The sequence below is a fragment of the Urocitellus parryii genome, chromosome 11 (assembly GCF_045843805.1).
Source record: "Urocitellus parryii isolate mUroPar1 chromosome 11, mUroPar1.hap1, whole genome shotgun sequence".
NCBI lineage: Eukaryota > Metazoa > Chordata > Mammalia > Rodentia > Sciuridae > Urocitellus > Urocitellus parryii.
The window spans coordinates 99,914,585-100,202,942 of record NC_135541.1 but is presented as its reverse complement, the minus strand read 5'-3'; the positions used below and the strand labels follow the sequence as shown (position 1 = coordinate 100,202,942).

General features: G+C 37.6%; 2 protein-coding genes and 2 pseudogenes across 13 annotated transcripts; 3 read left to right on the top strand and 1 right to left on the bottom strand.

Moving 5' to 3' along the window:
• Positions 1–24,811: 24,811 nt before the first annotated feature.
• On the bottom strand, positions 24,812–44,953 carry LOC113176027 (vesicle-trafficking protein SEC22b). The gene is made up of 5 exons (XM_077791039.1): positions 44,736–44,953; positions 38,354–38,463; positions 35,344–35,504; positions 32,612–32,758; positions 24,812–27,303 (listed from the first exon to the last, which is right to left on the bottom strand). Exons 1-5 carry the CDS (start codon positions 44,808–44,810, stop codon positions 27,149–27,151), a joined length of 648 nt encoding a protein of 215 aa, XP_077647165.1. The 5' UTR covers positions 44,811–44,953; the 3' UTR covers positions 24,812–27,148.
• An 8,336-nt stretch (positions 44,954–53,289) lies between these two features.
• On the top strand, positions 53,290–53,866 carry LOC113176030 (ADP-ribosylation factor-like protein 4A; annotated as a pseudogene).
• A 32,145-nt stretch (positions 53,867–86,011) lies between these two features.
• Positions 86,012–271,996, top strand: Pde4dip (phosphodiesterase 4D interacting protein). Of its 12 annotated transcripts, XM_077791185.1 has the most exons (49): positions 86,012–86,280; positions 105,567–105,622; positions 110,940–111,091; positions 130,874–130,984; positions 165,438–165,514; positions 167,748–167,871; positions 174,269–174,444; positions 174,737–174,854; positions 201,937–202,071; positions 202,806–202,925; positions 203,156–203,248; positions 203,378–203,590; positions 204,814–204,972; positions 206,196–206,309; positions 206,501–206,638; positions 207,764–207,943; positions 208,841–209,035; positions 211,046–211,213; positions 211,386–211,467; positions 214,155–214,246; positions 218,383–218,499; positions 218,730–218,867; positions 219,854–219,966; positions 221,565–221,692; positions 232,676–232,764; positions 238,629–238,861; positions 241,547–241,979; positions 242,805–242,997; positions 243,929–244,045; positions 245,120–245,639; positions 247,217–247,452; positions 248,513–248,564; positions 251,281–251,504; positions 252,141–252,293; positions 254,158–254,343; positions 256,291–256,542; positions 257,919–258,050; positions 258,537–258,656; positions 260,021–260,210; positions 260,801–260,925; positions 263,100–263,339; positions 265,639–265,755; positions 266,299–266,525; positions 267,508–267,651; positions 268,695–268,833; positions 269,131–269,177; positions 270,267–270,317; position 270,896; positions 270,943–271,996. In XM_077791185.1, exons 1-49 carry the CDS (start codon positions 86,261–86,263, stop codon positions 271,086–271,088), a joined length of 7,386 nt encoding a protein of 2,461 aa, XP_077647311.1. In that variant the 5' UTR covers positions 86,012–86,260; the 3' UTR covers positions 271,089–271,996. The 12 variants fall into 12 exon arrangements, with proteins under 12 accessions (XP_077647311.1, XP_077647308.1, XP_077647302.1 ...); XM_077791176.1 differs by lacking the exon at position 270,896 and having other exon boundaries at positions 86,013–86,280; positions 270,943–271,181; XM_077791177.1 differs by lacking the exon at position 270,896 and having other exon boundaries at positions 86,013–86,280; positions 221,565–221,707; positions 270,297–270,317; positions 270,943–271,181.
• Positions 271,997–276,293: 4,297 nt separating this feature from the next.
• Positions 276,294–278,393, top strand: LOC144249352 (plakophilin-4 pseudogene; annotated as a pseudogene).
• Positions 278,394–288,358: the final 9,965 nt, after the last annotated feature.

Genomic DNA, 288,358 nt, shown 5'->3' with positions numbered 1-288,358 from the left:
TATAAATAATTTGAAGAAAACAAACTATTTCTAAAATAGAAAAACAGAGAAACTGATTTAGTTTGGTGGGAGGGGATTGAGACGGCCCTTAGGGAGGGCCACTCTGAGGAACTGATATGAAACTGAGACCTGAAAGCTGAGCTGGAAATAGCCAGTTGAAGTGCTTTTGCGGGGTTGGCAGAGGAAGTGTTCCAGGTAGAGGGAACAAGTCCTAAGACAGTATAGAACATAGTGGATTAGAGGAACTGAAACATCGGTGTAACTGGAGTATAGAGCTAGGGGGAACAGGGTCCACATGAGGTCGGAGACATAGGCAGATACCAGATCTTTCAAGGGGTCACAGGACCCCAGTAGATGCCTATTCTTTAGAGAGTAGAAGAAGAAAGGGAAGCCAAAAAGAAAGAATAATAAAAGAAGAATGAAAATGGGGGGGGGGGAGAGTGATACAGAAGGGAGGGAGATGCTGGGAGTGGTGAACAGTGGAGAGGAGAGAGAGGGAGAACTAAAAGAGCTTTAAAAGTCAAAGGCGAAGAGAAGTTGAGGAGGACAAAGACTCAGCAGAACCAAGCAATTTAGCAAGTAAGAAGCCTTTGAGACCTCTGAGCCAGCAGGTTCAGAGCAATAGCCAAAGCGAAAGCTAGACTGCAAGGGGTTCAGAAGTAGTGTGTGGTGAGGAAGGAAAAGAAGAGAGGAAGTTAGCAAATGTGCTTTTTAGAACTACTGCATTGTGATGAAGGAAAAGAGAAAGTTTGAGTGGTATCTAAAGGAAAAATTTCTTCTTTATTTCTATTCATATTGGTATTTTTGAGCATTTTTCTAAGATAAGGAGAAGGATTCAGGATAGAGATTGAAATCAGAAAGTAAGACTGTTTGTGTCTTCAGCAGGCTGCATTCCTGTGGGTATTTTGCCTGCAATTAGAAAGTGGTAGGTTCTGTTGTTGAGGGCTGCAGATCTCAACAATGCTTGTAGTTGTAGATACGGTTAGTCAAGACTGTACAAAGCATTTTCCTGTTTTTTAAAATTAAAACTATACATCAAATAGTCATAATGTTAACTCTTTAATAACAATAGGTATTATAAATTTTAAAGTAAAATTTCAAAACACTCATATCCAGACACAATTAAGAATCTATTGCACTGGCATTTAAGTACTGTTAGTAGATTCCTTAATGTAAACCTGGTTTTATTTTTCATTTGATAGAATCCTTTCATTGTGCCTTTGAATCATTTCTTTGGTTCAAAAACCTATTAGGGCAGGTCCATATTTCAGGTCAGTTTTATATCAATAGCTCTTTAAAATATTTCTAAATCTAAATTTCACATTTGCTCATAATTTTTCTTCTGCTTCAACAAGACATGGAAGGACAATGACCCTGCTGGGTGATGGACGCATGGAATGACAAAGTTTAATTTTACTTATCCCATTCCCTTATCATCTAGAGACAACACACATTTTCCATCTCACCACCTCCCTGTTTTTGAAAAGGAAAAAAAAGACAGATTTCTGATTTTTATTTATGTATATCAAAGCTAAATATGTACATAGTTTAAATAACTAAATAGTTCTTTTATGTTACTAATTACAAAAAACTAATTCTCCACCCTCTACCCACTTCTCAAGCATCAGAAGAAATCACATTCAATGTATTAACTAATTCTTTTTTGATAAACAACATATCTCTAAATGACTATTTTATTTCATTTTTTTAAACTTTTTTTTTTAAGAGAGAGAGAGAGAGAGAGAATTTTTTTAATATTTATTTTTTAGTTTTCGGCAGACACAACATCTTTGTTTGCATGTGGTGCTGAGGATTGAACCCGGGCCGCACGCATGCCAGGCGAGCGTGCTACCGCTTGAGCCACATCCCCAGCCCTAAATGACTATTTTATATATTGGCTTTCCACTATAGAAAGTAGGGATTTATCCTTTACCCCTTCTCATGCCCCACCCAAACATATTTCCTTGGCTCATCTATCCACATTATTAGATTGATACTCAATGTTTATATTATTATGGCTAAATAAATACTATCTATACCTGTATTGTATTGTTATAAAATAATTTATGAATTATGATTTTTCTTTCCTCAAAAGCATTTTGCTTTTTCTAGAGTTAATAATTGTCTCCTTTTTCATTTGCCTATCTCTTTCTGTGCATATGTCACTAATTTAATTCATGCTCGCCATCAGTTGTTTAGTCTTCTCTTAATATTTTCAAACAAATTTGGTACTGTCCCAATTCTATCTTGAAAAACAGTTCTTCCAGAGCCTCTCATCTGCTCCTATCTGGGCTGATTGTTCTCCAGGCCTGCTGGACAGCTGTCCTCTTAGGATCTCCATTCACCACATCCTGGGGATTCCCTTCACCTCTGTATTGAGCACCCTGGTTCCTGGATTCCACCTCTTCCTCTTTCTTGATTTACTCCTTTGTTTTGGCAGAGCACATTTTCTAGTAGTTTTCTAAGAGAGAGTGCAGGGGAGATACAAATCGCTACAGGGCCCTGCCCATGTTCTTTGGCACTTAGGACATCCGTGCCTTCTAAACTGCCAGCACATATCTGTTTGCCTGAGTGCTTTTTCAGGCCACTGAAGGTTTGTTCAGGAAGTGTTGGGGATTAACCCCCTCCTCCCTGGAGCAGCCCTTAACCAATGACTGATGGGTTAACAGATAATTACCCCAGCTTCTGTTTTCTGCATAAATCTCCCAGAGTGCTCCAACAAAATCAAGTTTCAGTTGTTCACAGAAACTAAAGGGATATATCAGCTTCCTTGTCTCACTTCTCCACTCCCCAGCAGATATTTCTTGGGATTATCTCTCAAAAAAACTACTTTTGTTCTTATATTTTCTATTTTTTCCACCTTTTTTTTTTTTGGCTTTCTTTTTACAAAAGTTCTACTGAGTTTTTAAATGTCTACTGCCATATTTAAATTTATAAGATCTTTTTCTTTTGTTCTCTAACTATTCCTTATAAAATTGCTTTCTGTTCTTATTTCATATATGCACTTATCCTTCTTATCTTTTTGAGGCTATAATAGTTTTTTGTTTTATTTTCCTTCCAGAGATGTGTTGTTTTCAAATTACCTTAAGGGCATTTGTCTCCAATATGTCAGGGTCCCAGAGAAAGATTTCCTAATGTCCAAGCTGGCTGATGGGTTCTCAACTAAGAAAGGGAAGAAGGCAGAGACCGAGTATCTCCAATGACTCTAGGTAATTTTTATATAATCTCCTTCTCCCCCTCCCCAGGATGTCCTTTTACACAACAGTGCCTGATTTCCCCTTGGTTTTACCATCCTGCCAGAAAAAACAAAACAAAAATCAAAACTTCCATTCCTTGGCTATAGTGAGGAAGGGACAGTTCACCTGACACAAGCAAGCGGCTGGGGAATCTGGAGTTCTAGTTGTTTCCTGAACTGACTTTCAACTCATCCTGTTGCTTACATCCTTAATATCACTCACATTTCCAAATGATGAGCATCTGGGAGATTCTGAAATATCAAAGCAGGCTGCTTTAGCTTTCTTATCTACTGGCCTGGTATTCAGCTTGCACTAATCTCTTGATCCAGTTACCACATCCACATAAATCCAACTTTTAAGTTAACCTTGTTGTCCCTTGTGTATTCTTTTTTCTTTAGGCTTATTCTTTAGGAAAATTCATTTACCTAAATTCTTATTTGCTTCATATGGATGAAGAAACTCTGTAAACTCATAGAAGAAACTAATGCTTGCCCATGGACAGGAAGAAAGTGGAACTGGGCCAATGGAAGACATGGATGAAAGAAACTTTGGTTTGCGCTTCTTCCTTTTTTTTTTTTTTTGGCTTTTACATCACGTGAATATGTTAATTAATCAAAACATTAAATTTGGGTTGAGTTTGAGGAGGGAGTGGAGTGCAACGCATGTGTTGAATCTATTGTCAACAGAAGTCTCAAGTGTTGGTTTTCTAGATTAGCAGCTTCAACACTGAGATCATGAGAAATTTCCCAACCAAAAACCATTGTAAGCAAATAGAGAGCAATAAGCCAAAACACAGACTGATTTGCTTCCTTGAAATTAAAGATTTATGCAAAACAAAGAACAAAAAACAAATAAAATAAAACAAACAAGACTGGAAGACCAAACCTAACTAGAGAAAAAATATTTGCCCCTAATATGACAAAGGGTAGTTTCCTTAAATTATGGAGTTCTTACAAAGCAATTATAAACCAGGTCAAAATCCAATAGAAAACAACAAAAGACATAAGTAGAATATACAGGTAAGTAAATACAAATGGCTTTTTAAAAAATATATTTATTTATTTTTAGTTGTAGTTGGAAACAATACCTTTATTTTTTTTATATGTGGTGCTGAGGATTGAACCCAGGGCCTCGCACGTGCTAGGCGAGCACTCTACCACTGAGCTACAACCCCAGCCTCACAAATGGCTTTTAAGATTGTGAAAAATGCTCAATCTTACTAATAATTTAAAGAATGAAAATCAAAACAATACAAAATTACTAAAATCTGATAATATAATTGATGAAGTGAGGATTTGGAGATATAGGGAGTCTAAAACATTTTTAGGGGGATAAAAATTGAAGTGCAATTTGGTAATATCTATTAAAATTAAAAAGTTACATTCTTTGACCCAGCAGCTTCACTACCAGAAATTTATCCTATGAATCTGCTTGCACTGGTCATTAAGACATGTTTATAAGAACACTCACTGCAACATTATTTGTAGTCACAGAAGCTGTAAGCAACACAACTCTTCATAGTAGTAGTCTACATATATAATAATATATTAATTCAAAGAGATATTAAGCAGCATTTAAAAAGAATGGGGCAGGGCTGTGGTTGTGTAGCTCAGTGGTAGAGTGCTTCCCTAGCATGTGTGAGGCACTGCACTCAATCCTCAGCACCACATAAAAATAAGATAAAGGTATTGTGTAAAAAAAATTTAAAAAATTTTTTAAAGAATGGGGAAGCTTTATATTCAGGAAATTATTTCTAACATCTATTTTTAAGTTTAAAAGCAAGGTATGAAACAACGAACGTATGGAATGACCCTGTTTGTGTATATGGTGAATTTCAATGTTTTTTCCTCAATATATAGATATGCCAGTGTACAGAGAACATCTCTGGAGGAATACATAAAAAAAATCAGTAATAATGGCTATCTCTAGAGAAGGGAATGGGAAAATTGGCGAGGAGGGTTGAGAAAGGGAAGGAAAAAAACCCATTTCTTCTTAAATATATTTCATCTTTTTGTTAAAACCAAGTACGTATTTTTAAAAAAATGGGAGTATTAATCAGGGATTTTGGCTGCAGCAACAGAATAAAACTCCAGTTAATTTAAGCAGAAAATGAATATATTAAAGGATATTGATCATCTTCCAGGCCTAGAGACTCAGGTGTAGAAGTGATAGCTAGAACAATTTCATGAAGACACCAATGCCTTCGTTGTAGACAATACTGCTGGGACCATGGACACCTCAACTCTGGATGCTGTTCCTTGCTGATAGAACTACCACCACTGCAGCATCTGGAAACCAAATGTGGTTATTGCAATTAATGCTGCTATCTGTAGAACAAATTCAGCAGTCTTTGAGGTCACTCATTCCAAAGTCAAAATCTAGTACAAATCCTAATGCTTATGCATAACTGCAAGGGAGACTGGGAAATGAGGATCTGACATTTTCTGTTTCAAAAGTGGAAATTTTATCAGGGCCCATAAAAGGGAGAATGCCCTAAATACAGAAAGGTTAATTAACTGGGGTGGTGTGGGGTAGGGGAAAAAAAAAAGGATTTTACATGGATTTCATTTTGTTTTGGAGGAAAGTATGAAACTCTGTCCTGGCTCGAATATGACATATTTGCTTTCCTACATGGGCCTACTGCATGTACTATATTATTCAGAATCATAGCATTTCAGAGTAGAAAGTTCCCTATAGTTCCTTTAGTTAAAAAGCCTTATAGGAAAAAAAAAAAAAACTCAAGTTAAATTGAGGAAAACACAAGTGGTCTGAGGTAACTTTGTGAATTTCTGGTGCTGACTAGAGCCTCCCCATTTGGGGCCCTATCCTGCAGAATCCTTGAGTCCCACCCATACTTTGGCAAAGTCTCTACTACAGTGTCAACAGACAGATATGCTTCTAGTAGAGCCTCTTCCTGAAGAAGCTCGTGGCATTTATTACAAGTATTATTAAATTTGTACATAAGATTTAATGTGTATTTAAAAATAATCTTATTTTTATTACTAAAATAGTTTATTAAAAACAAGAAAAAATATGGAAGAATTTAAAGTAAATGGTAAAATCTCTATCCTCCACTTTTCTACTCTCTAAGAATAATCAGTGTTAAAAGCGTGGTGGGTGCCTTTCAGGTCTTTTTCCATATATGAGTATACATTTACATTTTTTATAGATTCAAACATATACATAGGTACTGTTTAATTACTTCCTTTGCATTCCACATATATCATGGACATGACTGACATTTGGTGCTGACTAAATCTGACCAAATTTTAAAAATCCATGATTGAAAAGAAACAAGTATATAAGTATGTTATTGGCAGATCAGTGGGTACCACATGAAGATTTAGTGCATAAGAAGAGGATGTGATGAATCATGGAAGACTTGGTGGTCAGGTGATTTTTTTTTTGGTTCATTACCCTTGTGGTGCCAAAGTATAAGTTGTTTCATATAGATAATTACCAACTTCATCTATATTCAGGGCTGATTCAGAACATGACTGGACATCCATAACTACTACACCATTCCTCGTTTTTTAGGTGAGGAACTATTTTCCTGGTGGTGGGGTTGAGAAGGTGGGCATGGTTAGGAGTTTTGCCCAAGATCATCCAGCCTGGAAAATGGTATAGTTGGGACTTTTCTCCAAGACCCTCGCTCACTGCATTGAGTTGCCTTGTTTTCGGCAGCATTTAAGAGAGAGAAGGAGGGCAATGCTTTGGAAAACATTTATGTGAACTACCACATTTGATTTCTTAGACAGTAGTGCTCCATGCTGCCTTTGTGTCTGTGAGTCCTTCCATGAAGTATTGCTTTTGACTTTTCTTTTGCCTAGTATGTGCCTTACTAACTGCCAATAACTATCTTTGGGTACTACAAGCTTTGTACTTCAATCTTCTCATGGGAATTTCAACTTTTTGTTTCTTTTCAATCATGGATTTTTTAAATTTGGTTAGATTTTGGCAGAATATTGAACATGATATATAATATCAGATGGATGACAAATGGTGGGGGGGAAACAAAGAAAGCCAATCATGTTCACATAGATGCCAAATTCACTGCATTAGGGAATGGTCATTTAGTTCTAGATAATGAGGATGGGATGGGATACAAATTAGGACAAAACACATTCCAGCTCATGGCAGCTTATTTTCTCAAACATTTATCCCAGACATCATGACACTCTATCAAAAAACAAAACAAGACAAAAAACTGTACATTCCCAATCACTTAATATAAGTTGTATAAATTTTCAAATATGGATAAAACTGAATTTTCTTAGTATTTTAGATTTTAAAATAAATAAAAACAAGTGTTCATATATTTTCTTCACATACTTCAGTATATCATTTTGAGCACTCCACTTTGGATCCCTCTGTTCCAATCAGAGAATTGAATATACACCAAAAAATATTGTGACACAAGAAAGCATAAAGGGAGCTGGGGTTGCGACTCAGCAGTAGAGCGCTTACCTATCACGTGCGAGGCCCTGGGTTAGATCCTCAGCATCACATAAAAATAAATAAATAAAATAAAGTTTATTGTGTCCAACTACGACTAAAAAATAAATGTTAAAAAAAAAGAGAGAGAGAGAAAGCATGAAGAAGACTCTAATATGAGCAAAGCATTCTTTAGACCATCAAAAAAGCATCCCTGGAAGAAAGGAAGGCTGAATATTTGCGGACCTCATATCTACTCCTGGGTCTAACTCCCAGTCTTAGGCCAGAGATTAATACCAGTCTTGGTTTCTTTGATTGATGCCTGTACAAAGGCTACCTAATAAAAAGGCTGCTGCACATGAAGAGGCTACCTCACCCCTAAGGCATCTGTTTCCTGGTACTTTGAGCGGATGAAGGCTTAATAAATAACATGCTATTCCATGATGATATGGATAGACACTTTTGACCCAGGACCCAGAGTTATCCTTCACTTTCTACACTCAGTGGTAGGGCAGCAAGTGCCTTGGATATGGAATCAGGAGGCTGAGCTGCATTGTATCCTTTTTGTATGACTGTAACCCTTACTCTCTCTGAGCCTTAATTTTCTCATCTGTAAGTCTTAGAGTGGATAATTTGCTTATACAAGTTCACACAGTTAAGATGTACAGAGACAGGATTCCGAGGCTTGTTGGACCCTAAAGCCTGTGTTCTATTCACTACACTTGGATGCTGATCTCATGGGGCTCTGGAGAAGTGAATAGGTAACATGAGCATATCTCATCAACTTTGAAGAACAAGGTTACACAGAGTGTTAAGATTAAGTCCTCAAACTCAAGTCTAAATTCAAAATATGTTTTTCTACACAGCCCTAAAAGTCAACAGAGTATGATTTGGTTGGAATGAAAAGGTGGAAAAAGAAAATTTCAAAGTTAACTTCCTTATTTTTAGTCCCTTATGACAAGGTATGATAATCTGAAAATAGTTAGGTTAGGAATAATGTGACCAGTTCTACCCCAACCTTGCTCTTAATTTTGGGCATATCCTTTAGGCTGAGTTTATTCATCTATTAGGGAATTCTAATCAGTGATCTCTAAAGGGTCTTCCTGCTTGATAATCTTCAAATTCCTATGTTAAAATGCTCTGCAATTTGGAGTCTCCCTGAACTCTGGGAAGAGGGAAGAGAGGCATGTGGACAAAGAAGCAATCCCCAGGTCTGTTAGGGCTTACTCCAACAAGGCTGTATGGGGGCAACAGAGAGAGTGGATGGGGACTCAAGCCAGAGCCCTGGTGGGTTGGGCTGGTAATTATAAAGAAACATTGTGGAGAAAGTTTCTGTTGTGGTTGTTCCCTGTGTTTACTTTGGGCAGTTCTGTCATTTTTTAACTGACCCTTCCCAGATGAGATCGTCAGTTTTCAGCTGGGTAAAGTCAGGGCCTTGCAACTGATGGAGTATTTGAATCCTCTGTGGCTCAGTTGCTGGAGAGAGGCCAGGGCAGCTGACACTCCCCCTGCCCCCGCCCCCTTTCAGGGAAGTGAAGCCAGGGCTGCAAATTTGCTGACACTGGCCATCGGCCTGTAAACCCAAACATCCTCTTCTCCTCTGCTTCGGTGTAACAACGTGAAGAAAAGAAAGTCATGGAGATTTCCAGAGCTTGGAAAGGCTCTAGTTGTATTCCTTTCCAGCCATTCACTCCTGCACATCGGCTCATAGCCATGTAGGTACAAGGTTATAGTTACAGTTGAGAACTGCTGACACTGCTTAAAAACAAAACAAAACAAAACAAAACAAAAAAAAAAGAAAGAAAGAAAAAGAAGACATACTTTTTTTTCATGGCTAAACATTCTCATAATTGATTTAAACCCAAAGGTGCATAGTACTTGTTTTTATTTTCATATTTTATTAAGTTTGAACAAGCTATTTGAGAATCAGAGAGAAGGAAAGTTTATCTGCTTTTTCTAAATTCTCCAGTTTCTTTTGGCCTGTGAGTACCAAAGAATAGAGTCTTTTATGCCTAAGATGAAAAACATCTGGCTGGCACATCTGAGTAAGGTTGGGCTAAAGTAGGGCAAAACCAGGTGGAATGGCCTGCCTTTTTGAATTATGGAATTTTAAGCATTTATGTTAATAAAAGTTGCTAAATTCAACCTCTTCATTGAACTAATAAGGAAAGAGTCCAGAGAGGTTAGGACACAGCCTGCAAAAGATGAGCTCAGAACCCAAGTCTTCTCAGTTCCAGCCTTGCACATTTTACATTATCTATCCATTCTCAGGGAGGACTTGCATATGAAAAAATAAATTACAAAAAATACATAACTCTCATATTTTAAACATCCATTTATTCCCATTTTTGCAGTTTTCTAAAAAAAATTTTAGTTGTAGATGGACACAATACCTTTATTTTGTTTTTATGTGGTGCTGAGGATCGAACCCAGTGCCTCACATGTGCTAGGCAAGCACTCTACCATTGAGCTACAACCCCAGCCCCAATATTTACAGTTTTTAAAAAAAATACTTTGTTTTTAGTTGTAGTTGGACACAATAGCTTTAATTAATTAATTAATTTATTTTTATGTGGTGCTGAGGCTCCACAGCTCACACATGCTAGGTGAGCGCTCTACTGTTGAACTGCAACCCCAGCCCCCACTTTTACAGTTTTTATCCACTGAATATATATTCTTTCAGAGAAGAGAGATTTAATATTCATAGAGCAACTACTATGTGCCAGGTGTTCAAATGCATTTCTCATTTAACTTTACAATACTTTGACAGAGGCATTATTATGCCTGTTTCATAGATGATGAAACTGAAAGGTCAGGTACACTTGCCCAAATTCACCCAACTAGAAAGTGGTGGAGTCACTAATTTGAATCCAGATCTCTTCCATTCTACAGCTCCCAGCGTGCACTATATCACATCCACTGTGCTCATCTCATCACAGTTTATATTTATTTATTTTTCCACTTTCAAAAGTATGACCTAGTTTTCATAATTGTTACATTTATGGGTGTATTCATTCATTCAATGAATATTTATTAAAAGGCTCTCTATTTCAGGCACAGTTGAGACACTGAGGATAGAGTAGCAAGCAACATACCCAAATCTCTGCTCTCCTAGAACACATGGGGAGAGATAGAAAATAATCCAAATAAATAAATCAAATGAAGTGATAGGTGCAATTCGGAAATAAAGCAAGGAAAAGGAGTAGGAAATGCTGGGGACTTGGGAAAGATAGCAATTTTAAATAGGAGGATTAGGGGAAAGTAATTCTCATCTATTACACTGGAACAAAGATCTGAAGGTGGTGAGGGAACAAACTCATGGATGTCTGGGAGAAAAGAGTTCGAGAAAGAATAGTGAGTCCAAAGTCTCTGGGGTAGGAGGAGGCCTGTGCATCCATAGTAGAGTGTGCAAGATGAGAAATAGTATCAGATAAGGTTAGAGAAATAATAGAGGCCAGATGAGATAGGGCTTGGGAAGAATAAAATGTTGATTTTTATACTAAATGAGAGGGCAGACATGGGAGCTTTTGAGAAAAGACTGAAAGGTTTTCTAAAGGATTACTAAGTGTGCTGAGAGCAGATTGGGGGTGGGTAACATTGTGAAAGCAGAAACACCAGATGGGAGCTACTGTAATACTTCAGGTGAGAGATGATGGTGATTTGAACCTAGGGTAGTAGTGACAGTGAAAAATGATGCAATTCAAAATATATTTTTACACGGAAGCCAGTATAATAGTCTACCATATTTATACATCATGGTGTCACAAAACATGTTCCTGTTTTGGAGATTTCATTTGCTTCAGCTTGTGTTATTACAGATAATAATACTCTCATTGACATTCCCACTTATACTTTTTACATATCTTATTTCCTTAGGATAAATAGATACTGAGTCAAAGTATGTGGTTGCCCTTGGGACTTTTGCTATATATTGCTGTATTACCAAGTAGCTCTACTAGCAGTACTTTAGGGATTTTTAATTTTAAATGCTCTGGAATCCTTTTCCTCTCCCCAGCAAATAACTCATCTCCCACCTTGGTTTTCTTCTTTCTCTCTCTCTCCTCTCTCTTATTTTGGGGAACTTATAAAGGGGAAGGGTAACAAAAGATGGGCAAAGGTTAGGCTGGCCACAGAGAGAGGTAAGAAAAGACTGAGGAATTTCTTCTTCTTCTTTTTATTTCCCCCCTTGCCTTAACAGCAATGAGCTCTGATAAAGGGCCAGCTGTTTCCCTTGGTTGAATGAGAATCTCCTTCTGTAAGAATCAACAAACCAACAATACTGCTTACTTAGAGACCCTTTTTTCCCCCTTCTGGGAAGATCAATGGACTTTAAAATTTCAATTATCTTTCACAATATTCCCTGGTGCTAGATCAAACTGCCTCCTCTGAACAAACATTCCTCTCCACAGGGTGGGAAGTTTACCAATTTTTTTGATTCCTTTATTCCCATTCCCCATTGGTTTGGTCCCCTTTTCAAAGGACCTGTCTCCTCTTCAACTCTAAAGTGTACCTGCTCAGGCTTCCTTATTCAATTTTACCCTTGGTATGAAAGAAAATGTTTTAATTGTTTATTAGGAGTAGGGGCTTTCTTATGAATTTTAGTTATCTGGCTGTCAATTTCTGCTGATCCCCAAACTCATATGGAAATGCAAGGGACTCAGAATAGCTAAACAATTTTGAAAAAGAAGAACAAAGTTGATGAGCTCGTGCTTCCTGATTTCAAAACATGCTATAAAACTACAGTAGTCAAGACAGTTTGAGGCTGAAATAGATGAACATACAGATCAATGGAAAAGAATGGAGAATCACAAATAAACAATTATGGTCAAGTGATTATTGACAAAGGAGCCAAGACAATTCAACTGGAGTAAATGATCTTTTCAAAAAATGGTACTGGAAAAGTAGACATCCACAGACAAAATAATAGGCTTATATCTTTGCTTAACATAATACATAATAATTAACTCAAGTGGATCATAGGCCTCAATGTACAAGTTACAACTATGAAACTTTTAGAAGAATATGAAATCTTTGTGACTTTGGGTTATGTAGTAAATCTTTGTGACCTTAGGTTAAGCAATGATTTCTTAGATGCACCAAAAAGCACAGGTGATAAAAGAGAGGCAGAGAAGGAAAAAAAAAGCAGCTAATAAGTTATACTTCATTAATATTTAAAACTTTTGTGCTTTAAAAGACACCATCAAGAAACTGAAAGGACTACCTCAAGAACAGAAAAAAAATATATTGCAAATCATATGTTTGAGAAGAGACTTGCATTTAGAATATAAAAAAACTCCTCCATAATAAGAAGACAAATGATCCAATTTAAAATGAACAGTGGGCTGAGGATGCAGCTCAGTGATAAAGCACTCAGCCTAACATGCTTGAGACTTTGGGTTTAATCCCTAGTACAGAATAAGGGATGGAAAATGGAAAAAGGAACAGATCAGTCATAAGTTATTTCAAATTCGAAAATCATGTGTGAAAGGGAGAGGAATTGGGGGAGTGGAATCTTGTGTATTTTTTATCTCTGTGTAGGAATGGGAGTAAAGGGGTTCAAAGCAAAGTTAATATGCAAAAAATTGAGAGGAGAAAGACTTCACTGAATTATTTAATGCTGTGTACAGCTAACAGGAATTAATTGATAAAAGTATGTAAGCATTACAGCCAACTGGAAAAAGGAACTTTGATTGCTGTTGCCAAATTTACATCAAAGAAAAATGATACTGGAATTCAGGAAATAGTCAGAAAAAAGATTAACCCTTTCTACAAGATTGTGAATCAACATTAGGTTATTTTATTTTCTAAAAAAAAGACTTTTTTGTATTTTTAGTGGTCGATGGACCTTTATTTATTTATATGTGATGCTGAGACTTGAACCCAGGGCTTCACACATGCCAGGCAAATGCTCTACCACTGAGCCACAACCCCAGTCCCAAATGTTATTTTCTAAGAAATTGCTTCTTTGCCAAGTAGAAGTTTGTGTATATAATTTTATTTGCAGCCCCTTGCATTTCAAGATGGGTATTTTTCACCATAGTAACTTTTTAATTTCTAAAAATGTGCTCCATAAATTACAGCTTTGAAGAGACATTTTGGATCTAAACTGCGTCTCTTTTTAAAATAATAATTTTAAAATAAGAATACAAGGCAAGTTAAAATAAATGCAATGGTAACTCATTGCATGTAGTAATGATAGACACACACACACACACACACACACACACACACACCTCCTAAAAGTTCAAAGTATGTCATGATACAAATTGCACTACTATTGACCTCTTTCTTACATGTCTTAGTCCCTCCCACTCATGAGCCTGTCTCTTCCTGACAGCCCTGTCACATAGGGTAGAAGAGACAGGGACAGAACAGCTGTGACTAGAGCTTATTCATCTGGACAATGGATGATGACAGTTACAAATTTTAACATGTTTTATAGAGTTTGCAATATATGAGCCTGTACTGTCACTGTCATATGATTTTGATTTAATTTTAATCTTCATAGAAATTCCCCTCCCCCAGATGAGGGTATCAAAGCTCAGGTATAAAGTGATTTGTTGAGATCTCTCTATGCTCTCTTCAAGTATATAAATATCCAAACCTCCCTTGATTTTTAAAAATGAAACCCATTCTTTATTGCAACATTTTCTTTAGCCAACCTCTCTCTTCTTTCAAAACTAAGATTTTTCAAAAAAGTAGCTTATACTGCCTACCTCTCTCTTTTTGTACTCATATTGCTAATTTTTCTTGTCTAAGAAATTTAATGTACTCATGTCACAAGCTGGAAGATGACGCATGGAAAGTGCAGTCACCCAACTCCTGCAGGTTTAGATCATGCATAATTATACACATAACTTGAGAAATGTTCTTGATCATTGAGGAAAGTGGGCACACTCTGGGTTGGAACCCAGACTTGGGAAACTTGTAGCATTTCTCTGAGTTTCAGGGAGCTTCCCTGTCCCACTCCCTTCTTCTCTAAAGTAAAGGCAGGTGGAAAAGGAGGAGGGAGGGTAGTTTCAAAACAAAGTTATTTGACTACAAATTCCATTCTTTCTCATTTATTAGATTCTTTCCAACTTACCACTGTTGGGGTTGCTAAAACTGAGAACATTTTTACTACTTACAGAGGCTTTGGGAGAAAAGGTCTCTTTAAGATTTGTTTCTCTCACCTCCTGTTTTAATGCTTAAAATTCTTCCATTTAAGCTTCAATAATGATCTAGATCTCGGAAGATTTGCATTGACAAGATTACAGGAGCTGAACATGACAGGAGGTGAGAATGCTGTTAAGAGGAGGCAGGCTTGAAAGCATGCTTCATCTATTTCTCAATGTTCCTCAGTCAGTCCTGGTCACTTACAGGGCAGAAAATATTATGCACAGAGGTGAGTGAGGAACTTACAGACTTGGGTACACAGTAAGTTCTTTCTCCCCTCCCAGTTGCACTCACAGTATTTCCTGTTCTGTTATCTAAAGTGTGAGGTTGGCAGTCTCTAAATGCAAGTGCCCAATTCCAGTCAAGCCAAGCAACCTTTCCCCCAGACTAAGATGGATGCTTCTATTCTCTATGACTGACTCTCCAACTGCAAAAGCAGAGCTCAGATCTCATTTCTCCAGATTGTGGGCAGTGAGCCTGGGAAGGTAAATTAAGGAGTCACTGTGAGACTCTATATTGCATCTGTATTCAGGCTGCTGAAGAATAAGTATCTCCTTTAACAGTGAAGGGAAAAAATGTAAGTTGAGTAGGCCATGGGCAAAATAATAAATAGATGTTATTTATCTTTGATTCTCCTGTCTTTTTCCTTTCTCCTTCCTCCTTCATTGAAGGCAGGAATCTGAAGGTAGTCATTTACACTTTAGTGTACATTTAAAGTTCTCAATTATATCAAAGGGGAGTTGTCATTAGTTATAAAGTAACTACTTCTACTATTTGAAGCAGCTTTTCAGGCAGATAGCAAAAGTATTTGGGGGGAACATGGGAACTTTCATCTGGGAATCACCTCTGTCAGAGAATTGCTAAGAAATACTCTACCTTGGACCTTTGTGCTTAGAGTTAGACTATGGAGGAGGTTTGAGGCAAATGGTCCATTCACTTCAGGGACCTTCCCCGAGCCTCTATATTTCTTATTACCATCCACCTTCTTAGGCCAGTACCTGGTAGTGACACTCATGGTGACCCAGGAAAATTGGATCAGGGGAAGTGGAAGGCTGTGCTAATGATTTATTAAACTCTGTGGCTTCTTACTCCTCCACCAGATTCCCCACCAGAGGGTGCGGCTTGGGTCATGCTGGGCACACAGCAGCTTTGTGGTGGGTATCGGTTTGTGCTTCCTCTCCTTTGCTTTCGATTCAATGCCTTCCTGTTGCAGTTTGAAAAGTTCTAATTAACCATTGCCTCACAGCAGCTACCCCACAAGCAACCTGGATCCATGTAGGGGCAAATGTAGAGTAACCAAAGGGTAAGGGTTAAGAGGTAAGAAAGGAGAGTGGTAGAAGCCACATGGAAATTTTAAAAAATCAATCAATCAATCAAAAAACAGTATGGCAGAATGAATAACAATCAAGAAACCATTCTAATACAATTAAAAAATGTTCCAATTTACATTCAGCTATGGTAAAAATCAATCATAAGTTAATAAATTCAAATATATTTCCATGTGAATTTTGGCTTTAATTGCAGAATCAGTTAAGCATCTAAGTTCAGTTCTGATTCAGGAATTAAAGCCAATGACAATTTGAGAGTAAAAATTCATCTGAATACACTTAAGTCCCTGTAGTAAAGCACTCAAGGCAAAGGAAGTAGTATTTGTGAAGGCCCAGAAGCAAAAGGAAGGAAGGTGTATTCAAACCCTGAAGTCCAGCATGAGTGGAGGTCAGGCTGCTGGCAGGCTGATCATGACGGGCTTATGAGCTGTGTTAAGAAGTTTGTACTCTATCCTCAGGACAGTAGGAAGCAACTAAAGGGTTTTAAACAAAAGTTATTAATTCATCAGAACTGCATTTATATAAAGAACATCCTGATGGCTGGTGGAAAATGATCCAAGGGGAGAAAAACTGGGTGTTTTTCCTAGGCAGGAAACAAGCAAGAGGAAGTGTAACACTTACACAGATGGTACTCACTTAGGTCAGGTGGTAGCAGTGGGAAAGGGGAGAAGTGGATAGAGTCAAGGGGATTTTACTGGACTTGGTTATTGATTGAATATGGGGGAGGTAAGCAAACAGTACCAAGGATAAATCCTACGTTTCTGGCTATAGTAAGTAACTGGGTGGATGGTACAGCATATATTTGGATAAGGAGCAACATAGGAGGAACAGATTTGAGGGAATGAATTGGTGGTTATGGTTTTAGGAATTCCCAATTGGAAAAGTTCCAGGAGGCAGTTGGTTACAATGAATTTAGAGTTCAGGGGAGACAGAAATTTAAATGCCATTTGCATGTGGTCTAATAATGCCATGGAAGGAAATAAGATTTCTTATTTCTCTCACACAGAGACTATGAGAAAAAAGAGGTTGATGTAGAAGAGGGTCCTTAGAAATACCAACAACATTGAGTCTTTGGAGAAAGAGGAGCTTGCAAAGGATATTTTAAGATCCATATCTAAGGTAGGAATGAAAGAATAGCATATGGAAAACAAAGGAAGACAGTGAGTCTTATCAGGGAGGATATGGTCAGTAGCATCAGGTGCTCAGAGGTCAAGTAAGATAAAGACTGATGTGTTGAATGAATTTAGTAATACAGAGGTTGTGGGACACATCAGTGTCCTTAATAAAAGGCTCTTTCAATACAGTGGGAGCCAATACCAGATTACTTTGTTGAAAAATAAATGAGCATTAGAAGCAGCAAGGTAGACAGCTCATTCAGCAATGTGTACCCAAAATGTTCTTTCATACTTTGATATAGCCTGCTCATTCCAGGACAGGCTGGAGTGAAGAATTTCTAAATAAACAAAAATCTGAGGAATATGTATATATTTTTTGAAGGGCAAGGCTAGAAGTCAGGAAGTGAGTGACTTATTTCCTGCTCACCAGACAAGAACTATCAACCAATAAAAAAAAGTCTATGTGCTCCCAGGTGCCAGTATGGGGGTGTTGGTCTACAATAAGCCAAGAATGTGATGCAATTCTCAAGAACAGGAAGAGGTTTAGCTGGAATGGAAAAGACTGACTTGGGGGCGGTGGGAGAAGAGGAAGAGTGGGAAACAGGATAGTTTTTTTTTTTTCCCTCTCCAAAAAAAGCAAAGCCAGAAATGAACTGGCCAAAGCAGAGGGAATTGGAAAATTATCTGAAAGCCTTCCAATCCCATCTCATTGTAATAGGGCAGACCAAAAAAAAAAAAAAACAAAAAAAAAAAACAAAAAAACGCATCACATTCAGAATTGGCTTTTATAAAGCACTTATCAAGAGAGAGAAATTACTCATCCTGTGGGGCCCTCAACATATGGGACATCCCCCTGAAATTTTCTCTTCAAGCAAAGAACAGCTATTATGATTACAGATGAGAAAATTTATCCATAAAATGAGGAGAGTGGCTATCAACCGCACAGGGATACAGTGAGGATGAAAGAAAATCATGTCTGTGAAAGTACCTCATATACTGTTACAAATGGCTCAAATGTTAGCTGCTATCATTACAAGAAGATTCACTGATTAAAGGTATAAAAGCACTAGGAAACTTTTAAACAAATTTGAAAAATGAATGAGAAAGATCAGATATAAACTTCTCTTTGTATGACACAGATACTCTATGACAGGCATATGTAGACACTATTGGGAATCATTCTTTGAATTTAGGTAGGCATATTAAATTGGAAAGATTGGGCCTGAGCCCCTTACCTCCTCTTAAAAAAAGAATGTATTTATTTAAAAACTAATGCCATATCCATGTTCATAGCAGCACAATTCACAATCATTACATTATGAAACCAGGTATCCATCAATGAATGAATAGGTGAAGAAAATGTGGTATATATACATAATGAAGTTTTATTTAGCTATAAGGAGAAATGAAATTATATCATTTGCAGGAAAATGGATGGAATTTGAGCCAAACTCCAGAGTCAAGGGTTGTTTGTTTTCTCTCATATATATGGAAGGGGGTGGGGGCGGGGGGGGGGAGGTAGGGAATCTCACTAAAATTGAAGGCAGACTAGTAGAGTAAAGGAAGGGGACCCAGGGAAGAAGGAGAATAGGCAAAAGGGAGGTACTGGAGGATGAAATTGACCAAAGTATGTTATGTGCATGTATAAATACGTCACAATGAATCCCATTATTATGTAAAAAATTTTTAAAAAACAAAAACTGATGTTAAGTGATGTTCAAAAATTTGGGGTTAAGTGGGAAAACATGACTAGAGGGTTCTAGATATGTTACAGAGTTAAAATGAGATTAAAGAAATAATTATTTTATTCAGAGGACACATAAAAGGTAAAATGTTTTTTGAAATGAGTAAAATGGTTGCTATAGTGTTTATTGTAATGAGATCAGCTTTGTCACCTAAAGATATATATATATATATATTTGTGTGTGTGTGTGTGTGTGTGTGTTGGGGGGGTTCTGGAGATGGAACTGGGTCCATCTAGAGTGCTAGGAAAGCATTCTACCATTAAGCTACAGTCTCAACCAAGACCACCATTTCTCTTTACAGTATAGTTGTTTTCCTCTCAAGGAAAAACTAGACATTTTGAGGAAGAGGCAGAACCTTTGGATTGGAGTTTTGCTGCCCTCTTCTGGGAACATCAAGTTATGGCCTGAGAAAGGGACCTTGCTAAAGGATCCTCAATAACTTCAGTATACCAGAACAGGGAGACTGCCCTATCAAGACTGAGATAAATATGAAACTGGGTGGTAAGATTCCAGAGGGACAGGCATGACTGCACTGGTCACAAATGTCTATATTTAACAATTATGTCATAATAATAACAGTGATCTAATATGGCATACTTATTGGTCATTTTGAGGTTTAGAAAATCCTTAAAACCATTACTGCTTTTTAAACCTCCTTTATCTCAAATAATCTACCAGTAGGTAGAACAGATATCATTTGCTTTTTCCACACAGAGAAACCGAGGCACACAGTACCTAAATAACTTATCTAAAGTACTACTGCTAGAGTGGTGAGCTGGGTCTAAGAGTTGTGTATAATGCTTTCTACCAAGTACAATGCTTTCTACTATTTTTTGCCTGCTGCATGCATGTGATACAAGCAAATTGTCTCTGTTGCAGTTTCATGTAAATCTCTAATCCTCTTCAGTATTGTCCATTTTACACTGCAGGGTTCAATTGATAAAAATAAATATGCTGTTTTGAATATGATTCTAACAAAAATATGCTATAATGAAAGCAAATATAAAATTTATATAAATTCCTTCAACAAAGTGGATGAGTCTATAGCAGGTCTTACACTGTTTTGGAAGCTCTTTTGTGTCTTTTTTTTTTTTTTAAAGAATCTTTGAAAAGTAGAATTTTTAGTTTTATTTTATTATTATTATTTTCTTTGGTGGTGTTGGGGATTGAACCTAGGTCCTTGTGCATGTGAGGCAAGCACTCTACCAACTGAGCTATATCCCCAGCCCCAGAATTTTTATAACATACTTAAATCCCAACTCTACACTGGTAAAAAACTGAGAAAACTGAAGATTAAAACAAAACAAAAATAACAAAGAAAAACCAATTTGAAAGTCAAAGTACTTTTATTTTAAAGTTCTGAGTGCATAAGTAAACATACTGCATTATAATGCAAGTGGGCTAAATAAGAGAAACACAAAGAAATATAATTTCCAGTACTTCTTTTGTCCCTGCATGCTCAGTCTAACATACCTCACTGCTTACCTACACAAACTCCTTGGAAAAAATTGGGAGTTCAGCAGGTGCACACTCCCATCAGTGGGTGAAAATTAAGCCTTAAACCAGTTTCTTAACAGTAGCATGGTAAAAAATTTACCTCATATGGCATATTGATTAAGGTATTTATCACTGAACTAAAATCACTTTTTCAGATGAAAAATTGTAAAGTAATTAATAGATAATTAAAAGTTCACTAGATACTATTTTTACAACATAAAAGCAACTAACTATAGGCATGTTGGTCAACTAGAAATATTCTCAGACTGAGATCTGCTGGTCTCATTGATTTTTGTGCTTTTTCTCTTATTCTAATGTGTCTATTTCCTTTCCTTCTTTACCTCCTTGCCTTTCAATTGTTTCTGCTACAATCAATTTTACCCACTTTCTCCAAAGTGTTCACAATATATTATTGATCCTCTTTTTTGTTCTGACTTTTTTAGCATGCTTCTTTTATCTTCATTCCTTTACTAGGCTATACCATTTTTCACCATGTTTTTTTCCTTTCAAATTATTCTTTTTTTTAAAAAAAGAGCATTAATTTTTGTAAGTCAACATATTTATTCTGCAAATATTTGCTGAGTACCTCCCATGTGTCAGTCACTGTACTAAGTACAAGGATTCAAAGACATGAATAATAATTGGTCTCTATCTCAAAAACACAAACACATACCAACTGGTATTTTTAAAGTGGTAATTTTGTGCTAGAAATATGAACATGATAATGTGGGAGGATGGAAATGAATTTCTCCCAGGTCATGAGAATGTTAAAAAGGCTTTATAAAGGAGATAAATTTGAGCTGGGTCTTGGAAACTTATCAAACTTATAGGAAAAAGAACAGGAGGAAAATATTCTAGAGAAAAGGTACAGAACAAATCACAGCACAAGGTAAGTATTTGACAGTGTAGAAGAGCTCAGATTATTTGATGCGACTAAAGCAAACTACAGGTGGTGGAAAGTGGTAAGATATGGGTTTGAAATGGTACAATGGGGCCAGATTGTGGACTGGAGTACATGATCTCTTTCTACAGGAAATGAGGTATGATTAGCTCTTTTGGAAAATTTGGTAGTATTGAGGTGAAAGAGGAAGACACAAGGAAGATAGTAAGGAGACTACTGAAAAAGTCCATGTTAAAGTTAGTAAGTGCTTGCTCCCAAGAAGGTGAAGAGAAAGAGGTGGGTGAGAAATATTTTGGAGGTTGTGACAAACAGATTCTGGTCAACAGTTGAGTTAGAAGTAGGAGGAAAAGAAGGAGTTAAATTCAAGTTATGACTTTTAGCTCAGGTAAGGGGATGGCAGATGATGAGTAAAAATTTGAAATATAGTACTGATTAATAAAAGCACAGGTTAGGTTTTATCTTTGAGAATAATGAAGTGGAGGTGATAACGTGTTTTAGATGTAATGAATAAAGTATTTATGGGATATTAAAAAACAGATATTCAATAAGCAGCAAAAAATTTGGGTCCAGAACTCAAGTTAAAGATGGGTATATTTGGAATTAATCACTAATATAAGAGAAGCCCTAGATTAAAAAAAAAAAAAACAAACTTTTCTTTGAATTCTTGCATTGTTTGAAATGTTTTACAAAAGGAGTCCTTAAAGCAGGGGTACATATATATATATACATATCTCTGCTGACTTAATATGTGCTGAATAAAGAAAGAACAGAATATATTACAAAACCAGTCAAAAGTAAGATTAAATAAGGCCTAAAAATAAACAGTAATACTCAGTTGATTTTGAAGCTCTGATTTATAGAAGCAAAGTTGCAGCATTATGTTAACTTGGAAATGAAAACCACATGGGAAATGAAAAAGAAAAGAAAATGGGAGAGAATTAAAAATGTAACAGCAAGTGAGGGAAACAGAAGAGAATGGGTAAAAGGACACAGGTAAAAAAAAGTAAAGTAAAATTTTTTTTTTTTAATGAGTGGAGTTTTTACTTTGCTAAACTGAGATTAAGTGAAAAAGGAAGCAAATATGGGAAAATATACATATAAGCCAAGTGTGAAAAAGGGCAAACAAAATCATAAGAGCAAAAGTTATTTACAAAGAATAAAGGGAAAATGATAAAATAAATTAAAAAGGACAGAAAAATGAAATGATAAGAAAATATACAAAAATAAGCATACTACTAATAATAGGACAGAGTAAAATGCTTAAGACAAACGTGTCTATGTTATTATTTAGGAGTAGTAAACAGTGTAGTGTAGTGATTATGTGTGTTGCTGCCTTGGATTTGAATTTCTGTATCTCAACTTGCTAGCTATGTGGCCTTGAGCAAAGAAAATGGCTACAAAGATTATAATACCCATAAGTTGTCTAATACTTAATACTCAACAAATGAAGATTATGAGAGAAAAATTAGTCCAGTGTATATTACTATATGAAAGTCCAACCTCCAGTGATTTTTCTAATTTAAAACATGGATTGTTACAGCACTTGAAATAAGCTTTTTAAGAACTAAATGATTAAATTGCCTGAGACAGTTTAACCTGAAGTGTCAATCCTGCCCGACAATAATGAGTAATAGGATGTGAAATTCAATGTGCTCATTGTATCTCAAACTATGTCATTCATAGTAAAATATTTTCTTGGTGGGGGAGTCATCTTTACAATACCAGTTATTTGGTCCAGTTAGTTAATATGCAATCACAAAAACAACATCTACATAACTGTGTTTGTTGCCTTCCTTTTGAACTGCCTGAAAAATACCCTACCAGATGGGGTTTAGTTAATTGTGCTAAACACACTAAAAGCCTTTACAGTGTGTTCAACAACACTCAAGCTTAGAATAGAAGTGAAAACTGAGGTGGGAGTTTTCACTACCATAAGTAATAGTGAACTATCAATAAGGCAGAATTTAAATTATGAGATATTTTACTATACATGTTTTATGAAATCCTATGTGTACAGAAGTGACTTCTTTTTAACTTGCCTTTGTAAGAAGACATCTTACTAGTAAAAGCAGAAAATAAAAATTTCAAAATCCTTAATTTTGATATAGAGAAACTAGAACAACAACAACAACAAAAAATCAGCAGAATCAGATCTCTGATTGTAGTAATATTATTTGATATAAACGTATTTGTACACATAGTTTTTCAAGAATACATCTCATCTAAAAAGTTTGTTCAAACTGTAGAATTTTTCAGACTCACCACAACTAGACAGTGTCCAAAGCTTCTGGGTTCTTAACCTTTGAGTCCCACATCCTATATAATGGAGTTCTTAACTGAGGGACCATCGACCACTAGGTCATGAAAAAGCTTTAGGGTCCTTGAATACCCTGAAATGGTTTGTGACACTTGATATGCATGTACATAAGAATATTTTCTGGGGTAAAGGCACATACATTTCATCAGATTTTCAAAGATTTCTCACAAAGCTTAATGATCACTGTTAAAGACATTTAAATAACCAGATGTGTGTACAATGTGCCAATCCTCAACTCACTGTGATCTGACTTTGTCCCCAGCTCTCTGGAATCATTTTAGCCTACAGGATTAAGTTCCTGGTTGTTAAATTCAAAATACATTTTTTTGGGGTACTTAGTTTATTTGACTGTTTGGTAGTTCCGTATTTTGTTTAAAAGCACTGATTCTAAAAATCCAGCTGCCTATGTTCAAATCTTGGCTCCATCAATTTTTAGCTTTGTGACTGGGCAATTTACTTAATGTGCCTCTGAGTAGCATCCTTTGTAAAGTTTCTTTATTCATAGAATGCTGTGACCATCAAAGGGTTGAGTCAATGTAAGAATAATTTAAAAACCTTCTAAAAAACAAAGTGTTATGTTATCTAGTATCTCTAATTACTTTTTTCTTGAAAATCATTTGAAACTGGCCTAATTCTGACTTGTCTGACAAGTCCTTGGTTTTAACACCCTATTTCAGGTTTTCCCTCTCCAATGTATCTTTTACACAATGGCCAAAATGATCATTTGAAACTATAACTAGCTATCCTGTGCTATGGCCATTAATAAAGTCTAAACTCCTTAGCATTATAGACAAGACCCTTTATTATATCATTCTAGTTCTTCCTTATATCTCAACTGTCTCTACTTGAGTTAAGCTAAACCAAGTTGTTACATTCCCAAAATATGCCTCTCTCTACATATGACTTGAACATGCTATTAACTCTACATGCCCCATTCTCCTTCTCTTGAAATAAATTAACTCTCCTTTCTTAATGTGCCTGCAACAACTTCACACAGTATTTATCACATTCTATTTTAGATGCCTGTTTGATTCCTGATACAATTCATCTAGTTAGATCTTCCCACTAGCTCCTATTAAGAACAAAAGGGGCTGGGCAATGGTACAGGCCTGTAATCCCAGCTACCTGAAAGGCTGAGGCAGAAGGACTATGTCAAAATGTGAGGGCCAGCCTGGGCAACTTAGTGAGACCCTGTTACAGAATCAAAAATTTAAAAAAAAGACTAGGATTGTAGTTCAGTAGTAGAGAGCCCTTGAGTTCAATTTCCAGTATGGGGAAAAACCAAAAACCCAAATGGGGCTGTATTTATGAATCTTATTCTGTTATTTTTTCACTACCCTGATCTTAAACCACTTTCCTATTCCTTTATTCTTCATTATCATATCCTTTCTTTTTAATTAGTGCAATGAGGTTAGGTGGAAATGTACCTAGAAAGGATATGTGTAGGGCTGGGGATGTGGCTCAAGCGGTAGCGCGCTCGCCCGGCATGCGTGCGGCCCGGGTTCGATCCTCAGCACCACATACCAACAAAGATGTTGTGTCCGCCGAGAACTAAAAAATAAATATTAAAAATTCTCTCTCTCTCCTCTCTCACTCTCTTAAAAAAAAAAAAGAAAGGATATGTGTACATAAATTAACTAGATAACAAAACTTCACACTGAAGGGAACATTCTAGAAGGATTTATTTCATTGCTGACCATTAGGTTGCAGCATGCAACTTCTCAACAATAAGGTGCCACTCTCCACTCCTACAAAAGCACCAAATGCTATGGTACTACCACTTAGGTTTTCAGTTTTATTACCAATTGTCATATGCCTTTTAGGGACTTAAAAGCACTTATTCTCTATAAAAGAAACCTCATATTTCATGCATAAAATTCTAATTGGCAGATATAGATCTATAATAGAAAGAAGAAAAAAATCCTAGTTCTGTTAAGTTATCAGAAATAAAATAAGCATTTCTACTTGCCTTGTTTTAAGGAAATGAGATTATTTTTTTCCTACCAGGAATCAGAACAGTGGTTCTGATGATCCCTTAAGGTTATAAAACTGCTTACTAGTTAAAAGTTCCCTCTAAAGATGTTAAGAAGTTGGCTTAGTTTCCTGTATAGTTTAAAGAAATATTTGCAGTATATGTAGGAGTTATAGGTTATATTGTAGACACTGGCATTAATATTCAAAAGGCCTATTATCCCCTTTTAAAAAATTCCATGTCAGAAGGTAAAAGGAAATCCCCAATTATCCCTGAGTGAAAAAGGAAAAAAAAATTATAGTTACTTTTATTGGTTAACAGAAGTCATTATAAATGAATTTTCTATCTTTAGAACATTCTTGAATACTTTGCATAAACTGAAACAGGAATGAGGTGCTCTCAGATTTGCTTAGATAAATGTAGCAGTATGATTAGTTCATCTGCAGAGATTTCAAATTTAATTAACTATATAGCTGAACAGTTTCCATTTTGAAATGTGACAATATCCTGAAAGGATGTTCATGGGACATGAAACTAATGGATAAAGGGGAATTTTTAAAATGTTAGCAGGAAAAAAAAAACAGAGTAGGGAAAACTATAATGTAAGTAAGGGGCAAGACAAAGCTGTAGTACTGAGCTGGGCCTTCTCTTTAAGCCAGGGGCCTCTAGCAATCCTATGCTATACCTGCTTTTATAATAATATAAACAAAAAGCTGAGAAATAAAATTAATAATGTCCCAAACTAAGTCTTTTGTTTAAAGAGTAAATAAGAGAAAAATTTTAGCTTCTTAATCAAGGAGTGCTTTATAATTTCAAGGCATCTTAATATAATTCATTTAACCCTACAGCAATTGTGCAACAAGCAAAATATCATAAAAGGAAAACAACAAAGGTTAATTCCTATAGGGGCCAACAGACAGGATTGGTGCAGCACAGTAATTAACCTTCACATACTTGGAGTCTTGTTTGAAAGGCAGAAAAAACTCAGATTACTGAAAATCACAAATGTCACCAACAAAAGGAATGTTGATTAAAGTCAAAAGAACTTCCCAAAGGGTTGCCTTCTTTGAAGGAATTTCAGAATATTGCTAGCACAGATTGGCTACCTTAAATCTCACTAATGGCTCCATTGAGAATGAGAATGCCCAGTCAGTGCTGTTAAAAATGTACTAGGAGGGGAAAAACAAAATAAAACAATCTACTGTTCCCTAACATATATGGCTTAGCACCCAGAGAAAGCCTCTGCCCCCAAAAGAGACTTTCCACAAAGGGTTAAGCTTCATTAAATGAGGCGTACTCTTTCATTTTCAGGATGTCTTTTCTTGCAAGGTCTTTAGAGGCAGAAGTTCCACTTGGATTCTAATACACATTTCTGTGAGCTCAGCTTCCTGAAAACTTACACCTGCCAGGTTCTAGGTTTTCCCTTATCAATGACTGGATTCACTACTTCACAGCCACCAGAATCGCACATACACTATTAACATGATGAAAAATACAGCTACTGCTGCAAGTTTGGCATAAGTGGAACGCATGTTCAAGTACTTCGCATCCTGGCGGTATTTCTTGGACAGACTGGACAAATTGTTGGCCTTTGAATCCAATGCTGTCAAAGAGGAAAAAGGAAACCATTAATTAGTCCTAGGAAGTATTTCATCAATAATATTAAGGCATAAAAATAACCAAAATGAGAGGCATGATATTAACAATGAAACTTAAATTTTCATTTTTATTTTAAGGGTAAGGTTACATATATTAACTCAAAACTGCAGTGCTATAAAATTTATAATATATTTTAAAATCATCTGACCAAATTATGTGCAAAATTATTGAGGCTGTATAGTGTGGTGGTCGGGAGCATAAATTTTGGCCTTAGACTCTCTGGTTCAAATATCAGCTGCACCAACCATGTAATTAATGTTCATCAAGTCCCTTAGCCTTTCCCAGTCTCTTTCTTTCTTTTAATATTTTTGTAGTTGTCAATGGACCAATATTTTATTTATTTATACACAGTGCTGAGAATCAAACCCAGTGTATCACACATGCTAGACAAGCACTCTTACCACTGTACTACGACCCCCCAGCCCTCTCTGTTTCTTTATCTATAAAATATAAGGTACATAAGATTGCTTGTAAAGTGAGAACAATGCCTGCACATATGGTAAATACTTAATAAATATTATCTGACATTTTCTAATAATTATAATCTTTATAATATTTTAATCATTATCATTTTTATAATCTTTTAATGGGTTTAAGTCACATTATATCATATTTTTAAAAATTATAATCCATGTAAGATAAGAATTAGATAACTAACTAGAAAATTCAGTTAATCAGACACAGTATTAAACTACACTTCAGTGGTATAGTTTAAAATTTCTGAGATTTTCCACATAGAAAAGACAATTATGAAGTTAAAACTGTAAGAAATTATATTTCAATAGGCATAGGAATGTAAAATTGTAATTAAAATGTAGTAACACGTCCTCAAACAAACAAACACCAAAATGTAGTAAATTAAGTTTTTAGCATTTTCTGAGAAGTTTGCCTTCCCCCAACCTAGAACATTGATAATACTATTATCTTCTTTTAATTGTTATTGAGTACTTAGATATAGCCAGATACAAACTAGGTCAGATTAAAACATAGGACATATTTAAATAATGAAAAGCTTTGACATAAATTAATTCTGATCAAACTTTTCATTTACTTAAATTTTTACAAAACATTTTGCAATCTCAATTTGTTTATTCACTCTTGAGATAATACAACTGGAATATTTGGAATTGCTTAATAGAGACTGGTTTTGATTGAGAAATGTGGCATTACTTAATAACACAAGTATGATAGTCACATCTGAATTTACAAACTGGTCATACGAGTAAGAAAAAAACCTAGTCATGAAAAAAATCAATTAGGGGATGAGAAATAACCATGACAATGATCAAGAAATCTTTCTATCTAGTCTACTAGAAATGTACCTTCCATTGGACAACAGAATTTTATTGTTTTTACTGCTATATCCCAGGCACCCAGAATGACATATAATTAATGCTGAATAAACATTTGCCAAATAACTCTAAATCTGCTGAGCATAACTGGGCAGAGGAACAAGTATTAGGTCATATGAAACAAGTGATAAGAGAATTCCTCAATAAAGAAACATTTTGAACCACATAATATCATAAAGATAAAGTTACTGCTTGGAGAAGTCATTTAGCAAATATTTATGCTATATAGTAGGACTATATGAAGTGACAGAAGATTCAATGGTGATCAAAACATACATAATCCCTGCCTCTGAGGAATTTATAGTCTCGTAGAGGTAATATCATGAATGAAAAAACACAATTCAGAGCTTAAAAGATAGTTGTACTAGACATTAAAAAAGGCATAATTTAAATTTGCTGAAAGAATCCACAGGAACTACTCTTAGTCTTAAATGCAAAGCAGACTACCTATTAAACTAAAATTAGAAAGAGAAGAAGGTATAAAATATTTATTCTTAAGAAGCTTAAAGAGGAGAAAATATTCTTTGAAGTAGGCTAATCTCTTTACTGTCCTTTAAATATGCTCTGTTCTGATGTTTTTTTCTTCTACTTAAGATACTTCCTTGTCTATGTAAATTCAAAAGGCTTTCCTTGCTCACTTTACACTTTTCTATACCCTTCTATATTAATATAGCTCTTGTTATCTACATATCCATTTAAAGTTACTGTACACTGAAAAAGGACAAGGACTCTAGAGGCCAATGAATCCTGCTAAGTATCAGCAGTGATTTTTAGTAGGCCACATAACTTTTCAAGATTTTTGCTTCTTTATTTGTAAGACTGGTTTGATATCACCTATTACACATGAAATAATTATGAAGATTAAATAAGATACATATAAAACTTCCCCAGCAGATTAGAATAAGTATCCAATAGATGTTTATTCCCTTATACTGCCTATTAATTACTCTTTGAGACGGTTTCTTATCTCCCAAACAAGATGGAGCTACTTAAGGTAGACAAGTACTTCTTTTTAAATCAGCATATCAGCTTTTTAACACAAAACACTAGAGGAGAATCCTTTACATTGTTGGTAGACTGACAGATGTATAAATTTTGGATTTAAGAAAAGCGTCTATGCTACTCTATCTATTATGAAAAAAGTGGCATGGTATTGGCACCAAAACAGACTTGTAGACCAATGGTACACAATAGAGGACACAGAGACAAACCAACGTAAATACGGTTATCTCATACTAGACAAGGGTGCCAAAAACATTCACTGGAGATAGCCTATTCAACAAATGGTGTTGGCAAAACTGGAAATTCATATGAAGCAAAATGAAATTAAATCTCTATCTCTCACCCTGCACAAAAACCAACTCAAAGTGGATCAAAGACTTAGGTACTAGAACAGAGACCCTGCCGCTAATAGAAGAAAAAACAGGCCCAAATCTACACCATGTTGGCCTAGGATCTGACTTCCTTAAGAAGACTCCTAAAGCGCAAGTAAAATCAAGAATCAATAAATGGGATGGATTCAAATTTAAAAAGCTTCTTCTCAGCAAAGGAAACAATAATGTGAAGAGAAAGCCTACAGATTGGGAGAAAATCTTTACCACATACACCTCTGATAAAGCATTAATCTCTAGGATATATAAAGAACTCAAAAAACTTAACACCAAAAAACCAAATAACCCAATCAATAATAGAAGAAATACAACTGATCAACAAACATATGAAGAAGTGTTTAACATCTCTAGCAATTAGTGAAATACAAATCAAAACCACTCTAAGATTTCATCTCATTTCTGTTAGAATAGCAATAATCAAGAATATAGGCAACAATAAATGTTGGTGAGGATGTGGTAAAAAAGGTACACTCATACATTGCTAGTGGGACTGCAAATTGGTGCAACCACTATGGAAAGCAGTATGAAGATTCCACAGAAAACTGGGAATGAAACCACCATTTGATCCAGCTATCCCACTCCTTGGTTTAAAATCAGCATGCTATAGTGATGCAGCCACATTAATGTTTATAGCGGCTCAATTCACAATAGCTAGACCAACCTAGGTGTCCCTCAATAGATGAATGGATAAAGAAAATATGGTACATATACTCAATGGAATATTACTCAGCTTTAAAGAAGAGTGAAATTATGGCACTTGCCTGTAAATAGATGGAGTTGGAGAATATCGTGCTAAGCAAAATAAGTCAATCCCACAAACCAAAGGCCAAATGTTTTGTATAATATGTGGACACTAATTCATAATAAGGTGGGGGGCACTAGGGAAGAATAGCGTTACCTTGGATTAAGTAGAGGGAAGTTATGGGAGGGGAGAGGAAGGGATGTGGGGATAGAAAAGATAATAGAATGAAACAGACATTATTACTGTATGTGTGTGTGTGTGTGTGTGTGTGTGTGTGTATATATGTATGTGTGTGTACATGAATAGCCAAACAGGCTATTCATGGAACCCACTGCAATAAGTCTTCTAACATTTTCCTCTTATTTTTCTTTTTATTTTCCTTAACTTGTACAAATGTTTCTGTACATAATTTTGTAAATTTTTGTAGAGTAATTGCTTCAAAGAAACATATATATGTAGTCATATATATATATATATATATATATATATATATGACTACATGACCATGATTCTGCAACATGTACACTCAGAAAAATGAGAAATTATATCAAATATGTACAATATATCAAAGTGTATAAATGCATTCTACTGTCATATATAACTAATTAAATTAAAAAACTAATAAATAAATAGCTTATTTGCTAAAAAAAAACTTTATAGACTCATCCTCAAAATTTGATGTTTAGGGTATAAGCTATATGCTAGGATAACTGCTACTACTAACACAAAGAGTAAAGTTTTGGTTCATACTAAAGGATAACTATTTACTAATATGTAGCAAGGCTGAATTTTAGAAATATTTATTAATGAGTGTATAGTGAGGGATAAAAGTAGCATGTGAAACAGATATAAAAATTCATAAAATACTGCCTTTAAAGAGTTTACATGTCTGCCTCTAATACTTGGGTAACATTTAAACATCAGATAAATACATACACTTTAATTATTTACAATTTAAAATTACTATAGGTAATTCAATCTCAAGCACTACACACATACACAAAAATCACTATAGGTAAAAAATGACTAATTTTACATATATATGTAACCAATTTAAGTATCTATATTAAATACATATTGAACATATATTAATAATATATTTAATGCAAATATTTGAGGTGAATTGGGTAAATAAACATATATAACACAATCATCCGCAAAAAAAGCCATGTAACTAAATGTTTTAAGAGTTTAAAAAGTACAGACGAGATTATGTGATGTGGGCTATAAGGATCAAGGAGGATTTCTTTGAAGGAGCAATTCTTGTCTACATCTTAAAGATTAGATCCATACAGTGAGAATGGACCATTAAGAATGGTGAGTAAGCTCACCTAGCTGATAGACAGAATATTTGTGAACTAGGGAGAATGATAGATATTTTGCAATCTCCTTCTTTTCCATTGGTTTGGTGGTAGTAAAATCTCCCAAACAGGCTATTCATGGAACCCACTGCAAAAAGTCTTTTGACATTTTCCTCTTATTTTTCTTTTTATTTCCCTTAACTTGTACAAATGTTTCTATACATAATTTTGTAAATTTTTGTAAAGAGTAATTGCTTCAAATACATATGAATCCTTTACACTCTTCTAACCCAACAAAAACTAATCACGTTAGGGAAAAAAAATGTATCATACTGGAATCCTTGTAATGTAATCTATTTCTGAAACATGAATTCTTAACAGTCCTGGCAAGAATCTGACTGCAATAAAAATAAGCTATCCTTGCCTATGGTATTGCTTTATTAAGTCTCATATTGTGTTCAGATACCTGAGAGTGCTTCTCCTCGTTGTAACACTTCTTCAATATTGGCCACCATGATTCTCTGCACATCTTGCAATTCAGTGTTGATAGAGCCTAGGTTTCTCCGAGCACGACTGTCAATGTACAGCTTCTTAGTTTTCTGAATGAAGGTATCTACAACAATGAAGAAAAGTGACCATTAACAACTCCTTTCAAGTCCATCGAAGTATTCAAGTAGGGAATTAGAAATTTTGAGCTTATTGGATTTGCCACTGTCCCTGGTTTAATCAAGCACATGGGGTGAGTATCAAAATCTAGGTTTTGATTTCTTTTTTTAAAATATTTTATTTTTTAGTTGTAGATGGATACAATATTTTATTTTTATTGGTGCTGAGGATCGAACCCAGGGCCTTGCACGTGCTAGACAAGCGCTCTACCGCTGAGCCACAATACCAGCCCTAGCCTTTGATTTCTTCATTTGTAAAATGTGAAGCTGTAACTAGGTGACCATTCAGGGGATATGAGCTTTAGAGAATTCTGAATAAAAAGTATTTGCTATTAGACATTTTACAGAAATAAAGACCACTATCATAAGCCTTTCCTAAAAGCAGAAAATTTCAAACTATATTTGGTTTTAATACTTATTCTATACATTCCCAAAAGTATGCAGGTAATACCCTACCATCATTATAGACTAACAAGGCAAAAGAGTTAATGATTACTAAAAAGTTATCATTACAAATGTTGCCTTAAAGTATTTTCTTTAATATATTTTTCTAATGTCATGACATTCTTAAACTTTGGGTAAAGTAAGCATGTGACTGGGAATTTCCTAAAATACCAATGTAAAGCTGCAGTCTCATTCATCTTTAGCCAACGTTGGTGTAGAATGATTTATTATTAAAGAAACTTTTAATTTTTGGCAAAAATCTGAAGTTATATGTGCTAGACACCTTTCACTTGGCCTCTTTGGATCCCTTCCACCTTTTTGCACCTTGCTTTCTATCTTGGGAACCTGACCTGTATGGTGTACCTCAATGGGCTCCTTACCCTCTGGCTTCCAGCAAAGATCAGGCAATGAAGGAGGCCCCAAGAGTAGAAAAGGTTTGGAACAGACCGGTGATATCAGGGTACTTATTCCCAATAACTTCCTAAGAAGTCACTTTCAGCTGGAAGTACCTCTCTTGCAAAAGTTAGTGCTCCTAACTTTTGGTTTCTCCTATAAATTTCTTCTTTTCAATTCTAAAAACTGCTCCTTCCTTTTATGCCTTCAAGCCTAGGGATGGTAAAACTACTTTATTACTGATTGCAGATTACTATGCCTTATGGTTCTCTTATAGCCCATTCATATATATCTTCAGGTATAGCCAGTTAAGCTTGTTTGAGCGTACCATCTATTTCCTGTGTGACCTTGACACATGTGTCTTAGTTTTTCTTTAGGTTTACTAAATTGTTATTATCTACAAAAATAAAATCTAAACAACTGGACATTATATGAATTAGCTTTTGGAGAGTTTATAGTTATGAAACACTATTTTGCCAAATTTTTAATTTCTATAAGGCATCACTCACTTATCAGGCAAACTTGAAACACTCCAGAAATTCTAAGATAGTAAAATTACTTACTTTTTTAACTAAAAATTTCAGCAATGTAGCATGATCCTACTTATTCTCACCCTATATTTGATGTTCTTAGGATATTTCTTTTGATATATTGCCATTAGATACTTTACGAGGTCTGACTAGTATTGAATCTTTTCATAATTCCTATACAAGTACAGATACCCACGCTCACTACTTCTGAATATAGTAAATATTAGTCTCCAATCAATAACACATCTTCTTGTATTTTTTTAATTAGGATATTTTTCTACTAAAAGAAACAAGATACCATTTTTTTCTCATTTCCAAATTCTTATCTCCAAAAAATGAATCTTAATATTAGCATGTGTCTAGAGGTTGGAAGAAAGAAGACTCAGCTGTTATAAGCCCATTAAGTAGAGCTTTATGCATAGCTCTGGTCACAAATGCAACTAATTGGTGGTGGTGCATGCCTGTAATCTCATAGGCTCTGGAGGCTGAGGCAGGAGGACTGTGAATTCAAAGCCAGCCTCAGCAACTTAGCAAGCCCCTAAGCAACTCAGTGAGACCCTGAGTCTAAATAAAATACAAAAAAGGGAGGAGGACGCAGCTTGATGGTTAAGCACCCCTGGGTTCAATCCCCTAGAACACACACACAAAAAGCCCCTAATGAAGAATCAAGCCAAAGAACAAAAAGGCAACAAGATCAAACGGGAAAAGATAATTATAACTAGAGAATATTGTTTCTAAGAAGGGAGCCTCATTCATTCAAAGAGACAAAAAGAGGGCCAGGTATGGTGGCACATGCCTATAACTCCAGCAATTCAGAAGATTGAGGCAAGAGGATCTCAAGTTTGAGGACAACCTTGGCAATGCGCTTAGTAAATCCCTGTCTCTTTTATTTTATTTTTATTTTTAAAAACCAAAAGTACTGGGGGTGTGTAGCTTACTGGTAAGGTATCCAGGGTTAAATCCCAGGACCACCAAGAAATAAAACAAAAAAACAACCAAAGAAGAAAAGGGACAAAAAGATGTAGAATGGGAGAAGAGGCTAAAGCCAAAATTCCAGTAAGGTAAACATCAGGGAAAAAACGTGTCCAAATTTTATCAGTGTAACAAATAGCTTTTCCTCTATAATGTTTGTTCCCCTAATAAAGAAGTGAGGGGCATAAACTTACCAAACTCAATAAAGGAGTAAGGTCTAGACACAGTAGGCACCTTTTTCCCATGCTGTTCATCAAATTCTGAGTGCAAATCTTCTAGGTAGGCAAAAGCCAACTTCTTAGGGAAGGCAGCTTCACACAAAACCAGATAACACACTCCCTGCTCAATAATATAGCTGAAAAGACAAAAAAGCAAGACAAAGTTGTTTATAAAGTTAACAGTACTTCAAACTTATTGAAGCAGACTCTGAGGACCCTATAAACTTGTGAAAATGTCTAGTTTAATCTCTCTGAGGCTGGCCAAGAGAAGATCAATTTCAAACCACAAATTCTCAGAATCAGAAAACAAACATCTTCTCATTAAGAGACATATATCCCAAAAGGAGTATAACTGTTTTATTCATTACACAATTCTTCAACTAACATACATCAATACCTAAAATTTCTTCTTAGAAATAGATTTTTCACTATATCTACCCTTTGATTTTGTAAGTGAACTAGTATACATATATTAAATTTCTTCTAGTCACAAAGTAAAACTGGAAATTTTTGTGAATACTTAAAAGCTGAAAATAAACAGCATATTATTTACTGGGTACAGACAAATGTGGCCTTGGAACTAATAATGCTATCTGATTTCCAGGCTAGGAAAACTATAATCAATTGGAAACTATTGAACAACAGAATTGGCTTCCATTTGTGATAGGGAGTTCTCTGGATTATACAACTACATGTATGAGATATTCTTGGGAAAAGTTTAGGCTATAACTTATAAGCTTTCAAACTTCTTTTTTAGCTATAGTATTCTTTTTTTAAAAAAAATATTTTTAGCTGTAGATGGACATAGTAACTTTATTTATTTATTTTTATGTGGTGCTGAGGATTGATCCCAGCGCCTCACACATGCTAGCCAAGCACTCTATTACTGAGTCATAATTTCAGTCAGCTATAGTATTCTTTACTTCAGCAAAAATTATACCTAAAAGACCTATGTGTACAGATTATTTTAGAAGTTATTTAGTTTAAATAGGAGTTTAAAGGCCAAAAGCATTATATAAACTCCCATCCCTGTCCTATGTAACACCTGAGGTATCCTATGGCTTCACAAAAGACAATTTAAAGACTATTACAGTATCTTAGGCTCCTAAATATCATACTAATTACTTGCTTAGAAATCTGAAATAACAGTTCTCCCTGCCTTCAAGCTATATCATCTTCTATACCACATGTTTTATTCCTCTCAAATTGACAGTATCACATTGCCTTGTGTACAAACTCTAGAGGTTCTCCAACACCTATGCAATAAAATCATACTTCTTGAAGTATTTATAGCCCTTCAAATTGCTAGGCTACTTTCTATCACATATTCTAATATACCAAATGGCAAGCTGTTTCCTAACAAGCTAGGTTTTAAATTTTAAAATATTTTTGTGAACTTCTACTTATGCTGTCATTTCTAATTAAAATGCTCTTTTATATACTTGGAGAAATCCTGTTCATTTTATATGCTCAATTGTATTATAATTTTTTTCTGTGAAATTTCTCTGCATTTTCTCTTCCTCTATCCCTTTCTTCATATTAACCCCCACAAATGGGAATTTACTGCTTCCTTCTCTCTCCCCCAAAGCATTCAGATTGCATTACAGCATTTCTTGCCCTGAAATATTATGATATACTTGTTTTAATATATGTTTCTCTCAGCTAGTAAAAAGATAAGCTCATTAAAGGTAATGATATTAAAAGGAAGACTTAATACAGGGCCTGGCAAGTAAATCTTTAATAAATAGCTCTCTGGTAGAAATAAAAGATATGAGATTATGAACATCCTAAAGGAACCAGACAGAAGAAAATCCTTTAATTCTATAAGAACTTTCCTAAGTCTTTTGTTTCCTCACCCATGGTAGACATATACAGTCCCTCAGTAGTTACAAGAGGTTGCTTCCTGGACCCTTGTGGATATGGAAATCCAAGTATGCTCAAATCTCTTATATACCAATAGATCTGGAAGACTAATTGTATTATATAATTAATAGCATAATTACATAATTATATTGCTATGTTGCCCAGGCTGGGGTCAAGCAAGCTTCCTGCCTCAATGTCATAAGCAGTTGTGACTACGGGTATATACAATCTTAAATGACTGCCTAAATGACTATTTTTTGGTGTTGAAAATTAGATTTATATAAAATGTTTCAGATACTATATAAATTGATACCTTACAAAATGCAATGTCTACCATTTTCTTAATCAACGGGCCAAGGTTTTGTTTTTATTTGGATATATTTAATTATTCGTCTTTGATAAATGGTGGTATTTTGTATTTTTTATTTTTAGTTAAACTCAAAATGTTCCTCTTGGGTCTAAATTACTGAGTCCCGAAAATGGCAAAGATTATTTAGCTGATCCCTTTTATTTTTCTGTGATCTTGTAATTTTCCTGCTATATCAGATTCAAATTTGACATGTACTGAACATTTAATACCAGTTGCTTGTAAATCATTTAAAATGCAATAAAGTTCTTTTGATCCCTCTCTCAGGTGTATGTATTGTCTTTACCAATGACGGAGATGCTTTTAAACTTTTATAGTTTTTTTCCTAAATAATAACTCATATTTATTGATTATTCCCTTTGTGTCAGGCAAGTAATATATATGATTTCCTTTAAAATCCTTATGGAACTTCTATAATCATTTGCCCTATTTTATAGAGAAAACTGAGGTTTGAAAAGGTTATGTGAATTGCTCAAAGTTACATTCTAGTAAACGTCTAAGCAAGAGTACTAACCTACCTATGTCTGGCTCCAAGACATTCCTAAAGAGGTTATCTGTTATTGCATGATGGGTACATAGTTTTTTTAGACACAAGTTATGAGGCTAAATTACTGTAAGCATGTCAAGAGGAGTTGCTTCCAGGAAGAGACTCTATTTTTCAAGTTATCTTTAAAAGACTGTCACAATTCTCATAAGGTGTCACATTTACTGTATTTCATTCATAAATGATCATAAAAAAATCAGGACTATACTCACTGAAAAGTCATTGCTCCTGCTTCCAAGGTACACCTGGTAGGGGAGTGTTCATTCAACTTTCGAAAGAGTTGCTTAGCCTGGCTCTGATACTGTTGAAGGTCCCGGCCAGACTGAAAGAAGACACCTTCATTTAAGAATTTTCCACACAAAAAGCTGTGTCAATTAGTGAGAAGCATTATGATATTAGGAGGACACTATGTGAATAAGATCCTTAATTTACAGCTTAATAAAATTCATTTTAATGAGAGAAAAATGATCCTACTTTTACGACAAAAAAGACCTAATCCCTACTTCAAAATCATATTGGTTATTTGCTACGAAGCAAAAGTATGTATCTTCACTACATTTCTGACACTCTCAGTGTTCTTTCCACTATTAGGTCAGTATCTTCTTCCTAACTCATTTCACTTTTACAGTTACTGGCACAGAATGGCACAAGCATGTGTTATAATCATGAGAAATTTGTGACTTGCGAATCTTATTTTTATGCAGGCATATCAAGCAAAACCTTCCACAAAGCCTTACATGATTGAGAATTTAAGCAAAACTAAATGTACACACTATTAACTTCAGATTATACGAACACCATGAGTGAAACTAATAAAAAATGAGTAGGGGTATAATAAGGATTGGAAAGTCAAATATCCTTTATGTATAAATCTATTTGGTTCTCTGGATAGCAAAGTTTGAATTCTGAGGAACATGTGCAACAAAATGAAAATAATAACATGTGAGTAATGTAATCATAGGTCATATTTACCTAAAGGATTTCTGGATAATACTATAATTAGTTAAAAAGGGGGAGCGAGGGTGAGAGAAATAGTGGAGAAACTACTGGAGAAATAGTGTCATTACTTTCTTTCTGCAGTGCTGGGCCCTCATGCATACTAGGCAAGTGCTCTAGCATTGTAGTAATATCTTTTTGAAAGGAGAGAATGAAGAATAGGAAGCAAACACATTATTTATTCATTTGCATACTAATTGGGGAAAGGAAGACTTTCTGTTGGCTATGATCTGAATGTCTGCATCTCCTCAAAATTAACGTTGAAAAAAATTTTTTAAACCAGGAATTGAACCATTTAACCACTGAGGTGCATATCTAGTCCTTTTAATTTTTTATTTTGATATGTGGTCTCGCTAAGAGATTAGAACCTCGATAAATTGCTGAAGCTGGCTTTGAATTTGTAATCCTCCTGCCTCAGCCTCCTGAACTCCTGGGATTATAGGCATGTACCACTTAACCTCAAGGTGATATACCATTCCTGAGAAATACAATGCTGACACAATCCTTTTGGCTAAATAATAACCTTTTTGGTATACTTACATGACCAAATACTATGTATCCACCCAAACAATGTCATGTAATATTTAATGATATCAGACAATGTTTATCAGATACTGGTAAGTGGAAAATTGAGGTAAAACAGTCTTACAGTATTGTCCGTTATTTAATCATACACAAACATGAGCATACACACACATTTAAGGTCACTCACCAAAAATATATAATGAGTAGAGATTATAGGTAATAATCACCACTGACATTTTGGTCTTTTTCCTTGCATATATTCACTAAACTTTCTAAACAAGCATGAATTAATTTTGCAATGGGAAAAATTAGTCATTTACTCATTAACTCATTCCTGTTTACTGAATATTTGCATCCAGTGTATGATGAGCAAGTCTGGTTTATGAATTTTTTAAAAAAATGTGGCATATATACAATATGAAACATTACTCAGCAATAAAAGAGAACAAAATCATGGCATTTGCAGGTAAATGGATGCAATTGGAGAAGATAATGCTAAGTGAAGTTAGCCAATCCCAAAAAACCAAATGGTGAATGTTTTCTCTGATATAAGGTGACTGTCTCATAGTGGAGTAGGGAGAGGGAGTATGGGAGGAATAGATGAACTCTAGATAGTGCAGAGGAGTGGGAGGGGGCAGGGGCTTAGCCATGATGGGGAATGTGATGGACATCGTTATCCAAAGTACATGTATGAAGACATGAATTGGTGTGAACATACTTTATATACAAACAAAGACATGAAAAATTGTGTTCTATATGTGTAATAAGAATTGTGATGTATTCCGCTGTCATGTATTTAAAAAATAAAAGCAATTAAAAAAAAGATTCTTCAGAAACAGGTAAATGAAATTAAGGGCTCACTTTCTGCCAGGCCCTGTTCTAAACACTTTATATAATCTAACTCATTTAATCTTCACAGTTACCTTGAGATGATTATCATATCAATATTTGATAAATCAAACCTGCCTCCGGACCAAGGATTCCAGATCAATAAAGGATGGAGTGAGGATCTGAGCCTAGGTAGTCTGGCTCTGGAACCCCTGCTCCAAATGTTACATAACACCAATTATATAATTCAAATTTCTTTAATAGTAAATATATCTTCTAAATGATGTTTTGCTAATTCATAGAAAATGCTCAAGAAATCATGTGGCAACTTTGATACAGAAATCACAAAACAACATAACCTCTACTTTACAGTAATGACCTTTAGATTATTTTCAGTGTCAAAGTCACAAAGGGCTCACAGACAGCTAGTTGACCTAAAAATATTTGAGTGTCCTGATTCTACCTTCTACTTTATCTAGAATAGATTAATGAACTTTATATACTTTATAATAATCTCTGTTGGTAATCCAATAATGAAGTGGATTAGAATAACCGGACAAATTGTGTAAAATACTTGAAGTAATTTGATAGCATATTTAGGATTTGTCTCTCTATATTACAAAAAGTACAAGGTAGTAAAATTTGTCCTACAACCACAATAGTTTTTCATTACTGTCACCTAGGACTGCTAACAACTAGTTCTATCAAGTATCATCTTTTACCTTAATAAGAACATTTAGCTAAGCTCTCCTCATTTAAAAATCCCTATTGAATTCAGCTGGTCAAAGTCCAGCATAACCAAGAACCAACCATTTTTCTCTATAATCTACCTTAAATAATTGGGAGAATGAAGCTGTTTAACTGTACAACAGACTATTTGCTTTTTTTCTTTCTTTTTTCTTTTTGAGTTCCCTGTTGGTTAGATCTACCACCTTCTTGAAGTCTAAACTGCCTTCCACAGAGCTGGTGCAAAATTAAAGAGAATACAATCATTTTAAGGTAGAAGAGAAAGGTGGATAAAGAAATTGCAAACACCCTAAAAGGAAAAAACACCACAAAAAGAGCAAAGGAATACACAGGATATTAGTTAGGGTAGTCTGAGTTTGTGAAGAAAGCTCATCTCTATACCTGCCCTAAGCCTAAATTTCTAGTTAAGTACAGAGGAAACACTGTATATAACATTCTGTTATTTTCAGAATTTGGCTCTCAATTATATAATCTGAATAACTTTTCATTTCTAGTAATAAGGCAGCTTGTACAGGGACTGGTACCTAGTAAACACCCAAAATTATCAGTGACACATAGTTGAAAGCACTTTGAATTATTTGGCTTAGACAATTAAGGTATTTAAACATAAAAGTAGGTGTTGGAGTTGTGGCTCAGTGGGTAGAGTGCTTGCCTCGAATGTGTGAGGCATTGGGTTCGATCCTCAGCACCACATAAAAATAAAAATAAAGATTTAAAAAAAATCTTTAAAAAAATTTTTTTATAGTTGTAAATGGACAGAATGCCTTTATTTCATGTGTTTATTTTTATGTGGTGCTGAGGATCAAACCCAGTGCCTCATGCATGATAAGCAAGCGCTCTGCCACTGAGCTACAGGACAGGCCCTAAAAAAAAAATCTTAAAAAAAAAAAAAAAGTATTTGGTAGGATAATCTGTTCTTAAAAAGCTACTACTGGACTGGTAAGGAGTGACTACATCATCAAAAGTCCTAGAACAAGGCAGTGGAATTTGGTGGTTAGGTACTAAGCCTGCTCTAGAGCCTAACAGATACTGATTAAAAACCAGTGGTTCTCAACCTGGGGTGATTTTACTCTCAAGGGGACATTTGGCCATGGCTAGAAATATTTTGAATTGTAATTAAGGGAAAGAGGTAGAGCTACTGCCATCTGGAAGTAGAGGCCAAGTATGTGCTTACACATCCTAAAATGCACTGAAAAGTCCCTCACAACAAAGAAACCCAAAATGTCAATGGTTGCTGAGGTAAAAAAAAATCTTGATGAAAAATTCCACTATGCTACTTACTAGCTGTATAAGTAACCTATTCCCCATAAGCCCCACAGCTTCTTTATCTATAAATAGGGATAATTAAAGAATCTATTCTAATATGATAGGTATGAGGATTGAATGAAATAATGCATTTAGGCTTAGCATAGTGATTGGTATGCAGTATGCCTTCTATAAATGTTCTCTATATAATTATAATAGTAAAAGTAAGTCTAGAACTCATATTTTCAGACATTAAAAGTTTAAGAGACATTCTGCTGTCATATATACCTAATTAAAATAAATATATAAATAAAGATTAGAGATATGCCCAAAGTAAATAAAATGATCCTAACTCCAAAAAAAAAAATGTTTAAGAGAGACTTTATTACTTAAAAACAAAATTTCTAGAAGAAAATACAATGGAATTATAATCACATAAATATTTGTGTCAAATGTCTTTGTCAATGAAACAAAGCACCCACCTTAGTAAATCAATACCACACTCAAAATTAAGAAACAAACAATAACAAATCAATTAATTTTTTTCAATAAAGTATCAAGGGAGAGTAGGGGCCCTCTAATATTAAGAAAATTTTCATATTCACTTTATATTCTTTGTCCACAATAGAATAAATGCAAAAGTTGAAAAACTGATCAGATTCTTCCCCTTTCTACTTCACCGCCATCCCTCATGGGTAAAATATTTCTCAAACTACATGTCCTTCAAGGAAATTTCCCCATGTTCTTGGGATCCTTTTAACAATCACACTCTTCCTGCAGAGTGGTTCTAGAAAATTCTTAACAAAAGTGGAGAATCAACAGAAAAACATTTCACAGTTAAAATTCAGGATTAGATATTTTTCAGTTTATTTCAATGAGTAGACTTTGGTGGAATGAATGAAATATATTTCACTTAGCATAACCTGCAACTCTATCATCTGTATAACTACTCTCTTAAAAGTGAAAATAAACAAATTTACTTTCAAAAATAAAGAGGCATAAAATCAAATAAAAGAGTTCCTTACTAACAGATCCTCCTGTCAACTTAGATGTCATTTCTGGGAAGGCCCTTCTGATCTTAGATATCTATGTTTAGCCACAGAACCCCTCCCTCTTCCATAATGGTTCTACATTACAATGGTTAGTTATTTGATTTTTCCACTAGACTGTAAGCTCTATGAAGGTGGAGACTGAGTCCTCTCATCCCTTGCATTAACAAAATGCCTGGCACATTTGATGTACTAAGTTTTTTTTTTTTTTTTTTTTTAAATGAGTACCATAAATAAAGAACCCAAGAAAAGGAATGCACGAAATGTTTTTCCTCTTAGGAATTCATCGTTTTTAAGCCTGAGGTTTTAAAAAATCTACTCAGGTTGTATGAGAAAGTAATATAAAACTGACCACTTTAAATAAATTACACAAATTCTATTACTGCCTTCTTTAGGGACCTCCCAGGCTTGTTCCTGACACTTATCTCACACCGAAAATCTCCCATGTGATTCTAAGTCACAAAGCAATTTCCTTTTAAGATAACTGGAGGAGTTATTGTTAATCAATTCAATAAATTTCTGAACACCCCCTAGCATAAAGCTCCTGCTGTAAAAGCTATAGAGAACACAAAGATGAGTAAGACCTGTCGTTTGTTTGCCTACTAGGAAACTTAACTTACTGAAAGACAAAGCAAAATAAAATAAGGTACAATGAATTGCAGGAATTTGGTATGTTTATTGGGCGAGATAGGAATTGTGCATAACCTTGAAAGAAGGCACCGCAACGAAATTTAACGATTGCATGTAAGTGGTAAAATTACCTCACCCACTTTCAAAAGATGTCAGCAAGCCGGGTCAAGGATCAAATGCTACAGACAGACGAGTTGAAGAACTTAGGAACTCACTTTTTCCTAGGATTTGTGTCAACGGCCTTATTAGCAGCAGAAAATCCTAAGTCCTAACTTTGTTACAAAGCCCCTAAAAAGCCACAGAACACAATTAGTGATCCCACTTAGATCAAACCTATTCCTTTTCCGAAGTATTTTTCTGAAGAGAAACGGGTAACACAAAAATCTGTCTTCGCTTTTAGGAAAGATTTCCTCTCAGGGGTAGCCTCTCCACCACTGAAAGAGCGGAGCACTTCAGACCCGTCGGGAGATCCTGGGAGGTTCGCAAGGGTCTCCCGCGTCCTAGGAAGTAATCCGAAGCTGAAAGCAGCGCGTTCGCGGGGACTTGGGGTCGCCGGGATCTGTTAGTGGCTCACCTGTTCGTCCTCCTGCATGGAGGCGGCCAGCGGAAGCCCGTCTGCCACTCGGGCGATCATCGTCAGTAACACCATTTTCGCTGGCTTTAGGGACCCAACACTGGCCCGGGGCGTCGTCCTCACTTCCTCCGCGGCAGCAGCAGTCACACCTCTACCTCAGTTCCCTAAGAGACAACTGCTTGCGTCTCCGCTTCCCGCTGAGGTGGCCGGAAACAGCTCAAGAGCGTTCCACTACCGGTCCCCAAAATTGGCTTCCCACCGAGAACCACAACTACGGAACGTGAGTTCCGCCGTCTCTCCTCCTACCTTTGTAAATTTCCAAAGTCCCGCCCACTTTTCTGAAATTTTGAGCTTCCAATAAATCTCACTTCTGGAGTGGGTGTGGCACCCGAACTGAAAGAATTTTCTAGTTCTTAATACTTTTAAGTTTGGGGAGAGTACTGGAAAGAGGGTGGGAGTTAGTAGGTTGTTAGAAGAAAGTTATGTGAAAGCACTGAAAATCAGGCTATATTTTTCATATTTAATTTTTCTATCTTATAGAAAATTATATACAGAATATTTCCTATATTTGTATATCTCCAGGAAGAGATTTTTTTGTTTTTTTCTTTGGCTGCATTTTTTTTCCATACTGTATCCCCAGATTTTTTGGACAGTTTCTGGTAGGAGGTCAGTAAATAATGTATGTATGTTATAAAAGAACAAGTACAGGACCTCAGAGATACCTAAGTCAGTCAGCCTAAAACCTTCATGAATCATGCTATACAGCAGGGCAGTCTTACTGGAACTTTCAGTGACTGGGCATTTATTCCCTATTGGAATATCTTCTAGACAATTGAACTTCAGGAACTGTTCCAGTTCTCTGTTCTTTGATATCCCCATCTCTAATCTCAGGAATATTATTCACAGCATTTTTGTGAATATTAGAATAAAATGTAGGAGCAAGGATTTCATAAAATAAAGAGAAGTTATTAAAAAATCTATCTATTGTAACATATTAATAACATCTAGTCTTAATGTTTATAGCCTACATTAAAAGAAATGCTAAGCACTTTATGTATAATTTTTTTTAAATATTTTTATTTATTTATTTTTCGATGGACACAACATCTTTGTTTTTTGTATGTGGTGCTGAGGATCGAACCCAGGCCGCACGCATGCCAGGCGAGCGCGCTACCGCTTGAGCCACATCTCCAGCCCTATAATTTTTTTTAAGAGAGAGAATTTTTTAATATTTATTTTTTAGTTTTCGGTGGACACAACATCTTTTTTTTTTTTGAGAGAGAGAGAGAGATTTTTTTTTTAATATTTATTTTTCATTTTTCGGCGGACACAACATCTTCATTTTATTTTATGTGGTGCTGAGGATGGAACCCAGAGCCCAGTGCATGCCAGGCCAGCGCATTACCGCTTGAGCCACATCCCCAGCCCACACAACATCTTTTTTAATTTTATTTTTATGTGGTGCTGAGGTTTGAACCCAGCACCCAGCACATGCCAGGCGAGCACGTTACTGCTTGAGCCACATCCCCAGCCCCTATGTATAATTCAACAAAAAACCCTATAAGATTGGATATAAGACTTGGGGAAAAAGCTTCAGAGAGTAATTTTTCCAAAGTAGCGAATGGGAAGAGGATTTGAACTCAGATTCAAGACAAATCCTGGCATGAGTCTTTCTTAACTTTTTCTCAGAGTTTAAAGGACTTTGCTTTTTTTTTTTTTTTTTTTGAGAGAGAGAGAGAGAGAGAGAGAGAGAGAGAGAGAGAGAGAGAGAGAATTTTAATATTTATTTTTTAGTTTTCGGTGGACACAACATCCTTGCTTGTATGTGGTGCTGAGGATCCAACCTGGGCTGCACACATGCCAGGTGAGCATGCTACCGCTTGAGCCACATCCCCAGCCCCAGGATTTTGGTTTTTTAAATTTACCTTTTTGATTGTCTTCAGTTATGAGGAAAAATAGTATTATTTCATTAGACGTTTGGGGGAGGAAGACCCAATAAGACCTTGTGATTGACTCCACATGAATGATGAGGGACCAAAATTGATAAGAAACCAGTGGTTCTGTTTACAGATACAGTGAGTGCAATGGAAAGCAACTCATATATGGGAGCTTAAATCGGTAGAATCATAATACATTTAAAATAGGCTATAGTTATAACTTGTTTTAACTTTCCTTTTTTATCCTTAACAAGGATAGGCTTTCTCCACAATCTAAAATGATGGTAATTCGGCCTCTGTTAGAACAATCCCAGTAACTGAGAATTAATGACACAAATATTTTAAATAAGGATACTTCTATATGGATTAGGAAACAAAGAGAAAACTGTAGTAGGAGTGTACAGAGAAGCAAATTTGGGCAAGAGTTTTAGTTCTTTACAGTTCCTAGCCCCAGGCTCTTCTCAAGATCCATATGCATTCCTGCCCTTGGATTCTATAAGACACTCTTGTTTCTTTTTATTAATAATCCCCTTTTTCGTTTTTGTCTTGTTATATGTTTCAGCTACTTTGAGATGTTTCTGTTACAACCAAAAAAATTTAATACAGAAATGCAGAGTCAACCTGGACAAACCCCGTTTTGGAACAACACTCATACTTGAACTTAAAAAAAAAATATTCCTTTTTTAGTTGTAGTTGGACACAATATCTTTATTTTTATGTGGTGCTGAGGATGGAACCCAGGGCCTCCCACTTGCTAGGCGAGCGCTCTACTGCTGAGCCACAATCCCAGCCCCATGCTTGAACTTCCTATGTCTCTGTTTTATTTATTTATTTATTTATTTATTTATTTATTTATTTATTTATTTATTTATTTATATTGGTTGTTTAAAACATTACAAAGCTCTTGACATATCATATTTCATACATTAGATTCAAGTGGGTTATGTCTCTGTTTTAAAACACACGATTTTTGGTATCCCTTAGACACACTGAAATTATTATTCCTGAGGGCTAAGTAGCCTTGAGGAGAAAATTAGAATTATCTCTGTTAGACCTTAGGAACTCTGGAATCTGAGTGGGTTTTACTTGTGACTTGATTGCTATCATCTCATTCACATGCAGGTATTGCCTTCAACTCCTGCCCTTTGATCCTTTGAGTAATACCCTATGGTATAATAATGGCTAACTCTGTGATTGGTAAAACGAAGGTCTTCAACTAATTTACACTAAACAAACAAACAAACAAACAAAAAGAATAGCCACAACCATTTGTTCAAAATATTACAATTTATAAAGCTCATGTATACTCTTTGAATAAACTTTGATCACAATCTTCTGAAATGAGTAAAATTCAAGAACTTTGGGGTTTGTAAAATTTCTAGGAGAGAAAGAAAAGGAAACCACAGCTACAGCTACCAGCAGATTCTGGAAATTTATAAAAAAATTGTGTATTTCACACATCAAAATCAATATTAGGCTGCTAAAATAGGATACGATTTTTTTTTTTTTTTGGATAATGGCAGAATCAGAAAGTTGCAGAAGTTTTTACAACTGGGATCAAAGAAAGTAATAGAGGCATCCGTTCATTCTTAATTCTCAAATGCCTAATTATATGTCAGAGACTGAACTAGTAATAAGGATGAATAAATAATAGTCCCATTAACTTGTGTCCCGTATCCACCCACAGAGGAAACACTGTTGCCGAGGGAAAGAATTCTGCAGGTAAACGACAACTCCTGTTTGAATTTAAAAATTATGTAAATAGAAAAAGCATTTCTCAGGAGATGGTGCTCTTGATAAACAAAATAGCTACTGTATCTGAAAAGATATCCGGTCGTATGCACCATTACGGCTCACTATTTCAAAAATTTAAAACTTAGAGATTACTACATAACTGCTACCCTGAGCCTCACACGCCTTAGACCCCACCTCCTGCCTTCACTGCCTGTGAACCCGCTTAATACTCTGCCCTCTGCGGTTCTCCCTGCCCCCCTCCTGCCCCCAGTTCTGATTGGTCATTTTTTCCGTGCCAGTCATTTTCAAAAGCTCCGCCTTCAGGCATGGCCATTGGTTATTTCTAAGGGGTCCCGAAACGGCCCCGCCTCCAGACACTACAGGCACTGGCCCGGATGGAAGCTGAGAAGCAGCGCCCCACGTGCATCGACAGGCTCTGTCTGTACTGGTGGTTAAATACTAATTATTTTGAAATGCCATTCCTTCTGACCTCCCTAAGGTGGGAGCTCCGTGAAGGTAGGAACGTGTTGGAAGGGAAGGGAAAGAAGAAAGGAACATAGTGTGCATTATGTCAAGTGGAAGCCACTGTTTAAAATAATCACTGCTTTAGAAAGCCTATTTTAAATACTGAGCGATAGCGAAACTTTGCCTGTTAGAAGAAACTGTCTTATAAAACTGCTAATTTCATGGTGTCTGTCTGGTTGTTTTGCTGTGTCAGGAAAGCAGGCAGAGAGCTGGCTCAGCTGGTCTATCCTTTGGAGTTTGGGATGGTGTGAGTTGAGAAAGATAGTTGGTGGATTTGAAAAGCAATTTTTTTTTTTTTTTTTTTTGCCCTACAAGGCTTAAAACTCTTCCAAGACAGAGAGAAAAATAATTATTTGCTATTCCCAAGGGTATACCTAGAACCTAGCAAAATTTTTCAGTGTTATGGAAATAAATGAATAAATGGTGTGTTTCAGGGATTGAAAATACTCACTGGTTGTATACTGCACAATTTGCAGTTCTGTACTAAAAGAAGACATATTCATAACCTATTTCTTTCGTTATTTTAATTAGTTATTAAATATTTACTGCTCAACCATTGTGGGTAATACCAGGCACCAGAATACAAAGAGGTGAATACAAGCATGATGTTTGCTGGTAGAGTTTACATTTCACCTGACTCTGTCTCTCTTCCATTACCTCTAACCCACCTCCAACCCTATTGCTTTCCCAGTTTTCAATCTGGATTTTAAAAAACCTTGGACAGTGAATTTCTTTTCCCTAGTTGTCCATTCTGATTGCCCTTTACACCTGCAGCTCTACTCCTTTTCTATGGAATCTAAGTGGATTTGGTTATTTCTAGAAGCCATTGTAATTTCCTGATCATGATACCTAAACACCATAATCCCAAATGTTGGCATCTTAAAAACTTGAAATCCTTAAAGTCTAACATTCCTCAAATTACAATCCTCAGGATTAACATCCTGAATGTGGAAATCCCTAAAGCCCCAAATCCATAAAATGGTGATTCTTATGGTGGGAAAGCTATACAAAGGGGACAGAAAGCCAAATTCTGAGGAAGACATTGACCACACAATATGGCAATGATGAAAACTTTAGTTCAAAAATGCATTATTTTTCTCCATTGGAATTATTTAGATTTAGGTTGTCCATCAAAGAATTTCAGATGGCCACAATTATAAAGAGGATACACACAATTACCAACCATAGTGATGTACATTTTTAAGATTTGCTTTTTGACCTATTTATGAATTTGATTCATTTGCTCATAACTGTCCTATGTATATGACTATTCTAATTTACCAAAATGTTTATGTTTACAAAAATATGAATGTTATTATTGCTGATTTTACCAAGTAAAGTGGCCTGTGCATATTTTTGTATGCTTTCTAAATAAATTCCCTTTAAAGAATGTAAATAAATATCTGTTTATTTTTGGTGCCCCATACATGCTAAGCATGCACTCTATTACTAAGGTGCAACCATAGCCTGAAAACAAATGTCTTTTAAAAGAAAATTTGAATTAGTTATTCTGGAATTACAGTTTTTGAATTTGGGTCTTTGGTGTTTAACAATTGGGATTATGGTCCAAACTGTTACTCACTATGATTTAAAGAATTTATTAGTTTTGGTCATTATAGTTAGACCTATTAATCTGCATTTTCCCTTTGAGTCCTCCTTATTTCTGGCACTCAGAGGCTGATTTGAATGTGAGCTCTATTTAATGACATAATTTCCACATTCTCTCTTTTTAAAAAACTTTATTTATTCTAACTAGGTATATATGACAGCAGAATGTATTTTGATTCATTGTATACAAATGCATCACAACATTTCATTTCTGTGCATATAGTGTTCCACCATATGTGCAGTCATACATGTAAGTAGGGTAATGATGTCCATCTCATTCTACCATCTTTCCTGCCCCCATTCCCCCTTCCCTCCCCTCTCTCCCCTTTGCCCAATCAAAGTTCCTCCATTTTTCCCATGCCCTCCCGCATTATGCATCAGCATCCGATTATCAGAGAACATTTGGCCTTTGGTTTTTGGCTTCGTGCAGCATTATCGTCTCCAACTCCATCCATTTACCTGCAAATGCCATAATTTTATTCTCTTTTAATGCTGAGTAATATTCCATTGTCTATATATACCACAGTTTCTTTATTCATTCATCTATTGAAAGGCATCTAGGTTGCTTTCACAGTTTAGCTATTGTGAGTAGAGCTGCTTTAAATATTGATGTGGCTGTGTTACTATCGTATGCTGATTTTAAGTCCTTTGGGTATAGACCAAGGAGTGGGATAGCTGGATCAAATGGTGGTTCCATTCCAAGTTTTCTAAGGAATCTCCATACTGCTTTTCAGAGTGGTTGCACCAATTTGCCGTCCTACCAACAATGTATGAGTGTGTCTTTCCCCCCACTTCCTCGCCAACACTTATTGTTGTTTGTATTCTTGATAACTGCCATTCTGACTGGTGTGAGATGAAATCTTAAGAGTAGTTTTGATTTGCATTTCTCTCATTATTAGAGATGTTGAATATTTTTTCATATTCTCTTTTGTGTGGACATTTCCAGCCTTTGGCATGACAACTCACACCACTGTCTAATGCTGTGGAACTGCTTAGACCTCTGAAACCTGTTTTATGATGTCTCCTTTGTTTCATATAAAGAATTGTCTTCAGCAAATTTCTGAATTGAAACAGCTTCTATGGTTTCTGAGAGATATTGGTGTTTTTTTTTTCTACATGAGGTTTGCTAAAATTCTGGGGTCTAAGGGGTCCATGTCTTTTATCATTTTTAGAAAATTCTTTGTCTTTATTTCTTTAAATACTGCTTCTATACCATTTGCTCCCCTCTCCTTCAGGAACTAAAATCACACATGTTAGACTTTTTTGGCTGTGTGCCATTAGCCTGTTGTATTCTCTTGTTTTTCTCTCTCCTTGAGTTTGTTTACCTGTCTTCCAGCTTACTAATCCTGACTTCTACTGTACTGAGACTGTTGTGAAATATCCACAATGGGTTCTAATTTCCTGTTATTGTAATTTTTAGTTTTAGATTATCCATCTGATATTTTAAATTCCAATTCTATATTTTCATACAGTTATTTATTTATTTATTATGTGGTGCTGAAGATCAAACCCAGTGCCTCACATGTGCTAGGTAAGCACACTACCACTGAGCTACAACCCCAGCCCTTGAGTTCTATATTGAGGCAAATTATCCATGTTTTTACCTTTGTCCATCTTTTCCATTGTTTTCTTATACTTAGTAAGCTTAGTTGTTTAAAGTTCCTGTGAACCCTAGTATCTGGTTCTGACTCTATTAGCACTTTTTTCTTAGTGTTTAGTCATTTGGATTTGAATTTTAGCCTGGTCCATTATTTTATATTGGATTTGGACATTGTGTTTGAAAAATTTGTTAGGCTCTGGATAATGTTGTCTACCTCTAAATAAAGTTAATCTTTCTTCTTCTATTTTTTTTCTTCAATGCTGAGGATCAAACCCAGGGCCTTGCTCATGTTAGGCAAGCACTGCACCTCTGACCTACATTCCCATCCCTAGTTTTCTTCTGGAATGTAGAGGAGTACTGGAAGGTTATTTTGACCTTGTAAAACCTTGGTTTTAAGCTTTGTTTTTAAGCTTTCTTATATTTAAATATTATATTGCCTTAATTCCAAAGTTCTGATCCTTTTGGGCCCTGGATGTCTCTATACCTTGTATAGGCTTGAAGTCCATCTTCTGTTGGGTGCTGAAATCGTTACTTGGTTCCTTAGACTCTAAACTATGTTTTCTGGTGGATTTTGGATTTTGTTTTGTGCATACTAAGTTTAGGAACTGATTTTGTTGTCAAGTAAGCCACTGTATTGATCAGAGTTTCTATCTACATTAATGAACTCCTTTTCTGCAGTTTCCCCTTTTGGTGTTTGCCCTCAATCCTAGCCATTTTGGCAGCCTTAAACTTTGACCTTTTTACTCCTCAGCTTAGAAATATTGCTGCCTTTTACTTAGCTATTATTCTTTTGCTCTTAGTTTTGAAAATTCTCTCAGGATAGAAATCCTAGGGAACATTGTGCTCATGTAGTATCATTTAAGGGATCATACATTTAAATCCTGTGTGCTTTGGCAACTCTTCAATGCCTTCCAAGAGTTGTTCATATAAACTTTATATACAAACCCTATGTTAGAGGTTTCTAGTGCAGCAACTGCTAGAACTGCATGGAGGTCTAAGCTGGTGCATTCCCCCTGCAAGGAAATACTTTCTCGGTGCTTTCTCATTTGTACCTGGACTCCATTTTAGGTCTTGTAGCGGAATCACCTAAGAAGAGAAATTCCACATGAGAAAAAGAGTTTAAATCTGGAACACTTATTTGCAGCTGGAAATGGGAAATGGACTATCAGACTAGACTTCTATTCTTCATTTTAGTCCTTTCTCATTGTTGTTCTGGTTTTGGACTGTGTTGGAAAGACAACTGTTTTATACAGGCTGCAATTCAATGAATTTGTAAATGTTGTACCTACCAAAGGATTTAACACTGAGAAAATTGAGGTAATCTTGGAAAATTCTAAAACAGTCACTTTCCACTCTGGGGATGTTGGTGGTCAGGAGAAATGAAGAACACCATGAAAGTCATATGCCAGATGCACAGAGGGCATTTGTTGCTATGGACTCCATTAATGTTGAAAGAATTGAAAAAGCTGAAAACAGAATTTCAGAAAATAACAGGGATATTAGAAAATCAAGGAATCCCTGTATTTATAGTTGCTAGCAAACAAGACCCAAGGAACTCACTGTCTCTCATAGAAATTGAAAAATTGTTAGCAAGCTCATAAATTCCTTGGCATTTGCAGCCTAATGGTGCAATCATAGGAGAGGGACTGAGAGCAAGACTTGAGAAACTATACAACATGATAATTAAAAGAAAAAAAATGTTGGGGCAACAGAAAAAGAAAAGATGAATAGCAATACCTATAACATTTGTGTAGAGTAGGTTTTCTCTGGTTTGATTTTGGTAAATGAAGAGTGTCTATAGCTTGGTTTGCTTGGATGCTATTATGTTTTGTTGAACTATCAGATGCCCAACTCATTTGCCTTGTGGAAGATGAGTAAATGCAGTTCTTCTTAGAGTGGTCTCTTCTCCATACCCCACAAATATATTGGTATTACCATTTTGGGACACCAAGCAAGGATAGTAAATTGACCAGAAAATAGTTGTGGAAGTTTGACCTGAAGTTAGTAAAATAAAATGTTGACGAGTGTCTGTTTGTGTTTATATCTTTTGGGGGAAGCCTTTGCAAAGAAATTGCATACAAGGCTTTGTATGTTCGGATAAAATGCTAATGAATGCATACTTAAGGTATACATACACATTATATGTGTGTACACATATACACAGTTACATTGATCACACTGGGACAGGGAGGAAGTATTTCCTTTTTTAAATTTTGGCCACGTGATTTTTTTTTTTAAAGGGAGACAGAGAGAAGAGAGAGAGGTGGGGGGGAGAATTTTTTAATATTTATTTTTCAGTTTTTGGTGGACACAACATCTTTATTTTATTTTTATGTGGTGCTGAGGATCGAACCCAGCGCCCTGCGCATGCCAGGCGAGTGCGATACTGCTTGAGCCACATCCCCAGCCTAAGTGATTTTTTTTGATCACATGATAATTAGTTTTTTTTTGTAGTTGTAGATGGACAGAATGCCTTTTTTTTTTTGTATATGGTGCTAAGGATCAAACCCAGTGCCTTGTATATGCTAGGCAAGTGCTATGCCTCTGAGCTATAGTCACAACCCTGGCCAAGTGATTTTTGACATTTTCTGGAATCAAATACTGTAATGCTATCTCTTAATTCTAGATAGTTAATTCAGTCTAACTTTAATAAGGGATTTGAGGTAAAAAATAAACCTTATATAAAGTTTATATATTGTACATATAGTTATTTATTATTAATTATTTTTCATATTTTATTTCACTCCCTTTGTCCATAGTAGGAAGATTAACTTGATACCTGCTATTCCATCTTGACTAGAGTTGGAAATCTCTTATTTCATAGCTTTTGGGTTTGCTTTTTGTAGTTTAAGATGGCATATTATTTTCAAATTACAGAGAAACAATCCTTTTAATTTGGATATTAAATAAAATCTATCACTTGTCTGTGGGCAAGGCCAAAGTTTGAGTCTCTGAAATCTAAGGCTGTGATCAAAATTTAGGTATTTTATACATCTAGAGTCATGTAATAGGATTACTCTCAGCTTATGTGCAGATAAACCACATAAATCCAAGAATTTGGCTCTCCCACTCAGACCACTGGGCATAAATGCACAGGTACAGACAATACCATTTATACAGGTTAAGTGGAATTGGAGTTGTGCAATATGGTGTCCTTAATGCCAGTTTCTTTTTGGCCTTTGAACTGGATTCCTTTGGAAAACACCAACAACCACCACCAAAACTACTTGGGGCTGGGATGTAGTTCAGTGGTAGAGCACTTGCCTGTATGCATGAGGCCCTAACTTCAATCTCTAGCACCACAAAAAAAAAAAAAAAATTAAAAAAATAATAAAGCTACAAAACTGTGTGGGACAACTGATCCAGCACTGCCTTGCTATGCCAAGTGTGAAATTCACCAGGACTTGTGGAAGAACAGCTTCAGTTAAGCAAAAAAAGTAGAAGCATTATTGCAGTGCATTAGGAAGTAAAGAATATGAAGTCAGGACATCAAATGAGTGTATTGTATCTAAGAAAATTGGATGTAAAAGGAAGTGAGAGGCTAGATACTTTATTTTAGGGATGAGGAAGCAACATATGTTTATGGACTGGAGATGGACCTAATGAAGAAGGAAAGGTAGAAGATATAAGGACAAGAAGAGATAATTAAGAATTTCCTTGTCAAGCAATAAGATGAATAGCCCAGATAAGATAGATTGGAAAAACGATAAGGAGAAAGATACAGATTAAGTTAAGAAGTTTGAAAGAATATTGAGGTATTTGATAATTCATTCTCTGAAGTCAACTGGAATCATTATGGGAAGGACTAAAGATAAAGAAGTTGAATTAGAGACAGGATGAACCAGAGATAAATCTCTGACAACATACAGGCTTGGGGCTGGGGCAGCTGGATGGATGATAGTGCTGGGGTTAAAAAATAGAGGACCAAGCAGCAGATTTGGGAGGAAAGATGAGTTAGAATGAGTTCCACTTTGTTCACATTGAGTTCATCAACAATAATGGTAATTGTCTTTGAATCTTAAGATCATGGTATACAACTTCAAAGGTAAACCTTGTTCCCTTATAGGCCTGGTGCCTGTGTAGACCATTTTAGTGGAAAATAGTTTCAGCTTTACTGGAGACTTAAGGAGTCACTGTTCTTCAGAGACATATGTGGAATGAAAGAAATGGGCTTTTACAATGAACATTTAGTGGAGGATTTTTTGACCTATGATTTTTTTTTAAAGATGAAAACACTTGAATTGGTGGGCAACAAAATACAGATATATATTTTACTACGAATTTTTAATGAAAAATGGCAATCTGTTCAGGAGCACATTTTTGCAGTATCTAAAAGGAAAGTTCAAAGGAAAAGCAGATTTTAGGAGAGAGGGCAAGGAGGAAAGAGGAAGCAAAGAGGATAGCCAACAGACTGGAGCAGTCATTCTAAGGAGCTAATAACAGGGAAAATGAATACAAGAGGGTAACTGAGTTAGCGTGAGGACAAAAAGGGGAAATATTGAAAAAAGGATTGAGAACAGGAGAAACGTATTCGAGGTTAGAAACTGAGAAGGTGACATTGGAGTGCACAGAAAGGCAGGAGTGGGGATCTAGAAATGGAAAAAAAATTACTACAGGTTGAAGTAGGGAATAAAGAAAGAAAGGGGAGACGATAGGGAATGAAGGGAAAAGGAGGTGTTTGTAGAAGAAGGACCAAGCCATCTATCTGGGCGGAGCAGTAGGCTGAGCAGCCTCAGAGGAGGCTGGGTCTGACCACATTTCCTCCAGCACATTGGCAGCTGAAGTGAAAGCTCATGCATGCTCAGAGGATGCACCTGGGCAGTCCGGGAAGGCTAGGAAAACCCAGCAAGGACTGATAACTAGCACTGGTGTGGCCAGGGCCGGGAAATCCATGAAGAGGACAGATAACGGGTCCTGCTGTCGTCAATGCGACTGTGGCTGCTGCCGCCGCGCGTCCCGCCGGACTCACCACACGCCTCACTGGTTTGGGGACGCGGTGCGAGTCCCACAGTCCCTGCGGCAGCACCCCAGCCGGGAAAGACGACGCCCGGAGCCGGTCGGGAGCTGGGCAGTGGCTGCAGAGGAGGAAGAAGCAGCCTCTGTGGGCGCGCCTTGGATGAGGTGAGGGCGTGGGCAGCTGGAGCCGGGGAAGCAGAGGACCGCGCCCTGGCGTGCGGTGAGCTGGGCTGGAGAAGAGCGGGCCGGAGGTCCCAAGTCCTGGGAGAGGTTGGCGCCCAGTGACAGTCTTTTCAGTGAGGTTGGAGGGCACCGGTGGTAATAGGGTCCGCGGTGATAGGAGGACAGTGGTGAGTTGCCTAGAAAAAAAAAAGTGGCGCTGGTTTGTACCCGAGAAAGCTCGTGGAAACCCTGCTCTTACCCAAAGGTCTTCCCTTAATTTGATCTGCTGCTTTGATGGTGGTGAGGTTGAAGGCTGTGCTTGTTGGACTGAGGCAAAGGAGAGATGAACACAGGGCTCAAAGCCGTGCTAGGATGGAAACGTTAGGGATAATCACAGACGATAAAGGATCAGGCAATGTGCTCGAATTGCCTTTTCTTTCCTTACGCCTCTTCTTTTTTGGATATTTATCTTAGATGTAGACAACAGGGTGGTATTGGTGATGGTTCTTTCTTCCAGGCCAGCTACCTTTTCCCCTGCAGAGCTGGAGCCCTGCCTGTTGGCCGATGTACAGGACAAGCTTCACCTAAACTCAGTCCTTTCCTCTCTTCTGGCCTGGAAGACTGACAGATTAAGCCCAATTTTCTTCATGTAGCAGCAGCAAGATGAAAAATCTGTCATGCGTAAGATTTCCTGGAGAAGAGACAGATTGTGAAACAAACACATTCTTGTCATAGAATTGTTTATCTTTTTCTTTCATGGGAAGCCTGTACTGTAAATCAAGCCACAAAACAGTAATGTTTTCAGTCTGTAAACTGCCATTAACTAAATGAGATCTTTAAAAAATTACTTCATTTCTTTAGGCCTCAATTTCCTATGCATAAAATTGAGATTTGGATTAAAAAGAATATTAACTATAAAACTAAATATTAATTGGATTAGTATTTTATGGTCAGGATTCTGCTGTAGTTGTGAACTAGAGTCCTTAGTTTATTTAAAAAACAAAACAAAACTTGATTGTTTTATTCATCACACTACCCACTGTCTATACAAGAAAATGGAGTCAAAGACATTCAGTTAACAGTGCTTAAAGGAATCACATTTCTATTAAGGAATTCATAATTAATTACAGCTCTTAAGAAGTAAGAAAGCAAGAAATATTCATTATTTGATTTTTAAAAAAATTACATGAAAATTTAACTTCAAGGCTTCTTGACCATTTTACATATTCTAAGTTAATTTCTTATCTGGAAAGAAATATTAATACTGAAAAATTATAAAATAGATCATCTTCTTATTATAAAGGTATAATTTTTCTCATTATCCTTGGAATCAAAACTTTGTGTGTTTAAATTTTGATTCTCTAAATTGTGGTTTTGTGGTGCTGAGAATCAAACCTGGGGCCACATATGCTAGGCAAGCACTCTACCATGGAGCTACATTCCCAGCCCTGTGGTTTAATTATGAAAATTGCAAGCAAATATTCATTGTTTCTTAAATAGTTACTCATCTGACAAACTACCTCTACATTCATCTTAGTTGATGTAATGATAAATCTTGAAGTGTTTAATTTGAGAATTCCAGAAAAATTTTAAATAGTTTTAGAAACTACACAGAAGTGTTGCTACTCTGGCCTTCATTTAAAAATCAATTCTCCAGGAACAAGCATACTTTAAAAAACATAGTTATATTAGCTATAGCATTAGAAGTTTAATGAATATTAGAAGCTTGTGCATAGGAAATCATGTTTTTGGTGTAATTTTCTAATTCTCAAATCACCTAAAAATATAAGAAAGCAGCTTTGCATATTATCTAGATTCAATTTATTTGTGTTAATTATTGAGCAATGAAGGTGGTAGCTGACACAATACTTGATACAAAACTACCCTCAGGTAACTCAGAATCTACATTTCTAAACGACACTGATGTATCCATAGTATGGAGTAAGTTCTGTAATAGAAAAATGAACTAAGGAAATAAAAATAAATTTTAAAAGTATCTCTCCTGGGAAAGCTGGCCAATTGTGTCTCAAGAGGCCATAAAAAGTATCATTCTTTTGGAAAACAGTCAAAATTGGTGTTAAAACTTCAGTCTGTTTCTTAAACTGATAAACTCATAGAATTACTATATAAACTCAGAATTATTAATTTATAATAAGTTTTTTTTAATGTTAGGAGACTAGTTTTTTTTTTTTGTTATTTCAGTTAAGTCTCTCATCATATATGCCACCTTAGGAAGCCAAAGTATAACCAAAAAGTTGTGAGATTTGCATTTACTGCAAGATAAATTAATCAGTGGATTCTAATTTTTAGAAAATTTGATAGCTTCAAATAGTATTAAAGAACTTCCCTGGGAAGTGAGTGTCCATTGATTCTCAACCTTTCTTCTTATGTGCCCATTTTTTTTTAATATCTCTGACATGTAAGTATTTAAGTGAGTTTATTGTCTATTTGGTTTGGGAATTTTTATGTCTATTTCAAGTGTCTGAACATTTCTCTGAATCAGTTGGTCTTAATTGTAAAATTTAAATTCCAAATGGCAAGTGTCTTAGCCTGTGTTGTGCTGCTATATATTGCATAACATCTGTTACTGGATAATTGATAAAGAACAGAGATGTATTTCCTGTGGTTCTAAAGGCTCAGAAATCCAAGGTCAAGGGGCTGGCATCTGGTGAAGGCCTTCTTACTGCAACATTATACAGCAGAAGATGGATGGGCAAGAGAGCACTTGAGAGAGAAAACAAGCAAGAAGGGCCAAACTTGCTTTTATAACAAACCCACTCTCGTGTTAACTAATTTACTCTCGACATTAATTCATTCATAACAGGAGAGCCCTCTTGGCCTATTCACCTCTTATTAAGCCCCACCTTCAACACTCTTGCTCTGGGGATTAAATTTCCAATACATGCACTTTGAGAGATCATTCAAACCATAGCACCAACTTCATTATCTTTAGGTAAAGTTCGTGACACGGTAGGGCAGTGGGGTTGGAGGGCCGTATTACAGAACTTGCATGCTGGCGGTATGGACCAGGCAAAGTTAATTGCTCCTACATAGGGTGCAAAGAGGCAGTAGTGTGTTAGATATTTATTCAGAAACTGGTTGAATTAGAATTGAAAGTAAACACTAATTCAGATGAAAGGGATAACTAATATTTATCCATAGGAACTTTGGGAGAGGGCAGGGGATTAGCAAGGATGGTGGAACGTGATGGATATCATTATCCAAAGTACATGTATGAAGACACGAATTGGTGTCAATATACTTTATATACAACCAGAGATATGAAATATTGTTCTATATGTGTAGTAAGAATTGTAATGCGTTCCGCTGTAATTTTTAAAAAAATTAATAAAAAATTAAAATTATCATTTTAAGAGTTCAAAGGCAAATGCTGATTTTTTTTCCACAAGAAAAAAAATGCTTCAAGAAACCTATTCTGAAAGAACAGAATTTTGAAAGTTTGAAACTAAGCATTCTACTTCTCTTAACAAGTTACTGTGATTCATATGATGTTTGTAACATCATACTTTTTAATATTTATTATTTTAGTTGGACACAATACCTTTGTTCCATTCATTTATTTTTATGTGGTGCTGAGGATTGAACCCAGGGCCCTGCGTGTGCTAGGCAAGCACTGTACCACTGAGCCACAATCCCAGCCCTGTAATATCATACTTTTTATTTAAGTTTGTTTAGAAACTTACCACAAGAAGACTTATGAAAACTGCAGTTTTTAACTATTGGAACTCAATTTATAGTTAGTTTTAGTGATGTCTGCATTATTTAAGACCAGTGAAACAAATCATACACAGTCCAGTCAGTGGACTTACATTTAGTAGTTCAAACTATTTTATGTGTTATCTATAATTTACATGTAAGTATCCTATTTGACTGAGATGGCAATTATTAGGATAACTGAAATTCTGAGCCAGTATTTTTTTTTTTTTGAGAGAGAGAGAGAGAGAGAGAGAGAGAGAGAATTTTAATATATATATATATATATTTTTTTAGTTTTCGGCAAACACAACATCTTTGTTTGTATGTGGTGCTGAGGATCGAGAGAGAGAGAGAGAGAGAGAGAGAGAGAGAGAGAGAGAGAGAGAGAGAGAGAGAGAGAGAATTTTAATAGTATTTATTTTTTTTAGTTTTCGGCAAACACAACATCTTTGTATGTGGTGCTGAGGATCGAACCTGGGCCGCACGCTTGCCAGGCGAGCACGCTACCACTTGAGCCACATCCCCAGCCCAAGCCAGTATTTTTTTAAATCCAAAAGCAAACTAAAATTTACTAGATACAAAAGCTCTCAATAGTTGCCATTCTCCTTTTTTTTCCCCTTAAAAGGCTAGACTCAGACTGTATTTTAAATTGTGCAACCAAACAATGCAAAACAAAACAGCTTTGATTTGTGCTATCACATTTTTACCTTTATTATTCTGTGATAAAATCTCAGTTTACTATAAATGATACCTAAATTCTAAAGAGCCTAGTTATACTAATATAACCTTAAAGAAAAATAAAAGAATGAGAATTTTTATTTATCTTCTATTTTGTTTAAGTATTTAAAGAAGTAAAGTTCTCAAAAACAAAATCTGAAGTTTCAAAATGGAAAATGAATTTTAAATACTTATGATCTCATTGTGTATTGGTGATACTGTCACTGGATGAATGAATAAATGAAAATAAACATTCTCATACCTCCAAATTTATGTATTTTTAAGTGTACAGCATTAAATGCATCCATGTTACTGTTGCCTAGAGTATTTTCATCTTATACACTGAAAATTTGTGTCTATTAAAAAATCTTTCCTCTCCCCCTTCCCTCAAGCCCCTGACAATCACTATTCCATTTTTGTCTTTGAATTTGACTATATGGGGTACTTCATATAAATGGAATCGTTCAATATCTGTCCTTTTTGTGTCTGGCCTATCTGGTTTACTTCATTTAGCATAATGTTTTTCAAGTCAATTTTCAAGTCAATCCATCTTGTAGACAGATCAGAATTATATTCTCTTTTTTAAGGCTGAATAATACTCCAGTGTATGTATATATTGTATTTTGTTTATCCATTCATTGCTGATGGACATTTGTATTGTTTCCATCTTTTGGCTACTGTAAACAATGCTGCTATGAACATGGGTATACAAATATCTGAGTCCTGTTTTTAATCCTTTTGTATGGGTGTATGACCAGAATTGAAACTTCTGGATCACATGGTAATTCTGTGTTCAATATTTTTTAGTTTTTTTTCCCTCCTTGTTTGAGACAGATCTTGCTATGTTTCCCTGGCTGGTCTCAAACTCATGGGCTCAAGTGATCTTCTCTGTTCAGGCTCCAGAGTGGCTGGGACTATGGGTGTATGTTTAATTTTCCTGAGGAATTGTCATCTTACTTTCCACAGTGGCTGTACATTCCCACCAATGATGCAAATCCAGTTTCTTTCTGCCATCACCAACAGTTTTTATTTTCTGTCTTTTTTTTGTTTTAGTTGTTGTTTTTGGTAATAGCTATCCTACTGGGTATAAAGTAGAATCTCACTCTGATTTTGATTTGCCTTTCCCTACAGATTAGTGCTATGAGAAATATTTTTAAAGTTTCATATTTATTCCCATATTTAACCTTTCCAATGTTTTTCATTAGTTTGTTTAGACCTCGATTCCATCTTGTATCATCTTGCCTTTTGTCTGAAAGAATTCCTTTGGTATTTCTTATTCATTCTGCAGATATGCTGGTGGGGGATTCAGCTTTTGTTTGAGAAAAGTCTAATAAAACCTTTCTTTCACCTTCATATTTGAAAGATATTTTTGCTAGTTTTTAGGACTGTCTATACAATGCCTTTTATTTGTATCATGGGATCCAGTGCAAAATAAAAATGTGGCATCTTCTTGTGGTGCAAACTTTATTAAGAATTTTAAACCATCAACAGCAGAACATTAAACTAAGCACCATCCTTCTAAGCAAAGGACCTTGCGTGTACAAGTTACACATTCATGAATCCTACTCTTGCTGGTGATAGAATTCTAGTTGACCTCCCCTCACCCTCTTTTGTCTTTCATTACTTCAAATGTACTGCTTTGTTGTCATATAGGCTGCTGTTTTTTAAAAATGAGAATTCTATTCTCATTCTTGTCTTCATTCCTCTGTATGAGATAGGTCTTTTTTTTCCTCTCCTGAATGCTTTTAAGATTTTATTGCTGATCTTTATTAACTTAATTGCAAGTTGTCTTGGTGTAGCTATTTTCATGTTTCTTGTGCTTTGGGTTTGCTCAGCTTATTGGATCTCTGTGTTATACTTTCATTATAGTTGGACAATTTTTAGCATTCTTTCTTTTTTTTTAAGAGAGAGAGAGAGAGAGAGAGAGAGTGTGTGTGTGTGTGTGTGTGTGAGAGAGAGAGAGAGAGAGAGAGAGAGAGAGAGAGAGAGAGAATTTTTAATATTTATTTTTTAGTTTTCAGTAGAACCAACATCTTTGTTTGTATGTGGTGCTGAGGATCGAACCCGGGCCGCACGAATGCCAGGCGAGCGCACTTGAGCCACATCCCCAGCCCAGCATTATTTCTTTAGAAAATTTTGTTGCCCCTTCTAACTCCTTTCCTTTGAGGACTTCAGTAACATGTATACTATATCACTTGAATTTTTCCCATAGACCACTGATCTTTTTTTTCTCTCCTTGTTTTATTTTGGATCATTTCTACTGTGTATTCAAGTCTACTGACCTTTTTTTTTTTTCTAAGCATCTAATCTGCTCTTAATCCCCATTCAGTGTATTTTTCACCTCAGGTATCTTTTTTCATCTCTAGAAGTTTTTAACTTCCATGTATTTTTATTTATCTTGATTGATCTTTATTCTTTTTTTATTGGTTATTCAAAACATTGCAAAGATTGCAGAATCACATCGGTTACACATCCACATTTTTACATAATGCCATAATAGTAACTGTTGTATTCTGCTACCTTTCCTATCCTCTACTATCCCCCCTCCCCTCCCCTCCCATCTTCTCTCTCTACCCCATCTACTGTAATTCATTTCTCTCCTTATTTTTTCCCATTCCCCTCACAACTTCTTATATGTAATTTTGTATAACAATGAGGGTCTCCTTCCATTTCCATGCAATTTCCCTTTTCTCTCCCTTTCCCTCCCACCTCATGACTCTGTTTAATGTTAATCTTTTCCTCCTGCTCTTCCTCCCTGCTCTGTTCTTAGTTGCTCTCATTATATCAAAGAAGACATTTGGTATTTGTTTTTTAGGGATTGGCTAGCTTCACTTAGCATAATCTGCTCTAATGCCATCCATTTCCCTGCAAATTCCATGATTTTGTCATTTCTTAGTGCTTCGTAGTACTCCATTGTGTATAAATGCCACATTTTTTATCCATTCATCTATTGAGGGGCATCGGGGTTGGTTCCACAGTCTAGCTATTGTGAATTGTGCTACTATGAACATCGATGTGGCAGTATCCCTGTAGTATGCTCTTTTAAGGTCTTCAGGGAATAGTCCGAGAAGGGCAATAGCTGGGTCAGATGGTGGTTCCATTCCCAACTTTCCCAGGAATCTCCATACTGCTTTCCATATTGGCCGCACCAATTTGCAGTCCCACCAGCAATGTACAAGAGTACCCTTTTCCCCACATCCTCGCCAGCACTTGTTGTTGTTTGACTTCATAATGGCTGCCAATCTTACTGGAGTGAGATGGTATCTTAGGGTGGTTTTGATTTGCATTTCTCTGACTGCTAGAGATGGTGAGCATTTTTTCATGTACTTTTTGATTGATTGTATGTCCTCCTCTGAGAAGTGGATTGATCTTTATTCTGCCTTCTTGAAAATATGAAATTCTACAATAACTTCCAATTCTACTTCTGTGCCAGTTTATGTGTCTAGTGGTTGATTGCTCACTTCATTTTGAGTAGTTTTCCTGATTCTTGGTGTTCTTGGTAATATTTGATTAGATACCACATATTAGGCATTTTACCATGAGGTTCTAGATAATGTCACATTCCTATAAATATTCTTGAACTTTATTCTGGTTAAGTTAGTTGGAAACTAATTTTGGGTCTTGTTTTTAAGCTTTATTAGATGGATTCAAAGCAACATTTCATACAGGGTTAATTTTTTCTACTATCTGGGTAAAATTCTTCTGAGTACTGTACCCAATATTCCAGGAATTAAGACTTTTCTGACTTTAATGGATGGGGAGAAAACTATTTCTAGCCTTGTGTGAGCCAAGAGGATTTTTCCCTCTGAATTGCTCCTACAGGTCTTAACCCATCCTGAGTGGTTTCCTCACATAAATGTGCTGACCAGTACTCAGCTAAATGCTCAGTGGGACCCCTTGCAAATCTCTGGAATTTTCTCTTCTTTCTTTTACTTTGCCCTATGAACTCCAGCTCCCTGAGCCTTTTCAAATCCTATCATGAGTACCACAACTTAGACTGCCACATTCTGTCTGGATTCCATCTCCTGCCACTATGGCCTGCTAACTCTCTTCCAGATAGTAAGATAGGGCACTTGTGTGACCTACCTTGTTTGTCTTTTCTCTGGGATTACTGTCCTATGAAGCCTGATGTTCAGTGTCTGAAAATGATAGTTTCATATATTTTGACCAATTTTTAGTCATTTCTCTAGGGGATTAAATATCAAGACTGTTATTGCATACTATTCAGAGGCAGAAGTATATTTCTATCCATGTTGTAAATTGAGTAGTTTTCAACTCTCTTTACATATTGGAATCATCTAGGAGAGGTTTGTGAAAAAAAATTGATGTACAGACTCTACTCTAGACAATTGAATCCGATTCTTTCAGATTGAGGTCTCAGTATCAGCACTCATTAAAAGCACTTGAAGTAGCTCGTTAAAACAAATAACAAAACTTCTGTATAAAAGAAATGGTTGCATTTCTAAACAGTTCTGAGAAACTTGCGTATTCCTTCACTGCAACCAAGACACAGAGATGGCTGGCTTGGATGCTTTATTTATTTATTGTTTGTTTGTTTGTTTATTTTTCTAAGCACTGTGGGACTATAGGAGGATTTAAAGTGGGGTCTGATGTACTTAGATCTTTGAATCATGAGGTTGGTACCTGTGTGGGAGTTGAATTTAAAAGTGAGTGAAGGCATAAGATCATTGGTTGCAAGTGGTTCAGGGCCAGAGGTGATGAGGGTCTGAGCACAGTTAGTTGTAGTGGGGAATGGGAAAGAAGGGATAGATTGGTGAATTTCTGACTTAGAATCAGTGGGCCTTGCTGATAACTTGAGTGTGGGAAATAAGGGAAAGGGTGAAACAAGTATAGTTGGCTTTCTGTATCTTCCAATTCTGTCAATCATGTTTTGAAAATAGTAAAAAAAATAAATAAATAAAAATAAAATACACAGCAATAAAAATAATACAGATAAAAACCTATATAGTATTATAATAATTTATGTAGCATTTACATTACATTAGGTATTATAAGTAATCTAGAGATGATTTAAAGTATACAGGATGGGCTGGGGTTGTGGCTCGGAGGTGGAGCGCTTACCTAGCATGCGTAAAGCCCTGGGTTCAATCCTTAGCACCACATAAAGTAAAATAAAGATATTGTGCCCTTGTCAAGAGCTTTGTAATGTTTTGAACAACCAATAAAAAAAAAAAGAAAAAAAAGATATTGTGCCCACCTACAACTAAAAAAAATGAATATTTAAAAAAAATTATACAGGAGGCTATGTGTAGATTATATGCAAATATATCACTTTGTATAAGGGGCTTGAGCATTCGTGTATTCCAGTCTGCAGGGTGTCCTGAAACCAAACTCCTGTGGATAATGAGGGGTTGTTGTATTACTTTCAAGTTTCTAGGTTAGCCATGGCATGATTAGTAATATCAGTAACTAAGATGCATAATATGGTAGAATAATCAAGTATAAGGGAAATGAAGGAATTAATTCAATTTGGCACATCCATAAGAAAATATCTTTTATTATTGTTTTTCAGCCTCTAAATTTTTCTGAAACATGGGACAGAGAAGACATTTAAAAGAGAGTCTTTGGGGGCTAAGGTTGTGGCTCAGCGGTAGAGCAATCACCTAGCATGTGCAAGGCGCTAGGTTCAACGCTCAGCACCACATAAATAAAATAAAGGTATTGTGTCTAACTACAACCAAAACAAAATGTAAAAAAAAAAAAAAGAGAGAGAGTCTTTGAATATGCTGTACTATTTTAAATAGATTTGTCTTTTCAATTCTATTTGACCTAGGTTAATATTAAAATCAATTTGTGTGTGTGTGTGTGTGTGTGTGTGTGTGTGCGCGCACATGTGCTGGGGATTGAACCTAGGGCCTAGCACAAACTAGGTAAGCTTTCTACCACTGAGTCACAACCGTAGCCCTGTTGATTCTTTCAGTTTGAGTAGCTGACAAAGATTTTTGTCCTATTCTATAGGTTCTTTCTTCATACTGTTGTTTCCTTTACTGTGCAGAAGCTGTTTATTTTGATGCCATCCCATCTATTGATTATTTTCTGAGCTGTAGGAGTCCTGCTGAGGGAGTTGCTGCCTATGCCTATATGTTGGAGTGTTTCCCCTGTGTTCTCATCTAGCAATTGCAATGTTTTGGGACTTATTCCTAGCTGTTTGATCCATTTTGAGTTGGTTTTTGTGTGGGGTGAGACAGGATCTAGTTTCAGTCTTTTACATATGGATAGCTAGTTTTCCCAGCACCCTTTGTTAAAGAGGCTATCTTTTCTCCAATGTATATTTTTGGCAAGAATTTTGTTAAGAATCAGATGACTATAGCTGTATGAATTTGTGTTTGTGTGTTTTATTCTGTTTCACTGGTCTGCATGTCTCTTTTTATGCCAGTACCCTGCTGTTTTTTTAAAATATGTGAGCCTGTTCTTTTGAGTCCTCAACTGTTTCTTTTATTCTGTAGATCTTTCTTTCCATTAAATCTTCTATACAAAATTTCAATATAGCCCTAGTTAGTTCATTCGTTTTCCCAAAAGGTATGTATGGAGTGGCAGGCACAATTCTAGGTGCTAGAGAAGAATGAAGAGTTAAGTTATCAGCTAAAGGCTCACAAGCTTGAGTTTAACAAAGTTGTAGTAGAACTGGTAAAGATATTGACAGGAAACAAGTAAAGAAACATACAAATAAATTGACTTCTGATATTAATAAATTTTATGAAGAAAGTAAAATACAATTGTTTTGTTAGAGGCTGACACAGGTGATGACAGAATCCCAAGATTTCTAAGTTAGGAATTAACTTGATATGATTGAGGAACAGACAGAAGGCCAGTGTAGCTGGACCATGATAAAGGAGTGTGGCAGGAGATGAGAGGGAAGAGATGGACATGAGCTAGGTCACATGAGATCTTTCAGGTGATAAGAAGCTGATTTTATTATAAGGATACTAGCAAGCTAGTGAAGACTTGAAGCAGGAGCATATGATATGGAAAATGTTTTAAAATGTCATGCTACTGTTGGACAATAGACTTTCAGAGGTCAAGAATGGAAGCCAGGGAGGTAGCTTTGAAGGTTGCTGCAGAAAGTAGCACAGATATGAAATAATGGTCACAGGCATTGTGGTGGTAGCAGTGAAGCTGGTAAGAGCAGAACAGATTCAAAATATATTTTGAAGGTAGAGTCAATAGGATTTTCTGGTGGGTTGAATGAGGGGAATGAAGTAAAAAGAGGAAGTCCCACAGGATTTTTTCAAAAGAGCAACTTTCCCCTTTATCCATAGTAATTAGTTCAGGGATGGGGACTGGACTGTTAGTTCAAACAGGTTTATTCAGGAGCCTCCTGGAAGAGAGCTTTGCTTCTAATGGATGTGAACCTGGGCAGAAGGTAGGCCTGGGCCTCTTGGTAAGTAATTTGATATTTTGCAGATTTTGAAAACAAAACCAACACAAAAAATATTTGAGGGGTGAAGAGAGACAACTCCATTGTTAGCTATACTTGAAACATCTGGTTGAGATTTTTTTTTTGTCTAACCCTAGTTTAGGTTTTATCTCTAGTCATTATAGGGGTGCTTAGATGGTGAATCAAAGAGATGCAGATCAGTGTAATGGAGAGGACCCTGGATAATATAAAAAATAACTCCACAGAAGGTTGCATATGGTTGTTAAACAGTGATGGTGTTTGTATGGTGCAAGGAGGGCAGCAGACATGTGCATCTACCCAGTCTTTTTTTTTTTAAACTGTAGTTGTAGGTGGACAATATGTCTTTATTTTGTTAATTTTATGTGGTGCTGAGGATTGAACATGCCTCACACATGCTAGGCAAGTGCTCTGCCACAGAGCTATGACCCCAATCCGTCCTCTGTGTCTTATTTGCTAGAGAAGCCTCATAAATACTGATGATTCATACTGGCTTTCACAGGAGTTCCAAACAGAATTATATAATGATTTTATATTGTGATTCCTGACATCCCATGGTAACAGCATTATCATTTATCACCATTAGTACATTTATAATTTGCATTATTAATAATATTTATTGATGGACTAGGGATATAGCTCAGTGGTACAGGGCTTGCCAGACATGTGTGAGACCCTGAGTTTGATCTCCAGCACTGCAAAAAAATTTATTGAGGATATGCTACATATGAGGCCTTATCTTAAGCACTTTATAAAACCTCATTTAATTCCTAACTATAATTTTGTGAGAAAGATGTTATTATTATCCCCAATTATATGGAAAAGTTAAGTAATTTGACGAAGTCTTACAGCTATAAAATGGTAGAGGTCATGCTTAATTTACTGGTGCTAAATTTCTGTTTCATGTAACTGTTTTTTTATCCATCTGGTATGTTTTTAAAATGTTTCCTTGCAGTGATGCTGAGTATTTGCTTTCCTTTAAAAATAAATTAATCTGAGTTCTCTCTCTCCTTTTCTTTGTTAGCATGGCTAAGGGTCTGTCAATTTTATTTATTTTTTCAAAGAACCAACTTTTAGTTTTGTCAATTTTTTCAATTGTTTCTTTTGTTTCGATTTCATTGATTTCAGCTCTATTTTTTTCTTGTCTTCTACTGCTTTTGCTGCTGATTTGTTCTTCTTTTTCTAGGGCTTTGAGATGTAGTGTGAGGTCATTAATTTGTTGACTTTTTCTTCTTTTAAGGAATGAACTCCATGCAATGAATTTTCCTCTTAGTATTGCTTTCATAGTGTCCCAAAGATTTCGATATGTTATGTTTGTGTTCCCATTTACCTCTAAGAATTTTTTAATCTCCTCCTTGATGTCTTCTGTAACCCATTGTTCATTCAGTAGCATATTATTCAGTCTCCATGTGATGCAGACTTTTTTATTCTTTATTTTATCATTGATTTCCAATTTCATTCAATTATGACTTGATAAAATGCATGGTAGTATCTCTACTCCTTTGTATTTGCTAAGAGTTGCCCTGTGGCATAGTATAAAAGTACATGTATGAAGAAGACTTGAATTGGGTGTCAACATACTGTATATACAAACAGAGATGTGAAAAATTATGGTATATATATATATATATTAAGAATTGTAATGCAAAAAAAGTACATGTATAATGGCATAAGTTGACTTGAACATACTTTATATACAGAGATACAAAAAATTGTGCTCTATATGTGTAATAAGGATTGTAATGCATTCCACTTTTGTCGTGTATTTAAAAAATAATAAAATCAATAAAAAACAAAAATAAAAATAAATAAAAATAAAAATAAATTAAAACAAAACTATAAATGAATCAAAACAAACTATAAGACTCTGCTTGAACTTAGATAAAAACAGTCTGGTCTCCAAATTAGCATAAGTGTGAAAATGTCATCTGTTTGAAAATAATAAACTGCACTATTAAAATCTGACCTTGTGAGGACTTGCTTTCTAATTTATATGGTAAAACCCTTGAAGGTGAGCACAGAGAAATAAATAACCTGTTTAAAACAAAAGGAAATGTACTTGGACATGACCAAGAATCTATCAAAAGAGTATCAGAGAGCTTCACATTCAGGTTAATGGGTGAACTGCACATTTCCAAGGAGAATCTGGAACACTATTCAGATAACAAAGACTTAAAGCAAGCTGGGCTCACTGCCCAGAATAATAGGCACATGCATTCACAGAATTTTGTCCACCATTATATGCTCACCCACCCCCACATCTAACCTTATAACTCTATCAAGAAATAAGTGAAACCAATGCAAGAGATGTTGATGTGAGAAAGTGACCCAAGTGAATAAACAGAAACAATACAATATTTTAGCATTTAAAAATCTCCATAATAGTCCACTCTGTAACACTTTTTGGCTATGTAAATCTTTACTTTGAAATCTCCAGCTAAATATTGTAACCAAAAAGTGCAACTTTATTGTAATTTTAAAAATATTTTTATTAGTTGTTGATGAATTTTTAAATTTTATTTATTGGTAGGTGGTGCTGAGAATCACACCCAGTGCCTCACACATGCTAGGCAAGCGCTCTACCACTGAACCATAATCCCAGCCCTCATTTTATTGTAATTTTAACAAGAAAGGTTTTCATGAATTGCACATATATTCTAAGGAAAAAATGTTCTTGGTAGTAATTAAAGCATTTTCTGGAGAGAAATGCATGAGGAATATACTCTACAAGATGATCTTTGGAAGGTGCTACTTATCATTCCCTTTATTTCACCATAAATCTAATTTTCTGTTGTGCAGCCTTAAGTAACTGCTCTGACTTCTTTGTTCTTCTTTATTTTACAGTGAATAAGAGGACTGAGTTTCAAACTCTATGGTGTGACTTTGGATAGAGGGAAATATTAGTTATTATTAGTTATATGTTATATTAGTTATTATTGCTATCACTACATAGCAGATCAGCCCAAAATGTTGTGGTTGAAAACTACACATACTTAGTATTTTATTATGTTTGTCAGGTTTGTGTCTGTGACCAAAATACTGATGAGAACAACTTAGAGAAGGAAAAGTTTATTTTGGCTCACGGTTTCAGAGTTTCAGTTCATGGTTGGTTGAGTCCATTGCTCTGGGCCTAAGGTGAGGCTGCATATCATAGCAGAAGGGCATGGCAGAGAGAAGGTGCACCGGACATGGTGATAGAGAAGCAGAGGGAAGAAGGGGGAGTTGGCCACAGGGAAGATGAACCCTTCCACAGCATGCCTCTAATGACCCACCTTTTCCAGTCTTACCCCACCTACCTACAGTTACAACCATTTAGTTAATTCCAACTGGGATGGTCTGATTAGGTTACAGATTTCATGATCCAATCATTTCACCTCTGAATATTCCTTCATTAACACAGGAGCTTTTGGAGGACTTCATATCTAAACCATAACATTATGCTCAAAGATTATAAAGTTCAGGAATCTGGGAGCAACTTAGCAGGGTACCATTAGCTGAGGGTCTCTTATTCTCTTGTAAGGTTATTGTCAAGCAGTTGTCTAGGGGTGCAATCATCTTAAGACTTGACAGGGACTGACAGATCCACTTCCAGGCTCTCTGCCATGGTTGTTGGCAGGCATTATTTCCTTGGAGGCTGTTGGAATGAGTTCCTGTGTACACCATAGGTAGGTTTACAAAATGGTAGTTTACCTTTCCTCCTAATTGATGGAAGCCACAATTAAAATAACCCAGTCTTGAAGGGGGCATCCCATCCCTTCTATCTTATTGTTTTCACTAGAAGTGAATCATTAGGTCCATCCCAAACTCCAGGGAGAGGTATTTAAACAAGTCTTTGATTACCAAAGATCATTGGGAGCCATTTTAGAGACAGCCAACCATTTCCTGAGCTCCTGGAAAGTAGAGGAGAAATAGGAGTCATTCCTCTTTTCTTTTGGATGGAGGCTATTACAATCAAGCACAAAACGAATAGGGAGGGTAACCAGAGCTGAGGCTGAAGACTATGACAAGCCATGTAAGCTTCCTTTCAGTATGTTGGCCTGTATCCTCAGAACAATAACAACCTCAAGCTCGACTTTTGGGTATCTTACTTCCCTCCATGTCACAGGTAGAGTTCAAAGTCAAAGAGGACCAGAGGTTAGGCTGAATCCTTGAAAATTATTTGAGCTAAAGAATTAGTGTTTTACTGTCATCTGAATTGGCCACTGAGCTATATACATACTTCAGTAAAAGAAAACTGGAAGCAGAGGCCAAGACATAGTCAAGAACCTGGCCCATTGTTCATCTCTCCAGGTTGAGGTTCAAAGCTATAACACCAGTGTTCTACCCAGAAAGTCAGTTAACAAATGGCACAAACAACATGAGACCAAAGGAATGGCTGGCTTTGCAAGACAGATATAGGCAGAAAGGCAGGAAGGTAGGCCCAGGCTATCCCACCACTAGAAACTAGAAACTAAGTTATCCGAAGGAAAATGCAAATGCCTCATGCCTCCAGGGGCCTGACAGGTAGCATAAATCAATGAGGCAGGTTAGGCGGAAGAACAGAGAGAATAGTGTCTTGTGACTGTAACTATCTGGAGCACTTGAGGCCCAACACACACAGAAAATCCCTGAGGCCCTATCACATCTGTAAAATAGATTCTACCAGCAGAGGGCACCTGTAGATGGTTTTCATTGTCATAAAGTAGTTGTGGGTGAGCCGCTATTACCAATAGAGGCTCTGGTTTGAAGTTTTCTAAGCAGCTTAAATTCACTGCAGCCTGCATAGAAGATGAAGTGTGGTTACTTTGATTTCCAGATCTGACTTCAGACTATTTGACAGGAAGACTAGAAGTGACAGATTTGATTTTTGAGGTGAGCAGGAAGGTACCTCTCTCCAAGTTGGGGCTAAAGATTTTCTTGAAAAGACAGGCTTTTAAAAAAATTGCATTTAGTTAAATTAGTAGCAAGTCATGAGGTAACCCATATTTCCCCCCTCTCCTGTCATCTTTCCTTCTTGTCCTTTTCTGCCATCTTCCCAATGCTCTAGTTACCACAGAAACTTGCCCTTGAGACTTGAAACTATTTAGGTTGGAAGAGCTGCTGTTGGCTCAGATAGCTGTTTTTACCTTGTGGTGTCTCAAAGATGCGCTGATGTGTGACAGTTCACAATATACAGACAGAGCTGTTGCTAACATTTGGTCAGTAGAATATAGTACTAGAGAGACCATAAGGTTGCCTCTTGGCATACCACCTGGGGATGAAAATCCAGGTCCCTGACAAAGGTGAACACAGTAAGGCATTCACTCCCAGGATGATATAGATACAGGGTCAGATCCTGTCTTTATTTAAAAATTGCATTCAGGAGCCAGCTTGGTGGCAGGCTTCTGTAATTCCAGCAACCCAGGAGGCAGAGGCAGGACAATTTCAAGTTCAACTAGCTTGGGCAACTTAGCAAGACCCTGTCTCAAAATAAAAACTAAAAAGACTAAGGTTATAGCTTAGTAGTAGAGTGCTCCCGAGTTCAATCCCTAGTGCCAAAAAAAATTGTGTTTACATATTTTGGCATTAATTTTGTTTCCAAAACTATTGTATTAAAAATTCACTTCTCTTAATTACTGAGTTTTGGGCATCCTTTGTGTTTTGCATCTCAGGTGTGCATTGCTCCTTTCATCCTAGTTCCAGCCCTGAACATCTTCACAATTGAATCACAAAGTTCAACCAGCCAGGCACAGTGGCACAGGCCTATAATCCCAGTGGTTTAGGAGGCTGAGGCAGGAGGATCCCAAGTTCAAAGCCAGTCTCCCACAAAAGCAAGGTGCTAAGCAACTCAGTGAGACCCTGTCTCTAAATAAAATACAAAATAGGGCTGGGGATGTGACACAGTAGTTGAGTGCCCCTGAGTTTAAACCACAGTACCCCTTGTCCAAAAAAACAAAAAAGTTGAACCAGTTGATTTGGTCCATTAGCATCAGGACCTTTTGGCCTTGATTTTTCCCTCCATTTTTCTCCTGAGAATTGATCAACACCAACAAATGAGGGATGCAATAATTCTTTTCTATGTGTCAGCAACTCTTATTTAGTAAGCTCAAGTATTTCTTTACCTGTTATTATATTACTGATATAACCTAAAAATGAAATAACTTATCTGATTAAAATATTATTTTAGTTGAAAGGAATTATAGTGGTTAATGTTAGATGTCTTTGTTTTCTTTTGCTAAACTGATATGAGTTTGATGATATTAACTCTTACATCCACTATGCTCACTTGAACTTCGAAAGGATAAAGGACTGTTGTGGTTTGCTCATCTTTTGTATAGAATTGCCAGATATTTGATACTGAACTCAATAGCTCAGTATTTTGGCTTCTTGTATGCTAAAATGAAAATGAAAACAAAAGTGAATACACAATGTAACATTTTTCTCATTAAAATTTTCTCCTGATTGCATAAGGCTTTTTGAGACTGTGTCTTGATAACACTTGCCAGCTGGAAGAAAGGACAAAACAACTGTTTAAACTGTGAAGAAATTGGCTTCCAGTAGTTGTAAGTGTGAAAGAGGGAATTTGTCTTTGTTGTTTATTTTGCCTTTGTCCTGGGAGTGATTATTTTGATGAACCCTCTTGGTTGTGCAGATGTGAGCCAAATATCAATGGCGAGAGGGAGTAGCTCCTCATACTGACTGGTGAAGTAATGCACTATAGACACTTCGGATTATGATGTAAAATATTCTGTTTAATAGTGACAAAAGCTGAACTGGGAGGAGTGGTCAAAATCAATTATTTAATAATTTTAATTATTCTTAGGAGATACACACTGAACTAGTTAGGGGTGAAGACTATGCATCTTACTTTCAAATGGCTCATCGAAATAATAGCAGTGCTAGCATGGTGGTGCACACCTGTAATTCCAAGGACTGCAGAAGCTGAGGCAGGAGAATAACAAATTCAAGGTCAGCCTGGGCAACTTAATGAGACTCTGTCTCAAAATAAAAAATAGAAAGGGCTGGGAATGTAGCTCAGTGGTACAGTGCCCCTGGGTTCAATCTCCAGTACTGCAATAAGTAAACAAATGAATAAATAAAAACAGTAGCAATAATTGTATGTGTGTATGCTTGTGTGTGTATGGAGAGAGGGTGAAAATGTAGCAAAATATTAATAATTGATGGATCAAGTGAAGGATTTATAAGACTTCTTGGTACTATTTTTGCAACTTTTCTTTTTTAAACTTTTTAAAAATTCATAATGGAGAGTATTAAAAAACAATGATACATTTTATATATATGTATTCATCTGTCTATCTATCCATCCATCTATCCTCAGAGAAAAGCTAGTAGACATCATGATACAAGAAGCAAAGGCAAGGACTTTGTATGTCTGGCTTGTCCTCAGCAACATGTTTTTCTAAGTGAAAATCCAATCTGAGACTTAAACTAGGATCATGCTCTCCATTTAGTTATCATTTTGATGGATTTTTAAGCCAGCCTGAATTGACTGATCGATATACACTTTCAGTTTTCCTGACTGAAAACTGCTTACTCCATCTTAGAAAATGACTCAGGTTTTAGTGATGGTGTGGGTTGTTAAGAATGTTTGGAAGCTACTTACAAATTTATTATAGTATTGTTTCTGGTTCCATAAACTTATTTATTGACCCTAACATCAATCTTTTCGAATTTTAAGGCCTGATGTCTGTGTTCAAAGAAAGGAGAATTATTCAAATAATTCACACAAGTCTTTCCTCACTATTCAACCCCCTTCTGAGAAATTTACATATCACATTTCTTGGATGATTTCCCCTCCCCCAACATCAAATACTCATAAATAGTGGGTGTTGAAAGGATGAGGGGGATTGTGTGAGTAAATTGCCACCAGCTGTCTGAAGGCTTGGTCATAATTTCTTCCTTGAGGTTTTGTTACAGCTGACAGGGTATAACCAATGAAAGAGATGAATCTGAAAACACACACACACACACACACACACACACACACACACACGCATGCACGCACACACAAGACAGTTGGGAGATAAAGGGAGGAAATGCCCACTTTTTTGGTCTCTAGGACTCTTGCCAGCAGGTGGGGGAACCACTTATTCAACTTCCTTGTAAGAACTTTGGTCTCATGATAAATCAGGAAGCTGAAAAATGGAAATTCTGGGTCATTGGCCTAGACTTGGAGAGCAATTTGGAGCAGAACTGAAATTAAAATTCACAACTACTATACAGGGTGGAATCCTGCCTGGCATGCAAATATTAAGGAAAAATACCTGATTTATAGAATGTTTAAAATGTGCTGGGTACTGAATTAAACACTTTCAGTATATTATTGCATTTTGTTTTCACAGTGACCCTATGGAGTGGTCATTATCATTAAGCTTATTTTACAAATGAGGAATCTAAAGCACAGAGTTATAGTAACTTGACCAACATCACAGGGCTGAAAATTGACCACAGAGCCAGTAATCTTAGCAACTTGTATAGTCTGCCAGTGCCATTGGCTACTCGACACTGTCCTTTCAGATGATTGATACCCAAGGCAATCACCCAGGGGAGGCTGTGAACATTTTTTTCTACCAGTGAAAATTGAAACATTTTTTTCAACAATACTTTTTTAAAATTGATTTTTAAATTTTTAGTTGACAATTATTGCATCAATTTATGAGATACAATGTGATATTTTGATATATGTACACATTGTGGGATGATTAAAACAAGCTAATACGTTTTTAATGAAAGTACTGAATTTTACAATTTTAGTATCCTACCTGAATGCTGCCTACTCTATGAAAATTTCTCTAGTCAAATTTAATTTTGTGCTCTCTCCTTCATGTTCTGTTCTCTGTGCTTTATACAAACTGATTTGTGTTATGTTTGATGAATACTTGCCTTGAGTTCTACGTGACGTTTTAAATGTGTAGTACAATGTCTAGCAAGAGCTTTGTGTTTGCTCAACTAAGGTTGAATCAAATAAACTTAGGTAACCAGATTGTCCTTGAGTTTTGTCATCTTTTGGGAATAAAATTAAGACCGATCAGTATTAGCTACCAGATTAAAGTCCCTTATAAACCTCCTTCTTGCCTACCGTAAGTATTTATGCTTAACCTAAGGGTTGTTTTCCATTCTTTCATAAACTTTTCCTGCTCTGATCTCTGTTACTCTGAAGCACAGCTGCCACTTTGCCTGCTATGTATAGTCTTCAGAGCCCCACATCTCACCACCCGCTTCCCTGCTCCAGCTACTGAAGGGCAGATTTTGCCATTCATGTATGTACAACCATTTCTCTCCAGGTTACTTGAATGACCTGTGTAACTAGGTACATCTATGTGATGTAGTTCTGCCTGTTAGGCTCTTACATTAAGAACTTAGACTCATACATGTTAACAGACTTGAATTTATGAACCCTATTAGAAAGTTTTCTCCATGGAAAAGTCCAGTATTACATACTTGGCTTGCTGTATCTGTAGGTTCCACATCCATGGATTCAACTGCAGATGGAAAATGGGGGAAAAAACTGCAGCTATATTGAATATGTGTAGGCTTTTTTTCTTGTTATTATTCCCTAAACAGTTCAGTATAACAACTATGTATGTATCATTTACATTTCATTGGTGCTGCTGTAGTTTGGATCTTGAATGTCTCACAAGGACCATGTGTTAAAGGCTTGTTCCTCAGTCTGTGGTACTGTTGGGAGTTGGTAGAACCTTTAAAAGGTAGGGCTTTGTGGGAAGAGGTTGGGTCACTGGGGTGTGCCCTTGAAGGGGATATTGCAGCCATAGCCCCTTCCTCTCTCTCTTTTTGCTTCTTGGCTACCAGGAGTTGAATAGGGCTCCTCTACCACGTGTTCACACCATGATGTTCTACTGTACTTCCACAGGCCAAAGGCAACAGGGCCAAGTGCTACAGACTGCAACTGTGAGAAAAATAAGCCTTTCCTTTTTCTAAGTTGATTATCTCAGGTATGTTGTCACCACAATGACAAACTTATAATCAAGAAATAATGTAAAGATTGACTAAATTATGTATGTTATGCACATGTATGAATATGTCTCTGTATATCCCATTATTATGTATAATATACCAATTAAAATTAATTTTAAAAAGTTATAAAAGTATTTGGGAGGGTGTTCATAGGTTACACGCAAGTACTACACCATTTTATATAAGGGACTTGAGCATCAGTAGATTTTTTGAGGGACCAATACTGTCATGGGCTGAGGACAAAGCCTTCAATAGATGGGCCTTTGTGAGATAATTAAGATCTAAACTATAGCACCAATACAATATAAATGCTACATAAATTGTTCTTATACTGTATTATTTAAGGAATAATGACAAGAAAGTCATCTTTCATTCTATACTGTCTTAATTCCTTCCAGTCCATGCTGGTACAACTCACTTGTACTAATTTATAATCAACTCTTCTGGATAAATGTCATACCACATGCCATTCTGAAAATGCTCTCTTTTTTTTAATTGATTGGACTGCTTATGAGTCTGATGTGAGATAATGGATTCTTTAGATTATTAGAAATGTTTTTGTCCAGGGGAGAGGCACACCCTTAAGATTCTTAGAGGCCATTTTGTTTGACTGAAAGGATGTATGAGACATCCAGTAAATCTTGAGGTCTTATCCGAGGGTCTAACAATAACATCTTGGATTTGACTTTTGTCCTGAAGCCAATTCTTATTTTGAAAGCTACTGCTGTCTGAAGAGATGGGGATGAGAAGTAGTTTTTCAATCTAGCAAATCCTGGCTCTTTATACTTTCTCTGAATTCTGCTCAAAAACCAACTCTTTTTTTTTTTTTTTCGTAGCTCAGGTTTTTCTATTCATACTTTATCATAATGTGGTTTTAAGAAACCCATTAGCACTTTTGAAATTTGGCCTAAAAATCTTCTGAGCCTGATCTGTCCATTCATTAGGTGGATTTTGTATTTTCCACTTTATCAGAGGCAATAATTTTGATAAACTTTCTGCCACTATATGATGTAGGTCATCTTTTTCCAGTCCCCTGTAGTATTTTCTTCACTGTCCTTTACAGTTTTCCCATCAGTCTCTGCAAAGTTCTTCCAGCTTTCACTAGCACTTTTCTTGAGGCCTATCTGGCTTCTGCTGCATCCATGTAACAAAGTCATTGCCATTTGTTTTAGATTTTTATTACAGCAGCATCCTGTTTCTAGAAAACAAATTTGGTTACAGTTATCTAACACTTATTTAGTAAAATATTCCAAAACTTATGGCTTAGTACCACAAACATTTTATTTATATCAAGATTTGGGGTGGTTCATAATTCTAGCATAGTTCGGCAGGGCAGATCTACTCTCATCTTGGCCACAGCCAGGCTTGTTCAGTTTTGTCCAACTAATGAAGGACTCTTCACACCTCATGCCTGGCACCTCAATGGGAACTGCTGGATACTAGGGCTCCGTTAACCTTCCCCCTCTCTGTGAGTCTCAGGGCCTTTTATATTGTTTCTCTAGCATGGTAGTTTGACTTCTTATGTGGCACCTTATGGCTTCAAAAGCCAGTATCCCAAGAGTCTCACATGGAAGTTGCAAAGCTACTTATTGACCCGTCTTTCACAGTCAGACATCTCTTTGGCTGCATCCTATTAGTTTAAAAAAAGGCCAACACAAATTAAAGGTAGAAGAATTTGATTCTACCTCTCATTGGGAGAAGTAGCCAAGAATTTGTGGTTGTCTTTACCACAGATCTCAGAATGTTTCCGGAAGCTGGGTGCTGTGGTGCACACCTTTAATCCCAGCAGCTTGGAAGGCTGAGGCAGGAGGTTTGCAAGTTCAAAGCCAGCTTTAGCAATTTAGCAAGATCCAAAGCAACTTAGCAAGCTACTTTCTCAAAATAAAAAAAAAAATTTAAAAAGGGATGGGTATGTAGCTCAGTGGTTAATTGCCCCTGGATTAAATTCCCAGTACCCAAAAAACAAAAACAAACAAACAAACAAACAAAAAAACCAAAAGGAATAAATCCAGAAAGGACATTGTTTTAAAATCCAGGGTTAGAGAGATGGACAGAGGATTTGGAGGGACCAGGCAGACATCTGCTGACGAGTAATCAGTTGAATAACCTATAGTGATCAGTGAAGTGACAGATGTTGCAGACATATTGTCCTCCTATCTAAGTGCTCAGAGAATGTTAGGTGTAAAATCAGAGAAGCACTGTGCATAATGGTTGAGCATAACATTCTGAAACAAAATTGATTGGTTTAAAATATCAACTTTGCCATATATCAGCTCTGTGGACTTAGGTAGTATTCTTCACCTCAATGTGCTCCACATTAATTATTTATAAAATAAAAATAAGGAGAGCCTACCTCATAAAGTTATTGTGAGGATGAAAGAAGTTATTATACCCAATACTTTTAGAAAAGAATCTGTCAAAAATATATTAGACATTATTATTTTTCTTATTGCCATATAGATCATGCAGTTACCCATGACAAGAATCATAGTCCTTCTTACTCAGAATGAAGTTAGAGTGAAGAAAAGAAAAATAATTTTTAAAAAATTTGGAGCTGCAAAAGATATGACTTTTTATTTTGTGTCCCCTTTACTCAATTAAAATATTTTCTGAATCACAATTAGTTGACCAAATTAAAAGCAGTTCATTCAGTAAGGAATAACTGGTTTAATTCATTGATATCATATATATAGATTATTTCAGTTCTAGTTCATAAAACTGGAAGCAGATACACAAGGAAGAAAATGTGTGGCTTTTGTATAGCGACTCTCTATTTCAAATGGTAATAAAAAATAATATGTCAGGATAGGCCAGGATATGCTGCAGTAACAAATCCTTAAATCTCAGTTACTTAGTAAAAAAACATATGTTATTCTCATTGCACATGTTTCTGTTTGGGTCAGCAGTTTGGTTGTGATCCTCATAATATCCCAGATCAGATTAATGAAATCTTCATTTCAAAACATACTGATTTAGTGGAAATTGACAATGGCCAATCATATTCTGGCTCTGAAAAAACATCTAGATTTTACCTGAGTAATCACATGAGACATCTTTTCATGTTTCTATGGTCAAACCAAGTTTCATTTCATTGGCCAAACAACTAATTTTAATTACGGTAGAAAAGGGTAAAGTTAACATCTACCCCCCCCCCCCAAGGAGAAAAAAGTTTGATGAAAAGCCAGAAAGCTCTACATGTAGTTAGTGACTGGTAGATTATATAATTGTTCCACAAATATTCATTCTTCAACCCTATACTCTGGGTGAAGACTACTCTTTTCTGAACCCATGACTTTGGACTACATTGTATGACTTACTTTGGTGAATGGAATATGACAGAAGGAACAGTGTACTGGTTCAGAGCAGAGACTTTTAAGAGATGGTTTGCATCCCTGCCAACTCTCTTATATTTCTGTATTCTTCCAGGAGAATATTCCCCAGATTGCTGCTGCTTCTTCAGCAGGGGTCCTGGAATGAAAAATGTATGAAGCTGACTTAACCTATACCCAACCATATCTAGAGCACAGATCCTTGAGTAAGAAATGGATGTCTGCTGCAAAATCCTGAAATTCTTTGTTAAATTGCATTGTTTCAGCAAAAGATGACTAATGCAGTAACTCAACATAGAAAGATTTCCTGAATACTGGCTGCTATAAATAATGGTTTGTAAGTAAGCATATGAAATAGAAACTTACTGATTAATAGTCTTAAGAAACGGGGGCTGGGATTGTGGCTCAGGAGTAGAGTGCTCGCCTAGCATGCGCAGGACCCGGGTTCGATCCTCAGCACCACATAAAAATAAAGGCATTGTGTTGTGTCCATCTACACCTAATATATATATATATAGTCTAAGAAATGTAAAGTAAAATAAAATGATGCAAAATTGTATCCTAAATATATATAGTTATGTATCTAAAATACCTTATAACCATTGAATCATTTATCTGTTAAATAAGGAAAAAAATTTAGAATGATAAATCCTAATGCCAAGGATATATAAGATGATAAAATTAGAATCCTTTTACCCTACCATTCCTATGTCTAAGAAGTTATCCTAAAGAAATAATTTCTCTTAGTCCATTCTGGGCATTCCTGTGAATTCCTTAGTCCTTTGCATTCCTATTATGCTGGGTAGCTTTATAAAAAATAGAATTTATTTCTCACAGTTTTGGAGACTGGTAAGTCCAAGACAAAGGGGCCAGCAGATTCAGTAACTGGGGAGGGCTGCTGTCTACTTTTAGGGTGGCTTCTTGTTGCTGCATCCTCCAGAGGGTATAAATGCTGTATTCTCACATGGTGAGAGGGACAGACAGGCAAAAAAAGACTAGGCCACTGCCTTCAACCTATTTCATAAAAGCACTAATCCTAGTAATGAGGGTATGGCATTCATGACTTAATCACTTCCCCAAAGGTCATACTTCTTAGGCTCTACTCTTTAGTCTCCACAATCTATGAATTTTAGAGGAATCCACACATTCAAACCATAGCATAATTCAAAATAATAAAATAATGAAGGCAGGAAAATCTTATTAAGACATTATTTATTAGAATCTAATATTAGAAACAGCATAACTTTGTAATAGTAGGATATAATTAAGTAAGCAATGGTTCTACTGAGAATATAAAACATTATACAACCATTAGAATAACAAATATGAACATTCCCTAAAACATGGAAAAATATTTTAAAAGTGAAAAAGAATATACACTTATGTCTAAGCTGTAATTATATGTAAATAAATATAACCATATATGGATAATGGTTGAATGGCATATGGAGAAATGTAAACATTTGTGCAGGAATAGTTATATGAGTGAACATTTTTCTTTTGAAGTCTAACACAAAAATTGTTTTTTGACAACAAATATGATTTTATATAAAACAAAGAAGTTTCTCTTCTTGAGAATGTATTCTTATCTGTATAAGCCTTTTGTTTGTGTATTCGAGTCAGTGTTTGGATTAAGAGTTACACTTTTAAGAGACTGGAAAGAAATTCAACAAATTTCAGGATAAAACCAACTACTATGTTTAACCATAAAGCTCTCATAAAAAAATGTAAAAAAATATTTGAAAAAATATTCAACAAATTATTAACATTGATTATTTCTGGGTAGTGAGGATAATTTATTTTTGTATACCTTTATGTGTTTTTCAAGTGTTCTATGATAATATTATGAATTTTTAAAAATAGTTATTTTAAAAACAAATAAAACTATTTTGTAACATCACTTCTGAGAGCCCACAGTTTACCTGGTTAGTGCTATGATTTCTTGAATGCAATGTGTGTCTGGTTGTAGACAGAGCTCCTCTCTTCAACTCAATAGCCCATAATTTGATTTGAGACACAACTAAATATAGCACCAACTTTGGTATGGAGGATGGAAATCTGACTCTCCCTGCTTTTTTTGCTTCAGAGGCAACAGGAGATTCTTTTCAAGACAGGTGGCCTGTGAGCCTTGTCAATGGTCAGACTGGACCTTCAAAATTTTCCTGATAGCATTCTAAGCTCAGGAGCAAATTCAACAAAACTAAGTGTTGGGGTTGGGGGATTGTAGGCCCAGAGGCCTTTTAGATAGATTCTCTGAACTCTTAAATGCTTTGTTGTCCTATCCTCCCCATCCCTACTTTATATTGGTAATTATTAGGAGAACTAAAATAGGAAATGGGAGGCAAGATGACAGTTTGCCCAAGAATACAGACTCCTTACAGTCCTGCAAATATTCCGGCATGCCAGAGGCTTTTCTGAGTCAAACTCTTAGGATGCCAGAGAGAATAGATTCATTACCTTTTTGGTCATATCTGGAAATTCAGAGAACAGTGCCTCTGGAGCCATGCTAAAGAGAGGAGAACCTGTATCAGAGTCTCAGCAGAGACTTTGAGCTTTCTTAGCTTCAAACTTATCATCTGTAAGCAAGTATAACTAAATCAACATTGCCACATGTAGGCATTATAAAGCTTTTTGCAAATTAAAAAAAGATCAGTGGTAATTGCAAATAATAACAGTGATTGTGTCATTTAATAATAAAAAAGATTTTATTTCAGAGCTAGAAAGGAGCTTCAGGCTATAAATGTCTAATTATGGCATGTCTGCCTTGTTTAAACCTTGATATATATAAGTAGATGGTTCAGTGTCTGAGGCAGTGTCATCTCAGAAGGACCTTTTCCGTGATGTTAAAACAGCCCCCCAGGGGGAGATTTGAGCTCCTGATTGCTACTGTCTTAAAGTTTGTCTAATGTTTTCTGGGATGTCCAGAAACCCTCTATCTCCTTGGAGCTCATGATATAGCCCAGTTGCTATGGAAAACGACAAGAAAGGAGGTAGAATACCACAGAATCAAGGAATGTTTGAGATGAAGGTAGCTAATAAGGGTAAGACGCTTCCCTTTCTGAGGGAGATTTCTGTCCCTAGCTTGTGGTGAGTCATATCTCTAGGAAAATAACTCATGTTCTGTGACCAGCTAATGCATACCTCTGCGTTCAGGCAGGATTGCACTGGAACCTTCCTAGACTCCGTCTCCGGCTCCGCGGTTACCTGTGGGTGGGTGATGCAGTCGTGTACGTGGGAGGACCTCCTCTCCAGATTTTCCCTACAGTTGGTTGGTTTTATTCAGAGCCTCTCATTGGGATGAATGCGGGATAGAAGGTGTGGGAAAGCGTCCTCTAAGCCCCCTCCCCCGTTGCCAACATCATTTCTTTGAGTCTGTGAGAGGCCGGGAAGACCCAGGGATGTGTTCAGGCATCGTGTAACCTGGGCGGATTCAGCCAGGAGCACACTGGCTGTCGGGAGCCCCGCCTCCCTCGCTCGCGGTTGACAGCTCAGCTGGTGCGGAGCAACTCGTGCCAGCCAGTCGTGTCTCAGCCTGGGAGTGTGTGCGCGCACCGCCCGCGCCCGCTGCCTCTGGCCCCGGCTTCCAAAAACAGCTCCAGCGCAGCTCCGCTCAGCGTCCAGCTTGCTCCTGAGAACAGTCCCTCCCTTGTGCCCGTTGCACCGTTAGCTGGAGGTTCAGCCACGTCAAACTGGTTTTCTGAAAAAGCAGGGCGAGTTCTCTCTTTGCCTCCGACGCCGAAAGAAGGAGCTGGGGAGGAAAAAGCTGGGGCTTTTTGCACTGGAGATTCCTGAGCAAGGCTTCTCATTTTCCCAGGCTGCTTCCACTCCCGGGTGAGGAGCGCCCTGAGAGTAAGGAAAGAGCCTGGAAAATGGAGCAGACGTGGGCGAGGTACGTGAGCTGCTTCTTTCTAGCTGCATCAGGGAATTAGTGGCCCTCCTCTGTCCCCTCCCCCAGTGCCCTTAGGAAGAGGTCGTCCCTCACCCCTTGGGGCCTTTGACCGGTTCTCTTTTTTATCTGTTCGCCCTCTCTGTTTCCCAGTCCATCTTTCCTGGTCCTCCTGCACATGTTCTGTTCTCTGGTGCTTCCCTTGCTTAATGAATCTTCCTTCCACATACTCTAGACATTAAAAATACCCAATGAGGTTGCCTGGAAGTTTGTGTAGAAATGTATGTCTTTCCCTGACTTGGTGTCCTCCTTTTCCATAGACTAGAGGGACCCCACTTGGTTTTTCTTTAGAGATACCTTTAATTTTTAGCACTTTGAACAATATCGGATTCATTTGCACCCTGCCACGTTTTCCTTCTCAACCTCACCCTGCACTAGTCACACAAAGGCAAAAGACTGAGTGAGCAGAGCCCAGCAACGCTCTTCTATCTCCAGAGCCTCTAGTTGGAGCTGACTTTCCCCAAGAAAATAAGACAAAGAGTTCAGGGTACCCTGCATTGCTCAGGCTGGAGCCAGGGCAATAGTCTGCTTTTAAGTCAGACTTTGGAGATATTTGGTGGAATTCTGTTTTCTCCAACCTCCACTCCCAACTCCTTCCCCTACATATTCTTTAAGATGGAACTCCTTCCAGGGAGGGGTAAGGATAAGGGACCCTCTGTTGAGACAAAGACTTAATTTTTGTTTTTAGGGGAAGTGTAGGTGGGGAGACTATATATCAGAAGTGTTTCCATCATAGACACATCTACAGGGTTTGACTTTGGAGAAGTGAGGTGGGGCCAATGAACATTATGATTTCTGAGAGAGTGAAGACTAAAACTACAGAAGGTAAATTGTGGGTTTAACAGTACTTATACAAAAGACCTGGTGGTGGTGGTGGTGTGTGTGTGGGGGAGTTAGTTGATTGTTAAGCTCAACAAGAGTAAACAGTTTAATGTGAATATTAAAGAAAGGGCAAAATGAAGCATGGGGTCTATTGCCAGACAAATTGTAGATTCTAGATTTTTAATTGTTGTTCCTACTTTTCGTGTTTCTCTGCTCTCTCTACTCAGGCATTTCCTGTCCTAGAAGAGTGTGCTCTTTAGGGAATCACTAGATTAAAAAAGCACAAAGAGACAGGAGGGGACTAAAAGCCATGCCTTCAGGGATACCCAAAGAACCTGAATCTCTTTAGTCTGGAGAAGTACAGACTGGAACAGGGGAAGGATGTGGTTGTTCTCTTCAAAGTTCTGAAGAGCAGTTGTTGGTGGAGGGATTAGATTAATTTAGAATCTCTTAGGAGGATGGAACAACTGATGGGAGCAATTTGTGGGGAGGCAAGTAATGACTTAGTATAAGGGAAGAGCTTTCTAAACAGCTACCTGAGCAGTACAGAGATCCCTGACCCTCAAGTTATTTAAGCAAAGGCTCTATGACCTCTTGATGGTAATGATAGTGAGTGTATCAGAGATTCTTTCCATCAGTGTTTTTCATACCTTAAACCAAAAGTAATCATGTGAAAGGTTTGATACCTAGCATTGCAAAAAAAAAAAAAGTATTATTTGTTAACTTTCAGAAGAATCACAAATTATATGTTTATAATCCAATTTTCATGAACTGAGCATATGCACACTATGGTGAGCACTCAGATAAAAAATGAGAACATAGCCTGCACCCCTGAAAGCCTTCTTATGAGTCCTAGAATAACCATGACCCTTATATTGAACACCATAGATTCGTGTTGCCTAATCACCTAAGCACCGCCAGGTGCTCTGCCACCGAGCCGCACACCCTGCCCTTTATTTTTTATTTTGAGACCGATCTTGCCAAATGGCCTCCAACTCATGATCCTCCTGCCTCACCCTCCTCAGTAGCTGGGATTACGTTCGTGTGCCACCACACCCAACTTGCCCCTTTTTTTGTCCTTGGGCGGGGAGGGGACTGTGACCTTCTCTCTGTTTCCACAGAGTGCCTGGCGTCTAGGCACTTCCATTTACAGAAATGAAGTCATACATTTTTTACTTTTTATCCAGCTTCTTTCACTCAATATTATGCTTTTGGGATTCTTCTACATTGTTGTGCTCGGTTATTGTTCATTTGTTCTTGCTTCTAAATAAGATCTATTGTGTGTAAATATGTCAGTTTGTTTATCCATTCTATTGTTAATAGGCATTTGAGCAATTTCCAGTTTGGGTCTATTAAAATAGTGTTTCTATGAACATTTCTGTACATGTCTTTTGTGACCATATGTACACATTTCTGTTGGGTAAATAAATAGAAATAGAATCACTGGATGACAGAAAATGAATGTTCAGCTTTAGTAAATACTGCCAATTTGTTTTCTAAAGTAGTTACGAAAGAGGTTTCTAAAGAGAGTGTCCAAAGGGTAGTGACAGTGAAAAGGTGCTCTACATCACTCATCATGAGGGAAATAAAAATTAGAACCACAGTTTCATATCACTACATACACATTGAATTGCTGAAATTAAAAAGTTAGAAAAGAACTGAGGGTGTATGTTAGTGATAGAGTGCTCGCCTAGAGTCCAAGAGGCCTTGGGTTTAATGTCTAGCACTGCCAAACAAAACAAAACAAAAACAGAGAGAGAGAGAGAGAGAGAGAGAGAGAGAGAGAGAGAGAGAGAGAGAAAGAGAAAGAATATACCAAATGTTGGCAAGATGAAACCCTTAGAATATTCACACTTTTTTTTTTACCCTACCCACAGTAAGAAGTGTCATTTACATTGTCACCAAGTTCACTTACAAATGTGAAAAACTGAAAGTTTCATGTAACAGTACTTAAACTTACTATGTGTTTTATACTCTGATATTTTCTATTCTGTTCTTCTTTAGAAAACAAATGCTGGTTATGACTCAATTTATTTCACCACCTAATTGGTCACAGTTGGAAAAATTGTATAATTATAGCTGTGGTTAGTGTCTCAGATCCTTCTTAACTTACAGATCAGATCAGTTCATAAATATTTATTACAAATGCAAGAACCCATAGCCAGTCACATTGGCGCATGCCTATAATTCCAGTGACTTGGGAGGCTGAGGCAGGAGATCATAAGTTTGAGTCCAGCCTTTGCAATTTAGTGAGGCCCTATGCAACTCAGTGAGACCCTGTCTTAAACTTTAAAACAAAAAAGGACTGGGAAGATAGCTCAGTGGTAAAGTGCCCCTGGGTTCAATTCCCAGTAGAGAATGAACAAAAAACCCCAATCAGGCCCCTCTGCTAGATGCTAAGCACAAAACAATGAATGAGACTGATTCTCTGCCTTAGAGGGTTTATATTCTTATCTATAATTTTTAAATGAGGCTAAGGCAGAGAGGTATATTGACTTCTCTGAGAGAACAGTGGAAAAATACAACCTAGGGGGTTCTGAGAATAGAAATTAACTTTAATTCCTACCATTTATTAGGCTTTTGTTGGGTGCTAATCCCTTTGCATGCTTTATTTCACCTAATGTTCAGAATCCCATGAGGTAAGTATTTATATTCTTCAGATAAAGAAATTGAACTTAATAGAGAACAAATAATTTCCCCAGGGTAACACATACAACAAAGAAAGAAATGAAACCTAAAACTATTTAATTCTAAAACTTGTGCTCTTTTTAATTTTTTTACTTGAATTTTGTAGGTAATTCAGTTTCTGAGTTGATTCTGAAACTGGCTACTTGTATTGACTCCTCTTAAATTTATGAATAAGCCTAAGACTGTGATTCTATCCCCAGATTTCATTCTGGGAAGCTCTGGAAAGTTTCTTCTCCGAGAGGTACTTCAGCTGACCCACCACAATCATATTCTGCTCAATCTCCCCACAGAAGACAAAGTACTAGGGATTTGAGTTCTGAAAATTGCCTTAGCTGGGCATGGTGGCACACACATGTAATCTCAGCAACTCTAGAGGCTAAGGCAGGAGGATCATAAGTTGGAGGCAGGCCTTAGCACCTTTGTCTCAAAAAAAAGGCAGGGGGTATTGTGGATGTGCTTCAATAGTAGAATGCCCCTAGGTTCAATTTCTAGTACTGAAAAAACAATTTAGATATCTAGAAGTAAAGGATATCTAAATTGTTTTAGATGAGAATGTTTCCCCACCTTCCCAAGGGTCTGTTGCCTGAATGTTGCCAGACTCTGGTTAAATCAGTGGGGAGAGTGTGGTTGGTTCTAAAATAGCAAATTTCCCATGGATATGCCAACCTTACAAAAAGCTGGTTTGGTTACTAATCAAATTGAAATCCATAAATAGGGTAAAAGTTGTCAAAGGAGTAAGTTCACGGAGATGATGAAGAACTTGACTACCCAGGTAGTTTTCCTTACCTCACGGATCTAGTATCAATCAGGAAAGCTTCTACTGCTCTTGAGTTTTTAGCTTCCACTTATCTAGACTAGCAACTCCCTGGGTCTTCTGCTTTAGAGACTGTGGATATTTCAGAGTCAGTATTTGTATTAATTTCCTATTGTTGCTGTAACATCGTACCACAAATTAATGGCTTATAACAGCAGAAATTATTACCTTGCAGTTCTAGAGGTCAGAAGTCTAAAAATTGGTCTTTGAGGCTAAAATCAAGACATTTAAATAAATGTTTGTGAACTGGTCTGATCTGTGAGTTAAGAAGTGTCTTGAAACATCGGCAGGACTGTGTTGCTTCTGGATGCTCCAAGAGAGAATCTATCCCTTACCATTTTTAGCTTCTAGAGGCTACCCACATTCCAGGCTCCATAGCCTCTGTTCAGCAATGTCATCACTCTGGGCTCTGCTTCCATTATCACATCTCCTTCACTCATTTTGACCCTGTGATGTGTCCCCTTACAAAGACCCCTATATTTACATTGGGACCAACCAGATAAACCAGAATAATCTCACCCCAAATCCTTCATCCCTTTTACCAAGTCCCTTTTGCCATGTAAAGTGGCATATTCAGAAGTTCTGGGAATTAAGTACATGGATATCCTCAGAGTGCCATTTAGCCTGCCACAATTGCTACATGCTGGAAAAGTCATTGCTAATTGTCTTCCACTTTCTGTAAATAATATTGGAAATCTGAATAAAAGTCAAACCCTATGTTAACCTTATACTACTTCTCTGAATCAAAAATAGCAACAAAGGGACTGGGGTTGTGGCTCTGTAGTAGAGCAATTGCTTGGCATGTGTGAGGCCCTGGGTTTGATCCTTAGCACCACATATAAATAAACGAATAAAGTGAAAAATCTATTGGCAACTACAGAAAAAAAAGCAACAAAAAAGTGAACTTGAAATATTTAAGGGCAGCCTGTAAGCCTGAAGTTTAGGAAAAGAAAGCAAATTAATTATCCTTTTTTATTTTGTTTCATTTGATTTAGTGAAATGCAAACATTAATTGTATTTGCCTGTTATGTCTGTGACAATTTTGGAGAAGGGAAGTAACATTCAAGAAAAATAATGGTCCCGTTTCAGAATTTGATTTTGTTTTTTCTCTTTCTGTAAGACAAGATGTTCATTTGATAAAGCTGTATCATACTTAACAGATCCCCATTGATAAATTATTTGTATTTATTCTGCTTCATGTTAATACTTAGCTAAAGAGGAATTGGAGACATTTATATATATTTTTTGAATTGATGATGAAATAGTACAGAGTCCTGTTTACAAAAACATAGTTATGGCCAGAGATGGCAATTTGCCCCATATTACAGATGAATATGCTGAGGCTAGGGAGGTTATGTGATATTCTAGTGTTCACAACTAGTATGTATTAGGTCTGGGTAATGATGATGTCTTTACTTACTATGATGATGGTATTTTTTGTATAGCATTTTGTATTCGGAAAATGCTTTTTTCATATTTCTATTTCTCAAACATGCTTGGATGTTGAATTTCCTGTTTAATATTCTGCTGTGCTGGTGATTAGTTTATTGGGTTTTGAAAAGGAAAGTCTGAATTGGCAACTATGATCTACCTTGACATGGTTCAGAAGTTGGATTTTGACTGGGGGAATTTGTCTCAATCAGTGCTTTTACTCCTTGCTTATTTCCCACAAACCGGATCTATGTAGACCCTACCCCAACCCCTTTTTTTGGACTGTGTGCTCATGGTGGATTTAAAGTACTGGATGATTGGGAAGGGGTTACTTTTCTTTGGAAATGTGAGGAGACTGGGCTTTATCACAGTGCCTTTTCCATCCTGGGTGGCTGGCCTGACTGTGGCTAAGGGATTGTTGGTGCAAGACTATGTTCGCCATCCATCCATTCAGTGGATGCCCAGAGACAACACTCCCATTGAAATTGTCCCAATTTTATAAATAAAATTCTAAACTGAGTGCAGAACATTCCACGAATTGTTTCAGGCAAAAGTTCAAATTATATTTAAAGTTACAAGAAAGTTCAGAATAAAGGAGATGTCATAATGACCCAAGATGGCTCTTTCCGATTCTATTTTAAAACATTCAGATGCACTGAGGACTTGTTGTCCTCTGAGAGCATCTTCTGAGTTCTGTGGTTAGCAAGACAAGCAGGATCTGATTTTTTTCCCCTTGAGTCTTTCTAGCTAAAGCATGGTCTACCTTGAAATGGTTCTGGGCTCTATAAATAGTCACAGACTATTTATAATGAATTTTATAATATAAATAATAACTTGTATTTTAATAACACTTTAATAGTCTGTGATACATTTTCCCTTAACCTGTCTTATTATTTCTGGTCCTTTCCTATTTGTTACATTTTGCAGAAATTTCTTTCTTTTTTGGCTTCTCCAAGGCCAGATAGGGAAGAGGTATCCTTCTATTAGTTTCTTCTCATCGTGTTCAGGGTGACAGGGGTACACAGAAGCAATAATTGGGAAGCATTGATGGCAAAGGAAATTGAATAATTTCTAGCATTTCATGCAATTTAAAATTATATTTATTTTCAATTTCATAATGTGGTATATTATTATTCATAACATAGGAGAGCAGTTATGTGGAATTACTGTACATTACTTAATCATTCCCTATGCTGAGGCCTGTAGTTCTCCAATTTTTACCTATGATAAACAATTGATAAATATATAAGTGTATAAAGCATTGTCTTCTATGGAATTATTTTTGTATATATGTATATTTTTTTTTAATATTTATTCATTTATTTTTAGTTTTCAGCGGACACAACATCTTTGTTTGTATGTGGTGCTGAGGATGGAACCCGGGCCGCACGCATGCCAGGCAAGCGCGCTACCGCTTGAGCCACATCCCCAGCCCCTGGAATTATTTTTGAATGATAGATATTCAGAAGCAGAATAACTGTGTCAAACATTTCCAGTTCTTTCTTTTAATTTTTTTAATCTGTAGATGGACTCAATACCTTTATTTTATTTTTATGTGGTCCTGAAGATCGAACCCAGTGCCTCACACATGCCAGGCAAATGTTCTACCACTGAGCCACAACCCAGCCCAAAACATTTCCAATTCTTGAAAACATATTGCAAGTTGCTTAGACCTTGTATTACATCAACAAGGTATTTTGTTCAACTTAAAAATCTTTTTCAAGACTGGAATCCCTTTATTGCAGAGAAAGAAACTGAGAAACACTGACATAAAGAGGTGATTCCTGCTTTTTAATTTTTATTCATTTTATTTTTTGGAACTTTTTTATTCCTAGGTAAATCAAGTAACATTCTCAACTTTTACCCTTCTCAAGGGTAAACTGCTTCATTGTTGCTATCAATCTTCATTAGTATTACAAAGTATTCACTGAAATGATAATAAATTTTTCATCTAAGAAAATAAAAGTATATTTAAGTTACATAAAAATTATGCATATATATTAAGATGTCCATTTCGAGGAAAGAGGAAAAAAAATATGTGCTGTATTTGCTTGTGGAATTGTGGGCAAAAGTCAATATTATGTTTTTATAGCAGGAAGAAATTTACATTGTGTTCACCAAGTGACAGCATATAAGTTTTAGAACTGAGTTTGTTTTAGAAACATACTTAGATATTTTTAGGTTATTGTCACCATGAGAACAGCATTATTGCCAGCAGATGTAGGGAGCTTGTTATAGAGTGATGGTCACTCTACTTACCCTGAGCTATAATTATGATGTGTGGACCTTAATGTACCGGATGTTCCCACCCATGCACCTAGCCTTGCTTGCTAGGATAACTTTGTTCATCCTTCGAAGTTAGTTTCATCATTACTGCCTTTTGGAATTATTTTTGAATGCTAATTCTAGGTATTTGCTGTATCCTACTCTGTTATAGCTTGTACCTACTAGGTTAATTTAACATTTTCCATGATCAAAATTTAATGGAAAAAAAATTTAATGAAAGAATGAACTGTTATTTGTCTCTACATCTTCAGCATTTAACATTGTTTATAGCACTTAGCAGATCCTCTGTGAAGATAACATTCCCTGAAAGGCTGATGTGAATATCTGTGGAATTTTTTCCCCATGATTCCACAGATATTCACATCAGCCTTTCATATATATATAATTGTTTAAGACATATACATCAAGCTGCTTTTATGATTTAGACTTATTAAATACTCAGTATATGATAGGGAATGGCATATAAACCCTTTCTTCAAGGAGCTGATGTTCTAGAGGGATCCTTAGGCAGGAGCATGTATTGGTGTTATGCCTTGACCTCCAGTTCCTTAACTTGACTTTACTTCAGTTTGCTATAAGCACAGACATCCTTTGTCTCTTCTTTGCACCAGATTCCCCACCTTCAAAATCCTTAACTCTAAAATTATATTCCATGACCACAGATCATCTCCCCCATTTTGCTGTTCTTTCTGAATGTTCAGTTTACTGTATCACTTAATTCTGTTCCTCAGCTCCTCCATTTGCTCATGCCCTCCCTACTGAGCCTAGATTCAGGGTCAGCTATTTGAATCATGTCCTCAGCACTGCTTTAGAATCTCTGACATGTTTATAATCCCCAACTCTTGGCCTTTTTCAATTGTGTTATCCTCTAGAATCCTATAAGCATTCTTTTAGTAATTATGAAACCATATGGAGAAAGAAGTCTCTAGGTTCGTTCTTTTTAATCTCAGATTGATCTGTAATGCAAGAAATTCTCCTTCTCCTCTCTCCTACCTCTCCCTGCTTCCTTGCTATACCCTTCCTCCCTGGACTTTTCCTTTAAAAACACATTCCTTACAACCTTTGGTTTCAGTAGTGTAAATGAAAGCAAATGATCTGTCCAACATCATTTCTTTTTTGTAGAATTCACATAAGCAAAACTAAAGAATAATTTAAATACCTAAAATCATTTTCAATGTTGTCTTCAGGTGATAACATTTTAAAAATTATTCTGATTTTTCTCTGTAAACCTTTCTCCTTTCTAAAATTTGTATAAGTAGCAGGTAGTTCTTTTAAAGTCACTAAAAATAGATAAAAAATAAATAAATGATGAAAGATGATGTGAATGAAAAGGTAGATGGAAATGGGGAAAAATCACCTATCTCTTGACATCTAGTCTACGGTTCTAGATAGATTGAGTCAGTTTTTCACCATACCCCAGTGCCTTGGAACTATTAGTTGTTAGTGGAAACTGAGGACTGCAGAATGCATTGCCAGTACCAAAAGTAAAGAGTAAAATATAAATTCTAGAAGCAGGTGGGGAGACCATACACCACTGGTGAACTGACAAAACCAAAGTAGATTATTTTCATGTCTCTTTTGAAAAAGTGATATCTGAGGATAGATAGAGGGGAATTTATTAGGTATTTGTATGTCTATTGACTTCATTAACCAAAGTGAGAAAAATAATTACAGAAACAGCCTTTATCTTTTTATAGTATTAAGTAATTTCTATGAACAATGATGGAAAGTACCAAGAAAAATAGTTTCCTTTAGGATGAAGACTTATAAACAAAATGAAGATGAAGAAAAAGAAAGGAAAGAAAAAAAAAGGACCTAAACAGATGAACAATGATGTTGCAGCTCCCTGCAGCTATTGTGAATTAGAGCGATAACTACCTCTCAGAGTTCTGTTTGGTCGTGGTCACTCTCAGTGAATAGTCTGTGTTGAGTGAAGGGTGTAATTGCAGCCTGTACAGTAGAAAAGTGGATGTTTCTGGATCAGTGCCAAGTTAGTCCACCCTTAACATATGGAGGGAAGCTCAAAGGGATGCTCTCTCTATGCTGAGGGTCTTTGCCAATTCAGCATCCTTGCTTGCAGAGGTTATAATGATAGGTTTTGAGATGAGAAAAAATGATAACCTCACTGTATTTATTATATATAATAGTTCTGTGCTCTGCATCTGTGACTTCTATCCTATTTGCATTTGAATATGTGTTTTTGCAATTCTGGTGCCAAATGGGAGGTATTTGGCAACATTTTGAACATAGAAGATATATTCACTGTCACTCTTGGCAAGAGAAGCAAAGATCTGAGAAGGAGAAGTTTCAGAGCATGTTCATAAATTGTCTTTTCTACTTTGATTGTGTCTGTTTTCATCACCTCTCTTGCCTTTCAGTTTATTCCCGTATCCATTGGGACAATGACCATTGTTATCACAGAAGGAGCTCGGGGAAGATGTGAATATTTTAGAGAAATTTAGTTAGAGATGGGGAAGTTTAAAGTAATGGCTAACTCACTTTTTCTGGATAGGACCTATATAAGTAGTCATACTAGCTACTTCCCTTTTAGGATTTTAATTTGTCATATGGCATCTATAACCTGAATACTCAAAGATTCAAGTGCATGATGTATTCATCAAGGATAAGTTGGTATCCCAAGAAAACAAATTTGTTTTAAATCTAGATCTCCTGTAGATTACCCACCCTTCCTTTCTTCTTGGTTTCTCAGGTGCCATTTCCCTGGACTCAAGGCAGATATGAAGGAGGCTCTCACTATATGTATAGATAAAAATAGGACATATTGGGAAGAAAAAAGGTTTGGAGTCAGGCAGGATACCATTGTCAAATTCAAGCTCTGACACCAACCAGCTGTGTGATCTTGGGCAAATTATTTCATTCATCCAGGCTTCTTGCTTCCTCTTCTGTAAAATAGTGATGACAGTGCCTAAACTTCAGAATTTTATGAGGATTGAAGGATTCCTGGACACTCAGTAAGTTGTGGAGGCAGCATTGGTGGTGGATGGTGATGGTTGTCCATAATAATAATGATGGTCATTGATTAGTGTTGAGAAGAATAATAATGTATGAAAACATTGTTGAGCTGTAAGGTTATGCATAGGTAGAATAGAAATTATTACCTGTAGATGTCTTTGTGTTTAATGTGATACTATTTGTGAAATCCTACAATTTACAAATTGTCAGGGCCAGAGCATGACATATATTAAAAAAAGTAGGCCAAAGTTCTTTTCCTTCTAACCCTTTTTAATGTGCCAAGATTAGGTGTGGATATAATTTTAGGGATGTAAAAAATAGACCTTTGAAAGATTTCTTTCATTTGAATGAACATTTAGCAACTCACAACAGATGAGCTTTAAGATGATAGGAATTAGAGCAGGATGTGTGCTTGGTTCTGTGCTTCCATACTTAATACTGTGGAGACTTTGATAAACAATAAACTTCAATCTTCTTGTCATGCAACATACTTTTTTTGATAAGACCATGGTGAGCCTTATCCCTTACATATTTCACTTTTTTTATCTAGGTGATTAATTAGAATGAACAATATAGTTAAATAAAAATACATTCTCCAATTTAAAAAAATAGGAATCATTGTGTAAAAATAGGGGGGAAACTCACCTGTATTCTCTCTCTCTCTCTCTCTCTCTCTCTTCTTATATAGATAGATATATGTGTATTTATGTGTATATATAAATATGTATATATAAGTATATATAAATAAAACATATGTTTTAGATGTTCATGGACCTTTATTTTTTAATTTAATTTTTTTTTTATTGGTTGCTCAAAACATTACAGCAGAATACAACAGACTAGTATGGCAGTATGTATAAAGATGGACCTTTATTTTATTCATGTATTTATATGCAGTGCTGAGAATCGAACCCAGTGCCTCACTCATGATAGGCAGGTGCTCTACCACTGAGCTACAACCCCAGCCCCTCACCTGCATTTTCTTCCACTCCAAACCCTCAGCCTTTTTACTTCTCCAGGTTCTTTTCTGGTCTGTACCTATAGGCGTCTTTATAGTAGTGCAAATCTTAGTCCTGACCTTTATTTTATTTTATTTTTTTCAGTTTAGTGGGGGAAATCCTTGTTTTATTATTCGGCCTCCCCTTTTTCTCTTAGAGATAGCAGTCTCTCTCTGCCCCTTCCCCGTTTAATAACCGCCATTTAAAGGAATCACTGCTCCCTTCCCCGCATATTGTCCCATGGCAGGGAAATCCTTTCCTGGAGCCAAGAGAAGTATAGGAGGCAGCAAGGCCACTGCACCGATGGCAAGGGCAGCTTTTACTCCACACATGGTGGCAGGGAGGCGGGCGCTGGCAATGGCTGCATGTTTTCTATTGCTTCCTGGCCATCCCCCTAACCTTCTTCGGTTTCGCTCCTCCACTGAGACCACTCCTGACTCTTTCTTCGGACATTATTATTAAATCACTTTTGGGGTTTGTGTTAGATTTCTATCACTGTATCATACACTTCAGATAAATGAACTTAAAAGGTAGAAAAGTGTATTTGGATCACAGTTTCAAGAACCTCTGCAATTTTAAACATTCTCCTTCTCTAACCAAAATTGTCAAGTTTTTCTTTTTGAGCTGCTTTCAGCTCTCAATTCTCACTGTAAATTTGGCTCAAAGAGCCAGCAATACTCATACTAGCCTGAATATGGAGTTGCCTTGAAATTTCCTCCACCAGATTAATTAATCCATTACCTTTAAACTCAGCCAAGCACAAACTCTCAGGTAATGGGTAAAATGTAGACAAATTGATGAGTTCTTTTTCTTTTTCTTCTCTTTTCTTTCTTTCTTTTTCTCCCAGAACATAACATAGGTAGCCTCTAGTCCACTTCCCTGTAGAATCCCCATTTCATTCTGGAACCTCATGAGCAAAGAGCCTTTACTGTCCACATTTCTATCAGCATTCTGAGTTGAAGCTCTTACCAGAAACAACCACTAAGCTCCACTTACTGCATTCTAGACTTTTCCTAACCTGCCTCTCCAAACTTCCAAATTTGTCCTACAAACCAATTCCATCAGATTCTGAACCATATGGTTAGGTTTAGTCATAGCAACCTCCCTAATCCTATTACCAATTTTCTGTGTTAGCTTTTTGCTGCTGTGACAAATACCTGAGATAAACAAAAGAAAAGGTTTATTTTGGCTCACTTTCAGAAGTTTCAGTCCATGCTTCCTTGGCCCTGTGACTTTGGGCCTGTGGCAACACAGTACATCTTGGCAGAAGCACATAGTGGAGGAAAACTGCTCACCTCATGCTGGTTGGGAAGGAGAGGGCAGGGGGTGGGGGGATACAGAGATAGACAGACAGACAGAGACAAAAGGGACTGGAATCTCAGTACTTCATTCAGCGACTTGCTCCCAGTGATCTAACTTCCTTCCATTAGGCTCCAACTCCTACCAATTCTACCATCTCCTGGTAGTATCACAGGCTAGTGATCAAGCCTTTAGCACATGGGCTTTGGGGGGCATTTAAGATCTACAGCATAACATTGTTTTAAGTAGTTAGATGACCGTTCAGACCTGGGGAGCAGGGAACACTGAACACAGCCTTCATTATCCTGTTTTTGTCATGTTTCCTGTGTTATTTATAGCTATGCTAGAAAAACCAGATATAGTCTTCTCTGTTTTCTGGAGATTTCCTACAACCCCTACCTGCCAGGCCAAAATTAATTATTATCTCACTTATGTTCTAAAATCATTGTTAAATCTGACATTGTCTCTTTGAATCATGTATCTGCCTCCCACAATAGATAGATTGTGAGTACTTTTATGACAGATATATGTATTTGTATTTCCAGGGCCTGCTATGTAAACAACTTCTCAATAAATATTTGTGAAATGGAATTTAAAAATCTATAAATGAAAATGCATTCTACTGTCATGTATAAACAATTAGAACAAATAAAAAATTAAAAATCTATAAATGGCACTCAGTGCCATAACTTTTGCTCTAAGTACTGCTTAGAGCAAATAATAATAAATAGCATGTTGTTTTTCTTCTTCTGAGTTTTTGTTTATAATAAGAGAACTATATCAAAAGAAACTGGAAAGATAGAAAATGCCTCCAGGAGCTAGCCTTTGTTCCCGGACTTGAAGATGCTAAGTGATGATGATGGTAAGTGATGAAGTGAAGCCTAAACAACTTAAGTGTGTGTGATTGGCTTAGGAAGGGCACCCACTTTGGGAGTTTGCACACCCATATGGGGAGCAATAATTGGGTTAATTATTTTGAGACTAAAGAGAAGAAAGCAGTGGAGACTAGACATACAACAGCACTTTAGAAATGGTTTTATGATCTAGGCTGGGGTTGTGGCTCAGTGGTAGAATGCTTGCCTACCATGTGCAAGGCCCTGGGTTCGATCCTTGTCACCACATATAAATAAAGGTATTGTGTGCAACTACAACTAAAAAGTAAATAAATATTTTAAAAAAATGGCTTTATAGTCATTTTGTTCCTGAGATAGAACTCTCTCATATAATTCAGAGACTCGTTACAGAGCCTGATTTGTAATGGTGACTGCTGCTTTCTCATGGTTGTGAATAACATGATGTGTGCCTCCTCTTAGTCCATAAATTAAGCAGGCCAAAATATGACAATGACATCAAATATGCAAGGAAGGTCTTATACCTGACTTACAGAAAATATTTCACTGCAGGTTCTGTTGTGGTGTTCCTCTTTGCTAAGGAAGAAGGAGCTCAACTCTTTACCTACTGTAACTACAAAAGTTATGAGAGAAAAGACTAGGTGGGACTAGGGAGATACTCAGATCTTAAAGGAGCTATATTACTAGATGTTTCAAGCCAAGCAAAATTGATTGCCTTGGATATTCCTTGCCATAAATGAAACTAACATTCTTTTAAAATTACAGAAAGGAGCCACGTGGTGGCACAAGCCTGTAATTCCGGAGGCTTGGAAGGCTAAGGCTTGAGGATCAAGAGTTCAAAGCCAGTCTCAGTATAAATGAAGCACTAAGTAACTCAGTGAGACACTGTCTCTAAATAAAATAGGGCTGGGGATGTGATTCAGTGGCCTAGTGCCCCTGAGTTCAATCCCAGGTTACCCTCCCCCTCGAATTACTGGAAGGAATCATCATGCACAGTTTGACAGTATCAGAATATCAGGGGGTAGCAGAAGGCTTTCAGAGAGGAGCAATTATTTTTCTGATCATTTCCAACCTAATCACCCTGGAATACATTAGGAAAAGATAATGTGATATTAAATTTTGAAGTATTGATTCTAATATCTTAGCTACTTATCAGCTAGTTAAGAAAATATGGGGTTGTATAATATGCAGAAATCAAAAAATGAACAGCTTGTGGGTGTGTTGTGCTTGGAAAATGGCTGGTTCTTCCAATTAAGCAGAATAGTGTCTTGGTAAGAACATTAATTTGTATGAGTTTAGTGAAATTGGTATTAGTATTAACAGATTGATGAGGTAGGGAGAATGAGAAAGATAACACTTATAACTCATTTATACAAGGAAAGCAAAATTGAAAGTCAAAGCATCTTGGGGAAAAGATTATATATGGACATGTATGTAAGAAAGCTGTAAGGTCCTAGACCATGTAAAAAAAGAAAAAGGGGCAAGCTATATGGACATGCTATCTGAACATGAGTTATTTATGGACTGATGTTAAGGAAAGCTAGAAACACTTGACTTTGAGAAAGAGTATGCAATTTTTGTTCTGGACTTGGGTAATATGGAAGAATTTACCAATATATCTTGCTGGTTTGGGGGGGGGTTCTGGAAGTGGGAAAATTTGGAGTCTGTCTCTACCATACCCCAAATTCTCTTTGCACTTAGGTTTATCAGATGTTGTCATAAATTGCAATCCCCTAGGTATATGCTCTGTGTTTCTTCACTCATGAACCCCTTCCCTTGGGGGCATCAAATTCCTTCCCAACCTTTTGGAGCAGCTGAGTGACCCCCCACTGCCTGGCAATAAGAGAGGGAACTTGAGCTGTTAATAGAGCTAAAGTGGTTTTTAAAAAATCTCCTGAGAGATTACAAGTATGCCTTTTAACTCAGTGCTTGTCTAAAGTAACCTCTCTGTCCTTCCAGTTATTAATTCACACTAGACAGGCAGCAAGCTCAGAATGGCTGTTGGTTGGGAGAAGGTGAGGTATCTGGGAGGGCTGATCCTCATTGCCTTGTTATAACATGCTCTGATCTGTAATATGGGATCTGCAGACAATGAGGACTAAGTGAGATCATGTCTGGAAAGTAGCCCAGATCCTTAGAAAGTATTAAAATGGGTTTTATGGTTAAGTATCTATTAGACTAGAATTGCATACTGCCATTACTACAAGGACCTTAGAAATTCATGTCCTTCTTTGACAAATATTTGAGGAAACTGGATCCCAGATAGGTAAAACTAGTTAGTAGCTTGTCACCACAAACTAATGAATTGTGTGTTGAAGCAAATAAGTTTCTTAAGATTATGTCTTAAAACATGATCAAATTCTGTCCACATTTGGTCTGTACTTATAGCCTTAGAAGTCTGCAGGGAGCTTGTTGGGCACCATAAGTAAGTGAGCAAGCTGGAACTGCCAGGACAGGGAGTGGCAGGGACTGTAGCAAACTTTGTGTAAAGGAGACAAGTTGTCTCTGAATATGCAGACGGAGTGTTTTGGGACTCTCTCATTTTCTAGGGAAAATTAGAATTGGCTTCACCTGGCATGAACTAAATAAAACATGTTGGATGGGCCGGATTTGGCCTGAGGTTTACCTTGTTCCCAAAGGTATCAGATGCATGTTCACCTTTGTGGATGCTCAGTGATTAACAACAGCTAAGTTTTTCCTCTACATCAAGACATTGTTTTTGATGAATAGTTTTGACATCCTTCCCCTGCTTTACCTCAACAGAGGGAAATCCATAACCAGTACACTCCTCTCGTGTTCTTTACTGTCAGGGAAACTTTTTAATGAGAAGGAGAAAGGAAAGGTATAGGACTAGAAAGAATCACAAGCTGCTGATCTACTTTTGATTAAAGAAGAATTACCAGTTGTGTTCAGTCCAGTGTGTCTGTCAGTACTTACTTTTTTTTTTTTTTAGGGGCATCTAGGAAATTTAAAAAATGTTTTTATTAGTGGAGTATAGTTATACATAATAGTGCAGTTCATTTTGACATAATCATACATGCATGGACTGCCTGGTATTTTCACGTCCATCTGGGGCTTAACAGTGAAGATTTATGCCAAGATCCAGTCCTGAGACAGGGAAAAAAGAACACTAACTTCCAAACAAATACTAGATTCTTCTCTGTCACTGTGCAAATATCATCTGCCCTTTAAAAAGAGAAGCCTTCTAAGTCTCTGTCTACAGAATTCTTTTTAGCTATGACTGACTGGGAGTACCCAAAAGCTTTAAAAAATAAGCTAAATGTCAAAAACATTTCTCTGTATAATTACTGCAGTCATCTCAGTTTCTTTCTTACCCACCCACCCAGTCTGTTGTCAAAACAGTAATCAGCCATCTTAAAACATTGGTCATTGGGTTCATGTCTCTCTTTGATTTACAAGACTCCAGTTGCTAAGGGCCTCTCAATGTCCTGAAAGGCTTTATATAGTTGGTGCCACCTGCACAGCCCTCCCATTATATCACTGACCTCACCTCCTTCTACTGCTCAGCTATGTTGACCTCCTTACTGCTCTGTACACTCTAGAATGCTTCCTCCTAGGAGTCTTTGAATTTGATGTTGTCAGTTTAGAAGACTCTTTCCCCAGATACCCCATACTTATTCTGTTGCTTCTCAGAGAAGCCTTGTATACTAAAAATTGTAATCTCCTCTGCCTCTTCTAAGCCCTGAATTTCCTATCCATACTCCCTATTTCCCTTCTCTCTCCTTCTTCCTTTCCTCCTTTCCCCCTTTCCTTTCTTCCTCCCTTCCCCATCTATCTTTTTTTCTGGTACTGGGGATTGAATCCAGTGGTGCTCCACTACCGAACTACATCCCCAGTCCTTTTCATTTTGAGATAGGGTGTCACTAAGTTGCCAAGGCTGGTCTTGAACTTCCAATCCTCCTGCCTCAGCCTCCCAAGTCACTGGGATTGCAGGTGTGTGCTACCATTCCTAGCTTCAAATAGGAATCAACAATTTTATTTATTTATTTGTTTGTTTGTTTATTTATATTTTGTAATGCCCTCCAACATGGTAGGCAAGCACTGTACCACTAAGCTCCATTCCCAGCTTCTCTCCCCCTTTTTTATAAATAGTTATAATAGTTGTCCCCAACTGCTAAGGCACATTTTACTTACTTGTATTTCCTTATTTTAAGTTCCATGAGTGTAGGAGGTTTGTCTGTCTTGTTCACTGCTACGTTTGTAGAGCTTAAAACAGAACTGAGGAGCACAGTAGGTGCTTGACAAGTATTTGTGGGATGCATTTTAAAGATTTTTAAGTTAAGGATGGTGGTGTTTGCTGAGCTTGGTCAATAAACCTCTTGCTACTGGATCGTGGTGTAACAAGCATTTCCATGAATAGATTTTGTCTCTTTTTCAAGTTTTCTGTGTCAATTCTATCTCCTAAACATATCTTGGATTTTTTTGATTTTTCTGTATCTCCACTGTTTTTACCTTAGTTAAAACCATCGTGAGCTCTTGCTTGGAATATAGCCTCTCACTGTCTTCTTTTGCCCACTCCAGACAGTCTCACTCAGTAGCCAGATGAGCTATCTAAAATCTAAATCTCTGGTCCTTTGGCATTCATTCCCTAGTTTGAAATCCTTCAGTGATTTCTCATCCCACTCACATAAACCTCAATATCCTTAACCTATCCCACAGGGCTCTGTGTGGTCTGGTGACAACAGTGACTTTCTCTGTTCCTCTAATAGGCCAAGGTCCTTCCTTTTTGCCTTAGGATCTTTGCTGTTTTCTCCCTTTCCTTTGTTGTTTGCCCCCTTCTTAATCTGGTTGACATTCCCCTTTTCTGGAAATGTCCTTTCTCCGAGTCCTTATCCTAGTTAAGTTCCCTTTATTTGCCACAATGGTAATGAATACTTGCAAAATTATTTGTTTAATGGCTGGCTGTATGTGTAGCTAGAGCTTAATGAATATTTTTTTTTTTTGTGGAGCAATAAATGAAAACAGCACATAGATGTTGTGTCCCCTAGGGACTGGGGGCCTTTTGAAATGATATCTTATTAATTAATGAAATGTTTCTCTCCACAGAGATTATTTCACAGACGATGATGGAGAGATGGTACCCAGGACAAGTAATGCAGCAGGTAAGGATGCCATGGACTTTGTCTTGTTACATTCTTTTTTTAAAAAAATTTTTTTTTTAGTTGTGGTTGGACACAATACCTTTATTTTATTTATTTATTTTTATGTGGTGCTGAGGATTAAACCCAGTGCTCGCATGTGCTAGGTGAGCCCCAAGCCTTGTTACATTCTTGGTTTCCTGTTAATCATCATTCTTTTGAATTTGGGGTCTTTTAAGTTCATTATGACAGACTCCTCAGACTTCTGTGGAGTTCCAAATTTGTACATATCACTGCAGCAGTGGGAATTATATAATCTCCACTGGGGAATTATGTGCTGCATAAAATTATATGTGCTAGGAAGCAGCACAATGCAGTAAATCATAATTGAAATACTTATGTGAATGCTTTGCACTTTTAATGATTCTATAATTGCCAGATTAAAGTCACTTGTAAAATGATTAAAATAAATTCTGCCACTCAAAGGAAATCTCTACCCTAATACACCATTAAAATGGTTATAATAATATTGTCAATCTTGGGGATAAGATTAAATGACAAAAAGCCCTTGGTATAGAGACTGTCAAGGAACAAGCACTCTGTAAATCTTATTATTGTTATTAAAGTAGTCATAACAATAGCACAATCATTACTGCTGTAATGTTAGCCAGAGATCTACTTGAATTATCAAACCAAAGTGAGAGACAGCTCTCTCTTTGGGGACCATTTTTCTCAAAACCTTACTCCATATTGAGGGTTTTACTTACTTGTTAAGTGATTGGCCTTTTGCATAGTAGCCTTGAAGCATTGATGGTTCATGTGTATCACATGGAATGAAGGTTTAATTGGAACCAAGTAAGGATTTGAGAGTTACTGAAAATTAGTATTTGAACCTGTGTATGTTAAATTTAGAAATTCCAAAGGTTATGATACTCAACATTTTGAATGTCTGGGTCCTGCATTTTGAGGAGAATATCAAAGAATTAGGGCAAAAAAGGAAGGGGAATGGATGAAATGCCCACTACCAACAGACATTTGGTGAGATGTTTTTATTTACCATTCATAATACATGTAAGAGCTTTGTGAGGACATATTATTATCCCCATTTTTATAGAGGCAATGAAGCTTAACAAATTAAGAGATTTGCTTAAATTCTCACAACAGCAAGTGGTCAGGATTCAAATCCCAGCTCCTTATGATCTGCTCTTTGCATCATGTTTCACTAATCTCCATGTAATATATCTGTTATTTATTTATTTTTGTGGTACCAAGGGTTGAACCCAAGGGTGCTTAACCACTGGGAAACATACCCAGCCCTTTAAAAAAATTTTTTTTTTAGTTGTTGATGGACCTCTATGTTATTTATTTTATTTTATATGTGCTGAGAATTGAACCCCGTGCCTCACACATGCTGGGCAAGTGCTCTACTACAGAGTCCCAGCCCCAGCCCCTACCCAGTCCTTTTTAAATTTTTTATTTTGAAACAAGGTCTCACTAAGATGCTTAGAGCCTCACTAAGTTGCTGAGCTTGGCTTTGAACCTGTGATCCTCTAGCCTCAGCCTCCAGAGCCACTAGGATTACAGGCGTGCACCACTGTGCCCTGCTTTCACTCAGTAGGCTATTTAATTTCACCTAAATTCGAAAGAAATCCTTTTTTTTTTTTTTAAATTAAAAAAGTGGCATTTGCTTAGAAACATTCAGTATGTCAACGGGACAAATGCAACAAAACACCACCACCATCATCATATGTTGTTGTTATTTAAAATCAGAGTGTTATACAATTAACAGAACAACTATTTTGTGTAAAATTAATTGAAATCAAAACATCAAAAACAATTGAAAATGACTAGAAATATCATCTCCACGTAAAACTAATTTGTGCTGTGCACCAATAAAATCTGCTTTAAATTTCTGAGCTAAAGTTACTTAAAATTAGTATTTGAACCTGTGTATGTTAAATTCAGAAATTCCAAAGGTTATAATACTCAATATACCAGGCAAGGTTGGCAGCTATTGACAATGATCTTAATAAGGACAGGGCTCTCTAAAGATACACTTAATACTGTGTTAATTTTATAAAAGTTAAAAGACACTGCACAGTATTCAGTGTTGAAACAAATCATTTAGTCTTAAGTTTCAGAATTTAAGTCAGTGATTTAAATACTTTAGGGCAAGGAAAAAACTGTCCTGGAACCACTTTATTGAACATCATCATTTTCTTTCATCATCTTTCTCTTCACCAGCATCTTTTGGATCCTTCTTTTTCCTTTTGTTCCTTTTCTTTTTCGACCTCAAAAAATCCCACCCCACATCAGACTGTCTTTTGTCCCAGAATATAGAAAAAGCCTTTTTATATTTTCCTTTATCTTAAAATCTGTACTTCCCTTAAGGCTGTATATTATCTGCAACAATTACTCCTGTTTCTTTTAGTTTCCTGACATCACTAATGGATAGGCCAGAATGTGACTTGCAGTGGGGTTGGGGGCAATTTTCAGAATCAAACAAGAAAAAGGCTGAAGGAGATCTCTTTGGTGCATGGGGCCCTTAAAGCTCTCTCTTTCCCCCTGCCCTTTTGCAAGGGGGAATATTTGTTTTAATTTCTCCATCAAAATTGACCTTGTTCAACTTTATTTTATCTTCAAAATTTTTCTTTCTCTTTAGCAGACAAGAATTTCCATCTTTTTTGAGCATTTTTAAAAATTATGAGATTGACTGAAGCACGTGGTTGCTTTTTCTTGTGCTCTATGTTAGTCAACTTTTTGTCACTATGGCAAAATACCTAAGAAAATCAACTTGAAAGGAGTAAAGATTTATTTTGGCTTACAGTTTCATTTCATAGTTGGTTGGCTGTGTTGCCTTTGGGCCTGTGATGAGGGTACATTGTGGCAGGAGTACATAGTGGAGGAAATCAGTTCACCTCATGGTGGCAGAGAAACGAAGAGAGAGGGAAAGGGGCCAGGGCCCCCAAAAATCTCCTTTGAGGGCATGCCTCCAATGATCTAACATCCTTTCACTAGGCCCCACATTCTAAAAGTTCTACCACCTCCCATTAGTACCATAGGCTGATAGCCAAGCCTTTAGCATCTGAGCATTTGGGTGACATTTAAGATCCAAACCAGAACATGCTCCTTCTGCCAAGTTTGCAAAAAGAAAGAGAGAGGGAAGGAGAGAAGGAAAAAGAAAAAGAGCATATATTCTTTTTCCTTAGGACCCCCTTTGCCCCTGTGTCTAGCTAATTTTTTATTGAGATGTAGGGTGGTCAGGGCCTGTTTGTTCTCACTTGCTCTGATGCTATCTGTAGAACTCAATGTATTGCCATAGCTTTTATTCTTTCTAATGTAAAAAAAAATAATTCAGTAATAAATGCTCATTTTCCTCTCCTCTCAGCCAAGAAACAATATATTTTCTATGTCTTTTATCTTTCACCATAACCCCAGCCCTCCCTGAGTCTCAGGTCCTCTTGTGTTCCATGCTAGACCAAGACCCTTATTTTTTCACAGTGTCACTGCTCAGAACCAGGCATAGGGTTCACAGGCCCTCCAAGAACAATACTTCTGTTGATTAATGGAATGGTTGAAATTTGACTCCTTTGTCTCATTCCTCCTGAGTCTTAGACTTAACACAGTATTAGCGTACTGCTAAGAGAGATGGGTGGAAAGAACATGGGATTGGTTTTGGGCAAGCAAACTTTCCGATCCTTTATTTACTCAGGAGTAAAATGAATTCAGTAATCACATTGGTCTATTTCACTAGTTGCTGTGACTCTATAAATGCATTAATTCATGGGAAATTATTTTGTAACCTATAGTGCTGTATGAAGATATTGGTTGCTACAATTATTATTCCTAAATAGTATCCTGAAAAACTCTCATACAGAGATTTGTAGAAATACTTCTTAGCTAGTAGCTTTTTTCTTTCCTTTTTTAAAAAGTTAAAATTTTTTTCACAATACCTTTATGCTATTTTTTAAAAAAATTTAAATGATGCTGAGGATTGAACCCAGGGCCTCATATGTACTAGGCAAGCACTCTACTGCTGAACTATAGCCCCAGCTCTTTTCTTTCCTTTTAAAGACTAGTTTGGTTATTTTTTGTCATGTAACAAACTACCCCAAACTTAGTGGCTTGAAACAGGAATGGGTCCTGCAGATACGGTGTAATCTGTAATCTCAGTGACTTGGGAGGCTGAGGCAGGAGAGTCTCAAGTTTAAAGCCAGCCTCAGCAATTTATAGAGGCCCTTGACAACTTGGTAACACCCTTTCTCAAAGTAAAAAATAGAAAGGGCTGAGGTGTTGCTCAATGGTTAAGCACCCCTGGGTTTAATCCTGGGTACCAAAAAAAAAAAAAAAAAAAGAAAAGAAAAGAAAGAAAGAAAAGATTGTCAGCAGGACTGGGATTGTAGCTCAGTGGTAGAGCACTTGCCTCGCACGTGTGAGGCCCTGGGTTCCATCCTCAGCACCACATAAAAATAAATAAATAAAAATAAAGATATTAAAAAAATATTGTCAGCAAACTTCAGCCCATAGACCAATATCCATTTTTTTGTAAATAAAATTTCAGTCACCTAGTCCTGCTTATTCACTTATGTGTTGTCTGTGTCTGCTTTGAGCTACATGGGCAGAACTGAGTAGTTATGACAGAGAGTGTGAAGCCCATAAGCCTAAAATCCTATCTGGCCCTTTAAGAATAGGTTTGCTTACCCTTGGCTTAAAACAATACTGTATTATTTCTCACAGTTCTCTGTTGGCAAACTGGGCATTTTTTTTTCTGCTGTTCTCATGTGGGATCACTGAAATGACTAATCTAACAGCTTGCCTGGGCCTGAGGGTCCAAGATACCCTTGCTCACATGTCTGGCATTTGGTGACTGGGTATCAGCTGGGGCATCTTAATTTCCTGGAACGTGGCCTTTCCTTTTCCAGTAGGTAAACTGGGCTTTATAGCAATGTGGTCTTGAGGTGCTAAAAAGGCAGGAGCAGAAAAAAGCTTCTTACTATGAATCATAGTTTCTGGGATTCATACAATATCATTTTCTCATGTTTTGTTATTCAGAGCAAATCACTGGGCCACCCCAGATTTGAGGGCTGGAGAAATAGATTCTACTTCATTGGAGGAGTTGGAACACCATATTGCAAAGGAGCATGAACACAAACCATGTAGTTTTTCTACTAAGAACCATTATTAATATGATCTGCCTCAGGCTACTTTATATGAATTCTTTCTATGTGGTCCAGAATTGAAATGCTTTTTGTGGAAACCATAATCTTCTGAAATGTGACACTTAAAATGATCAAGGTGCCTTTATTATATAAATTTCATTGTTGTTCTTTTTCACTGACAGCTTTTCTTACTGACACTAAAGATAGAGGCCCACCAGTGCAGTCACAGACTTGGAGAAATGGTGAAAAGGTCCCCTTTGGACAGACACATTTCTTGAGAGCATTTGAGAAGCCCCCTCAGGTGCAGACCCAGGCTCTTCGAGACTTTGAGAAGGTAAGTCACACGATGGATAGTTCTAATCCCAATTAAAAACAGTGTGATGGAATAGTGATGTCTTTTAAAAATATGATGTGTACATTAGCTGGGGTTATAAGCATAGTCATCATAATGGTGTCTGAAGAGCCTATGTCCCATAAGCATATGCTCTGTTAGCTGTGTGCTGGTGGCTGTGGTTTATGGATATTTGCCTGTACGAATCAATTTTTGTTTTACTGTTTGTGGGTTTTTTTTTTTTTAGTATTTATTTTTTGGTGGTAGTTGGACACATACCTTTATTTTATTTATTTATTTTTATGTGGTGCTGAAAATTGTACCTAGGACCTCACACGTGCGAGGTGAGTGCTTTACCACTGAGCCACAACCCCCGCCCCACCATTTGTGTTCTTATTTACTTCTCAGATGAAGTCAGGAAGTTTAAGTAGCACCCTGAGATTCTGTAGCTGCGACATAGTAAGCCCAGGAGTCCCAGTCCAGTCAGCTGTCATTATATTCTCTATTACTGTCTTGGACCATTCCAAAGATCTGAGTATTGTTTGCTCTATGAGGTTTCTCAGAACCATTTGCATCTCATCAAGCATCTAGCCATGTTGCTTGATATTCCTTGCTTGTCCTTAGATTTGGTCAAGAGCAATGACTGATAGTGTAATATAGACCCCCAGCTCTCCTGGAGCAGGGTTGATCCCAGGAAATCTATACAATAGGACCTGTCTGCTGGGATCATAGAGCCCAGAAAGAGGCACCCATAATGTCTTTTACCCATGTTCTAAAAAAAGAAACAGCTCTTTGGTGCCCTCTGGGGGTTACCCAATGGGCAGGCCTCACATAAGTACTGCGTAATTAGATCCTTAGATCCTGTGGTTTTCTTTTACTCTGGAATTGATCACTTTGGTCATAAAACAATAAAACTCCATTTTTCAAAAAAGTTTTGTGTTGAAATTGTTTATCCTGTCTTTTCTCATCTTGTAGTTATAAATGTTTTCCTGGGACTTCAATTATTTGTACTAGATACTGCCATGGCAGTAATGTTCCATATAACATGTTAGGAATTGAACAACTTACTCTTGGTCTTCTTGATCAGACACTGATTGATGGACACTGATTTTTTTAAAAATCAAAGAATTCTCAGGAATATTAAGTGACTTTAAAGACTGGGCCTCTGAAAGCTGTGTGTCTGATTGTGGGAGTGGGATAGTAACTCAGGCCCCTCCTTTTCCCCCACCTTTTGGATCTGCTACTGCAGAAGGGATGAGAGCTCCTTGTTTGGGGAGCCTTGACAGGCAGTCTTCCCATGTGTTCCTTGTGGCTGAGAAGTGACTGGGAACACAGACATGATGGGTGTTGCCTCCACTGAAAGTTTGAATGGCTGGATGCTGTGGGGCTGAGCAGGGCTTAGCTGACTTTCAGATATAAAGTCCTGAGTCCTTTTCTCTTAGAGTTCAGGTCTAATATCATGGATTTGTCCTTATTTCTTAATTTGGGGAATCACTGACAGAAACCAAGTTAGGATGCAGAGAAAAGGCCACTAAGAGATAGTTAAATCTCTCTCCTCTGTACATCAAGTAATAAGTAAAAAACAATGAGACTAAAACACTTCTTTGTCAGAAACTCATTGCCAGTCCACCATGCTGTGTTGTGCTCATGTATGTGTTCATTCTTATATTCATTCATTTAGTAGATTAGTACCTGCATGAGAGAACTTGAAAATTGGAGGAAACCTTAGTTAGAAAAAATATAGGAAGGGTCAGGTTACATTCCAATGTTCCATCCTTAAAGTGACAGAACACCATGACATTTTTTTGTAAGATTTTAACTGTGCATTCTGGAGTCTTGGGATAAAGGATGGGTGATTGTACTGTAAAACAGGAAGTAACATGTTAAAGGTTTTGTGTCAGAAAAGGGTTAATTCCTTCACAGCTTGAAGAAGATGTCAAAGGAATGCAATCTGAGATGAGCAGCCAGGAATCTGTATTTCATCTATTCTTATTTAATCTATCCATGCAATAAATGTTTGATCACTTTAAGAAATTGTTCCTGCCCTTCGAATAGGTACTGTTTATTAGGAATTTCAGACATTATGTTACTTAAAGGTGCTGTCATGGAGATAAGAACACTGTACTCTGAAATTTGGGAGAACATATCTAATTTTATTAAAGGAATGGTGAAGGGCCTTCTACCAGTGATTATCTCTTATGGCTATATAATGAAAGAGGTTTCTAAAATTGTGTTATATTTTGCTAGTCAGAGAGAGAGAGAGTGCAATACTGTAGACAGTGAGAACATTTTTGGAGAAGAAAGAGATATACTTGTGAGTGAGCCAGTGAGAGACTGGATTATATGGAGATAAGAAAGGAGAGCTTAAACAAGGAGAGAAGTAAAAAATTAATGCATCAGTAAGGTGATTGTTTCTAAAATACTTGCTGCTTTAGGAAATTTGGGAAAATGCCTTTGATTCCAGAGTAAAAAGTTATAGACTAAAAGTGAAAAAACGGATACATTATGTAACCAAAAGATAATTGGTCAGTTAACAAGTGAAAATGATAAGGGACAGTTATGTCAATGCAGGGGAAAGGGATAAGAAGGGCAAAACTTTGAACATATGATGATTTCTCTTTCCTTCTGTATCCTCAGTGAACAGCAGGAGTGGGGTGAAGAATAATGGGGAGGGAAGGAAGAGCAATGCCTTGGGCCCTGCTTTGATTCACCTTTCTAGGTGTCAGTTAAATTGTAACTCCCAGCTCTGTTTGTCAGGTTGAGACCAATAGATGTTGTTTCACAGGATGAAAGGAGAGCATCACTTAGCATATAGCCTTCATTTGTGTCTTTGAATGTGTGAGTGATTTAATTAATTTTAAAGCCTTGTCAGCTTTGTTATAAAGAGTTTGCACTGATAAAGGGATCTCTTTTCTTTCCAGATCTGTATATTAGATCAGTGGGTTATGTGCTTAAGTTGCCTTAGTTTGTCTTTATAAGACTTGAAACAAGCATCATTGTCCTCGTTTTCCAAAATAGAACCAGGGCTCACAGAAACGGTGACTTTTTCTGGGTTCTAGAGTTTATTATATATCACAATCATCAATCCTGACAGATTATTAGGTCAGATATAAATTTTAAAGTTGAGTATAGTGGTGCTTGTCTTTATTACCAGCCACTTGGGAGGCTGAGGCAAGAGGATTACAAATTTGAGGGCAACTCAGTAACTTAGTGAAACCCTGTCTCAAAAAAAAAAAAAAAAAAAAAAAAAGGCTGGGGCCATAGCTCAGTGGTAGAGAGCTCTACTGAGCTCAACCCCAGGACTATAAAAAAAGAATTAATTTTTATATACAAATGGACATGGTCAATAGTTGAGAAAAAAAATCCTTGTATGCTAAGGAATGGTCATAGCACCCATCCCAGCTCCTGCATCTAGTGATCACTTTCTACATGTCAAGTAGTGTTCTAAGTATGTGATAGTGTTACTTCATTTAATATTTACAATAACTCTGTGGAAAAGGCATTACAGTTATTCCCATTTACAAACAAGGAACTACAGGCACAAAGAATAACAAAGAAATTTGTCTGATGTTTCATGACAGGAGCCTGAAAATAATACCTGTCCCTTGTTCGACCTAAAATAGTGAGTTTTTCGAGGCAGCGGGGAGCTCACTTGGTGAAGTATGGTACTAATGAAGGTGTTGGCTCATCTGGAAAAAGAATCATAAGCTCCTTCTATGAAGAGTGGTGTAGATGAGAATTCCACCAGAGTTCTCTAGGTAAACTGTAAATCCACTTTTAGCGCTCAGTTTTCTCTCTCACAGAAAACTCCATTAATTACTCCATTATTCTGACCTACTTGTAATTCAAAGCTGTTTTATACTTCCATGTCTTTGTTACTACTGGAAAACCTTCTCTCATACTTCCCCTTGTTAAAGCCTTCTCACTCTTTGAGTTTCAGCTGTAGTGTCCCCTGCTTTTTTAAGGATGCTTTCTGTAACACTCTAATCATAGAATATTTACCCAGACTATAAGCTTCTTGAGAACAGAGAACACCTCTTGCTTATTCTTTTCTATTCTCTAGAATCTGGCATAATTTAGTATGTAATAAGCACTCAGTAACTGTTCATCAATTAAACTTATGGAAAAGTTCTGAAGATTGGGTATTCCACTGGATTTGTATTTCTCTTGCCACTACTTGGTATTCACAATAAGTGAATGGTTCTAAAGTGGATATTGGTGGTAGAATGGAAAACCAAGAAATGTACATTTATTTCAGTTTAAACTGGTCATATTCGAAATGTAAAGGAAGGAAAAAATGTAGACTTCTTGAAATAATATTTCACAGAACTTATTAAGAGGATCATAATAGTAGCTAATAATAATAAACACTGTTTATTGAGTGATTTTATACACCAGACACTTTTCTAAATATTTATTTTATTTCAGCAAATTTTGAGTTCATCTTTCTAATTTATAAGATTGTTATTATTATGACATCCATTAAACTATAAAGAGAACAAGGATCAAATAACTTGCCCTAAGTTATAAAGTGGAGAAGCCAGGATAACTCCAATGATTTCAAGGTTCTTGGGGGAAATGAGAGGATCATCTGGGGAAGGAGAGGTTCCATTGGTGGAATGTGTGCAGTTTTGGTTTATGGCAGAAGCCACAGAAGAGCCCTGAAGGGTAGGGGTCTTTGTTAAATCAAGAGGAGGCCTCCACTGCTCCATTCTGTTTACACATTTTCTAATAATGTTGTCTTTAACATGAAAATGCTAGTCAAACCAGCTGCAGCATTCTAACTGTAGACTGAAGCCAGCTTTCCCTGGCAGTCTCAATCTAACCACAGTGAGTCAGCCTGTTGAGATCCCACCCAACCTGGCAAACTTTTCCACTTGGGTCTTGGGTGGGGGGAGAAAGAAGAAAAAAGTGCTAAAATGGAGAGGCTTTTAAACTTTTTACCTTTATGGAACGCTGAATTATCAGAGTCTGGATATGCATTGCTAATTAGGTGAATCTGGGTCATGTCAGCGCTGCCTTTATGTTCTGCAGTTTCAGTGTTTTTGAGTGTTTCTCTGTAATTATAGTCTTGGAAATGAATGCTACCAGTGAATTGCATTTTAATTTTAAAAATGGCATTTATATTTCCATAACCACAGTGTCCCAAGCATACTAGTTTTGTTTCCACTTGTGTCCTAAGATACTCATAAAGTTATTAGATGAGAAGGAGGGAGATTCTAAACTTTCCGTGTTCATAAGCATAGATTTTCTCCCTGTTAAACATGACTCCTCAAAGGCCTTCTACAGAACTTTAGTGACATTTGTTTCCTGAGCAACATTGCCAGAGATAGGTAACACATCAACCATGTTTTTCCTTAAGTATTACAGGAATGACTGAGACATATGCAAGTTACCATTCACAGAGTATAAAACCTGATGAGTGGCATCAGAAATTTAAATTATAAAATATTTTATTTAAACAATTTTAAAGCAGCAGAGGATGAGATATTTCAAGATTGGGATAATTGATGAATGAAAATATGTCTTTAAGACCTTTTTTTTTTTTGTCCTAACTATCAGGACAAAACATTTCTCTAGTTTTTTGTGTATGTATATACATACATATAGAAACACACATATTAGCTCACATTTGGTTGTAAAATTAATAAAGTAACTTTATCAAAAAGAATAAATCATAAAAATTGAACAATTTGTGTAAGGTATGGCTAGCAACACAGAAAAGAGAGCAACCACTTCCACAGTGAATAAGGCTTTAAATCAGAATAATTCTTCATTTTTGTAAATTTAATCTCATTACTCTGTCCTCATTTCTTTTCTTCACCATATGAAGAGAGCTCTGTTGGGGCTGGGGATATGGTTTAGTGGTAAAGTGCATGCGAGGCTCTGGGTTCAATCCTTAGCACCACATAAAAGTAAATAAATAAAATAAAGGTATTGTGTCCAACTACAACTAAAAAAATATTTTAAAAAGCCCTATCTTCCTTCCTGTGGACCCTGTGGAATTTCCATTTTTATCATAATTTCTATTCCAATAATAAAATTTAAAAATAACAATAAAAAGGATACTAATTAATATCTATTGAGTGCTTATCTTGTGTCCACCTCTGTGGATGCATTTGCCTTGCATTATCTTATTTGGTTCTCCTAACAGGCCTTTAAAGTTGTTACTATCATTATCTTCACTTGGACACAAAGATTCACTGAAGATAGGAAATGACTAGGAAGTACTTGAGCTGAATATGAATATAAGTATACTGATTACAAAGTCTGACCTCTTAGTCATAGTTTTATTATGTTTCTCTGTGGACAGCTGATTCCCTTATACATTTATGGGTTAACTCATTTATCCACTCAGTATGTGAGTATGTGCTACATGTCAGCCCCTGTCCTGGCTGTTAATCCCACAGTGATCAGGTGTGAATGTATGCAGTGATGTGTGTTTAAGGGTGAATGTTGTTTTCTTTCTTTCTTTCTTTTTTTGGCCTGATCTTATATGTTACTCTTTTTTTAAAATTTATTTTTTGTAGTTATAGTTGGACACAACACCTTTACTTTATTTATGTATTTATTTATTTATTTTTATGTGTTGCTGAGGATCAAACCCAGGGCCATGCACATGAGAGGTGGGCACTCTACTGCTGAGCCATAACCCCAGCCCCAACTCTTAAAAATTATTAGTTTTGATTAGATTCTGACTTTTAGACTTGGACGCTCTCAAAGAGGGCTTGGCTTGGCAATGTATTCCTGATTTTTTTTTTTTACCTCTTCCATTCTCTTGGACAAAAGTTTAGCATATTCTATAGTCTCTTCCTTATTATTATTATTTTTTTAGTATGTTGTTTCCCTAGGGCAAAGCTGACATTTGTGTGGTTGGACATATGGAATAACAAGACACTGAATCTTGGGTGCTCTGATCCTGAGTTTATTAACTTCTTAGTGTAAGGGCTTTCTAATAACATATTGGTGGATTTCATTTTCTTTAGAGAGGTTGAGAAATTTGCATATTCTGCCAGTTCTTGGGCCCCAGGTGATGAGGCATTGTGGTATGAGTCAGTCCAGGAATATCTTTCTCTGCTTTTTTTTTTTTTTTTAAATAATACTCAATTTGAAAAGTTGATTTACTTTAACAGGAAGAAGAATAAACCACTAACATGGATGGGAGAGGGAGAATAAGCAATGTTCCATGTAGAAGAAACAATATGAATCAAGATTCATAGAGAGAAAGAACTATAGTGAGTCAATATCCTTAGAACATCGGAGACAAGCAATATGGAAAAAAAATTAAGACTGGAGAATAAGCGAGAGAAGATAAGAGAGAGAAGCCAGTACATGTGGCCTTATAAGTTCTGTAAAGGCTTTACATTTTATCCAGGCTCAATGGGAAGTGCTTAAAGGTTTTAAACAGGCAGTCGACATAATCATATTTGCTTTTTAGAAAGGTCTCTTTGGCTTCTGCATGGACTCTGGATAGGAGGACTAAAGTCTTGAGGCAGAGAGAATGGTTAGGAGGCTCAACATCCTAGGCAAAAGTTTATGATGATGCCAGCAGAGGAATGAGATAAATGAACAGATGAAAGAGAGATTTCAAAGGCATAATTGACAGAACTAAGTTATTGATTTGGGTGTGAAGGAATCAGTGAAGGCCAAGGATGACCTACCACCAAGTTATCTCCCCAATCCTATCTGAAACTTAGTTGTTACTCTGCTATAAATTTCCAGAGTACCTTGAGCTTTCCTTTTAATACTATGAATTATCTATGGTTTAATAGTATAAATGCTATAGTTAATCTTTCCTGTTAGAATCTGAGCTCCATAATATCAGATACACAATGTCTTTTCACTACTAACTATAATGATTAGCAGAGTTCGGGGTACATAGTTAACATTACCTGCCTCCCTTTCTTTTCTTTTCTTCTTTCTTTTTGTTGTTGTTGTACTTTGTCGTGTCAAGCTTTCTTGACATCATCAAGTTGCTTGAGCAACTGCTAAGTTATGCCATTCATTGGGAGAAAAGAGAACAGCTGGAACAAACACAGTATTTTTATGATCATTAAAACAACAGTACAAACCAATAAATCAATGAAGTGATTTTCATTTTGGGGAGAAAAGTAAAGATCTTTTCTGCTCTTCAGGAGCTCTAAGTGTATTTGGGGAGACAGCCAATATTAGATAATCCTAATAGATTGTGGTAAAGATCACAATAAGAATAGGTGCATAATGCTGTGAAAGCACTCAGGAGGAGGCCCTTGTCTAGCCTTAGGGTCAGTAGCCTTCTTTAATATCTAAGTTAATTACTTAACATCTGAGCTGAATGAGGAGTAAAGAGGAGGGACATTGCATGCTAATGCTGCTACCCCTGCAAAGTCCTAGAGGCAGCAGAAAAATAGTTCAGAAATAAGAAGATTTTTGTCATGGCTGGAGCACTAGAGTGTTGATTTGGGATCATGTTGGCTGTGTCTCTCTCAACTCACCCTCTACTTTCGGTTAGTGTTTTGCTGCTGACCAGTCTATGGTGGTTCACGTATCACTGTGAACTCTTAGCTCTTACGACCACAGCAGATCCTAGTCATGCCTTAAAAACTGCCTTCATGTCTTGAGAAGGATTGAAAAAGGATTATTGAAAATCTTGAGAAAAAAGTTGAGGCCATTAATTGGCCAGGTGGACAAACATCATCTCCTGCAGGTATTGGTTGGGCTAAGGTGAGGGAAAATCTAGTTTGGAGCCTAAAAGTCCATGGAAGCTCCAGGCAATGCTGCAGCTCAAATGTCATTTCTACCATGCAGTTCATTTAGTTGTCTCTGGCCACACTATTTCTGTCTGGGCTGTCTATTTTTGGTGGTCAGGGAAGTTGTTGTTTGTTTTGTTTTGTTTTTATATAGTTCACAGTGCTCTGGTGTGGTGCTGATGACAACATCTTGCTATTCCAGGATTGGGGGTGGTGTGGTTGTCTATCTGTGGTGGGGAGAGGCAGCAGGAACATCATCTGAACCCTCATCCTTTATGCTCATACTAAAGCTGTCTAAGATAGGGTTTGTTAATCAACCTGTTGTTAGCTCTCCTGTCATCAGTCCAGTTATTTTAAGAAAAAGCTGTGTAGAGGAAGTGCTCTGAGTTTTAGGGGAGAAAATGAAATGGTATTAATAGTTTAGCATATAAAAAACTCTGAAACTTTAGAACTTATGTAGAAATTTCAGAAACAGAGTTTTAAAAGATAAATTTGTTTATTGTGCAATCTGAAAGAAAAAAGTGAAGTCTTTGTAGCATCCCCAGTCTTTCTGAGGCAGGTATCAGTAGTTGGTTTCTGGAACAGTAAGCAGAAATCTCTGTGTTGGAGTAAAAGAATTGATGAGTGGAAGACTGAGTTGAATGACTTCGATTTACATTTTCCTTGTTAGAATGTGATATGCAAATGTTATAAATATTCATCAGGATAGCCTAATGGGAATGTTTTCCTTGTATCAAAATATAGAATAGATTATATATTTGAATGGATAACATATTTGAATTTGTTTTATCTGGAATTATAATAAAACTTTAGCTATGAATAATCATTATTGAAGGCCATTAAGAGGATATTCCATGTAGCCTTTCTGTTAGTGCCCCACAATTTAAATAGGATTAACATGCAAAATATTTAGACATGATCAGTTCTTTTTGGGGGCATACTGAGGATTGAACTTAGGGGCATTCAACCACTGAGCCATATCCCCAGCCCTATTTTGAATTATATTTAGAGACAGGGTCTCAATGAGTTGCTTAGTGCCTCACTGTTGCTGAGGCTGGCTTTGAACTCTTGATCCTCCTGTCTCAGCCTCCCAACCCGCTGGAATTTCAGGCATGGGCCACCATACCCAGACTAGACATGATCAATTCTAAGCCTTTAACTTTAACTAAGTTGAATTGAATTTAAATATACAACTAAATCTTTATTACAGAAAACCTTTATAAAGGGAAAATGATTGAGGAAGTTATTTCTCCTAGCTTTCGATTCTTTTTTTTAAAACAATAGCTTTATTGAAATATAATTGATATCCCTCACAACTCACCCTTCTACAGTCTGTAATTCAGAGTTGTACAATCATCACCAGTGTCTTTCTCCAGAACACTTTCTTCACCTCCAGAAAGAAACCTCATTCCATTATTAATCACTCCCTATTTCTCCTTCTCTCTAGCTTAGCTCCTGGGAACAACAAATCTACTTTCTCTCTCCATATATTTGTGTATTCTGAATATTTCATATAGACAGGATTATATACTATATGACCTTTTGTGCCCTTCTACTTTTTTTAAATTTTATTTTTATTTGTTTAATTAGTTACACATGGTAGTGTGCCCATTTACTTTAATAATAAAACGCCATTGTGTTTTCAGAGTTCCTCCATGTTGTAGCATGTATGGGTACTTCATTCCTTCTTATATTTGGATAATATTCCAGCATTTGGATATACTAAATTTTATGCATTCATTTATCAGCCCAAGGACACTTGGGATATTTTTACTTGGGTCTATCAAGAGTAATTCTGCTATGAATATTTGTGTATAGGTTGTTATAGGGTCATATAGCTTTAATTCTTCTGAGTGTGAAACTATAGGAGGAATTGTTGGGTCATATGGTAACTATTATGTTTAACCTTTTGAGGGTCATCTTTGGTTTACTTATCTTGAAAGTGGAGAAAGTGATTTTTTACATAGGCTCAGATGTGAAAAGGACAGAGGGATAATTATTTACAGTTCAGGATGCTTTTTGGTAAGATGTTGGAGACCTGAGGTACACGGGCATGTTAGTCAACTTTCCAGTACTGTGACCAAAACACTGACCAGACAACTTAGAGGAGGAGAAGTTTATTTGGGGCTCACAGTTTCAGAGGTGCAGTCCATGGTCAGTTGACTCCATTTCTCTGGGGGCCAAGGTAAGGCAGAATATCATGGCAGAAGAGTAGAACAGAGGAAAGCTGCTCACCTCATGCAGGCTGGGAGGAAGAGAGAGAGAGAGAGAAAGGGAAAGTGGACATAGGAAAGATGAATCCTTCCCAGGCATGTCTCCAGGCATGTCTCCCACCTCTTCAAGCCACATTCTACCTGCTTGTTACCACCCAGTTAGTCCAAACTAGGTTAGTCTGATTAGGTTACATCTCTCATAATCTTATTGTTTCATCTCTGGATATTTCTGCATTAACACAGGAGCTTCTGGGGGATCCTTCCATATCTAAATCATAACAAAGGGGAAATACTATTTTAGTCACAGGTCAATCTTAGGCTCACAGGGGATATATAGTCTCATGACCAAAACCCTGATGAGTGTGCAATATGGAGTCCAACTGGGAAGTTGTAGTCTGTACTCTTCCTCTTCATGAGCAAGTCAGCTAAGGCTCTTGATGTCTCTTTTTCCTAAGTAGGGAAATGGGGATAATGATATCTAATTTGTGTACTCCAAAAATTGTAGTGAAGGTACAATGAAATAATATACGTTGAAGTGTTGTATACATCATCAAATCTCATGTCAGTGGTTGTTGTGGAAAAGACAGTATAATTGAATCCAGCTAATTTTATAGTATAAGTCTAAATCATTAAAAAACAACCGGGAATTAAATTAAGTACTCTTGCAACTCAGATTTTATCAGAACAATATAGAAATTCTAAGATACATATATGTATTATGAATTTCTACATATATGTATATTATATATACATATATGTATTATGAATAAAATCCCTTCATCTGCCCCAACTCTTCCTATCTGCCTCTCTCCCTCAATCCAAGACAAATTGGCTTCCTAGGTCATATTTGACTGGATTCTGAAATATAGAAAATACTTCCTAGCCATTTGTGAGCCTTTGTTATAGAGCTATCTTGAAAATAAGACAGTAAGAAAAGTTAAAAGTTTAAACAGTCTATTGGAGATCATCTTTGGGTTACTGCTTTTGTTTTGGAAATATGGTATCCCTTACACTCACTTACCTCTTCTTGTAGCAAAAGGCAATCAGAGCACTCAGTATGAGTAGATAGACTCATTACCTTTTTAGTGCTATAGGAGAGCTCATGGGTATTCTGAGACTACTCAAAAAAGGATAGCTGTCTCAGTAGAGAACATCTTTGGTAGAGTTGTTTCTAGGAGAAAGTATGTGTCAAACATAGATTCTCAGGATGGCCAAAGATCTTAAAAGTTCTCTCTAGCTGAGAGGTGAAGACTCTTAACAATATCACTGACGAGTGGTTCTTCAGTTTTAGTTAAGTCCCTTTTGTGGCAGGTATATTATTCTTTCTTAAAAGTAAGTACCTGGCTAGGGTTATGGCTCAGTGGTAGAGAGCTGGCCTAGGATGTGCAAGGCCCTAGGTTCGATCCTCAGCATCACATGAAAATAAGAAAATAAAATCAAGGTATTGCATCCAACTACAACTAAAAAATAAAAATTTTAAAAAAGTTTTTTTTAAAGCAAGTACCTACTAAAGATTTGATATTTAAATATATGAAAGGAATTTGGCAATAAATTCACTATATTCAACTCTACTATAGAGAATTAATCCTTATATCTAGTTGACAACTGTCTACTTAAAAAATTCCTCATTTCATTCTCTTTAAAATAATTAATTTTTTAAGAAAAATTATGAGCTATTTTGTTACTTTCAGGAAAAAATGTATAATATATACTGATTCTCACTTTTTTTTTTATCATGCCAGACAACTGAGTTAAGGATATGTTAGCATCACACATTCTGAACAGTATGAAAGATGGCCATTAATTTTCAAAATGCCTTACATAATGATAAATATGAAAACATTCTCTGGTTTACTAAAAAAAATTATGAGCTGTTTCACAAATGTCAGGAATATACAAATAATAATGAATACTTGTCAGTGTATCTATTATCTAAATATGAACAACCATTCTTTTCACTCTGTGTGTCTCAGGTGGAAAAACAAAACAGCAGCATTACAGATATAGTTACAACCCTCTTGGTGACCTGTCTAGATCCCAATCTCCTGATTGCAATCCTACTATAAACTATTATTCTGTAATTGTCCACAATTGCACAATTAGAAAATAACAGAACCAGAAGTTGAACCTAGATCTCTTTGGTTCAAAAGCTATTGCACATTCCACAATTCTATACCACCCCACCTAGATAAATGTGCATAATATGATCACAATTGCTATCTATTTGTAAATGTATAATAAAATGTTGAGGTTACTTTAAACACTACTCTCATGGTCCTTATTTACTATATTAACTTATTTTAAATATTTTTATTTTTAAGGAATGTAAAGATATGAATTAACACGGATATCAAAGTAGCAGAGTTTGAATTGTGGAAGTTTTATTATATTTGAAAAGAATGTGTCTATCATAGCTATTAATCATTTCTAGTGAAGTAGAACTTTATTTTTAGGAGATTGGTAAGAGATTTATATGTTTTCAAGCAATTCCATTATAAGAGCTATATGGGGGGTCTGAATATGATTAAGCAAATGTGGAGTTGGGTTTTTTAAAGGCCGACTTGACAGTTGGTGATGTTAATGGAGCATGACATACAACAGCTGGGTTGTAATCCTCCTACTATTGTTGGCATTGATGGAGTCATTATTACAGTATTATTTCCAGTCTTGGCTAATACATTATGGAAGAGGTAGAAAGAAGAAATTAAGAAAGGAGCAGGGTCAAGCCATTCATGTTTGAAAAAATCGTTTTGAGAGAAAAGTATAGATATGAGATTTACTGAGAGAGAAAAAAACAAAGGTATAAACACTTTATAAGTTCCAGAGCCTGCAGTGTTTTATTGTCTAAATAATATGGAGCTTCTGAAAATACACTGGCCTGGGAGACCTGATTTGGTAGGTTGAGTGTACAGTCCAAGTATGTGTGGTATTGTTTGGTAAAGCTACAGAAAGCGAAGTAATAAGACAAAGCATAATCAGTAAACAAAGAAACAGAACAATCTTGCTTGTAAGCAGATCCCAGTTCTTCTTACCCCCACTGCCTTTCTCCTTACCTGTTTTAGTCAGATTTGCATTGCTATGATCAAAAGACCTGACAAGAACACTTTAGAAGAGGGAAAGTTTATTTTGACACATGGCTTCAGTGGGTCAAACCATGGTTGGCCAACTTCATAACACTGGGCCCAAGATGAGGCAGAACATCATGGTTGGAAGGTGTGGCAGAAGAAAGCTGCTCAGTTCCCATCAACCAGAAAGCAGAGAGACATCTCTGCTTACCAGAGAGAAAATATAAACCCCGTAGGCATGCCCCTAGTGAGCTATTTCTTCTAGCCACATCTTAACCACCCAGTTAATCCATATCAGTGTGTTAACCCACTGGTTAGGTGGCAGCTGTCATAATCTTATCACTTCACCTCTGAACATTCCTGCATTTTCTCACACATAAGTTTTTTGGGGACACCTCATATCTAAACCATAAATTTGTCCACATTGAGAACCAGGACCTGCCTCAAGGAGCAAAGTCAAGGCTCTTCACCCTGACTTTCAAGATTTCCCCAATGTAGTTCTTCACGCCCTGTAGTCTCTGGCCCCTTATTCTAAGATGGTGTGTACCCTTTGCTTCACTCCAGTTGGCCCTCTGTACCTTCACTTATATTCTACATACCTGGATTGCTTGTAACCTCTCCCCAGATTACCCAAACCTGATTTAATCCTTTAGTGGGCAATAAGACACCAATTTTCTATGGAATCTTCTCTGGCAATCTCTCCTTCCTAATTTCTATTGTTATGTTTTTTCTGTGTTATACAGTTTGTATTGTCCTTTGCTTACAAATTTAATACATTATTCTCTATTTTTTTCAGAACTCTTATAGAAAGACCAGATTCTGCATTGCATTTTAACATTAGTTTGTTAGAATAATTTGTTTATAAAATACCCCTTTTCAAAGGAGGAGTGTCTTTAGGTATGCCCTTTATCCTAAAATGTCTTCTTAATCTTGTGTTCAGATTGGGTTTTATTATAATTAAATCCAGGGAGGACAAAGAAATCAGCAGTTTAATTTTCATGCATTCTTTTATTCAACAAGTATTTATTGAGTACCTATTGTGTACCAGGCACCATTCCTAGCACTGGTGATAGAGAAAAAATAGGTCAAATTCAGCTTTCTCATGGCATTTACATGCTAGGGGGAGACAAGATATGTAAAGCTAGTAAATGTAATATTTTAGAAGGTGGTGATACTATAGAATTAAAAAAAATAATGAAGGGGGATATGGAATGCTGACAAGAAGCATGGGTGGGTTATAGTTTTAAATAGGGAAGTCACCTGTTTGAGAGGGTAGCATTTGTGGTTTATTTATTTATTTATTGCAGTATTGGGGATTGAACCAGGGCCTAGAGAAGGTGACATTTGATCCAAGATGAAGGAGAGGAAGAAGATTCTGTAGTTTTCTAAAGAAAGAGCATAGCAGGCAGACGGATCAGTTATCTCAGAGACCCCGAGGAGGAAGGGTGCTTACAGTTTTTGAGAAAGAGCCAGGGGAACCACTGTGGCTGGAGCCGGATGTATAGGGAGAGAGTGACAAGAAGAGTACAAGAGGGAATCTGAGAGGAGGAGAGAGGCTCCTGATCATGCAGGGCCCCGGGGCCTTAAGGGCTGATGAACCAGTATCAGCCTTTACTCTGAGGTAGACAACAGGGATTCCTCATGGATGAGTAACCTGACATATTTTAAATGAGTTACTCTGGTTCTGTGTTCAGAATAGACTGAAGGGGAATTAGGGTTGGTGCAGGGGAACCAGTAGAGGAGGCTATTCAGATAATTTGGGGTAAAGATGATGGCATCTTGGAGCATAGTGGCAGAAATTCCAGTTGCAGTGGTGCTACATGGAACGTGTGTGTGTGTGTGTGTGTGTGTGCGTGCGTGCGCGCGTGTGCGTGTACTCAAACATACTGTATATGAAACAATAAGACTCATAGACAGATGAGGTGATGTATAAGAAAGAGAATGAGCCAAGGAAAACTTAAAAGAATTTGGCCCAAACAACTATAAACTCTATAAAAACTATAAACATTGAGTTGATACAAACTGAAATAGGGTCCAATGAGGGAAGATCATGTTTGCTGGGAAGAAAGAGGATTCCATTTTAGATATCACAAGTATGAGATGTCTATATTCAGATGGAGATTTCTACTAAGAAGTTAGGTATAAATTGGAGTTCAGGGAAAAGGTGAGGGTGGGCATACAATCTGAGAAATTTAGGTGAACAAAACATCATTTTTCTACAGTTACCATTTTCACAAATGTATTTTCTTTGCAACTATTAATACAAACTTTTTACATTATAAGAATAATCCAGGCAAAACATAATATTTATGGGATACTTATCCATTCATCAATTCCACAATACTTGGGAGTGCTTTATAAATACTGAGGAGAGAATACAAAGATACAAACTACTCCTTGCCAATCTTTAAAATCTTTGAGGTGACTTTAAACGGGGTGTGGCAGCACAGTGGTGTGACTGTTACTGCAGATGTGGTTTTAGGGTGTTGTGGAAGCTGTAGGAACAGATGAAGACATGTAATCATGTAATCAAAGCTCCTTGGGTAGCTTTGACTAGTAGGGAGTTAAAACACATGAAAAATTAAATACCTCTAAACAGTATAAATAACCTTCCAAGATAATAAAAGCAATATCAAAAGGCATCACATGAACCACTTGCTGATATTAATATTTGCCTTAGGGAGGTGTTCAAGAGAGGAAGAAACTAGAGTAGGAGGCAAAGTTTTATTTGGATGGAATTTGAAACAGGATTTGAAGGAAAAAAAAAGAGGTGAATGTCTTAAAGACATGTGGTGGTGTTTTCCCTTTAATCTAAAAGTGATGAGATGACTGTGATATATAAGAGATATGGCAGGATATATTTGAGTCTTGAAAACATTATTTTGGCTCTAATATGGAGATGGCTGAAGTGGAAAGGGACTACCGCAAAAGTATTTGCTATGAAGTTTGTGTTGAGTATGTGACATTCAAGTTGAGCTATCTAGCAAAGAGTTGGACGTATAGGACTAGATCCAGAAGGCTGATTGGAGATTTAGGAGTTATTTGGGAGGTAAAAGTTATGGAACTAAAAGTGGATAAAATTTCTAAGGGAGAGAGTGTGAAAACAAAACAACAACAAAAAAGCAAAAGGCTAAGGACTTACTATCATTTAAGCACCAATTTTAAGGGGCTGCCCCCCCAAAAAAAATACACACAGAAAAGGGAGCAGAGAAATAGGCACAGGAGAAAACAGGCATAGATGTCCAGAAATATATAGGTTGAATAAGAATAGCCTGAATTCTTAGTTTTATTTCCCAAAAATCTTTTATTAATTTTTTTCTTACATGATAAAAGAATCCAAATTGACAGCCAAAGCTTGATTAAACACTAATCTAGGATCTGGCAGCATGGCTTTCTTTGAACAAAATGGAAGTGATAATAATAGGTTATCCCTCTAAGAACTTAAAGTAGTAAAGGGCCTTAAAAATCACTCCATTCCCAACCATATCATTTTATACATAAAGACAGCTGGGCCTCTAGAAAAGTACACTCTTAAGCCCAGTTAGTTACAGAACTGGGACCAGAGAAGGTATTTTAAAATTTTATCTATTTATCTAAGATGAGATCCCACTATGTTGTCCAGCCTAGGCTGAACTCCTAGGCTCAAGTGATCCACCTGCCTCAATCTCCCAAGTATCTGGGACTACAGGGTGCACCACTACAACCTCAGAAAAGTATTTTTTGAATTTTAATTTAGATTTTGCTCCTCATGGTCTGTAAGCCCAACATATTAATTTATTCCAAAATTTCAGATTTAATGAAAATAGTTAAATAAATTTTAAGTGTGTAGGTTTTTTCAAAAGGGTGGAATATTTTGGCTTAAATTGTCAACTCTCCGTGAAGAAATGTGTTGCCTACTTATAATCCTAATCTATTTGGAAGAATGCACAGTTCTAATTCTGCCCTGCTGAGGTCACTTAATTCATTCAATCTTTTTCTTTCAAAAGCAAAGTGCTAGTTCAAGTGCTAGCAAAGCTTTTCCTAGTATCACTTCAGTAAGAACTGATCATTCTTTCTTCTATGTTTCCATAAAGTCAATGATTTTTTTTTTTTTAAAGTACAGGTTGAGATTTATCAGCTGCTCATGAAATCAACTTAGCAGGTCACTCAGAAAGAGAAAAAGAAGAGAAATGTTAGAGCATATCATGCATAATGATAGTAACAATTACTTTGTGAAATATTTATTTCAGTTAAGTGTGTGTGTGCGTGCGTGCGTGTGTGCATGCGTGCGCGCGCTGCATTGCAGTTTGAAAAACACAATCTTGGAGAATTGTAAAGCATATCTTAACATGTACTGATCAGCTAGCTCTTTGATGGTTGAGACTGTCTTCATCAATCTGGTGGGTACTCAGGAGATATAGACTTGAATCATTTTACGGAAGTTTGAGAAAGAATTGAAAATATGAGAAGCAAGTAGGTTGGGAAAGTGAGTGGTTGACATATGCATAAACTTGTTTCCTTTACTTGGATGTTAATATTCATTTTTTAAAAATGTATTATTATTGAACAAAGAACCTGTGTTTGATATTTGTGCTGTGAGGTTGTCTCCTAGTCACCTTCAATGTCCCTGTGATGTGGCATAAATAATACTTCCTGCTAATGTTGCAGCTGTCACTCAAAGATCTTAAATTGCTTTATGAGCAGGATCTGGTGAGGAGTACTTGGCTCCACTTGGCAGTTGCCTGAGTTAAGAGCCAGTGACTGGCTGAAATCAACAGGCTCCAGGAGGGTGGCTCCCTCCCTCTGCTCCTCCTACATTCTCTTCTCCCCATCCCTTCTTCCCTAGAGGGAGGTGTCCTTGACCCTCTCTCTGTGTGAGCTCCTGTAACTAGTAAACAGTTTGCAAAGATCCCACTCAACTAGAAGATTCACTTTCTTTGGAGGTGCCTGGAGGTGGGAGAAGCAGGGAATAAAGGCTATTAATGTAACTGCTCAGGGATTGAAAATCAGGAGGAAAACTGAAAGGAACTGATCAGAGGTGAGCTCTGGATCACCTAAAGGAATTAGAGACTCCTTTGGTTTGTAGCTCCTTTAAAATTTGCACTTAAAAGGATATTTACAATGTGGTCACCTTTTTGTGGGCCATTTTGTGTACATGTGCTCTTCTCCATAGAAATCTTGTTTCTGGCCACACTTTCTTTTTTAATTATTTTATTTTTATTTTATTTTTTGGTACAAATCAGCCACCAAGAGCTTAAAGTAAGTAGCCCCTCCCCAGCACTCCACACCCTTTTATTTCCTTCTCTTCTGTGCAAGCCCTCCGCCACAGTCACATTGAATTACTCCCCCTTCCCATTTCCTGGAAGCATCAGGGGGTCAGCCCCTCTTTTCTCCTGGAAACTGTTAACTGCCTACACTTGGGCCTGGGAGGCTCCAGGAGGGTGACAGCCTAGTCCTGGCCTGGAGTCGGGTTACACCACTTGTGTCTGAGTTCACACAGCATGTTCCTCTGTCAGGGATTCCGCAAATATCTCCCTGAGGTAAAAAAGGAAAGTGCATTGCGCTCCAGCACCCAGAGCAGCGAACCCAGTCCCAAATCCTGGAGAAAGCGCCCGCTCCCGGGGCCATGTCGCCGTAGCCCCGGCCTCCCTTGGGGTCCCACAACCTCAGCAGCGTCCCAGCCGGCTCCATTCATGCCGTGGTGCAGCTGCACCATGTTTCTGGGGTGAGGGGGCGATCGGGCATGCTCCTCCTCATGGGTTGCCCACCATGTCTAATGGATATCGCACTCTGTCCCAGCACCTCAATGACCTGAAGAAGGAGAACTTCAGCCTCAAGCTGCGCATCTACTTCCTGGAGGAGCGCATGCAACAGAAGTATGAGGCCAGCCGGGAGGACGTCTACAAGCGGGTGAGTGCAGGGGCAGCATCAGCCTCGGGCTAGTAGACCTGTTGCTATTTTAGGCCATTCCTAGCTGGTTCTGTGCTTGTCAGTGAGAAAGACAGGATTCAGTCCAGATTTGATCACCTAAACACCCTGTGACCTTGGACAAGCTTATTTCACTTCTCTTGTTCCTGTTCTCTACTTTCCTTCTGTGTAAAGGAAGGGAGCTGCATTAAACCAGAAGGAACTCTCAAACCCTGTTGTGGAACAGCCCAGAACAGTCATCCTGGAACAGATTTAAAATGTAGATTTCATGCTTCACTCCAGGGATTCTGATTTAGTAAATCAGGAGGAAAACTTGCATTTTTAGGCCAGCACAGGCAGTGACTCAGGCAGGTGGATTACATACAGGCCCCACATTCTGCTATTGAAAGGTCCCTTCTAGCTCTGGATCAGTGGGGCATAGGATGATGCTGTGGAGGAAAGGGAGGCGCTGAGGACAGTTCTTTCCTTGAGAAATTCATGTTTGTTTTTGAAGATGATTAGGCTTTTGAGACAGGATCTTGGGCACTTTTAGTCCTAGGAATAGTTCACCTTAGAATGAAGGAGAGAATACCCATGGGATAGTGGTGGGCTGACAGGTGGGGTAGAAGAGAGAATGGGCTTTCCTTTGCAGGGAGGCCTCTCTTGATTGATGGGTCAGAATGTGTTGGCTGAGTTCAGAGTGAGATGAGACAGCACCTTACTTAGAGGTGATGGGTTACAGGGATTAAGATTCCTAGCTGGTTACCACAACATTGATTTCTTTAGACCTCTCAATGTCTGGGCAGGTGGATCTGAAGTGGCCTGAATAACCTGGGGCTGGTTACTTCTGACCATATCAGAGATTATAAACTCCTGCTTTTTATGGCAGAAGACTACCCAGACATTGCCTGTCATTTTATTTGTGTGTCCTATCCTATCCAGAAGAAGGCTGGGAAGCATTACAGACTGCTGAATAACATCTTAGATCTGGAAAATAACTGATGTCTTTGAGACCTAAAGGATAATTTAGTAAATTCAGTTAACATGGACTACTGAATCTGAGGAAGTTAGCACTATTTCCTATTTTTCCTGAATTTCCATGTTTAACCTGAATTTTTCTGAAATTCACCCAGGTTCACCTTTCATCTTTTATGTGGCATATAGTGAGTGTTCTTCTTGGAGCTGCCAGAGGTCAGGAAGGCTGGTAACTCAGAGATGGAGACAGGGGAGCATAAGTGGCAGTATATGCTTCAGGGTAGGAAGGTAGGAATGATAAATAAATTTGTTCCCTGTGCAGAGGGAGAAAGTTTTCCCATCAATCCAAAGCAAGACAGAAGGGGCAATTTTTTAGATTATTTGAGACAAAGGATTTTCTTTTAGCTTGAATAAAACTATTGCTTGAATAATTTTGTCTCATCCTCTGCCCTGCACTAGCTAAAGAGACCATCTTCAGGGAATACGTTGGGTGGGGTGTGAGAAGGCACCATTTCTCTCCTGGAAAACGTGGTTGATGAGATAATAGGAGCTACAGAGGGTATAGGGGTAGTGAGTCACAGCACATTGTCACATGTAGAGGTGACAACCTTTTTACTCCACTCTAGTCTAGCCCCTGGGTCTCATGCAGAAAGTAGGTATTGCCCTATCTCTACCTTGTCTTAAGTTTCAAGTAGAGTGGTCAGGCAGTATTGTACTGTATGATTTGAAGGATTTCAAACTGCTGTGTCCTCTCCTTTCCCATCACACCAAATCTTTTTCAATCTGCCTGTCACATTACTCTTCTCATCTGACTGGTTATTTGAAAAATGCTACAGGTTTAGGTTGTAATGCTGTTATTATTTGAGAAGCAGAACGATTACAGTCACTTTCAGTTATTAACATCACAGTTGAAATTGGTCTATTATACTAGGAAATGATAAGGGATTGATAGAAACCAGGATAGTTCTGTTTTGATGGAAGGACCAGAGATTAGGAAACACTTGAGTTAGGACTCATGGAGAACCAGGGGACCTAGGCAAGCCACTTAACTTCTCTGAGCCTGTTCTAACATCTATAATATGAATAAGACCACAGGCACAGAATCTTATTCATTGTATGAATAAATAGCACCATGATTGATGAAATAGAACTTGTGTCAAAGTACTTTGTAAACTTAGTGTCATATTAGAAGATAGTAGTTGTATTTTTAGTAATAGTTATTCTGATATTTAAAAATGAAGTTGAGGTTTGACTCCTTGTAATCTCACCCTCATATATATTCCCATGAATGCATCTTATGTTCATGCTTGTTATTTACATCACGATTCCACAAGGTTAGAAGGATTAATGATCAGCAATGTTGGTGAAGAGACCTCAAGGGTAACATGCCCAGCCTTACATGGTAAGTCAGATGGTTCAGATGAGAATTAATTTAGAGTACTGTTCTGTTATCAGAGTTATCTTGATTTTTATTTGGTTGTTGGAAGGATGTTTCTTTAAAAGTAAATATGTAAAAACATTAAATCATATTCAGTTGAATTAGAATCTGCAAAAACTTGAATACTGTTTATATAATTCTTTTTTTTTTTTTTTTTATACCAGGGTTTGAACCCAGGGGCCCTTAACCACTGAGCCACATCCTCATCCTTCTTTTTATTAAAAAAAAAAAAAGTGTTTTTTTAGTTGTAAATGGATCTTTTATTATTTATTTATTTATTTTTTTATATGTGGTTCTGAGGATTGAACCCAGAGCCTCACACATGCCAGGCAAGTGCTCTACCACTGAGCCACAACTTCAGCCCCTCAGCCTTTTCTGTTTTGAATAGGGTCTTGCTAAGTTACTTGGGGGTCTCACTTAGTTGCTGAGGCTGGCTTTGAAATTGCAATCCTCCTACTTCAGCCTCCCGAACTGCTGAGATTGCAGGCATGTACCATATTTGCATAATTCTTTAAAGAAGACCAATGCTTATACAACATAAAAGTAGTGCAAATCTGGGCTGGGATTGGGGCTCAGCAGTAGAGCGCTCGCCTAGCACATGTGAGGCCCTAGGTTCAATCCTCAGCACCACATAAAAATAAATAAATAAAATAAAGATATTGTGTCCAACCATAACTAAAATATAAATATTAAAAAAGTAGTGCAAATCTATTGTGAATATTAGTTATTAATGATTAATATTGACATTAATTATTTTGTTGTTTCTGTTGAGATATTGGTACTGTCTAGGTGAGAGGTTGCAAAACACTCCACCATAACTTCAGAGAAACTTTAGGAGAAGAGGCCTGGAGAGAGGGTGCTGTTCTTTTCTTTCCAACTATCAAGTCTTCCTTCAGGTGTTTGAGAAAGAGATTAAAATGGATATAATTCTTTAATTGTGAAGGTAGCTAAATAGATTTTTATTTGTAAGAGAAATTGTAAAAGCTAGAGTGCTAGCTAAAAATCTAGAAGTATCAAATTCAAAGCAAGTTAACAGATGAAGACTTAAGGGTTTCTCTTTTTTTGGCTCTTCAGAGAATTGAGAAAAAACTCTTTAGATTCATACTATCCGTGGATTGATAAATAGTATTAAATTATAATTAAAAGTTGGTTCTTTGAGATTGGCTACTTTTCTGTTGAGTGTTTAAGTTATCCTTGAAGCTTCAATTTTTATAAATATTAAATACATATGTATGTTTATGCATGTAAAGGATGAGTCGGCTTACCCTCATTATAGGTAAACTGGGACTTATGCCTACATGATTAGGTACCACTGCTCCTTTCTTGGTAGCAAACAGTAATTGTAGGTTCAGTTTTTTGGGGGAAGACAATTTTGAATCTATAAAGCAAGCTAAGAAGTAATCATTGTAGCACATATATAGCTCCCAATTCTGGAGTAAAGGAAAGTGAGAAAATTCTGTGAGTGGTTCACAGCTGAGTATGGCCCACTCCTAGGGAGACTGGCTTGTTAGCATTTCTGAACTGCAGCTGCTGTGGTAAGTAATTTCTGGGTGGCAACTTGGCTGACTTCCTCGTTGTTATTACCTAATCCTTCATCTTCTCATGTTAGCAGAGTGTGCCACCACCAGAAACATGTTTGACCCTGGAATTTATAAAATTCACTGCTGTGTGGTCAACACCCAATCTTTAGATTGCACACAAAACCACCATCCTCTCTTTTGCTTCATGATGATAACTTACTTGTTCAACTTATGTGTACTTTTTTATTACCCAGAGTTGCTTTTTAAGAGAGTGAAGTTTCCATTCTAAGAATCAAATTTAAAATGTGATAGGGCCATATCCAATAGCAGAAAGGTCAAAAGAAATGGAATGTTGTCATCCTGGACCAGATAGAATCAATGTTTAAATACGGTAAAATTGATATAAAGTTAATTTGGCCTTTAGATAGGAGTTGAGAGTTGTGTTGTATAGTTTTATGGGTCTTCAACTGCCTGACTTCTTTGAGAAACCACTCCTTTTGAAACCACTTTAGTTTTCTTATCCTTTAGATTAGCTGATCCTTTTCCTGAGCAATCTTTGAAGTTTGTACATAGCATACTTCTATAGCTATGTTGAACAGCTTACTGATTTTACCTTGTACCAAATTGTCATTGTTTCTACTTTTCTGCCATCACTTCCTGTGTTAACTTGGGCAGATACAGCCATGTTCCACATATTGATATTTTGATCAATGAATACCACATACGTGAGGGTGGCCTCATAAAATTTTAAAGGAGCTGAAAAAGTCCCATAGCCTGGTAATGGTGTAGCCATTGCCACAGTGTTTATACTGATGCTGGTATAAACAAACCTATTATGCTGCCAGTTGCATAACAGTATAGCACACACCATTATGCACAGTACATAATACTTGATGATGATAATAAGCAACCATGTTACTAGTTTATGCATTTATAGTACCATACTCTTATTAGTATTTTAGAGTATATTCCTCTCATTTATAAAAAACATTAACTATAAAACAACCTTGTATGGTCCTTTAAGAGGTATAAACAAACCTATTATGCTGCCAGAAGAAAGCATTGTTATCAGAAGAGGTGACAGCTCCATGTGTATTGCTGCTCTGAAGGCTGTCCAGTGGGACAAGATGTAGAGATGACAGACAATGATAATGATTGATCTTGACCCTGGGTAGGCCTAGGCTATTGTGTGTTTGTGTCTTAGTTTTTAACAAAAAGGTTTTAAAATAAAAAACAATGTGGACAATTTTAAAAATAAGAAAAAAGCTGCTAGGTCTGGTGGCACTCCTATCAACTTGGGAGGCTAAGGCAGGAGGATTGCAAGTTCAAGGCCAGACTCAGTAACTTAGTGAGGCCCTGTCTCAAAATTAACTTAAAAAATGGGAGGGGGATGTAGCTTAGTGATAAAATGCCTCTAGGTTAAATCCCCAATATCATACACACAAAAAAAGCTTGTAGAATAAGGATGTAAAGAAAAAATATTTTTGTACATCTATACAATGTTTGTGTTTTAAGTTATACAGGAGTCAAAAGTTTAAAGTTTATAAAGTACAAAAGTTACCATAAGATGATTGTTATTGAAGAAATAATTTAAAAAATAAATTTAATGTAGCCTAAGAGTATAGTGTTACAGTGTTTATAAAGTCAACAGCAGTGCAAGCAGTGTACAGTAACATCTTAGGCCTGCACATTCTTCATACTCACTCACTCACAGATTCAGTCAGAGCAACTTCCAGTCGTGCAAGCTCCATCTGTGGTTAAGTGCCTTATATAGGTGTACCATTTTTTAAAAAAATCATTCACAACACATTTTTACTGTATCATTTCTATGTTTAGACATGTTTAGGTATAAAATACTATTACATTCCACTTGCCTACAGTATTCAGTACAGTAGCATGCTGTATAGGTAACCTAGGTGTGTGCTAACTAGGCTATACCATCTAGGTTTGTGTAAGTATACTCTATGATGTTCACACAGCAGAGAAATCATCTAATGATACATTTCTCAGAATATATCCCTACCATTAAGGGAAACATGACTGCACTATAATTTCTCTGTGCTGAGGTAGGTGCAGTAATAACACCTGATTTATAGAGATTGGGGGAAGATTAAATGGGCCAGTTAGTTGAATGTGGCCTATCACACAAAGACCTCAATAAATATTTGCCATTACTGTGACAAATTGGAGATGGCACAAGTATCCAGGTAAGTCTGATCATTGTTCTGGATCATTTTTTATTTCAAATGAGTTTCATTTTCCTCAGTAGTAGATTTGGGACTGTTTGTCTTGTTTAACTCAATTCTCTATCTTAATTTGCTGGATATAAATGACGAAATAATTCCACTGTCCCTATTGCAGCAAATTAACCCTGACATCCTCAGATACAAAGAGAATAAATAAGAAAGACTGAGTTTGTCAAATTTCTCTTTGGCTCACTGATGGATCTAGTTAAGCCTGATTTAAAAAAAATATGCTCAGCAATATGGTAACATATATATGTAGACTTTCTATACTAAGCACTGAAAAGTTGAGGGAAGTTCAGGAACTCCATCAAGCTGTAAGATTTATAAACATTTATGTGAACCAATGGAAGCTGTTTAAGAAGGATGAGTACCTTTGAGATTATCAAATTGTAGGTATGCAAGTTTTGTGCTAAATAAGGACACCTAAATTCTTTTTTGTACCAGGGATTGGACCCAGAGGTATTTTACCATTAAGCCACATCCCCAGCTTTTTTTTTTTTTTAAATATATTTTAGTTGTAGTTGGACACAATACCTTTATTTTATTTATTTATTTTTATGTGGTGCTGAGGATCAAACCCAGTGCCTCACACCTGCTAGGTGAGCACTCTACCACTGAGCCATAACCCCAGCCCCATCTCCAGCCCTTTTTATATTTTATTTAGAGACAGGGTCTTGCTCGGTTGCTTAGGGCCTCGCTAAATTGTTGAGATGGCTTTGAACTTGTGATCCTCCTGCCTCTGCCTCTGGAGCCACTGGGATTACAGGTATATGCCACTGCACCTGGAAGAACACCTAAATTCTTAATTCATCTTTTCTTAGCTCCCTGGTATTTGGCCAAGTCACTTAACTTGGGTGAGCATGAGTTTCCTAACTTGGAGGTACAGATTCTTGTCACACTGTCTTTTCCCATTTGTAAACATGCTGCCATGTATTAGATGTTAAATAAAAATTATTACTGTGTTGTGCACCAGAGACACATGCCATCGAGTGCACACATTCTCTAATTATTATCTAAACTGACCATTGTCGCTGCCAGTTTATTTAGGTTTGTAAAGTTTTCTTATTTTTTTTTAATATTTATTTATTTATTTGTTATTGGCGGACACAACATCTTTGTTTGTTTGTGGTGCTGGAGGATCGAACACGGGCTGCACGCATGCCAGGCGAGCGCGCTACCACTTGAGCCACATCCCCAGCCCCAGTTTTCTTATTATATTTAGCAGAATTGGTCTTTCTTTTTCACAGTTGGATGTCTTGGTTAATTACAGACTAAGTTTTTTCTTCTATTTTACTTACATACACTGTAAGAAAATGCATGGTGGAAAATGGAGGAACATAAGTAAAGAGGAAGAAAATATTACATTAGCCAAACTAGTTGTATGTTGGTGGGTTGGATACTGGGGATTGAACTCAGGGGCTCTCTACCACTGAGCTACATCTGCAGCCCTTTTTATTTTTTATTTTGAGACAGGGGCTCTCTGAGTTGCCTGGGCTGGCCTTGAATTTAGTGATTCTCCTGTTTTAGCCTCTGAGTTGCTGGGATTATAAGTGTATACCACTGTACGCAACTATTTTAAATAGTTCTAGAATGAACATGCTCCTGTATATGTACTCTATGTATTAAATCCCCATCCTCAGCTTTCTTAGGTTTGTAAAGACATGGTTATTCATTTCTTCTTCTTTTTGGGAATGGAAGTCAGAAAAAAAAAAAAGTAGGGACGTTCTATTCCTTTAAATATTTATGACAAATATTTGTGTTCTTGGTTGAAATTTTTCTGAACTCCATACCCATTAGAATGGTGTGTGTGTGTGTGTGTGAGTGTGTGTGTGTGTGTGTGTGTGTGTGTGTTTATATATATCAGAAAATAACAAGTGTTCATGAAGATTGGAGAAATTAGAACCCATGCATGTATTGATCTGGAAAATGGTATGAAAATTCCTCTAAAAATTAAATACAGAATTACTATATAATCCAGTAAATTCACTCTGGGTGTATACCCCAAAGAAGTGAAAACTGGGACTCAAACAGATATCTGCACTTTTATGTTCCTAGGAGCATTATTTACAAGATGCCAAAGTTTGAAAACATTGACAGATGAATGGATAAACAAACTGTGGAATATACATACAATGGACTATTATGTAGCCTTAAAAAAGAAAGAAAATTCTGACATGTACTATAACATGGACAAACCTTGAGGACATTGTTAGGTGAAGCCAATCACAAAAGGACAAATATATAATTCCACTTATATGAGGGAGTATTTATATAATAAAGACAGAAAGTAGAATGAAGATTTCCAGGGGTTAAAGGGAGGAGAGAATGGGGAGTTAGTTTTTAACAAATTTTTAGTTAGGGAATAAGTTCTAGAGATGGATGGTGGTGAATGTTGCCCAGTAATGTGAATGTAGTTAATACCACAAAACTGTATACTTAAAATGGATAAAATGACAGATTTAATGTTGTGCATATTTTACAACCATAATTTTTTTAAAAAGTGACTTTTTCATAAGTGTCATAGTTAATTTAAAAAAAATAGTGGAGGGGCTGGGGTTGTGGCTCAGCAATGGAACACTTACCTAGCATATGTGATGCACTGGGTTCGATCCTCAGCACCACATAAAAATAAAATAAATAAAATAAATAAAATAAAGGCATTATGTCCATCTACAATTACATTTAAAAAAATAAAATAAAAAAAATAGTGGAACCCTTAGCCAAAATCAATTTTGTTTTCCGTTTTTTGTTTAAGTTGTCTTATTTTTATAAGCGCTTTTAGTTAGAATACATGATATGTTCTTGTTGAGAAAAGGAAGGATTTCTTTTTTCTTTTGAATACTTATGAGTTTTTCCTCTAACTACTGGGAAAAAAATTCCAAATTAGGTTTTGAAAATTTAATTCTAATACACTTTCAGTTATCCCCTTAATGATATCTACATAATTTGCACTTTCACCTAAACTTATTACAAAGACACTTCTTCCTATTAGTTGTGTTCATCCAGTTTATGTACCAATAGAAGTAAAATGTTAGAGTTTAAAGAATAGGCATTTGAAATTTCTGTCTCGAATGTTTCCCTTACTTACAATATCACCGTGATCATTCGTTTACCCATTTACATATATACATTAATGTATTCAATCAAGCATCTATTGTTTATAGATCCTATGCTGGCTGCTTTTGTAGATGCTGGTGGAGAAAGACATCAACACATAAATAAAAGTGGTATAATAAGGGCTACTATAGAGATATGTCCAGGTCTACTATAGTATTAGAAATAAAATCCATCAAGAAAGGCCTTGCTGAATGTGTGGAGTTCAAATTGAGTCTTAAAAGGTAATATAACAAGAAATGGGGAAAAGCATTTCAGACCAAAGAAACAGAATATAGAAAAGCACAGAGTCATGATGGAGTAGTGTGTGCCCTTCACACACTGGTCATTGGGAATGGCTGGAATATGTGGTGTTAAGGGCTTGTGGTGGCTAAGGAGAGACTGGAAAGGTAAGCAGGGGACAGGTCATGGAGAGATTTAGAATTATCCATTTACTCATTAATAAACATTCACTTGGTACCTGTAGTACTTCCAGTACTAGATTTTAAGTCTAGACCTCAGAGACGAGTAAAATACAAGTGGTAGAGTATGGTAAAAAGCAGTAATAGAGAAATATACAAAGAATGTGGAAACTCATAGGAGGCTTCCTTATCCCAAATGAATAGAGCAGATGGAAGAAAAATCTACAACTGATTCTTTGCAGAGATGACCCTTTTTTGTCTTCAAGGGGAATAATGGGGGAGAAAAAGAGAGTTTTGCCATAAGCAAAAGCCCAGAGGCAAGAAACCACAGGTATGTGTGCAGAATCATAAGCGGTTTTATGCTGCTAGATTTAAGTATGAAATGTGGCATGAAAGAGGCTGAAGGGTATACAGGTACAGTTTTTTTTTTTTTTGTACCATTTCAAAGAGTGCAGATTTTGTCCTCAGAATGATAAGGAGCCATTGATGGGCTTTAAGCAGCTGGGAACATGCTGGATCCTTCTGGTGGGTTGGGGAAATTGGATTTGAAGAGATAAGGAAGGAAGTCAGGAGGTCAAACCCGATGAGCAAAAGAAAATAAGGGCTTAAGTGAGGGTGTAGCAATGGGAATAGAGGCGAAGGAACTAATCTTTGAAATATTTAGGAGGTAAAATATCTGTACAACTTGATAAGTGATTGGGATGAGAGAACTGAGGGAAAGGAATTTAGAAGACTGACCGATTTTTCCAGGCCCCTAATTCTCTGTGTTTGAAAAGTGTGGAAGGGACCAGGATTGACACAAATATCTCTCACATCTCTGAAGTTCTGTGATCCTGGGCCTTTTTATGTGTTCTCACCTAGCATGTGTAGTTGCTTCGCCTCTCCCAGTCTGTCACCCTTTCTGTTGGCTTCTCAGGATCAGAGGTGCCAGCAGAGCTGAGTTGGCTTTAGAACTGCCAGCCAATGTCAGGGAAGTCAAGTGCTGTTACCAGGTAGCTGAAGTTATAATTAGCACAGTTACTAGGGAAAAGCTGATTCTGCAAGCATGGACAGCCAGAGACAACTTGCCCCTATGAGATGAATTTACTTGCTTGCAGAAACAAAATAGGTACAGATGAAATATTTTAATGTGGTTTTGGAAAATTCAGTTTTTGCCCCGGGTACAGGATATGTTAAAAAAGCAGAAAGTGGGTTTGTACTAATCAACATCTTGTCTGAGACAAGAGTGGGGCAAAATTCTACTTTGATATGTTTGACTAGCTAGACAAAGATTTACTTTCATCTGAAGGGGGATAAATAAGAACATAGAATCACTGTTTAGAGCTGGTGAGGGTCTTGAAAATCTCTATAATCCATTCACTTTTAAGAAAACTATTTATTTTGGCTGGGGCTGTGGCTCCTTGGTAGAGTATTTGCCTAGCATGTGTGAGGCACTGGGTTAGATTCTCAGGAATACATAAAATAAATAAATAGAATAAAGGTCCATCTATAACTAAAAATTTTTTTAAAAAGTTTTTAAAAAAGAAAACTATTTATTTTATAATAATTTTATGCTTACAGCAAAGTTACAAAAATAGTGCTGACGGTTGCTATGTGCCACACACTTAGCTTCTCCTAATGGATAAATCTTTCATTTTTTAAGGATAAGGAAATGGAGGCCCAAAATAGTAATTTGTCTCAGTTCACACAGAAAATGAATGGTCTAGCTGAGACTAGAATCTAGGATGCCTTATTGCAAGATGGCCAACACCCCAACAGGTCAGGTTCACTGAAGTCAAGTCCAGGAGGTGTGAGCTGCCTGGGAAAATAAAAAGTCTGAAACAATCAGTAAGAAGGGGTGGTGGGTGGTGGGTGATAGTGTGCTGTAGAGCACTCACCTAGCACCTGCGAGGCCCTGGGTTCGATCCTCAGCACCACATAAAAATAAATAAATAAATAAACAAACAAACAAATAAATAAAGGTATTGACAACTACAACTAAAAAATAAATATTAAAAAAGAGACATAAAGACAGAGCCAAAAATTAGATATAAAAAGAGGAGCCCCTGATGGATCTTCCAGTCCTGATAGGAGCCAGATCTGAACAACTGGAAAAAGGCCCCATTCTTTATGTAAGGGGGAGTACATCAAAGGCAGGGATAAGGTTTCTGCAGGAGGAGTCTTGTGGTGCTTGCTTCTTGCTGTGGCAGGGGTCTTGCAATGAACAGGTTGATTGGCATTTTGGCAAGCCACACCCATCTCTGGGAGGCTGTGTTAGAACTTAAGCCTGAACTAGGCAGAGTACCACCTGAATCAGGTATTCTTGAACCAGTGGGTTCCTCCTAGGAGTTCCTGATACTGGGCTTCCCTGCCTAATGGCTTGAACATTGCCCAGTCTACACACTGTTCACAGATGGCTCCCTGCAGTTCCTAACTAATCTTTCCAGGCTGGTTAAAATGACCTTGTTCTCCAACCAAAAATATAAGAAATTTATGTGCTGGTGAGAAGTTAGATTTTCTTTGCCTTTGCATTAATGGGCTAAAATAGAACAAACACAGCAGGAGCTTGAGTAATTCACAGTTAGATTCTCTTAACTGCTGTCAAAAGAAAATATTTAGTTCCTCAGTCTACATATCCCCCCCCCAGGAGTATTATTCATATGTTTTCAAAAGTCACTATCGACATTTTCTGTTTTCTTCTGCTTCTTGCTCTGGCCTTTGCCATCTCCTCTGAGCAAGTTCAACTACACAGAGAAATGAGGCTTTATTACACAGAGAGAAGACACAGAGTGGGAGCTGGTGCAAACTGGAAAGGGGCCTACCCTATCATGTTAAATAGCAGCTAATCCACCCACACACTGAAGGACAGACTTAGTACATGCCATACTGGGAAGAGCTAAGTAATAGTCAGATGGCTTTTTGCCACACTGGGCAGCTATCATCCCTGCTATTTGGAAACTTGGCTTGAAGAGGTTAGGAGTGAATGAAAGGCACTGGCTGGCTTGTAATGCCAGTTTTTCATCTTCCATGCTCATGGAATCCCTGCTGTCAAGAGGAGCTAGTAGCCTCCTCTTGAGGCACACAGGGCCTCAGATAGGCGAGAGAGGGCTTGGGGAGAGGAGCCTCCTCTAAGTGGGGTGTAGCTGACTGCTGGAAGACTGTGACCTGAGCTGCAAAAGGAGAATCTGGGCTGGTGGAGAGCCTGAAGTAATCTGGTCCTTCTGGGTCACTTTTTCTTAGAAGGTCCCTGCTCTTCTTTCTGAAGCCACATAGGTAGTTGCCTTTTAGGTACTCTAGCAGACCTCCCTCTCAGGGAACTCTGCAGTAAACTGAATATCTGTGCAATACAAATGGACATCTAGTCTTGTCTGTCCAGCACAACTTACTTAATATAACAGGAATACAGTGTCAGCAATCTGGTCCAAAATCAAGAACTTCTGGGTCTAGATCTGAATCCCAGTGCTTCCTGACACTGAAGTCAAGTGAAAGTAGTGAACCTCTGGGGCTCAGAGAAGATAGATCCCTTAAAGTTTAGTATACCTTCTAAGCCTTATTATTTCTCTCTGATCCCTTCCAGTCTGTGAGATCTTGAGGAAGCCCAGGTTGTTGCCAAACCATTTGAATCCTCAGAGGACTGAGTCAGGATGGTAGTAAATAACCCCAACCATCTTCTGCAAAGCTGGAGTGAGAGCAGAGGGGTTCCTTTAGCTATGTGAAAGCTTGGCCCTCTGGGGGCAACGTAAAGAGGCCTGCAGCAAAATTGCTACAGTTTGAAGATGGTGTTATCAATTAGGAGTGAAACTCTGCCTTGGGCTTTCAGATTTGGTCCTCAACTACTTCCTAATTTTTCTGTCTTCTCTTTTTTCTCCTTTCTCCCTCCTTAAGGGCCCAGTCTTTGACCAGTATCTATAGGTCTTGATATAAAATGAAAGAAAATAAATGCTCATGAGGAAAACAGCCTGAGGACTCTTTATCTCTTGTAGTATCTTATCTCCAGGAGAAGTTTCTAGACTCAGGTCTTGTCCCAACTCCTGGTATTAGTAGTCCTCCCACTTTTAGGTCCATTCTATTCTTCTTTGCCCCATATCTCTCTCCTTTTCTCCTTTTCCCTTATACACAAGAAAGCAAATGCTAAATGCGTTGCATTTTTATCCTATCAGGGAACAAATCCATTTAGTGTTTACTATGTACCAGGTTGTATTTTATGCACTTTGCACATTTAATCTCAACCACAAAATAGCCCTATGAAGGAGATGTCTTTTCCCTATTTTTCACATGACCAAATTTGCCATTTATAGTCTCAGGGAGTGTACCTGGTGTACTGGCAGCCATTTGGCCTAATTCTACACTAATAAGTAGGTCTTGGCAAGTTCTTTAGGTAAAGTTGGTCCTTTTTCAAATGCAAATGATGTTTTTCAGTGAATGACTCTACTTGGTTTAAGGTCTGGCCAAAGAGAAAGAAAAAGCTTCACAGTGGCTTTTGCCAAGGCTGTAGCAGGAAGAGGTAGATTGTCTCATTGGTGTGCCGGTAGTAAAAGGTGGCATTGACCTCATTTTTACCAGCAAAACAGGTACAAATTTCCATGTGGAAAGTAATAGAATCAGGGCTGCCCTGTCAGACTGTGCTGAGTCCGGTATAAACTCCACAAATTCAGAGGAAATAAAAAATTGTTCAAACAAAAAAAATATTAGAAAATAATGTATATAAACTGGGCAGGAAGTGAGGTGTACCCTGTAGTCCCAGCTACTCAGGAGACTGGGCAGGAATTTCCTTGAGTCTAGGAGTTCGAATCCAGCCTCAGTAACATAGCAAGAACAAAATTCAATCAATAAAAGGCTTATAAGTAAAGGACAATGGAATTGAGATTTTTTTCACGTTGGGAAAGTACAGAGGTATGCTAATAATGGACTTGAGGTTTATTAAGTCTCGGTATGTGACAGGATATACATAACATTGGAAAGTGAAAGTGCTCTTGGGGGAAAAAGAAAAGGAAAAAATTAGACTGAGGTAAAATAGTCCCTGTTTTGTTACTATAATGAAATACTCAAGGATGGGTAACATAACAAAAGGGTTTATTTATTTTACAGTTTTAGAGGCTGAAAGTCCAAACATGCTGCTGGCCCTGATGAGGGCTTCCCCTGGATACATAACGTTATGGTGGATGGTATAAGTGAGGAGGTGTGTGAGAGGGAAAAATTACATGGTGAGACCCAAAGCCAGAGAGGAGGCAAGGAAAGTTTTGCTTTTTTTTAAATAACAAATCACTCTCATGATAACCGTGTAATCCCTTCTGAAGGTAGTATCCCAATGACCTCCCCCTGGGCTCTACCTTTTAAAATTTTCACTACCTCTTAATGTCTGTTAATAAAGCTTCCAGCATATGACCCTTGGGGAACAAACCACATCTAAACCCTAGCAAAGTCAAAAAGAACAAGAATGGAGAGCAGGTTGCAGTATGGAAAAGCAGTCAGGGAAGCCCATATTTAGACAGTGGTATAAAACACATAGACAAACACACACAATCTTACAGTCTACATAGGTCGGGAGTCTTGGCATGGCTTAGCTGGGTTCTTTGATTAGGATCCCACTAGGCTAAAGCCAAGGTATTGATCATACTGTATTCTCATCTAGAGGCTTAGGTAGGCAAGAATCTAATTCAGAGCCCATGGAGGTTGTCAGCAGAATCCATTCCTGTGGCAGTATGACTGAGGCCATTGACTTTTTGTTGGATGTTGGCTAGAGCTACCCAGAGTTCCCTGAAGCTACCTACCGTTCCCTGCCCTGTGGGTTTTTTTCCATCTGGCCACTTTCTTCAAGTCAGCAAGGAAATGCTATCCAACAAATCTGCAGGAAGACAGTTTTGAAACTTAATATAATCATAGAAGTAATATTCTATCACTTTTGCCATATTCTGTTGTTCTAACCCAGGTCCTGCCTATGTCCAAAGTGGGGAGATGAGAGTGTGGACATAAGAGCCTGAACACAAGGAGGGCAGGGGTTATAGGGAGCCACATTATAGTCTTCCACTTCTGATTTTACAGAGATGGGATGGAAATGGAAGTAAATGTACATGAGAGTGACCAATGGAGGAGTATTTGTTTTGGGGTTTACTTTCACAGCATTTATATCCCTCTCACCTGACCTGAGGTAATGAGAGCATCCTAGATTGGCAGTCTCCATGCTGAGCTCCTTTATCACCCTTTGTAGGTGTCCAATTGCACTTCTTTTATCATTTTAATTTTTCTTTTCATCTTTTTTTCAAGTCAACTTCATTAAGTGTATGGTTTAATGAATCTTAACAATCAAGATGAAATATTTCTATCACCTAAAACAGTGTTGCTGTATGTCCCAGTGATGCTAATCCTCTAACACTTCTGACTGCAGGAAACCATTGATCTGCTTTCTATCTATACAGAAGTTTTGTCTGTTCTAGAATTTTATGTGTATAGAGACAGATAGTACAGAATTTGGTGTCTGGCTTCTTCCACTTAGCATAATGATTTTGTGGTTCATCTATGTTATTTGTATCAGTAGCACATTCTTTTTTATTGCTGAATAGTAGCTCAACATATAAATAAAATACAATTTGTTTATCCATTCATTTGTTGATGAACTTATGAGTTGTGTCCAATGATTGGCTTTTAGGAATAAAGCTTCTATGAATATTCGTGTAGAAGTCTTTGTTTTATTTCTCTTGGGTAAATGTGCAGTAGTGAAACTATTAAGCCACATAATATTCGTATTTTCAATTTATAAGATACTGCCAAACTGTTTCTAAAGTGGCTAAACCATAGAAAGTGATTTAAAAAAAATTTTTTTTGTAGTTGTAGATGGACAGAATACCTTTATTTATTTATTTTTATGTGGTACTGAGGATGGAACCCAGTGCCTCACACATCTAGGCAAGTGCTCTGCCGCTGAGCTACAGCCCTTAGAAAGTGATTTTTAAATGTGACTTAAAGGAGATGAGGGGTTTAGCAACCAGATGACTGGGGGAAGACTATTCCAGGCAAAGAAAAACCAGAAAAGCCATTGTGGGCTGAAGCAGCACGAGATAGGGAAAGAATGCTGGGAGATGAGGCCCCAGAGGTTGTGGAGCCTGTGCAGATCAGGGAGGCTCTTGTTGACAGTATTTAAGACTTCAGCTTGGGTTGTGGCTCATCCGTAGAGCACTTGCCTAGCATGTGGGAGGCCCTGGGTTTGATGCTCAACACCACATAAAATAAATAAACAAAATAAAGATATTGTGTCTAACCAAAAACAAATAAATTAAAAAAAAAAAAAGACTTCAGCTTTTACTCTTAGTCACATAGGGAGTCATTGGAGGGTTTTGAGCAGAGGATTGATCTATCAAATGGAAGTCCCATTTGACTTTTGAAAAAATCAGATCTGGTTATTGTACTGTAAACTAACCACAGAAAGGCAAGGATAGAAGGCAGGAGGACTATTAGGAAGCCATGCAGTTATCCACGAAATGGGTGATGATGATCAGACTAAGGTAATAGCAATGATCATGGGGAGAAGTGGTGAAGACAGTGAATCCAATGAGACTTGCTCATGGATTGGCTGTGGAATGTGAGAGAAAGAAGGGAATCAAGGTTTTTGGGCCTAAGCAACAAGAAGGCTGGTGTTGCCATAATTCAGGCAAGGAAGGCTATGGATGAAGTACATTTGAGGGTGGGAGAATAGGAGTTCAATTTTGGTCATTTTGTGTTTGAGGTATTGGTTAGACATTCATGTGACAATATCAATTAAGCAGTTGTGTATAAATCAGAAAAGGGTTAGGGAAAAGGGTTAGGATGGAGATGGAAATTTGGGACTCATCAGCACGTAGATGATATGTAAAGCCATGGGACTAGATCAGATCACCAACCTGGTTAGACCTACCAAAAGGGAAGAGAAAAGGACTAAAAGATTAAGCCCTGTGTCATTCTGACATTAACAGTTTGGAGAAAAGAGGAAGAACCAGAAAGGGGACAGAGGAAATACAAACTGGTGAAGTAGAGGAAAACCCAAAGTATCTGGAGTTCTGGAAGTCAAATTGTTACGGTTTAGATGTGGTGTCCCCCAAAAGCTCATGTCTGAGACAATGCAAGAAGGTTTAAAGGAGAAATGATTGGGTTGTGAGAGTCTTAACCCAATCAGTGAATTAATCTTCTGATAGGGATTAACTGAATTCTAACTGATGTGGTACCATATGGCTGGAGGAGGTGGGAAAATTGGGCGTGGCTTTGGGGTTTATATTTGTATCTGGAGAGGGGAGTGTGTGTCTGTCTGTCTGTCTGTCTGTCTCTCTCTCTCTCTTTCCTGACCACCACATGAGCTGCTTCCCTCTGCCATACTCTTCTGCCCATGATGTTCAGCCTCACCTCTAGCCCCAAGGAATGGAGCCAGCTTTAAGAAAAAATGGGAGGAGAGGAATTAGATTCAGTGAACATGAATGATTGCATTAAAGAGTTTTGGTTCATAGAAGAACAAAGAAATGGGAGGTAAGGGTATGAATTTTTTAAAAAGACAGATGAACTCCAGGTACACATATGAATAGGATTTTTCAGTAGAAAGCAAAATAACGACGGAAGAGGAAGAGAAGACTTTCTGAATGTTGTTGTTAACAGGTAGAGAAAATGGGACTTAATGTGCAATTGGAAAGTTTGGCTTTGGATAGGAGTCTGGATAGTGAATCTGTGGTCACAACTGGACAGACATGGTATATGAACAAGGGTGTTAGTAGATGGACAGATATGGTGGGAGGAGACTTCCAAATGTTTTGTTGTTGTTGTTATTATTGTTTTGGTGAGGTAGGAAACAAGTTTATTTTTCCACTTATATGTATTTTCAATCACATTCCTAGAATGAGTTACTCTCCCTCATGTGTGCTCATTCCTGTTGCTCATGTGTGCTCACATCCTTATTTTTTGGTACAGTGGATTGAACTGAAGGGTGCTTAACCACTGAGCCAAATCCCCAATCCTTTCAAAAATTTTATATTTTGAGACAAGACCTTTATAAATTGCTTAGGGCCTCGCCAAGTTGCCCAGACTGGCCTCAAACTTGTGATCCTCCTGCTTTAGGAATTATAGGAATGTACCACTGTGCCTGGCTAACACATCCTTGTCCACACCTGGAATATCTGTACATTTTCTTTCTGCATATCCAAATCCTACTTGTTTTTGAGTCCAACTCAGTTCCACCTGTTCTGGTGGGCCTTTCCTTATCACCATTGCCTGAAATCCTTTCTTTTTCTGTGCTCTTACAGTTCAGATACACTGATACATATTATTTAATCTCTGGTTGGCAATTATCTTTCTGTATATATATTTAAAAGATCTACCTCTAGGGGGCTGGGGTTGTGGCTCAGCAGTAGAGTGCTCACCTAGCACATGTGAGGCCCTGGGTTTGATCCTCAGTATCACATATGAAATAAATAAAATAAAGGTATTGTGTCCAACTACAACTAAAAGATAAATATTAAAAAAGAGAAAAGTCTACTTCTAGAGTATGAACATGTTATAGGCTGGACTGATTTCAAATATCCTCCATAACTTTCAACATAAACATTGTTGAGTCCATTACAGAAATTTAGAAAATTCATGAGTTGCTTGCAAATACCCTAGAAGTTGCAGATGAGTCTCATCTGTATAGAAAAGGTGGGTAAGAAACTCACCTTTCTATCCTTTGCTATCTCCTTCTCCTGAGTCACACGGTTGCTGTCTTCAGAGAACTCTAGTTGAACTGTTGACTCTTCCTGAAACTGAGCAGTCTCTCCAAGAGAGGGGTTGGTATGTTGGGAAGCAAATACACTAAGAGAAGGTCCGAGTAAGCAGAGCATATTCTTGAAGATTAGGATTTTTTAAAATGGGTTGTGTATTTATTTATTTATTTTCTTCTTCTTCTTCTTCTTCTTCTTCTTCTTCTTCTTCTTATTATTATTATTATTATTATTATTATTATTATTTTGGTACCAGGGATTGAACCCAGGGGCACTAACCACCAATTTACATGCCCAGTTCTTTTTAAAAAATATTTTATTTAGAGACAGTTGCTCTAAGTTGCTTAGGGCCTTGCTAAGTTGCTGAGGCTGGCTTTCTATCCTCCTGTATCAGCCTCCTGAGCCTCTGGGATTTTAATCATGTACCACCATGCCCGGCTTGTATATTTATCTTGAACAACATTCATTGGTTTGATAAATATATAATCACCTTCTATATATAGCTTTTGCTACCAAAGTGGATACAATGATGAGAGGATAGAGGGAGTCTCTGCCGTCATTAACTTAAGAGTTTAATCGCCTGAGCTATGACGCTGACCTCTGTTCAGTGTAGTTCTGCTGTCACCCTCCTCAGTGGTTTTTTTATCATTCTTAATTAGCTGAAGTAATTTCTGTGTTTTTTTTTCTTTTTCTTTTTGTGATGCTAGGGATTGAACCCAGAGCCTTATGTTTTCGAGGTAAGTACTTTACCAACTGAGCTATATCCCCAGCCCTCATTTCTGTGTTTTGATGACTGATAAATGCCATAATCCCATAAAACTCTTTAAGGTGTGATTAGATCATAGGATTAACTGTGAAGTCAGAACATTTCTTCACATGACATACGTAAAGCTAGTACATCTTTTTCCTAACATCTTGTAAATGTTAGGAAATAGAATGCGAACTCTACATGTAATTTTTTTTAAATATTTTTATTTTTTAGTTGTAGTTGGACACAATACCTTTATTTTATTTATTTATTCTTATGTGGTGCTGAGGATCTAACCCAGGGTCTTGCACGTGCTAGACGAGTGTTCTACCGCTGAGCCACAACCCCAGCCCGTACATGTAATCATGTAATTTTAAATTCTTTGGTGACCATGTTAAAAAATAAATAAAAAGAAACATGTGAAACTAATGTTAATAATATAGTTAAAATATTATCATTTCAACATTAAATCAACATTTAAAAATTATTAGAGATTTTACATTATTATAGTAAGTCTTTGAAATCTGATGTGTACTATCTCTGAAATACTCATAGCACATTTCGGTTTGAACTAGTCACATCTCCAGGATTCAGTAACCCACATATGGCTCATACCAGTCATCCTGGATAGCAAAGCTCTAATATCTGTAGGGTAAGTGCTATCCCTGGCCTGGAGCAGAAGTCTAAGTTCAAAAGAGTTGCCTTGCTTTAGGAAATAGGCTTTCAAAAAGGAAGTGACTGCCAGCTGTTAGAGTTCAGTTTTTATATAAGCTTCAATGTAAGAAAAATGGTCCTGGACTTTTCAGTATGCCTAAGTGGCTTTATCCTTCTTGAAGAATAAATCAAAACAAGTATCAATCCAAAATTGAAAGCTGAATTTGGGGATAAATATCAGATTATGTTAGATGCCACAGATAACTTAAAAATATTTAGCAGGCCGTAAGTTTCCTATGTACCAATTTATCTGTAGAAAAGTCAATGTAGTTTCTATACTTTGAAATGAATTCTGTACCTGGTACCTAAAGAGTACATTTGTGTAAGAAACCAAGGAAAGCAAAGGATGTTTCCTGTGAAATCCAGTTTTCCAATAGCTGAGAGAAACAAATCATTGTGACCATTCCTTTTAGCCTCTCAATAGGCCTGGGTTCCTGTCTCCACATAAGGTGTCCTGGGCGACTGCACGGGTTCCAGCCTCACCCCTGGCTTTCACAGGGGGCCTTGACTTTGCTAAATTAAGCCCAGCCAGTCCTATTTGTGAAAACAGACTCCTGCCAAGAGAGAGACTTGTCCTGCTAAGGAATGTACTGGGGAGGGGAGAGAATCACTGAGATCATTTGTATTTATGTGTGTGTGTTCTCTCATTGCCAGCTCAGTTGTGCCAGATCTACAGAGGCTTCTGGGATTCAACCAAGATTTTAACAGAGTGACCATAGAGAATGAATAGCTCATGACACATGGGGAAGGGTTTAATTGGAGGTCAATGTGAACAACAAGGCAATGAGTATCTTAGGACCTCTGTGTTCAGAGTCTAAATAAAACAGGCAACACACCTCATGTTTTTCGCATTTGTCTCCTTAAGAAAATAGAATAATTTTTATGTTTTGTAGTGGTTTTAGGTTCACAGAAATATTGAGCAGAAGATAGATTTCCCATATATTCTGTACGGTGTACACATCCACATATGTATAGCCTCTCCCAGTGGCAAAATCCAAAGACATCTCATTTGAATCTGTTTTTCTTGGGTTCCTGAACTCAGTGTTGACCCAAATTGACTACCCCTTCTATGATTCATGCTTCTGACTACCTTTGGGGAAACTACATTTATCAAATACCTGCTATATGTCTGGTGTTTTCATTTAAATCTTCTTATTTAATTGTTGCAATGTCCCTGACATGAACACTTAATGGAATTGAAACAGGTTAAAGAGATTTGCCTTTAGAATAAAGAGGATGAACTGTAAAAAATATCTGCAGTTTCATGTGGTTCAATAGAATGCAACCTAGCTGGTGTTTGAACCCAGGCCTATTTAGTTTTAAGGCCTATATTTTGTATTGCCTCTGCCCAAGTACTAGATTCTTAATTTTCTCTTGGCAGTGCTATAGTTCATATTTATATACCTGCCATCCCTAGAAGACCAGGATTACTGAGAGTAAAAGCAACCCAAGATATGATATGTCTTGAATGGTGTCTAGGTGTGTTTCTTTGGAAGCTAAATCCAGTAGTTACATAACAGACCTGCTTTAACTTGTATATCTGTTGCTATTTATGTCTGCCACCTGTGCATATTTCCATGCAGCTATCTGATTATGTTTTCTTCTGTTTATTATATTTTACTATAAAGTAACTATTTAGTTGGTAAAACATAGGCCATAAATTCTCTGAGGACTGTGCTTTGTGTCTTTCTCTAATACCTATTAGAATGCCTTATAAATTAAATATATTAATTAATTAATTAATTTGATTGTGCTGGAGATGAAACCTAGGGCCTCACACATGCTAGGTAAATGCTCTACTACTGATATACATCCCCAGCAGTACATTAAATATTTGATGAAAAAACAAGTGAATTAAAAAAAAATGCTGCCATATCACAAGTCAGTTACCTATCTTCTGGCCAAAGAGTATTTTCTCTCTCTATCTCTGTTTCTGTACCTCTCATTCACATATGCACATGGGTATGCACACATGAACTGAGCCCTATCTGTGTTTGTCTAAATACCTGATCTCCTTAGAACTTTGGCCTCATGCTCACTCAAGTGTGGATGTCTGTCTAATGAAGGTCAACCAGGCTAGGAAAGAAAGAGTGTTGTTTTCAGGCCCCTACTAAGGACTAACATAGGTTAGACTTGAAAACAATGACCTGAACAGAGTTTTGCCATTTGGTTATGAATCCTTGTACAAACTCAAAACTTTTCTTCTTATTTTTTTCCATCTCTTTGGGAGATTGGATAATAAAGCAGGCAATAGAAGGAGAGTGCCCTAAACTTGCATAGTCGGCTGGTTATTGAGGCCATGGACACTACCTTGCTGTCCTTTCCCTGGCAATGAAGGACACTTGTCAGATGTTGGGGCAACCGCTGTGTCTAATTTGGGCCTTAATTTCACTAGTGAAAGAAATTGAATATGAAATCTGTAGAAAGGCAGGGAATTGTATTTCTAAATCAAAGCTTTCCTCCACTGTGTGTTAAAATCTAAAAACTTCATGTTTTGTACTAGAATACCTTCTGGCTAGGTGCCTTATGTCAATGTAAAAGATTATGAGAGCAGATAGTGACAGTTCTTATGGGTAAGAGGGAAAGCTCTAATTTAAGATAATTGTATAAAAACAAATCTTTGGGAGTGACTGGTCTAAAGTCACAAAGTTAATGACAGAGCAGATTAGATCTAGACCCATTAGGGTTCTATTTTTGCTCTAAGACTTAATTAATGGAAAGAAAATTCATTTATAAAATAACTCCTCTGGAAATTACTAAATATATTTCTGGGATCCAAGGACTAGTCCCTTGTCTCTTGTCCAAGACAGAAAATATTCCTCAAGAAAATACTCTGTGCTTCACTGTATTATATAATAATGACCTTTCCCCAGGGATATTGGAGAAGCCTAAAAAAAAAAGAAGTTCATTCTGTGTACAAAAATATTTGTGAACTCTTGTTTTCCTAGAAGGAATATTATTCTTTTCAAAAAGAAAAGATTTTAAAATCCAGCTCACTCACTAATAGTTTCTTTCCACTTTGGGTGAATAACCAGGAGTTTGTGAGGGTCCACTCACAAAATTTTGTGACTCTTCTTCCTGCTAAGCCATTTGTTTTTGGATTTCCTTCCTTTACAGAATTGATTAGAGTGGAATTTGGCCGAATTTATTTTTGTCCCAGATAAAAACTCCTTTGTGGAAGGCCTGCCTTCTCTGGCTTTTTCCTATGTCTTGCAAAGGTGTAATGCCATCTCTTGTATTCATTGACCCCTAACCTGCCTCTTACTACACAAAGAACTTCTTGAGGTCAAGTACTATAAAGCCAAGAAATACAATTTTATTTTGGAACTTTAATATCCAGTGAATATTTTACTCACTGATTAGACATGCTATCAAGCTTCTTTCTCTCTTTCTTTTCAGGGGTATGAAAAATAGTATAAGACATGGTCCTGTCATCAGGGAGTTTACAGATTAGTGGATACACACACACACACACACACACACACACACACGAATGCAGGGAAGTGAAGTTAAATATAAAACAAAAATATAAATCAGCAATTTCAAGACAGATGATAATGTTTATTCCCTAAGCTTATACTGATGGTTACTGAAGGCAATGTACTTTTCTAAAACCCAGATGGAGATCCAGGCATTTAAAAATCACTGATACCAGGCAGAATGAGGTGAGTACAATACCAGAGATACACTTGTGATGAAAGCCTTGATTTTTGCCTGTTGCCCTGGTGTAAGTACTCATTTTTTACTTTAAGAAGATTGTGGTATGAATGTTAAATTATAGTCATACTGAGTTAGAGAAAGTTTCCTAGAGGGAAAGAAGTTTGAGATGACTCTTAGTGAAAACAAGTTTAGAAAGAGAAGATGGAGAGAAGCCATCTCAGACTGACAGCAGCTCAGGCAGAGCCTTGGTGGCATTCAAGGGCACTTATGATTGGTTTCTTCAAGTAATAAAAGACCTTGTGTTTAGAGGAGGGTGGCTAAGAGGTCTTAGATACTATCTCTCTATATACTGTCATCACTCACAATTCCTGTTATCAGAAAGGTGGCTGCTAGATAGTGATTGATGTCATGTGATCCCGTGTTAGACTAGCGCATATGGGTCAAGCTAGGTGGTGCCAGCAGGTGAAAAGGAGAGAAAGAGAGTAAGTGAGGCCCTGTGAGAGTTGGAGAGACTAAAGGATGATACGAGATAAAGTGAGAGAATATGCTTTTATTAGTTTAGTCTGATCAATTAAAGAGGTTGCATATTCCTCTTTAAACACATCTTGTTTGTAGTTTATTTCTGCATCTTGTCTTTCCTGCCTACAATCCATGCTCAGTGGGTTCTGAGTTTCTCAAATTTGAGAGGCAATCTAGAGGCAGGTTCATTCTCTTTATTCCTAATATTGGGAAACAGACTCAACACCACTGTTTTATGCAAGTCTGGTGGCTAAAAAAGCTGTTGTTGGGAGCCATACATTCTTTGCTACAAATGACCTTAGTTTAGGTAATTCCAGAAATGAAAATGAAAAAATAAAAAGCACGTAGATGCTTATCTTTTGTGATGAAAATGCCCCCCTTGACTTTTAATTTTGAAAAGATTTAAATGCACAGAAATATAAAAAGAATATTACCTGCCATGTACCCGTCCTATGAACTGGGGACCCATGTCTCTACTTGAACAGCACCCGACATTCTCCTGTTCTTTTTTTTTTTTATATATGTATTTTTTAGTTGTAGATGGACACAATACCTTTATTTATTTATCTTTATGTGGTGCTGAAGATTGAACCCAGTGCCTCACCTGTGCTAGGTGAGCGCTCTACTACTGAGCCACAACCCAGCCCTCTCCTGTTCTTTTAGTTGATCTCTCTGCAATGTTCTTTTTCTATCCTTCTCTCCTTATGGCAACTCTCAGACATCATATGACTTACCTGGGAAGACATGAGAATGTAACTTTAAGAGATTTATGTTTTAAACATAACCACTATAATAATATTATACAAAGAGTTTACAGATGATTTCTTAATACCACCTAATACTCAGTTCATACTCAGTTTTTCCCTCTGGAACATTCATTTTCAGATCTGGAGATCTTTATCTCTGAGTTTTAATGTAGTGCACAGGAAGAGAACAGCCCTTTTAGAAGGGAGAAGGAAGAGGAAGCTGTAAAACTAAATTGCATTCAACTGTTCTTCAGTAGGGTAGTAGTTTACCTCTTAGAGGCTCTTCTCAGCTTCCAATGAAGAAAATCTTTTCAAGATTTCAGATAAAAAAAATTTTTTTAGATGAAATCTTAGAGTGACTTTGATTTGCATTTCTCTAATTGCTAGTGATGATCAGCATTTTTTCATGTATTTGTTGATTGATTGTATGTCACCTTCTGAGAAGTGTCTGTAATGGCAGCTATTATACATACAAACAACAATAAGTGTTGGCAAGGATGTGAGGGAAAAGGTACTAGTGGTACACTGAAAATTGGTACAGCCAATATGGAAAGCAGTATGGAGATTTCTTGGAAAATTGGGAATGGAACCACCATTTGACCCAGCTATCCCTCTCCTTGGTCTATACTCAAAGGACTTAAAAACAGCATACTAGAGGGTCACAGCCATATCAAAATTATAGCAGCACAATTCATAATAGGTAGACTATGAAGCCATCCTAGATGCCCTTCAATACATCTGGATAAAAAAAAAATGTGGCATGTATACACAATGTAATATTACTCAGCAATAAAAGAGAATAAAATCATGGCATTTGCAGGTAAATGGATGGAGTTAATGCTAAGTGAGAAGTTAGCCAATCCCCCAAAATCAAATGCCAAATGTTTTCTTTGATAAAAGGAATCTGATTCATAGTGGGATAGGGAGAGGGAGCATGGGAGGAATAGACGAACTCTAGATAGGGCAGAGGGGTGGGAAAGGAAGGGTGGTGGCATGGGGTAATAAATGATGGTGGAATATAATGATCATTATTATCCAAAGTACATGTATGGCAACGTGAATTTGTGTGAATATACTTTATATAAACCAGAGATATGAAAAGTTGTGCTCTATATGTGTAATAAGAATTGTAATGCATTCCGCTGTCATATATAAGTAAAAATTTTTTAAAAAGTTGTTCACACAGTCTCACAGTACTATTCTATCCCTTTTCACTTACTTAGCAAACATCGTTGTCACCCCACTTCCTCTGCCTCTTGTCCACCTTTTCCTTGTAAGTTTATTCATTTGTTGGTTCATTCATTCAGTGCTTTTACTACACACATAGATATGAGGCACTGGGCCTTGGATGACTCACAGTGGCCAGCCACTTAAATCAGACATTGTGCTGGGTACTTTACATAGGCTCACTTATTCCTAACTATATCCCTTAAGGTAAATTTTAAAATTCCTATTTTATAAATAAGGAAATTAGGTCCTTAAACATTAGGTTACTTACACAAAATAAGATTTCCCAGCTAGGAAATGGCAGGAAGGCATTTGGACCTAGATGTATCTATCCTGAAATTCCTGTCCCGACTTCACAGAATGAGGGGCAGATGCTTAATAATCAGTATACTTGGCTAGTTCCACCATATCATCATTTACTCTGTCTTTAGAAAGCTTATAATTCAAAAGGGTAAATAAGTCATAGAAAAATATGCATCCTATGGTATGTCAATGTTGAAGGACAAGGAATTATTAAAACTCATATCATCAAAGGTAAAATAAATTAATTTTAACTGGGAGAGAGATGAAGTAAGGCTTCATAAGGAATATGGCATTTAATGATGAAGCTGAAGGAAGAACAATGATGTGGCACCAAGAAAGCCTAGGGCGTGTTCTGGAAATCTAGTTAGGCTGGTGGATAATGATGGGAGATCAAGCTAGATAATAGATTGAGATCAAATTTTAAATACAGTCTGTCATGTGAAATTTCACTGCTGTACAGTTTAAAATCATGAAAGACTTTTTGAGAACAGGGAATGGAATAATCAGAGTTATACTTTAGGAAAAAATGTAAATAGAGGAGAAACCAAGGTTGGAGAGACCAGATATAAGATTATTTACTCTGATACTGGTGAGGCTCAGGGAGTGCCTAATAAGGTGGTATTAAGGAAGGCTAGAGGGGAGGGCAAGATTGAAAAGAGATTCAGGAATACCAGATGATCACTTCCATTGGAGAAGCTCAAAGAGAATGTATAGCTTTGTTCTGTAGTTCAGATATAGTAATAGTATTCCTATGTACCACACTCTGTGGCAAGTGCATTTGCAACAATGTTTATCATTTAACTACTGAAAACTTTCTAGGGCTTTTTGAAACATTTTTATAATGACTTTAGTGAGATATTCAAAAAATAACAGTAGGGTTCTCTCATTTGAAGTGTACACACCAGTGTTTCCAAAGATTTTCATTCATTCGGCCTTCATCATAATCAATTTTAGAACATTTCATCACTCCATAAAGAAACCTTTACTCATGAACCATCACTGATTTCCCTATCTCCCTTAGCCCTAGTCAATCATCAATTTACTTTCTATCATTATAGATTTGCCTAATTTGGACTTTTCATGTACATGGAATCATAACATAGTTTTTTGTGTGTGACTGATTTCATTTAACACAATGCTTTCAAAGTTCATCCATGTTGAAGCATTTATCATTCTTTTATATGCCTAAATAATATTCCCTTGTATGGCTCTACCCCACAGTTTATGGATGGAAATTTGTAATTGTTCTATAACTTTCCCCTATCAAATATTCATGCTTGGAGTAAGTGAGCTACTAAAACGCAATTGTATATTTGGGGTGTATAGCAGTTTCTATTTTAATAACCATATTTCCTCATCTGTAATGACCTTCCTCACTTCTGTGTATCTTACCTAATAAACCTTATGTGGCAACTCCAGTCATATTTATATTGCCTCACCAATTATCACCTTTACCATTTTAAGCTTTATCTTGGATTTTTTTTTTTTTTAAATTTTTAATATTTATTTTTTTTTAGTTCTCAGCGGACACAACATCTTTGTTGGTATGTGGTGCTGGGGATCGAACCCGGGCCGCACGCATGCCAGGCGAGCGCACTACCGCTGAGCCACATCTCCAGCCCTATCTTGGATTTTGATCTTATCTCTTCAACTGAGTTGCAGGCATACTGAGTATAAGAAATACCTGTTTGTTGCCATATTTCCCATGAGACCTTTAAAGTCCCATTCAACACTAAGAGATATAGAAGACCTGACTTAGAAGAGGTGGAGTGGACATGTCAACACTCCTGGCTATAACTGTACTTTTTCAATTTTAACTTCTCCCTTGCCTGCTCATAGAAATGGCTCATGGAATATTATTGTTATGTGGGAAACAGTGTGTAAACTATTGACCTATGATAAAAAGATGGACACATTTTTGGATTAAGAGTGTTTAATTGATAAGGCAAAGCCATTTCTCTTTGTTTTTTTTTTTTAAAGTAGGGTTTTAGGATTTAGTATGCCATGGCTTTATTACAGAAGAATTTGAAAATATTCTTTTTAAAAGAGATAGGCACATTATGAATTATAAGAACAATGGATAATTTAAAGAGTTAAAATTGAAGACTTGGAAGGAGTCCAGTAATTAGTTCTGCTATTTGCTTTTAACTTGATACTGTGTTTAACTCTGGTACCAGTGTAGAAATCATTTCAGTGGGATCCTATGTTTAACATTGATTGCTTTAAGACTCTGACCCAGTGGTGTTTCCCAAAACAAAACAAGCTGCAGACTTGGAGAAAGTCTAATTAAACATGATTGATCCACAAATTTTTTATTAGCCCTGTCCTTTAGTCTAGGTACTGACATTATAATGAAAAATTTGAAAATTTGTTGTTGTTCCTATTTAATTTGAGCTTCACCACTGAAACCTCTCCTTGAGTTAGTTGGGTGAATACTAATTTGGAGACATGGTAAGAGAGGAGCTCTCCTTCCAGCCCCCCTTTCTTGAATATATAAATATCCCTAGATATCTTGAGGAAGAGCTGATGAAATTTGGTGATAAATAAGCAGATGTGGTTAATTTGGGATCCATTTAAGTTATACTTAGAATTTAATGATTTATGCATGCATATTCACTCATGGAGAACAAATAAATGTGATAAACTATGTAGTGATTTTTCTACAGAAAAGAGGTTGCAGAAGGGTTAGACTTTGGAATTGTAAATTGGTTTGTATTTGCATTACCATGTGGTAAGATTTTGTAGCACCCACGAAATTACTTTGGTCTACTAGAATAATTGATTACAAGATTTGTATCTAATCTTGTGGAGATAGAGCTATTTTAGCACTTTGGTATGAGATTCATAAACCTATCGTCTATTTGAATAGACATGATGCTGAAGTCTAAAGAATTCATTTTACTTCTTGTCTTTCCTCTTTTTCCTTTCCCTCATTTTCATTTCTCTTTGCTATTTATCTCAAAATGAGAAAGCTAAAGTGAAAGTAGTTCTGATTGGGTGTGTATTCATCTGCAGGTGCCTGGGGCATCCCACTTTTTGTGTAGTAATTATTTATCCCTTTCTGTGACATAGTGTTAGTTTAATATGTGATTATGGCTAAGAAATGCAGCTATCCTGGTGAGAGATGACAAATTGTTGTTTTTGTAGGCAATAATAACTAACATTTTTTGAATGGTTACTGCATGCTAGGCAATATGCTTTCTGTGCATTATTTCATTTAATCTTCTTGACATCCATATGAAATTGGTACCATTACAGCCCCCCTGATAGATAAGGAGATCAAGGGTTTTAGGCCACGTGACTTGACAGCCCTCTTCTTGCCTTCAGGACCTATGCTCTTTACCATCATACCCCCTCTGTATGTTCCTTCAAGGACTAAATACAACATGTTCTCTAATTTTATAACACCACATTCTACTATCAGGCACAGCTGGACATTGTCTTCTGAGCTGGTTTCTCTGGCTGAAATGTTGAAGCCAAAGTGGAATACTGGATTCAATTGGATTTCAATTTTTCTGTTTAAAATGAGAGACTTGGAGCAGATAAATGCTAAGGTATTTTATATATGTGAGTCTATGGCCAAATCAATTCAAGAACTAGCTCTATTTTCTTATCTAGGATTTAGAATGGATGGACCTTTATAATTTATACCTTCAATTTTTCTTCCCTTTAGATTTAAATATTTTTCCTACTGGGCCTGAGGTCTCTGATTGACATTTAATTCTCACCATGTACCTGAAGGAAGGAACTAGGGCTGGTTATGTAGCTCAGAGGTAGAGTTCTTGCCTAGCATATGTGAGGCCCTGGATTTGATACTCAGTGTGCATGTGCATACACACACACACACACACACACACACACACGCACGCACACAGAGCAGCTCCATAAGACCTATGAGAAAACTGAGGTTCAGAGGGATTAGATAACCTGTCTAAGGTCACCTAGCAGGAAAGTGCTAGAGCCACCATTGGAACCTACTTCTTTCTAGTTCTAAATCAGTACTCTTCACTCTTTCACAGTGCCTCCCACACTGTTTGTATGTTTGCTTTTATTTAGGTGCTCAAGGATTTCTTATGAAAAAAAGTTGCAGTATGGATCAGTTTATATGTGATAGAGATTTCCTGTATTACATCATGAGATTGAGAACTAATCAAAGTCATTTATGTAGCTCTGGTCATTTGAAATCTCAAGTGTTTTCAGAATGGAGGTTTTTAAAAAATCTGCTGAAGCTTGAGCAATCTGAGATGGCTCACCAAATATCTGGCTTTATGATTTAATCAGTTAGCCAGGTATAAGGAACACCATTGATAATAACTCTTCATCAATATACATTACATTTTCTTTCACATGACATTTTAATTATTTTTTACTCATTCTGTGTCATTTTCCAGGTAAAGAAACTTCAGCAGATTATTACCTAGGGTTAACAAATGAATCAGTTGGTGGCAGAAATAATAAACATAGGATTCATCTTTCTCAGCATCGCATTCTGAGTACTGAATTCATTTGAAATACAATGGTCTCACAGAAATCAAACTGCTGCTGTCCCTGGATGATAATACTGCCATTGTTGTTGTTGGGATGATGATAATAATAATTTTTATATTTATGTTCAAAAACACTGTTCTAAGTCTTTTACATGTCCTTAATATATATATGTCTCATAACCCTCTATGACAGGTTATAAATGAGGAAGGAACTTATCTCCATGTAACAGATGATGGAATATGACAGAATTAATGTCACTTCTTTGGAGGGTCTGTAGCTTAGGGACCATTTCTTATGATGATATTTGTATTTCTCTTACTATTGAGCATAAAGTTTAAGACGCAGTAGCTACTTATTAAATCTTTTGCTTCATTGATTTATCAATTAGAATAGATAAATAGTTCTTCCAGTGCTAAGTCATGGAATTGATATAGGAATCTTGGATCTTTTCCTGATACAAAATTGAAATATTCTTTGCTACTAGTTGTTTATTTAGGGGGAGTTAGCATTGTGAGTTATCCATCTTTTGGTGTGAACAAGATGCTGAATTAAATATGAATTTCAGATCAATAACAAAGAATATTTTAACTAAGTATGTCCCAAATATGACAAAGAACATTTAACAGTAAAAATTTATTACTTATCTGAAATTCAAATTGAAGTGGACATCCCATATTTTAAATTTCTAAGTCCAGTAACCCTAGTGTTAGTGTTCAGAAAATAACTTTAGAGAATATTCTGAAAAGAGCAGGCCGTTACTTTCTTCTTAAATGCTATGAGCCGTGAGGCAATTAAGATACTCTAATTTCATCTGCTCTCACTGTATGTTCTATAAACCAAGCCAAAAGTGCATGTTTTCTTAGGAGATCAGCTAGCACTCTTTTCAATAGATCAGACTAGAAAGTTACTAGCAATATGATCAAAAACACCTTGGGTCTAACTGCCGTCCAGCTCCAAAATTCTTTAATTCTCAGTGACTTTCTAATATCAAAGAGGTGTCTATTGTTCCCATCTAGTATTGTTGCTTCCTCTATGAGAAGGTGTTATGAAGTCCCTCCCAAAAGTAAGTGATCCCCTAGCTTGACATATTCCCTTGGACTCAAAGAAACCTAGGTATTGGTGGTTGTTATATGTTCCAGTATCCACGATGTGCCTTTCAATGCTCCAGCCACTGTGTCACTTTGTCAACCTATGATGTAAAGGCTTCTTTCTCTCTTAGTCACATCCTTTTTGCTTAATCCTGTGCCATGGCCTTTAGCAGGGAAAGGATTAAATCACCTCTGTACCCTCATCTGTAAGATGAGATAAAGTAGTTTTCCAACCAACATTTGCAGACTCCCTCTTAGGTTCCGCCCGACACTTGCTCCTCTGTTTTCTGTTCCCTATTTTAGTTAAAGAGTATGTCACTAAGCATGTGCTAGAAATCTTTGCATCATCTGTGCTCCACCTTCTAGTCTAATTTGAATCTCACAAGTCAGGAAGCCCTATGAAATCTGCCTCTTAAATGTCTTTTGGGTCTTTTTTCTCTGTACTGGTGTGGCCACAGACAGTTCCCATTCATCTGGCCACTCACCTATCTTCACATCTATCACAAGTTCCTTCCTCAACAGACCTGAATGTGGTGATTTTTTGCCAAACCTCCTTGATCTCTTTTGGCATGACTTTTTCCAAACTTAGCTTCAAACTTTTGAGAGTAGTGTTCGGGGATTAAACCCAGGGACACTCTATCACTGAGCTATATCCCTAGCCTTTTTAACATTTTGTTTTGAGATAGGGTCTCACTGGCTTGTCTAGGCTGGCCTCAAACTTGGAATCCTCCTGCCTCAGACTCTTGAGTTGCTGGGATTATAGGTGTGCATCACTTCATCTGGCTTCAAACTATTTTCTCTACTGATTCTCCCACTCCTTGCCACTCACCAAGTCACTTAACCTGCACTGGATGCATCACGTGCATTTCATCAAATCTTTGTTCATACTTGGGATGTTTTTACTTTCTTTTTCTGTTTGCCAGAATCTTACTTGTTGCTGCTTTACCTCAAAAAAAAAAAAAATTAACTGTTTCCTGCATAGATTTAACATCAGAGTCCCCTTTTATCTTAATTTATGAAAGTCAAATTCATGGTAAAGGCAAAGAAAGTATTGTTTTAAAAAATTCTCACAATAAAATAATTAAATCTAAAACATAACTCTGCAGACAGCATTTTTTAAGTTGCAGATGGACACAATACTTTTATTTTATTTATTTATTTATTTTATTTATTTTTTATGTCTTGCTGAGGATTAAACGAAGTGCCTCATACATGCTACGCAAGTGCTCTACCACTGAGCCACAATCCCAGCCCCAGCAATTTGGTTTTAAGGAGCAAACTTACATTAGTAAGAAAAAAATGTTTTAATATACACTTTGATATCTAATGTTTTAAAGAGCAAATAGCCTTGGGCAGTGTTCATCATCCAGGGACAATGATGAACAGGCTGAGAACAAATAAGGAGTACAGGGGAAATCTTGAAGCTGTACAGTCCATTGTTCTTGACTAAATTGCCGATTCATCTGAATTCCCATTTAAGTGGAGGGTTATGAAAGGGCTCAGATGAGATGAGAAACTATGAAACAAATCCAGACCCAAGTATGGCAGTTAATGATGGTAAATGCCTGTTTGCTTTTCAGAACATCGAGCTGAAGGTTGAAGTGGAGAGCCTGAAAAGAGAACTTCAGGACAAGAAACAGCATCTGGATAAATCATGGTGAGGTGCAGTTTGAACAAGGAGCAGAGCAGTGTGAACAGAGGAACTCTATTCCTTTCTCAGAATCCAGTTCCCTAATTTGGGAGCAATCAATTTGGATCAAATTCCTTTACTTTATCCCTGGCATTTGAATGTTATGTCCATTTCAGGAACTAAAACCATGGATGTTCATGTACTTTCTTTCCCTTGGATTTTCTGTCTATTACTTGGTAAAACAGACATTGCTGCAAAATGGTACCTCCACCAGACTTAAATTTATTAAACAGTAAGGAATAAATCAGGGAATAGTGAATACTTCCACTTTTAGTTGAAAGAGACAAATGCAAATAACCTTTGTCAGAGATTATCTATCAATCGGATAACATCAAAGGCTGACATAATGATTGGGGAAAATGGACATGCCCATATGCTTCTGATGAGAGAATTGTGGCTGCATTTTGATATGTGTTGCTATCTATCAAAATTAAAAAGAAACATTTCCTTTGCTCAATTAATCCCTAGAATTATTCTGTTTCTCATAAATAAAGGCACTCCTGTGAAAGGTTAAATGTATAAGGGTATTTGTGGTTCATTATTTGTAACAGCAAAACAAACGAACAAAAATCTCCAACTATCCATCAATAGGACAATGATTGAAAAAAAATTCAAGAAAACTATCCTGTGGACTGTTATTCAGTTATTAAAAAGAATGAGTTGCCTCTATATTATTGTCCTGGTAGAAAGTTCTCAATAAAATAAGTAAGGGGAAAAAGTGCTAAGTGGTGTGTACACTGCTATCCCCTTTGGGTAAAGATATATGAATGTATTTGCTTGATTATGCCTAGAAAAAAAATGGAGGGTTGCCACCAAGATCTTTTGCTTTCAAAAAATTTTAAGTCATTTCATTTTGGTGACAAAATCCTGTTTTAAAAACTGAGAGAATCAGGGTATAGAGAGTTGAAGTCATCTTAAGTTACTGGTGGAGCCAACATCTGGCATCAAGTTGAAGGACCTTCTGGCTTCACAAAAACTATAGTTTCTTAAATCAGGCATTCCTGGCTGAGTTACTCAGAAAACGTGTAGCCTTCACTCTTTAGAGATTTTCATTGGTTGTCTACTGTGTTTTATTAAGGACTGTGGAGTCAAAGTAAAAGTTGGTTTCCGAGTTCTGCCTAGTTCGGGGGTCTTCAGTCATTCCCTTGGCTTTTGTCCAGGTATAGTCAAAGCCTTCATACTCCCCAAAAGCAGTATAATGATAAAACAACTCAAAGTAAGTGTACCCTCTGGAATGGTGCAGAGTAATATTCACTGTCAGCCAAGGAATCCTGTAATCTTCAGGGAAGCCAAATTTGGGCTCCATGGACATAACTTCCTAAGCCAAACATTGAAGTATCACTGTGCTTGGTGATACTTTATGAGCCTGTAAATATTCAATATGGTTCTCTGCTCTCAGAATAAGAAGATGGTACGTGGTTCTTAATAAATGGCTTAGAACAGGAATAAAAGCCAACCGGAATTAAGATCAGTCAGCACCTGATACTGCCCTGAAAAATTCTAATGCTCAGATATCCAAGGACAGCTGTTGTTGGCTATAAATAAACTGGTGATACCTTACCCGCTTCATGTTAGAGCTTGGATATTAATTCCTCGGGATATCAGAGAAGCAAAGCTCAGCCAAAACGCTGAGCTCCCATAGATTAAATATCTGCTCTCTGTGAGAGACCATGGAAAACTGGATAGAAATCTGCGTAGGTAGCCCAGATTAAGGACAGTCTACTATGCATTCCCAGCTATAAATGCAGAGGACATTTCTGTGGTGGTCTAGGTTGATACCCTGTCCCAGTATTCTGAACAGAAGGAACACTTTAAGTTTAAACAACTGGAAGGGCAAGAAATTAGCAAAGCTGTCTAGAAAAAGCAGTCTAAATGGGAAAGTTCAGGGACAGATGGTAGTGAACATGGGTGCTGACTAGCTGCCTTCTGAAAGAAGTTTCCTTCTCCTGAAGTTACAGCTCTTTGAAGTCTCTAGGAAGCCAGGCATAGCATGCTTGTCAAGCAACAAAAAATTAGAATTCCTGAGAGATTGCCTGAGAAAGTTGGACAGAGCAGTTCCACAGATAATTGCAGGAAAAAAAAAAAAAGTTGCTTCTTTTTCTTTTCCTCGGTGTGACTCTGGATTGCTGGAACAACCTCAGTGAGTTCTCTGGTGAAATTAAGTGTCTGGCTTTCACTGGCTAATGCTCCATGTTTCTAGGGCTGACGTGGAGAATCTCAACAGCCAGAATGAAGCTGAGCTCCGGCGCCAGTTTGAGGAGCGACAGCAGGAGACGGAGCATGTTTATGAGCTCTTAGAGAATAAGATCCAACTGCTGCAGGAGGTGAGCAGGAGTCTTCAAGGCCCATGGCGAGGAGTCCTCTTTGAATCTCTTCCTGCTGTCCTGTTTTCTGGCCTCCATTTTTCACCTCTGTACTGTGTCATAGAGCTCCTCACCTAGGTGGGACTTGGCAACATGGCAACCTCTGTTTTCATTCTTTTTTTTAAAAAAATTTATTTATTTTAATTAGGTATATATGACAGCAGAATTCATTTTGATTGATTGTACACAGTTGCAGCACAAATTTTCATTTCTCTGCGCACAATGTAGGGTTGCACCATATGAGAAGTCATACATGTATCTAGAGTAATAATGTCTATCACATTCCACCTTGTTTCCTGCCCTCATATGCCCTCCCATCCTCTCCCTCCCCTTTGCCCCATCAAAGTTCCTCCATTTTCCCCATGCCTACCCCCATTATGGATCAGCATTCACTTATCAGGGAGAACATTTGGCCTTTGAATTTTGGGGATTGGCTAACTTCGATTAGCATGACATTCTCCAACTCCATCCATTTATGTGCAAATGCCACAATTTTATTCTCTTTTAATGATGAGTAATATTCTACTGTGTGTGTGTGTGTGTGTGTGTGTGTGTGTGTGTGTGTGTATATATATATATATATCACAGTTTCTTTATCCATTCATCTATTGAAGGGCATTTAGGTTTTGTCCACAGTTTAGCTATTATCCATTCATCTATTGAAGGGCATTTAGGTTTTTTCCACAGTTTAGCTATTATGAATTGAGCTGTTATAAACATTAATGTGTCTGCGTTACTATATAATGCAGATTTTAAGTCCTTTGGGTATAGACTGTGGAGTGGGATAGCTGGGTCAAATGTGGTTCTACTCCCAATTTTCTAAGGAATCTCCATACTGCTTTCCAGAGTGGTTGCACCAATTTGTAGTCCCACCAGCAATGTATGAGTGTGCCTTTTCCCCCACAGCCTCACCAACACTTATTGTTGTTTGTATTCTTGATAACTGCCATTCTGATTGATATGAAATCTTAGAGTAGTTTTCATTTTCATTTCTCTAATTACTGGAGATGTTGAACAGTTTCTCATATATTTGTTGATCGGTTGTATATTCTGAGAAGTGTCTGTTCGCTCCTTAGCCCATTTATTGATTAGGTTTTTTTTTTTTTTTTTTTTGGTGTTAAGTTTTCTGAGTTCTTTATATATCCTGGAGATTAGTATTCTATATGACGTGTGTGTGGCAAAAATTTTACTCCCAAAATGTAGGCTCTCTCTTTACCTCATTGATTGTTTCTTTTGCCAAGAAGAAGCTTTTTAGTTTGAATCCATCCCATTTATTAATTCTTGATTTTATTTCTTGTGCTTTTGGAGTCTTACTAAGGAAGTCAGAGCCTAATCTGACGTGATGAAGATTTGGACCTGTTTTTTTTCCTCTGTTAGGTGCAGAGTCTCTTCCTAGGTCCTTGATCCACTTTGAGTTGAGTTTTGTGCATGGTGAGAGATAGAGGTTTAATTTCATTTTGCTGCATATGGATTTCCAGTTCTCCCCACACCATTTGTTGAAGAGGCTTATCCTCAGCATTCATTTTCCAATGTATATTTTCGGCTCCTTTGTCTAGTATGAGATAAATGTATTTATGTGGGTTTGTCTCTGTGTCTTCTGTTCTATACCCTTGGTCTACATATCTATTTTGGTGCCATTTTTGTTACTATAGCTTTGTAGTATAGTTTAAGTTCTGGTATTATGATGCTTCCTGCTTTACTATTCTTGCTAAGGATTGCTTTGGCTATTCTGGGTCTCTTATTTTTCCAAATGAGTTTCATGATTGCCTTTTCTATTTCTATAAGGAATGACATTGGGATTTTAATTGGAATCACATTGAATCTGTATAATGCTTTGGGTAGAATGGCCATTTTGACAATACTAATTTTACCTATCTAAGAGCATGGGAGATCTTTCCATCTTCTAAGATGTTCTTTAATTTCATTCTTTAGTGTTTTATAGTTTTCATTGTAGAGGTCTTTCACCTCTTTTGTTAAGTTGATTACCAAGTATTTTTTTTTGACGCTATTGTTAATGGGGTAGTTTTCCTAATTTATTTTCTAGAGGATTCATCACTGATATATAGAAATGCATTTGATTTATAGGTATTGATTTTATATCCTGCTACTTTGCTGAATTCACTTATTAACTCTAGAAGTTTTCTGATAAAGTTTTTTTGGTCCTCTAAGTATAAAATCATGTCATCAGCAAATAATGATACTTTGAGTTCTTCTTTTCCTATTTGTATCCCTTTAACTTCTTTCATCTGTCCAATTGTTCTGACTAGAGTTTCAAGAACTTTGTTGAATAGAAGTGGTAAAAGAGGGCATCCCTGTCTTGTTCCAGTTTTTAGAGGAAATGCTTCCAATTTTACTCCATTTAGAATGATGTTGGCCTTGGGTTTAGCATAGTAGCTTTTACAATGTTGAGGTATGTTCCTACTATCTCTAGTTTTTTAGTGTTTTGAATATGAAAGAGTGCTGTATTTTGTCAAATGCTTTGTCTGCATCAATTGATATAATCACATGATTCTTTAAGCCTGTTGACGTGATGAATTATATTTATTGATTTCCTTATGTTGAATCAACCTTGCATCCCTGGAATGAACCCTACTTGATCATGGTGCACTATTTTTTAAATATGTTTTTGTATGCAGTTTGCCAGAATTTTATTGAGAATTTTTGCATCAGTGTTTATCAGAGATAATGGTCTAAAATTTTTTTTCCTTGATGTGTCTCTGCCTGGTTTTGGTATCAGGATGATACTAGCTTCATAGAATGAGTTTGGAAGCTTTCCTCCTTTTCTATTTCATGGAATAGTTTGAGGATGTTGGTATTTGCCGGGGTCCGGCTGCAGCAGAATAGCAGGGGGGGGGGGGGCGGGGGACGAATAACTTCTGTAGATTGATGCAGCAGGAATAGGAGCCCTTTATTGTAGGGCAACAGAGCTATTTATACCTTTTGCACAGCTGATCTTAATTAGCATAAACTAGATACATCAGTCAACCAATAAGGAATCTCCACACTTAATGGCTCACTTTTGTTACTTCTCAAACCACTCCCTCTGGCATTTTGCCAGGCACCATCCAAACTTGTTTACGAACTCCAACATTCCTCTGGCAAAATACCAGGTGTTATTTTTGACTTATTTACAGACCTTAACAGGTATTAATTCTTCTTTGTAGGTCTTGTAGAATTTAGCTGTGAATCCATCTGGTCTCGGCTTTCCTTGGTTGGTAGGCTTTTGATGGTGTCTTCTATTTCCTTGCTTGAAATTGATTTTATATTTCCCTTCAACTCAGTTTGGGTTGATCATATGGCTCTAGAAATTTGTTGGTGTATTTGAGGTTTTCTGTTTTATTAGAGTGTAATTTTTCAAAATAGTTTCTAATTGTCTTCTGTATTTCAGTAGTGTCTGTCATGATAGTTTCTTTTTCATCGTGAATTTTTATAATTTGAGTTTTCTCTCTCCTTTTCATTTGGGTGGCTAAGGGTTTGTCGATTTTATTTATTTTTTCAAAGAACCAGCTTTTTGTTTTGTAAATTTTTTGGATTGTTTCTTTTGTTTCAGTTTCATTGATTTCTGCCTTGATTTTAGTTATTTCCTGTCTTCTACTACTTTGGATATTGGTTTGTTCCTCTTTTTTCTAGGACTTTGAGCTGTAATGTCAGTTCGTTTATTGACTTTTTCTTCTTTTAATGAATGAACTCCATGCAATGAACTTTCCTTTTAGCACTGCCTTCATAGTGTCCTATAGATTTTGACAAGTTGTATCACAGTTCTCATTTACCTCTAAGATTTTTTTGTCTCCTTCCTGATGTCTTCTGTTACCCATACGTCATTTAATAGTATATTGTTTAGTCTCTGGGTGTTGGGTAGCTTCTGTTTTTAATTTTGATTTCTATTCATATATAATTTCTGTTCAATCAATAATTTCATTGATTTCTAATTTCATTTCATCATGGTCAGATAGAATGCAGAGTAGTATCTCTGTGTTTTTGTATTTGCTAAGATTTGCTTTGTGGCATAACATATGGTCTATTTTGGAGAAGGATCCATGTGCTGCTAAGAAAAAAGTGTATTCCCTCTATGATGGATGGAATAGTCTATATATGTCTGTTAACTTACTGATTGTATTATTGAGTTCAATAGTTTCTTTGTTTAGTTTTGTTTGGAAGATCTATCCAGTGGTTAGAGAGGTTTATTACAGTCACCCAGTATTATTGTGTTGTGGTCTATTTGATTATTGTAGTTGAGAAGTATTTGTTTGATATATGTAGCTGCCCCATTGTTTGGGGCATAGATATTTATGATTGTTATGTCTCGTTGATGTATGAATCCCTTAAGCAGTATGAAATGTCCTTCTTTATCCCTTTTCACCAGCTTTGATATGAGGATGGAAACCCCTGCTTGTCTACGTGGTTCATGTGAGTGGTATGTTTTTTTTCTACTCTTTCACATTAAGTCTATGGATGACTTTTCCTGTGAGATGAGTCTCTTGAAGGTCTTTTTTTAAAAAATCATAGAATTATGGGATAACATCAATTGTGGCTTTCAATTGATGAGTTTGGGCCATTTACATTCAGGGTTATTATTGAGACATGATTTGTATTCCTGGTCATTTTGGTTTCTTTTTGGTTTTTTAACTTGACTTTGTTTCTCCTTTGATTGGCCTTTCCTTTAGTATAGTTCCTCTCTTTGCTGATTTTCCTTGTTGTTGTTCATTTCCTCCTCCTGGAATATTTTGCTGAGAGTGCTCTGTAGTGCAGGCTTTCTCGCTATAAATTCTTTTAATTTTTGTCTATCATGAAAGGTATTAATTTTGTCTTCATATCTGAAGCTTAATTTTGCTGGATATAAGATTCTTGGTTGGCATCCATTTTCTTTTAGAGCTCGGTATATGTTGTTCCAGGATCCCTTGACTTTGAGGGTCTGGATTGAAAAATCTTCTGAGATCCAAATTGTTCTCCCCCTATATGGGATCCGATTCCCCTCTCTTGTGGTCTTTAAGATTCTATCCTTATTCTGTATGCTAGGCATTTTCATTATAATGTGCTTCGGTGTAGATCTGTTGTAATTTTATACATTTGGTGTCCTATAAGCCTCTTGCATTTGGTTTTCCAATTCATTCTTCAAATTTGGGAAGTTTTCTGATATTATTTAATTAAAGAGATTGTGCATTCTTTTGGTTTGCATCTCTGTGCCTTCCTCTATCCCAATAAATCTTAGATTTGGTCTTTTGATGTTATCCCATAATTCTTGGATCTTCTGTTTCTGGTTTCTTCTTTCATTGTGTGGTCAGAATGTACTTTATTTTCAAGATTATATATTTTGTCTTCATTATCTGACATTCTGTCTTCCAAATGATCTAGTCTGTTAGTGATACTTTCTATTGTTTTTTTTTTATTTGGTTTATTGTTTCTTTCATTTCAAGGATTTCTGATTATTTTTTGGGGTGGGGATCGGGGATTGAACTCAGGGGCACTTGACCACTAAGCCACATTCCCTATTTTGTATATCATTTAGAGACAGGTTCTCACTGAGTTTCTTAGTGCCTCACTTTTGCTGAGGCTGGCTTTGAACTCGCGATCCTCCTGCTTCAGCCTCCTGAGCCACTGGGATTACAGGCATGCGCCATCACTCCCAGCTGATTGTTTTTTGTTGTTGTTGTTGTTGTTTTTTAGAATCTTTATCTCTTTCTTGAAGTAATATTTTGCTACCTGTATTTGCTCCCTTATCTCTTTGTTGGAATTATCAACTTTTGCCTGTATTTGCTCACTTAGGTCATTCTTTAATTCATAGATCATTTTAATTATGTACATTCTGAACTCCTTCTCTGACATTTCATCAACTGTGCTGTCAGTGGATTGTATTATTGTAGTATCTTGATTTGTTTGGGGCGCTTTCCTCCCTTGTTTTTTTCATGTTGTCTATATGTCTTCCTTTCTTGCAGTGTGGATCTGGGGTTTTATAGTTTCTATCCTATAATCTTGTAGTGTCCCTGAAGATTACCTATACCTCACCTTGGTGTTGGGCTTCTAGACCCTTGCCCATGTCCCACGATAAATGCTATTGCAACTAAAGGTGGTGGTGGCAATAGCAGAGATAACTCAAAATAACAGTGAGGGTATCCCAAGATGGATGGGCTGAAAGGATGGGCTGCCTGTTTGGAGATGCAACAGTTGTCCCCAGGTAGAGGCTACTGTGTGGGGAGGGCTATGGTGTTGATGCAGTGTCCCCAATGGAGGTGGGGTAGGCCTGGGCTCTGGTTTGGGTCTTCTGGTCAGCAGGCAGTCCTGGGCCTAGGCCTGGGTTCCGGTGTGGGCCTGACAATTGGCCAGCCCCTAAAGTCTTAACCTGTTTTCATTCTTTTTTCAGGAATCCAGGCTAGCAAAGAATGAAGCTGCACGCATGGCAGCTCTGATGGAAGCAGAGAAAGAGTGTAACCTGGAGCTCTCAGAAAAACTGAAGGGAGTCACTAAGGACAGGGAAGATGTACAGGGAGACCAGGTCAAGCCTGACCAGTACACTGAGGCCCTGGACCAGAGGGACAAGTATGTGCCTTTGGTGCTCTTTGCTTGACTTTGCCTATTCTCCGGGCCATCAGAATGTTCAATAGACACACTGTTCCCTGTTAGGACTGATGGTGGAGTGGCAGAACCTTCACCATTTCTAAGACTTTCTGGTCCCACAACCCAAGATTTTCTTTTCAGGGTTGAGTCTTCAACAGCATCCATTAAAAAAACTCACTTCTTACCAGTCACGAGGCCAAGTATGAATAGTAAATCAACAAAATGGTCCAGTGGTGGTAAGCAAGAGATTGAGTCTTTCTTCTCTTTGCTGCAGGAGAATCGAAGAACTGAGTCAGAGCCTGGCTGCCCAAGAGAGGCTTGTAGAACAACTCTCTCAGGAGAAACAGCAACTGCTACATCTGCTGGAAGAGCCCACGAGCATGGAAGTGCAGGTAGGGTTTGGGCTGTATATCCCAGGGCACTGGCTTCATGCTATCATGACCTTTACCTTTATTATCTATTTCTGTGTAACAAATTGCTACAGACTTAGCAGTTTTTTTTTTTTAAATTTAGTTGTAGATGGACACAATACCTTTATTTATTTCATTTATTTATTTTATGTCATGCTGAGGATCAAACCCAGTGCCTTACATGTGCTAGGCAAGTGTTTTACCACTGAGCCACAACTCCAGCCCCAGACTTAGCAGTTTAAAACCACACGTATGTGTTATCTCAGTTTATGTGAGTCAAAAGTCTAGACATGTCTTAATTGGATTCTCAGTTCAGGGTCTCATAACTCTGAAATGGAGGTGTGGATGGGATTTTCTTCATCTGGAGGTGAAATAAGGGAAAGATCTGTCTCTAAACTCCCTCAGGTTACTGGCACAATTTATCTCTGTATGGTTGTAGAAGTAGGATCTTGTTTCTTCACAGCCAGCAGTGGAGAAAAGACTATTGCTTCTCTAACATCTAGATCCTCTTTTAAGGTTCACCTGATTAGGTCAGGCTCACCAGTGTGCTGTCCCTTTCTTGTTAACTTAAAGTCAACTGATTGGGAGCCTTAATTACATCTGAAAAATCTCACTTTTGCTACATAATAGTATAATTGTGTAGTGAACTTTACCTTTGCCATGCTCTATTGATTAGAAGCAAATTACAAGTCTTTCTAATATTCAAGTGATGGGGATTACACAAAAGTGGGAATTATAGGGACCAGCTTGGATTTTTGCCAACCATGCTGAGTGATTTATAACTATATAGATAGAACATTGAATGTGGTTTTAATATTGAAGAGATCACACTTGCTATGGTGAAAATAACTGTATCTTTATCTATGTCATTGCTCTTGGAAGTGAGCCCAGAGGGAACTCCCTTCTCCACTTGACATTTAATTTACCAAAAATAACTTTCTAAATAAACCTTAGAATATATTGGAGCTCAAGTAACATAACAATTCCCAGGTATTCTTATAATGATAAAACAAAATGTGTGATTTAGCATATTGATTCACATATACAAAGTTTGGAGTCAGGATAAAGAACAGTGGTAAGAATTACTTTAACCCAGTGCTTCCCAGCCTTTTCCATGTCTTGGTACATACAACAAATGGTAACATTAGCAAGGTGTAGGTGTAAATAGATGAAGCTTCTCAGTAGGAGGTGACTAGCCTGGGTGTGTAGGCCACAGTGAGGACAAAAGAAATTATTGTTCTGGCCATACTTGTGAGCTTTTTAGACTACAGACCCATTGTTGTTGGTAAGATTTGGTTAATAAATTCAAGAAGTGATGTGTGTGTATGTAATTTGACCGCTATGAATAAAAATTAAAATTCATAGGCTTTTTGTAAGATACATGTTGAAATACTTGAAGTTTCTTCAGGAACTCTTGAAAAGATTTCATAACACATTTTCATTAGAAAAAACTTGACTAGGAATGAGGATTTAATTTCTCTCCTCATTACTAGCTGTATGACTATGACTAGATCACTTCTCTGCTTTCATATGTGTAAAATGGGAAGATTAGCCCAAATAATCTCTTGAATTTATAATGCAAACATTTTATTATAATTCCAGAATCACTAGAAAAAAGTATATATTCCCTAACATGAGTGTTTTGAAGGAAATAATTCTTATGTATAAATTCCAAAATAAGATCACTCTCATTGCTCATTTTATATTTATCAATAAATACTGATATATTTATGTATGTATACTTATTTTCATCATCATTGGCAAGCACTTAAGTGGGTATATGTAGTTCATTATTTGTGATGCTAATGAGAGATTGTATCAGTTTTAAGAGCAGATTTAAAGAACAGAAATATAATTTCAAAGAGACTAAATTATCTATATTGTATTTTAAAGAATGCTTATATCAAGGATTAATATACAGACGATAATGTTGCATAATTTTGCAGAAAAAAGAAAGGCATTAAGTCAACTAAATTGTACAAAATTGGTATGCTTTTAAAATGTTGCTTGTTATTTATAGAATGCATTGTTATTGTGATTATGTAACACTTTGCACATTGAGAAACATGATCACTTTGTGCTGTTAATTCTCTAAGACAGTGTTTCCCTTTTTCGTAGAAAACTTGTTTGCATAGGAAATTATCATACATCTATGGTATACTGAAATAAGTGACTGTGTTAGTCAGTTTGTTTGTAATTATGACCAAAAGACCTGACAAGAACAATGTAGAAGAGGAAATGGTTTCAGAGAGCTCAGTTCATACTTAGATGGCTGACTCTATAGTTCTGGGCCCAAGGTGAGGCAGAATGTTAAGGTAGAAGAGTGTGGAGAAGGAAAGCAGCTCAGGGCATGGTACCAGGAGGCAGAGACAGCTTTGCTCACCAGGGACAAAAATATAAACCCCAAAGGCACTGCCCCCAGTGACTTACCTCTTCTAGCCATACCCAACCTGCTTACATTTATAGCTTACTTAATCCGTATCAGTGGATTAGTGCACTGATTAGGTTAAGGTTTTCATAACCCAGTAATTTCACCTCTAAACTTTCTTGCATTGCCTCACACATGAGCTTTTGGGGGAAACCTCATATCTAAACCATAACAGTGACTGAGGCTGCTTATGGTTGGAGGGGACTGGCCATGGCCATTTTAGGATCCATCTACTATCCTGAGAGATGAGGGGGCTGGCATCTCTGCACAGTGGTGGGATATCTTGGGGCACACTGAGCTGAACACCCAAGTTGGGAAGCTCTATCACAGGGGTCTTTGAGTAGGTCCTCCCAGGTGTGGAGGACAGAAAGTGTCCCACAGCTCCCTTCCTAATTTCTCCCTTTGATTCTATGACTTATGGGGAAAAAACAGTCAGGATTATTTTATATTATTGTTTCTGAGACAGCCCAGAGTGACCTGGACTGATAAAGCAGCCTTTTAGCAAGCATATAGATAATCTTGTGAAAACTTCCTTTTCCCAACTTGTGTTTAGAATCCAAAGAAAAGTTTTGGTCACTGTGCTTCTATTTTACACTCTGTGGCCTAGCCAGAATAAAATTTTGATTTTTATAATATCTTGTGAATTTCAGCCATACTCTAGTGGTTCAGATTAACTTATGAAAGGACACAAGTGCAAGTTCAGAGAAGGAATCTTGCTTTTTCTTTCTTTTTTTTTTTTTTAAATATTTATTTATTTATTAGTTATTGGCGGACACAACATCTTTGTTTGTATGTGGTGCTGAGGATCGAACCCGGGCCGCACGCATGCCAGGCGAGCGTGCCACCTCCCGAGCCACACCCCCAGCCCCGGAATCTTGCTTTTTCTATAGCTGATTTAGTGTGAAGTATTTTTAACTAGGGCAGCAGAATAATATGAAAGAATGAACTTAGGTTTTGGAATTTGAATACTAGCATTACCAGTTTTAGATGTATGCCCTTGGACAAGTTAAACAACCCCTTCAAACACAATTTCCTCTTCTATAAAATAGGGATTAAAAACCCTAGTGTTTAGCCATTTATAAGTATTGGAGATAATATATATAAAGTGTCTTGCATATTGCTCAGAACATAGTAACCACATCATCCATATTATCAATCTGAAAGATAGGATGACTTTTCTAAAACTGAGTAGCAGATAAAAAGATATATTCAATAAATCACATATTCAAAACTTCATTCACATTATAACTATCTCTGTCCTGTAAGAGACATAGATAAAATTAATAAATATAGCAATTATTTGTTAGGAGATTAATGATTACAATTTTCCCTCTGGACCTGTTAGTCACCCACATAAAAAACTGTGTTATAGGCAAAGACTTAACTCAAAGGTGCTAGTTTGTGTTACCATTGCTTAGGAGGACCATAAGTATAAATGGTTCAGGGAAAATTGGTCAAAATGATTATTATACTCACTGGTTAGATAAAGAGAAAGTACTTTCTATAACATCTTGGAAACATTTAGTCAATCAAATGGTTCAGATTGCTGTAATACAAAAATCTAGAAGCAAATTGATAGGATTTCTTAAATACATATTCCATGAGTAGTTTAAATATTTATGCATTAATATCCAACGACTCTTCTGTAGTAATAATATCCAGCACAACAGCATTTCCTTTGTGCCAGGTGCTTCTCTAAATATTTTATGTATTAACTCAAATTAACTGAAAACAAGTGTGATTAGACATAAAAGAGCCATAAAAAGAGAATAATTTATAATAGGAAATGTTTATTTTCATATGCAAGTTCTGATTCAAAACTATATGAAAAGACAAAAACAGTCAGGTGCTTATACCTGTATAGAAAGTCACCATGAATGTCAAGAGCTTCAAATTCAAGTGTATATTATCTTGGCAGGTATACTATCAGGTATATTATCTTGGCATTCAAAAACAGCAAGTGTCTTTGCCAAAAATAACAAGTGGAAAATTTCCAAACAAAAGCCAATCTTAAATTAATAATAATAAATTAAGCCTTAATTTATATAGTAGTTTAATTCATGGGAAATTCATTGTGTTCATTATGTTCATATGTGTGTATGTGTGCATGTGTGTATATATACACATATGTACATACACATCAGATTTAATTCTAGATTCAGATGATTATCAGCTGTTTTATTACCTCCATCAGTGCCCAGTGGAAGTCTTGAAAGTCATTTTGAATTTGGGAGAATCTTTTGTCCTGCCCATTGTGAGTTATGTAGCAACCTTGATACCCATTGTTCTGAGAATAAAACCAAGCACACTCCCTCAATGAATTTCCAAAATGCACTCCAGGAGATAGTACATTTGTTCTAGCTTTCAAAGGGCTCATAGTCCAATGAATTATTGGCATGCAGCAGTATGATAAATAAATATAGAAGTATATGCATAGTGCATAGTGGACCCACTGATACAAGGGATTAACTCTACCTTTGGAATTCAGATAGGGACTCACACTTGAGCTGGGTCTTAAAGGCTGAATACACCAGGCAGAAAATAGGGGGAAGGTCATTCTAGGCAGGGAGGACTCCACATACAGTGGTATGGAACATATTTAAGGAATTGAATTAAGAATAATTGGTATTACCAAACATTTCATAAGTCTGGACAGTGATGAAATGTACAACTGTGAAGTTACATAAATGTCAAGGTAATAACTTCATATTGTAAGAAAGGGAGATTTTTAAAAAAAAATTAAGCAGGGGGAATAAAAGCATATGATTTGCATTTTAGAAAAGCAAACCTGATGGTTGCAACTAAGAATTACTTGGAGAGCAAATAGTTGATATCACCTCTTGAGTGAAAAATTGTGGTTTGATGTGGCCATTAACTGCTACATCAAGTCCATTCTGTGCATTAGATAGGTATAAAGAATGTTGTAAAAGATTATAAAGCATTTTATCTCTCTGTATAAGGTAATGTTTAATGGGCCCTGCTGTTTGTGACAGCTGATGTTTGTGCTGTGGGTATTATCTTTGTCTGTTAACAGTGGGAGTGTCTTAGCTCTGCTGCATTATACCTGAACTGTTGTCTGCTGTGCCTCTTCTCACCATAGGGGCCATGCCCTTAGGAGGTGGAAGGCATTTAATTTCTAAGCATCTAGGCTGGCTCCCCAGAGGGTAAAGAATCTCCTCCTCTCCAAGAAAACCATTCTGGAATCTGACTGATGCTGGAGGACAAAAGAGTTTTAGTCCTGAGGACTGAATTCCCTCCCCTCACCTCTCCTTACTCCTCACAATCTAGAATACCACAGTTGAGCCTGAGATGGAAAGAGAGCTCACAGATTTTGCACTTCTAGGTTTAAATATTCCAAGCATAGAACACTCATTTACCCCATATCCTATAGATGAGTATGTGTCATGTAATCCCAGTACAAAAATGTGGATTGGGTATAATCTCTAAGTATAGAAGTTTCACCTCAGAGCCTTCATTCCTTCAAACAAGACAGATACTTTCAATATAGATTATTTGAATTGCTTTTACTCTTTCCATATTTGCCATTACCCATTCTACCAAAACATTCTACAGTATCTGTTTTTAGTGGGAGTGTGTTTGCAAAATATATACGAATTTATGTAAGTAACTTTGTATATAAACAACCCTCCAAAATACCATGAGTTTGACATGCCAATGGTTGACCTCACTCCAGGTTTGCTTCCAGTCCTTCCAGTCCTTTTCCATGTCCATTAAAGTCAGTAACATGTTATGATTACAGTGCTCTGAAGCTTTTTGATTTAGCTGTCATGTTGCAGCTACTTGTCCACATCTTTTCCCCCAGGGAGTCAGGAAAGCTAATAGAGCTTACAAAGTGTTTTTCTCTGTGACTTTATCCACAAAGTTGTAGGGGAAAGTTAGCGGTTGTTTCAGTTGTTGATTTATTCCTCTTTACAAAATGGTGGCAGCTTCATCTTAAAGCTTTGAAATGAAACTGGAAATAGGAAGTGTGAAAGCAGGGGAAATGATGGGTTTGCAAAGAAAGGTTCCTAGGAATTCTTGCTTTGTGTCTTTTTTTTCCCCCTCTTCATTTTTTTCTCTAGTCTGAGATAAGCAAAATTTATTAACATGTAATTTCACTGTGATTGATTTTAAAATGACAGGGTAATATCATTAGGGAGGGGCACACATTAATCCAGCAGGACCTTGCCATGTACACTAATCAGCAGGCACTAAAGCCATGGCATTTAGCCTTGTTTGGAACCTAATGTAAATAGTGCAAGCAATGAGGCATATTTCCTAAAATAGCAAACATTCCAGTGTTGCCATGGAGAGATTTGATGTGGAGGTTAAGGCAAGAATGTGCTCTAAATGCTCAAGACAGAAACTAAAAATTTAGCAGGGATTAGTAGCTCTGGCAGCTCCAGATAACTTTATTTAATGAGATAGAGTAGTTTTTCAGTATCTTCTTCTTAAGATGATGAATATTGGAGCTGGAGACTCATTTATAAATCCTACTCAATATTGCTATCTCCTGGACATAACTTTCCTGAGTAACAAGTCTCAGAAGAAGCAGGACTTACCAGCTAAAGTAATCATAGCTTTGGTCCTTTGGCATGGCAAAAGAGATAGAAAATGAGGGGCCTTCTTTACAGTTTTATCAAGAATATTTATTGAATCAACTCAAAATGGATCAAAACCTAGGAATCAGAATAGAAACTATGCAACTCTGGAAGAAAACATAGGGTCAAAATTTCAGTATAGAGGCCCAGGCAATGACTTTCTCAACAGGACCCTTAGAGCTCAGGAAATAGTGTCATGATGGGATGGCATCAAATTAAAAAGCTTCTCCAAAGTAAATGCAACAACTAGGAAAGAGAACCTACAGAATGGGAGAACATCTTTGCTAGCTACTCTTCTGACAGAAGATTCATATGTAGAATACATACACCCAAAAAAAAAAAAAAGAAATAACCCAATTAATAAATATAAACATGCAAATGAGTTAAACAAAGAAGAAATACAAGTGGCCAACATTGCTAATGTTCAACATCATTAGCACTTAGGGAACTGCAAAGCAAATCTACACTGAGATTTCATCTCACACCGATCAGAATGGCAGCTATAAAGAATACAAACAATAATAAATGCTGGAGAGGACATAGAGAAAAAGGAACACTTTTACTCTGTTGGTAGAATTGTAAATTAGTACGACGACTATGGAAATCAGTATGGAGGTTCCTCAAAAGGTTAGGCATGGAATTACTATATGACCCACCTATACTACTCCTCAATATTTATCTTAAAGAATTAAAAGTTTATAGCAGCATAGTTCATAAAAGCCAAACTGTGGAACCAGCCTAGGTGTCCATCAATGGATGAATGGATTAAAAAATGTGGTATATATAGACAATGGAGTTTTATTTGGCTATAAAGAAAAATGAAATTATGTTATTTGCAGGAAAATAGATGATTAAAGACCATTATGTTAAGCAAAATAAGTCAAAATCTGAAGGTCAAGTGTCAAATGTTTTCTCTCAGATGTGGAAGCTCAAGAGGAAAAAGAAAAAGATGGGAGGTGGAGATCTCATGAAAAACAAAAGGAGAGCAGTAAAGAGAGAGGAGGCAGTGCTGGGGAGTGATATGGCCAAATTATATTATTAATGTGTGCATGTGTGAAATAACAACAGATCCCACCATTATGTACAATTACAATGCACTAACAAAAATGTGGAGAAAAACACATTTATTGAGCACTTATAATGCTCCAGGTACTGTTAGTTGAAGGAAAAGAAACATAAAGATGTATAAGGTTTAGTCTCTGTCTTCAAGAGATTACAATCTAAGAAAGTCACTGATTTAAAAATATAGGTAGCAGAGAAAGGAAAAAGTCATCATGGGATAGGCAGTAAAGATTCTGGTCTGTAAGGAATGAACAGGGTTTTAATAAAGTAGATACGCAAAGAAGGAGGGTTTATTTATTTATTTATTTTTCAATGATTGTTGATTCAGATTTAAGAAGCTATCATTCTAAGCACTCCAGAAGTAGTGCCTTCATCCATGTAGCTGCTAGGTAGCTTATTGGTAGCTTATAAATAACAGAAATTTATTTCTCAAAGTATTGGAAGTTGGGAGGTCCAAGACTAATGAGAGGGTAGCATATTCTATTAAAACACTAGATAAAGGATTGAATCACAACCCAGGTGGGACAAATGGGACAACATGAGATTTTATCACGCTACTCAGAATGAACTTTGGTTTACAACCCATAACTTGTTTATTTCTGGCATTTTCCATTTTATATTTTCCTGACCACATTTGATTGTAGGTAACTGAAACTGGAGTAGCAAAATGTGGATATGGGTGGACTATTGTGTAGAGCTCAGTCTTTCCTATGGTAATTTTTTTTTATTTTTAAATTTTTTCTAGACATTGATGGACCTTTATTTTGTTCATTTATTTATATGCAGTGCTGAGAATCAAACCCAGGGCCTCACACATGCTAGTCAAGCGTTCTACCACTGAGTCACAACCCCAGCTCCTCCTATGGTAATTTTGAGATATCTTTGACACATGTTTTTAAGCAAATATTAAATAGGTAGTTGACTATTTGAGAGTAGAACCCTAGTATTAAGAGAGAATTCTAGAATAAAGGTATAAATTGGAAGCCACTGGAAAAAAGATGGGAAAGGATGAGATGACATGAGCACCAATGAACACCTGCAAAAGGTTTGTAATGGAGTATAACTCTTAATTCACAAATTCAGGTGTGCAAGAAATATCACATTACTTTTTAAAAATCAGTTTAATACTACCCTAAATACCTATCTTAATCAGACTGGTGGGAAATTCAATTCCATCCATTTGGTATTTCCTTCCCTCCCTACTCTCAGTAATATCAAGGTTGAAAGTACCTTGGTTTTATCAGATGCCAAAGCATCAGGCAGATTACTCTGACCATCAGTCCATCACTGAAATACCCCTACCCAGCAAGCTTGGTTCTGCGAACCCAACAGCTTGTTATACTGGAATCTTTTCTGGAGACAGAATTCCTTATCTAGCCTCTCTAAGTTATCCCACTGCCTTCCCCTCTGGGCGCTGATATGGAATGGAGGTGGGTTCTTGTTATTCTTTGACCTCTACTCTCTTTTCAATCTGCGTGAGATATCACCCTCTCTCCTCTTTTGTTGAACATTTCTCTCTTTTTCACCATTGGAACACCAGACTCAAATCATCTCCATGAGTTTAGAAGTGTATAAAGCTATAAAAACAATTTGACTTCAAACAGCCTTTGCTCTTTGCTCTGAAAGAATTCCTGGGTAAACTGCATCTAGGGGCTGCTTCAGATTAGAAAAAAAGGGAAGTAGGAATATACGGGTAACAAAAATTTACCTTATCACTATTTAGTTAGGGAAGAAGTATGAGATGAAGCTAGAAGGGGAGTAGATTAGGGTCTTTTGGTAGAGATAATGAAATGTCAGGTATTATGGTTTAGAGAAACTCTGAGAATATCCCCTATTGTAATTTTGAGATATCTCCTGGGTTTGTGTGTGGGAGCTTAGACCCTAGTGAACAGTGCTGAGAGGTGGTGGGAATGTTAAGAGGAGGGGAAGTTATTAGGTTATAGCAGAATCTGCCCTCAGAAGGATTAAGGTAGCTTTCATGGGACCTCTTGAGTTCTCATGAGAGCAAGTTGTAATAAAAGTGAGCCCAGCTGGGTCCAGTGGTGCACACTGGTAATCCCAGTAACTCATCAGCCTGAAGCAGGGGATCACAAGTTCAAGGCCAGCCTCAGCAATTTAGGAAGACCCTATCTTAAAAAATAACAACAACAACAAAAAAAGGGTTGGGGATGTAACTCAATCCTTAGTTTAAAAAAAAAAAAGAAAAAGAAAAAGAGTAAGCCTAATTCCTGAATCACTGTTTGGCTTCCTCTTTTTCCATGTGCTTTTTTGCTTGTCATAAGACCATCTGTTATCCCACTGGCAAAAGCCAAACCAATGGAACCATCCAATCTTGGCCTTTCAGCTTCTAAAATTGAGCCAGATAAACCACTTTATCTTATAAAGTTAGCTAGCCTCAGATCTTTTAATATAACAGAAAACAGATCAATTACTAGACTAAAGGTTTTAGACTTCATCAGATAGATAGCAGACAATGATGCAATTTTACTGCAGATGTCTAAAAATAATATGCATAACGATTAGAGATAATCTAAGGCTGCATGATTATTGTACTGATGTTAGGTTTTAAGAACCCAAAGTGGAAAGTATAGTGAAAATGTGAAGCAAGACACATGCTAGAGATATTCAGAAAAAGAATTAAGAATCTAGCATTTGGCTTGGTAGGGATGGATTCTGTGGAGTTAAAGATAATAACTTTGAAATTTTCATTTTCACCTGATTTATAGATCTACCCGATTAGCACCCAGTCATATCAGGAAATGTTATGCCTGACCTCATTTATCCTGCAAATTTCTCTTTGGCTTTTAAAAATGTTCAAAATTTCTCTCATTTTTGAAACTCTCCTTTTTTTCACTTGTGCTTGGATTTTGAGAGAACTACACATAGTCTTCTATTTCATTTTCTCAGTTACCTAAAAAATTAGCATGTCCCCAAATAAAAATTTCAATATTTATTTTCAAATGGGTTAGTGTAAGCCATTCTTTTACTAGTCTTCTGGACCCCAAACCTTATTTTCACCTTTAATCTTTCTTTTCATCCTGTGTGTGTATATATGTGTATGTATATGTATATACACATATTATCACTGAGTGTTGTGTGTATATGTATACATGTATATATACACACATCATCGTCAAATGTTGTCATTCATTCCTTCAAGAAGGTTTTCATATTTAGCATTTTCTTTCTATTTCTACATGTGATCTCATTTCATCATGTTTTAGTCAGCTTTTATTTTGTTTTATTGGTTCTTTTTAATTATACATGACAATAGAATTCACTTTGACCTAATTATAAAGCCTGGAATATAATTTGTTCTAATTCAGTTCCCAGTACTGCCCCTGCCCCTCCCTTCCTCCAACCCCGTTCCCTTCCTTCTTTTCTACCGATCTTTCCATTTTTTACTTATTTTTTTTTTAATAAGTAGTGTCTTATGGATGTACCTGATAGTGAGATTCACTGTGGTATATTCATATATGTACAAAGGAATGTTAGGTCAGATTTTTTCCACTGTCTTTCCCTATCCCATCCTTTTCTCCTTCCCTTCATTCCCCTTTGTCTACTCTATATTCTTTCTTTTTTTTAAAAAAAAAATGCCTTCCCTATTTTGGATTAGTTTCCACATATCAGAAAACATTCATTAGTCAGCTGTTCTATCACTGTGATCAAAAGACCTGCCTGTAATCCCAGCGGCTTGGGAGGCTGAGGCAGGAATATCTCAAAGTTCAAAGCCAACATCAGCAATGGCGTTTTGCTTAGCAACTCAGTGAGACCCTATTACTAAGTAAAGTACAAAATAGGGCTGGGGTGTGGCTCAGTGGCTGAGTGCCCCTGAGTTCAATTCTAGGAACCCCCCCTCCCCCCCCAAAAAAAAAAACAATATAGAGGAGGAAAAGTTTATTTGGGACTCACAGTTTCAAAGTTCTCAGTTCATAGACAACCAATTCTATTGCTCTGGACTCAAAGCAGAACACCAAAGCAGACAGGCATGGTGAAGGAAAGCGGTTCAGGACCCGGCAACAAGGAAGCAAAGAGCTCTATTCACCAGGAACAAAATATAACCCCAAAAGCATGCCCCTGGGGACCTATTTCCTCACCCTACCTACCATACCCTACCGACTGTACCCACCTACCTACCTACCTACAGTTAGTTCATTCAAATGAATTAATGCACTGATTAGGTTAAGGCTCTCATAACCCAATCATTCACCTCTAAATTTTCTTGCATTGTCTCACACATGACCTTTTGAGGGACGCTTCATATCTAAACCATAATACCCCACAGATGAGTAACTGCAATGGCTTTTTGGCACATTTTCCTGTTACCATCATGTAATGTCTCCCAGAAACCACAGTCCATCCTATTACCTGGTTAGTCTTCCTAATATAGTTTTTGTCTTGCCATTCTCTGCTCCAGACTATGACATTTAAATATAGATTCTTTTGTCTTTGTCAAAATACTGTAATCAGATTCTTCTTACCAAGGTTCTTGATACTATAGTATCTGGCTTATAGTTGGCCCTTGATATATGTTCTATTAATGAACAATTGTAGCTTAGGTGTATGTAGGAATAAACCTGGACACCAAAAAATTCTGTTTACCCCAGCTTCCAAGTCTTTTGATGATTTGGGGTGGGGGGTGGGGGTGCTGGAGTCCTTTCCTTATCTTCCATTTTTAGTGCCTCTTCTGTCCCCTTCAACTATATCAGATCATCCTAATCTCCACTGTTTTTTTGCACTCTCACTGAATTTAAGTCAATACTGTTTAGTTTACCAATCATACTAATTATAGCATGCACTTTTATAACTACATTGAAACTTGCTGAGACAAAATACATTTGATTTTGCATAAATTCTTGCAGATTGACAGATTTAACACATAATTAAAAATTTACTTAATAAGCTATGGATATTTAATAACCTAACTTGAAAAACTCTAATGTTTATTATTTTAAGATGAATTTTGCTGAAAATCTTCTTGCTACAATCTGTTGATATCCTGGAAATCTCTTGGTTTTAAACTGTATTACCAAATGCTCTATTATTTGATGCAAAGCATGACTGTATCTGACTTCTTAAAGATTTTCTGCTAGCACAGGAAATCTTGTAGTGTTACCACAAAGCCTAACTGGCTTTACTTTGACATTCTTACATTTCCCTTATTTGCCTCAGCTTTTATGTTAGAATCACTTTGGGCGGGGATTTTGGTAATTGTTGGTAATTTCCAATATCCTAACTAGGGCAATGAAACCTAATACGCCTGGTTGGGGAAATGGGGATCTTCCATCTTTGGTTCTCTTGGAAACTCCCTCCCAGCCCAGAATCAGGTCTTGGAAACACTGTAATTCTGTTACCACACAGTGAGTACAGAAGTGACTATGGTTTTAAGAGATACTTCTCAGACCCCCAAATCTAGAGATCAAAAGAGATGGTACAGAAGACCCATAGCACAGTAATACTTCAGAATCTTGTTTCAGATGTGGATACAATTCTCTAAATTCAACAAAGATCTTGTCAAGTTTTTAATTTAATAGTTTTTCCCATTTGTCTTCAGCACTTTTGATATTTTGATTGAGATTTTTCTTAACACAGCTTAGGATAGTTCTAGGTCAGTGGTTTTCAAAGTGTGATTTCCAGACAGCAGCATCAGCAAGATCTGGGAATTTGTCAAGAATGCATATACTTGGGTCCCACCCCAGACTTATTTACTGAATCAGAAGCTCTAGGGGTAGGTTCTAGCAGTCTGTGTTTTAACAAACTCTTCAGCTTATTCTGATGCATGCCAAAGTTTGAAAACTGCTACTTAAAGTCAACATTTTTGTAATGTAGATTAGGAAATTAAAGACCAGATATAAATGACTTCACCTAGTTAGTGAAGTGCTTGTGAATATATTTATCAATACATTTTGAGACCTAACTGCTAAAAAATCAGTAATTCATGATATGAAACCTATTCTCAGTAAATTTTTCCTTTATTATGTCTTCAATAAATTTTAGAAATAATCATCCTATATTAAATTATCACAAAAGTCCTGTGTCACCATTCCCTGATTTGATCATAAATATGTGCAAATGTGTATAAAATAGTATTTTTCAAAGCTCATATGCATAGGAACTACTGAGTTTTTACTTTGCAGTTTGGCCTCTTAACAGATTTTCTTCTGGGCTATATATTACCTTTCCTTTTTTTTTTTTTTTGGTACGGGGAATTGAACTCTGAGCCACATTCTCAGCGCTATTTTGTATTTTAGTTAGAGACAGGCTCTCACTGAGTTTCTTAGCACCTCCCTTTTGCTGAGGCTGGCTTTGAACTCGAAATCCTCCTGCCTCAGCCTCCCGAGCCACAGGGATTACAGGCGTGCAACACTGCACTCAGTTATCTTTCCAATTTTCAGATTGATTCTTTTATTGAAGTGGTGGTAACATTCTTCTAAAGAAACCCCTCAGATTAAAAGTATTTGGATAATACATATTTTAAATTTATTTATTACTTTTTAATCCTTTTAATCGAAATATACCAAAATATATAAAATCTACAAATCTAAGTTCTTAATTCAATAAGCTTTGATAATTGTACATACCCATATAACTGTCATAAAAAATGAGATGAAGAAAATCTTCTTAACCCCAGAAAATTCCTTTGTGCCCCTCTGCAAATCAATTAATTTCTTACCTGGAAGCTACCTCCTGATTTCCCTCCCTATAGATGTGTGTGTGTGTGTGGGGGGGGTTAATATTTATATTTTTAGCTATAGTTGGACACAATACCTTTATTTTATTTATTTATTTTTATGTGATGCTGAGGATCGAACCTAGCACCTCACATGTGCTAGGCAAGCGTTCTGTTGCTGAGCCACAACCCCAGCCCCTATTGGTGTGTTTTTCCTGTTTTTAAATGTTGAATAAATGGAATCATACTTGATATACTCATTTGTTTATGTCTTGTTTCACTTACCATGTTTTTGAGATTCATTCATGTTGCATGAATCAGAGTTCACTCTTTTTAATTTCTGGTTAGTATGGCATTGTATGAATATACCATATGTGTTTATCCTAACTTTTCCTTAGTACAAATATTTCTTTCTTATCCCAAAAGCAACATGTACTTATTGTGAAAAATTATAGAATGTGAATATTAAAAATAATCACAATTCCACTCTAAATAATCACTAACTTAGAACCTTTGTATATATAAGTTGTCCATATAATACATGTGTATTATAAAAATTATTATTTTAGGTTCAAGTTTTATCACTTTGAACCTAATGTTAGTGTGTTAAATTGGCATCATCCTTAGAATTTTAACTTTAGAATCTTTTCTAAATTTAAAAGAAAGCATAAGACCTGAATAACTATTTATTGCCCACAATGCAAATGATACACAGTATACACAATCAAAAGAAAATGTTGTTTAATTCCTATCCTCCAATTTTGCTTGCCTCCCCAGTGTTAACCACAAAATCTTAACCACAATCATATGGATAATGTCTACGAAGTGCTGAATTTATTATCACAATATTTCTTGTAAATTTTATTTTTAAATTTTTATTTTCAAATTTGTTATCTATACACCAATGACTTTAGTTTTGATTATATTATAACACCAGTGAACATGTAAGGACTAATTCTAATATAATAGCTTATTAGCCACCTTAAGATAACAGGTTTTAAGTAATTTCTCTAGGTGTATAAAATACTACCTTCAAATTTTCTGATTGTTGAGTTGGAAGCCTAGTTTTATGTTTTCTCAATATATTGATTTTTAACTTATCACAAATATACCCTTCAATAGTAAATTGTCTTTTCATTATAAACCAAGTTATTTACATATTGTCATTAAAGTTTGGATATCAGTCAGATGCAAAGTCCTATTAAGGAACAGAAAATAACATAGAGTATTATTTAGGGTTTGCTTCCTAAGGGTACTTTGTTTCATTGGAGACCTTGATTAATGTCTTAATTTGCAATTTTATGGACTTTCAAGTCCTTGGTGCTGTTTGGAACAAGACTGGGTATAGATAGAAGGGGCATGTCCTGGCAAGCAGTCTGTCCATTAATCAGGGCAGTCCAGAAACTCCTTGCCTTTCCATTGATCAGTATAAATTCCAAAGACTGTTGCTTTATTTCTTATTATTTTAAAGCTCACATACCTAGAGGCAGGCAAAAAATGCAGGTAGAGCTTTACTCTGAACTGTTTTACAGTTTTGGTTTTGAAGTGAGAATATGCGGTGTGTTAGCTTTCCATCCTTGGGACAAGATACCTGAGAAAGATAACTTAAGAGGAGGAAAGATATATTTTGGCTCACATTTTAGTTCATGGTTGGCTGGTTTTATTGCTCTGGGTCTGAAGGTGAAGGAAAGCTGCTGACCTCATGGCAGCCAGGAAGCAGAAAGAGTGAGGAAGGGGTCACTGGGGGCAAGAAATACATTTCCAGGACATACCCTAGTGATGTGCTTCTTCCAACTAGGCGCCACATCCTACCTGAGAATCTACCATCTCTCAATAATACTATCAGCTACTCAAGCATCAATGTATTATTCCATTGATGAATTAATCCACTGATAAAGTCAGAGACCTCATGATACAATCATTTTCCAAGACTCAATCCCCCAACACTGTTGTATTGAGGACTAAGTCTTCAATGAGCCTTTGGGGGACATTCCAGGTCCAAATCATAACATTTATTACTTAGATGAAATTACATATGCAACATAAATGGCTTACTAAGCCCAAAGCTCTAAGTCCTGTTCCCTTATGGAGCTACAAGAGATTTTGTTTTGGTGACTAGAACAATACAATCATGTGTGCAGGGCCCTATGGTTTTAAATTATTTTAAAATATTCCCATTAAAACGACAACACTGGTTATTATTTACTGACCTAAACACTGTTAAAGCATTTTCCCCAAATCATCCCATTTAATCCTAATTAAGGAGTTTGGGGCTTATTATGAGTTCTTAATAATAGCATTTGGATATCTCCAGGCTCAGATATATGGGCTTTGTCCTAGAAATAAAGTTCAGAAATGCTTAGACTATTTCTGGCTTTATCTCAGAAGGTAAGCATTACTATAAATGGAAAATGTCCTGCTCTGAAAGACTAGGAGTGATTGCTGAGGTTACTGTTTCTCCTCTCAGTTATTTTCTCCTCTCAAGCCAGGAAGGGAATTATTATTATTTGATTGGTGATAACTTTCATTCTATTGAGTCCAAGCTCCTTACCTCATCTTTATGTGCATTCCAAGTTCTGTACCCAAGGGTAGAGAGATTTAGAATTGTATATTGTTAAATAAGGAATTGCATATTGTTAAGAAATAATAGAACTGTGCTATTGTTAAATACTAGTGAAGTCATTGAAATTCCAAGCCCTAATTCAACAGGACTGCAGAACACTCTGGATTCTTGCTCAGTCTATCTGCCTTCCCAGTCACGAAAGAAACGTCCGCTACCTGAGCTGGAAAGTCAATTTGGTGATGATAATGTACATTAGGGTGACTACATTCATGAAAAAACCTATTTCCTCATCTATTATCTTAAGAATATTGGTTAACCAGATGCATTCACATAGTATTTGATGGACTCTTTCTAAAATGACTGCTTCGTGCCCTCTCTTTTGATTTTTTCCCCCCCTAAATACAGGACAAATCACTGAGCATTGCTAACCCTACCACCTCCTCCCCTTCACCCTCCCCCAGCATCGAAGGGAGAAAGGCTCATCCTGTTTTCTGCATACGCCCAATAGTTGGGGGAAGGGTTGAACTTGGTCTCCTAAAACCCGCTCTACTTGCTTCCTCCGGTTATCAACCTTTCCTCGTCCACCTCTGCAGCCAGGAACCTTCAGACCTAGGCAATAGTCTCGGTAGGGAGAGGAGGTGGTACTTTGGCGGAAGGAGTTGGCGCGCAGCGGTACCTAGTGGCGCTGCCAGGCTGCTCCAGAGTACGTGGCAGAGCCCACAGAGGGGCAGGGAGGAGGTTTGGCCTGCTCCTCCCCTGAAGGAGCCTTGGGGCATCCTGCAAAGTCAGGGCGATCCTTAAGTGGATCGGAGCATCTTTTTGATGAGATCTGGGCAGATAAAAGTGTATGCAGCAGTCAGCGTCCTCCTCCACGTTCCATACCCACCGAAAACCTAGTCAGCGTTTAGCCGCCAGCAACGGTAACCGGATTTGGGGCGAGGGGACGCCCTCCCTAGTCCGCATGCGCAGAGTAGGGAGCCTGCTGGCACGACTACAACTCCCAGAGGAACCTCGCCGAGCCGCAGGCGCCCGGCCGCCGGCGCCATCTTGAAATCTGATGCTCAATCGGCCTGGCTTTGCGTCAGCACTAGGCGGCTGCTAGAGTCCCGGATCCCAGTCTGCTAACCCGGGAGGACGTGGAGGACGCGGCGGCGGGAGAAACAGCTGTGCGAGACTTGGCAAGGTTGGACCGGGACCCGCGCTGCTGTCAATCAGCATCCCCCTGCGGCGTTTCCACTCCTGCCCGGCTTCCCCAGGGGCGGGGCCGACCACTGTGGTACCCTGAGCGGAGCGCGGTGCTGAGGTTCCCCCCTGCGGGGTGGGGACCTCCACAAAACTGTACCATGCCAGCTAGATACCTGCGAGGCCGGAGACCGAACGCAACCCGGGGATAGTGAGCGATCACTCAGTAGCCGCCGCAGGAAAAGCTCGGCACCCGCTAGGAGCGAAGATGAAGGAGGTTTGCAGGATCTGTGCCCGGGAGCTGTGTGGAAACCAGCGGCGCTGGATCTTCCACACGGCGTCCAAGCTTAACCTCCAGGTTCTGCTTTCGCACGTCCTGGGCAAGGATGTCTGTCGCGATGGCAAAGCCGAGTTTGCTTGCAGCAAATGTGCTTTCATGCTTGATCGTATCTATAGATTCGATACCGTTATTGCCCGGATCGAAGCCCTTTCTATTGAGCGCCTGCAGAAGCTGCTGCTGGAGAAGGATCGCCTCAAGTCCTGCATTGCCAGTATGTATCGGAAGAATAATGATGACTCTGGCGCGGACACTAAGGCAGGGAGTGGGACCGTTGACATTTCCTGCTTACCCGATGTGAGATACTCTGCCCTGCTCCAGGAAGACTTTGCCTATTCTGGGTTTGAGTGCTGGGTAGAAAATGAAGATCAGATTCAAGACTCACACAGTTGTCATGCGTCGGAAGGCCCTGGAAACCGACCCAGGAGATGCCGTGGTTGTGCAGCTTTGCGAGTTGCAGATTCTGACTATGAAGCCATTTGTAAGGTGCCTCGAAAAGTGGCCAGAAGTATTTCTTATGGCCCCTCTAGGTGGTCTACCAGCATTTGCACTGAAGAACCTGCTTTGTCAGAGGTTGGGCCACCCGATTTATCAAGCACAAAGGGGCCCCCAGATGGAGAAAGCATGGAGGAAGGGACACCAGGTTCCTCTGTAGAATCTTTGGATGCTAGTGTCCAGGCTAGTCCTCCACAACAGAAGGATGAGGAAACTGAGAGAAGTGCAAAGGAACTTGTAAAGTGTGACTGTTGTTCAGATGAACAGGCTCCACAGCATATCTATAATCACAAACTGGAGCTAGCTCTTAGCATGATTAAAGGTCTTGATTATAAGCCCATCCAGAGCCCCCGAGGGAGCAAGCTTCCTATTCCACTGAAATCTAGCCCATCTGGAGCCAAGCCTGGCCATATCATGACAGATGGAGTTAGTTCCAGTTTCATTAACAGGTCTTTGAAACCCCTTTACAAGACACCTGTGAATTATCCCTTGGAGATTTCAGACTTGCAGGAGCTGTGGGATGATCTCTGTGAAGAGTATTTGCCACTCCCTGTCCAGGTATACAAAATGGCTTCAAAAGTGTCTTTGAGTAGAGCTAGCTGACTTCAGGCTTTACATGATTTCTGTCTAGTAGGTAGAGATTAAGGATATTCTAGACTTGAGAAAATTAATCATTGAGCCCATTTTGGATACTTTTTTTTTTTAAATGTCCCAGTTAGTGAATGTGATTTACACTCAGATAATTTGCTTTTCATAGTCCTTTTTATAATATAACTTGTTGATATCTTCCCATTAATTATAAAGATTGCATATCTGTTGAGACAAAAAGAAAGATTTCCTATTTCATTTTTATCCTACAAAAAGAAGACAATGTCATTTCTATCACTAGAACTTTTACCTCCTTTTCTTCTTTTTGTTTATTGATTCATAAATGTTTTCTTCCATTGGCATTCTGTAAGGGAGAACTTTAGTTAGTGCTCCCTGGAGCATTTAGCCTGTCATCCCCAAGACACCTCAAATAATTAGAGCAGAGGGTAAAATTTGGGGGAAACATTAATCCCCTAGTAAAGTATTATAACATTAGGCATTATTATTATTATTATTATTATTATTATTATTGATGGATCATTTGAGGATTAATCACCACATTCATAGAAGAGGCTTGGGAATTCAAATATTGTCAGTGTCTCAATGTGCAAATTGCATAGTTGGCTTTTCTACTGACCTCTACGAGATGATATTTGGTATTAAGAAAGGAATTACCCATTATATTATTTTGACTTTCTTAATTACTAAAGAATGGCAGTTGATCTTTGAGCTATTCATGTTTACCCAGTTGATTTCATATCACACTGTAAAATTCAGCTATATACAGGGAACTGACAGATGGTATTTTGTTTCTATAGCAACAGGAAACACTAGATTCAGTTAACTTTGTGAAACATTCTGGCATGTTTCATCTGATTAAAATTCCTTAGTGGTACTAAAGCAAAAGTGGACAATCTAGAAGGCATTTCCAGGAAGCCTGGTACATAACACAATTCCAGAAATTTAGGACTTGGTAACATGATACTGTTAATTGTCATATGAAATTTTTGAAAGTTAGTTCAATTATATATAAAGCTTGTATTACAATAAGAACTTAAGCAGAAATAGGAGTAAAGTTTTCAAATTTACACAAAATTATCAGATAAAACATGGAAATGTTAAGAAAAAGTAAAAAGTAATGTGTTTTCATTTGTATAAAATGTTAAGTACTGTAGGCCTAATGTTTGTGTGCTCATTTTCTATTGCTTTTTTCTTTCAATGGAGACTCATGGCTAAATTTGGGCTTAACACTATTTCTATAAATAGACTTAGATGTTACAAATTAAACTTGGTATTCTCATATTTGGATCTAAAAAGTAGACTAGGCTTGGTGGATGATGGGAAGTAAGTCACTTTCCTCTCTCAAATTACCGTAGAAAGGTGAAAATCTAAAAAATGAAGGGTAAAGCAAGAGGAAAAATTTTCTCCATGTTTAATTAAAAATACTATTTTTTAACGCCTGGACTCGGCAAATTTTGGAGTTGGGAAGGATTTTAAAGAACATCTCAGCAGTCTCTCATTTTAGAGTTGGAAAGTTCGTGGTTTAAATAATTTAGGTCATGCAGAGCCAAAGCTTCCTGATCATTTTTAGTCAAGATATTTGAATTGAATACATAAAATCATGTTTCCTGAAGTACATTAACTCAAGTAAGTACTTATTTTAAACCAAGAGCCCTGTCTGTAACCTAAGTATCCCAGGAGAATTCTTTAGGGATCCCCTGAAGCAAACTGTCAGAGGAATAAGCATATGTAAACTATGGTAACTGTATCTTTAGTCAGGTGCCTTTACATTTTTTTCTTCCTATGAACTAAAATGAGACCTATCAAAGAAATTTACATCATATTTGTTCATAGAAATAGACAAAAATAGTCTGCCTTTGTCCTACCTAGCTCTGGTTTGCGCTAAAGCAAAACAGCCCTTAAGGAGCTTAGAAGTTTTTAAAATAGTAGGGTGTGACCTTTCTGGTTTATAGTCTTTACTGTTTGTAGAATAATAAAACATTGGGGAGGAAGAAAATAACATTCAGCTTCAAGAAACTTGGTGTTTAATTACTATTATTTTCATTAATTAAGAATGTAAAGGAAAATAAATGGGGCTCAAAGTATTTGTAAGTAAGTATGTATTTTATTCTGGACACTTGATCTATCTATCTATCATTTAAGCCTGATAAGATTGTAAGCTCCTTAAGGGCTGTTTTGCTTTAGGGAAAAACCAGAGCTAGGTGGGACAAAGGCAGACTGTTTTTGTCTATTTCTATGAACAAATACAATGTAAATTTTCATTGATAGTTCTCATTTTAGTTTGTAGGAAGAAAAAAAAAATTGTTAAGCAAAACATTTTCCTTTAGTTTAATCTGATAGATCTAGGAAGAAAACCTGTTATTTTAAGCCAGCAAAATTGTTCTGTTAAGGTCATTTTAATTCCTTTGTTTAGTCTTCCACTTACCTCCCGTTATATGCACTATTAAACATCAACATTAGGATTCTCCTGATTAATTTTTTTCTTTTTCACTCTCTCCTTTTCTTTCCTTCTTTTTCTGTATTAAAGAAAAACAGCAACAGCGTGTTTCTCCTGCTTACTGATTTTCTGATATTATGCAAAATAATTTCTTTGCCTTCTGTGGAATTCATGCCTGAAGACCTAAGGTTCTTCAGATATCTAAAGAAAGGTTTTAAGCCTTATTCTAGCTGGTAATTTTCTCCTTTGTTGTCTGGCTCTGAAGTAGAAAAGCTATCATAGGAGGGGTGTGGTTTCTTAAAAAAACAACAATTCAGAGAACCCTGGCCCTTTTTATGTAAATTCAAAGAGATCTTTGCTTCAAACCTTACAATGCCAAAATCTTCTCCTTTGTGACTATGATAAATTATCTCACTCAGCTTAGCTCTATTAAATAGATCAGGCCCTTTGAAAAGCGTAGACTATTAGATACTGGTCAAAGATTAGGCCTTTAATTTTATGCTAGATAATGGTTTTTGTCTGTTTCCTATTATGAATGATAGGATAGAAAATTAGTTTGAGATCTATGATTCATTATTTTGAGGACTAGAAAGTGCCAAGAAAATTGCTGTTAACCCAATAGACTTAAAATGCCTTTTAGCCTACTGGTTTTACATTATGCAACATGAAGCAATCCTTTTTCTGATGCTAGAAAGGATTTGTACTAATTCTGTGTCAAAAGTGACTTAATTTAAGGGACTGGGGTGTGGCTCAGTGGTAGAGTGCTCACCTAGCATGTGCAAGGCACTGGGTTCCATCCTTACTACCACATATCAATCAATCAATCAATAAAATAAATGTATTGTGTCCAATTACACCTAAAAAATATTTTTTAAAAAGTGACTTAATTTAAAATTGCATTATCATTACAACATGATCTTAATAACTGAAAGTCTGGGAACAACACTAATTCTGACAATTTAAGGATTTCTGATCTCAGACTATAGTGTTTGGAGTGATGGGTTTATGCACTTGAATTCATTATGAGTTCTTTACTCAGCAGCACTTACCAAGTACTCTTTTGCCAGATTGTTATCTGAAAGGACATTTTCCTGAGATATAAAAGAAAAAGTTATTATGAACAAAAAGACAATTATCTTCAAGCTTTTAAGTCACTACCTTATATTTATAGAATTATAGTTTTCCTGTGAGTATTCATGCCAATGTGAGTTCAAATGAGATCCAGATTCATTATATACTTTCCTATGACAATCTTTGGTTTACAGTTGCTGTTCGTGTGTGTGTGTGTGTGTGTACATATTTATATATATATATATATATATATATATATATATATATATATATGGTCTTCTTTCTAAGAGAGCCACTGAAGGATTAGAACTCTGAACTTGGAACTAGGAAAAAGGCCTGATTTTGTTTGTCCTAATATTTTTTCATTTATTAAATAAAAATTTTTGATTGCTTATATATTCCCAGCATTAATATCAAATATCTAAATTTTTCTAGGAGTCATATCCTACTTCTTTTTGCAAATCCTGTTAACTGTACTTTCAAAATTGTCCAAACCCACTCATTTACCCCCCCATCCCACCTCAATCAAGGCCACTATAATCCTAGCCACTATTGCATTTCATCTGCTGTAGTACACTAGTCTCCTGTCTCTTCTCTCCACTTCTGCTGGTGCTCCCCAACAGTCCATCACCACAGAGCAGCTAGAGTGGTCTTTTGAAAACTTAAATATGATTACTTTCTGTTAAAAATACTGTATTGCATTTCTTTTCAATTGGTGTGAAATCCAGCTTTATTAGCTCTGCTGTTCTAGGAGAACTGTCTGATTGAGCCCCTGCCTACCTTTTCAGTTGATTGTGTTACTCTGCCCTTTGCCCATTATGCTCCAGTCCTGAGCTATCCAGTAAGCTAGCCACTGGCCTTGAGTAGCTACTGAGCACTTGAAACTTGTCTATTCTGACTGAGATGTGCTGTAGTGTAAAATGTACTTCCAACTTCAAATACTTAATAAGAATAAAATCATGTAAAGCATGATTTTATTCTGATTATATGTTTATATTAATATTTTGGCCTAATTTGCTTAAATATCAAAATAAACTTCACTTATTCAGTGAAGTTACTAGAAAGTTAAAAATTACATACCTGGCTCATGTTATATTTCTGTTGGAAAGTAACCCTTTAGCCACATAGGCCTTTCTCTTTCCTAGGCTTCTATTTCATTGGCTCTTTCCTCTGCTGATATTTGAAGGACTGGCTCTTTTTCATTTAGATTTCCATTTAAGTGCTGCTTCATTAAATGCCTTCTTCCGAACAGTAGAGTAACTTAACCACCAACTCTCTACCATGCTTTCTGATTTTACTGCAAAGAGCTTGTCACTAGCTGATATTTTGTATTTGTTTGTTTATTATGCTACTCCAGCCCTGCAAAGTATATTTGAATGAGGTAGTGACTTTGTCCTATAGTACTTGATCTCTAGGACCTGTGCCTACCATTAGGTACTCAACATGTATGTGTTGCAAGAGAAAATATATTAAATTAATGGATCCTTCACTGGTAACTGATATTTGGTAGGCATAAGAAAATCCAGTGAGTGGGTCAGTTTCTCATTTTTGTCTAAATAAGCATTGAGATCTAGCTTCTAAAAAATGATGTCATAAGTTTAGATTCTTTTGTGAGATGCCCCCACTAACTTGTTAAAACCTATGTGATTATTTTTAGTTCCCATCATCTATTTATAATTAAAAATATTTCTTGATATCTCTTTGGTATTCGTGTCTTTTAGAATTTTGAAATTTTGACTTCCTAAATAATGAAATGGAGGGGGGTTAATGGACTTTACTAGCTGTTCAGAAATAGCTCTAGACTTTTAAATAGGATAACACGTTTGCTCAGGATAGGCCCTGGTTATACCTGTTATGCTGATATAATTATTAATTGTATCCTTTCTAAAGGGTGAAATTACATGAACACTAAAATGGTAAAGGAAGTCACAATTTGTATCCATTAGCTCCACACTTCTCTCACTTTCCTGTTTCTGTTGCTCTGAGATGCCCTGTGAAGATTCTACCCCTCCTTAGATCCAGGATTTTTTTTTTGGGGGGGGGGGTTCTGGGGATGGGACACAGGGTTTCACACATGCTAAGTGAGCACTCTGCCACTGGTCTACAACTCCAGTCCCTATGCAGGGTAAAATTTTGTCTGCTTGAAGAGCCTTTCCTACATTTCCCATTGAAATGAATGTATTTCTCTGTATTTATGATAGGAAATACCTCTTCAGTAAACTTAGTAGACTGTTTAGTTAAAACTATGCATTAGCATTATATTCCCCACAATTCCTCACAGGGTACTGTGCAGGTTATAGTACTTAACTGAAATTAGAGAAAGAGATAAATGGCACGGAAGGGATAGAAAAGATCTTCATACTTCTAAACAGGAAGGAATATGAGGTAAGCTCTACTGCCTGGAAGGTGCTAATCAAGTGCAAAGGAAAGAAAAAAATGAATAACAGTTGCTTGTTTTTTGTCTTCCTTCCTTGTGAATTTATATTCCTAACTGGAGTGTCAGGTATGTGAGGGGAAATGTTATTTAATGCCACAGTGTGTCCTTAAATTTTATTTTAACATCTTTAACTCATGATGATTATAAGGCACAGTTTAATTAGTTTATCTTAGACTGATCAGTCATCCCATATGTACATAATGCATTTTTTCCTCTTGAATATTTTTAGTGAATTGATATCCTTATAAGTCATACTTCCTTCCCATACCACTGTAGATTATTTATCCAGGATGTACTGTATACCTGACTTTAATTAGGCATATACATATATATACATATAAAAATACACACGTATATATATTTAAGTATATATGTATATGTAAATATACATAATTATTTTTTAATGTACCTGTAAGTTCTTCCTTTTTGTTTTGAAAAAAATTCAAATTTACGGAACAAAGAACTCCTATTTACTCCTTACTTGGATTTACCACTTGCTGATATTTTGCCACATTTGTTTTATCCCTATCCTTGTATAGGCTCATTATTTTTAAAAAATTCCTGAAATGTGTGAGGATTGGTTGTAGATATTATGTCACTTAACCTTAAATACTTCTGCATGTATTTCCTAAGAACAAGGAGATCTTTTACAGCTGTAGTGCAGTTAACAAATTTAGAAAGTTTAGGTTTATAAAAGAGTATTTTCTAATATCTAATTCATATTCAAATGTGCCAGTTTTTCCAATAATGTAAACAGGACTGTTGTAAGAAAGGTAATTATAATAAAACTTTTCTTCTTAGGAATGGCATAAGATTCATCCATATAGCTTTTCAATTCCCTGATTAAAAATAGAATAAAGCAAACATTTGGTCACCATAAGTATTTCCTTTTTAAAATCCCCCTTCTCTTTAAACTGAATTATTTGCCTCACCTCACCTAGTTACGTAGTCTGTGTGAGTGGGTGGGAAGGCTGGAGAGCATAGAAAGGATGGAGGTGAATCACTGCTCTTAGCAAGGACCAGGATTGTCTTCAGGAAGTCTTACTGGTAATTCATGTAACAATTCTGGTGTTCCCAATCTGTGGAAAAAACATGCCACAGATATTTGAACATAAAAGTAAAATTTATTATTGGCTGCATTTAACTCATCTTGTCTTGCTGCTTCATCCTAGTCCGTGCCTGAAGATTTGGTACTCAAACAACAAAAGAGGAACTCAGATGAGACCACCGTAACTCAGCAGTCTATATCTGATTCCCACATGGCAGAACTTCAGGAAAAACTCCAGCAAACAGAGGCCACCAACAAGGTATGATTAGTCCTGTGCTCCTGGAGAGCACAGGATTTTCCTGAGGATGTGATTGGCTGTAGCCCAAGTCTTTTGACCCGAGTAGGACTTGAGAGGTGAATTCTGTGGTCTTCTGATGCTCTAGGGAACTTTCACTTATAAGTTTAGTCCTTTCCTTTATTTCTCATCAAGATTTTAGCGAGGTCTGCCCAGATTCCAATATCTGGTATCGTTTAGGAATGCAATTAAAACTTGCACCCAACCTTTAACAGTGTAAGGTATCACTTTTTGATCTTTGTGCTTTTGATCTTAGCTTAACTTCACTTCTTTATAGCTCATGGATTTTCATGTCTGTTAGAAAAACAATGCCACAATCTAGGATGCTGAGTTTCTTGCCTGCTGAGTCCTTGTAGTATCCCGTCCCATATAAAGATAGCAGAAGCTCCTTGGTCTTAGGTGAGGGATCCACAGTGACTCATGTGGACAAGTGCCTACTATAGCTACCATTATAGAGAAAGCATGGTGCATGGAATTGAGGCAACTGAGTATTGAAGGAAGTATTTCACATTTATTTCTATTTCCTTGTGTTGATTGGCTTTAAACTTTAGTGGTTACTGTATGTGAGAAAAATAAGAAAGTACTATTCTGTAAAAAATTCTTCAGAACCTGGTTTTGAGGAAGTACTTTGGTTGCATTAAAGCTTACAGATATCCTTGACCTAACAAACTAGCAAACTATTTTTTTTTTTAATTCAGACTCTTCAAGAGAAACTAAATGAAATGAGCTCTGAACTAAAGTCTGCTCAGGAGTTATCTCAGAAGCAAGATGGTACAATTCAAAGCCTCAAGGAAACTCTGAAAAGCAGGGAAAATGAGGTAAAATATTTAGTAATCAAGAACCTGTGAGAAACCAATTTGTCCCATCAAAGTAGACAGTATTCTATATTTTGTAGAAATATGTATTATCAGACTAACAAATCTTAACCTGGAAAAATTGTATCTTAACCTAAATTGGTGTTTTGTAAGAATCCTGTTACTATACAGGCAAGATAATTGAATTTATATTTAGTTTGTTAACATGTTTGGCACTTCTCTCTCATTTTCAGACTGAGGAGTTATACCAGGTGATTGAAGGTCAAAATGACACAATGGCAAAGCTTCGAGAAATGCTGCACCAAAACCAGCTTGGACAGCTTCAGGTATGTGAACGTCATAGGGAGAGACTTCAGTTGGGCATGTGCCATTTGGTTTTATGTTTTGTCTTTACAGTCTTCTCAGGTGTTCAATGCTTGCCCTCCTCTTGAGGATAATTTCTTCTCTTTCTTCAGAGCTCTGAGGGTACTTCCCCAGCTCAGCAACAGGTGGCTCTGCTTGATCTTCAGAGTGCTTTATTCTGCAGCCAGCTTGAAATACAGAAGCTTCAGAGGGTGGTACGACAGAAGGAACGCCAACTTGCTGATGCCAAGCGATGTGTGCAATTTGCAGAAGCTGCAGCAAACAAGAGTGAACAGCAGAAAGAAGCTTCTTGGAAACATAACCAGGTAAATCATTAACCACTTTGTAGCCCCAAATGCTGACTTTGCCCTGATAGTAACTTTTTAGCAGGACTGTGTATGTTGAACCTTAACCTCTAAGTCATTTTTTTAATCTGAGTAATTCAGTTTAACATTTGTTGCCCATGTGTCATGTGTCAGATATTGAACTACATTGTGGAAGTATAATGGCGAATACCACAGGCTCCTTCCTCTTAACTTATAATTTAGTGTGAGAAAAGCACATGAACAGAATATCAGTATGGTTAATACTGCAGAGGAGCCATGTATGGATTTTTATAAGAATATGTAGGAGGGGCTGAAGAGGGAGTCAGGGAAAGCTTGATGAAATATGAGGTGTTCTGGAAGCAGGGGGAGGTGTGAAAGTGAGCCAAACAGAAAAGTGGGGAAGAATGTCCGAGGTCTAAGGAATGGAAAATACAATTAGTCGTGTAATTTGAAAAATGTCTAATACATAACTCTTAAATGAATTTCTTTTTCTTCTTGGTTTAGAGTATATTCTTTCTCACTCTCTCAGTCTGTCTTGTTTGAAGATCTTAAGATCTTTTTTGTGCTAGCTTCTCTTAGACTCCCTGACACTCAGATTTAAAAGTACAGTTTTTGAAGCATCTTCCTGGTTTAGTACTTTGGAGGATAAATATGAGACCTGAATTTCCTTTAGAAGTATTAAAATTCAGTTGTCTTGATAGTTTGGGGGTAATAGTAGAAGGATAGGGATGGAAATAATTCTCAACTTTTTATTATGCACACAAAGGAAACATATCCTGAGTTTTGTTTAATTGTTATATAGAGCTCCCTTTCTTTTTTTACAGTACGTTGCATATATACCTATTATTTATAAATATCTGCACACATATTTATATAAATGTGTAGACTATAAACATTCAAAGTATTCACTTATAACTCATGGGTGTGTGAAAAAAAGAACATTCACTTATTATAATTCTGTATTATTTACATCCCTTCTGATGGGAATTTATACATGAAATATTTAAAGTTCGCATTGAACTCTAATATCAAGTTTATTTCCTACTACCCCTACAGTTTTTTCACAATTTTTCATATCCTATTTGATCCAAATTTCAATAGCAATATTAACAATAGCACTTTCTGCTATTGTATATTTCATTATATATCTTGAAAACTTTAATGTATCTAATGACCATGTAAAAACTTTAGATTGCTTTAAGAAGGGAATATATTTAATTCAGGAATTGCGGAAAGCTTTGCAGCAGCTACAAGGAGAATTGCAGAATAAGAGCCAACAGCTTCGTACCCTGGAGGCTGAAAAATACAATGAGATTCGAACCCAGGAACAAAACATTCAACACCTAAACCATAGTCTAAGTCACAAGGAGCAGCTACTTCAGGTGAGTGTTTATGACTTCAATGAAACTGTACTCATAGAGCTCTGAAATTCTTGTTCCTGTAATATGAAGGTATTAATCATCTGTGTTGAGATCCTGCTGTAAGTAGAATGTTAAGTTTTGGGAATCAGGAAGATTTAAAATAAGTAGAAAATACAATCTAAATCAAGATGCTGATCATCAAGTAAGAAACATCTGCATAGACCTGAAAGACTTAACCAGTATTCAGCAAATGGTAAGCACCTCTGTGAGTTAGACACTATGCCAGGGGTTGGGAAAACGAAGAGATTTGGCTACTCTCTCAATCTAATAGGAGAAGACATCTGTACATAAATTTCCTGAAAGCTAAATGACAGAATGAAAGTTTTAAAGAAAAATGTGATATTAAGAAGAGTGATCAGACCAGGTGCAATAGCACACACCTGTAATCCTAGTGGCTCAGGAGGCTGAGACAGGAGGATTGCGAATTCAAAGTGGCGCTAAGCAACTCAGTGAGACCCTATCTCTAAACAAAATACAAAATAGGGTTGGGGATGTGGCTCAGTGGTTAAGTGCCCCTGAATTCAATCCCCATTACCACAAGAGAGAGAGAGAGAGAGAGAGAGAGAGAGAGAGAGAGAGAGAGAGAGAAAGGAGAGTGATCAGTTCTGCCATCTACTCTAAGCTTCACTCACATTGAATCGCTTATATTTCACTGAGTATCTGATTTTTTTCATTGTATGCATATATTGTGTATAAAAGTGTTTTTTTTTTTTTTTCTTATGAATGTACCCCTAGGACCTCTTCATTTAAGAAATCCTAGTCTTTTGTGGTGCTGGGGATTGAACCCAGGGCCTTGTGCATGCAGGACAAGCACTCTATCAACTGAGCTATATTCCCAGCCCAGAAATCCTAGTCTTTTATCAGTGCAAATCGTTCCTCCTTTGTTAGATCTTTATTGCACCATTAGGCAGAGAGTCAAGCAATATACCCTGTGTTCCCCTACTAGTTAGCTGTCAAGCATGTTAGTATGTTTATATGTTGAAGATTGGTTATCAGTTCTATGTATTATACATGTTGTATGTTGCAGAATAGTTAACAATTTACATGAATGCTATCTCTGCTAAATTTTTCCCCCTGCGAAGAATGATCATGTTTTTTATCTTAAATGACAGATTACTTAGCAAAATGTAGGAATACAGTTAATAATAGATAAGTGAATAAAGGAATGTCTTTTGTCTCATTAGGAATTTCAGGAGCTCCTACAGTATCGAGATAAGTCAGAAAAAACCCCTGAAGCAAATGAAATGTTGCTTGAGAAACTTCGGCAACGGACACATGATAGAGCTATTGCTCTAGAGGTACGTGTTGTGGTTTTGCTTATTGGGCTATAGGTTATTCTATGTACATGAGTATCATAGAAATTTATGTCTACTTAATTTGCTCCTTTGGGGTTTTGGTTTTCCATTCTCTCATCCTTTGAAGCTCATTGAGTAAATGGTAATCAAGATAATGAACTTTGTAGAATTAGGAGCTTTACTTTTTGTTACAGCGGGCTATAGATGAAAAGTTCTCTGCTCTAGAAGAAAAAGACAAAGAACTGCGCCAGCTTCATCTTGCTGTGAGAGAGCGAGATCATGACATAGAGAGACTGTGCAGTGTCCTCTCTTCTAATGAAGCTACCATGCATGTAAGAGCAAAATCTGTCTTGACTTGGTATTCCTCTCCCACTTGCATTCTAAGCCTGAAGCATCAGCCTCCTCCATCATTTTCTGAAAACCAGAGTATTTGCTTTATAAAGTATATGGATATATGTGTGTGTGTGTGTGTGTGTGTGTGTGTGTACACACGTATATTGTTTTTATTCATACACACACATATATATAAAAACAAAATAGCACTTACTAGTTCCATCATTATAGACTAGAAAGTGAGAAATTAGGGCTGGGGTTGTAGCTCAGTGATAGAATACTTGCCTAGCACACATGAGGAATGGAATTCTATGCTCTGCATCACATAAAATAGACATTATTATTGCTGTATGTATATAGGTGACTGTATGACCAATGTGATTCTGCAACCTGTACAATCAGAAAAATGAGAAATTATACCCCATTTGATTCGAATGTATGAATTGTCAAGATCATTGTACTGTCATGTGTAGCTAATAAAAACAAACAAGAAAACAAAAACAAAGGTATTGTGTCTAACTTAAAAATTAGAAAAAAAAACTGTGAGAAATTACAGCACTTCTGTTTTTGTAGAGGAAGTCAGTGAATATGGGTTTCTATTTACATGGTTCTAATTTATTTTTCATCTTTGGAAATGGGATTTGGATATAGATACATACACACCCTTCCCCACGCATATACACTTTTACATAAGCATTTCCAGGGTATAACTGTTGTTCATCTCGTTAATATTACATACACGTCCCTGTATTCCCACAATTAGAACACTTGTTTATTTTACTAACATTTACCATGAGCTTTTTATTTACATACTTATTTTAAAGCTTATATAACTAACCATCTGTCACTTTTTAAAGGAGTCATTTACTTTCTCTTCAGAGAAATTACTTCCTCTATAATGTTTCCATTTTATCATGGGCCTAGTATTTCTCTCTCCACAAACTAGTTAAGAATTTCTAAAAACAAAAAAAAATTAGTATGGCATTGTTAGATTAGTTACTTAGTTTTCTCCTCTTACAAAAAAGTCAATAGGTGCTAATTTGAAGGTGGATCTAATTTCTCATTTATCATGAGAAGTATAGAATAGCTCTTTTAACTTATGATTGCTTTCTTTGTAACTATAGAGCATGGAAAGTCTCCTGAGGGCCAAAGGCCTAGAAGTTGAACAGTTAACTGCTACCTGTCACAACCTCCAGTGGCTACAAGAAGAAATGGAAACCAAATTTAGCCATTGGCAGAAGGAACAAGAGAGTATCGTTCAGCAGTTACAGACATCTCTTCATGACAGGAACAAAGAAGTGGAGGCAAGACCTCAGTTATCTTAAAAGCAGTTGGCTTAGTGGTTACTTGATTTCAGTCTTGACTTAGGACTCTAGAAGTCTGGGAAGCAAGTTATCCAAGTCTTTAGTTTCATTTTCTGGGCAAGTAATTGGCTTTCCCTAAGACTTGTTCCCCATATCTGTAAACTTAAGATGATCTTTATTTTTCTCAAAGAAGTTATATGAGAATTAATGTGATCGAAAATATGCATCTATAATATGATAACTAACCTTTATTAGTTATGGTGCTCATGCCAGGTCAGGTACTATTTTAAGAGCTTAATGGGCAATAACTTATTGAATCCTCACAAATATATGAGGGACATAATATTATCCCTTTTTTACAGACAAGGAAAAGACTTCTGAAGTTAACTTATCCAGGTAACAGTTAGTTAAGTGTCAGAGCCAGTATTCAACCCAGGCAGTATGGCTTCACAGTTTTAACCACCAATATAGAGATAGGAATTGCATCAGCCTGCTTATTAAAACAGTTTTTGTCATTCCTTTTTAACTTTCTGTTTGATGCTCCCCCTAAAAGTTTTTGCTGGGGAGAAAATAAACACTTGGGCTGAGTGTCCATTTGTTCTCATCTAACATTAATTATTATGTTCCCTGAGCAAATAAGAGAAGAATTTATTTCAGAGAATAATATGTAAGTTGTCACTCTATATATTTTATATTGTTAGTGTTTGTTCACTGAGCATGTCTAGCCTTCTGAGTCATAGGCCTTTCCTAAATGTGGGGAAACAAAAGTGGATAAAACATGATGCTTATTCTCAAGAACCTCAAAGCTCTTTCTTCCATGACAGTTCTTATATGCATTTCAGTATGTGTTAGAAAGAACTTTTTTTCCAAAATCTTACACCATTCCTTCTGCATTAGGATCTTAGTGCAACATTGCTCTGCAAACTGGGACCGGAACAGAGTGAAATAGCTGAGGAGCTCTGCCAGCGTTTACAGCGAAAAGAAAGAATGCTGCAGGACCTCCTAAGTGATCGGAACAAACAAGCTTTGGAACATGAAATGGAGGTTCAGGCTCTGCTTCAGTCTGTGAGCACCAGGGAGCAGGAGAGCCAGGTAAGGACTAGTGCAGAGACCAGAAAAGTATCATTTGTAACATGTGTATATCATTTTACATGATATACAGAGAAACTCCATAGTTTCTCTCCTGCTGTTTATTAAATAGATTTCAGTTTTACATCAATCATCCAAGTGTTAAATGTGTTTTAAACACCACATTTGGAAATGTGCCAAAAACACGTGTTCATTAACTGCATTGTCTATACTGATTTTTTCTTAATGCTTTGATCATTTTAAGAGAACAAGGTATGGAATTTTGGAGTGTTTTGATTTTAATTCTAAACTATCAAGACTTGAGTGACATTTTATATTTCCATTCAAGGTATGGAAAAACTTACAATTAAATGTATTTTCTTTCGCTGGGCACAGTGGTGTACACCTTTAATCTCAGTGGCTCGAGAGGCTGAAGCAGGAGGATCTCGAGTTCAAAGCCAGCCTTAGCAAAAGTGAAGTGCTAAGCAATGCAGTGAGACCGTGTCTCTAAATAAAATACAAAATAGGGCTGGGGATGTGGCTTAGTGATTGAGTGCCTCTGAGTGCAGTCCCTGGTACTCACCCCCAAAAAGGTATTTCTTTCCTATCTCAGGAGGAAAAAAAATGATTGGTTTTGAAAGGACATGAAGAGAATACATTCCCATACTCAATATTGAGTGTTAATCTAAAAATAATGGTATACAACTATTTCAGAAATAATTTTTTATTTTTCCCTTCATTTTTATCTTTTTCCTTAAGGGCAAAGACTACTAGTTGACTTATGCTGCATATTAAGGACCAATAGCTCAGAATCAGTTTTTGAAGGAAGCTGCATTCTTATTTGCCTTGTTATGTTACCACAATATTTTCTGATGCTTTCTTGTAACATGGGATAGTGATATTCCACTCTTCTAATTCTCTGGCCTACTGAAGTAAATTCACATTTTGTTAGAAACATCCTGCCACATACTTCAATGATCACTTCTAGAAGAGACCTAACAAAATTATTGTGAATCATTTAAGTCTTTGACAAGAGGCTACTAAGTCTTTGAAGTTTCTTTTTAACCTCTGTTATTTGAAAGAATTAGTCTTATTATACATCTTTTTACTACACAGCAGATAATAAAATAATGGAACCTTGGAGCGAATGGAAATGACTGAAGATTTTAAATTCAGCAATAGTATTAGTTATATTCTTCTGCATTCTCAAGTTTTACATGCAGAAGAATCACCTAAATGGCTTTTTAAAAAAAATACTTTTTTAGTTGTAGATGGATACAATGTCTTAGGAAACAGTTATTTCCTATGTGTGGATCCATAGTGAGGACATTAAAGATCTACTCTTAGCAAATAGAGGTAAACAATATAACATTATTACCAATAGTCGCTGTGTTGTACATTAGATCCCTAGAACTTACACATAACTGAATATTTGTGCCTTGTGACTCACAAGATTGTTGTTTTAGACAGGATACTCAGGGAAGGCCAATCTGATAAGGTGACATTTGGCAAAGACCTGAAGGGAGCAAACCATCCAGATATATAGGTGAAGAGTAATCCAGGGCAAAGAAACAAGTAAGAGTAAAGACAGTCATCTGTTACACCAATTCAAACCAGGACCTTAACACCTTAGTCCAATAGAGTTCTAGCAGAATCTACTTGAGTTTCTCTTATCTGTAATAAATGTGTTATGTTTTTTTTTTTTCCAACATTTTGCCTATGAGCAACTTTGTTTTCCTACTCACTTGACTATTTTTCTTTATAAACTGATAGCAAGGAAACTATTTCTTAGGGTCCCAGTAGCTTTTTTTTTTTAGTTGTTGATGGACCTTTACTTTATTTATATGTGGTGCTGAGAATTGAACCCAGTGCCCCACACATGCTAGGCAAGTGCTCTACCACTGAGCCACAAACCCAGCCCCCCCAAATAGGTTTTTCTAAATGGTTGGCCTTTAAGCAATTACACTTGAAAACAAATTGTGTTTATTTTACTGCAATATCTTTCTAATGTTATTTGTGACTTCTTCTCACTAGGCTGCTGCAGAGAAGATGGTGCAAGCCCTAATGGAAAGAAATTTAGAATTACAGGCTATACGCCAGCATTTAGGAGGGAAAGACTTAATGATGACTCAAACACTCATCTCTAACCAACAAGCTAAAGCTACTTCCATGAGCCCCAATCTGGGAGAGCAAACTGATCAAGTAAGAACTGTAGACTTATGTAGACTTCAAGTCAGCAGCATTTCTTGCTTACATTTCAGGCATATAAGTTTAATAACTTTTAATATGAAACTGTATGAGAATATTGCAAGTCCTGCCATTGTGATCATAGTTCCTGTGTCTTCCTAAATTCCCCAACTCTTCCAATTTTTAGGCATCAATGCAAATGCCCTCCAGAAATGATAGCACTTCCTTGCCTGCCAAAGAGGATGCCAGCATTCCCAGGTCCACATTAGGTAAGTATCAAATTTTGTTTCATGAAAAGATCTTTTGTTTTCCTTCCTGTATCTCTGTGTTAATAGGTTTGGCCACAACTCTTTCTTTTAACAGAAAAAAATGTTTGGATTCCTCTGAAAGGCTGGAGACATGTCAGTTCTGAGAAGAAATGCCCATAATTTATGTTGATAAGAGTTCACAGTTGGGGCTGGGGTTGTGGCTCAGTGGTAGAGTGCTTGCTCAGCACAGGCTAGGCCCTGGGTTTGATCCTCAGCACCACATAAAAATACATTAATTAATTAAAGATATTATATCCAACTACAACTACAATATTGTATCCAACTACAATAAATATTTAAAAAAAAAAAAAGAGTTCATAGTTTACTCCAGGGAAACTGAACCCAAATTCTCCTTTTGAGAGAGTTTTGCAGGCATTCGGAAATGCCAGAGTAGTGTTTCCAAACCTGCACAACAGGACCAATGGAACTGATACATTCTAATGGATATCTTTCAATAATGGGGTGCTCATAGTAACTTGACAACACTTACATTAAAGTATTAGGAGGGACAATATACCTGAATTATTTTCCAAGCTCAACCTTATTCAACAAATGTCTGTAGGGCTTGAACTCCCCAAAGACAATCACATTCTAAGCATGGTGGGAGCAAAACTCAAGTAGAAACCTTGGATTGGAGTTTCTGCATTTACAGAGCAAAAGGTTGGTATTTAGGGTAGCTTTAAGGAACTATTTCCCAGAGAATTACAGAAGTAGCTACTGGTGATGATTAATGAGGTAGGGATTATAATGCTGGAACCAGAAAGGGTGTAAACTTAAACAATTAACTTGTGATTTCTTTTGTCACCAAGAATGTAAAAAGTTTGCGCCTGTATTATAGTGTATGGTATTAGATGATTCTGTGGGAAAATGGCACAAGTTTCATTATCTAACAAGAAACCTTTGCATTGCCCCAAAAGTAATGAATGCTAGATTTGTGTAATTTACTTTATATTTGCCTTTTTCTTTTTAAAATTTATTTATTTATTTTAATTAGATATATATGATAGCAGAAAAAAACATACTTTGCCCCAACTTTTTATTCTGGAAATTTCAAACCTACAGAAAAGTGGCAACAATAGTGTAGTGAATACCCATATACATTTTTATTAGGATTCATCAATTGTTAACATTTGCCACATTTGCATTATTTCTTTCCTTCCGTGTGCACAACATATATAGATATAATGCTTTTTTTCTAAATTCTTATAAACATCATGACATTTGATCTGTAAATATTTCAGCAAGTATTTTCTAAGGACAAAGGCATTCTCCTACATGTTTACAATGTAATTATCTTGTTTAGGAAATTTGACCTTAATGTATTTTTACTATCTAAATATATAATCCATATTTAGAATTCTCATTGTCTCAATAACATTTTCTGTAGTTGCTTCTTCTTGCCACCAGGGGTCATGCATTGTGCTTAGATGTCCTGTCTTCAGTCTACTTTAATCTAGAACAGTTTTCCAACCTTTTTCCTCCTGTCTTTTACAACATTAGGATTTTTGAAGAATTCAGAGCACTGTCTATCATTGTTTCCTCATGGTTAGGTTCAGGTTAAAACATTTTTGTCAAGAATCCTATGAGTGATGTCTTTCTGGGTGTATCCCATTAGTGCATATTGGTCAGTTTGCTTCAAGTTGAATAATTGGATATACAGGAATAAGTATCAGATCATCAAATGTGGAAAAATTTTTACGTAGTGGTAACAAATTTTATCCTTTGGTTAAGGTTGTAATGTGTGCCAGATCTCTCCATTGTAAAGGTTCATTTTCCCCTTTGTAATTAGTAAGTGCTCTACAGGCTGATAGCTTGAGATGCTGACAGTTGTGTTTCCCAATAGTCAGTGGCTTTAGCATTCTTTAAACCTTGCTTGAACTTTTAAAAATTAATTTCCTAGTTCTTAAATTTTTTCTCTTATCTGTTATGAAATTCTTTTACAAAAAAGAGTTATCTTGCCCTTATCTTCGCACTCCATTTGTTGTGTAAGTGGATTGTGTCTTTTAAAAAATTATTATAATATCTACTTCTGTATTCCATAATTTTAGATTTTTATGTCCTATTATTGTCAAACTAACCTACACATTCAAAATTTAACATTAACACAGTTAAAAAGGCAAGTATATGAAAAAAATATTCTCAGAAGTCCCCTCTGCTTTCCAATCTTTTCTCTCATGTTTCTTTTCATTCTCTGAAGGTAAATTGTTAAATTCTGTGTTATCATTAATGAAATATCTTTTTGCAAAAATAAACAGATGAATCATGTGCATACATAATTTATATGTGTGTGTCACATATTTCCCCCTTTTCCAGATAGAAGTATTCTTTTGAACATAGCTTCTTTCACTTAACGTTTCCTTGAAATTGCTCCATATAAGTTCATGAACTTCCTCATTCTTTTTTATAGCTGTATATATATATAGTCCTTAATGTGAATACACTGTAGCTGATTCCATCTTTTCTCTTTCGCATGTAGAGTGATTGCAATATTTTGCTATTATAAATAATGCTATAAAACAGTGTGTGTGTGTGTGTGTTTATTTTTTCTTAATTGCTGGAATGCATATTCCAAGTAAATTTCTCAAAAACGAGGCAGCAGAGATTACATGTTTTTAGTGATTAAAACTGGCACTATGTGTTCATTTTAGGAGACTTGGACACAGTTGCAGGACTGGAGAAAGAACTGAGTAATGCTAAAGAGGAACTTGTACTTATGACTAAAAAAGAAAGAGAAAGTCAGGTGAGTTTTATAGTCAAGGCTAATTTCTAAATTCCTGTTTTTGTTTTTTTTTTCCCCCCAGAATAGTTTATATTTAAAAGAGTACGATTCTTTAAGTATAATATCTAAGTTCAAATATAAGGTATACCTTTTTTCTTTTTGGAAAAAAATAAATCATTTTATATGTGTGTGTGTGTGTGTGTGTGTGTGTGTGTGTGTGTGTGTGTGTGTGTGTGTTTATATGTAAAGGATGTATATGTAAGATATAGATAATATATAACATTGTATATAATATAAAGATACATGTAAATAAGATATATATAATATATATGCATACATATATATATATATTTTATCCAATAAGATCCTCTTATTTTTATAATGGGGACTTTTAAAGCTTTTTAACTACTGAAATAATGAAGTTTTTTCTACCCATTAATAACTGTAATAAAATAATTGTAAAACACTTGTGAAAAGAGGAAACGCTATGTTATTGCTGCTTAGAATTATGACATTAGACTCATGAAATTAGAGTTTAGAAGCATTAAACAAGAGAAATTTGAGTATGAGCAATAATATTTGAGTACTCTTATATGCATTAGACTGTGCTGAATTCTTAAATTAATGCCAGTGTTCACAACTCTACACAAAATAGATGATATTGGACTTATTTTATAGATGGAAAAGTTGAAACACTAATTTATTTATTTTTAATGGGACAGGGATTAGTCCTAACTAATAAATGCCAAAGCTAAGATTTAGACTCAAAGTCTTTTGTGTCTCCAAATACTTTCTTTCTAAGAAGTCATTTCTTGGAATAGATACTCTTCCCCATCTTATGCATGAACTCTTTCTATCAGTAATTTTCATCCATTTTCTTAGAAGAAACCTGTCAGTCTTATAGAAATCCTTCCTCTGTCTTCCCCATACAGCCAGTTGTATGTCCAGCTATGATGTAGAAGAAATGTTAGGGCTACAACGTAGCATTACAGACAATAACTAAACACATGTTGCTATGGTATCTATTTTAAAAGGTCAGTCAGGGGCTGGAGTTGTATGTAGTTCAGTGGTAGAGTGCTTGCCTCATATGTGTGAGACACTGGGTTTGATTCCTAGCACCACCTATAGATAAGCAAATAAAATAGATGTCCATCAATAACCAAAAAATATTTTTTAAAAAAGTCAGTGTCATGGGTTCCTAAGTTAGCTAGCTCAGTTCCTAGTTTTTTCTACCTTTTTTGCTGTAATTTGATCTATAATATAAAATCTGTTTATATTTATGATGAAATTGTCTTATTATACCTTTTGATTTTATTACCATATTTTTGCTTATAAACCAATTCATGCATGGCATTTTAAAAAATTAGTTTTTAAATCTCCTAGTCCTTTCCCTTTTTTCCTTTACTTTAGCCATTGATTATTCATGTCAGATATTTTAATTTTCACATACTATTTCTGTTTTTCTCATATGTACCAAATTCAGATTAATGTTACTTTTTGATTCTGTTCTGTTTTCGTGATCATAAAATTATAATGCTTATGAATGAATATTTTGAATGAATGATTTTTAGCCATTGCTTAACTTCATGAATCCTTAATCCATTACCCTCTTCTAAGTTCAATAACATATAAATGTATTACCATATTCCATCTAACATGAGGTATTTACCAAAAGCTATGTCGATTTTCTCCATATTTCCTGTTTTGATATTATAGTAGTATATAGATGCAGCAGTAGTTACTTCATTAATTCCCTGTAATGTGCCAAATATTTGTAAAACATTTCCTGTATTTCTTATGTAGCCCTGAAAAGTAGCTATATTATTCCCATTTTACACTTGAGGAAATCATTAGTTTAAATGCCTTGTAAAGGAGTTTATGCCAGGATTTAAAACCTGTGTCAGTCTTACCTGCAGACCTTTTATCATGCTGTAAAAATGTTTTCTTCTTCATGTTTTCATTTTTTTTCAATGGAACCAAGTACCTGGATGTCTTGTCTCTATCTCTCTATCTATCTATCTATCTATCTATCTCTTTGAAGAGGATCTGATAAATAGCACCCTTTTTTCATACCCAACCCTGAACAAATTGAGAAATAAAACAAATTGGTGGCAGATAGCCTGAAGCTTTATCAGATTTAATACTGACAGAGTCTTAGAAAACTTAATGTAAGAACCAATGTTGGACCTGGATTGGGTAATTGACCTGCTCAGTCACAGGCAGCATTGGCCTGGCAGACTATTCTGTGGTGGGCAACAAACTGCCTTTGGAGAAGCAGCGATAAGAAATAGTCTTCCTTTAGGCTAGTGTCTTCTAAGGAGAGGAAGTGGGGGTGTGAGCCAAGCAGGCCTGGTTTATTCTTCCACTGTGTACAGATAAGTCAAGTCCCTCCCCCTGATTGGGGGCAAAGAAATGTCAAGAGTTACACTAACTAAGCTCCTTCAGCATGGAAGGAAAATAAAGGTAGTTAAAAGATAACTGTTACTAAATCATTATGAGCCACACAGTTATACCGCAAGCATTGATGGAATTAGAAGATACACAAATAAAATTTTTCTTACTTTTGACTTAAATTTTATGTGCTTAAGGAAGAAGTGTTGCTTCCTTTAGGAAGCTTAATTATACCTTTAATTGGCTTCTCTACCATCTCTCTTCACTTGTTCCACTGAATTTTTAAAGATTATCTTAAAATAGTTCTATAAAATATTTATTTAAAATAACTTGCCATTGCTATAAAGATTATATGGAATGTGATACCTACAGGAAAGACATTATGCCTAGTGAATCAAGTTTGGTTCCACAAGTTCATACTCTGGATCTTCCACTTACTAGCTCTGTGATTTTTGAATTGGTTCCTTAATTTCTGTCTCAATCACCTCATCTGTAACTTGAGGTGTAGAAGTCACCTTATCTGTAAATTGAAAAGTAGTTGCCCCATAGGATTTCTGTGAGGATTCATTTGTTCACTTGTTCATTCATTCATATATGGGATACTTTCTGTAAGCTAGTGCAGGGCTGAGGTAGTGAGCAATATCAACAATGTCCATTCTGGTTCTGTGTAATTTCTACTAGAGAGATAAAAGACAAGAAACACGTTATATTATAAATTATAATATGTTATAATAATTATGCCATTAGATATTATAAATTATAAACATAAGATTTCCTTGATATATTTGCTAATATAAGCATTATAAAATATTATGATATTATAATTGAAAATTAAAATGAGTGATACAAAAAAAATGTGATAGAAAGTAACATGGATGGGGACCACCTTAACTGGAGTGGTCAAAGAAGACTTCTTTGAGCAGATGACACTAGGGTCCTGAGGATGGGAAGGAAGCATCCTTGAAAAAGATATTTCAGGCAGACCGAGTAATAGGTATAAAGCCCATGAATCAAGAGTCTATGTTACAAGAACAGAAAAAGTCTTGTATTCCTAGAAAGTGAAGAATAAGGATAAAAGTGGCCGATATTGAAGGACAAGAAGTAGATTAGCCAGATCGCTAAGTTTGTGAGAACAACTCAGCTATGGTTATTATCATAATTTTTAATGAATTTGTTATAACGATGTTTATCATTTTCTGATGAGGAGGGAAGGAAAATACAACACTGAAAGTTTAGGGCCTACAGTGCTAACTATGTGTAAGATTCCATTGTAGGTGGTAGCATGTTTAGTAGGAAGCATGTAATATTTAGTGATCTCTGATGTTAGCAGCTATTTTTGTTTGATGCCTTATTTATTAATTCATTAAGTTTTGCATAATGGAGGTGTTCTATAATGTTTTAATCTATTAGCTAAGGAACTTATATGAAGAAGAACTTCATCTTTTACTTCTGCTAAAGATAACCAGTTTTTAGGTGTCATAATAAATATGGTTAAATTAAATAAATTTGATGGTTTTATACTGCTAACTCAAGTAAAGGAACACCATTAAAAACAACCATTACAACTTCCCATGAAACAACATTTGGTACCATGCTGTGTGGTTTATTTATTTGTTCCAGTAGAGCTTTATTCATGTTCTTGTTTTCTTTTGCATTATTGGCTGATAGTGATGTGATATGAAAAGCAGTTGCCTCATTGTTAAAATGTAAATGTGACAGCTGTTGTTTCCTCTACCTGCTGACTCCAGTGTTTCTTCTGTCCCCAGATGGAACTTTCTGCTCTACAGTCTATGATGGCTGTACAAGAGGAAGAGCTACAGGTGCAGGCTGCTGATCTGGAGTCCCTGACCAGGAACATACAGATAAAAGAAGATCTCATAAAGGTCTTTCAAAGCTTTTTAAAGACCATTGGAAGTGTTGGAAACTTAGATTACCTGAAGGGCATCTTCAAACAATATGTGGATACATTTGGTCCCTTGGCCAGTGCTTATCAATATCCCACTTGAAAGTATAGTAGATTATTTCAAGAATATCTGTTCCCTTGCTCCTCTGCTAGAACAGCTTTTATTACTATATTAATATCTATACTTATTACTTGTTTTTTAATTTCTAGGACCTGCAAATGCAACTGGTTGATCCTGAAGACATACCAGCTATGGAACGCCTGACACAAGAAGTCTTACTTCTTCGAGAAAAAGTTGCTTCAGTAGAATCCCAGGGTCAAGAAATTTCAGGAAACCGAAGACAACAGGTAAATTATTGAAATGCAGACTTTATTTTTTTATTTGAAATAAGCAATAGAAAGACTGTCAATCTCAACTACTTTTGAAAAAAAATCTAGGTCAGTTGATGGTATTTCATAGAGAATCCATACTCCACAGTACCTTGCTCAGTAGCAGTCATACATGCCTATTTCTAACCTTTATAGTTCTGAAAGGAGTAGCAGTTGCTTTTGGACACATACTGTCAGTTATCCTTCACCCTGAAACATAAGTCACTTCTCTCTCAATTAACTTTCTCATCTGCCTGCATTTAGCCATGTTCAGACAACTCCCAATTTAAAAAAGGAAGAGAGGAAACAACCCTGCCTTTGCCTTGAGTTCCTCTGTAGCTCTACTTTATGCTTGACCTTTTCGATGCCAAATTTTTTCAAAAAGATTTATTTACCTATGCTCTACATCCATTACCATTACTCTCACTAACTGTTCTTATCATCCCCGCCCCCAGCTTTAATTTTAGCTTAAACATCTCTGCTATTTACACATTATCATAGCCCATTATTTTTATGTCATGAAGTATATCTCACAGGACATATGTATGATTGATGGATGTCTTTTCCTCCCACTAGATAGTAAGCTTTTCCCTAGAATTAGAACAGAGTTTGTCACATTAAAAGGTGCTCAGTAAATGTTTATTGCATGAACATTGAAAACTAGAAAGTCCTATTGTATGTTTTCCTCTTTCCTATCCTTTCTCACTGTTTTTTGGGCTTCTTCCCTATGCTTTTGACTTTTGTCTCCTTTTTTTTCTTTCTTGCGCTCATATCTGAATTCAGCTAAGATATAAAATGATATTGTGTCACTGATTAAAACTGTAAGATACTACAGAGATCTTAAATAATAAAAGACTGGGACTTTTTGGTCAGAGTATGTGCAAATACATTTTTCTTTTTTTCAGGATAAACTTGGCCTCACGCCTCACTTTTCCATTTGTATGTTGCTTCTTTTCTTTCTTCAGTTGTTGCTGATGCTAGAAGGACTAGTAGACGAAAAGAGTCGACTCAATGAGGCCTTACAAGCTGAGAGACAGCTCTATAGCAGCTTGGTGAAGTTCCATGCCCATCCAGAGAGGTAAGAGATTAACTTTTCCCTTTACTAAATTATTATTTTTTTTATTATTATTATTGAGACAGGATCTCACTAAGTTGCTGAAGCTGGCCTTGAATTTGTGATCTTCCTGCCTAAGTCTCCCAAGTCACTGAGATTATAGGCATGTGCTGTCAGGCCCAACTTTGTTTTTCCCTTTTTTTAAAAAAAATATTCCTTTTATTCTTTTCATTTCTTTTATTTCTTCTGTTCTTTATTAAGTGCAGATGCTAATAATACCAAAGAAGAGAGAAAAAGAAAGCTGTCCACTTTGTTATTTGTTGCGTAGATGGCTCCAAGCCTCAGTGTCTAAATCTTGTCAGGAATAGTGTGTTTCACATAGTTACTGTGAGGATTAAATGAGAAGACAGCTTAGGCATCTAAACAGTGCTTTGCATATGGTAAGCATTTGGTGTATGTTCCTTTCTTTTCTCTGCTCCATGTCCTGTTGAAGGCTGTTCTGTTATAAAAGTATAGCTACAAAGGTCTCAGATATTAGTTAAGTATCATTGAAGGTAATATAGTCATTGCAATACCTAATATTACCTCAGAATCATCGATAATCATCATGATGATTATATTTTCTTGTATTTTTCTCTTGATTTTTGGTCATGTATATTTTATCTTTTGTGTTTATTTTATATTACCCTCCCCCCGCCTCATTTCGCTTTCTCTCCTAGTCCTTTTTTCTCTTTCACAGTTTTAAATTTTTATTATTCCCATTTCTTCTAATTTCTTGTTGGACTTAAAAATATTTTCTTTTTACTCAGGAAAATGAAAGCAGGGGAAAGGTATGATAGGACCACTTGCTTGTGTTATTTTTTAAAGAACCCCTGGATCTTTAGTCTTTATGAACTGGATTTATTTTCAGAACACTGTCCATTTTGGTAAAAAATAGCTATCTTCAGCAATTCTACTTGGCTCAGTCTTGCTTCACAGGGTCTTCTGAATTATTCTACCTTTGTCAGACACTTTTCAGCATTACAATAATTTTGGGTAAACATGGAAGCAAGTTTACTTTTTTTTTTTTTGTGGTGCTAGGGATTGAATCTAGGGCCTGTGCATATGAGGCAAGCACTCTACCAACTGAGCTATATCCCCATGCCTTTCAGTTTACATTTAATTTTTCCTGGGTTTTAGTTTTTCAGAAACTAAAGCTTTTAATAATGAAATTTCTTTTATGGGGCCTGTAGGAGGGTGAGAGCAATCATAAGACTATAATTTTATTTGAGATTTGCCCAGAATCTGGCCTAAAGGGGCAGGCTTTGAAGAAAGAACAGGCCTTGCAAATCTATCAGTAGTGACTACATGTGCTGCACCAAAGAGCTCGTTTGTTTATTTATTTATTTATTATTTATTTATTTATTTTTTTATTGTTGGTCGTTCAAAACATTACATAGTTCTTAATACATCATATTTCACAATTTGATTCAAGTGGGCTCATTCATTTATGATGTCCTGGAGAACATTACTTTAGAAAATCTCACAGTCTAGAGTAGCATTGATGGCTCTTTGGAAACATATGTGGACTTGTTACAGTTGATGGCTAATCCATTTTCCTTCCATGTGGCATGTTCAATCAGCTCTGAAAGAGATCGAACTCTGCAGGTGGAACTCGAAGGGGCCCAGGTATTACGCAGTCGGCTAGAAGAAATTCTTGGAAGAAGTCTGGAGCGCTTAAGCAGACTGGAGACCCTGGCCGCCGTTGGAGGTGGGGAACTGGAAGGTGTGCAAGTTCGTCACAAGCATGCCTTCTGAGCACTGGAGGGTCACACTGCATCCCTGGATGGAAAACCTGTTTACACTAACCAGAGGGAGCCTTGTCTGATGTGGCAGAATTAAATGGTGACTTACTAATAATAGAGCTGGTACAAGTAGCATCAACTACAAAGTGAAACTCACTTTAGCCTCCTGTATCTTATGTACATACCTACTTCTCCATTGATTGTTGGAGGTTACAAAGTGTATTTGCACATTTAAATCATTCAGTTTTAGTTTCCCCACACATACTCATTCTTTTTCCCAGCCCTTCCTTCTTGTTCCCTCATCCCTTCTATGGGCCAATAAAGTTTATTCCTTCCCCACTTTCACAGTCCATTTCATATGTTCCATATCATGTCATAAATGCATGTGTGTGTATTATTTTTGCCATTCAATCAACTCCTGCTCTTTGAGAGCATTTTTAAACTCCAATAAAAGATGAGAAAGAGAAAGATTGAGTTTATAAGAATGACTTTGCAAAAGTGATAATCCATATCAGAAGGTAATCAAAATCAGGAGAGTAGTCTTAGGCCAACTTAAGGAACAGAGGCAAAATCTGTTAAAGTGTTTATAATAAACTTTTGGCTCTAATATTGTTTCAGAGTTGACTGTTGATCAACAGAGGTGAAATTAGATAGTTAAATATTAAATTCTATTTAAAACTTTGTTGATCCCTTTAGGTTTTCTTTTAAGCCAGGGACATGCCATTTAGTTTAGAAAAGTCTTCCATTGTCAGAATTCTCTGTGTACAAAGATAATTGTTAATGTAATATCCCTGTTTAAAATCAGTATTTTGCCAAATAACTCCTGGAAAAGAGTATCACTTCTGTATTTCCATTTGGTAGTGGCACTAGTTGGAGTCCTTTATTTTTCACTATCTAGTATGCATACACTTCTCTATATTAAGTAATGGGCTCTAGGCTTTTAAGTGCTCAAATAGTTTAGAATGAAATGTCACTGATCTTTATTCATAGGTTTTAGTCAGTGTCTTGGTCTCGTGTGGCAACATGACAGGTGTAAGGAAAAGGCACTCAGGATTGTATTTCTGGTATTTTAAATGTCAAGAGTATAAAAAGTAACCAAGATTACTGTGGAGTTTTGTGGATTCAGCACCAGGAGGTTTCTTATTTCTGTGGATATTTGTTTCCTAGATTAGAAGCAGAGATTTCAGTTCTTTAAACATGGTAATAAGTGAGCAGGGATTTAGGGTTTTAGTACCCTAAACATGTCTGAGTTTCTTTTCTAAGCTAGATGGAACATAATTTTTCTTTTTATTTCTGTTTTTCACGTGACACTGTTTCTTTCATATTTTTTTAAAAAAATTTTTAGTTGTAGATGACATGATACCTTTATTTTATATGGTGCTGAGTATCAAACCTCATGCCTCATACATGCTAAGCAGGCACTCTGCCGCTGAGCTTCAGCCCCAGCCCTTTTCTTTCACATTTGTATGCTGACATGGCTTACATTACGGTCTAATATTCATCAAGGATTCTGTAACCTTAGCTGTGCCTGTAACAGTGTCAATTGATGTAACATGGACAGGGAGGACATACTCTACCAGAGAAACACCTGGAATATTTTGATTATGTGGTTTTGCAAAGATTGGTAGCCATAAACCTTTCTCTTAATGGAGGTGCCGTTTCACTTTTAATGGCCTTGAGAGGAAAAAGGAGTCAATGGGAAAGAGAGAGGAAGTATAAGCATAACCACTCACTATTCTTAGTTTCCTGGTTGTAAGAGATGCTTTCCTGTACAAAACTTTATGTAGCTTTCTCCAAGTAAGAAAGCAGATAGTGGAGTTGAGCATAGAAATGTCAACCTGGGCTGGGGTTGTGGCTCAGTGGTTGAGCTCTCACCTAGCATGTAGGAGGCACTGGGTTCAATCCTCATCACCACATAAATGTAAAATAAAGATATTGTGTCCACCTAAAACTTAAAAAAATAAAAAAAAGAAATGTCAACCTATTGAAGAGTAGTCTCTCATGTTATTACAATAAGGCATTTAGGAAAATTTTTCTCTTAATTTTACTAATAGACCAAGGAAGCTTTCTAAGTCTACTGTTAAGTTTTAACTGTGAGTGATTCTTCGGTTCCAATGGCTCATAGTTATTATAGTAATTTATGTTAATAATCACCGCTTCTATCAACCTCCAGTGAGAGTGGATTGATAGAATACATTGAATTTGATTTTGATACCATAAATGTAACTAAAATCTAATACTAACTTTCTAGTTTTGATTGGGTTGAGGCTTGCAAATAATACTACTTGGAAAGAGCTTGCTGTCTGAGGATATTTGTTTCCTAGATTAGAAGCAGAGATTTTAGTTGCTTTAAACATGGTAAGAAGTGAGCAGGGATTTAGTACCCTAAACATGTCTGAGTTTCTTTTCTAAGCTAGATGGAACATAATTTTTCTTTTATACTTCTGTGTTTCACATGATACTGTTTCTTTCACATTTTTTAAAAATATTTTTTAGTCATAGATGACATGATAATTTGACATATTATGATTAGAGAACACAATTCTGATGAACATTTTTTGTGTAACTCACAGATAGCTGTGATTGGACACATCATTCATATTGTCATTTAGCATTATGTAATGTGCTTCTTTTTTCTCTTCAGGAACACAGGGTCTTCTGAATTACTCTACCTTTGTCAGGCATTTTTCAGCATTACAATAATTTTAGGTAAACATGGAGTGCCGTGTGTGTGTGTGTGTGTGTGTGTGTGTATGTTTGTGTGTTTTACTCTGGGGATCAAGCCCAGGGCCTTGAGTATGCTAGGCAAGCACGGTACCACTGAGCTACATCCCCAGCCCACTTAGGCCATTTTTAATCAGAGACAGAACTTAAATTTAGAAAAATCCATATTGATAGATTTCATTGGTCTTACATTTTCTTTTGAATAATGCAAGTCCACAAAGTAATGGTTAAAAGGGATCAGGGTAGATAAAGTCTATAGTTTTTAGGACTGTAGAGTTAAAAAGGACTTCTAAGGGTATTTTTTTAATGAGTGAAATGGAAGTCCTTATGACATGTTTACACTCTTATGGAAGTTTTGTTAGTTTGTTTTTTGAGGGGTTATTTTGTTTGTTTAGGTTTTGTTTTTGTTTTTGTTTTGGTGCAGGGATTGACTATAGAACTTCATACATGCTAGGCAAGTGCTGTGTGACTGAGCTACCTACCTAGCCACTCTACTGCAGGTTTAAATCATTGAAATCTAATGATTATTAGAGACTAGTATACGTCAACATTTGTCTGATGGTCTTTTTTTTTTTTAAAGCTATTTAGTTATTTACTTTGAGAGGGTATACTCTTATCCCCTGTTTCCTTTACCCTCAACCCATCCATTGCCACGGCAACTTTTCTTCACTCAGTTGTAGACAGCAGCAATATTTTTAGTACCTCTGTATCTTAGTATATTTTTCTTGTTCATAATTCTAAAATATTTTTTAATTATATCATATTTGGTTAAAAAAATCTATTAAGGTTGAAGAAAATCAACCCATATAGGATCTCAGCCACAAAAAGTAGCTTCCTTATAAGATTCTTTAATATATTTTACTTAGTTTATACATGAGTGATTTATGCCTAAAAGACCTATCACTTCTATGCTAATTTATGCTCCTAGTTTAGTGTGTGGGTTGTAAGAAGTTGAGTCATAGTTTCAAAACAGTTCAGTTTTCATTTTGTTAATTTCAGTTTTACTTTGAGTTTTGAGTTGCTTCTGGAATCTTCTGATTAGGGAAAGAAGCAGCAGGTCACATTATACTAAAATTATTCCTTTTGTTAAAGAAGTAAAGGTTGATTGGCTTACCTAAAAGTTATAGTCTTAGAACACTTTTAGTACTTTTGCTTTCCTTGAGCTCGTAATAGAAGTCTCTAGATCCAATTGTTTGGGTAAAGGCATTGTTTTCTGGTCTTTTTACAAAAGAGCCACATAATCTTCACACTTGAAATAGTTGTCTCTTTAATACTAGCTGGCCTCATATTCAACAAGTCTGTAGCCAGTATCCTCCAGATAAGGGACAAAATGTCTATGAAGTTAGGGAAAAAAAATCAGTAACTCACACACTTGAAATCCATTTTTTATCTTACATTGAAATATTGTACAAAAGGTAGAATAAGTGAAATGAATTTTCTTTTTCAAATACAAACATCTTGTGAGATAGAAGCACATATTTCTTCCTTGCTCTTAAGTTAAAGCTTGGGATGCTTTTCTCCTTTGGATAGTATAGAAGAACCACTTGTACTCAGGAAAAAAAAAAAAAAACAGCTGAAAAAATGGAGCTCATTTATGGTAACTCTAATAAAAAAAGAGAAGGGACAAATCAATAGGTAGTGTGCTGGACAGATTTCTATAAGGTAGTTTCTGAGTCTTAATGCATTTTGAAATATTTAAGCCACTCCTTCACCATTTATAGGTTTATTAAAACATTTTATTATGATTAGAAAATAAAGTAATACTTTTACATAGTCCTGAGTATTGATAGAAGGTAAGTTCTCAGCTTTTTTCTATGTAATCACATGAGCCAGGATGAGTGTCCCAAATAAAGAATTAGCATTATCATTTGCCTCCAACAGGGAAATGGAACTTTGTCAGATTTCAAGTAAGAACACTTAAACTTATAAAGTGATAAACTCATTATTTTTGTGTTACTTGCCTTTTGTTGTTTAAAATCAAATTCCAGAAATAAAAATCTTTATTATACTGTTTTCCTTTGCTAGAATTGAAAGAATAAAACAGAAAGTTCAGCAGCATCAGAAAATGTTTGGTCTAAAATATTAAGAGTGGGACTAAGTACTTGAACCAAATTAACTTTTTTTCCCTGGAGAATGTCTAATTGTATGGCAAATTCTTGTAGATTTGCTTTTTAGCACTTGAGATTTGCTTTTTAGTACTTATTCTAAGATATTTATCTCTCAATTTATAAACTTTAGAGGTGTGTATATATACATGCAAGTATATTTTATAACTCATGAATTCCCATCACTGTCCATGGAGCATTATTAGCTTAATTTTTTTAAAAGCAAAGTTTTGTTTGCTTTTATCACTTTAAATTTTGTGGGCTTAAAGTGATTCATAACTTCAGATGAAAAAGAAAATGACGTGTTAAATGATCAGAAACTTGGCATTAAATTATTTTTAGAACTTTCCCCACCAAATTAAGCTGTATATTTTTCTTTGAAAGTTAATTTCTTCATAGATCTGTGGTGTTAATCTGTATTAATATTTGTGTTAAAATGGAGAGTGTACTTTTTATATATAAGTGTTAGAATTTCAGCTTACTTTAGTTGAGACACAACAAATTGTTATTGATCTAATAAAAATATCAGAGGCCAACAGAAACTATTTGGTTTTGTTCTTAAAAGATTTATGAGAAAAGAAATAGAGGATACTTATCTTTTTTTCTTTTCCTTTATAGAAAAATCAGTCTATTGATCATTGTACTAAAATTCCAAGTCAAAGTAAGGCTCTTTGGAATGAGTACTTTACTAAAGGAAGGAAGAAGAAACCTGAATTTTTCTCCTCCCAACGAAGTGAGACTAAAGAGACAGTGTTACACTTTTCTCCAGAAAACTGAAACTGGCTGCTTTACCTTAAAAATCCTCTCTTAATTCTCCTTGCTGAAGTAGATTAGGAGAAAGCAGGACGGATTTGAGGATCCACTGTTATAGTGGCTGGTGCTGTCTCTTTAAATCTTCCTAGAAAGGCCTTGTGTTCTTTAAAGAAGAGACCATAAGCGGGAGGAAATCCTCAACATTACAGAATTACATTTACAGAATAAGTCCAGTGAGCATATCTTCTCTCCAGGACGTCCTAATTTACACATGTACTGGTCATCCTAAGGATAAGTGACTAGTTTATTGAATAATCACCCTTTTGAAAAAGTAAAAATGTTTTCGAAAACCCTGTTGATATTTCATATCCTGAAAAGTGATTTGGATTTTAATTTAGTTTTGTAAAGCCACTTAAAAACAGTGCTTTCTGAATACTGTATGGGTCAGGGGCCTCCAGGTTGCATGAGATGTGTTGCAATTTAAGACAAAGGTATTCCACAAAGGGGCTTGACTTGCAGACAGCAGCTTTCTGTTGTTCCAAAACAAGCATCTGTTTAGATAAAGAATTTTATTTCTCAGTAGAGGCTATGGAGAGCTATATAGAATATTGACTTTTTCTTATGGCTCTGAAGGGAATGGATGCGGATAAAATTGATAGAAGAATGTTCTCCTTTGGTTCTTGCTAGCATCATAATATTAAGCCAGTGATGGTTGGTTCATGACATAAAGTATGAGAGTTCTGCTAATGAGCACACAGCAGAGTGTCCAGGAATGAAAGAGATGGATGGAGAGGACCTGGCACTGAGGGAAAGAACACTGTGCACTGCAAACTTAACTCATGCTGTCAAGTACTAGCTTTTAAAATCTTCTTTCAGGATTAGTAAAATATGAACACTGCTATGTTCTTGGTTTAGTTCTTAAAGATTTATGAGCAAAGTAGAAACATATCTTTTTTCTTTTCCACATGGGGAATCAATCTATTGATTGTTGTACTAAAATGTCTTATCTCTTTGCTGTTGATCCCATATAAATGGCTTATAGGGGAAATAATGATTATAGAGTAGGGGGAATGATCTTGACCCCACCCAATTTGGACTCCTTACTAAGAATTAAAATTAAACTTTGTGAATTTTCCTGTAAAGCTTATTTTGCATGGTGGAGTTTCAAGACAGTTATAATTTACTGCTGGTGAATCCTGTTTGTATGGCACCTTTCCAAAGAGTTCATCCTATTTCGCTAATGGCTCTATTCTTTTTCAACTGTCCTGGAAAGCAGAAAGAGCACAAAGTATTATTTCAAGCATCTTGCTGAGAAAAACCGATCTTCATAAGTGAAGAAGTACAGGTAGAATCAATCAAGGTCATCCAGTTAATAACATCAGGTCTAGAATTTCCTTCTGCTTACATTTAGATTCTGTGGCCTTCAGTTTAGTCAGCCCTAGTCCAAGGACCACTTCAGTTGATAGAAAATTATTTTCTACATCTAAATAATGGACATTTTAGTGTCACCTCTGTTTTGTGTGGTTCAGAGCCTAGAATCTTGTAAGAACCATAACTCCATCAAAACCATAAATAAAAGTTTATCAGCAGCAACAACAATAACAAACAGCAATACTGTCTGAGGGTAAGCTTTATTGAGGACATACTGTACTAAGCACTGTTCTAAGCACTTTAAAATTAGCAAATCCTTTGAAGTTCACAACAGCTGCATGGAATGGATGATATTATTAACCCTAATTAACAAATGAGGATACTGAGTTACAGACAGGTTATGACTTGCTTAAAGTCAAGACTAGTGACAAAAGAATAATTCAAACCTTGACTGGCTCCAAAGTCCACATTCTCGATATGCAATTTATCTTCAATTTTAAAAGATTTATAAAAGTAAGAATTTTTTCCTTGGTCAAAGAAGACCTTATGGTTGCAGAATGTTTAAACTGTTGCCAAAGGATTTTATCATGTTACATTTTAGAGGGTTATTTAAAAAAATATTTTTTAGTTCTAGTTGGACACAATACCTTTATTGTATTGATTTATATGTGGTGCTGAGGATCGAACCCAGGGCCTTGTATGTGCTGGCAAGGCAAGCGCTGTACCACTGAGCCATAACCCCAGCCCCAATTTTTTTAAAATATATATTTCTCTTAGTTGTAATTGGACACAATACCTTTATTTTTATTTATTTTTTATTTTTATGTGGTGCTGGGGATTGAACCCAGTGCCTTGCACGTGGTAGGTGAGCGCTGTACCACTGAGCCACAACCCCAGCCCTTTTAGAGGGTTATTTTGTTTATTTTGTAGAACTGAGTAGATGGTAGAAGATAATTTTCAAGATCTAGATAATAGACATTTTGTTATCACCTCTATTTTGTGTAGTTCAGAGCCTAGAATATTATAAGAACCACAATTCTATCAAAACCTCAAATAAAAGTATTTAAGATTGCAGGCATGTTTTCATATTAACATGAAACATGTAAAACTTGGAGAATTGAGTCAACTTATGAATGAATAGATTCTTAGATTTTGGAGACTCTCAAAGTGACAGACCAGTTTATTTTATATTTTTATCCATAAAAGCAGAAGACTCATCAGTATAAAAAGTTTTAGAACCTTTCATTTAAATTAGAAATTTAAAGAAGTCCAAGATAGTTCTAAAGATAGACTTCTGTTGCCATTTAAAAAGCTTAGAAAAGGGGATTCCCCACAAAAGAGGTTCTTTATTTTCATTCATTTAAAAAAATGTAAGTTATAACAGAAAGATGGATGACTAATGTACACTTAGATATGATAAATAAGATATCTTCATTTTATTCCAACATTTTCTATAAAATATTTTCAGCTTTATTCTAGTCCTCAAACCAACCAACAAACAAAAATTGTTTTCAGCTTTCTAATTCAAGGTGGTAAAAGGTAAGCAACTTTAAAACTGCGGTAAAGTAACTACAGCAGATTGAATGAACTCTGGGGGGTAAGGAGGAAAGAAAAATAAAATCCCTGTGTGGTAGAGTGTTGAGGTAAGATGGGCATTCTTCCTTTTTCTCTAATTTCTGATGAAGTCAGAACCAACACATCCTGTCCTCCCCCCAGTGAATTAAAAAGGAACATTATCTAGAAATGTAAATGTGGCATCAGAAAGGTAAGTGGAGGGCAAAAAAGTGTCAGATAAAAAGCTTCAAAACTCGTGACAGTCATCTTTCCTAATTCCACTTGAGGAACCTAATAAAGGAATCATCCTGGGATGTGGACTTAGCATAGGCTGTGCAAGCTACCAAGAATGGTACGGGACAAAGATCTGGATCTAACAGAGCTGAGCTTCCTTGAACTACAGGATCATTCTCTGGCTCAGTGTTCTAAAGGAAAACAATGGAAAAATATGCTTTCTTAATCTTTCACTGAGTAGGACAATTAATTTGTGTGCTTATGCACACACACACAGGAAAAATAAGATTATGATCTCTGTCATTGTACAGGGAAAGATTCTCCAAAGTAAGCATAATATATATGTCCTTCAGTGAATTATCATTTAGTGTTTTGAAGCAGTCAGAGCATTCACCTCTGAGTAGAGGTGAACATATTCACCTCTATTCAGCCAGTGCCTTGAGTGAGAGAGTTCTGGAAATAATAATTATTGGAAATCCCCACTGTACACTGTCTGCCACAGATTAAGATGCTCATTGTTAGAGGTTTCTCTTTGTGGAGGGATTTGCTGAATAGGATCCTACCTTGGTCCACGATAAATAATGTTCACCAAAAGATCAGGGAAATTAAACTGTTAGAACAGCATGCCTAATTACCTTTATACCTTGATGAGGTCAGCATGAGCCATTGCAAATCTCTGGCATGAACTTGCAGATGCCAAGAAATGGAATCTAAATACAAATTGCCCCTGTTCAACTCATCTGCAGGATGGGGAGTAAGAATTCAGGCTTAAGAAAGAATAGGTGAGAGGGCTAACCACTTGGGACAGTGAATGCTCATTATTCATGTAGAACCTTTCATTTATGGAAATCTGAGCTCAGGAGGAAGCTCCTTGGATTGGGAAGAAGAAGCAAAAATAAAGTTCTGATTTATCACCTGAAGAAACAATGAATGGATCCTAAGAGTACAGACACTTCTTGACATAGGTCTTGTCAGGATTAGTTGGGTAACCTTGGATAAGCCACTTAATCTCTTTAAGGCCAGGGTTATTGAGTGGAATGAAGAGGACTTTAACAGATTGGTTGCTGAGTCCAGGGTCAGAACTAGATCTTGAGATTCTCTAACCTGGGTAGGTTCTGTAAGATACAGGGTGGCACAGGAGATATTCTTTGGTATTTTGATAAAATAAAACTATAATGTGGGCACAGTTATTGATCTAAAGTAGTATGGACAGTCTTTTATTCTAACAAAAGTAAAAAAGAAATTCTCTAGATCTGTTCATTATTGTCACTAGCTATATGTGGCTATACCAATAAAAATTAATTTAAGTAAAATAATTAATCCAGTTTCTAAGTCACACTAGCCACATTTCAAGTGCTTAATAGCTACATGTGACAAGTGTCTACTTATTGGGTACTGTAGACAAAGAACAGTGCCATCATCAAAGAAGGTTCTGTGGTCAGCACTGCCCTAGACCACTAGCTGCCTAGACCAGTGATGGCAGTGATTTGTCCTTTAGAGCAGGGTGTGGATGTTTGTGCTGTGGGGTGACCGTGTACGTGGTGGTGACTGTGTACACTGGGGAATGAACGAATGGATTAATCCTTATTTGAACAAAGTATAAAAAACCCTCCATTCAAAGGATGTTGTCGTTGAACAGAGTTTGAGAGACATGGGGAAGAGGGAAAGAGGAGGGAATTAGGAAATAGTATCATTCTGTGTCTGAAATCTGGACTAGACCTGAGTCTTCCCCAGGACACAGGACCCCCAGATGGGAGAACCTCAGAGATTTCATCAGTCTCTGCATAGCTGATCACAACAATGGAAAAGTGGGAAAGGAACTGGGTTGCCTTAATCCCTAGGAAATGAGGGAAACTCTTAGCATTTGTTGGGGGGAAAAAGATTAGTTATGTTTGGCCCATGTTACAGAAGAAACAGTTGCTACATAGCCAGGATGGAGAATCATTTAGAATTTTAAAAAATAGATAAGAGGGTGATCATTCTTGACAGTCAAGCTTTTTGGTTATAGATCTGTACAAGCTTGAGTGTTAGTAAAAAATTACTGCAAATACACTGAGAAGGATTGGTTCTGCTTTCCCTAATGGCTAGGATTCCAGGCACTTGGGGAAAGAAAGAAATCAGAGGTGGATGGCAAAGAGTGTAATTTTACCTGCTGTCTGGAAGCCATCTGTGAAGGGACTCACCTTTCTCTTCTGAACTTACTTCCAGGTGCAGTGGCAGGGGATGACACTGAAGATGCCAGCACTGAATTCACTGACAGTATTGAGGAGGAGGCTGCACACAACAGCCACCAGCAAGTAAGTCAGTGTCAGGTCCTGGGGTTCCCTGGGTGGAAGGTACACAGCCCTTCTGGGGTCTGATGGTCTCCCACGGCCTTTGTGCTCCTAAAGTGAGAAGACATCATTCTATATAAACCACTTCCCAGTCTGCTGCTTGTCCTCCCTGAGCATCCCAGTTGCCTCTCCAACCCACATTGTCAGTTTCTCTAATAGACCCTTTTGTTTTTACTACTTCTGTGTTTGTCTTCTGCTTCCTGCCTCTTCCTATCCACCTTTGCCTTTATTTACTGTCTGTAGCTATAGCTTCAGAAGAATTTTTACTTACAAGACAATGGATACTTCCCCTCTTGGGCTTTTGTAACTGAAACACACCACAGAAGACAGGGAGACATCGAAGGGCTGCTTGGGGAGGTGGCAGGGCTTAGGACCTGCATGGGGAGAATGCTGAGAAACTCCAAGAGGATCAGAATGTCTCCACAGCAGGGATCTTTCTCAGTGGAGTCTCATATAGAAGAGAACTTGTCAGTGCAACCTGACAGACTACCCAGGTTGTGACTAAGTCAATGACCAGCAGATGGCCCTTCAACAGCAAGCCCCTATCAAGCCTCAACTTGGTATCCAAGGCTGAAACACAGTCCCCACCCACTATCAGAGAAAGCCACGTTCTCAAGTCCAAGAGTGAACGTCCTGGACCTCAGAGATTATCACTGATAGTGAGCCCACAACATTTGTTGGAACTCCTAAGTGTCTCCGCCTTGCCCAGTGACATGTAACAGTTGCATCTTCTAGATGGACGATGCCTGAAACTAAGTTATTGCAGAGAAAGTAGATCCCTGATAGAAATCCTTCTGCAAAAGCAGCCGGGCTCCCCCAGTGATGGCTTCCTTAGGACTATGAGGAAACCTGTAGGGGAAATGAGGATGCCTGGGTCTATTTATATACCACCTGCATAAGAAAAAGAGGAAAAATTTAATAAACCAGTGAAAGGAGCCCAAGTGAACAGTCCCCAAATCTTACAGGATATGGCACAATACGTCCTCAAGAATTTCCCTTCTACCAAGAGTCCCTTTTTGTTGCTTTAACCATAGCTAACCTTCACTTCTCCCTTGAGTTTTTGCATCAGCTCCACTACTTTTGCTTGAATATCTTTTTCTGAGTCCTTCTCACCAAAGGTTGTGAATTTAATTGTGCAAACCACTGCCCCTCAGTACAGATGCTTCTGCCCTTCACTCCCTGATTTCACTGAGGATCTTCGGTAAGAGAAAGGAACCTACAGAATGAACAGATATTCACTTTAAGACAACTAGTTTGGGATGGCAGCTGGACACTGATGGTTAGTGACTGGGATGGGATTAACTTAGAATAAATAAGCAGGAAGCACAGCTGTAAGGAGATTCAGATTCTGATTTGCATGGTATAAATTATTTTTGGTAGTACAAGTCCTATAGGAAAACTGAAAGTCATTTCTTCCATAGCTTTTTTTTTTTTTTGTAGCCTAACATGGAGAATATAACCAAACCCTATTTTGATGAGGTCAGTCCAGCTGGGAAATGGACTTCTACATTGGGGCATATTGCAGTGCTTGCAATATTACTTGGCATAGGAGATGCCTAATATAATTTTAAATTGACAGACTTCTGGATTAGGGCTTGACTCTTGATAGATAAAGTGTATACCTGTTGGATGAAGAGTCTCTTGGGTAAGCACCATTTTCCTTTTTATCACCTTTTCTTAAAAAACCAATCTTCAGCTTTGGGGAGGAGGACCCTTCGTATGTGAAGTCATTGTAAGTTTACTTCATTTTTCTGGAGTTTACACTTGTGATTCTCTTTCTTTCAATTAAATAAAGCTTGCTTTGCCATAACTGTGTTTTGTGTCCGGATTCTCAAAAAAAAAAATCATTTGCTTTTTTCTAGGAAAATGGTTCCTTATTTATTAGGTTGTGTTCTCCTTGTTGGAAACTAAGACTTATTCTTGACACCAAAATCCCTTCACTCAAGCATCCATGTACTTCCCCTGGTACACATATCCAACTTTGGGTTCCTGGGCAAGAATCACCTTTTAGCCAAAGAAAGTTTTTTTCCTCCTTATTTTTTTGACTCACCTACTTAAGCAAGCTTCAGGTCTGGCTATGATGATAATTTCTCCTAGATATCTCCCACAAAATCCCAATCTCAAAATAGATTAAGATCTACAGTAAACACCTAGGAAATTTCCATTAAAGAAACTAGAGTAATCAATCATTGCTTTCTTCATTTTAACTTTGCAATGGAGAAAAGTTAATCAAGAATTGAGATTCAAATGCAAAGGAGAGAAGTCAGTAGACTAAGTGTGATGTTTTAGGAACAGCTATTTAAAAAACTAATGTTATTTTTATTGTCCAGTCATGATTATGTACATTTATGGGGTACAAAGTGATGTTTTACTATATAAATAAAATGTGAAATAATTACATCAAGCTAATAAATATATCCATCACCGCACCTCACCCTGGTTTCTTATGGTGAGACATTTGAAATTTATTCTTAGTTCTTTGGAATTATACATTATTAGTGACTATAGTCATCTTGCTGTGTAATAAATCTCAAAACCTATTCCTTAAGTCTATCCAAAACTTTGTACCCTTTAATAAACAATTTCCTGATGTATCCCCCCTCACTCTATTCCTTACTTCTGTTCAACTTTATTATAGATTCCACATTTCAGTCCCATAAGTGAGATCAGGATATATATGTCTTTGTCTGCCATGCTTATTTCTCTTAGCCTGAAGGACTTCAGAATCTTCCAAGTGACAGGATTTCTCCCCTTTTTAAAGGCTGACTAATATGAGGCTGAGCATCATATTTTCTTTATTTACTTACTTCTCTGTTGAGAAGTTGACCTCTTATCATGGCTATTGTAAAATGATGCAGTAGACATGGAATGCTGAAATCCTTTGACAATATGATTTCAGTTCCTTTGTAAATATATATCCAGAAATGGAATTACTGGATCTTATGAGTAGTTCTATTTTTAGTTTTTGGAGGAGTCACCATACCATTTTTCACAGTAGCTATTCTAAAGTTCATTGTACAGGTTCCCCTTTCTTGGCATCTTAATGCTTGATATCTTTTTTTCTTTCCTAAGTTTGTATAAAAACCAATCTAACAGGTGTGAGGAGATATCTCATTGCAGTTTTATTTCGCATTTCCCTAAGGATTAGTGATGCTGTGCATCTGGGGAAAGCTAGTTTTTAATGCACTTATTGCTGCCTGGGAACTGACTTACATTGTGAGAGGTATGAAGCAGTAGGGAAAAACAGAACAACTCTATTCAAGCAAAAGAGAAGATCCTGCACTAAACCTCTGCAGGGCAAATAGGAACTCAGCACCCAAAAAGTTGAATTGTATGGAAACAATAGCACAAGTGAATTAGATAATGTTGAAGAAGATATCTATAAGAAAGACATAGCTAAAATAGATTTAATGGATTCATACTACTGCCACACATAGTGGAAGTCTCAGGGTTTGTTTGAAGGAAGGAGCAGAAATATTTGCTTTTCATTAATGATTAAAAACTAATGAAAAGGCTAGTTTCTGAGTCACTTTTCATACATTGACATTTAAATTATATTTATATTTAAATTTTAAGTTTAGTCAATGGAAGCCATCTTTGAGATAGAACTATGAAAACCCAAATTAGCATAAGCAAAAATTAGATCTCGAGTCATTGTTTTTTCTTTAACAAAATAGGTGTATTGAAACCAATAGAGTAAGGTATCATACATATAGATGGTACTTGAAAATAATTAAACTTGTTTGGCATGGTGACACATACCAGAAATCCCACTTACTGGGGAAGCCAAGGCAAGAGGATTGCAAGTTTGAGGCCTGCCTTGGCAACTTTGTGACACTCTATCTCAAAATAAAAAATAAAAAGAGCTGGGGATGTAGTTCAGTGGTAGAGCACCCCTGTACCATACACACACAAAATGGGTAGATTTATAAAGTTGGACATTATTTTTAAGCAAAAGGAATCCTTGGGTTTTAGAAAATAATAAATATTGTACCCATATTCAAGACTAATGGTGATGTTTTAGTTATGTTAATTGGAAAGGGTTTATATTGAAAGATAACACAGTTAAATGAAAGGTAGAGCCATAAATTTTGCAAAGTGGTTTTATCCAGTACCATGTCCTTTATTTTGTCACAAATGGTTGGTGGCATATGTGGAGATGACCCCCAAACTGACTAAGCTGATCAGCAGAGTTATAGAGAGAAAATTGTCAAGAGCCTGCCAGATATCAAGCTCACAGAACCCATGTACAATTGGGTACCTAGAGATGGTGTCCTTTGTGTGTGGATCTCTTTCTTTGACATAGGTGCACATCTCCTTACTAAATACCACTTGCATGTTATGAGTTACCTCCACCACAAACCTGTGGCTTAAATTTTATCATGGTTTCTTAAGGGAAGTAGCAAAAGTCAATTGCTTTTTGCCAACCCAAGCAGCTCCGATCATTGATCCATGTAAGGTACCCTGGATCTTATTCTGTTAACATATTGATAACTTAAATGAAGGTTTAAAGCATATAACTAATTCAACAAATCATCCCTACTTGGGTAACCACTACACGTTATAGAGATGCACAGCAAATATTTTGATGGTTTTGATAATTAGGAAATGGTTCTGTATAGCTAGAATGAATTTATAAGTGATAAGTACAAATAACAGATTTATAGATATAAAAGAAAGAGAGAGAGAAAAAAAAAAAACATGACCCAGACAAAGCTGTGGGAGAGAGGTGGGAAACTGAGAATTAGAATTGACCTGGAGGTAAGTAACTCTCAAATGCTTCCACTGAGATAAAAATAAAAATCAATGTGACATTGAGATATATTGAAATTAATTTAGACAGGCAAGAAATCCTTGTTCTAAAATAATAGTCATACACTAAGTATGTACTTGTGTTTTGATTTCCACACTTTAAAAAGCATGAAAAACAGCTAGAGACGAGTGCAAATGAACAGAAAGAAAGTCTAAAACTTCGCTAATTCCCATTTGAGGAAACACTGTAAGATTTGCTTTAATTGAAACTTGAAGAGGATTTTTAAGAAAAAGAAAGGTATTGGGAAATTATTTCTACCTTGATTTCTTTTTACATGCTTAAATTCGTAAAGAGAATTTGGCTGACAATATTGGCACAAGTGAAATAACCAAAAAGGAATAGAGGCTTTTGAACAGGGCTTCACCGCAGCTTCTCAGTAGTTTAGGATGTGATTCCCCTGCTGTCAATGAAATAAAGCTTACTCTGTAGCTCCACCATTATTCTAATTTTGTGAGGACTGCTGCTGTTTCCTGAGTACCCTGAGCCCTCCTGCTCATCTTCTCTTTGGAATCTAAGTTCCAGGTAGGGCCTTTGGCATTGAGCCCTGCAATTTTGAGCCATCATCTTCTGATTCAAGGATTCCAGTGTTGTGAAGCTTCATGACTTGTGAGAAGACTCTGGGGAACTCTGACCTCTCAGAAATAGGAATCACCCCATCCACAGACACCAGACTTATTTAAAACTTGTTTGTTTACGTGTGTGTGTGTGTGTGTGTGTGTGTGTGTGAGTGAAAGAGAGAGCGCTTTTTGTGTTTTCCTCACCCTTCTGTGTATTCTCCTCTTCCCCTTTGTAACAACTCTGCTCACTAGATGTGTCCTCCTTGCCCAAACCACTCTCCAAGACCCTTATGACTGAGAAAATCCTCATAAGGGAGTTCATTTTAGCTTTGTCTTCTTGTTGTTGCTTCCATTGAAGGATGTCCTTGTGATCTCATGTTTCTCTTGGGTCCTCTTTAATGACCTAACATCATTTTATGTATGTGACCTAATCTCTTTAAACCATTATTTTGTTTCAGCTTACCAAGGTGGCTTTGGAGAAAAGCTCGGCAACCGTGGAGACCCAGAACACATCTCTTTCCCCTCCATCCCCAGTAGGAGGGGACAGTAACAGGTGTCTTCAGGAGGAAATGCTCCACCTGAGGGCTGAGATCCACCAGCACTTAGAGGAGAAGAGAAAAGCTGAAGGGGAACTCAAGGAGCTAAAGGCTCAAATTGAGGAAGCGGGATTCTCCTCTGTGTCCCACATCAGGTAGTACATTTTCTCCAGGGAAGGGGAGCCTACAGACCACAAGTCCCTACCACCACAGCCAGGGCCTTGCCTTGCTGCAACCAAGATGTTTGTGTTGCTACATGACTACGGGATCCACATTCCAGGATCTATGCATTGATGTTTCTATGAGTTCTTTACAGAAAAGTCAATGGATAATGGTGATCACTTGTTATTGATTGGAATGTATAAGGGATCTTCTGCCCCCAAAGTTTAACTGCTGTATGCAGAACCACAGCAGTTCACAAGATAGGGGTATTTATATAGAAGCCCCTGCATCTCCAACTCAGTTCCCTGGCAGAAGCAACGAGTAATCGAATCATGGAATAGCAATTTTAATAATCTCTGCTGCTTTATTAACTTGATGAAAAATGATAAATATCTGATTCATTGACTAGATTGGCTACTCTGTCTTTAGCAGCTTTTTGTCAAAAGATGCCCAGAGAATATTTTGATATAGGGATAATCCACTTAATCATTCACCCCTGAGGACTCTTGTTAAGAGTACAGCTATAAGATGTACAAATTTTAAGTCATGTCCTGTGGTTTCCCTATATATTACACATCACTTAAACTTCCTTGAATAACATTAACATTTGAAGAGACCTTGATATCCAGCCCATTGTCCATGTTTATAGTTAAGGAAACTCAGGCCTAGGAAGTTCTAAGTGACTTACTCAAGATTGCATAATGGTCCATAGCCAGACCCCTGGCTCCTGATTTTTAAATCTGCTCCTTTCTTCTGTTATGTATTTTTTCAAATAATTTTTTAAAACTTCGGTGATCATTCTAAATGTTAGTTCTTTCACACTGAATTATAATAATTCTTCAGTTAAGTTCTACTTAAGTTAAAGCACAAGTTTTGCTTAACTTTTGCATGTGTGAATTTAGTTGAGATGTTACAAACAGAACAATTCTTTTTGATTCTACACATCATGCCTAGGTATCCTTGTGGATTATTTTCCTTTTTCCTCAGAGTTACTGTTCTGAAACTGATTTTTTCTCTCCACCAGACCTCAAGAAACACTGAGGTCTGGTGGAGAGAAAGATAGAATCTAATACCTAGCCACTCCTTTCAAGATTTTTGTTGAGCATGCTTTCATTACTTCGTACTGTGAAAACATTAGTGTTTACCCCAAAATGTAGTTATAATATTAAATATTGTTTTCTATATTATATGTGTGTCCCCCTCTCTCCCTCCTTCATCCCAATTTTGGTAACATCCTGTCCCTTTTTATCCATTGAAAAACTGTCTCATGGATGCTCTGAATTCTATGTCCTAAAGTATTTTCTTCCCTAAATGACACCAGAGTAATTCTGCTTGAAGGCCCAAGACTTCAGGATTCTGAGAAATCTAGTTGAGGGACATATCCAACTACTGATCCTTCAGGCCATGAATTACCTTATTTTTTTCCTCTTCAAGCTCAGCACTCTCAGTGCTTAAGAATCACCTGTGGAACTTAAGTAAAATTCAAATTCATAGGCCTTAGCTTAAGAGCCTTTTAAACAAGGACCTGGTGGGATTTTGATGTTAATATTCCTCAGGTCTGCAGTTAGTTGCAACAGCATCGAATGACTCCTCTGTTGTGGATTCTGAGCTAACCACATCCTGTAATTTCATTAGTATCTACTAATGTTATAATTCTTATTTTTCATAAAAAGTGTCATAATTTTTATTTTATCTAAAAGGAAACTGAGACTCCAAGAGGTTAAGTGAATTATTTTGTGAAAGCCATGTTCTTTATAGCTTCCATTCAACCCCAGAAAATGGTTTATTAGGGATAAGGGAAAAGCTAGAATATCTTGGTGAAAATTAGTTTAGTCAATTTTATTTTGTCGACAGTGTGAATGAATGTTTTACATGGCAGGTACCTGTGGAGACCCTGGGATACAGGGCAAACAGTACAGATATGGTTTCTGCTCTCATGAAAGTTATCTCCTATTACATGAGCCAGACATATAGCAAATAATTATATGTTTATGTTTTATCTAATTAGTATTGTTTCTTTCTTATGTGTTCCTAGATGCCAATTATGGTGGGGTTTTTTTGTTGTTGTTGTTGTTGTTGTTACTGGAGATTGAATTCAGGGGTGCTTACTGAGACACCTCCCCAGCCCTTTTTTATTTTTTATTAAGGCTGGCTTTGAACTTCCAATCCTCCTGCCTCAGCCCCCCAAGTCACTGGGATTACAGGTGTGAGCCACTGTGCCCAGCTCCTGGATCCCAATTTATCATTCAGTGGTTTAAAATGGATGATAAATAATAGAACTGTAGAATCCATAATAACAAATTTGTCATAGGCCATTTCCTTCTAATGTTTTACTGAATAGTGTAAGTACCTCTGTGTTTTCCAGAGGTCACTGAGAATTAGAAAACAGGCTATTTGGCCAAGTAAAGAAAAATAGACTGTAGATCTTGATACCGAGATTTTAGTGATGGCGCTGCCATCAGACAGCTGTTAGAAGTATTTGGTGTGGGGCTGTCTCTCACCCTTCCTAACTCTGGGTATTCCAATGTGTAAAATAAAGATGTTGTTGTAGGTTTTTGAGGTTGCTTCATGCCCTGGCATGTCCCTGAGTCTATCATGGACTGAGATGTGGGTGAAAGGGGCTATAAAGAGCTGTGGCCAAGACCAGATCTTGTTCTCTGAATGTATATTTTCTGTAGGAATACCATGTTGAGCCTTTGCCTTGAGAATGCAGAGCTGAAAGAGCAGATGGGAGAAGCAATGTCTGATGGATGGGAGATGGAGGAAGACAAGGAGAAAGGCGAGGTGATGGTGGAGACTGTGGTCGCCAAAGGGGATCTGAATGAGAGTACCCTTCAGGCTGAGTTCAGAAAGCTCCAGGGAAAACTGAAGAATGCCCACAACATCATCAACCTCCTCAAAGAACACTTGATACTAAGCAGCAAGGAAGGGAATAATAAACTTACTCCAGAGCTCCTTGCACACTTGACCAGGGAGATTGACAGAATGAACACAAACCTGGTTTGTTCTCCTGGGAAGAACCAATGCCAAGAGGAGGAGTTGACCACAAGGCCTTGCCCCAGACCCCAGAGCCTTGATCTTGGGGCCGCCTTGGCAGTGGATACCCACCAAGTAAGCAAGGGCATGGGTGAAATGAAAAATGCTTGGTAAAGAACTGGAGATATCAGTTTTTATCTTAAACTGTCTTTCAGGAGGTAATAAAGGAAGGGCAGCTTTGTTTCACAGGGAGGGAGATGGCAATAATAAAAGTACCCATTCAGTTTTAGAAAGGTTTTTACATTATCTCATGAGTATCTCCTAAGTTGTTAGTTTTCTAGGTAACATCTCAGCAGTAGCAGTGGGTGATAAGACCTCATTTCTTCCCTTGACATAATACGGTGGGGAAAAATGGCCATATAATTTTAATAGGATGTAACTGCCATAATAGTGGGATCCATCAGATTTTGAGGTATCCCAAATGGTGTGTAATGACATCTCTTTCTTATCAACTACTATTTTCATCACAGTTCATTACAGTGTCTGTGATCACAAGGGGTTGTTGGGATTCTCTTAAGGGAGTTAGCTTTGCTGAGGATTCAGTCAATGGACAATACAGAGGATTCTGAGAGGACCACTGGAATAGGAATGCAAGGAGGGCTGAGTGGAGGTTTCTACCTCTTCCCTTCAATCACTGAGCAAACATTTTCTGAGAGCTCTCCTATAGACTTGATTAGCACTGTGCTGTGTGCTATAGATACAGAGATGAATAAGACATTTTAGAAACTCTCTAGGAGCTCTGTCTAAAGCAAGTAACTACTGAATGGTGTGACAAGTACTCTGACAGACACATGAGTATAACCCACAGTGTTCAAAGGGGGAAGTGGCTATCACTGTGTGTGTGTGGGTAGGGGGGATGGCCTCAGGCTGTCTTGATCCTTGTATTGGTCCCTTTTACAGTTGGATAACCAGTCTCAGGCCCAGGATGCTAGGCCTCAATCAGAATTTAGCCTGCGTGGTTCTACCAAGCACCTGCGCTCTCAGCTGGCTCAGTGCAGACAATGCTATCAAGACCTTCAGGAGAAGCTACTGATCTCAGAAGCAACTGTCTTTGCCCAGGCAAACCAGCTGGAGAAGTACAGAGCCATATTTAGTAAGTATTGGAAGCTCACCATCACAGTGTCTTTGTTCTTCCTAAGAAAAGATAGGTTTTGCAGATTTTACTCTTCCCCCCTCCTCCCCCACCGAGTCTCAAAACAAATTCAGTCCTGACCATAGTGCTAGAACTGTGGAAATGGATATTTTACTTCAATTTGAAGATGGCAGAGAAAAAAGGAAGAAAGAAAAATTTCAAGGTTGCAATGGGCATGTATAGAAAACTCATCTAGGTTTGCTAATTTCTGGTATAGTAAGTAAACTGCCTTCCTCTCTCAGTGTAATTGGTTCTCTTTTATTTTCTTTGCACTATAACAGATTCTTTAAAAATGTATAAAAATTATTGGTTTAGATCAGCACTGTCTAATATAACTTTTTTGCAGTGGTAGGAAAGTAGAAAACATATATATATATATATATATATATATATATATATATATATATATATCTGTCTCATATGACTATTGAACATATAAAATATGGCTAATGCAATTTGGAAATTTTAGGTTTTACTTGATTTTAATTAATTTAATATAAAATAGCCACTGTATTAGCCAATACAGGTCTAGATGTCTTGGGACTCTACATTAGCTCAGCCCCATTTAAACATCTACTGAACTCCTGTGGATAAAGGACTTGCAAGTCTCACTGCAGCTTCCAGAGATGATAGTATTGGATATCCAACTTACAAGTTTCTAGTCTCAACCTACGTTGTCAGAAGTGAGATTATCAGTGAAAAACAAGCTCATCCTCAAAGAAATCCTGCCTGGAGCAGGTGATTTCTTCTCCTGCCCCCAATCAAAAGAACATATATTCCACACTTGATCTGACCTCCCTGCCCCTAAAGTTCAGGGTGAATGCCCCAGAAGTTCAGGGAACATGTGAGAAATTCAGATACTCTGTAATAGTTTCTGTTACTTCCTGAGCAGGTGAATCCCTGGTGAAGCAGGACAGCAAGCAGGTCCAGGTGGATCTCCAGGACCTGGGCTATGAGACTTGTGGTCGAAGTGAAAATGAGGCTGAACGTGAGGAGACCACCAGCCCTGGTAAGATCATAGGGTATAGGACTCACCTGCCTGCCCCAAGGTCAGCTGTCACATTTGGTTGCTATTCTAGGACCACTGGAACAGGAATGCAAGGAGGGCTGAGTGGAGGTTTCTGTCTCTTCCCTTCAATCACTGAGCAAACATTTTCTGAGAGCACTCCTATAAAGAGAGCTATATGCATTCCTGTTCCAGTGGTCCTAGGCTATTCCCATACCTTATTGATTAGTAGGGGTTGGGGAGTTGTGATTGAAAGGGACCCAGGACCAGAAAAGGACAGGAAATGTGGAGAACTCTGCTTCAAAATGAGTCTGAATATGAGTTTCACCTTCTATGATTAACTTTTAGCATACTTCTCTTAACAAAATAACATTCTATCCATATCACTATTATAGAAAAAAATACCAAGGACTACTTATGAAAGAAGGGAATAGATGAGCTCTTGGGGTTATGTAAGCAATACATTTTAAAAAATATTTTGTTTTGCCTTATAAAAGACAATAGTCATGGGGCCCCTACCTAATTAATACTGAGAAAAGGAGAAAAACACTTTCCATCTCTTTTCCCTTGAGGCAGAGTAGTGTGGCAGTTAAGAGCAGAAATCCTGGGGCAAGCCTAGTTGGTTCAAATTTCAGTTTATGAATTTCTCTGTGCTTCCGTTTCCTCAACTGCTAAAATAGTTATTTAATAAAACTACTATCATTATTAAATGTCTATTTAATAAAGGCCCAAGTTAATGTCATACTTAAGAGGCAGCAATGTGTATGGGACGTACACATGACATTGGAGGATTTGAATTATGGCTTTGCCATGTGCTAGTCTGAATGATCTAGAGCTAGTTAGTTTATCTCTGAGTCAGTAAAATGGAAGGCATCCATACCTAACTTGCAGGACTGTTGGGAGGATATAAAATATTAGGTTTGAGTACTGGTACAGAACCAGGTTGAATTGAGTACTGCTTCAATTTTGCTCCACTAATTATTATTCCTATGGCTAAACCTATTCCCTGAAAAGGGAATGACCACAGTAGCATGTCCAGTCTGTATTCAGGAAGATGTCTTTGTCTCTGTCTTTCAGAATGTGAGGAGCACAACAGCCTGGTACTCATGGAAGGGCTGTGCTCTGAGCAAGGGCGCCTGGGCCCAGCCCTCACACACCCTCCTGGGAAGAAGCCTTCAGAGAGCCGGCTAGGGAAGCAGGAAGAGTCCCAGGCATATGGAAAGTCAGAAAACATCTCTGTTCTACGAAAGGACATTAAAGATCTGAAAGCCCAGCTGCAGAATGCCAACAAGGTCATTCAGAACCTCAAGAGCCGTGTCCGGTCTCTCTCGGTTACAAGTGATTATTCATCTAGTCTGGAAAGACCCCGGAAGCTGAGGGCTGTTGGCACCCTTGAGGGGTCTTCACCCCATAGTGTCACTGATGAGGATGAGGGGTGGCTGTCTGATGGCACTGGGGCTTTCTACCCTCCAGGCCTTCAGGCCAAAAAGGATCTGGAGAGTCTTGTCCAGAGAGTATCCCAACTGGAAGCTCAGCTCCCAAAAACCGGAATAGAAGGGAAGCTGGCCGAGGAGCTGAGATCAGCCTCGTGGCCTGGGTAAGGAGTGCACTATTTGATTGATGATGTCTAAGTTTGTGGTTGGAATTGAGTGACCTAGGTAGTTTGAATGAAGAACATATCAACATAGTAAGAAGGCACTTATTTAAGTGGTGGTAAGTCTGAGAAGATACTTATTATCAGCTATCATTAGTACATTGTATGATGGCCTAGTGTCTGGGAGATACCAGGTTGCTGGGATTTTCTATTAGGAATATATTTAAAGTATCTGTCTGTCTGTCTATCAATCGTAATCTATCTAGTATGAGATAGTAGAAAGCTAGATTCAGACTACCTGGGTTTAACTCCTAGCTTTGTCACTTATTAGTTGTACAATTTGCCTAACTTTTCTGAACCTATTTGCTTACCTATTAAATGAAGATAATAAGAGAGGCCAACTCGAAGGATGGTTAGTAGCTTTCAGTGAATTAATGCAAGAGCTTAAAATAGTATCTGACATGCATTAAGCTCAGTGCTATTTGCATAATTGTTATTGTTTCTGAAACTTCATTTTGAAAAACACTGGATGGACATCCATCTTGGTATCTGTCATATTTATCTATTGCTAAATAATCACTTTACAACATAGTAGCTGTATCATTTCTCATGGTTTTGTGGGTTTACCGGGCTCAGCAGGGCCCCTGGGTGGCTGCCATCAAATGGTAGCTAAGGCTGGAATAATCAGAAAGACTTCACTGGGCTGGACACAATTTCTTTATCTACATGTCTAGTGAGTCAGTGCTCCCTGGCTTCTCTTTCTCCACAGGGCTTCCTAATGTCCAGGGCTTTCCTTCTGTCTTTGGCTTCTCATAGTGTGGTGTTCTCAGAGTGCTTTCTCTGTGAAAGCTGAGATCTCAGGCAGGAAGTAAAAGTTGCCAGGTCAGTTAAGAGTTAGTCCCAGAATTGGCACAATGTTACTTCCACTGTGTTATCTTGGTTAAAATGGTCATAGAGCCTTCCAAGATTTAAGAAAGTAGAGAATAACCTCTAAATGCTGATGAAGAAGTGGCAAAGCCAAATTGTACCAGAGCATATGGGACTGGAGGTCGTATAATGGCCATCTTTGTAAATTACAGTCTGCCACAGTATCATAGCACAGAAGAAATAAAAGACATGAAAAGTCCTATGTAACTTAGGATTAAGTGATTTTAAGTGTTTATTATCTATTGTGAGCCTACATTATACTGGTGCTGTATGAGATGTACCATATGGTATTGTCTTTACTTTCACAGAATTTATGATTTAGTTTTGGACATATGGCTAATATGTATAAAACAGTTGAAGAACAGTGGCATACTAATTTTTTATGCAGTAGTTTCTCAGAATAGCATTTATTCTTAAATAACTCCTATGGATTATATGAATTTCTCTTGGGGGAGTTCCTTAGGTATATTCTCTCTGAAATCTCTAAGGAAGCCCCTATAACTTTAATTCATTTTTTCCCATATTCATTCATATTCATTCTCTCTCTCTCTCTCTCTCTCTCTCTCTCTCTCTCTCTCTCTCTCTCTCTCTCTCTCTCTCTCTCTCTTCTCTTTCTCCTTCTCTTCTCTTCTCTTCTCTTCTCTTTCCTGTAGAAAATATGATTCCCTGATTCAGGATCAGGCCCGAGAACTATCCTACCTACGGCAAAAAATACGAGAAGGGAGGGGTATTTGTTATCTTCTTACCCAGCATGCAAAAGATACAGTCAAGTCTTTTGAGGATCTCCTAAGGAGCAATGATATTGACTACTACCTGGGTCAGAGCTTCCGGGAACAACTTGCCCAGGGAAGTCAGCTGACTGAGAGACTTACCAGCAAACTCAGCACCAGTAAGTAGGACATGGGACTTTGGAATACTCTCAGTCACTCTCACAGTTCAGACCCAGGTAACCACCACACCTCCACTGCACAATTTTATCCCAGGGTCCAATTTTACTTCATCTCCTATGGGCCATTACAGGATAATGACTGGCTAGCAAGGAGTACCAAGAGGAACATACATGGTTGGAGATGCCATGGTTACAACTGCAGAGAATTCATCACATATTGAATGTGACTTTTCAGGCAGGAGGTAGCATCCATCTAATGTTAGAGAGAGGGAGATGAAAGGGCTCTGTTACAATGAAGAGTCCTGAATTAAGAACTGAAAGATGCAAGTTCATCCTAGGTGCTGCCATCAACCTGCTTTGAGCAAATTACTTTTCCTTTTATCATCTGTTTCTGAATTGATTGCATTATATATATATATATATATATATATATATATATATATATATACACACACACATATACACACATACATACATACATGTATTTCAAATATAAATAAAGCCATTTTGGACATAATGAAGGTAGTGGCTATGGTAGTTCAAGGGATATGTTGGTTATTATAGAACCTGTTACATAGAATTTCCTAGGACTATAGCAGGCTCAGACTTGGGGGACCAACCAGTCCTTCTACTGGTGACAGGTGCAAAGATGGAACAGGGCTGTCATTTCCTCAGAGACAAGAGTAGGTTCTACATGAGAGTAGTAATGGGACACATAGCTGTGTATTTGGGAGGAAGTCTATGGCAGGACATAAAGGCTGGAGTATTTGAGAGGGCACCTAGGAGGTATCTCGTGATCAAGGAGGCAAAAGATATTTTGAAGTTTTGCCATGATTTAAGGCAGACAAAGTCACAATGGTGAGGGAAGGCCTGCCTAGCAAACTCAGTTGAGTCTGCCACCTCACTTCTACAAAGACACAACTGAGGTCTTCAAAATAATTATTCTGGACACACATGTAGAGTAATCACTATTCTGTGTCTGAATAGGCCCCTGAGTTTATGATGTGTGAAATGAGATGTGTTTAATTTCTTACTATTTCTTTCTGAATTTGGTTTGCAGAGGATCATAAAAATGAGAAAGAACAAGCTGAACTTGAGCCGCTGGCCCTCAGGTAATTCAGAAAATAATCTTATAAAGGCATCTGGACTAGGGCCCAAGGGGTCAAATGTGCTGCAACTTCATAAATTGGGGGGGGGGCTGAATGTAATAAATTAATTTATTCACTGAACATCTTAACATTATTTTTAACCAAATCCTTTCTTCTCTTTTGATATAATTCCATGGACACATTAATTCTCTAAGGTTCGTAACTTAGAATTAGCATGACTTACAAGTGAATTAAATAGGTTTCAGGAGTCTTCTCACCTTTCCCAGGGGCCTTCCCTGCTTTCCCCCTGTGTATTTAATGACCAGGGTTAAGATTTTTACAAGGTTGGCTTGCCCTAAGTTGGATTGACAGCTTGCTTAATGGCCACCCAATTTTCTTGGAGAAGAAGGAGTCATAATATCGTATCTAGTGAAAGAGGCCCAGTGAAAGAGGCTGGATGCCCTGGGAAGCCACGATGCCTCAGGAACCATTTTTTTAATGTGTCACTTCTTATAATGCTCTATAAGATATGTGCTAAGGGTAAGTTATAGCCACTAGTTTGAGCTGTCTGTGTTACAACTGTGCCTCAAAATAACTAGGATGTCAAGGTATTTGGATTTTTATTTCTAATCTATCACAGACATTTCAGTCAACTAGATGATTCTGCCTAATGTAGTCCTAGATATTGGGACAATTTTTTTAATGCTTTTAAATGCTCAATTTCAATATTTTATACTGGTCTAATTGGAGATAAGAAACAGTCCTTGAGCTGCAGTTGTTCAGAGATCATATCATACCTAGATAACTGTCTCCTCAGGTCCTGAGCATACTATGTAGCCAGTGTGCTGGGTAACTATTGTTCACTCTTCATCTGTCCCCTACCTGGCCAGAGACATTAATGAACAAGGGCAAATTGTGGCAGCTGCAGTAAAACAGGCTTTAGATGCCAGAGCAGTACTAACTCCAGAGATGGGAGTTCAAATCATTCCCACAGGGGTGAAAGGACCTCTTCCCAAAGGAACAGTAGGCTTATTATTGGGACGCAGCTCTTCTACTCTAAAAGGACTTTTGATAAGTCCTGGGGTAATTGATCCCGATTATGAAGGTGAAATAAAAATTATAGCCAGTTCTCCAAAGGGTATATCAGTAATTTCACCAGGAGATAGAATAGCACAATTACTAATAATACCAAGCCTACATGATAAATTTTCCAGTCATGTTGTAGAAAGAGGTTCCAAGGGATTAGGCTCCACAGGTGTAGATTGGGCTATGCTTTCTTTAAATTTAGATTCTCGCCCCATGCTAAAACTAAATATTCAAGGTCATGAATTTAATGGGCTACTGGATACAGGTGCAGACCTTAGCATTATCTCTCGTCAAGAATGGCCAAAACATTGGCCATTACAACAAGCCACTCAAACGCTTCGAGGCCTAGGAGTGGCGAATAATCCCGATAAAAGTGCAATGGTATTAGATTGGAAGGATCCTGAAGGATGTGAAGGAACTATACAGCCATATGTATTGGATCATCTTCCTGTAAATTTATGGGGACGAGATGTCTTAGATCAATTAGGTTTGACATTAACAAATAATATCAATCAAAATGCACCCACTATTATGGCTAGACAAGGTTTTAGGAAAGGAAAAAGATTAGAAAAACAAGAACAAGGTATAGCAGCACCAATACAAATAAATCAAGGAACAGACAGACATGGGTTGGATTTTCACAAAGGGCCACTGAGACAATAAAAATTACCTGGAAATCAGAAAGACCAGTATGGGTCCCTCAGTGGCCCTTGACTAAAGAAAAGATACAAGTAGCCCATGATCTGGTCAAACAACAATTAGTGGAAGGACATATACAACCTTCTGTATCTCCCCATAATACTCCCATTTTTGTCATCAAAAAGAAATCTGGTAAATGGAGATTATTGCAAGATTTAAGAGCCATTAATAATGAAATGGTCATTATGGGACCTGCTCAATCGGGGATTCCTCAGTTGTCTGCTTTGCCAAAAATTTGAAGATATTTCAAGTTGGTGCTGATAACGCCAAGGTCGCGGGTTCATTCCCCGTACGGGCCACCAAATGCCGCAGTCTGACTGGGCACAATTCAGGAGCCACTTGTCAAAAGAAACAAACTTTATTTTTAAAACTACAAACGCCAAACAAAACAGCTCCTCAGGAAAAACCCTCAGAGCCCAACTGCCACCACTGGCTTCCAGAAGCCTCTCTCTACACAAACCACACCACCTCCCACAATCCTCCTGCTCTTGAGGCCGATTGGCTGGGTCGCGTGGGCGGAGCCAAAGAAGTCCCCCAATGAGCAGTTCCGTAGTCTGAAGGGCAGGGAAACAGCCCAATGAATATCACCGCAGAGGAGCCAATCAGCTAGATGTTGCTGGGGCCGCTGTGAGCCAATCATCAGCTGGCAGTCTGAAGGGCAGGGAAACAGCCCAATGAACATCACCACAGAGGAGCCAATCAGCTAGATGTTGCTGGGGCCACTGTGAGCCAATCATCAGCCGGCAGCTGGGAGTTTGCTGGCAGCTGGAAGTTTTCTGGGGCCCCTTTGGCTGTGGCTCTCAACACTCCAGCCCCAATTAGAAATGAGTTATGTCAATTGTGCTAAGCAGAATGGTCCCCCTGGCTTATGTGACTTTTTCTCATATGCCTTAGTAAGGACTTGCTGGACTGTGTGAACTTGGTTTCACCGGTTGTCTACCTCTCTTCCCACCAGGCTCAGCAGGGAGCTGCAGGAGAAGGAAAAAGTGATTGAAGTCCTGCAGGCCAAGCTGGATGCCCGGTCTCTTTCGCCCCCCAGCAGCCATGCCTTGTCTGACTTCCACCGCTCTCCCAGCAGCACCTCCTTCTTATCTGATGAGCTGGAAGCCTGCTCTGACATGGACATAGCCAGCGAGTATACACACTGTGAAGAGAAGAAAGCTTCACCTGGTCACTCAGGTAGTCTGTACTTTCTGAGAGGTGCCCTTCTATTTAGACTGAGCAGAGACCTAGGAAACCAGGCCTTATAGCTCTGCCTTGGTGTGTATCAGGCTGAACATGGTTTTGGGACCAAGTGCCAAGCACAGGCTCCCATGGGCTAGGGACTTTGCTCCTGACTCTGCAATTTACTATGTCACCCTATTACCCATCAGCATATATTGCTGTTGGACTCAAGGCAATCTGTAGTGCACAGAATGAGAAGATGGTGGGAAGAGTTTTCTTCTTCACTGAATCTGATAGACATCTTTCTTTAAGATTGAACATCTCGTCTCTCTTGTAGTGATCTTGCTGCAGTTCCTGAGCAGTATCTCCTGAGTATCTGTGGGTGTCCACAGTTGCTGCTGCCAGTCTTCCCTGATATTTTTAGAGGTAGAGATTTCATAATTTCAGGGCTCTGAGCCCCACTATAACCCCTGAAGTGGATACCTCACTAAAGGAACTATTTGCAAGCAAGAAAATGAACACTGCAAAAGTGCCTGTGCTTGGAGCTTTTTCTGACAGCAAGACCCCAGCCCTGGTACCCGTAGTTAAATATAAGGCCAGGATTCCAGTTCTCTGTGGAACATCATTTTCTTTCATTCATGGGTTTTATAGATTCCATCCATCATTCAAGTCTTTCTGCTGTATTGTCTTCTAAACCATCAGTAACCAGTGCTTCACAGGGGGTTAAGGCCGAGTCCAGCAGCAACCCCATCAGCTTGCCAACTCCCCTGAATGCCCCCAAGGAGGCCAACCAGGCCCATCCAGGTATGCAGTAGCTTCATCTCCTCTTCCTCAGCTGCCCATTGGACTTTCCTTCAGGGACAAAGGTGTGAACATAGAAACCATTGGTGCATCACATCCTAGACAAAATCAAGATACCACTTTAATGCACCAATTGTGTCTGATTTAAAAAAAATTAGAACATAAGTAATGGATGACAAGTTTTGATCAGCATACCAATTTTGACCAATAGTTAGCTAATAATTTTAAATAAACATTTTTATTTCTTTCTTTTATTTAGCTAGGGAAACAAAGAGGCAAATTTTTCTTACAGGATTACAATCAAAGAACAGAAAGAAATTCCCATTTACTGATCCTGCATACATGTTACCCATGTATTCTTCACAGTGGCCCTGTGTAATGGGTGGTATGGCTTACTTTGTGACTAAATTCTGTTTATTTTATACTATCATTCCTGGATTTGTGAATGTATTACTAGGCCTTGATTTGTTCGTGGGGTATATATCCTGGGGGCAACTAGATGGGTACATTTCACTTCTATGTTTCAGCATAGTTGCCAGAGGCTACATTGTTCACTCACAGCTCTATACAAGGGTTGGCAGGGAAAGGGCCAGCCTTGTCTTTACCTCCTGCCCCACACACCTGGATGGCTGCCTTCAGTGTAGTCTGACATGGATAGGGATTCTCCCAGGAAGCACAGTGCTTTCTTTTGCCACCCTCCTCTCTTCTGAGGAAGAACGGTGTCCCTAACCTGAGACTGGGCACAGAGTTTCTGAGCCAGAGTATGTACCAGCTAGACCAAGAGATCATGGGGGAAAACTTTTTACCCAGAACTATAGATATCTGCTTAAATGCTCAGTTCACAGAGCAGAAAGCCAGGGGTTTTAAGAATCAGAAGACTTTTTCCATAAGAGGCCTGAGCTGTGCTACTTGGCAGTTTGGGTGTCTTTGCAGTATTGCTCTGTCATGATTTCAGCCTCATGGGGCAGTGAATGAGTTTTAGAATGTAACCACTGTCTTGTCTTCTACATTAGACATTCTCTACAGGGCAGTCTTAATTTCTGGTCCTTCCATTGGTCCTCTACCTATTTTTAGTAAAGAAGAAACAGAGGCAAACATTGGAACTTCCCAGGGTTCACAAAAATCAGGCTATCAATGGGCGGCATAAAGATCACCTGGAGATTTCTCAAAAGTGAAAATTTCCAAACCCTGCTCTCAGAGTTCATGATTCTGTAGCTCTGCATTAAGGACGGAAGAATCTGCATGTGTTATGAGTTTGTCCTAAGTAGTTCTAGTGCCCAGACAAGTTTGTAAGCCACTGAATAAAGGCTTCTGTTTTTCCTCTGGTGAAAGAAGATGCTGATTTGGGTTTCTGACATTTGTTTCCATCAAAATCTTGAACTCCATGTACTAGTAATGCAAATTTCCTGATAGCCCTATCAACTCCTGCCTTCCTCAAGATGGACCCTGATGCTTTCAGAAGAGGAAGTGTAGGTGTAGGAAGAATCACTCCCAGAGTCAAGGACTGATACATGCTGGGAGTAACACCCAGTGGCCCTTGAGGTCATTGGGGCACAGCCATTTTGATATGGGTGAGGGTCAGTAATGGCCCCTTGCCTTCTGTAGCCAATTGATTTCAAGATGAGCAAAAAACATATATATAAGACAGCCCTGGCAGGGGAGAAGGAGGAGAGGTCAGCCGGGTCAACCTCTTTGGAGCAAAGGTCACTTTTGGCTGGCTCAGCCTGCACCTCATTAAGTGTAAGCCACTCTACCAGTTGGTATCTGGTCAGGGAATTATTTCACCTTCTCAATCTTTTACCCATGCTTTTCTCTCACTTTCTCTCTAATGATATTGTCTCCTTTCTCCCTAACTTTCTGTTTCTAGGCTTTCATTTTAACTCCATACCCAAGCCGGTTAGCCTCCCCCAGGCTCCATTGCCCTCAGCTCCATCCAGTTTCCTGCCCTTCAGCCCCCTTGGTCCTCCCTTCCTTGGCTGCTGTGAGACACCAGTGGTGTCCTTGGCTGAGGCTCAACAGGAGCTGCAGATGCTGCAGAAGCAGTTGGGAGAAAGTGAGCACAACTGCTGCCCTTGTGTGCTTGCGAGTGGCAGTCTCACATTGTGTTGCTCTGCATGGCTTTGGCTTGATGGTGAAGATGGAAAACAAACAGTGGCACATGCTATAAATGGAAGAGGGAGGGAAGGCTCTGCTTGCTTATCTTGATATGCATTTGCTTTTGTCTTTCTGGTGTGTGTGTCTCATCAGTTATAGGATATGTTCAGGAAGCTCTAGACCTAGTGCTCACACACTTTTGACAGGTTGGGTACCACCAAGTGTGCAGAATGCAGACAGCTGGGAGAAGTACTTACTGGTAGGGAATGGAAGAAAGATTTTGTTTTGTCCACTTAGGATTACATGACTATAAAAAAAAAAGGTGGCCACATATATGGATGGACTCCTTGTGGGGCTCTTATATTCTGCTGTGAAATGATTTTAATCAAGTTTAGTTCTTGACATTATGAGCTCAAGGAAAAAGGGTGGTGGTAGAAGAATTCAGAAGCAGAAGTAACAGAGGCCCTTTTTTGTTGCACAAGGTTCATGTCCACCCCAGGACAGGACAGCTGGAATCATAAACACAGGTCATGATGTCTGATTGTGAATTCTGTCCTCTGACTCCCAAAGATAGTTCATCTTATATAGTCACATAATTTATAGGCTGTGTACAGTCATCTTTTAGAAAATAGTTTGATATATTTATAGGCTGGATACCTCATCATAAATTTTATTTGTGTGTGTGTGTGTGTGTGTGTGTGTGTGTGTGTTTCCTAAACCCAAATCATACTTTGGGTTTAGGAAAAAAGAGGGGAAAAAAACCCCTTCATATGATGAATTTACTCACTAATAGTGCTTTAAAGAACAACTAGAAAAATTGGGGGTAAACTGGCAAGTGATAATTGCATTAACCCCTCTTACAAGTTTAGATTGATTGAAGGAAATGATGAACTCACTCCTGTTTGTTTAGGGGAAGATGCATGTCTGTTCTGCTGTCCATGTTGATAATCCTTGGAAGAAAGCAGTCTTCTGAATTTTCTAAATTATGGCCCTGCCCACGTTTTCTCCCCTCTTTCCCATGTCAAACTTTTTCTTTTATTTCTTTTTTTAAACACAGAAGCAAAGATGAAACTCAAATGGTCTTCTCTTCAGAAGCTCCCTAATTATGGCTAGAAACAGGTGATATAGGCAGAATTTTACAGTTTTTAGTCACCCAACTTCTTACTTCTGCTTCAAGGGCTCAAGTGGAAGTCCTGTGGTTTCATAGGACATATGGAGACATCAGTCCATGCAATACAAGGTCAGGCCTCCCTCCTTGGAATGGGTTCAGTGGTCTTTGGGCAGATATGGTGACACCTTTCAGTTCCTTGAATCATGTTGGAGGGGATCCAAATCACAACTTGCCTTACATAGGGCTTTCTCAGGCTCAGAATAGGGTTCTTTAGTCTAGAGGAATTGAGTTGCCTTGTCTTGCTGGATTTTGTGTCCTCTTTCTCCTCTGAAAACTCCAAAGGAGGAATAGAAAGATTTACTGGTTAGCAGGGACAGCAAATATTCATAGGCAAACATTCCTGTTCTCAGGGATGTTCAATCCTACATCCCATCATGCTCTGACCTCTAACATTGGGAGTAAGTCCTATTTCTGGAACTTCTCGGGAAACTTCCTAGACTCTGTCATGAAGAATTATAGTAGGATCCAGGAATAGGGTCACTGGACTTTTCCTTGTATACGAAGGTGATTCAGGTTACTTTATCCATCCTTTTCTATTGGTGTCTCATGCTAAGAAGTACAAAAGGTGCAAGTTATCCTCTCTAGGTCTTTATGCCATTGGTGTCTCACAGTGGATGTGACCTCTGAAGACCCACATGGCCCCTGGTAATCTCCATTCTTAGTAATCACAGAATTCCTTGCTGATCCTTCCCTTCTGACACCCTGTTGGTTTCTCACTCATGTTTCTTTCTGCAGGTGTCAGCAGTGTTCCTCCAGCTTCCACAGCCACGTTGCCAGGCAGCCATTCAGAAACCAGCTCTTCCCACTACCTCAACCCTGCCCAGTCCCACTCTCCAATGAGGAGTGCCATGGAATTGGGCAGAATCCTGGATCCTGGGTACCTGGGTAGCAATGGCCAGTGGGATGTCATGAGACCTCAGAAAGGGAGTGTCTCTGGGGACATCTCTTCAGGTTCTTCAGTGTATCAGCCTAACTCCAAACCCACAGGTAAACACAAAGCTGAGAGTCTTGGCCTTTGAAAGGAATAGCATTTGGTTTGCTCGTCTCCTACCTGGGCAGGGCTTCTTCACTCCTCCCCAACCCCTGGCTCCCAGAGTAGGAATATGATCAAAGAGCAGTCTTAGGGCTGGGGATGTGGCTCAAGCGGTAGCGCGCTCGCCTGGCATGCGTGCGGCCCGGGTTCCATCCTCAGCACCACATACCAACAAAGAAGTTGTGTCCGCCGAGAACTAAAAAATAAATATTAAAAATTCTCTCTCTCTCTCTCTCTCTCCCCTCTCTCACTCTCTCTTTAAAAAAAAAAAAGAGCAGTCTTAGTACCACATTCTTTCTAAGTGCTAAGTGCACCCTTTCTTTCTCCCTGCAGAGGGTTTTGGTGCTCTGCAGGGCTATAGAAAAGTCAGTGACCCATCCCCTGTGCTCTCACACATGTTGTTCTCCTTCATGGAACCTGACCTCTTTGCAGCCCACTCTTTTAGACCCTTCTAGATGGCCAGGCAGATGTTCACAGGGATTTTCTTCTGTCAATCATAAATTTTATGAAATCCCCACGTACACATATGTATTGTACACAAAAAACAATCACATCAAGTGGAGGGGTATAACTAAGCAGGTGGATACAGGAACACAGCTCAGTTCCAATAGTAAGATGTTATAATTCTCAGAAAAAGATTGAGCCCCAAACAAAATGGTATAGTTGATGCGGTCTATTCTTAGCATCTCTTCCACTTTTCTTTTCTGCATCCTTTTTCTTTCCTTGGGGGTTGCTCCTTTCTCCTCTCTAATCCATCTTCAGATCCCTCAATCTATGCAGGCTATCCTGCTTTTCCCACCATATTAAAAGCGATTTGAGGGAAGGTTTTAGTTTGGGTCATTAACCACATGGGATAAATTGAAGGTCATGTGCTTTTAATTTAGGCCTTCTCTCTAAGGATTGGAGGACTATGCTAAAAATTGTTCAGTCATAATATCAGTAAGAAGAAAGGCATTAGAAGAAAGTCAGAGTGAGGACTTTTCTATCATCCTCAAAGCCACACCAGGCGGTGGCCAGGCCTTTCCCGATGGTAGGCAAGCTCTAACCAGAGTTGACAGTTATTTTTCTAAATCATGTGGAACTTTACCAGGCCTCTGTGTGAGAGAGAGCCCATGGGGTTTCCTTAGTAAAGGACCATTCTGCGCTTGAAAGCCCATTTACTCTTTAAATAAAGTTACCGGTGTCCCCTCAGTGCCCGTGTGAGAGAAGGAAGTTAGCAGAAGGATGGTGATTTTTAGGGGTCATGCTGAGGCTGATCCATCTCCCATTCTTCCTAGTAACCAGGACTCTCATTTCCCGCTTCTCTCCATGTCCTGGTGGTATGATGCAGGGGCTGACCTACTGGAAGAGCATCTTGGTGAAATCCGGAATCTGCGCCAGCGGCTGGAAGAGTCCATCTGCATCAATGACCGCCTGCGGGAGCAGCTGGAACACCGCCTCAGTTCCACTGCCCGTGACAGTGGTAGGGAAGGCCCGGCTCTTCCTGTTTCTGGATGTATTTAGGGAACTTTTGAAGAAAAGGCCCTTTGGCAGAGTTTCAGTTTTCAAACCCTTTGGTATACTTTCCTTCAGTAGCTCCCTACAGACCGTCCAGCAAGGGAGATGGCTAAGCGTTATTATCCTACTTCATGAATGTATCTGAGCTTAGAGAATAACTTTCCTCCAGGCCGAACTAGGTCTAGTCCCCAGAGTCTACTTATTTCTCACATCATACTTAATCTTCTTACATGCTGCCTACTGATTCTGTGTGTCCTTGTGATTGGCATGTGGTAAAACCTGATCTATAAGGGCCTTCCCCCACTATTTCTTCTCTCTCCCTGTGCTCTTCCTCTGAGCTGCTTAGAGTTTTGGGAGCTTTCTGCTAGGTTGGGACAAAAGATCTCTGGGAGATACAGAATGGCAAACTTTTGGAAGTATCTGTAACTCAAATGTATGTTTCCCTGGACAGGATCCACCTCTCACTTCTACAGTCAGAACCTGGAATCTATGCCTCAGCTCTACAATGAGAACAGAGCCCTCAGGGAAGAAAACCGGAGCCTTCAAGCTCAGCTGAGTCACGTTTCCAGAGGTAGGTGAACAAAAATCACAAACTGGTAACACCCATGTCTCTTTCTTCCCTGGCCACAGCAGTCACCAATTGGAGAAGCAAAGAAAAGAAGGCAGAGATAACAGCTATTAAGCTGTTAATCTACCAATTCAAGTCTCGTAGCCATTCTCACTCTCACTCTACAAAGGGCTACTTCCTAAGAGGTCCCAACCATGGCCCTCCCAAGAAGTCCATCTACAGAGGTTCAGAGTCACTAACTTTCAAACTGGTTATCAGTTTGAGATTTACTCTACCTCTTCCCATTCACAGCTGGTTTGGACCCTTGAAAGGAAGAAATGTGTGTGTGTGTGTGTGTGTGTGTGTGTGTATTTCCTGTCACATTTCTCCACACTGAACTGCAGCAGTGTGTCCCTCATCTGTTCTTCTGTCACCTCACCACATCCCCTCACTATACATTTCACGCTGCTCTCTGATAGGTAGTCCTACACTTCTGTGTCAGGAGGTACTAGCAAATGTTCTCCATAACTCTCCCAACTGTATTTGATGGGCATCTATGGGTAAGTGTCATTTCTCATGTGACCTGGGAGGCACCTGATTTAGAGTTAATTGACCCAATCAAATCAATGTATAACCATCACAAATTCTTTTTGCTTACAGATATTTATTAAATATCTACAAAAAGGCTAAGAATAGTTTCTGAGAGGAATAAATCCAGAATGAGGAAATGCTTGAGGAAGCCAAAGGCTTCAAGAGAAATTCCTTAATTAGTCACTCTGAAGCATACTTCAGAGGAAAGGTTGCTGCTTGGGGAAGATAACAAAAGTTAATAGTGAAGAGAGAAGGAAGAGTGACTAAACTATCATTGCATATTTGGAAAGAATAGAACAGACCTTACCGGTGAGAAGAGAGTAGAGATTTAAATGAGTACTGTTTGCTAGGCCCAGGCAAGTTCCACTTCAGAGGACTGACTGAACATCCAGCCTTATTCTCAAGGTTCCTATCAATCATATTTGAAAATTTGTGATCAGAGAGATGCTGCTAGCCCTGCCAAAAACAAATGTCCCAATTTTCAAAATGATGAAAAAATATATTCTAAAAACCATGGTCAAGAAATCTTGATGTTGGTCTTTGGCAAATTTGAGATAGATTGTTGAACAAACAATAAAGGGTAAGCTTTAGACACCAGAATGTCTTCCTTCAGAGTGAGGGAGGCCATACTAAATGAGAGAATCAGGCACTGCAAAAATGGAGGTATACCGGACTTTAGCATATATGGGTACAGTAAGCCAAACTCTGTCCCTATGCCTTACCTTGGTTTTGATTGGTGCACTTTGGCTCATCTCCCTACTGAGCTTTTACCCCACACCTGTTGTTCTGCCCACCAGGGCACTCACAGGAAACAGAATGCCTGAGGGAGGCTCTGTTCTCCTCTCGATCCCGCCTTCAAGAGCTGGAAAAGGAGCTGGAGCAGCAAAAAGTGGAGCGGCAGCAGCTTCTAGAAGACCTGCAGGAGAAGCAACAGGAGATCTTGCACTTCAGGGAGGAACGTCTGTCCCTCCAGGAAAATGACTCCAGGTAAGGGGAAGGGAGCCCCATTTTCAGATTTATAAGGTACATTGGCAAGACAGTAGTGTCCTCTTTGGGAAGCCTGGTTTCCCATCTGCTATTCCTGCTTCCTGGGTGAATTTGAGCAGAGGAGGGCCTCTCTAGGGATACCTTTTGCACTCCAAAGTGGAGTTACATAAGACTTGCATGTACCAGAGACTGGAGAAAGACCATTCCCATGCTGCCAATTAGATACAGGACATTACTTTCACCTTTACCTGGAAGCTGCCTCAGCAGCACAAGTTTGAGTGATGTTCATCCAAAGCACAAGCTCCACAACTACCTGTCAGCATGAAGAGCACTGGGGGTCCAGTGAAGACACTATGCTGGTGTGTCTGTCCTGGTCCTAGCTTAGGTAACTAATGCTGCTTCACACCAAGTTACTTTACCTGTCCCAGGCTCTGCTTCTACATCTGTAAAGTAAAGGAGATGGTCTTCCTGATCCCTGAGGGGAAGTCTAGAGCTAAAACTCTAGGAAGCAAAGGTTGGCTTATAGTGTATTGCACAAGTATGGCTGAGCAGCCCTGCCAGCTCAGTGGGCCCTTGCTTCTCCCTGACAGACTGCAACACAAGCTGGCCCTCCTGCAGCAGCAGTGTGAAGAGAAACAGCAGCTCTTCCATTCCCTGCAGTCAGAGCTACAGATCTATGAGGCACTTTATGGAAATTCTAAAAAAGGACTAAAAGGTATGTTTTTCTTCTCCCTCTCCTCTTAAAGCCCAAGCATGAGACATTAGTGGCATGGGCAAGATTCTGTCTGGGTGCCCTAACAATAGGCCACAAGAATCAAACTTCACCTACTTAGGTAGCTAGAAACAAATTAATCAACGTGAGATTATACCATGTTTTTAATGCAAAGAACTATTCTGGTGCTATCATCATTTGTGAAGGTCTTAAATATTATAAATAATATATAATGACAGCCATGCAGCCATCCTACTTTACCTTAATCCTGACCCCCCAACTCACCATGGGACAATTAAGAGATATAAAACAGAAGTTATTGTGTCCATCTGCAACTAAAAAATTTTTTTTAAAGTATACATATATATGTATATAATTGGCTTTTAAAAATACCTTCGAAAGCTTAAAATTTCAAGCCTGATTTTAAATATTAGCATTTTTATTGAGGACTTTTGCCACCTGCTGAAATAATAATCTAGTATTTGAGAATTTTGGTATATTTCCCTATTTGTCTTCTTTAGATGAAGAAGGCACATTTGAATTTACTTAAAACTGGATTTAGTTTCCTAGTTTACTAAAAAGGGAAAATGAACTAGAACTTGAAGCATAGGGGCCTTACCAGGCTGAGAGAATAGCAAATGTACAAAGCCAATGTGAATGTTGGGTCAGGAGAGAGACCAGCCTGTCTATAGGAGAAGCTTGATTGGAGGAGTAAGAAATCAGATTAATGGAATGAAAGACACCAGTGCATAGAAAACCCATAATTCAAGCATGGAGGTTTATATACAATGGAAATAACTATGGTTTTTTCTTTTTCAATGAAAGAAAGTATGTAATGAAAACAGAATTTTAAGATGTTAAGTCTGGTGGGACATTTTAGAGACATTAGAATCTAAAAAACCTCTTGGATGGCTAAATAATTTGGGGAGCTTTAAAAAGTGAGAGCTTAATATAAGGTGCTTGGGAAGATAAAGAAGGACACATGAAAAATGTTTCATAAAAAAATACTGACAATAAGCAAAACTTAGTGGTAATTTGGATCTAGGGAGAGAAAGGGAGGAGTGTGATAGAAACTTTGGATTAGTTTCTGAAGCCACTTGATCCTAAACCACTTCCCCTTTTATTCCATTCCTCCTGTTCACGGGTCTTTTAGGATTTATTACAAAGCTGTTGCCACTACAACTCCAAAATTCCTTATTTTTAATTCCAAAATCCAATAAGAATTAAAATTGAATTAAAAGCTTTTTCATATACTCTTTAACTGAGTGACAAGAGGACATTTATAAGTCTTCAAATAATCACTTGATGGGTAAATGGCTGTGGGCCAGATGCAATTTGGTGCAAGTAATTCAAGGCACCCTCTTGCATGGTATATGCACCCTCTTGCCTTGCTAGAGATCAAAACCAATTCAGTATTTTAAAATATATTTGGCTTTGGGCTTGGGTTGTGGCTTAGTGGTAGAGTGCTTGCCTAGCATGCCTTAAGCCTGAGTTTCGATCCCCAGCACCATATAAAAATAAACAAATAAAGTTATTGTGTCCATCTGCAACTAAAAAATTTTTTAAAAAAGTATACATATATATGTATATATTTGGCTTTAAGGTAAAATATTTCTGAGATCTTTTCATTATAGTATGTACAAATATGTGTGGTAAGTAGAAATGAAAACCATAGAGAAGCTGAAAAATTCACTTTGTTAGGACCCCTGTCTAAAGTACTTGACTCCCATTTTTACATGTTACCAAAAGTCCTGGTGCATTCCTCCTCTCCCTCTTTGATTTCTGAGTGCAGAGGTGATCAAATCTTCTCCCTCAGCCCCTACCCTTCTCTAGTTGAGTGCTGACCTCCTGCCTTGGAGGATCCTGCTCTCCAGCCTGCAGAACTAAGGTTAATAAGGAGGTGAGATAACAGATTTGTTATTGTCTGCCAATCAAATGCCTTTAAGTACATGGTGGTAATTTTGAACCTCGGGAAATTCCAAACTGAAAATGTGTCACCTTGGTGTGTCCCAGGGGCTACACAGGAATGATTAACATCTCTACCACAGATTTGCTGCCCAAGTCTCTGAGACTACAGTAAGGTCCTTGGCAGAAAGGAATGTCACAGAACAGTATTCTCACAAGTGCTTGTAAAAAATGGGCCAATGCAACCAAACCCCTCTTCTCTCTTCTTTTAGCTTTCAGCCTGGATGGCTGTCACCAAGTTCCTTTGAACAGTGACTTGAACCACCTGGTGGCAGAGATACGAGCTCTGAGAGGGCAACTAGAACAGAGCATTCAGGTGAACAACTGTCTGCGGCTACAGTTGGAGCAGCAGTTAGATGGTGGTACTGGCAAAGGCAGCCTCAGCCCCTCCACTGTGAGCCAGAACTTCCCATCCAACCCTGACCCTGGAAATAAGCAGTCACACTTTCAAGGTAGGAAGGACAAAGAATCAAGAAGCCCTTAGCCAGTGGGGTGGTACCAATATGTGTGCAGTGGAAGGGGTACTGTTGCTTCTCTTAGGTTACTTAGGGTCAAGTTCTCAAATTGGAGAGGCTTTAATATGGTGTCCTGAGAGCATGGGATTTAGAGTCAGACCTGTCTCCAGATTCTGCGTTTACCATTATAGGTGGTTTGCTTTGGGCAATGTGTTTAAACAATGAAGTGTTGAAGCCTTGGTTTCCTCAACTTGCAGATGGTAATAATATAAAATATATACCATGTATGGTTATTTGGAGCATTGAATTAAATCATTTTCAAGTGTCTGGCACAATAAGAATTGCTCAATAATTATCAGCTATATATGTTAACATCTATTCCTTGTATTTGTGTGGTCCCTTACAATTTACCAAGCATTTTCAAATATTTAATTTCCTCTGAAGTACATGAGAAAACGGGGGCATTGAGATATTAATGGACAAGCTAAGGTTTATAGAACTTAGGGACCAAATCAGGCTAGGACCAGATATTTTGATTCCCAATCTGTATCTTTTTTCATCTTACCAGACTCTATCTCAGTATCACAGACCTTGCCACACTCTGTAGAGTGGCCCTTTCCTTCATCTGGGGGAACTTGGCATGTGGCAAGATACTCCTATCCCTAAGAAAACCAGGGCTATGGGAAAGTACTGGGTGGCAAGCGCGATCATTCCAGGTGACAGACATCCACTTCTGCCCCATCCTCTTGCCTGCATGTAAATACACATGTTCATCAGATCTGTATTACTCTCTTCAATATCTAGTCTCAGTTTTGCTTTCCTCACTTTAATTGAAAGTTAACAGATCTCTCATACCTAAGCTCTTGACACATTATTCAACTTCTACATCTTCTTCTGTTTTTACTTTTGATGTATCATTTAACCCACTCTCTCCACTCACCTGCATGGCCATATCTCCAATTTTATTCTAATCAAGAATCACTGATGCTCAGGTTTCCAAAAGGCTGAGCTTTCAAACTCTCCTGTCTGATGTTACTGAGTCAAGTTAATCCTTATTTTTTCCTTTTTTGCTGAATACTCATTTATGAAAGTATGACCTCAATTGTCAAATGAAAGGCACAATTACATGGACTTGTTGTGGCCATCAAGTAAGAAATACCTATGGACTGCTAAGTGGTATACTCAGTTGGCATCAACTTCTCAGCATTTATTGAATGTCTGTTTCACCCTTATGGGGCTGTCGTGATGGGCATGGTCTTGAGTCATGGGAAAGTACTGGGTGGCAGGCATGTTCATTCTAGGTGACAGACATCCACTTCTGCCCCATCCTCTTGCCTCTAACCAAGTTTCCCCTCTTAGTGTTTTTCCTTGTACCAGCTGAGATGCAGCCCCATGGTTTAGTCCCTTCTTCCTCCCAGTACCCAGAGACCTGAGCTGGAAACCTCACTCTGACCCACATTTCCCCCAGCAGTACCTTCCTGTCTTTTTTTTTTTTTGATATTTCGCGTTTTTTATCAACTTTATTTTTTCTTTTTGCAGTACTAGGGAATCAAACCCAGGGCCTTGGGGCTGGGGATATAGCTCAGTTGGTAGAGTACTTGCATTGCATGCACAAGGCCCTGGGGTTGATCTCCAGCACCAAAAAAAAAAAAAAAAAAAAAAAAAAAAACAACAAGGAGGCTATAGCTGTAGATCAGTGGTAAAGCGCTTGCCTCACAAGTGTGAGGCACTGGGTTCAATTCTCAGTATGCATAAAAATAAACAAATATAAAAAATTTAAAAAAACAACAAACCCAGGGCCTTGTGCATAATACGCAAGCAGTCTATCACTGAGTTGTACCACTACCTTTGATTAACATTTTAACATATGTATGCATACATTTATGCATTATACAAAAAAGCGTATACAAAATTCTACTCAGGTTTGGGTTTATAAAATGATATCTAACAATGGGCTGGGGGTATGGCTCAGTGGCAGAGTGTTTGCCTAGCATGTGTGAGGCACTGGGTTCAATTCTCAGCACCACATATAAATAAGTAAAATAAATATTTTTTTAAAAAATTATATCTAACAAGTTTTTAAATGGGAAGTTACACTTTTTTTTTCCTGAATAATGGAAACATACCAAGCGAACTGATTGTTGGTTTTTGCTTTTCATTGTGGCATGTGGATGCTAATGTTGTGAAAGGGGAGGCCTGTCAACTTAGACTTGGGTGGTAAAGATTAGGCTGTGCATGATTTGGGGTGTAGAATGTTCAAGGGGTTCTGAAAATTGTGATTGTCTTTACTCCCTAGATTCAGTTACTTCCCCTCCAGTTCGTGATGTTGGCATGAATTCTCCTGCTCTGGTCCTTCCCAGCTCTTCTTCCTCTTCTCCTGGCTCAGACACTGCCATTGTCACCAGGAAAAATGGTAAATATGGCAACTAAATGGCTCAGACACCATGATGGAAAATTATTAATGCAAATAACTGTTGGTTCTCTGTAAGTACAATATCTGAATTTAGAAAATTTTCTCTGCATGCCACAAAACCTTCAGTCCTATTCATTGAATCTTCTGTGGCTGCCTTTCTTTTCATTCTTCTTCCCACAGTTGTCCTGTTGTTCTGTTTGCATCATTTCCCTGTAATCTCTCCGTTCTTATATGTGCTGTGTCCCGCTGATTTACTTGTCTGTGCCTTTTCTATCCATAAATTTTTCATGTTTATAATACTATTTGTCCTGAATAGTCCACTTGTCAATAAAGATAAAATCTGTCTTCTAGCAAGTTTATTATGTAACGATGTAAGAAAGATTATAAAAATAAAGAAACCAGAAGGTCTCTATGGACTTGACCATCCTGCATTTTTGAAGGCTGCCTTTCTTGATCCTTTCACTGTCTCTTTGCATTGGCTGGAACTGAGGATATCATTATGAATAACAACAGATCCTATATTATCGTGGTTTTCTTTTACAGAGCTGGAATCAGATGCTCCTCCAGGAATGAAAAACTCTCCCAAGCTGGAGGGTGATGCTACGGATGGCTCCTTCGCCAACAAAAATGGCCGCCATGTCATAGGCCACATCGATGACTATTCTGCTCTCAGGGAGCAGATTGAGGAGGGAAAACAGCTGGTGCAAAAGATCCTGTCTCTCCTGAGGCCCACATGCAACTTCCTGGGCCTTGAATCTCAGAGCTCAGAGGTAGTCACACCTGCACCTCCTGGGTTCACCCTTTCTTTGTGTCCCTTGTCCTTAGTTCTACTTCCTTCTCCACTATTTATTTTTGTGGCCTGCATCTCCCAATGACAGAGAAATCATCTTCCAGTTATTCTAGCCAGGCCCTTGCTTCCCTTTCTCTTGATTCATTCGAAGTTCTACTCTGTTGTAGAGAAGGCCAACTAGATATTCCTCCTTAGAGCCCCAGAGAAGTCTGTGCAACATTGTCATCATCCTCAGTAGTGCATTTGTTAAGTATTGACATCCATGTGATGTTGTGTTGAACTCAGCACCCTCCGGTAGTTATTACCTGTTAAGTCATGGTGGCCCATGCTGGCCCACTTAAAATCAATCAGATGGACAGATGCTGAGGGATTTGCGTCCATAACGACCTTGTGTGTGGAAAGGGTAAGAAGTGGGACACTATGGTATTTGTTGAGACAGAGCAAAGGCTGGGAAGCAGTGCTTCTCAGAGTACTTTACTGTTGAGAGAAACCAAGGATCAGTGACTATGCCGAGCCACCAGAGACCCATAGATGAATAGACACAGCCCTGCCTCCAGAGAGCCTGGACTCAAGGGCAAGACACAGACCTCTGTTGATAAGCAAACTAAGGTGCCAAGAGCACAATGTGAGAAGCCACCTCTTGTGCCTTGAATGGACCAATGCAGAAGGGTCTTTTGTTGCAGGAAAGGAAGGTAACAGGTCTGTAGAGGACATGACATGGGAATGTGCTTTGACAGCCTTATAGGGTGTCCAGGTGGAGGAGGCATTCCAGGTAAAGGGAGCAGCACTTCAGTCCTGGGACCACACAGGGATGAACCAGGGTTTTATAGGTTCAAGCATCCCATGTTTTGTGCCTCACTTAAAAGGAAGCAAGCTTAAGACCTATACAGGCCTGCCATATCCTGAGCCTTGAGATATCTCAGCTTGAATGTTGTCCATGGTTCCCTTCCCCCTTTCCACAGGCACCAGGCAACAAAGGAGTCCGTGAGCTACGCAGCAGTCTCAGTGCCCTGCACCACACCCTAGAAGAGTCAGCCTCCCTCCTGACCATGTTCTGGCGAGCGGCCCTGCCAAGTTCCCAAGGCCCTGCACTGCCTGGCAAAGCAGTAAGAGACTAATGTCTTCTTCCATTTTAAATACTGCTCTTCTGTTTCTGGTGTGGTTCTGTCTCCTTAGTCCCACAGCTTTCCGAGGGTCAGGAACCACATGGGAAATTAGTATGGACACGACCTTAGGGGAGCATCCTGGAGGGAAACCCCTGATCCATGGCAGCTGCTTTCATGGCAGCTCTGATTACCTTACCTCCTCCTTATACTCCAGCCTCCAAGATCATAAATCAAAGAGGAGAAAGAAAAAAAATGGAGGAACTATAACTGAAGTTTGAGTGAACTGAAATTCAGGGGCCTTTTGAAGTTTCTCTCCTCCTCAAGTCTCCTTGGTCAAAAGATCAGAGGATATCACCATGAGCCTGAAGCTTCTTATGGTCATGCTCCTAGAATCCCAACATATCTTTTTAAATTATCATCTCTGTGCCAGAGTCCCCCCCCCCAGCCCCCAGCCCCCAACCCCAGGATCTGCTGTGATCTCAGGCTGGCTCTTATTGCTAAGCCTGGAGTGGTCCCACATCTGGATCCCCTTCCCAGATATTCGAGTTCCAGACAAATATTGCTGTTATCTTTTAGGAGCTAACTGCGAATTCCAGGGAAGGTGCTTTACCATCTTCACATTTGTACAGATATTTAGAGACTTACACACTGTCTTCAGGGCAGCCCTGTGTCCCATACATCATATCTCTGAAATTCCACGTCTTGTATGGATGGGGGAAGGATGAGATAGAACTTTTACAAGGACTGAATTGGAGGTCTTATTCACAATTGGGAGTTTTCTGCCAATCTGGGGTCAGGGTCTCCTTGGCCACAGAACAGTAGTCCTGTGCTAGTCTAGGGGCTTTCATGTTTTCAACATTCTTACCTATGGCCTCTTCCTCAACTATCCTGAACTGGAGGATCAAGAGGCTGTAATGGAGAGAACATACTCCAGAGAGTGTTGAGAAGATTATAGAGTTCTGCTTCCAGTTGGTAGGAACCACAAAGCACTGGATGCTTTTGGTCTCCATACTGTTGTCTGAGAGCCTATCCTTCTTCCCCAGGATGAATCAATGGAAAGGGAGCTACTGGATCTGCGAGCCCAAGTATCCAAACAGGAGAAGCTCCTTCAGACCACAGCTGAGCGTCTGAAGACTGCCAACCAGCAGAAGGAGAACATGGAGCAGTTCATCGTCAATCAGTGTAGGTGCCCCTGAGCAGTGGAGCAGCAGAGGAAAGGGGTGGTCTTGCAGATGCCCCACTTTTGCTGCAGATGAACAGTGACCACAGAGGCACTGGAATGTTGGGAGGGGAGAGTCTGTGGTCACTGGGCCCAAACCTCCTGTGCCATGAGGAATTGTGGGTGCAGAGGGAGGGAAGGAAGGAGTCAGCAAGAGGCCATGATTGAGGGGTCAAAAGAAAATGCTTTAGAAAACACATGCCCAGCAAGTAGGGCCCAGCTGGTAATTCCTGCTTTGTGGGGCTGTTTTGTTGTTTCAGTGACCAGGACACATGATGTTTTGAAGAAGGCAAGGACTAATTTGGAGGTAAGGAAACGATTACACCTATCAGAGCCAAAGAACCTGCCTCTAACACACCACTGTCTATCATCAGGTCTGTAGGTGACCCTGACCTTCTTTCTCCTTCCAGAGGAGATATCTGATCCACTTGACTGGTCCTAGCTCCTAGTTAGCCTCCTGTTAGGATTCCATCCTATCACTTCTCCCCACTCAGTTCCCTTCCCTGCCCTTGTTTTTCTCTTGTCATCATCTCTCATTTTTCATTTCATTTTTTCCTGCTTGATGTCAATTAAACAAGGAGCCAGGAGAAATGCAGTTCAGTTGGTTCTTGAGGACAGAGACATTTGCAGGTTTTCTGAGAATTAGTTGTCTGTACAGGGGTCTTTGGGCCATTTGGGCATTCTGGACTTTCCTAAACTACTTTATGATAAAGCAGAGTAAGGCACAACCTTATAAATTGACTTTAGTGCAAAATATTATGTTAAGAACAGCAATTTGATTTTTGACACATTTTTTCTTTAAAAAACATGATAAAAAATCCACTTGGTCTCATTGATCTAAAATAAAATAAAATTTGATAATAAATAAACACTGAATCTTAAGGCAAGAGATTTTTAAAAAAAATATATATGTATATATATATATACATATATATATATATATACACATGCTAGACATTCTCTACATTTACTTAAATTCTAAGTGCTTATTACTTAGTACTTTGAAGAAAAACTTGATGTGCACTAATTGGTTTAAAACTCAGAAACTAAACTTTTAAACTTAGACATTAAACTTCGCCAGAGAAGTTGAACATATTCTTAGAAATATTCCTAAATTGGGGCTGGGGTTATAGCTCAGTGGTAGAACACTTGCCTAGCACATATGAGGCACTGAGTTTGATCCTCAGCACCACATATAAATAAATAATATAAAGGTATTTATTTGTCCATCTACAAATAAAATAATTTTTTAAAAAAGAAATATTTCCTTAGTTATATTCCAAAAGGGTTGACTCCTACACTGTGACTGAGGGTGGGCCATGGTTTAACCAGCTCTTGTTTTTTAATTCCCTTTGGTTCTTCTCTGATGATTCCTTTCTTTCCTGAGCTTCTTTAGCACAACACTTACAAGATTGCCTCTGTACAGCCTTATCCTGTCCCAGCCAAGGTAACCCAGCAGCCTCCAGATCCCACTGGCTATCTCCAGTGTGCAGGCCTCCCTTTCTACTTCCTGATGCCTGGGCTGTAACTCCAGGCTTGTCACTAACTGGCTGTGTGCCTTTGGCTGGCCCCTTTGCCTCTGTGAACTGCTGCCCCCTCATCTGTTAAGAGTAGACTAGATGGTCTCATCCCTGCCCCTTTGAATTCTCCTCAAGAAAACTGGGATACACACTTAACAGGGGAACTTCCCCCAACATGTTTTCTCCTTCCTACCACGGGCTTTTTCTACATGTGCATGTTTCATGCTTGGCACTACTTTTCCTAGAAGATGGCAAACCTCCCCACTTTTTTGTTTTTCTTCAGACCACATAACTTGTAGCATGAACTGGCTCATCCAGAGGAAATGGTAGGATCTGACCACATAGAGTATAGTGGGGCAGTGGCTGGGGCAGCAGGAATTTGGGTGCATAGGGAGGCTTTTCCTTTAAGCTGGGACCTGGAAGCTCATCCTCTTAATCCCCTCCTGCCATGTTCTGGCTTCCTGCATGCTTTGCCCTCATTCCAGCCTCTGGGTGCCGTCAGCAGGGTCTGACAGTTCCATCTGAACAGGGTTGTTTTATGTTTGCTTGCAGGTGAAATCTCTAAGGGCCCTGCTGTGCACTCCAGCCTTGTGACCCTTGCCTTCCAGGAGCCACGCAAGAAGCAAAGCCACCACAGGTCCTTAAAGCATCAGGAAGAATGGGGCTGCCCCTCTTTTGAACAACTACCTGTCTGCTGAGGAGAATCTGGGCTTGAGTCCTCTAAATCTGCTGGAGGTCTGAAGATGCAGTCAGAGATGTGTCCTTGTGGGGTAGGCAGAAAGGTAGAATGACTTCCTGGCAGTGATGGAATAACAGTAGCCAAATCCCCCTGGGCCCAGCATGAAGCAAAGCGCGTGTGAGATTGCATAGTAGCACTTGTGACACTGCTTCTGAACAGCCTCAGTGGCATAGCACCTGCCAGAGCACGGTTCTCATCTCAACAGCTGTCCTCAGATGGTCAACGCGAAGGAAATAGTTGCCTTCTACACATGGGACATGTGATCCCCATGGTGAAGCTCCTCCACAGTTATAGAAGCACACTACTGAGCAGCAGTGCCCTTCTGGACAGTGTCAGTGAGCACTGCTCACAGATCCACACCTAACCAGGTAGCTCCTCTGGGCCAAGTCAGGCTGGGCTTCATGCTGTACCACCAGTTCTGAGAGCTTTGATTCTGTGTGGGGAATTGGTGACTTGTTAGATGCCCTGTCATGCTTAGCCTAGCATGATCTTCTTCATTTCTTACATGTTCTCCAAACTATACTGTCCCTACCCCCATTAGGTATGTTATCCCTTTGTCATCCTAACTTCCCTCAGGCGAATTGGGAACTGATGGCCATACCAAGCCTATGGAAAGTCTTGCATATAGCAGCCCTCTGCTTGTTTTTAAGTGGTCTGGGCAAGGCCCTAGTTGTACTGAAGCCTAGTCTGTGTCTTCAGAGTGCTCCTAGGATGTGGGTATGTGTGTATAAATGTATGATAGAGATTTATTTATGTTGCTGTAGCAATATGTTGAAGGCCAACATAACTCATGGATGGGGAGGATGAGAGGAAACAACAATCTTTTTTTGGTGGCTATTAAAGAAATATGTGTATAAGGAAATAGTTTTTCTTTGTTTTGTTTTGCATTTCTACACCATTTCCCAGAACAAGTGTATCAGAATAGGAAAGACAAACTGTCATGAAAAAAATAATAGTCTAATCCATAAAGTCTAAGTTTAAAAATTCATTTTTCCTCTATTTTACAAAAATTTCCAATATACATGATAGAGTGATCCTTAAACTTGATTTGCCTTACAGTTTTCACAGGGAAGGACATATTTTGCTGTTTGTTGTGTTCCATTAAAACTCAGGAGTTAGGATGGCAAGGGAAATAAAGGTTTCTTGCAATGATGGATTTGAGCAAGATAGAGAAAATTTTCTTTCTCAACTCTCCATCGTTTGTGACTCAGGAGCATGGAAAGCTTTTATAAGAGCTATGGGGTGCAGTAGGACGAAAGGAAGGAAATATCCATGTGTATATTTAGCTAGGCTGTGTTAATCAGAAACATGTCTCAGACTCCGTTCCTCTGGGCAGTGGCCTCAGGTCCAGGGAAGTCCCTCAGACTCCATTTTCAGCTTAAGGAAAGTCAGAAGTTAAAAGGCTTTGGAGCTGTTCATTTCAAATGGAGTCTGTTTCACAAATCAGTTGTGAAGATTGTGGGAGCAATTTCCTGGGATGAAATGCCAAGAACTTTTGTGGGTGTGGGACCCTAGGGTTGCATTTAAATATAAGCATCCCAGGTGATTCTGATGCAGGTGGGCTACTGACCACAGTTTAACACACATTGTTTTATATCATTGACTCAAAACATTAAATAAATTTATTTAAGAACCATAGTTGAAAATTATGTCATTCTGATACCAGTCTTGGAGATCAGGAATGGGTCTTTGTTCCCCTGGTGTTTAGGATTAAACACCCTGAGAAACACCCAGGCAAGTGTAGGAAGCATATTTTATATAAGAAAGAGACAGGGACAGCAGACTTCTCTGAAGAGAATTGGTACCGCTGGTTATCTATCAGTGACTAGTCCTGCTTCCTCACCTGTTGAAGTTTGAAGCATCCCAAGGCATGCATATAAAGCAGGGTTTATTTATTTATTTATTTATTTTTATTTATTTATTTATTTATTATTAGTTTTTCAAAACCTTACATAGCTCTTGACATATCATATTTCATACATTTGATTCAAGTGGGTTATGAACTCCCATTTTTCCCCGTATATAGATTGAAGAATCACATCGGTTACACATCCATGTTTTTACATACTGCCATACTATTGTCTGTTGTATTCTGTTGTCTTTCCTATCCTCTACTATCCCCCCCCCTCCCCTCCCATCTTCTCTCTCTACCCCATCTACTGTACTTCTAAGAGCAAAACTCAAAATAAAAAGTTTTTAGTTGTTCTAGACATTCAGAGTTAATATTAGATTAAGTTCATGGGATGATTAAGTTTCAGTTTTTACACTGATCATCAACTAAAAATAGTGTTTGACTTAAATTCAAATGTAAATAGTTTCATATGAAATAATCAAAGAAAAATCATAAATGGATCAGTGTGGTGAGATAGAGACAGATGGGCAGGGTTTATTTAAAAGGGGATAACATAGACTTCTCCTAGGAGGGAGGAGGGGGCCATAACTGGTATCCTGGCATCCCAAGAAGCGAGGTGTTCTGCCCCTTTTATAGGTCCTAGGCTTCCTTTGTTCTCCTGCCTCTTCCCCTTATCTTTCTCCTTCCTGTGGTATGGGACTAGGCCTAGGCAGTGACTAGACCTAGGAAATGCTTAGTGGGATGGCCAAAAGGTGAGAAACAGGTGGGCTGAAGTGGGAAGGGCAGGATGGTGCAGCCTACATTAATTAACAACCTTATAGCTCCCTGTAGGGACTGGTTATCTTAGCAACAGGTTGGAGCAGGGGCGGTTCTTGGATGGAGGAAGGGCTCTGAAGGAATTAACTCAGGGGACATTCTCCAACTAGCCAGACTCACTCAAAATTGGCCTCCTTAAACCCACCTTCCACCATGCGGTCAGCGCACTGGTTTCATCAATGAGGTTCTTGGCATAAAAGTTAGCTAGCAGAGATCGAAATAAAACACACAGACTCAGTTACCTTTTTCTATGACCAGGTCCGAGACGGCTCCCCTCTCTGGCTCCCACCTCGAACCACCGGTAGGGCAGCAAGGCTTACTCAGGGCTAGCAGGAGAGAGAGAGCTTGAGCACGCCAGGGAGTAGCCTTTTATTGGGGAACAAGAAATTCATGGGAGAATTCCATCCAATGAAGGTTGAGGGGGGCTGCACTCCAAGGTCAGGGTCAGTGATTGGCCCCTGGGGTCAGTGGTCAGTCACACCCCCCCACGGACGGGTTCTCTCATCAGGAGAGGGCCAGGAAAGCTCCGACACAGATTAGCCAGAGCGCCTCAGACCCAAACCAGGAGTTGCCCAGTCACGTGTGAGAATGGCTTTCCACACCACCTGACTTGATTGACCTGTTTATACTGTCTCTCTAGTTCTGGCTTCAGAAGTGGGCAAAGAGCTGGGTGTCAGTAGGAGTGGGTGTGTCTTGCTGTTTTATAGACCCCAGAACCCCCCACCACCTTTTTCTTCTTTGTGCATATGCCTAAGGGTAAGAAGGAGCTGGAACACTTGGGATAATCAATAGCAGCTCATTGTGCTGGGAAGTGTGATCCCCAGGTTAGCTGTTAGCAACCCATCTGTCTTTTCTTTGATAACCAGCCCTTATTTTCTCAACCCCCATCATTTATTACCTACACTGACTGCCAGACCTTCTTACCCCTGAGTCAGTTTGCTGAGGAATGTGACATATCGGGTCCCCTCAGGCCAGGTGGGGCTGCAGACAGATTAACTCACCATCCTCATTTATCTGTCCTCTTATACTTCCATAAATGTTGAAATAAAAATCTTAAGAGATTCCTTCAGAAAAATTCTTGTATTCTTTTGCCTTCTAGAATTAAAATTAAGCTATCACTCTATAATTATTTCCTAGAAATAGTTAAAAATGAAATCCTGTGAGGGGAAATAGAATTTAAGTCCTATAAAGGGGGCTGGAAGGGAAAACAGAACAGGTACCACTTAAAATATGTAATAGTATCTCTTGACCTGTCAACCTAGGCCTTCAGAATGTGCAGAGTTCATCACGTCCTTCAGATCTCGTCACTGGTGAAGTGAATTAGAGAGGTACTTGTGTTGATTTTCTGTTATTGCTGTAACCAATTCCCATAAACACAGTGTGAGAACACCCCAAACTCATTTTCTTAGAGTTCTGTAGGTTAGGAGTCCACCAAGGGTCCCAACAGGCCTAAAATTGATAGGTCAATCCTTGGCTGGTAGCTGTTTCCTCCACCTTCACAACCAGCAACAGCAGGCAGAGTGCTTGATCCATCATCCTGACCTCTTTCTCTGCCTCTTCTTCCATGTTAAAGACCCATGGAATTATTTGGATGTTATGGATTACCCTGTGCCATTCAGCATGGTCTCCCCATCTCAGAATCCTTAACATAAGTCCATCTGCAAGTCCCTTGCTAGATAATGAATGAAGCCTGTTCACAGGTTCCAAGGATTAGGAAGAGGATCTCCTGGGGAGGCCATTATTCTGCCTGCCACATACTCTTAATTCATGTGCTAACTAATGTTGGAATTAAAATAAAACACTAAATCAAATTAGTAAAATTAAGACACTACCTTGAGCTCTGGAAATGCTCCATTGATGACCTTAGGATTTTACAAGTGTTGAGATTATTTTAGATATGGCCCTTATTTTCTCAAAGGCTGGCTTTGGGTGCAGAAATCTCATCTGAGGCTAAGAGGACACAAGGAAGCGGGGGGGGGGGGGGAGAGGCAGATTCTGTATACCTGGGAGCCTGCTGACTTTGGCTCAGTACCCTTGGCTCATTCTAAATGGGGCAGTTGGATGATTTTCTTTGGTCAGGATTTCCTGCTGCTTGTAGCCCCTAGCACCATGGGGATCTCTATGTGCCCAATGAAGGCCATGAGGTGGTGCTAGAAAAGGGCCTAGGGTATTCAAGTCCCTCAAGATGAGGGCCAGATTCTAGCCATGAGGAACAGGAAATGGAATAGCTGTGGTTGAAATTCAGCTTTAAGGTGCAGCCATCTTCTTTGGTCTCCTCATAAACTGAGCTTGACCAGAAACAATGTGATTGTTTTTGATTTTTCTTCTGATACAAAATATCCCTTCATCTTCATCTCACATGAGGGCAACCCCTTCCTGTGTTGGCCTGTATGGTGTGTATGTGGGAGGGATAGAGGGTATGTGGGCAGGAAGAGCAAGAAGAGGAATGGGGAGTAGAACAACAAGGCAGGCCAGGAGGACAGAGAGGAGAGAGGGATGGAGGTGGGGCAAGATGTGCAGGAGGTGGTGAGGGGAAGGAGCTGAGCTTGAATTCTCAGGCCCAGAAGGAACTCAGCTTGTAACCAAAAGCTTGGTCCTTGTCCCCAGTGCCAATGAATGCCTATTAATAATGAGGACACAGTTTTGAGAAAAAAAGGAAAAAGTTGTTTTATTGCTTTTCTGACAAAGGAGAAACACAGGGCACTCCTGTCCCTGAGGCTGTGATTCTGCCCATCAGAAAGAACAGGGGGATTTTAAAGGAGCTCCTTAAGGGCTACATTCCAAATGTGCCCTGACAGGGAGTCCAGGGGCTTTGATGGAGTGTTAGGATTCACTTGTTATTTGTCACTTCCGAGATCCTCTTACAGACATCTCCTTCCTGTGGAACACAGATAACTCAGGGTAATGTGGCCTCCAGGTTAGGGAGAGTGAGGGGGAGAAAAGAAAAAGGGAAAAAATGTCCCTTTGAAAAATAAGCCTCAGAACTATATTCAAAAGGTGAAGTGGACCCCTGTTACAAGCTGTTGATGGATTGGTACTCAAAAGTTTATTTGGGGGCTGGGGTTGTGGCTCAGTGGTAGAGTGCCTGCCTTGCATGAGTGAGGCACTGGGTTCCATTCTCAGCACTGCATACAAATAAATGAATAAAATAAAGATCCATCAAAAACTAAAACTATATATATATATATATATATATATATATATATATATAGTTTTATATTTTTAATATATATTTATATATATATATATATATATATATATATATATATATGTGTGTGTGTGTGTGTGTGTGTGTGTGTGTGTGTATTAAGTTTATTTGGGACAATAGCAGCATGTACTCACTATCCACAAAGACAGGAAGTAGGGAATCCTCTGGTAGCTGGCTGGAGAGAATCCAATGACAACAAAATTAAATGCACCCAAATTGGAGGCCACATTTCCAACACATCACACCATGATTTTAGAGGGTACTCAGGACTTCCAGTGCTGTGTGGCAGATTGGTTCAGTCACCTCTCAAAAGACCTCCAATCCCAGGGGAATAGCCCCTCAATGCCAAACCACCTTTTGAGAGGTAACCCTGACAGATGCACAGATACAAATAGCTTCTCCTTCCCAAAGCCAGGTGGCAGCAGCGCCCCCCCCCCAAATGCTCAGGATTGACCGAGGTACCACAGCATCTGGCACCTTCACTGAAAAGGAGTGTTCATGACATCGAGCAATTTGGACAGCAACAGTAAGATATTTACAATAGGATGGTTCCATCTCACCCAGACAGCCTGATGGCTTATTGAGTTTCTGTGTTTGTCAGCACAGACAGCTTTTGCTAGACTATGTCTTCTGCTATGTCTCCTGTATATGAGGGAAGGACCTATTATAGCCCAGTGTACCATAGGCCAAACCAAAGAAACATGGAGCTCCAAGGATGGCAGGTGGCTCTCTATCACACCAGCTCAGGTGTTGGAATCTATAAAAGACTTCCAGCCAACAGAATGACCTTCCATACCAAACAAATAATTATGCTCTAAACACAACGGCTACCTACACCCAGCTCTACAGGCCAATACAATATCAAGTACAAGAGTTCAATTATAACTGGCTTCAGTAGGCAGCTCTGGCTGATGATGGCACCACAAGATCCCCATTAATAGACAATGTGATGGGGTGACCAGCACCCTGACATAGCAGGTTCCTGCTCAGGAGGTGAGAGCTGCCTGGAAAAATAAAAAGTCTAAAATAATCAGTAAGAAGTAAGACAAAGCCAAAGATTAGATTTAAATAGAGGAGTGTCTGGTGGGTCTTCCAGTCCTGATAGGAACTGGAACTGAACATCTGGAAAAGGCCCTGATTTTTTATTTAAGGGGGAGTACATCAAAGGCAGGGATAAGGTTTCAGTGGGAGGAGTCTTGCTTGGGTGCTTATTCCTTGGTATGACAGGGGTCTTGCAGTAAACAGGTTGATTGGTGTTTGGCAGGCTACACCCATCTCTCTCTCTCTGAGACTGTGCTTGAACTTGAGCTGTGAGTTAGAACAGGGTGCCGATGTGAATTGGGCATTCTCGCATCAGGAGGTTCTGCTTGGGAGTTCCCAAAACCAGTCTTCCCTGCCTAATGGTTCGAATGTCACTCAGTTCACACACAGCTCATAGTTGGCCTCCCCTGGGACAGCATCCAGAAAGACCCCAGGAAGTTTGCCTGGCACAATCCCAAGCTGCCCAAAATCATTCATATGCTGCAGCACCAGTTGCACTCCATACTAGCACACACAGCAGCCTGTCTTCAGCACCTGGGTTTTGGCCACAACAAAGTGAAATTGGAGGTATATAGGCTAGGGCAAATCAAGCGTCTGTTTGATTTTTTAGACCATAGAGTTTTGAAAGTTCAGAAGGATACTTGTGCCCTCTGAAACCTTGTCTTTGGCAAGTCCACAGATGAAAATCAAATAACATGAAAAATGTTGGTGGGATACCTGCCATCTCACATCTGTGAGAAAAACTATTGATGCAGAAGTAACGGAGCTTGTTACAGGAGTTATTTGCTATTCATCTTCATGGGATGCCTTAAAGAAGACATCAATCATCTGAAATGCCCTCTCAACCTGAACAAACACTGTGCTTGTTCCTGTTCTGGGTGGAATGCTCTTCTTTTGTTGGTGATTATAAAATTAAATTTCTGACTTCACTAGTTCTGCATAACAGGACAGGGTGCCTGAGCGACCTCAACTCTGCAGGGAATGAAGCAAGGAAGAAAATACAGTCCTGTGAGAGGCTGGTTGACTCACGGTTTTAAGTGATCTGTAGGTGTGAACACATCTGATTATAACAGCAAGATGGTGGAGAATTGTGCACCGTGAGGAACTTGTCCTATTGGCTGGAACTGAAGGTCCCTTAGGCTTGACTGCTGGGACTGACAAGTTGGATGACTTACTAGGTAGGAAAAGAATCTCCCAGCAAAGGCTCCAAGCCAAGCTGCTGGAGGAAGAAGAAAAAGAAAAAGAGAAGTCCACAAGAGGATCAATGGGATGGAGTTTGTCCTATCCCAGCACTGCTGAATTCCTCCAAAGGACCCAACATGCTCTGGTATCTGTCAGTGATAAAACTACATCTGGGGCTGGGATTGTGTCTCAGTATCAGAGCATATTGCCTCTCTCACTTCCCAGACACTATGGTGTGAACACCTTTGCTTTACCACAGGACTGACACTATGATGTTCAGCCTCACCAAAGGCCCACAACAATGAGACCAAGTGACCATGGACTGAAACATCTCAGATTGTGAGAAAAACTAATTTGTACCTTCTTATAAGTTGTTTCTTTTTTTCAGGTATTTTTATCACAGTGTCACAAATATGAATACTAAATCATAAAAATAAGTCTTGAAAATATCTTAAAGATTTTATTCAGAGTATTCTTTAACCACAACAAAGTTAGATTGTTAGTCAACAATATAACAAATCTGAAAACTAACCAAATGTTTTGAAATTCGGCAATCTATTTCTTTTAAAATTACTTATGTGTTAAAGAAAAAAATTACCAGGGAAATAGGAAGCTTTTTAACTGATGAATAATTGAAATGCAAAAATATCAAGAGTGAGGGGATGCAGCTGAAGAAGTTCTTAAGGGAGTGTCTCCCTCTAACTCTCCAACTGCTTGCACTAGAAAAGAACACAAGGACAAAATCAGTGTTCTGTCTGTGCTTCCACCTTGAGAAGGACACTTAAATTATTTTATTCATATTTATTGCCATCATCATCATCATCATCATTATTACTAATTTTATAGTGCTGGTGATCAAACCCAGGGCCTCTTCAGCTGGCATTCTACCACTGAGCTAAGACGCCCTTCCACACAAGGACATTTTAAGGTAAGCAAACTAAAAACTATCATTTCTAATGAACACAAATACAATAAACATCACAAGATATTGGGAAAGTACATGTAAAAACATTGTAAAACTAGGCGAGAAGTCACTGTGACCCTGGGAGACACTTACCTGGCATTCCTGGGGACCCAGAGGACCTCGGGACCATGGCGGCTGGAAGGATTGTGTCCCTGTGTGTCCTGTGCCTTCCCCCAAGGTGACACCACATCAGCTAACCCTGCTGCTGTTCCTGGCCACATTGTTCATGGTCTTTCTGCTGATGGTGCAGTTGGTGTTTTGTGTGGCATCTCTTTTGTGTTTTAAGTTTCTCCTGGGACTGGTGGGAAACCCAGGATCCCAGCAGGGAGGTCATGGGCCTTTCTGGATCCTAAACAGAAGCAGACCCTTTATGCTCTGCAGGCAGGATAAGATCACCTCCCCGAAGGAGAGCACATGATGATGAAAGTTGTTTTAGTTAGCTTTTTTGCTGCTGTGACTAGAAGATCTAATCAGAACAATTTTAGGAAGAAAAGTTTATTTGAGTGCTCAACAGTTTCAGCAGGCTATATTCCTCAGGGATTAGGATAAGGCTGAACATCATGGTAGAAGAGTGTGACACAGGAAGCAGCTCACAGGATGATCAGGAAGCAGAGAGATATTTCACTCTCCAGGTATGATATATATATATATATATATATATATCTCCCATAGATGTGCCTCCAGTGAACTACTTCCTCTAGCTACACTCCACTTACCTCCAGTCACCACCCAGTTAATCCCATCAGGGATTAATTAATGATTAGGTTAAGAATATAATTGGATCATTTCTCCTCAAAACCTTCTCACATTGTCTCACACATGAGTTTTAGGGGACACCACATTTAAACCATAACAAAAGTCATTGACCCCACACATGGTCCTTTATCAGTGAATGGTGGTATATAATTGTGAACCTCTCTGTCTTTAGTGACTTGACTTTGAAATTTATTAAATGACTGAAGAATGTTTGTATTTGGATTTATATGAGGTTCAAAAAAGTTAAATGTAAGCCATAAGATAACAAAGGGAATTAAAACCAATTGGACCACTGCTAATTTTATCTTAAAGACAATATTTCGATTCACTAACTTTTTACTTAGCCCACTTATTCCTTGGCTCAAGGAGTCTTTGTTTGCTTGTTTGTTGGCACTGGTGTGAATCTGGTGATCATTCTAAACTTGAAAAAAAACCCATATTTTAATAGTCATAAAATATAAGTTTTTCTTCACATTTTAGCTTGTTTGAAATTGGAATGCATCTCAGTTCTGCCAACCAGTTGATAATCACAGAATTATCCTAACTTGTGCCTTTGTGAATTACAGCGTATAAATGGCATCCTCTAATTGACCTGTGTATTGTTAATACCAAAAATGTCAGTTTTTGATTGGCATTTTAAAATGCTTTCAGAAAAATTATGCTATGACTCAGCATTGAAACACAAGGTTATTGTATATGCAGAAAAGCATGAAAACAGAGAGGCAGGGCAGAAATTTGATATTAGAAAAGCAAATACTCATTGTTGGAAATTCCATATTTTCTTGCAAAGCACCCACAAAATATTTTACATAACCTAACATCAGAAGATACCCACAAATAGATGAAACGGAACTATATTTTGTCAGTGAGGCACTTGCAAAGGGATTGCCTATCACACACCAAGCAATGAAGTCAAAGGCAGAGGAAATTGCCCAGACTCTTGGAATCACTGAAAACAATATTCAAAGCAATAAGAGGCTGGTGTGAGGGATTCATGGGCAGAGCTGGACTAAGATGAAGGCATCAGACATTGTTTTGTCTAAAGCTTCCCACTGGCATCAACAGAAGATGGGCTGGAGCCTTCTTTCAAGAGGAGGAATAATCAGTTCTCTTGAAGACACCTAGGACTCTGTTCCGTGGGCAAATGCAGGCAGTGGGGACAGTGACGTAAAAAGTGACTCAGAAGAGTTGGGTTCAGAATATGAAGTTAAAGTTACAATTTAACCAGTTTATTTCCCACATCCTTTACATACATACAAGATAGATGTGATAAAAATTTTAACAATAAATATAATATAATAAATATAAAATAAACATTTTTCATGATAAAATACTATAAAATAGTTAATACATCATGATCAAAAGGATGTCTCAAGAATGTTAAACTATTTTTATCAATAGAAAATTAATCAGTGCAGTTAATTACATTGACAAAATTAATCAACATGTTAATAAATGAAAAAACGGTAGTTCAAAAAATTCAACACCCATGATGGAGAGTTGGGCCTACTTTTTCTTCTGGTAGGCATAGTGTCTCTGGTCTAATATCCAGGTCCTTGATCTACTTTGAGTTGAGTTTTGTGCAGGGTGAGATATAGGGGTTCAATTCCTAGAAGAAAAAGTAGGCCCAATGCTACACCATGTCAGTTTAGGAACCAACTTCCTCAATGAGACTCCTAGAGCACAAGAAGTAAAATCAAGAATTAATAAATGGAATGGTATCAAGTTTCTGCACAGCAACGGAAACAATAATGCCAAGAGAGGGCCTACAGAATGGGAGAAAATCTTTACCACCTGCACCTCAGACAGAGCATTAATCTTCAGGATATACAAAGAACTCAAAAAAACTTAACACCAAAACCTCCAAATATTCCAATCACTAAATGGACAAAGGAACTGAACAGGAATGTCACAGAAGAAAAAAATATGAATGTCAAAAAATATAGGAAGAAATGTTCAACATCTCTAGCAATTAGAGAGATTCAAATTAAACCTACACTGAGATTCCATCTTACTCCAGTTACTGATAAACCCAGCCTAATTCCATCTTAAGATTGGGAGCCATTTCATCACAAAGTCATGAAAACTTAATTTCTGACTGCAATTTCTAAACTTGTTTGGAATTCCTGCCCATGCTCTGAACTCACCCATGACTGGCTCTCCTTGACTAGATAACAACCCTCTCTAAAACCTTAGTGGTGCCTCATAAATCCTGGCTCACCCTAACAATCCTCTCTGAAACCTCAGCAGAGCCACATAAATCCTCTGGGATCTGAATTTACTCCCTGCCTTGAAATATCATGCCATGTAGATCATTAACCCGCTATTTGCCTTTGTATTATGCTTGTCAAAATCCTGTTATTTGTAAGTTCTCAAGACACTCCCCTTTGCAACTTTTTGTGCTATAAAACCATGTTCCTGGAGAGCTGGGGTACTGATCTCTAGCCTGGCCAGCTCCTGTGTACACAAAGACAAGCTTGCTTTAATTTGATTCAAAATTGGAGCCAGTGGTCTTTTCTTTGCATCATAGTTTAACATCACAATGGCAAGTATCAAGAATGCAAGTAACAATAAATGTTGGTGAGGATGTGGAAAAAAGGTTTACTCATACATTGCTGGTGGGACTGCAAATTAGTGCAATGACTATGGAAAGTAGTATGGAGATTCCTTGGAAAACTTGAAATGGAACCACCATTTGACCCAGTTATCCCACTCCTTGGCTTATACATAAAGGACTTAAAAACAACATACTACGATGATGAAGCCACATCAATGTTATAGCATCTCAATTCACAATAGCCAAGCTATGGAACCAGCCTAGGTGTCCTTCAATAGATGAATGGATAAAGAAAATGTGATAATGTATACTCAATGGAATATTACTCAGCCATAAAGAAAAAAATTATGGCATTTGCTAGTAAAGGGAAGGAACAGGAGAATATCATGCTAAGTGAAATAAGCCAATCCTCCCCCCAAAAAAAACCCCAAAGGCCAAATGTTCTCTCTGATAAGTGGATGCTAACCCATAATGAGAAATGGTAGGGAGGGGAAGAATAGAAGTTCATTGGATTTGACAAAGGGAAATGAAGGAAAGAGGGGGGCAGGATGGGGTTAGAAAAGAATGAATCTGACATAACTTTTCTGGGCTCATACATGAATATACTACCAGTGTAACTCCTCATTATGTAAAACAACAAGAATGGGATCCTGATTGGAATGGGTTTCACTCCATGTATGTATAATATGTCAAAATATACCCTACTGTCATGTATATCTAAAAACAACAAGTTAAAAAAGAAAGAAAGCAAGCAAGCCAAGGAAAGAGGCCTCAGAATTAACCTACTAATCCTACTGACATCTTGATGTTGGACTTCCATCTTCCAGAATGGTGAGAAAATAAATTTCTATTGCTTAAGCCTTAAATAATAGTAATGGTAATAATAATAATAATAATATAATTGCTGAAAGTAAGATGCAATCCTGTTGCCTGCAGAGGGAAAGAAAGAACACTTTGAACACTTTCAATGGCTGTAGCATCCTTTTGTTTGGTTTTTCTATGAAAACCCTTGGAAGCTGTTGGAATATGCCTAAGAGCCTAGGAACCATGTAGTCTTTTGACATCTGGTTAACTAGATAACTAGTTAGTCAGAAGATTGTTAGTTAAGAGCACACATAACACCACTAGCACTCCATCTGCACTGAGATGGAAGTAATTATCATTAGGAGGAATGATCATCAAATATTTTGTCAAAAGAGTTTGTTCCTTGTCAAGTTATAATTTTAAGAAATGTCTGTTTCAAACAGTATAGTCCTAGGATCAATATTAAAGAAGCAGGGCTGGGGTTGTAGCTCAATGGTAGAGTGCTTACCTCGCACGTGTGAGGTCCTGGGTTCGATCATCAGCACCACATAAAAATAAATAGAAAAATAAAGATATTGTGTCCATCTACAACTTAAAAAGCTATTAAAGAAGCATAATTGTAGCGAAGAATGTATGACATTCCATATAGAATATTTATTAGTGATGAGACAGCAAATTATTTCTTAAAAACTGTCAAGGTTGGCTTTCATCAGAGGCACTCACAACCTTTCAGTTCAAACTATTTTGAGTCCTGTGTTTCTCCATCATGAGGTGTAAGATTTATAACGTATGTTCTCAGCTGTTAGAGAACTGATGAGACAAAGCACCAGCCCACAAAAGATGTCTAATTTGTAAGAACAACATAAAGGATATTTTAAAATAAAGATAGTGTAGGAAGTGCTCAAGGAATGATTTAGACAGTAAATGTTGAATTAAAAAAAAATCAACACCCAGTCATGTTCTAATTTCTAAACAATGAGGAATAGAAGGAAAACACCTTGTCCTGAGAAAAAGTCCTTATAACCTACAGCTGATTTCATACGTAATGGGGAAAGAACCCACAAACACTGGGGAAAAGACAAGGCAAGAAAACTGTAGGCAGAAGATTTAAAAGGAAGAAGTAGAGCTGTCTTAAATTGCAAATTACTGACCGTGTAGGTAGATAATACTAAGGAGTTCACCAGAAAACTGACAAAATTAATTGGTGACTTAAGCAAGTTGCTAGAAGTGCACATAAGGGGGCTGAGGGAGAAATTGCAGGACAATGGGAATCTGCCTCTACAAAGAGAGGTGGAGGGTGGGGTGAGGCTGCTGAGGGATTTGTCCCAGCTAGAGCGGTTTTGATGGAAAGGAGAAGAGAAGGGATTGGTTCCCCACTTTAGCTATTGTGAATTGTGCTTCTATAAACATCGATGTGGCTGTGTCCCTATAGTATGTTGTTTTTAAATCCTTTGGGTATCCACTGAGGAGAGGGACAGCTGGGTCAAACGGTGGTTCCATTCCCAATTTTCCGAGAAATCTCCATACTGTTTTCCATATTGGCTGCATCAATTTGCAGTCCCACCAGCAGCGTATGAGTGTGCCTTTTTCCCCACATCCTCACCAACACCTATTGTTGTTTGTCTTCATAATAGCTGCCATTCTGACTGGAGTGAGATGAAATCTTAGAGTGCTTTTGATTTGCATTTCTCTAATTGCTAGTGATGAAGAACATTTTTTTTTCATATATTTGTTGATTGATTGTACATCATCTTCTGAGAAGTGTCTGTTCAGATCTTTGGCCCATTTATTGATTGGGTTATTTGTTTTTTGGGTGCTTAGCTTTCTGAGTTCTTTATATACCCTAGAGATTAGTGTGAGGGGTAAAGATTTGCTCTCAAGATGTAGGCTCTCTATTTACTTCACAGATTGTTTCTTTTGCTGAGAAGAAACTTTTTAGTTTGATTCCATCCCATTTATTGATTCTTGATTTTAATTCAACCTAGATGCCCTTTGATAGATGAATGGATTAAAATATGTGGCATATATATAAAATGGAATATTACTCAGCAATAAAAGAGAATAAAATCATTTTCAGGTAAATGGATGGAGTTAGAAAAGATAATGGTAAGTGAAGTAAGCCAATCCCCCAAAATCAAATGCAGAATGTTTTCTCTGATAAAAGGAGGCTGATTCATAGTGGGGTAGGGAGGGGGAGCATGGGAGGAATAGAAGAAATCTAGATAGGGCAGAGGTTTGGGAGGGTAAGGGAGGGGGCATGGGGTTATAAATGATGGTGGAATGTGATAGATATTATTATCCAAAGTATGTGTATGAAGACACGAATTGGTGTGAATATACTTTGTATACAACCAGAGATATGAAAAAATTGTGCTCTATATGTGTAATAAGAATCGTAATGCATTCTGCTATCATATATAAACTTAAAAAAATTTTTTAAAAAAAGAAGAGAAGGGATATTTCCTAGGTGAAGGAGAGAAAATAACTGTAAGCTTCAGGTAGGGACCAGATTGGGCTACAGTCTGTCCAGAGCAAGGGCAATTGGAGATGGCTGGTGAGATATAAAAATCAGAACCTAACTAAGAACTTACAATAGCATTAAAAAATAAAAAAATAAATATGGACTAAACAATTCACAAGGAGGGGGAGGTGGAGTGAGGGCATAAGATTAAAAATGTCTGGGTTGCTACAGAGAAATCTGTTGATTTCTTTGATAAAACTTGTACTGTCTACTGAACTGGAGTCCAGTCCTTGAATCTTCAGCCAGAACTATTCTTTGATTTGATGGTCTCAAGTCCTGAACCTCTCCCCTCAATCTAAATCTCTCCAGCCCCTGAAGGCAGCCTGTCTGCAGGGGGAAAAAAAATGTGGGGGAGGGGAGACAGTGTACTGCCAGTCAACCTTAACCATTAAGCCCCAAGTTTTCATTTCTGCCAATATTTCAATGGAATTGATGCAGGTGCATTAAAATATTTTGCAAAGTTCAATCTAGAGCTTATTATATAATTTATTATCATTAATTATGATATAATATTTGTAAATATGAGTGATTATTCCCTTATTATGTATCTCAGAATACTAGAACTCTAAAAACACAAATATTTATTTGGAAGTTACATACATTTTCTATTTGTGGCTCAATTTAAGTTTTTTGGTGTTCCAAAAATAGGACAATGGAACATAAGGGGTTAAGGAAGCCAACAGGGTACCTGATTTAGCTACTACCCATCTTACAAAAGAGATTTCCCTAATTCCAGGATGAAAGGCAAGTTAGTGAAAACAAAGAAAGCAGATAGCTCCAAGCTTTCTGGGTGGACAGCATTTTGGGGTGGATTCAAAAGGGATTCTAACGACATGAGAGAGGCTCCAGAGTGGGCAAACGTGGTATCTCAAACCCAGCAACTGAAAGCTACCCTCTTAGCTCCTTGCTGGTCCCCTCCTTTCAGTTGGTCTCCCCTCCCTACACAACTTTCCAAGTCCCCAGAGTCTTTCTTTTCCGATGCTCCAAAGTAAGTCCCTCAAAAAAGTAACTATTGGGGCTGGGGTTGTGGCTCAGAGGTAAAACACTTGCCTAGGCACAAGGTTCGATCCCCGGGGCACCACATAAAAATAAAGACAAATAAATGAAGGTACTGCGTCCATCTACAACTAAAATATATATATATTTTTAAAAAAGCAACTATTTTTCAGTCCTTTGTAACCACGCAAAGTTTTAAAATCCAACACACACACACACACACACACACACACACACACACCCCTAAAGAAAACTCTAACGCCAGGCAGAGAACATTGAACTAGGTGGGAAGAGTCTTTCAAATACTCCTCTAAATTTTTCCGTGAAGAGGAGGGAAGGAATCACAGTGAACTTTTCATGATCTCCAAGGGCTTCTTTTCAGAGCAGAGCCTGCCAGGAACAAGGGGGGAGCCTTGCGATTCTGGGGCGCGCTCCTGGAGCTGCTCAGGCTCCTCTCACCCTCCTACTGGACGAACTCCATTGAAGAACTTGAGGACTCAACTTCTGGGACACTCAAATCAAGGCCCAGCTC

Excerpts from the sequence above, each read along its gene's own strand:
- LOC113176027 (XM_077791039.1), bottom strand. The coding sequence starts at position 44,810 with ATGGTGTTACTGACGATGATCGCCCGAGTGGCAGACGGGCTTCCGCTG. Across the intron at positions 32,759-35,343 it reads TTACTCCTTTATTGAGTTTG|ATACCTTCATTCAGAAAACT; the intron begins GTAAGTTTATGC and ends TCATTGTTGTAG. Across the intron at positions 27,304-32,611 it reads ACGAGGAGAAGCACTCTCAG|CATTGGATTCAAAGGCCAAC; the intron begins GTATCTGAACAC and ends CCTCTTTGACAG.
- Pde4dip (XM_077791185.1), top strand. The coding sequence starts at position 86,261 with ATGGAGCAGACGTGGGCGAG. Across the intron at positions 105,623-110,939 it reads CAGGACAAGTAATGCAGCAG|CTTTTCTTACTGACACTAAA; the intron begins GTAAGGATGCCA and ends TTTCACTGACAG. Across the intron at positions 251,505-252,140 it reads AGCTTCACCTGGTCACTCAG|ATTCCATCCATCATTCAAGT; the intron begins GTAGTCTGTACT and ends TGGGTTTTATAG.